The sequence below is a fragment of the Pongo abelii genome, chromosome 9 (genome assembly GCF_028885655.2).
Source record: "Pongo abelii isolate AG06213 chromosome 9, NHGRI_mPonAbe1-v2.0_pri, whole genome shotgun sequence".
NCBI classification, from domain to species: domain Eukaryota; kingdom Metazoa; phylum Chordata; class Mammalia; order Primates; family Hominidae; genus Pongo; species Pongo abelii.
In genome coordinates this window covers 104,395,703-104,684,060 of record NC_071994.2, presented here as the reverse complement: position 1 = coordinate 104,684,060, position 288,358 = coordinate 104,395,703, and the positions used below count along the sequence as shown (strand labels likewise).

The following is a 288,358-nucleotide window of genomic DNA, read 5'->3' as shown; positions in this document are numbered from 1 at the left end:
TCACGATATTGATTCTTCTTATCAATGAGCATGGAATATTTTACCATTTGTCTGCACCCTTTCTTATTTTCTTGGGCAGTGGCTTGTAGTTCTCCTTTAAGAGGTCCTTCACATCCCTCATTAGTTGTATTCCTAGGTATTTTATTCTCTTTGTAGCAATTGTGAATGGGAGTTCATTCATGATTTGGCTCTCTGCTTGTCTGTTGTTGGTGTACAGGAATACTTGTAATTTTTGCACATTGATTTTGTATTCTGAGACTTTGCTAAAGTTGCTTATCAGTTTAAGAAGATTTTGGGCTGAGATGATGGGGCTTTCTAGATAAAGGATCATATCATCTGCAAACAAAGATAATTTGATTTCCTCTCTTCCTATTTGAATACTCTTTATTTCTTTCTCTTGCCTGATTGCTCTGGCCAGATCTTCCAATACTATGTTGAATAGAAATGGTGAAGGAGGTCATCCTTGTCTTGTGCTGGTTTTCAAGGAGAATGCTTCCAGCTTTTTCCCATTCACTATGATAAATGGCTCTTATTATTTTGAGGTATGTTTCATCAATACCTAGTTTATTGAGAGTTTTTAACATAAAGAGGTGTTGAATTTTATTGAACACCTTTTTTGTGTCTATTGAGATAGTCATGTGGTTTTTGTCTTTAGTTGTTTATGTGATGAATTATGTTTATTGATTTGCATATGTTGAACTGGCCTTGCATCCTGGGAATGAAGCCAACTTGATTGTGATGGATAAGCTTTTGATGTGCTGCTGGATTTGGTTTGCCAGTGTTTTATTGAGGATTTTTGCATTGATGTTCATCAGGGATATTGGCTTGATGTTTTCTTCTTTTGTTGTATCTCTGCCAGGTTTTGGTATTAGGATGATGCTGGCCTCATAAAATGAGTTAGGGAACAGTCCCTCCTTTTCAACTATTTGGAACAGTTTCATAAGAAATGTTACCAGCTTCTCTTTGTTTCTCTGGTAGAATTCAGCTGTAAATCCATCTGGTCCTGGGCTATTTTTGATTGGTAGTCTATTTATTACTGCCCCAATTTCAGAACTCATTATTGGTCTATTCAAGGATTCAGCTTCTTACTGGTTCAGTCTTGGGAGGGTGTGTGTGTCCAGGAATTTATCCATTTCTTCTACTAATAGATTTTCTAGTTTATTTGCATAGAGGTGTTTATAGTATTCTCTCAAGGTTGTTTGTATTTCCATGGGGTCCATGATGATATCCCCTTTATCATTCTTTATTATCTATTTGACTTTCTCTCTTTTCTTCTTTATTAATCTAGCTAGCAGTCTATCTATTTTATTAATTTTTTCAAAAAACCAGCTCCTGGATTCGTTGATTTTTTTGGAAGGGTTTTTTTTTTTTGTGTGTCTGTATCTCTTTCAATTCGGCTCCGACCTTGTTATTTCTTGTCTTCTACTACCTTTTGGGTTTGTTTGCTCTTGGTTCTCTAGTTCTTTTAGTGAGATGTTAGGATGTTTTATATGAGACCTTTTTGATGAGGGCATTTAGTGCTATAAATTTCCTTCTTTTTCTTTTTTTAATCTCTTTTTTAAATTATACTTTAAGTTCTAGGGTATGTGTGTACAACCTGCAGGTTTGTTACATATGTATACATGTGCCGTGTTGGTTTGCTGCACCCATTAACTGGTCATTTACATTAGGTATTTCTCCTAATGCTATCCCTCTCCCATCCCCCCACCCACAACAGGCCCCAGTGTGTGATGTTCCCTGGCCTGTGTCCAAGTGTTCTCATTGTTCAATTCCTACCAATGAGTGAGAACATGTGGTGTTTGGTTTTCTGTCTTGCGATAGTTTGCTCGGAATGATGGTTTCCAGCTTCATCCACGTCCCTACAAAGGACATGAACTCGTCCTTTTTTATGACTGCATAGTATTCCACGGTGTATATGTGCCACATTTTCTTAATCCAGTCTATCATTGATGGACATTTGGGTTGGTGCCTGGTTTCTGCTATTGTGAATAGGGCTGTAATAAACATACGTGTGCATGTGTCTTGATAGCAGCATGATATATAATCCTTTGGGTATATACCCAGAAATGGGATGGCTGGGTCAAATGGCATTTCTAGTTCTAGATCCTTGAGGAATAGCCACACTCTCTTCCACAATGGTTGAACTAGTTTATAGTCCCACCAACAGTGTAAAAGCATTCCTATTTCTCCACATCCTCTCCAGCATCTGTTGTTTCCTGACTTTTTAATGATTGCCATTCTAACTGGTGTGAGATGGTATCTCATAGTGGTTTTGATTTGCATTTCTCTGATGAAATGATGATGAGCATTTTCTCATGTGTCTGTTGGCTACATAAATGTCTTCTTTTGAAAAGTGTCTGTTCATATCCTTTGCCCACTTTTTGATGGGGTTGTTTGATTTTTTCTTGTACATTTGTTTAAGTTCCTTGTAGATTCTGGATAATAGCCCTTTGTCAGATGGGTAGATTGCAAAAATGTTCTCCCATTCTGTAGGTTGCCTGTTCACTCTGATGGTAGTTTCTTTTGCTGTGCAGAAGCTCTTTGGTTTAATTAGATCCCATTTGTCAATTTTGGCTTTTGTTGCCATTGCTTTTGGTGTTTTAGTCATGAAGTCCTTGCCCATGCCTATGTCCTGAACGGTATTGCCTGGGTTTTCTTCTAGGGTTTTAATGGTTTTAGGTATAACATTTAAGTTTTTAATCCATCTTGAATTAATGTTTGTATAAGGTAAAAGGAAGGAATCCAGTTTCAGCTTTCTACATATGGCTAGCCTGTTTTCCCAGCTTGATTTATTAAATAGGGAATCCTTCCCCCATTTCTTGTTTTTGTCAGATTTGTCAAAGATCAGATGGTTGTAGATGTGTGGTGTTATTTCCGAGGACTCTGTTCTGTTCCATTGGTCTATATCTCTGTTTTGGTACCAGTACCATGCTGTTTTGGTTACTGTAGCCTTGTAGTGTAGTTTGAAGTCAGGTAGCGTGATGACTCCTGCTTTGTTCTTTTTGGTTAATATTGTCTTGGTAATGCGGGCTCTTTTTTGGTTTCATATGAACTTTAAAGTAGTTTTTCTGAATTCTGTGAAGAAAGTCATTGGTAGCTTGATGGGGATGGCATTGAATCTATAAATTACATTGGGCAGTATGGCCATTTTCATGATATTGATTCTTCCTACCCATGAGCATGGTATGTTCTTCCATTTGTTTGTGTCCTCTTTTATTTCGTTGAGCAGTGGTTTGTAGTTCTCCTTGAAGAGGTCCTTCATATCCCTTGTAAGTTGGATTCCTAGGTATTTTATTCTCTCTGTAGCAATTGTGAATGGGAGTTCACTCATGATTTGGCTATTTGTCTGTTATTGGTGCATAAGGATGCTTGTGATTTTTGCACGTTGATTTTGTATCCTGAGACTGCTGAGGTTGCTTAGCAGCTTAAGGGGATTTTGGGCTGCGACAATGGGGTTTTCTAAATATACAATCATGTCATCTGCAAACAGGGACAATTTGACTTCCTATTTTCCTAATTGAATACCTTTTATTTCTTTCTCTTGCCTAATTTCCCTGGCCAGAACTTCCAACACTATGTTGAATAGGAGTGGTGAGAGAGGGCATCCCTGTCTTCTGCCAGTTTTCAAAAGGAATGCTTCCAGTTTTTGCCCATTCAGTATGATATTCACTGTGGGTTTGTCATAAATAGCTCTCATTATTTTGAGATACATTCCATCAATACCTAATTTATTGAGAGTTTTAGCATGAAGTGCTGTTGAATTTTGTTGAAGGTCTTTTCCGCATCTATTCAGATAATTATGTGGTTTTTGACATTGGTTCTGTTTATTTGATGGATTACATTTATTGATATGCTTATGTTGAACCAGCCTTACATCCCAGGGATGAAGCCAACTTGATCTTGGTGGATAAGCTTTTTGATGTGCTGCTGGATTTGATTTGCCAGTATTTTATTGAGGATTTTCACATCGATGTTCATTAGGGATGTTGGTCTAAAATTCTCTTTTTTGTGTGTGTCTCTGCCAGGCTTTGGTATCAGGATGATGCTGGCCTCATAAAATGAATTAGGGAGGATTCCCTCTTTTCCTGTTGATTGGAATAATTTCAGAAGGAATGGTACCAGCTCCTCTTTGTACCTCTGGTAGAATTCGGCTGTGAATCCTTCTGGCCCTGGACTTTTTTGGTTGGTAGGCTGTTAATTATTGCCTCGATTTCAGAGCCTGTTATTGGCCTATTCAGTGATTCAGCTTCTCCCTGGTTTAGTCTTTGGAGGGTGTATGTGTCCAGGAATTTATCTGTTTCTTTTAGATTTTCTAATTTATTTGCATAGAGGTGTTCATAGTATTCTCTGATGGTAGTTTGTATTTCTGTGGGATCAGTGGTGATATCCCCTTTATCATTTTTTATTGCGTCTATTTGATTCTGCTCTCTTTTCTTCTTTATTAGTCTTGCTAGCGGTCTATCAATTTTGTTGATCTTTTAAAAAAACCAGCTCCTGGATTCATTGATTTTTTTTAAGGGTTTTTTGTGTCTCTATCTCCTTCAGTTCTGCTCTGATCTTAGTTATTTCTTGCCTTCTGCTAGCTTTTGGATGTGTTTGCTCTTGCTTCTCTAGTTCTTTTAATTGTGATGTTAGGGTGTCAATTTTAGATCTGTCCTGCTTTCTCTTGTGGGCATTTAGTGTTATAAATTTCCCTCTACACACTGCTTTAAATGTGTCCCAGAGATTCTGGTATGTTGTGTCCTTGTTCCCACTGGTTTCAAAGAACATCTTTATTTCTGCCTTCATTTCGTGATGTACCCAGTAGTCATTCAGGAGCAGGTTGTTCAGCTTCCATGTAGTTGAGCAGTTTTGAGTGAGTTTCTTAACCCTGAGTTTTAATTTGATTGCACTGTGGTCTGAGAGACAGTTTGTTGTGATTTCTGTTCTTTTACATTTGCTCAGGAGTGCTTTACTTCCAACTATGTGATCAATTTCGGAATAAGTGTGATGTGGTGCTGAGAAGAATGTATATTCTGTTTTTTGGGGTGGAGAGTTCTGTAGATGTCTATTAGGTCTGCTTGGTGCAGAGCTGAGTTCAAGTCCTGGATATCTTTGTTTACCTTCTGTCTAGTTGATCTGTCTAATATTGAGAGTGGAGTGTTAAAGTCTCCCATTATTATTGTGTGGGAGTCTAAGTCTCTTTGTAGGTCTCTAAGGACTTGCTTTATGAATCTGGGTGCTCCCGTATTGGGTACATATATATTTAGGATAGTTAGCTCTTCTTGTTGAAATGATCCCTTTACCGTTATGTAATGGCCTTCTTTGTCTCTTTTGATCTTTGTTGGTTTAAAGTCTGTTTTATCAGAGACTAGGATTGCAACCCCTGCATTTTTTTGCTTTCCATTTGCTTGGTAGATCTTCCTCCATCCCTTTATTTTGAGCCTATGTGTGTCTGCACATGAGATGGGTCTCCTGAATACAGCACACTGACGGGTCTTGACTCTCTCCAATTTGCCAGTCTGTATGTGTCTTTTAATTGGGGCATTTAGCCCATTTAATTTTAAGGTTAATATTGTTGTGTGTGAATTTGATCCTGTCATTATGATTTTAGCTGGTTATTTTGCCCTTTGGTTGATGCAGTTTCTTCCTAGTATCGATGGTCTTTACTATTTGGCATGTTTCTGCAGTGGCTAGTACTGGTTGTTCCTTTCCATGTTTAGTGCTTCCTTCAGGAGCTCTTGTAAGGTAGGCCTGGTGGTGACAAAATCTCTCAGCATTTGCTTGTCTATAAAGGATTTTATTTCTCCCTCACTTATGAAGCTTAGTTTGGCTGGATATGAAATTCTGGGTTGAAAATTCTTTTCTTTAGAATGTTGAATATTGGCCCCCACTCTCTTCTGGCTTGTAGAGTTTCTGCCGAGAGATCCTTTGTTAGTCTGATGGGCTTCTCTTTGTGGGTAACCCGACCTTTCTCTCTGGTTGTCCTTAACATTTTTTCCTTCATTTCAACCTTGGTGAATCTGACAATTATGTGTCTTGGGGTTGCTCTTCTCGAGGAGTATCTTTGTGGTGTTCTCTGTATTTCCTGAATTTGAATGTTGGCCTGCCTTGCTAGGTTGGGGAAGTTTTCCTGGATAATATCCTGAACAGTGTTTTCCAATGTGGTTCCATTCTCCCTTTCACTTTCAGGAACACCAATCAAACCTAGATTTGGTCTTTTCACATAGTCTCATATTTCTTGGAGGTTTTTTCATTTCTTTTTACTCTTTTTTCTCTAAACTTCTCTTCTTACTTTATTTCTTTAATTTGATCTTCAATCACTGGTATCCCTTCTTCCACTTGATCAAATTGGCTATTGAAGCTTGTGCATGCGTCACATAGTTATCGTGCCATGGTTTTCAGCTCCATCAGGTCATTTAAGGTCTTCTCTACACTGTTTATTGTAGTTAGCTATTCATCATTTTTTAGGGTTTTTACCTTCCTTGTGATGGGTTCGAACATCCTCCTTCAGCTCGGTGAAGTTTGTTATTAGTGACTTTCTGAAGCCTACTTCTGTCAACTTGTCAAAGTCATTCTCCATCCAGCTTTGTGTCCATTGCTGTTGAGGAGCTGCGATCCTTTGGAAGAGAAGGGGCACTCTGGTTTTTAGAATTTTCAACTTTTCTGCTCTGGTTTCTCCCCATCTTTGTGGTTTTATCTACCTTTAGTCTTTGATGATGGTGACCCACAGATGGGGTTTTGGTGTGGATGTCTTTTTTGTTGATGTTGATGCTATTCCCTTCTGTTTGTTAGTTTTCCCTCTAGCAGTCAGTTCCCTCAGCTGCAGGTCTGTTGGAGTTTGCTGGAGGTCCACTCCAGACCCTGTTTGCCTGGCTATCACCAGTGGAGGCTGCAGAACAGCAAATATTGCTGCCTGATCCTTTCTCTGGAAGCTTTGTCTCAGAGGGGCACCCAGCTGTATGAGGTGTCTATTGGCCCCTACTGGGAGATGTCTCTAAGTTAGGCTATAGAGGGGTCAGGAACCCACTTGAGGAGGTAGTCTATCTGTTCTCAGATCTCAAACGCCATGCTGGGAGAACCACTGCTCTCTTCAGAGCTGTCAGACAGGGACATTTAAGTCTGCAGAAGTTTCTGCTGCTGTTTGTTCAGCTATGTCCTGCCCCCAGAGGTGGAGTCTACAGAGGTAGGCAGGCCTCGTTGAGCTGCGGTGGGCTTCACCCAGTTTGAGCTTCCTGGCCACTTTGTTTATCTACTCAAGCCTCAGCAATGGCAGATGCCCCTCCCCCTGCCAGGCTTGCCGCCTGGCATGGGATATAATCTCCTGGTGTGCCGTTTGCTAAGATGGTTGGAAAAATGCAGTATTTAGGTGGCAGTGTCCTGATTGTCCCGGTACAGTCTGTCACAGCTTCTCTTGGCTAGAAAAGGGAAATACCCCAACCCCTTGTGCTTCCCAGGTGAAGCGATGCCCCTCCCTGCTTTGGCTCGCCCTCCATGGGCTGCACCCACTGTCCAACCAGTCCCAGTGGGATGAACCAGGTACCTCAGTTGGAAATGCAGAAATCACCCGTCTTCTGCATCGATTATGCTGGGAGCTGCAGACTGGAGCTGTTCCTATTCGGCCATCATCAAATTTCCTTCTTAACACTTCTTTAGCTGCATCCCAGGGATTCTGGGACATTTCCTCTTTGATCTCATTAGTTTCAAAGAACTTCTTGATTTCTGCCTTAATTTCATTATTTACCCAGGAGTCATTAAGGATCAGATTGTTCAATTTCCATGTAGTTTTGTGGTTTTTAGTGAGCTTCTTAATCTTGAGTTCTAATTTAATTGCACTGTGGTCTGAGAGACTGTTTGTTACAGTTTCAGTTCTTTTGCATTTGCTGAGGGGTGTTTTACTTCCAATTATGTGATCAATTTTAGAGTAAGTGTCATGTGGCACCACGAAGAATGTATATGCTGTTGTTTTTAAGTGAAGTGTTCTGTAGATATCTATCAGGTCCACTTGATTCAGACCTGAGTTCAAATCCTGAATATCTTTGTTTTCTCTCAATGAACTCTCTAATATTGACAGTGGGGTGTTAAAGTGTCCCACTATTATTGTGTAGGAGTCTAAGTCTCTTTGTAGGTATCTAAGAACTTGTTTTATGAATCTGGTTGCTCGTGTATTAGATGCGTATGTATTTAACATAGTTAGCCCTTCTTGTTGAATTGAACCCTTTACCATTATGTAATGCCCTTCTTTGTCTTTTTTGATCTTTGTTGGTTTCAAGTCTGTTTTGTCAGAAACTAGTATTGCAACCCCCGGCTTTTTTTCTGTTTTCCATTTGCTTGGTAATTTTTCCTCCATCCCTTTATTTTGAGCCTATGTTTGTCTTCACATGTGAGATGGGTCTCTTAAATACAGCACACCGATGGGTCTAGCCAGCTTGCCGGTCTGTGTCTTTTATTTGGGGAATTTAGCCCATTTACATTGAAGGTTAATATTGCTATGTGTGAATTTGATCCTGTCATTGTTATGCTGGCTGGTTATTTCACAGACTTGTTAAAGTAGTTGTTTTATAGTGTCATTGGTCTATGTACTTCATTTTTTTTTTGTAGTAGCTTGTAATGTTTTTCCTTTGCATATTCAGTGCTTCCTTCAGGAACTCTTTCCAGGCAGTCCCGGCGGTGACAAAATCTCTCAGCATTTGCTTGTCTGGAAAGGATTTTATTTCTCCTTTGATTATGAAGCTTAGTTTGACCAGATATGAAATTCTGGGTTGGAAATTCTTTTCTTTGAGAATGTTGAATATTGGTCCCGCAATCTCTTATGGCTTATAGGGTTTCCACTGAGAGGTCCACTGTTAATCAGATAGGCTTTGCTGTGTAGGTGACCTGACCTTTCTCTCTGGCTGCCATTAACATTTTTTCCTTCATTTCAACCTTGGAAAATCTGATGATTATTTGCCTTGGGGTTAATCTTCTCATGTTGTATCTTACTGGGGTTCTCTGGATTTCCTTAATTTGAATGTTGGCCTGTCTTGCTAGGTTGGGGAAGTTCTCCTGGATGCCATACTGAAATATGTTTTTTAACTTGTTTCTGTTCTCCTCATCTCTTTCAGGTACCCCAGTCAGTTGTAGGTTCAGTCTTTTTTACATAATTCCATAGTTCTTGGAGGTTTTGTTCATTCCTTTTCATTCTTTTTCCCCTAGTCTTTTCTGCCTGTCTTATTTCAGCAAGATAATCTTCAAGCTCTGAGATTCTCTTCTCTGCTTGGTCTATTCAGCTACTGATATTTGCAGTTGGACCGTGAAGTTCTCATGTTGTGTGTTTCAGCTCCATCAGGCCATTTATGTTCCTCCCTAAACTGGTTATTCTTGTTAACAGCTCCTCTAATGTTTTGTCATGGTTCTTAGCTTCTCTGCATTGGGTTAGAACATACTTCTTTAGCTCAGTGAAGTTCATTATTGCCCACCTTCTGAAGCCTGCTTCTGTCAATTCATCCATTTCAACCTCAGCCTAATTCTGTGCCCGTGCTGGACAGGTGTTACAGTCATTTGGAGGAGAAGAGGCACTGGCTTTTTAAATTTTCAGCATTTCTGTGCTGATTTTTTCTCATTTTCGTGGGTTTATCTCCCTTTAATCTTTGAGGCTGTTGACCTTTGGCTGGGGTTTTTTGGGGTCATTTTTTGTTGATCTTTGTTTGTTTGTTTGTTTCTTTCTTTCTTTCTTAACATTCAGGCCCCTCTTCTGCGTGGATGCTACAGTTTGCTGAGGGTCTATTTCAGACCCTATTTGCCTGGGTCTCTCCTGCACCTGGTGGTATCACCAGTGGAGGGTGCAAAACAGCAAAGATGGTTGCCTGCACTTTCCTCTGGGATCTCGGTCCCAGAGGGGTACCAACCTGATGCCCACCTGAACTCTTCTATATGAGATGTCTGACAACCCCTGTTGGGAGGTCTCACCCAGTCAGGAGGCACAGGATCAGGGACCTGCTTAAAGAAGCAGTCTGGCTGCCCCTTGGCAGACTGTATGCACTGTGCTGGGGGGAGTTCCACTTGCTGCCCTGACACCTCAGAGCCAGCAGGCAGGAAAGACTAAGTCCAGTGAACCAGAGACTGCAACCGCCCCTCCCTCCAAGGGCTCTATCCCAGGGAGATCAGAGTTCTGTCCATAAACCCCTGGCTGGAGTAGCTGCAACTCCCACAGGGAGGTCCCTCATGGTGAGGAGGGATGAATCTGGGTTCCACCTAAAGAAGCAGTCTGGCCACAATCTGCCACAGCCGCTGTGCTGTGCTGTGAGGAATTCCTTCCAGTCCAAACCATCCAGCCTCCCTGGTACTGGCAGGGGAAGATGGCTGACTGGAGCTGCAGTGATGGCTACTGCCCCTCACCCCTCTGGAATCAGTGGTCTTAGGCAGTCTCTAGCCTGCTGCCACTGCCCAAAACCCGAGCAGCTGCCAAGAGTCTGCACGGTTCTGTGCTTGGGACCCAAGGCCTTGGTGGTGCGAGTTCACCAGGGGATCTCCTGATCCGTTGGTTGCACAGATCTGTGGAAAAAGTATGGTTTCCCTGGTTGGGTAGCACAATCACTCACCATCTCTCTTGGTTGGGGTGGGAGTTTCCCTTACCCTGTGTAGCTCCTGGCTGGGCTGTCACTACATCCTGCTTTTCCTTGCTTTCCGTGGGTTGCACCAACCACTTACTTAGTCCCAGTGAGACAACCTGGATACCTCAGCTGAAGGTGCAGGATTCACTTGCCATTTTCATTCTTCTTGGTGGGAGCTGCAGATGGGAGCTACATCTAATTGGCCATCTCAGCCTCTCCCACATCTATGACTTTGGATTTTAGAAAATCACTCTATAATAATTTTCCTTTCTTTTTTGGTTATGTTGGTAATATTTATTCCTTTAGTGTTTGGGGAAATTAACTTTTAAAGTCATTAGGTCTAGAATTTTCTTTATAGTGTGGTTTTTCAGAGACTTCAACATCTTTAATAACTATAGAACAATCCAAATTTTTCAATTTCCTCCTAAGGTTTTTCAGAAGGCTTGTCTCCTTGATCTGACTTCTTATTTTCATATTTTAAAAAATTCTTGTATTTTCTTTTAAAAACCTGTAGAATCTATGAGAATGACTCCTTTTTTGCACTGTTTATATTGGCTAAATTGTGTTTTCTCTTTTTTTCCTAGGGGTGTATGAATTTTACTAGTCTTTTTAAAGGACTTCATTAGTGTTCATTTATTTTCTATTTCTTTAAGTTCTTATTTTACCATTTTTTCTTTCTAGTATTTTTAAGTTTATTTTACAGTTTTCTGTCTAGCTTCATGAGAAAAATAATTAGATCATGGATGCTTAGCCTTTCTTTTTGTCTAGTATATGGAATTTAAGGCAATAAAATTTCCTCTAAGCACAGCTTTAGCTGAATTTAATTTTTTTCTATTGTCTTTTTTTTTCTTGGTTATCAGTCCAATATTATCTTTTCAATGCTTGATTTTTCTTCTTTTATTGAATGACAGCGTTTATGTGAAAAAAATAGAGAACATTTGAGGTTCTGGTAATATTATACACACCTAGAAAGAATTTACTTCTTTAAGCATGCTTTTAGACATTAGTGGCAGATCACTTTAATTCAATTGGGAATTAAGCTGATTTGAGTCTGGAATTTAGTGTTAGTAAGAGTACAGATTATTTCCAGTGCATTGCTATTCCTGGGGTAGAGAATCCTTTATGTGTTCTTACTGAAAGCCAAAGATGTTCACCAACAGGTCTTCACCTTAACAAGCCCTGAACATCAATGTTTATTTCCCCAGTATAGTGAGACTATTGAAAGCTCCAGAAGGTCTGTTAGTCTCTAGATTGCCATTTGCGGGCTGACAAAATGCCTAGAGGAGAGAATCAACACAGAATGTTTGGTTCACCTTTGCTTGCTGTGTTGCTCTTTTGAATCTTGTTCACTCAATGTTGGTTGCTTTGTTAGTTTTCTTTTGCCCTCAAAGATATATTTAAAAATATTTTATCCACATTTATTAATTGTGATTATTTTCCTTGAACAATATTTAATGGCATGAAAACACACAAAACTATTCTTTTTTATTATGATTATACTTTAAGTTTTAGGGTACATGTGCACAATGTGCAGGTTAGTTACATATGTATACATGTGCCATGCTGGTGTGCTGCACCCATTAACTCGCCATTTAGCATTAGGCATATCTCCTAATGCTATTCCTCTCCCCTCCCCCCACCCCACAACAGTCCCCAGAGTGTGATGTTCCCCTTCCTGTGTCCATGTGTTCTCATTGTTCAATTCCCATCTATGAGTGAGAACACGCGGTGTTTGGTTTTTTGTCCTTGAGATAGTTTACTGAGAATGATGATTTCCAATTTCATCCATGTCCCTACAAAGGACATGAACTCATCATTTTTTATGGCTGCATAGTATTCCATGGTGTATATGTGCCACATTTTCTTAATCCAGTCTATCGTTGTTGGGCATTTGGGTTGGTTCCAAGTCTTTGCTATTGTGAATAGTGCTGCAATAAACATACATGTGCATGTGTCTTTATAGCAGCATGATTTATAGTCCTTTGGGTATATACCCAGTAATGGGGTGGCTGGGTCGAATGGAATTTCTAGTTCTAGATCCTTGAGGAATCGCCACACTGACTTCCACAAGGGTTGAACTAGTTTACAGTCCCACCAACAGTGTAAAAGTGTTCCTATTTCTCCACATCCTCTCCAGCACCTGTTGTTTCCTGACTTTTTAATGATCGCCATTCTAACTGGTGTGAGATGGTATCTCATTGTGGTTTTGATTTGTGTTTCTCTGATGGCCAGTGATGATGAGCATTTTTTCATGTGTCTTTTGGCTGCATAAATGTCTTCTTTTGAGAAGTGTCTGTTCATATCCTTCGCTCACTTTTTGATGGAGTTGTTTGTTTTTTTCTTGTAAATTTGTTGGAGTTCATTGTAGATTCTGGATATTAGCCCTTTGTCAGATGAGTAGGTTGCGAAAATTTTCTCCCATTTTGTAGGTTGCCTGTTCACTCTGATGGTAGTTTCTTTTGCTGTGCAGAAGCTCTTTAGTTTAATTAGATCCCATTTGTCAATTTTGGCTTTTGTTGCCATTGCTTTTGGTGTTTTAGTCGTGAAGTCCTTGCCCATGCCTATGTCCTGAATGGTAATGCCTAGGTTTTCTTCTAGAGTTTTTATGGTTTTAGGTTTAACTTTTAAGTCTTTAATCCATCTTGAATTAATTTTTGTATAAGGTGTAAGGAAGGGATCCAGTTTCAGCTTTCTACATATGGCTAGCCAGTTTTCTCAGCACCATTTATTAAATAGGGAATCCTTTTCCCATTGCTTGTTTTTCTCAGGTTTGTCAAAGATCAGATAGTTGTAGATATGCAGCGTTATTTCTGAGGGCTCTGTTCTGTTGCATTGATCTGTATCTCTGTTTTGGTACCAGTACTGTGCTGTTTTGGTTACTGTAGCCTTGTAGTATAGTTTGAAGTCAGGTAGTGTGATGCCTCCAGCTTTGTTCTTTTGGCTTAGGATTGACTTGGCGATGCGGGCTCTTTTTTGATTCCATATGAACTTGAAAGTAGTTTTTTCCAATTCTGTGAAGAAAGTCATTGGTAGCTTGATGGGGATGGCATTGAATCTATAAATTACCTTGGGCAGTATGGCCATTTTCACAATATTGATTCTTCCTACCCATGAGCATGGTATGTTCTTCCATTTGTTTGTATCCTTTTTTATTTCATTGAGCAGTGGTTTATAGTTCTCCTTGAAGAGGTCCTTCACATCCCTTGTAAGTTGGATTCCTAGGTATTTTATTCTCTTTGAAGCAATTGCGAATGGGAGTTCACTCATGATTTGGCTCTCTATTTGTCTGTTATTGGTGTATAAGAATGCTTGTGATTTTTGTACATTGATTTTGTATCCTGAGACTTTGCTGAAGTTGCTTATCAGCTTAAGGAGATTTTGGGCTGAGACGATGGGGTTTTCTAGATATACAATCATGTCGTCTGCAAACAGGGACAATTTGACTTCCTCTTTTCCTAATTGAATACCCTTTATTTCCTTCTCCTGCCTAATTGCCCTGGCCAGAACTTCCAACACTATGTTGAATAGGAGTGGTGAGAGAGGGCATCCCTGTCTTCTGCCAGTTTTCAAAGGGAATGCTTCCAGTTTTTTCCCATTCAGTATGATATTGGCTGTGGGTTTGTCATAGATAGCTCTTATTATTTTGAGATACGTCCCATCAATACCTAATTTATTGAGAGTTTTTAGCATGAAGCGTTGTTGAATTTTGTGAAAGGCCTTTTCTGCATTTATTGAGATAATCATGTGGTTTTTGTCTTTGGTTCTGTTTATATGCTGGATTACATTTATTGATTTGCGTATAGTGAACCAGCCTTGCATCCCAGGGATGAAGCGCACTTGATCATGGTGGATAAGCTTTTTGACGTGCTGCTGGATTCATTTTGCCAGTATTTTATTGAGGATTTTTGCATAATGTTCATCAAGGATATTGGTCTAAAATTCTCTTTTTTTGTTGTGTCTCTGCCTGGCTTTGGTATCAGGATGATGCTGGCATCATAAAATGAGTTAGGGAGGATTCCCTCTTTTTCTATTGATTGGAATAGTTTCAGAAGGAATGGTACCAGTTCCTCCTTGTACCTCTGGTAGAATTTGGCTGTGAATCCATCTGGTCCTGGACTCTTTTTGGTTGGTAAGCTATTGATAATTGCCACAATTTCAGATCCTGTTATTGATCTATTCAGAGATTCAACTTCTTCCTGGTTTAGTCTTGGGAGGGTGTATGTGTCGAGGAATTTATCCATTTCTTGTAGATTTTCTAGTTTATTTGCTTAGAGGTGTTTGTAGTATTCTCTGATGGTAGTTTGTATTTCTGTGGGATCGGTGGTGATATCCCCTTTATCATTTTTTATTGCATCTATTTGATTCTTCTCTCTTTTTTTCTTTATTAGTCTTGCTAGCAGTCTATCAATTTTGTTGATCCTTTCAAAAAAGCAGCTCCTGGATTCATCAATTTTTTGAAGGGTTTTGTTTGTTTCTATTTCCTTCAGTTCTGCTCTGATTTTAGTTATTTCTTGCCTTCTGCTAGCTTTTGAATGTTTTTGCTCTTGCTTTTCTAGTTCTCTTAATTGTGATATTAGGGTGTCAATTTTGGATCTTTCCTGCTTTCTCTTGTGGGCATTTAGTGCTATAAATTTCCCTCTACACACTGCTTTGAATGTGTCCCAGAGATTCTGGTACGTTGTGTCTTTGTTCTCGTTGGTTTCAAAGAACATCTTTATTTCTGCCTTCATTTCGTTATGTACCCAGTAGTCATTCAGGAGCAGGTTGTTCAGTTTCCATGTAGTTGAGCGATTTTGAGTGAGTTTCTTAATCCTGAGTGCTGGTTTGATTACACTGTGGTCACAATTATTAGTCTTTTGAAATCATGTTTATTTATGTATATGTGAACACGTGCATAGAACATATTCTGGCTGATGGATACCAAGATATTAGTAGTAACTGTCTCAGAGTGATGGAAGTATAAGTCATTTTTAGTCTCTCTTTCTCTCTCTCTCTCTCTCTCACACACACACACACACACACACACCCCCTCATACATACACTCATCCCATAGATTCTTGTGGTGCTTCTCGGTTCCAAAGGGTCCAGGTCCAGAGTTCAGGTTCTCAGATTTCATATAGTCAGATCATATGTATGTGTGTGAAACATGTGGAGGAGAGTTAAATGGTTAAATGGGACCTCTTAGTCTCCACCTGACACCAGAAAAGTCACTAGCAACTTTACCACTAGGCCAGACCTTGGATTCCTCAAAGTTTGTGGTTTCCCTCAGGTTCTGGCAAGCCAGAAATATGTATGTAAGTGATTCTTATTAGATAATAGTGTATTTGATATGGTTAGCTTGGGGCAAGGGGGAGTTGGTGAGCAGAGATACAGGAAGTTATCTATGTTCCTATGTAGATTTTTATTGATACATAATACTTATTTGTATTTATGGGGTACATGTGATATTTTGATATATGCATACAATGTGTAATGATCAAATCAGGGTAATTGGGATATTCATCACCTGAAATACTTATCATTGCTTTGTGTTGAGAACATTCCAAATCTTCTAGCTATTTAAAATACACACAAGTTTATAGATAACAATAGTCACTCTTAGAGTGGCCAATAGTCATTCTTTTTCCTTTTATTTGTCCGAGTAGGTTATTTTAAAAGAACTGTTTTCAAGTTCAGAACTTCTTTCTTCTGCTTAATCTAGTCTATTGTTAATGCTCTTGATTGTATTTTTTATTTTACTACTTGAATTCTTCAGTTCCAGAATTTTGTTCTGTTCTTTTTTATGTTACCTGTTTGTTGATTTTTAATTTCTGGTCATGAATTATTTTCCTTATTTCTTTGTAATGTTTATCTGTGTTGTTTTGTATTGCACTGAGTTTCCTTAAAATCAATACTTTGAATTCCTGTTCAGTTATTTAATAAATTTCCTTTTCTTTGGGGTCAGTTACTGGAGAATTATTATGTTCCTTTGGAGGTGTCATGGTTCCTTGATTTTTCATGTTTCTGTGTCCTTATATTAATATCTGGTGTAACTGTCACTTCTTTTACTTTTATTGAGTAGCTTTCATAGGGAAAGACTTTTTCTTGTAGACGTATCTATAAGGTCAGTTGGGTAAGGTTCTTGCTTTGATTTTGAGTGGGCAACACAATGTGGTCTCCATATGATTACTTTTGCTATAATAAGTATCAGTGGTGTCCTTAGTGGCTTAGGCTGTGGTAGGTTGTGGAGGCTTTTCTGAGGATGGGGTTGCTGGGCAGACTGGTCTTCAGGTACCTAGCTAGGTGGTTTGTGCAGTCACCAGATGTGGTAGAAATATGCCCTTGGCAGGCCATTCTTTGGGCCTCAGGTGAGGCATGCAGTAACTGGTGGTGGTAGTGTTGGGCCCTGAATGGGGCATGTGGGCACTGACAGTAGCAAAAATGGGTCAGTCATCAGGCACCTAGGTGGGCCCTGTGTGTGTCAGTGGCATTGATCATGGGTCAGCTGGACTAGTCCCCAAGTCCATAGGCAGGGCGTGTAGACACTGGAAATGTCCATGTCAGGCCAGTGCCCAGACTCCTAGTGGGCTGTGTCATTCTGCAAGGGCCGTGGCTTTGAAGTCAAGTGGGGTTACTGTTGGTAGCCACAGCCTTGGGCAGGTGGATCTCAGGATTTGGGGAGTGCATGCTTTAGTTCCCTATGTCCCAGGGCAGCCTCCCTGATGTACTGGATTGTATATTCCCTGGGGTACAGGCACTTTGCTGGCTCGGGTGCTGGTGATGTGATCGTACCACTGGGTCCAACTGGTACCACAATGCTGTAACCCTCTGGGTAGATTTGGGGGGATGTTGGTGTGGCTTCAGGGATGTGGAAATGCAGGGGCTACTGGACCCCTAGGCAGGTTGTAGCTTGGTGTCGGCTCCACACTCAAAATGGTGCTGTGCTTCAGCAGCTTGAGTACCAGGGGTAGAACCCAACATAAAATTCCTTCTCTGGAATAACACCATCATGTGGACTCCAGGCAGCCCCTTATACTAGGCTCAAGGACTATGAGGGCTGAGGGGCTTTCCTACAGTTAGAACTGTCAGAGTCTGCAGTGGAAATGTAGACTGCTGAAGACCTCTTACCTTTTCCCCTCAGTGGGGTCCCTCCGGGCTCTGAGCCAATCTGGCCAGCGGCCTTGCTTCCCTCTCTATGCTGCCATCTCAAGCTTCTGTTCCTCATAGGATACCTGTCACTTCCTGCTGGATTCTAGCATTTCCCTCTAGAACATCTACTTGATGTGCAGTTATCTCCTTGCTATTTTGCTCTTTTTTATGGAGGAGGATAGTGCTGGGTGCATCAACCATATTGATGATGTCTACTTCTTAGGAGCATTTTGATATATTCCCCTGGAGGGATTTATCCCAAGGTGACTATTGGTCATGGTAGTGTTTGGTATCCCATAGGGATGGTTTGGTATAAATAATAGCTAAGAGTAGTTCATCACTGTTAAAGTGGGGTTGTTCTTATTTTTAAGGTAAGTCTAATATAAGATAATCCTCCATAGACAAAAGCAGAAATCCCTACCAGCCAGCCTTTATCTACAGAGAATAGCCAAAGTGATCTTTTCAATTCACAGATCACTTCAATTACTTTTCTAAGTAGGACCCCTGGAAGGTTTTCAGAACACTTAGAGTAAAAGCCAAACTCCTTACCATAACTTGCAAGGCCTCACATGGTTTGGCTCCTGCTTGCCATCCAATCTCATCTAACACGATCTTCACCAGCCACCAAGGTCTTCTTCCTGTTCACAAACTCGCCAAACTCCTACCTGCCTTGGGATTTTTGGTTCCTTTTGTGTGAACTCTTCTACCCTCAGAGGGTTATATGGATGATAACTTTTTATTAACCAGGACTCCACCCAAATGTCGTCTCTTCAAAGAGGCCCTTCCCCAAACCCTTAGGGCTGCTGTGTAGCACAGTTGAGGGGACATCATCCGTATTAGGGACTATGGAAACGGCACTGGAATTCGGCAGTGCACAGCATGGTGTGGCTCTATGCTTTCTTCCTGGACTACTCTATTTAAAATTCCTCCTCCATTACTCTCAAGCACAGAACCTTATCATTATCTAAAATTATGTTATTCATTTACTTTACAGAATGTATGCCTGCATGCTGCCACTTGCATCCCAAGAAGGCAGGAACTTTGTCTCTGCTGTTCACTTCTATATTCACAGAGTTTAGAGAAGAACCTGGGACAGAGTTTTGTGCTTCCTATATATTTGTGGCACTTCCAGTATATTTCCTATGTAATATGGATTGTAGGGGTATCTCAACACAGATCATAGGTCATGTCCCGCCGGTTTCATTTGCTCTGCTTCTTTGGGGGTCCAGTGGACCATATTCGCTTCTTGCTCCTGATATGAAGTATTTAATAAATATTTATTACATAAAATTACAATAAAGATACAATAGTTAAGATGGCATGATGGTCATACAAGAATAAATAAATAAATAAATGGAACAGAATAGAGACATGAGAAATAGAACACACAAATGTAGACACTTGATTTTTGAAGAGCTCTCCATGTAATTAAAAGCAAACTAAATGTTTTATCAAATAGTGGTCCTGAAGAAACTGAACAATTCATATGGAAATAAGTGATTCTTTACCCCTAACTTGTACCATATATAACAATTAACATGAGATGAATCATAGACTTAAATGTGAAAGCTAGAACTGTGAAACTTCTAGCAGAAAACATAAGAGAATAGCTTTAAGACCTGGGGATACAAAATGTTTTAAATAGGAAGCCAAAAACACTTGCTATAAGATAAAAATAATAAATCAAACATTATCAAAATTAAAATTTTCTGCTCATCAAAGATACCATTAAGAATGTGAAAATGCAAGCCACAGGGTGGAAGAAAATGTTTATAATACATATATCTGTCAAGGGTGTCATATCCAGAACACATAAAGAAAAATAAAAACAATCCTATTTTATAAACATTAATAAAAGTACTTTAAAAGTACTTCACAGAATAAAATATCCAAACAACTGATAAACATATAAAAAGGTGTTCAACATTATTAGCCATCAAGGATATACAAATTAAAAACACAATAATATACCAGCCTACATCCACCCTAAATGACTGATATTTAAATGGCTGAAAACCCAAGTGTCTTTTCTAGAATTTTGAGCAAACAGAAACTTTTTTTCAATAAAAGCCCGTAAACTGAAAACAACACTAAATGTTCATCATCAGGATAATGGATAGTGATGTGGATGCATTACAAATTGGTACAAGCAACAATATGAAAGAATCTCAAAGCATGTGGAGTGACAGAAGCCAGAAGAGTAATAGTATGTGATTCCATTTATTATTTATTTATTCATTTATTTATTTATGTATTTATGTATTTATTTATTTTTACTCGGAATCTCGCTCTGTGGCCCAGGCTGAAGTGCAGTGGCACGATCTTGGCTCACTGCAACCTCTGCCTCCTGGGTTGAAGCCATCTTCTGCCTCAGTATCCCGAGTAGCTGGGACTACAGGCATGCACCACCATGCCAGCTAATTTTTTGTATTTTTAGTAGAGACAGGGTTTCACCATATTGGCCAAGATGGTCTTGAACTCCTGACCTTGTGATCCACCCACCTCAGCCTCCCAAAGTGCTGGGTTGGTGGTGTGAGCCACCGCACCTGAATTATGTGATTTCTTTTATGTGAAGGTCAACAGCAGAAAAAACTGATCGGTTAAGAAATATGGAAATAAGTGATTCTTCACCCCTTATTTATTGATTGAGAAGGTGCACAAGTAAGTAATGCAAATATTTTTTATTTTTATTTTTAATGGGGTGGTAGTTACATGGATGTTGTGATGGTTAGTACTGGGTGTCAACTTGATTGGATTGAAGGATACAAAGTATTGATCTTGGATGTCTGTGAGGGTGTTGCCTAAGGAGATTAACATTTGAGTCAGGGGACTGGGAGAGGCAGACCCACCCTTAATCTTTGTGGGTACCATCTAATCAGCTGCCAGCCTGGACAGAATATAAAGCAGGCAGAAGATCGTGGAAAGACTAGACTGGCTTAGCCTCCCAGCCTACATCTTTCTCCCTTGCAGAATGCTTCCTGCCCTCGAACATTGGACTTCAAATTCTTCAGCTTTGGGACTCGGACTGGCTTTCTTGATCCTCAGCTTGCAGATGGCCTACTGTGGGACTTTGTGATTGTGTGAGTTAATACTTCTTAATAACCCCCCCTTTATATATAAATATATATAGCAGCCTCTCTCTAAGGTCGTCATTATATATATATGTATATACATAGACCTCTCTCTAAGGTAGTCATTATATGTATTTTATATAATATAAATATATTTTTTATATATATATTTATATATATAATGACCTTAGAGAGGTATATAAAATATTATATATTATATATATAATTTATATATAATATATAAAATATTATATATTATATATAATTTATATATAATATATTATATATTATATATATAATTTATATATAATATATTATATATTATATATAATTTATATATAATATATTATATATTATATATAATTTATATATAATATATAATATTATATATTATATATATATAATATATTATATATAATTTATATATAATATATAATATATTATATATAATTTATATATAATATATTATATATTATATATTATATATAATTTATATATAATATATTATATATTATATATTATATATAATTTATATATAATATATTATATTATATATTATATATAATTTATATATAATATATTATATTATATATTATATATAATTTATATATAATATATTATATAATATATTATATATAATATATAAAATATAATATATTATATATATAATTTATATATAATATATAAAATATTATATATATAATTTATATGTAATATATAAAATATTATATATATATTTATATGTAATATATAAAATATATATATAATTTATATATAATATATCAAAAATATATAATTTATATATAATATATAAAATATTACATATAATTTATATATAATATATAAAATATTACATATAATTTATATATAATATATAAAATATTATATATAATTTATATATAATATATAAAATATTATATATAATTTATATATAATATATAAAATATTATATATAATTTATATATAATATATAAAATATTATATATAATTTATATATAATATATAAAATATATATTTATATATAATTTATATATAATATATAAAATATATATAATGACATCATCATATATATAAAGGGGAGTTTATTAAGGAGTATTAACTCACACAATCACAAAGTATATATATATATATCCTGTTAGTTGTGTCCCTCTAGAGAATGCTAGTACAAATTTATATGTATTGGTTATACAATTAAGATTTGTGCATTTTCCTACATTTAAATTGCAGTTCATTAACAATTATACTAAGCAAAAATAGAAAATATATGTTGAATGAAAAAACAGGGAAATTATTTACTATACAAAAATAAATGTTCAAAGAAGGTTGTAATACATTTTTCCTTCAGAACTACATTTATCTCCCTTTATTTGACTTATTAATATTGCCTATTATTTTAAAATATTATATATGCTAAAGAACTAATATAAATTGCTATTCAGAATTTCCAGCCAGAAGTTTAACTTAAGAAAGAAGAAAGCTATGATTTTAATTTTACAAATAACAGAAATTTCCCTAATGTCAGACTATTGAAAACAGATGATATTATACTCTGGACAGCAGTTATAAGCCTATAATTAACAACAAGATGACTTTCCCTGCTGGTTTCATGAGACAAACAGCTTAACATCCTAAATAAGTTACACAATGCTTATCTCAGATAGCAGCAAAAATGGAACACATTTATTAGCCACGCTTTGTATGTTTTACATTCTTCTTCATGGTTTTCAAATTCTGTGATTTTTCTTCTCACTGTATCTCTCATATTCACCCCTTTCTTCCCAATTCCCAGAAACACACCATAATTCAAGATCTTGAGCATTTCTCATAGGGAGTGAAGATCATACAGTAAAGGTGACATTTTTGCTGTATTATTATTTGATTCTAGTTTTAATAATGACATCTATAGATTGACAGACCTTTCAATGGACTAAATTAAGCTTATATTATGAGCTATGTTATTAAATATTATCCCCATTTTATTCCCCATCTTTTTCACATGTGTCCTTCTTTATGTGCTCATGATGTTATTTGCCCAACTTTTTTCTCTTCACTTTTTTCACGATCCACTCAGCCATACTCTATCATTCAAGGCAATGACTTCCTGTTGTATTTTCCACTGGTGCCTTTCGCTGGCATTTTTGATCTGTCTTGCTTATGTCCTTCGTATGTTCACATCTTCACAGATAATACATATAGAATCACAGAATGTTCTGGAAATTTCTGTTTCTTTCTCCAAGTTCACACTCCACCTTTTCCAGTGGGCTGTGTGCCTTAGGAGGCTGACCTCTTTAACTGCATCACTCACATTCCCTCACTCTCTATTTTTTGGGTAGATTTTGCAGGTGACTCTTATTGGCTAGATATTGGTGAGTGGGAGTACAGAAAGGTGGAGGTGTTTGCTTTTGAGATTCTGCAGTGGTTGCACCCTCTTTCTAAGATTGTCATTATTATTGGGTAACTCCTGTCCACAACTGTAATTTTTGCTGAGTTCTGTTAGTATCTACCTTCTCTTACCCCATTAGACCAAAGGAGTGCAAAAGTTTCTAGCCATTTCTTGTCCTAGAATTCTTAATCCTTCCTGTGTGTTCCTACAACTTGCCTACAGCTTTTCAAAATGATCTCTTCAAAAAATTCTCTTTGCTTTCTTCTTTTAGTATGACATCTCTCAAGACTTTGATGGATACTCCTGTTTGACATAAATAAATGAGGCTTGAATATGTGACCATCTCTGAGGACACATATGCTAACTTTTCCAGCTAGCCATCAAGATTAAACTCTTGAGATTTTCATGCTTAAATTCGTGAAATTATCTCAGGAGTCACACAGATTAGGTGTGGGGCATAATCTTGCTATCACCTAGAAATTCCTGGGATTACCATTAGTATGGAAACTTGCTAGGCCTCCTCCTGGAAGGAACGGTGCATGCAATGAACTATGTCAGTTAAGGACCTCTGGACACAAATATTATAAAAATAGTTAAAAATAGCTGGCACTTATCAAATGCTTAATGTACTTTGGAATACTTGCTTTACATTCATTATGTCATTTAATTATAACTTTTCTACCACTACTACCCCAATAAAACATAATAAAACTCATCCCAGGTTCTGGGGATTTTACTACATTTGAGTATATAACTCTTCACTGTAATGTTTTGCCCCATTAGTTGACAGCTGTCAAGATGATGAGAGGTTGAAAGGGCATATACCAAGATATCTCTAAATCTCCTTCATTGAAGACATTTTATTTCTGTAATTAAATCTGTCACCTGAAACAGCACACATAGATGAATTTTCCTCATGGTGAAGTGACTTAGGAGGAATATTCCTTTAATTAGCATTTACTGCATATCTGCTATGTGTAAGACACTGTCTGTCAACATAGGAAGATGAACTAGGTACAGCCTATGCCCACAGAATGGTCATAAACATGAACATAAAGTGACCATACAAATACAAAGTGTGACCTAGGTCGCCAGGTTGTAGCACATGAAGGACTCTTTGAAAACTCTAATCCATCCTCCTCATCTTATATATGAAACCCAACTATAAACCCAACTAGTGTATGCACTTCCCAGGTCTGAATTCATGGAGTCACTCATTAGTTTAATAATTAAAATTTAAATTGTTAGAGGGCCCTATTCCATGTATTGGAGGAGTAGAATGCCTTGTACAGTGTCAGCAATTTGGCAAAGATTTAAATTTTAGTAGTTCTATCCCACTCCAGTTTCATATTTCTAAGAACCCTTGGTCTTATTCAGGTCTTTCCCCACCATGGCCATTCTGTCATCTTGTCTCTGAGATCTTTAAGACATTTATCATAGTCTCTGTCTGTGTGTGATGTCTCTGAAGCACCACCCACAGAAGGCAGTCTGTAGTTTGGAGGGAAAGGGAGAGATACATTGTAGCATGCCAAAACCTGTACAATTTAATATTAAATATCCTGGTTCATAAATAGCATCTGGACATCCCCTACCTGAGGAATTACATGGAAGAAATAGCGTGAGTTGGGCCCTGAAGAACAACAGAATTTTTTTAAGTCAGAAGTTGGGCGTAGGGACATTTAGAGAAGAAACATTTGAAGTAAAGTTTCAAGTCAAGGATGGGGCATGAACAAAAATCTTTCACAAAAACAACTTCCCTACTTGTCCACCACTACTCTGACATACACACCATTCATCTGGCAACGACAGTACCCTGAACTGTCTTAGGGAATAGTGGTTTTGCTAAATGGAAGATGCGTAAGTGAGTACTGTGGATAAAACTTAGAGAGGTGGCTTGGGTGAAATAATGGAGAGTTAGCTAAATGTGGTGTGTATGATGGAAGCCTGTGAAGGTTTTTGAGGAATGGAGTTTCATTACCAAACCTGGGTTGTTAGAAGATTAATATGGGAATAAGGTATGTGCTAAATTACAATAGGGAGAGGTGAAAAGAGGAAGGCTAGCTGTCATGAACAGAGGGATGTGCTCCCCAAGTGGGGCAGTGCTCCTGGGAGTGTTGATCATAGATGGCCTTCTGTTGTCAGACTTGCTGTGGATTGTCTCACCTACAGAGAGTTCTCTCAGCCAGTGGCAGACCCCTTGGAGTAGTGGCTCACCTCCGGTGGTCACTGATGTATGTGTAAGTATAAAGGCCTGGACATACTGGCCCAAATCGGGCAACCCTGTAGTGTCTATCTAGCTTCTGAGCTTCTCCTGGGGTGGGTGGTGGGGTTGGGCTGACCTTAGACCTGACTTTTATCTCTATGCACTCCAGGTTCCTTCTTCTCCCTTCCACAGGTGTTGATTCCAAGGGTACACTTTAATCAGTATTTGGCACCTTAAACTACATCTCCATCTCTTTTCCAGAGAAGCCAATCTGAGACATTGGTTAGAATATGATTATCTTAGTCTAGGTGAGGGGCAATAATGACCTGAATTAGAACTGTCTCATCTGGAATAGAAAGTTCAGATATAAAGGAATCAGTTCCTCCATGGTATAGCTTTGCTGCCATGTAGGTGTTATTGGGGATTCTGTAATTAGGATTCACTAGGACTAAGTCTGTGTGACTACAGAAATGATTCAGCCTAGTCCATTCAAAGCATATGTGAAAACACGAATGAGAGAATAAATCCATGAATGGATTAGTAAGTGCAACAGATGTGTTAAGTTCGTTTATCATCTCATGAATAGAGTGGGTCCAGAAATACTTATTCTACTGTTTGTAGGGCAACAGTAACAAGCCATAGAGAAGCTAACTGGCTGTCTACGTTGTCGCATCTGACTCGGCTGTACTTGTATATACAAAGACTGTGATCAGAAAAGCAGCACAGAGCATTTTCAATGAGATATTTATTGTACTACAATTGCAAGTTCCACACATGCTAATCAGGAATTTGAGATATCCTAAACAGGTATATGTTACCACAGTCCACTGCCAGCCGGGAAACATGAAATGACCTTTTGTTTTGCATTTAAAGTATCAGATTTATAAAAGGACACACTGAAATTTCACCAAGTATTGGTTAACTGTGAATCATCCAGGAAATTGTTTTTCAACACTTTGATTTTACGAGCTAGTAAAAAATAAAACAAGATGGTAAGACCAATTTTACAGTAAATGAGCTTGTTCTGTTATAATTTGTCTCTTTCTACTAAACATAGCAAAAATAAGACCTGGACAATTTTAAATACTGTCATTTAGGTACTTGCTTATTGGGTTTTTATCTCATTAATAAAAGACAGTTCAGGGGATGGCCTAATTTCTACGCTAATGCAGTCAGCTTCCTACCCTAAGTATGTCCATAGCTCAGACACACTAATCCTTAGACACTAAAATATACCTACTCTCCAAAGAACATGTATTGTTGTGTAATATATTATTCTTATCAAATATATTTTATTCCACAAGTACTTATTGAGGACTAACAGTGTACTAAATAACACACTAAGCAAGGGGATCTAATGTTATAAAAGAATAAAAGCACTCCAGGAGAAAGGGAGAAGGGGAGGAAGGAATGGAACTCTTGACAGTGTCACTATTTCTGAGGATTAAAATAACATAAAAACCAAAAAACATTCATTAGATTTAACATCTTGTACATTATAAACAACTTTTGAGAAGCAGTTTCTGCAGGGTAGAGGACAAAATGTAGTGGGTTCATATTTTCACATCAAGAGAAGGAAGTGGACACAGCAGATTCTTTGAGTTTTTTGTCTGTTTGCTTGTCTTTTTGTTTAAGTTCTGTCACCCAGGCTGGAGTGCAGTGGCACAGTCATAGCTCACTGCAGCCTCAAACTCCTGAGCTCAAGGATCCTCCTGCCTCAGCCTCCTGAGTAGCAAGAACTACAGGCGTGTGCCACCACACCACGGTACACAGCAGGCTCTGAGTAGATTTCTGGGAACTCAATGTGAAGCAAAGGAAAAGTGCAGGGCAGTGACTTGGGAAGAGGAATAAAAGCAGAGAAAGAAGCTTTCTTACAGATGTGAAATAATTGATCTTATATGCTGAGAGGAAGAAAAAAACTACTAGAGAGGAAAATGCAGAAAATACAGGAGAATGAGGAGATAAATGAGGCAGCCTGGGATGGGACTGTGAAGATAGGTGTTGAGGATGGGTTTCGACAACCACCAGAGTAATAGTAACAATGATAACTAATAAGCATTGATCTCTATGTGCTATACCTGCCTAAGGATTATATGTTATTTAACCTCCCCCATAACATTGTTAGATGTATATAATTATTATCCCATATTTTAATGGTAGCTTAGGAAAGTGAGACACAAAGAGGAGTAGTGTAGATGCCAGGCAAGTTTTTAGGTGGAGAAAGAAGTTTGAGATGTTTGCTTTGGTGGGCCTCACTTTGGTCTGTAAGGCAGAAGGTGAGTAAATCTGCTGAGAATAAGGAGGAAGCTGATACAGCTTGTGAATTGTGAAGGTTGGAAATGGTTGTGAAGGAAACTGGAAATCATATGAGACTTCCTTAGCAGGTCTGAGGAAATGAGGTTCAAGATAATGAATTTTCACAAGTCCAATTAACTTAATTGTGCAATTTGCTCTAGGAGCAGAGGAGGAGCTCCCAGGAGCAGAGGAGGTAGACACTTAGTGTTGACACCAGGATCACAGTTTTCTCTGTAGCTCCAAGAGCTTCTAGCATCTTGAGGACATCAGTGTCCACATTGATAGCCATAAAGTATCCCATTGTTAAAGTTCCTTGACCCTCTCCATTCCAATGACCTTCCTTCTAACTCCATTTCATCCGCTCATTTCAAGAACTTAGTATAAACCTTATTTGCACAATATATATTCGGAGACCTCATTAAAACTAGCAGTACTTAAGTCCTCCATCTTTTCCCAAGCTATGAGATTCTTCCTATCCAGCCCAGATCCAAACTTTCATCATTTTACTTATTTATTTTTAAATTTCTTTCCTTCTCTTTCTTTCTTTCTTTCTTTCTTTCTTTCTTTCTTTCTTTCTTTCTTTCTTTCTTTCTTTCTTTCTTTCTTTCTCTATCTATCTGTCTATCTATCTATCTATCTATCTATCTATCTATCTATCATCTATCTATCTATTTAGAGACAGAACCTTGCTCTGTCACCCAGGCTGGAGTGCAGTGGGACAATTATAGTTCACTGTAGCCTCAAAACCTCCTGCTTTGGCCTCCTGAGTAGCTAGGACTGACTACAGGTGTGGCATTTGCCACCACACCCAGATAATTTTTTTTTGCAGGGATGGGGACTTGCTGTGTTGCCCGGGCTGATTTTGAACTCCTGGACTCAAGCAACCCTCCCACTTTAGCCTCCCAAAGTGCTGGGATTACAGGTGTGAGCCACTGCACTCAGCCTTAATCATTTATTGATACTGTCCAAACTACTGCCTCCCTATTTTAATGTCCTTTCACATGCTCCTCTCTTTGTCTAATACATAGTTTTCTGCTTTCTTTTCATAGAAAAAGCTGTCCTATACATCATATGTAGCATATGTCTTATATGTTCTTTAGGAAACCTTCCTTGGCTCCTCTCATCCCTAAGGATTTTTTAGTTATGTATCTCCCATAGGCTTCCTCCTGGAGCACTCTGCATGACTCCTCCAGTTTATTTTCTGGTCTCCCATACAGTTAAATCATGAGGCTCTTGAAGCCAGAGATTCTGTTTTTGTTTAATGTCTATGTGCATATAATTTACCGTAGTGACTTAAATACAACAATTGCTTAACAAATCCTTGAAAAATATAATCAATTCCTTTTTAATATTAATTCAGGACTGCATAAATGTTCTTCCACTCATCACTTCCCAAGAACATGAAAATAAAATTCTGAATATGGATACACATTCACTGTGTAAGAATTTAATGAGGCTAGACTGATATATACTAATTTTCAGTAATCTACGCAAGCATTCAGAAGTCTTGATGCTGTGTTTATCCTTTTATTATTTCTTAGACACTGATGCATCACATGCTATTCCTAAGAAAGTATCTTAATATTAACATGAGTGATATTAGCACTGAGGGGCTGACAAAGTTACTATACTTTAAGGAAAATATTTTTTAAAAGGGAATACATTTTGTATTTCAAAGCTTTGTGCTATTTTTACGACCACAGAGAAATTAAATGAGGATCTGATAGGGCCTAGCTTTATTACTTGTAGTACGCTTCATTACTTGCATCTTGGAGTAGCTCAAATCTGTCCTCACTGGAGATAGAATATTATTTTTATTTTGATATGTAAAAATAGTGACAAGCAGTTTATCTTTAAAAGTTTGAAGAGTTATATATGTTTTTAAAACACTGGAGAGTTATGTAGAATTTCTAAGACAAAAGTAACAGAATAGGAGGAATGATCTTGTGTAAAAGTGTTGAGAAGGTTATGATGCATCATCCAAATATGGAAGTTTATGATGAAGCCACCCAATATTCCTCTGCTTCCCTCCATGACAGCTCATAAGATGGAGCACTTGTTATTTCAAGCCAAGAGCCTTGTCTAACACTCTCGTCCAACACTTAGCTCATGGCTTGCCTCCTTCAGGAATACTTACTGGACACTTTGGTTAATTTAAATTCCCCTTTTCTGTGATCTCGTGGGACCCAGGCATTACTTTATCTATCCGAGCACCCAGAGCTCTGTATTTTGATTTTAGTATATTTATTGGTTCCCCTCCTAGACCATGAGCTTCTCTAGGTCATGGATCATGTCTTATCTGATTGTTCATCCCCCCTGTTTCTTAACGGAGAGCTTGGTACAGAGTAACTACTGAATAAATATTGATGGTTGAATGGATGGGTACATGGATGCATGAGATGAATAAGTACAAAATACTAGATCTTTGCCTCTTTCCCTGCTTGTAATGCAGACAGGGGATATGTTGGAGCTAGAGAGTGGAATATGGGAGATTTCTGGTTAAGAGTGTCTCTCTTTTCTCTCACCACCAGTTGTTTTTCATGAGATTTATATTTTCTATATATACTAAACTTCCTAAAGCAATTAGCTCTACTGTTCAATTCCACCCGGCAAAGATCACACATCCATCAATCTATGCACAGAGCTCACAGAGAGATAACCCTTCTGACACAAAAAAATCCAATTCTAATGTCACTGAGCTGCCTGCAGATGTCACTCAGAGATAAAGCCAGTGTCTCTGTACCTGTCTTTCTTCATTCTGGGCCACTGTCTCTTCAGGTAAATAAAGAGGAAGAGATGAGGATTCTGTTGTCTGTTATGTGCCAGGCCTTATTCTAAGTGTTTTACTTTGAGTCATCTCATCTCACATTCATACAGTACTGCAATATAGGTACAATTTATAGACAAGAAAACTGGGGGCTAGCCACATTCATTAGAAGCAATGGGACCCATTGAAAAGTGCACCAGCTTTAGATTTAAGCATTGACCCAACCATGTGCCAAGATATTACCTTAGACAAGCCATTTACCTTTTCTAACGTTCTGTTTTTTAGTCTGTAAATGGCAATAATAAATGCTTTCTTTAGAGAGTGGTCATAAGGGTTAAAGCAACTAGCACAGTGTTAGGCACATAGTGTTAAACAGATTTACATTATTATAGAAATAGTCTAATATCATTCTAGTCAATAGTAAAATTAACTCCAGTTTCGGAAGCCCATGTCCCCAGCCCGCCACACCTTCATCTGGAGACAGGAATACTGGGTGGTCACAGAAGCGAGATGTCAAGCAGCAATTTCATATGGCAGCAAGAAAAGAGTTGTTAAAATTAGCTACAGGCTGGGCGCAGTGGGCCTGTAATCCCAGCACTTTGAGAGGCCAAGGTGGGCATTTCACGAGGTCAAGAGATCAAGACCATCCTGGCCAACATGGTGAAACCTTGTCTCTACTAAAAATACAAAAAAATTAGCTGGGCGTGGTGGTATGCACCTGTAATCCCAGCTACTTGGGAGGCTGAGGCATGAGAATTGCTTGAGCTTGGAGGCAGAGGTTGCAGTAAGCCAAGATCATGCCACTGCACTCCAGCCTGGTGACATAGTGAGACTCCATCTAAAAAAAAAAAAAAAAAAAAAAAAAAATTAGCTACAATGATAGGGATGAGCCTAGGCTGATAAGACCCCAACAGAAAGGATATGGGATAACCTGGTTGAAACTGGCTAAGTCCAACATGGTAGTGGATTTGACCCATGCCCTATCCAGACCTAATTATATGCTCATTATCATACTAAATTACATACCCACCAGCACCACAACAGATCCGAGCATGCCCATAAAAATAGGTGCCACCCCAATTCTAAGAAATCATCACCTTTTTTTCCTAGAAAACCTCATGATTATTCCACCCCCTAATTGAGAGGAGCACATTAACATAGAAAACCCAAATTCCTTTGTGTGTGACTTGTTCTCATGAGCATGTCTGCACTTCTCTCTTACGTGTGTACTTTCTCTTCTCAATACAAGCTTCTTGTCTTTCGCGTCATTCTGACTCATTCCCGAATTCTTTCTTGTGATGGTGTCAAGAACCTGGATACTGGCTGGGGCTAGGGTTTCACTAGCATCTGGGGACCTTCCTGAGCCCTCCAACAATAAGCTGACCTCATCAACCACGCCATGACTAATGCTGAACGCATTTCCCATTGGGGCCACTTGTTATGGGGGAAAGCAAAGAAACTTTAGAATCTGAGGACGTGTGAGTCTCATCTCTGGCACTTAACCTGGTCTTGGGCAGGTGATTAAAGTTCTGTAAGTTTCTGTTTTCTCACCTGTAAGATGGTGATAATACAATGGTACAATGAGGTAATTTATGAAACACATTTGTAATAATAGGTTAGTGTCCTCCAAAGATTACTATTACTGCTATCACTACTTCTATATTTAGTACTTACACTTCTACAACCATGCCGAGTTTTCTACACATTAACTCATTTAAACCTCACAAAATGCTTGATGTACTGACATTTGTCATACAATAATTACAGCTGGAGAAATTAAAGCTTAGGGAGTTTAAGTCACTTTCTCAAGGTAAAAAAGCCATTAAGTGACTGAGTTGGGATTTCAACATATGTCTTCATACTCCATGACCTAAAAATGCTACTCTATGGCCTGTAACGTGGTACAGAAAGTCCCTATTCAAACTAGTTTACCATATGATATGATGGCAGCAGTTAATTGTATCATGTAACTGAATGTTTAATACCTGTAAGAAGGCATTTGAAAATTTTCTCTATGATTCATTCTCAAATTACTTCCTTCTGAATTAGTAGGAGCTGTGGGTAGTTCTGCACATCTTGCCACTACTCATCCTGGAAGATCTATTGCTAAGACAGAAGGAGAGGAAATGTTACATACATTTCCAGAGTATTGAGGGCTCAGGCATTGATGAAGATGAGCCAGTCAGATGGCAGTGGGTCCCTGGCAAACTCCTACCGGCCTGCGCACTGGGAGGAATGCTCACTGAGGTGGATCCTTGGGAAGTTTGCCCGTCTGCAGCTGGGAGGAGCCTGGCCCCTCCTCTTACTGCGTGTGGAACCTGGAATTCAAACTGCTGGAGGGAAGCACTTTAACGGGACCCTGGCCTTGTGGAGAGTCTCTGTTTCCCCCTTTTCTTCCTTTTCTCCCAATAAAACCCTGCTTTACTCACCCTTCAAACTGTCTACGAGCCTAAATTTTCATCGCCGTGCGATGCACAAGGACCCTGTCTTCAGCTGAACTAAGGAAAAATCCTGCAACAAAGGCAGTGCCAGGTACTGAAGAGAGCTCCTGGTTTGATTCACACACTAGAAACCAGCTTTGCCATCTTGCAGCTTTAGCGGGCAAGCATTCTATACCTCATTTCCCTCATTCATAAAGTGGGAACAATTATACTTCAATTACTTCATTAACCTGAAAGCACAAAAGGTGATGTCAAAAGCCAAAGATTTCCAAGAAGATAACTAGAAAGGCAGGGCAAGTCTGCAAGCCTTTGCCAGACAGATAGCGTTAAAAAGAATCACCCCTCAGTGTGAGACACTTTATGATCCAAATATCCAAGTTGAACTGGGATTTGTTTCATGAGAAGCAGTGGAGCCAACATGAAGGGGAAAACACAATCGAAAATATGTTGTAATCTGAAGCATGTGATTAAAGAGCAATATTTGTTACTCAAAAGCCCCTACAAAGTGTGGCGTACTTGTGAAATACCCATAAATGAGTACACTCTGTCGGGATGAGACGCTATAGGACAAGTTTTAGCTTCATCAGCATGTCAGTGCTTATAAGCCCAAGTTGGTTTCGTTGCATGATGGAGCTGCTGCCTTGCAGAGTGCAGGGCAGGGAAAGAGCTTTCTGAGAAGCAGACTTCAGTCCCCTTGCCGTAAGTCAAGGTTCACAAAGGAACATCTCAAATCACTCATAGATCTGCCTACAGGGAGAAGTGTGTGGACATTAAGGCTTTCAGATATTTCTGGGCTCTGAGGCAGGCACTTTTCATGGTTTCTCAACAGCTTCCCATGTTGCTTACCACAGGAGAAGAATGTGCTTGTCCTACATCTTTTATTGCTGTGACAGTTGCTTTTTTCCCCGGCTAACACCAGTTCTTTTGTGCATTTTAGTAAGCATGAGTCAGGTTCCCAGGATCTGACCACCTTGAGGCATTGACCCAATTATGTCTCTGAGCCTTCACAGAAAAGGGCTACATCCAGTCACATTTTCTCAGAAGGTGCTGCTTCCCCACGCGTATGGGCACACTCTCACACTCAGAGCATGCCCATTTTAGATGAAAGAAATAAACATATGTAGATACCTGCTTGTCTGCCGTGGAAGGGAATCTTGGACACTAAGATCGGCATGTGATTTCCTATAAAATTACAAGAGAATGTGCTCTTAAAAAGAAATGTAGTCTTTTTTTTTTTTTTTCGCCTGAGGCAGGTCATGGAAAGTGACTGATACCAACATTCACCATCAAACCTTTTTGTGACCTTGCTCCCACTTCCTGATTCTTCAGATCTGTGTGAACCAGACTGAAGCTCAATAGTGCAATAAAACTTTATGCCATAAAATTCAAAATTCATCTGAATATTTTAGTCCAAGTTAGTCATTTTCCATCTCTAGCAGTGTGTGAACATTGAACATGCTTAGTGCACATATGTTCACACCACATCCCAGGACAAGAGATGACCATATGGATGAATGAGTGAAGTCTTCCACTTATGCAGCATTTTGTATCTTCAAATTCAGAAGAGTACAAAGTGCACAATACATACATGGAAGCTCAGTTAGACACATTTTTCTCTTAAAAACCATCCCCTCATTTACCAACTTTCTTCTATCAGCCTCTTTGAATTCACTTACATGAAAGCATGAGTCAAATACATAAAATTTTCTGAAGACATCATAGAGGAGACAGAGGAAATTCTCCTCACACATTCCACAGCCAAAATTTTGGAAGAAAAGACATGACAATAGATTTTTGTTTGTCCAAGTTCTTTTTTAGCCAGGGATGCTAGGCTACAGAGGAACATTTTTCTTAAAGTAGAATCACTGGCACCTCATTGATGCTTGCTCCCTTTCCCCCAGATTTTCCTCCAGGAATTTGAAATTGCCCAGTCATTTTTGGAGGACTTATTTTCCATCTCAAGAAACTTATAAGCAGTTTCTCAACAGAGGATAACCTGCTGTGTGAGGAATTCTTATACTAGCTTCTAAGAGACAAATATCACAGTTCCTTATTATGTAATAATATAAAGAATATTCTTATTTTTATGTGTCTGTTAATATGCTACAGAGGTGAGGATATTTCTTTTTGAAACATTTAGAACAATGGAAATAAAAATAAACTACAGACTTCTATATTTATAGATTAGAGGGCCATTTAAAAGTAGTGCTCTATACTCTTCTGTGGAATGACTGATTAATTATATTTAATGACTGAAAAATAGACACATTGAAACAGCACACTGTATCTCATAAATATATACAATTAGTATGTGTCAATGAAAAATAATATAAAACTTTATAAAAGGAAAAAAGCTAGTCTACTATGTTAAAATCATTAGTCATTAATAGTAATTATGAAAAAGGAAATCTTATCATAGTCAGTGGTCTGTATTTTGGAAAACTTTGGCTGTAGTTGAGTATGTTTCTCAGAAAGTAGACATATGCTTGAGGCAAATCTACTGGAATCACACCTTCTATGTGGTTATATAAATGATTTGGAGGGATAGTTACTTTATCAGTCAGGGTCCACGTGGGAAAAGAGAAATCACTCTAGCTCTTTCAAATAGAGTTAATTTGATACAAGAAATGGTGGTACTGGGATAGAAAGTATGAAAAGCCAATATGAGGTGGTGAGGCAACCTAGAGATTTAGCAGCAACAGTAAGACAACGGGGTGATGCCAGACCTTGGACACCAGGGCTGTGTGGAAGGTGCTAGAAGAAGAGTGGGTACCTGGGTGGGTGTTGGGAACCCAGCTGGGTCAGATTGTGAGCCATGGTGAAAGTGTAACTGCTGCCAGACAACATAGGAAGCAGACAGAAAGAGGGAGGGAAAGAATTACGCTGGTTGCTCCCTTCCTCCTGTCCTCCCATCTTCCATGATTGCCACCAAGTACCCAAACTCACCACCAGACCAAAAGAAATGGCCTAGGGAATGTAGCTTCCTATAATTCAGGGCATAGGAAAGAAAGGATAAGAAATGGATCTGAGAGGAAATGGAATTTTGACATGCATAAATGCTCTTCTCATAGTCTGTATTTGAACTAATAAGAAACTTAAAAGATATAATTTCACTGGACAAGTAGTTAGAGGAAAGCTAGTCATGTACTTTCCCCACTACCCTTCACCAACCTATTGAGCTCTTCATTGAACACATCCTTACTCTCTTACCTCCTTTATCAAAAAACTGTTCTTCCTTAAGTATCATAATCCACCTAGGCTCATGGCATCCTGCCATGACTATGTTCCACCTACTAATCCATGTGTCCTCAAATATGTTACGTCCCTCTCTATTCTTTCAGCCAAGATTCTTTGCAAAAGAGCATATACATGGTTTTTACACTTTTTATTATTCACTTCAATCTGATTTCTGCTGTTATAGTCTTTAAATCTGACAAAGTTTTCCAATAACTCATCTTTTACCAAATTGAATGGGACTACCCCTTATAAAACTTTCATGCTGAATTTGATTCTATGTATCTCTCACTCCTTTAAATTGTTTCCTAACATGTCTCTGTGAGACCAGTTCCTGTAAGTTTTCCCTTTTCTTTCTTAAATAGGGAAGGGTGACATTTTTCCATGGGAAGAAGAAATCGGGGAGAAGGCAACACTAGGCTGGGAAATAATAGATGACTCTTGGAAAGAAGAAGTTAGAAGATAAATTTCAACATCCCCAACAATCTCCCAGGCCAAACCCCCTATTTTGTGCCAATTAAATGGATACCAATAACTGTGAAATCCCTGGTAAAACTACCACATTTTTCTGAAAAGGAAAGGAAATCTTGTAGTTCAAATAGTTCCCAGCAGAGTGGATTCTTTCAGCTCCCACCCTCAGGCCTAGCTACCTGCCAGCTGCCATATGCAAGCTGTCCTCATAATGCAATGAGGCTGAGCTGGTAATATCACCCTCACCAGCGATTGGAAAGGCTCCTGTATAGCTTCATACCCGAGGGCTAAAACATAGAGAAAAATTAAGTTCTTCAGCGTGAGTTTCAGCAACACTAACAAATGGCCACTTCATGGAGTCCAGTCTATCCAGTGTTTTGGGTTCCAGGATTTCTCTCTCTCTGCTAGGTCCTTGGACTCTATCAGGCCTCTCATACTGTATCCAAGCCAGCTGGCTGGCACCTGCATTCCTCTCTCATTCCTACCCAGCTCTGCTTCTTTGGACTCAGCCCTATTTTGAGTATTCCATGGTTCATCTCAAAAAGAGATTATCCAGGGCATATTTCTGACATCCGGTTGCCATTTCTGTCTCTGCTCTGCCCTCCTGAATCAAACTTTTGTTTTCTTCCTCAAACCTTGAGGCTCTGCCACTTGATATAAATCTTGTGGCTACACTTTCTTAGGATCAAACATTTCTGCCCCTGGTGGTGCCTCCTTACTCCTGTGAATTACCTTTCCCTTGATGTCTTCCTGTGTCGGATGACAGAAGATGGATGGGAGCAAACAACTGAAATGGTTAAAGCTTGCTCTTAAAAGACATGTGTCTGGTGGCTGAATACTTCTTATACAATAAATTAATTACTTAATCAATATTATTGAGCCTCTACCCATACTGTACCCAACTGTGCCAAACAGCATGGAGGAGGCAAAAGGTTACTCTAAAGAGTGTATGATCTAATCGTGTTGATTAATAAATAAGTGAATACAAGTAGTAAATGATTAGACCCTAGTTCCAATCTAGGCTTTCTCACTACCTGTGTAACTGTGAGGCTTAGAAAGGTAAATCACTTTCCCTTCCTATAGTATAGGAATTTAAAACATATCCTTTTGGATTATTGTGAGGATCAAATAAGAAGACGAAAATAGAATGTATGGCACACACTGAAAATCTCCCATTTTTTGAGCACTGCTTCAATAAGTGTTCAATAGGGTCAACAGAAAAGACTTTGAGTATTTGAAACAGGAAATGCAATGCTCACAGTTAGTTACACAGGTGGTAGAAAATCTACAAAGATCACAGGAGGTGAGGGAGGCAGCCCAGAAATTAGCAGCAGCAGGAAGTCACTACCATCCTTAGGCTGGAGGGAGTGGGGAAGATCTGGGTAATAAGCAGGGTCACCCATCGGAAGTTGGAACCACAGTGGCATGTGCAGTAGGAGCAGGAGCCACAGAACAGCTGCCCCTACTGCTGGAGAACAAGCCCTTGGCACTGAGGGAGGGAGAGATACTTTGTTTTTCCTTTTCCTCCTTCTTCCTCCACCCACAGTCTTCAGGAGATAATTTTCAGTAGCTGAATCCGGCTTACTCAGAAATAGGGAGAGTGGCTAAAAAGATTTATTGCCCCCCACCAACTATTCCTTGGCTCCCCTTGCAATACAGGCACACAAAGGTGAGGACAAGGAAAAGATTTAAGGACAAGCCTGCCCAGCATTGGCACAGCACTTGCCTTGGGTATGCGTGTGTATGGTGGGGTATAGGGTGGGTGGGGTGGGGGATAGGGTCACAGATGTATGGTGTTTGTGCTGGAGAGATGCATGACACGGCTAGGGTGAGAGAAGATCATGTAGGGGTTCTAGAGAGAGTAGGCCTAGGCCAGAAAGCAAGTGGTCTTTTTTTTTTTTCCAAGACGGAGTCTCGCTCTGTTGCCCAGGCTGGAGTGCAGTGGTGTGATCTTGGCTCACTGCAACCTCCACCTCCTGGGTTCAAGCGATTCTCCTGCCTCAGCCTCCCAAGTAGCTGGGACTATAGGTGTGTGCCACCATGCCTGGCTAATTTTTTGTATTTTTAGTAGAGACGGGGTTTCACTGTGTTAGCCAGGATCGTCTCAATCTCCTGAACTTGTGATCTGCCCGCCTCAGCCTCCCAAAGTGGCAAGTGGTCACATTTAAGAAAACCAGATTGAAGGAGTAGGCAGTAGGGAGTCATTGTGGATTTCTGAGTAAGAGTAATAGCAAGATAAGTATAATATCTAAGCCAGGGCCTTACAAGCACCAATTGCACTGAGAGCAAAACAGATTATTTTAAAAAACATTTTATTTACTTAATTACTAAATAAAAATTGTATACATTTATTATATATGATATGTTGTTTTGAAATATGTATACACTGTGAAGCGGCTAAACTGAGCTAATTAACATATGGATTTCCTAACATGCATTGTTATTCTTTGGGGTGATGAAAACACTTAAAATCTACTCTTTTAGCAATTTTCAAGAATTCATTACATTGTTATTAAATATACTCACCATGTTTCACAATAGATCTTCCGAACTTTCCTCCTAAATAAAATTTTGTACCCTTTGACCAACATTTCTGCTTTTAAATACTTTTACATTCAGCATTTAAAATTTCAATGATGGCTATTCTTAATAATTCTACCTGCTAGTCTATCTGGATAGTAAGAAACTAAAACTTATACTTTTAATGGGAATAATATATGAATGCAAAGGAGACTCATTTCAAGTGTTTTCATGATTTAGTTGTAATTAAAATATACCTGATTTTACCCAAAACATATATAAAAATATACCTGATTTTACCCAAAACATATATAACAAGATTAATCTTTTTTTTTTTTTTTTTTTTTTTTTTTGAGACAGTCTTGCTCTGTCACCCAGGCTGGAGTATAGTTGCATGATCTTGGCTCACTGTAACCTCTGCCTCTTGGGTTCAAGCAATTCTCCTGCCTCAGCCTCCCGAGTAGCTGGGATTACAGGCATGCACCACCATGACTGGCTAATTTTTGTATTTTTAGTAGAGATGGGGTTTCACTATGTTGTCCAGGCTGGTCTCAAACTCCTGACCTCAAGTTATCCACTCACCTCGGCTGCGCAAAGTGCTGGGATTACAGGCGTGAGCCACTGCACCTGGCCTGATTAATCATCATTTTTAATTAAAAGATTATTTGCAAAATGTTTATACAGCTTCTTTGAAAATTTATAGTCTCATAAAATTCAACTCTTGTAATGAATTTTATTTGAAGCCTTTGTGTAATATAAATCTAGCGATCTATGCAGATTATGATGCAGAAAGATCTCTTTCTTTCCATGTAGCAAATTGGCAGTGGTGAGTTCATACCCCAGGAAACTACCCTACAATGTTGTCTCTGCTTACTTGCTGCCAGGCACTGATCTCCTCTGGGGCATTATGTTTCTTAAGTATCTTCTTATGCCCTGGACCTAGCACATTGCCTGGCACATGGGAGGAGCAAAGTTCATGTTTGCCAATTTGCTCTCATTAAATTACCTTCAGAATATTCTTACCAAAGAGGCCGCAAAAGGGTCCCATTTCTATCCCTTCTGTTACTCTAATGTCATGCAAATGAGGCTTGAAGTAATGCTTCTGATGAAGGGCAGACTTCTTGGGCCTTCTCTGATGCTCTCTGACCTGTATTCAGATCTTCATTGTACCAGTCCTGGGTCATGTGAAATTAGCTTCCCTGAAAATAAGCTTTTGCATTTGCAAGGTAGACTACCCATACCTACATTCAGGGAGTTCTGAGGGTTAAAGAAAATCATGTAGCTGGGAGTGAATAACAGTTATTAGCTACCTACTATGAGTCTGGAGTGGTTTCACTCAGCTACGAATCTGCTAGGACACTACTTATTCTCGGTGGGGCTGCACTTCAGATAGTTTCCTCATGGTGACGTGAAGTCTCATTGAATTGAAGCTATAAGGTTAATTTCAAGACAATTGGCTAGGTGCATTCCAGCTGCTTAGCTAATCATATCATCATTACATGCCTTTAACACCCATTCTATTCTATTTCCTATGGCACAAGGTCCTTGTGGTTTTTCCTCTGAAATATGCCTTATATCCCAACTCTTCTATTTTCATTGCCGCCATACCTATAGGCTGTAGACCCCGAGATAAATTACTGCAATAATTTCTTAACCATTTCTTCAACTCCTGTATTTCTGTCTCTCCATTTCTATATACGCCTGCTGGATTTATCTTCCTGAGTCCTCCCCTCTCAACCTTGCATCAGTTAGAATTGTGATAACAAAACAGGATTTCAAAGAGTATTTCCAACTAGCCTCAAAAAGCAAAACAAAATGAAAGCTAAAACCTACTTTTCCTTTAACTTTTTTAATGCAATGATTTTGAAGATAGCAGAATAGATGTCTTTTAGAATATAGGCTATTACATCAATGTGGTACTTTTAGCTTTATGTAGAATTCACTAGATAGTGTTATTATTTTTACTTTTTAACTGAGGTCATTAAAAATTTCACCACATTCGTTGGCAAAAATAAAAATAAAAAAATTTCACCACAAATAAGCATTCAGAAACACTAAAATATATACCTCCTCTAATAGGTGTTTGGAGCCAAAAGCAATCTCTAAAACCAAGCCCCAATGAGTTGTTGAGAACGTGAGAGTACAGGCCAGGATAAGGAATGGAAATAATTTCTTCCATTAACTCTACTAAACTAGACTCTTTGCTGTCTTTCTCCCCACTCACCTCTCTAACCTAATGAAATGTCCCATTGCACTATTCACTCATTGCTACTGGGGAGAGTTTCAGTCCTCACAATCCTGATCACTCCCGTCCTGCATAGCTCATTACTTGGATTGGGGTAACAAAATACAGAGTGGCCATGTACACCAGATCATGGGTTTTGAACTCAAGAAGCTCTGCATTAGAAGTCTCAGGTCTACTGCTTAACTGTCTTGACAAACTCAGACAAGTTTTAAAAAATATTGGTGTAAAAATGTCTGGTACATTATAGTTCCTGATATATCGCAGTTGCTCAATGATTGATGGTTACATTTTTTTTTTTTTCAAGATGGAGTCTTGCTCTGTTGCCCAGGCTGGAGTGCAGTGGCGTGATCTTGGCTCACTGCAACCTCTGCCTCCTGGGTTCAAGTGATTCTCCTGCCTCAGCCTCCCGAGTAGCTGGGATTACAGGCACGTGCCACCATGCCCAGCTAATTTTTGTATTCTTAGAGAGACGGGGTTTCACCATGTTGGCCAGGCTGGTCTCGAACTCTTGACCTCGTGATCCGCCCACCTTGGCCTCCCAAAGTGCTGGGATTACAGGTGTGAGCCACCCGCACCACCGACCCAGTGGTTACATTTTAACTTTATTTTAGGACATGAGAACAAGAATAGAAAAGGTTAAAGTGTTTCAGAACTGTTTGTAGGTTCTTAGTCATGAATAAAATGGAATTAAAATTTCGGAGTCATCTACTTCCTTTCTCTTCAACCATTTTAACACTATTCACTTTTTTCTACTATCGTACAGAGCAGAAAGTACAGTCATGTGCAACATAATGACTTTTCAGTGAGCAAGGGGCTGCGTCTACAATGGTGGTCTTATAAGATTATAATGCCATATTTTTACTGTACCTTTTCTATGTTTAAATATGTTTAGATGCACAAACCAGTGTGTTACAGTTGCCGACAATATTCAGTACAGTAACATAGCATACAGGTTTGTAGCCTAGGAACCACAGGCTATACCATATAGCCTAGGTGTGTAGTAGGATATACCATCTACATTTGTGTAAGTGTAGTGTATGATGTTTGTACAAGGACATCACCTAATGATGCTTTTCTCAGAATGTCCTCTAACCAATATGCGGAGAATGAGTTCCTAATTTTTCCTAAGATCTACATTAGTAGTCATCAGAGCTCAACTTATTAATAGAATATGTCACATCATTTCAGAGAAACAAAAATTAATCAAAATTCTTCCCTGAAGTATTAATTCCATGTATATGAAAAGGCAAGAAAAGGAGTATGGGAGCAGGTAAGTCCAGGAAATAGGGATCATTGAACCCATGGTGGAACGTCCAATAAATCCTCAGTGGGAGGCTCAAAGGAAAGAGTAGGTTCTGTTTAAGCAGAATAGTAAAGGTCACCCTCGCTTATTTTCGCTGCTTCAGGGAGAGAAGAGGCAGACCTAAATATATTTAAGAGCTTAAGACAGAATGAAGTTGAGACTGTCTGGGTTATCTGACTGCTGGACATTTTCAGTTCCATTAGATTCTGAACAGAATCCATCTGTGTGCAATGTTCAAAATCCATACTGAGAAAACAGAGGACGTAGAACCACAAAGACTCATTGGAAAACAAATCATATTGAAAAGAGCTGATGTGCAGGGTTTATGACCTTCCACATGTCATATATCCCCTGTAAATAATTATAAAACAAGGTACTGATTCATGACCCCAGTACTGTATGGAAATTCGTTTAACTTTCTTCCTGAAAAATTTGTAAATATGTGAACTTTGACACAAAATTTAAGAAAATGAATTTTGATACATAACACCAAATTTCTACTTAAAATTCTTTTTTTAGAGTGAAGAAACATTAGTATAACCAATCAAGTACTAATTTGTCTAATATCTACTTATCCAATATTCAACATATTTACATAATTGTATACTTCTTTAAATGTGCGTGTGTCATATGCATTATTAAAGTGCCTGATGGTGAAGACTGGATGGCAAGAGAGCGAGATAGTGCTGACTTGTTTCCTCACCAGCAGGAAAGCAGCCAGGTGTAAAAAACAAACCAAAGGCCAGTAGGGACAATCACTCAGATCAGATCTGAGCTGAGGTAGCTCATGCCTGGCCCTTTACTGTCCTGGAACTCTAGGTTCTTTGGATGAAAGATGGGGTTCTAGGTCAAACTCAGGAAGAATGAAGGCAGGGAACAACAACAACAAGAACACAGAACAACAAACACTTGAGAACATTGCGCTGGAGTCAAGTAATTTTTAAACTCCCAAGGAAGTTGTGGGTGATGCAGAAAGGCTGGATGGGGTTAGAAAACATTTGCGATGTTTGAGTTGCCCTGGATAGTTGCCCCTGGTGACTTGAAAGCAGTCTTGCAGCTTCTTCTCCATCACTTTTGGTCATTGATGGGGGACTCTGCTCACCAGACACTCATCCCTGCCCATGAGCCAGTGAAGGCTATCCTTACATCTTTTCCACTTTGGAATGAGAACCTATATTTTCATGCTAAAATTTAGTTATTAAGAGAAAGAGTAAACAAAACCTGGGATAGGAGACTACAGAATGAAAATTTGATAGAAAGTTTTTGAGAGAGTCCTGTGTCAGCAAAATGGGAACTTGTTATCAAGGCAGGTTAGATAGCTGAGTTCTCTGCTTGTGGTACACATGTAATAAAAAATTACATTAAAAATTTTTATTTGGCAGTTGGTTAATTATCAATTTCACTTTGCTCAAAAGGGTTTAGTGTAAGGATAGAGCTCTAGAAGGCATTCTTAGCTTAGATCATGCAATTTTAGAGTTTCAGGGATCTTAGACATCAGATAATCTAACATTTTCATTTCGGAAATGGAGATAAAGAAGAATGAAAAGGTTGGAAGAGAGTCAATGTCACATAACCCGTTCATTTATTTTTAAGTATTTTTATGGTCTACAATGGGCCAGGCATGTGAACCAGATAGTGACAAAATCAGGACAAGAACCCAGGTATTCTCTGCTGTATCCCAGGGGCCTCACCACTGAACCACTGGTGCTGGGTACACCATGAAGCCCCCAAATCTTTCCAGTTATACTGTTTTCTTCAGAGGAAAATAGAGCCAAGTAGTTCTTTTATGAATAAGGAATCAAGTAATTGTGATCTTCCTCTCTGGCCATTGGAGAAGTCAAAGAAAACCTGCACCACGTTGCTGCAATTCAATATGAAGTTCCCCTGACCTTATCAAATTTGCTCTTTGGCAATAGTAGATACTAGGAAAAAGTGTTTGTTGTCCAGTTTGGATAGCACTAGGCCCAGATTGACTGTATGGTAGGTGAGCCAATTCCTTGAGTTATATGCATTTTTGTTATTCCTGTACTAAATCCAGGGTGAAACAGACTTGATGCAGATAATGCATTACATTGGAGACTAAGGGCTATGAGGGACCTGTATAGATACATTCAGTGGGAAAGGCCACAGATTGAAGGAAGGTATACAATATGATGTTGAAAAAGTATAAAAAAGCAGGAAGAGAGCCAGGCATGGTAGCATACGCCTGTAGTCCCAGCTACTCAGGAGGCTGAGGCACGGGAAGATAGTTGGAGGCCACAATGCGCTATGCTAGCACTTGTGAATAGTCATGACACGCCAGCCTGAGCAATATAACAAGACCTTGTCTCAAAGCTACAACAACAACAACAAAGAAGCCATAAGAGGTAACATGTAAAGTTTTTGAGCCACAGTAAGGAGTTGGAATTTATATTGTCAAATAATTCCAAGATTAATTTATAGCTTTGAAAGATTTCTCAACAAAATCTAATACAATATGCAACTTAAAAATTTAGCATTAAATTTCTATAATATATTAAGCAATTATTATTAACTACATATGGGGAAGATGGGATTCCATTAAATGTAAGATCAAGATGAAAAAGCAAAAGTGTTTTTCAAGTGAGCAAATGTGAGAAATGTACAAAGGGAGATTTTGGTAAGTCTCATGACCTCCTCTAACCCAGCAAGGTCCTCTGGGATCCAGCTTCAGCTTTTCAAAATAATGTACACAAAGTTTTATCAGTAGCAGTTAGAATATAAAAAAAATTTATGGGAAAAGCAAAAAGGTTATGGCTTAAATTCGCATATTATCAAATAAGCTTAATTTATGACAAATAATATATCTTCTCTCTATAGCACTCACTGGAGCTGCACTTAGCAAGGTGGGTCAAAGAAGGTGGAGGATAAAGAGGTTCATGCCACATCCTGTATTAAAAACTCCTTGGATGATTATACTCTAAGTCTTCACTTAAATTCCTTCTTCTGATGAAAAATGCATATAGTTAATAACTTTTGAGTTTTTCTGCCTTGTTGGAATAGTGAGGAAACAGGTAGACCTTCAGAGACCTAAATATTTCATGATATTTTGGGATTACTTAAGTTCTGCTTGAAACCACAGGCAGATCTGACCCTCTGCAGAGAGTTTTCTGGTAACATGGGAGGAGATATTGGGAGAAAGGAAATTTATTATTCCTTATTAGATTTCATTTAATTTTCTTTCTAATGGGATTGCCAGTAGATCAGGAATCCTTTAGATTACTGTAGTTAGTAAGACCACCATAATAGCTCTGTGAGTTAACAGGGAAATACAGGCAAGAGTTCAGTGCACTTAGTTTTAAAACTAAGCACTCATGTCCAATCAGTGCTCATAAATGAACTGGTGCCACCTTGGAAGGTGGTTATCTGGTAATATGTGAAACATCAACATGAATTTGAATGGGCTTGAATCAAAAGATTAAAGTGAGTATTCCTATTCTTCCTCAGTATGTTTTCAAGTTTTGTTTCCTTCTAGTCCATCTCCATCCCACACTCTTACCATAGAAATAGAGCACTATTTCTAGAACCTCACTCTGTTACTTGCCACTTTAAGACTTTTCAAAGATTCATCATATACTTTAGGATTATGATTCAACCTCTAGGCATGGTTTGACTCTTTGTATTTTCACAGTCTCATATTTCTTGTCCCTGTCCTCTCTTTTATACCCTAAGGTTAATTAACCAGTTTGGGAGTTTTGGACATATGGCTTTCTCTGTCTGAAACATCACTTCCCCTCACTCTTCAACTGGCTAACACCAAATCACCCCTCAAAATTCAACTCAAGTGATTCTTCATCAAGGTTCATCTCTGAACGTTTCTTCCACAAGTAGGATTAGAGTTAGAGTTAAGAAGGTTAAAATTTCTTCACAATCACATAACTTTGAATCAGAAGACTTATTAAATTTATTGGTCTTTGTTATCATTAATCCTAAATAATATCTGGCACCTAGATAAAAATTTTTAAATGTTTACTGAATGAAAAGAAAATACTATAACCAAAATTCAAACATTTAAGCACTCTGAGATAGCCATTGTTCAAACATTTCTAAATGTTTGAGCTTATGAATAAACAAACAATACAAAATTAATGAAACCATACAATGGAACACTATACAGACATAAAAATGTTATTATAAAAGAATATTTAAAGTATACAGGTAAATATTTACTACCTGTGGTTAGATAAAAGAAGTAAGATACAAAGTCGTATTTATAGAATGTGCTGTTTTTGTAAAAGAGAAAAGTATAAATAGAAAGATAAAATTTTCAGAAGAACCTACATCAAATGTTAACAATGGTTGCTTTGGAATGATAGAAGTGGTATGATTTTTATTTTCAGTGTTTTACCTGTTTATATTTTGTAACATAAATGTTTGGTCTGTAATATAAAAGAGAAAATATTTTAGGAAATAGAATCAACTCGCTGAGAAGCTCATGATGAGGAAGGCTCTTCAGGGGCACTCCTGCATTGCTGATTCCCTTGGGTATGAGTCAGTGGAGACATAAATGTGCATCAGGGCACAATTCCTTTTGCTCCCCACATTATCCTCACATAGGGGTGAAATGACCAGCTTAACAAAGCAATGATATGGTGTGTGCTTGGTGGAAAGGGGCCACCATAGTTTTTACCCTGTATGCTTCATGAGATAATCTCTATCGTCCTTGAGAAAACCACACCAAAAGTTAAGGCCCTACACAAGAATTTCCTTATGGTTAGCTTCTGGAACTTAGCCATGCTAACATGTTCTTTGCGCCATGTTTCTCTGAGAGTGTAAATCTTCCTTTAGACTTACAGAGTGTGAATTCCCGCCCACACAATAGCTGCCTGGGCTGTGAGAAATGCATCATTCATTCCCCATCCAGAGACTTTGTTAAATAGTGTGGGGGACAGAGCAATCTTTAGGAAATGCACCCTAGATTAGAAGAACATTATGTAGGAATATCAGCAGAATATTTCAGGACTCCAGTTTGGCTTAATCTCACATCTGACGTCCTTTGAGGTCTCCTTGCTATACATACACACACACATTGAAATGCTTCCTTCTTTGCTGCTGAGCCAGGGAAATCTTGAGAATACATTTGCAGGCATGCTCTGTTATCTTCTGTATTTGAGAAGGGAAGGCAGTGTGAGGATCTGTTATCCTCAGGTTAAGCTAACTGGCAGGAGATGAGAGGGTGGGATGGAGTGTCAATTTTGTGGAAAACAAATTTTCCTAGTTTTTACAAGACTGTTAAGATCTTAGGGTAAACAGAGTGAATGGAATCAAACTTCACATAGGAGGGTGTGAGGAAGAAAGAAAGAGAGATTTTGAGTCCCAACAATATTAAAAAAAGAGACAATAATTTGTGTGTGTGTGTGTGTGCGTGTGTGTGCATGACCGGAGTTTTATTATGACTCAAATCAGTCTACCTGAGCATTCGGGGATCAGAGTTTTCAAGGACAGCTTGGTGGGTGGGGGTAAGCCAGTGGGCTAAGAGTGCTGATTGGTCAGGTCAGAGCTGAACTCAGGGAGCTGAAGCTGTCTTCTTACAGAGTCAGTTCCTGGGTGGGCGCCCCAAGATCAAATGAGCCAGTTTATCATTCTAAGTGGTGCCAGCTGATCCATCGAGTGCAGGGTCTGCAAAATATCTCAAGCACTGGGCTTAGGTTTTACAATAGTGATTTTATCCCCAGGAGCAATTCGGGGACTGTCAGAATCATGTAGCCTCCAGCTGCATGACTCCTAAACCATAATTTCTAATCTTTTGACTAATTTGTTAGTTCTGCAAATGCAGTCTAGTCCCCAGGCAAGAAGGGGGTTTGTTTTGAGAAAGGGCTGTTATCATCTTTGATTCAAATTATAAACTATAAATTTCCTCCCAAAGTTAGTTCAGCCTATGCCCGGGAACAAACAAGGACATCTTGGAAGTTAGAAGGAAGGTGGAATTGGTTAGGTCAGTTCTCTTTCACTGAAGAGACAATAACTTTTAACAAGAGAAGGGAGATACTTCGAAAAGAGAACTTAGATTTCCCTTAGGAGTGAGGTAGCCTCTTCTCACTCCACTTCCTGCTTCAATTTTGTGTTCCAATCATGAAGTCTGCAGCATCCCTGCATCTTCCACGCTGCCTTTCACATTCAGGTTATTCCCTCTTCCTGGAACATGACCACCTCTCCCCTAACTCCTAGGGATATCAGTCTCCTGATGTCAGATGCTATGATATCTCTTCTGATGCTCAAAACAAAGTAAGTCTCTAACCCAAGCACCTCCATACCATTGTGTTTATCCTTATTGTAAGTGCTATCACAGTGCATCAATACACTTTTTGCCCTCAAGACAAAAAGCAGACAGGGGTTTTAGAGTTGGTGCCATATAAATTTTCACCATTGTATTCTTGGTGCCTCCACCAGTGCCAAGCACCAAGTAGAACTCAATACATTTTTTTTAAAGATATTAAAGAAGAAATGTTGGACTGAGAGTAATCTAGACTTAGATTTGACAGGGAGATCAGAAATATTCAGAAAAATAAAATTAATAAAAAGAGTTGTTTCCACTACATTCATTGTGTAACTTACACATGTTTAATTTACTCACAGAGTTGATACTCCTCTCTATTTCCATTGCCTGTGGTATGGCAAAGCAGTTACCCTGGAGAGGGCCACTGGAGGAAATGTGTTATAAAAATAAACTTTCCACCTATTTTCTCTATGACTGACAGAAGCTGAGTTATCTTTGGAACATAAAGCCTTTTTAAATGTATTTCAGGACTATCTCAGTGTCATTAAGCTGGGAAAAAACAAATTTTTTCTATCCATATTTCCCTCCAATTCTCAAGGGCCTACTAGGGCAGAATCACAGACTAAAAATAGATTAGACTAATTTAGGTTCCGTTAGGCAAGCTATTTCTTCTGTTGTACATAGTTGGGTTTTTTTTCTTCTGAAACATCTAGTTAATTCTATTAGTGCTATGAAAGCATCTATGTGGTATGAACAAGACCGACAAGACTGCTGTACATGTTGAGTCACTTCCTTGAAAGTAATTCTCAGAATTCAGCTTTTGTTGAGCATCTGTTATTTCTCTCTTCAGTTGCATTTTGTTACAAATTATGTTTCTATATTATAGCCACAAATCCTTTATTATCTGCTTGATTATTGACAACACATTCAACTATGCAAACAACCACATTCTCAAGACCTAAATATTTTGGTTATAAAAGGAGAAAATTAGTTTTATACATTTTCATCTCTTTGACTTCTGGATTTCATAGGTCACTTTATATTGAGTACCCGAGTCCTTGTGTTTTTTTTCATATGTATGTATATATATATATATATGTGTATATATTTATGTTTTATTCAAGTCAAGATATTTCCTTTATTTTCTTCTTTGCATACTGTGATCATCATTCATTAATGCTTTATCCATGTTTATGTTTTTTACTCATTATATCTTTCAAGTTCTTCCTTTAAATTTTCCTCATGTTTTCCAAAGTATATCTATCATCTTGGTTCCTTCATGTGGCCTTTTATGAAGGTTCAGTTCGTGATTTTCTCAGTGTATGGGATTGCTGGAAAGAACAATGTCAAGGGCAATATATTTCTAGTATTTGAGAGTTAAGAACTCTCAAAGTATTGAATAACTATTCCATCTTTCAGCAATTTCTAACTCCCACCCCACTTTATCACCTCCACCCCCAGCATGCGTGAGGTTCTGGTGCCTTACATTTCGCTAAATTAATAAGATTGATTGAGTCAGTAAGACCCAAGGCATAGTCTTGATATGGCAAATAATTCTCGAATGCTGATTTGCTATGCACTCTTCTAGGCGCTAAGAATTCAATGGTAAAATAGAAAAGGTTCCTGCACTGGTGGATCTCATAATCCAATCATGGAAGGTGGCCAATTAATACATGAACATTCTATATGTAATGAGTGCAAAAAAGAAAACTGGAAAACAGGATAGTGATGCCCTGTACTTCTTTTTCTAGGATACATTATTTAGCTTATATATTCTGAGAAGGCTCCTCTGATAAGGTAGCAATAAGCAGAGACAAGAATGAAGGCAAGGAGTCAAGTGCGCTGATAACCACAGGGAGGATCATTCCAGATAGAGGGAGCACACACAACTAAGGCCCTAAGGCAGAAGCACTCTCTGCCTGTTTGAGAAACAGCAAGAAACAAGTGGAAATGCAGAACCACCATGTTTGCAAGTTTCTGCAGGGTCCACATCTGCTAATACCGCAGCCAAGCAAGTTATACAGCCAAACTCAGAGTCAAGGGTGAGAAAATCGACTCTCATCTTTAAAAGGAAAAATTGCAAAGTCACATGGCAAAGAACATAGAGAAATGGGTGAAAAACTGGGACTCAGAACATCTTTACCCACATTCCCACTTATTCTAAGGAATAAACATCAAAAGTAGGAATTATGAGACAAATGATCTTTTGAGTTTTTTCCTTTATGCAATCAATGTAACAAATAACTTCTTTGATTTTTTAATATTAAATTCCCCTTATGTTCCTAAGATAAAATCAATTTGTTCTTGATGTGCATAATTTTTAGGTATTTATGTAGTGCATGGTAATGAGTGAAACTGGCTTATAATTTTATTTTCTTACATTTTCTAGTCTGCTTTGATATTAAGGCTATGCTGTTCTCATAAAAATCATTGGCAAGTATTACCCCTTTTATTATTCTGTGGCTAAGTTGGTGTAAGATTGTATTCATTGCCTCTTAAAATGTTTAGTAGAACTAGTGAGTGAAGCTATTTAACATTGTTTTCTTTATGAGGCAGTTTTAAACACTGATTCACTCTTTTAATCAGGAACTAGAAAGATGTCTTATTTCTCCTTGTGCTAGTTTTGATAAGATGTATTTTTCTAGGAATTTTTCAGCTTTCATTTGGGTATAACTTTGTTTATAATATCTTTCCATTATTTCTTAATGGAACTGTACACCTCTAAGATGTACAGTGACATTCTATTTTGCAATTCTAAAATTGCTTTTTTGTTTTTTTCTCTTCTTGGTAAGCTTGCAATAGGTTTATCAATTTTACTAATTCAAAATATATTATCTATACTACACTACTATTTTGCATTATACTGGTTGTATTAACCAATGCAATTAGACAAAAGAAAACAATTAGACTCATAAGAATTTGAAAAGTATAGAAAAAATGTTTCTAGTTGCAAATGGTATGATGGTACTCCTAGAAAACCCTGAATAATCAATGACAGAAGTAACTGAAACAAAGAACTTGGTAGGGCAACAGGATATAAAATTAACATAGAGAAATCAGTGACCTTAATATAAATAAAAATAACTATGTATATAACATAATGGAAAATAAAACTATAATTAAATAGAGTGACAAAAATTTTAAAAGTTAAAAATGTGCTTAACAAGAAATATACAAAACCTGTGTGAATAAAACTAAAACAGTTCTGAAACATGAAGACATAGATTTGAGCAAATAAAAAGGACATCCCTTGTATTTGGATATAATGACTCAACACATAAAAATGTGATCCCAATAAAAATACCACCAGGCACTTTTTCTAGTGTCAGGAATATTGATACTAAAATTCATATGAAAAAATAAGCACACAAGAATAGCTAGGAATATACAGAAAGGAAACAATAAGAGACTAGTCTTACAGTATATTAAAATATAAATCCTCTACAATTGTAACAATGTGGAACTCATAAGTGAATAAACATATAAATGAAATAGCAAACCAAGTCTAGTAGTAGACCCAAGTACATGTGGAAATTTAATATGTGAAAAAGATGGTACCTAAGAACACCAGGACAAATGTGAAGTTTTTAATAAATGCTGTTGGGATAAGTGGACAGTCATTTGGAAGAAGACAAAATTGAATCCATAACTCACACCATACATAGGAATAAATTTCAAAATGAATCAGGTATATAGATATAAAAACGAAGTCATATAAGCTCTGGAAATTGTATCATCTCTTACACCTTGGCTGTAGGGAAAGGAAATTTAACTATGACTCAAAATTCAGATTAATTAGATGAGATTTGAAGAAGTTATATCACTACGTTCTGGTACTTTAGAGAGAAATCATTGGCTAATTGAATTGTTGTTCACCTTTGTATATTTTATGTTTCTACTAGCTTCTTTCAAGATTATCTCATGGTCTTCAGTTTTCAGTGGTTAAACTATATGTCAGCTTCTATACGGCAAATTAAGTTTCTACAAGACTCACACCTGCCATATGTAACAACTATTAATTCTGGGAAAAAAGCAACAAAAAATTACGGAAAGGCACTTGAGAATGAATGAAAGCAGGATAATTCTTGAGGGGAGTGAAAACTTGAAAGAAGAATCTCATTTGGAGTACATTTCTCTTTTTTTGGCTTTTATGGGAGGACAGGCCTAAATTGCCACCAAATCATCAGTAGAAAACTCATAACCTGGCTGGGCATGGTGGCTCATGCCTGTAATCCCAGCACTTTGGGAGGCCGAGGAGGGCGGATCATGAGGTCAGGAGATTGAGACCATCCTGGCTAACACGGTGAAACCCCGTCTCTACTAAAAATACAAAAAAAAAATTAGCCGGCCGTGGCGGCGGGCGCCTGTAGTCCCAGCTGCTCCTGCTGGGGAGGCTGAGGCAGGAGAATGGCGTGAAACCGGGAGGTGGAGCTTGCAGTGAGCCGAGATGGCACCACTGCACTCCAGCCTGGGCGACAGAGCGAGACTCTGTCTCAAAACAAACAAACAAAAAGAAAACTCATAACCTTTATGGCAAGTAGACAAAGAGGACAAAATTCAGGGCAGTCTCAGCTGCTGGGTAGTCAGGGAAGATTCCTAAAAGAAGAGAGCCAGAATGGGGGTGATTTTCAAATTATGTAAACAACTCTGGGCAAGTCTGGCTGGAACTAAGCATACATGGGGGTAGATTCAAAGTAGCACAACTAAAAATAAAAGAACTGCCTTGAGCGGCCACCCCAAAGAAAAGTGTGCAACTTAAGTTCGATCAAATGAATTGCTTTCCAAATAAAAACATAAGACTTTTCCAGAGTCTTCAAAACCTTATATTCACTTTGCTCAGGTTACAATCATATATATATATATATATATATACACACACACACACAATTATATATACATATATACACACACACACAATCATATATATATCATATTTTTTAAAATTTTTGTGGGTACATAGTAGGTATATGTATTTATGGTATACATTAAATATTTTTATTCAGACATACAATGCACAGTAATCACATTAGGGTAAATGGAATAACCATTGCCTCAAGCATTTATCCTTTCTTTGTGCTACAAACAATCCAATTATACTCTTTTAGTTATTTTAAAATGTACAATAAATTCCATTTTATTTATTGTGGACTGTAGTCACCCTATTGTGCTATCAAATACTAGATCTTATTCATTCTATCTAACTATATTTTTGTAGCCATTCACCATCCCCGCTGCATGCCCACTACCTTTCCCAGCCTCTAGAACTACTATTCTACTCTCTAGCTCCATGAATTCAATTGTTTTAATTTTTGGTTTCCACAAATGAGTGAGAACATGGGAAGTTTGTCTTTCTGTGCCTGGCTTATTTCACTTAACACAACGACCTCCAGTTTTATGTTGCTGCAAATGACAGAGTCTCATTCTTATTAATTGACAAAGAACTAGGTGGAGAAACCCCATCTCTACTAAAAATACAAAATTAGCTGGGCATGGTGGCACATGCCTGTAATCCCAGCTACTAGGGAGGCTGAGGCAGGAGAATTGCTTGAATCCAGGAGGCGGAGGTTGCGGTGAGCCGCGATGGTGCCATTGCACTCCAGCCTGGGCAACAAGAGCGAAACTCCATCTCAGAAAAAATAAATAAATAAATAAAAATAACTAGGGAAATGTGACCTATTTTTTTTCTGAGAAAGTAGTAAGAATTTTTGTTAAACAAGAGATCATAATAGAAGATGCAAATAAATTAATTGTTCTGATAATTCTAGATTCCAGGCCTCTCTATGGAAAGGTCAACTTCTTATGCAGATGAGATACTATCCAAAACAAAAGTAGGTGTTTGAGACCGTGTTCAGGACAATGACTGAACTTGTACACAGTGAGGAGAAACAAAAAGGCAGTTTCCCTATTTCTTTTCCTCAGTAAAGTTATGTGTTGCATAAACGAATGAGGCTTGTTTTGGTGAAAAATGCTTTCGTACAAAAAATTTTGAATTATTTCACCTCCCGGTGCAGATGTTTCAGACCCTGACTTGAACAAGGATATCAAAATAAGGTAACACTGGTTTCACATGAGCCTCAAGACTGTAATCTAACTGTACCTACCATCTTACTTTACATTACTTTAAAAAAGTTTAACATCCATTTACCTATGCCAATTCAGTAGACTGAATTTTCTCTCTTAGGAAGTCTTTGACCAAATTGGAATTAAATTAATCTCACTTTAAAGTGCAAGAAAGGCTTTGCCAGACTAGTGTTTGTTCTGTGGCATAGAAAGAGAAGCATGCCTCCCTCAGCACTGGCCTAAGAGGCCCCACATGAAGAACTGGCTGCAGAACAGTGATCCATTAGGTCTATCAAAAAGCAGGGGGACTCAAGGTTCAGCCTAGAAAGAGGGATCCGGGCCAAGTCTGGCTTTTACCTGTACCCAGGTTCTAAACAGATCTTGGGGCCCCTAAATGACAAGGCTGGGGCACAGCATCAGCAGTCAAGAAGGTCAGAGTCCTCTCAATGAGTCAGTGAACTCCTCTATGCCATCATTTGTCAATGCTCACATGGATAGTGGTAAAGGAATCAAGAAGTCTGGGTTTCAGAACAGCACAAACATTCTTTACCTAGTAAGCAATGATCGAAGTTCTTATCTAGGGTAAATGATGAAAAAATAGGTAATGAGATCCCCCATACACCACTGCTGAGATTATTTAGTCCAACTTCAAAGCGGTACAAAATGGCTTTTTGCTCCCAACAAGGGCAAGCTTTGTACTAATGTTTCTCAAACACCAATTACGTCTCCAGCGCTAGTCTCAATTTAACAGGTTTTAAAAAGTGTAACCTTCCTATGTCACAGCCAAGGTAGAGTCCCTAGAATAGAAAGGGCTCTAGAAGCCAGTGGGTGTGAGCACATTCAAGTCAGGCGGTTTGAGCTTATGGGTCCGTGGTGGCTGTTTCTTCCCTCCCATCACTAGGATGTTCATCTTGGGCAGCTTCAAGGTTACTGGATCTTCAGCCATTCAGTTTGCCTGGGCATGGATCAATTCCATTGGAGAAGGCTTCTGGGCTCCTTGGTAGGCCTGGGTGGCAAAACTTCCAGAATCATACTTCTGAAGGCATCTTGGTCCAAAGAGGCTCCACTTACCTGACAAGTTTCCGTCCTTATCCCCACTTCCAGAATCCATGGTGCTAGGATTTGGGCCAGGTAAGGCTGTGGAAGAACCAGAAGTGAGCCAGCCTCTGGGCTTCTGCTTAGGGGAAGAATGAGGAGTGGTGCTTGGGGTGACTGGGCTGATGTAGGCTGCCTCTCTTCTTTTGTTATTTCTCTACTCTGTAGCTTTAGTTTGTGGAGTGCTCCTGCCACTGGAAGGTACTTGGTCTCCTTGGTGGTGAGGCCCCTGTGGGGTGTGTAGCCAGCATCTCTCAGCCCTGCCTGTCACCCAAAATGCTGAATACTTTCCTGGGTCTGTTTTGTGATCAGATAATTCATGATGACATGTGTAGCTTAGCCTTCACCACTGGGACCTTGTCCACACTGTTGATGGCCGATGACAGGGTCATGGCTGGGGAGGGTAGGCTGGCCTCATCTTCCTCCACCTTGGTGAGGCACTGACATTGTGCTCTGGAATCACTGGCTTCCAGGGGACACTGCCCATGTCCGATGGAGGAAGAGTCATGGGCGCAGGGTCCTTGAGGGCATCATTGTAGCTGGATGCCCAATGGTACATCCTGATGGGCAGGAACATCTTGCCTAGAGGCCCACTAGCCTCAAGAGCAGGCACTTCTGGTTGTCTTGAAGCCATTGAAAAACTGGGATCCAGGTGCTTTTTCTATCTAGAATTCTGAGCTGAGTCCCTGCCACCACAGTGAAACGATGTGATGACTAAGCTGACAGACAGATGTTAATGAGAAACATGGTCCAGCTGCTGCAAGTTAGCAAAACTTCCCAGGAAGTATCCATTCCAGAGGTTCTGTTATCCTACTGCCACGGGGCTGCCTGCAGCCTGGAATCTGGCACTAAAGAGGTTCTGAGGGCCCACGTCTCCTGAGAGGCTGTGGCGCAGTCTGGACCCAAGCCATGGTGAGAGCGGCAGTGACACGGAAGGTCTCCAGCACCCACCAGACAACACTGCCCCAAGGCGACCTATTGTTAAAGGAAAAGATAATGAACAATGGTGATGCAGTTGTTGGAAGTAGTAAATAAGGGCTTTAAAGGAGTTGTTATAACTATGTGCAATGAAGTAAACGAAAATATTAATAGAAAATATCTAAAGTAAAGGGAGATATAGCTTGCATATATATAGAAATAAAGAAATGGCCGGGCGCGGTGGCTCACGCCTGTAATCCCAGCACTTTGGGAGGCTGAGGCGGGTGGATCACGAGGTCAGGAGATCGAGACCATCTTGGCCTACACGGTGAAACCCCGTCTCTACTAAAAATACAAAAAATTGGCCGGGCACGGTGGTGGGCACCTGTAGTCTCAGCTACTCGGGAGGCTGAGGCAGGAGAATGGCGTGAACCCGGGAGGCGGAGCTTGCAGTGAGCCGAGATAGCGCCATTGCGGTACGGCCTGGGCAAAAGAGCGAGACTCGGTCTCAAAAAAAGAAATAATAGATATGCTTTTATTTATCCTTAGTCTTTATTATCTTATCCTTTATGTATAAAAAAGTATCCCAAATTTTGGATGTAATATCTGAAATTTAAAATTTTTTTTCATCGTCTTAGAAGAATCGAGATGGCAGAGGAAAAGAACAGAGAATTTAAAGACGGACCAATAGAAAATATCTAATACGAAGAAGAACCAGAAAAATAAGACTGAAATAAACTAAACAAATAACATACATGTATTTATTTGGAGTCTGAGAAAGAGAAAAGAGAATGGGCCAGAAAAAGATATTTGAACATATAATCACCAAAATTTTATCCAAATGTAGTTAGGCACAGGTTTTCAGATTCAAGTAACTCTGTGCTTGCTTTTGAGCCATCAATTCCACTTCCTAGGAATTCATCCTAGAGATGTACCTCTGTATTAGTCTGTTCTCACACTGCTAATAAAGACATCCTGGGCAATTTATGAAGAAAGAAGTTTAATGGACTCAGTTCCACATGTCTGGGAATCACAATCATAGCGGAAGGCAAAAGAGGAGCAAAGCTACATCTTGCATGGAGACAGGCAAGAGCCAGCATGTCTAGGGGAACTCCCCCTATATAAAACCATCAGGTCTTGTAAGACTTATTCACTATCATGAGAACAGCACAGGAAAGACCCTCCCCCATGATTCAATTACCTCCGACCAGGTCTCTCCCATGACATGTGGGAACTTTGGAAGCTACAATTCAAGATAAGATTTGGGTGGGGACACAGCAAAACCATATCACAACCTCCAATGATATGAAAACACACATGCACAATATTATTCATTATAGCATTATTAATAGATAAAAATATTGGGTACAGTTTCAATATCCACTCATTGGATATTGTTTGAACAAATTATGATTAATTTTCACTAAGGGACAGCAAAATTTTCTTAAAAATGAGGGAGGAATTTTTGGCCCACACAGTCTCTATTTCAATTACTTAACTCTGTGGTAGTAATCCAAAAGCAGCCATAAAAAAACATATAAACAATTGTGCATGGCACATCAAAGATCATTTACAAAAACAAATGGTGGGTCAGATTTTGCCTGTGGGCCTTAATTTGTAAATCCTTGATTTACACAATGGATTTATACAAAAATACATTAATTTTAAAAAAGATTGAAGAGGATCTCTATAAACTGATATGGAGGGATTTTCAGAGGCTGATCAAAAGTGCCAAATCTAGAATCATTTGAGCAGCAAAATAAATTATGATGATAGTGGATAATAACCACTTCAATCAAATATCTGTCCATGAATCCATGGATAAGGAATGAATGGCAGAAAAAGAAAAAAGTTTTCATTCACTAACCATGCATTCATGAATATAAATGTTATGTATTTATACATATTTGTGTGTATATATTTATTATTCACAGATTATTTCTCTTATATTATTATTTTTATATTACATTATATATAATATTATTATTATTTCTGGGCTCTCTATTCTGTTCCATTGGTCTGGGTGTCTGTCTGTTTTTATGTCAGTACCATGCTGTGTTGATTACTATAGTTTTATAGCAGATTTTGAGATCAGGTAGTGTGATGCCTCTAGTTTTGTTCTTTTTCCTCAGGATTGCTTTGACTATTTGGGGTTGTTTTAGTCAGGGTTCTCCAAAGAGACAGAGCCAATATAATATATAGAGAGATATATGAAAAGGATTTATTAGAATTGGCTCACTTGATTTTGGAAGTTGAGAAATCTTACAGACCATCTTTATCAAGTGGGAGAACCAGGAAAGAGAGTAATGTGTCTCAGTCTAAGTCCAAACTGTAGAACCAACAAAGCTGTGGTGTAATTTTCAATCCTGAATGCTGGAGAGTCTGAGGGCTACTGGTATGAGTCCTGGAGTTCAAAGACCAGACAACCTGGAGTTCTGACATCCAAGGGCAGGAGAAGAAGGGTGTTCTGTCTCAGGGAGAGAAAGTAAGAATTCTCCCTTCCTCTGCCTTTGCTCCATTAGGGCCCAAAACTGATTGGATGATATGCCCATTCTCATCGAGGGTGCATCTTCCCCACTCAGACCACCAACTCACATGCTAATCTCCTCTGGAAACATCCACACAGACACACCTGAGATAGCCCAATCATCTAATCAAAACCACAACTACCTGGGCTTCCCTTTAGCAAAAGAGGGATCAGTTCCTCCTGAAACATTAAGAATAATGCCTTACCTGCTATCTGCGTATGCCTTAATCAAGTCAAGTCCAAAGTTAACCATCACAGGGCTTTTTATGGTTCCATGAATGCTTTAGAATTCTTTTTATTTCCGGGAAAATGTCACTGGAATTTTGATGGAGAGAATCTGTAGATAACTTTGGGGAGTATAAACATTTTAGCAATATTAATCCTTCTAATCCCTGAACATGAAGTATCTTTCTATTTATCCATATCTTCTTTACTTTAATTCTTCAGTGTTTTATAGTTTTCAGTGTCAAAGTCTTTTGCCTTCTTGGTTAAATTTATTCCTAAGTTTTTTTTTTTTAACTATTGTAAATGGGATTGCTTTCTTGATTTCATTTTTTGAATAGTTTTTTTTAAATATAAATGCAATTGACTATTGTATGTTGATTTTGTATCTTGCAACTTTACTGTATTGTTTATTAGGTTTAACTGTTTTTTTTGGTGGAGTCATTAATATTTTCTAACTATAAGATTATGTCATCTACAAACAGGAACAATTTAACTTTTTCCTTTCCAATTTGTATGCTTTTTATTTCTTTCTCTTGCCTAATTGCTCTGGCTAGAATTTCCAGTATACTATATTGAATAGAAGTAGGAAGAGTGGACATCCTTGTCTTGCTCCTGATTTAGAGGAAAAGATTTCAACTTTTTACCATTCAATATGATATTAGTTGTGGGCCTGTCACATATAGCCTGTATTTTGTGATGTACATTGCTTCTATATCTAGTTTGTTAAGGGTTTTTATCATGAAAGGATGTTGAGATATGTAAACTGCTTTTTCTTTAACTATTGAGATGATCATGTGGGTTTTGTTCTTTATTCTGTTAATGTGGTATATCATGTTTATGGATTTGCACATGTTGAACCATCCTACATTCCAGGGAAAAATGCCACTTGATCATGGTGTACCATCCTTTTAATGTATTGTTGGATTCAATTTGCTAGCATGTTGTTGAGGATTTTTGCATCAATGTCATTGAGGATATTATAATTTTCTTTTCTTGTAATGCCTTTGTCTGGCTTTGGAATCAGGGTAATGTTAGACTCATAAAATGAGCTTAGAAGTATTTCGCCTGCTTCAGTTTTTTGAAGTAATTTGGGAAGGATTGGTACTAATTCTTCTTTAAATGTTTGGTAGAATTCACCAGTGAAGACATCAGGTCCTGGGCTTTTCTTTGAAAAATATTTTTGATTACTGATTCAGTCTTCCTACTTGTGATTGGTCTGTTCAGATATGCTATTTCTTCATAGTTTAGTCTTGGCTGATGGTAAGTTTCTAGGAATTTATTTCTTCTAAACTATCCAATTTGTTGGTGTATAGTTATTTGTAATAGTCTTCTAAGGTTCTTTGTATTTCTGTATAAGTTGTAATGTTTCCCTTTTCATTTCTCATTTTAGAGTCTTCTTTTTTTATTAGCCTAGATAAAGGTTTATCAATTTTATCTTTTCAAAGATCCCCGTTTAATTTTGTTGCTCTTTCATATTGCTTTCTAAGTCTCTATTTTATTTATTTTTTCTTTGATCTTTGTTATTTCCTTCCTTCTACTAGCTCTGGACTTAGATTGTTCTTTTTTTTTTCTAGTTTTTTTTTTTTTTTTTTTGAGAAATGATGTTAGGTTGTTTATTTGAGGTTTTTCTTCTTTTTTAATGTAGGTGTTTATTGCTACAAACTTTTCTCTTAGAACTGCTTTGCTGCTTCCCATAATTTAGTAAGTTGTGTTTACATATCATTTGTCTCAATATAATTTTTTATTTTCCCTTTGATTTCTTCTGTGATCCATTGGTTGTTCAGAAGCATGTTTTAAAATTTCCAAATACTTGTGAATTTTCCAGTCTCCTTCCTGTTATTTATTTCTAGTTTCATGCCATTGTGGCCAAAAAAGATTACTTGATATTAATCTTTTTTTTTTTTTTTTTTTTTGAGACAGAATCTCGCTCTGTCGCCCAGGCTGGAGTGCAGTGGCGCGATCTTCTTAAATGAGTTGATTATATGCTTTAAAAAGTTCACCTGTATCTTTCTTTAGTAGGTTTTACAACTTCTTTAATTACATTTGACTTACTAACGCATACCATTTTTGGCAAAAGTACGAGATAGAAATCTGTTATCCAGTTTGATTTATTCCACATTCCTTCACATCTCCCATTGACTTAAGATGTGCTCTTTATCATACCATAAAATCTTTTGTATCCTTTATTCTTTCCATTAAATTCTTTATATATTTCTAGTTTGTGTGTACCAATTTATATTATTTTTGTGGTTTTATTAAATCATTCGATATTTTTTACACCAGGTTTCTTTCATTGCTTTTCTTTTTTGGATTTTTCTTTCTTTTAGATATTTATTTTTAGAAATGTGAAAAAATAAATAGTAGAAAAAAACCTGTCCTTCTATAGGAAGACATAAGTATTGAAACTACTACATTCTAACTAAATGTATAAATTTAATACAAGTATAATGAAACTATCAATAAAATGTATTATATAATTTGATACAGACCTTTGATTATTTTTCAGTTAGGTCTTAGTGAAGATTTATAATTTTCTTTTCATAGGTTTCACAATTCTCTGTTAAATATATTTCTACTTATATTTTATAGCTTTTATTATATTTTGACTAGCTATTGTTAATATAAAGGAAAACTACTGAATTTTTATTATTTACTTTTGTTATCTGGCACTGTACCAAACATTTCTTACTTCTGAATCTATTTTTAGCTAAAAATCTTGAATTTTTTATAGTAGACTATTATATAGCCTGTGAAGTAATAGATTTATGTCCTTATTTCAAACTTTTTCATCTTATTTTTTATGTTTTATTTTACTTATTGTTGAAGTTCTTAGCTATGAAAAATAGTAATGATAATGACAAACATCTTTATTTGATTTCTTACGTTAACGGAAACATCTCTGGTGTCTCCATGTTGTTTTTATCTAAAATAGTTTTCTCTGCCATGTTAAAAATGTGTCTGTTACTCTTAGTTTACTAAGCTTTTTCTTATTTTCTTTTAAAAAATGAAGAATAGATATTTAGTTTTATTAACTTTTTGGATCCATGGAGATGATGATTAGTTTTTGAATTTTAGACTTTTTCTTAAAGGACCTTAGTGTTCACTTAATTTTCCATAAGCATATTAATTTTCCTTGTAGTATATGTGGAAAATTGAGGTCCAGGTTGTATTTGAACATGTCCAGTGAAAGAAAACAAAAACAAAAACAAAACAAAAACCAGCAAAAACAAAACAAAACAAAAAACGAAAAGCAGCTCAGTCCATTCTTGATATGTCTTCATTTACTAAACTTGGGTGACATTGATCTATAATTCAACAATCTTTTCAATTGTCTTCTAACTATTTATGAATCACTCCTTTGTTACCCAGTTCTTATTTTTCAATCGTGCTGTCAAACATATCACACAATGCTCTTGGTAAATAGTTTACTAAAAATGTCCCAATAATTCTATCAAAAGAGATATTAATATAACTTGTTCTCTAAGTGAAACCATATTAATCACAAGTGCTTACAAAATAAGCATATGATAATGTTGGAATTTTGGACAACATTTATGTCAAGCTCAAATTAGAGCAAAAATGAAATTAGCAATCTGTAGATTCTTCTATTTGTTTCTGATGGTTAATAACATTTTAGCTGCAAGAGAGATACTAAATGTAAATTATTATAACCCCTTTATTTTAAAAATTAAGAAATTGAGGTTCAAAGATATAGCAGCACCTGCTCAGATTTTACTCAAACTGGAGTTTGCAGAGCACTTTCAATCATAGAGAATCAGCAGCCCCTCTGAAGCTTCTGAGGTGTTTCTGTTTTCACCCGGTTGATTCTACATGTTATAGGAGCCAGGGCTCAGGGTTTCCATGCTTTAAAATATCCAGATGAAATCATGACTAAACTTTTGTCTGTACTTCTGGCCAACCAACCCCAAACTGCATTTCCCAGAGAGACTCCTATGTTAGTGGTTTTCCATCAGCAACAGCAACTCACAAACTGCAGCTTTGTGTAACTTTTGAGCTTCTTGAGTCATTAAGCATTTAATGTTTTCTCAACCTTTTGCTCCCAATGGCAATTTCTTTTCCCTTCCCTTTGGGCTCCTTGCTTGAGACTTCCTAGAGCGGCAGTTCCCAACCCCCAGGCTATGGACTGCTATCCATCTGTGGCCTATTAGGATCTGGGCCACACAACAGGAGGTGAGCAGTGGGCAAGCCAGCGAAGCTTCACCTATATTTAGTATTTACAGCTTTTTCCCATCACTTGCATTACTGCCTGAGCTTTGTCTCCTGCGAGATCAGCGGAGGCATTAGATTCTTCTAGGAGCATGAACCCTATTGTGAACTGTGTATGTGAGGAATCTAGGTTGTGTGCTCCTTGTAAGAATCTAATGCCTGATGATCTGTCACTGTCTCCCATCACCCCCACATGGGACCATCTAGTTGCAGGAAAACAAGCTCAGGGATGCTATCAAGTCTACATTATGGTGAGTTGTATAATTATTTCATTATATATAACAATGTAATTATAACAGAAATAAAGTGCACAATAAATTTAATGTACTTAAATAATCTCCAAACCATCCATCCCATCCCACAGGTCCGTGGAAAAATTGTCTTCCATGAAACCAGTCCCTGGTGCCAAAAAAGTTGGGGACCACTGTTCTATAGGACAACCGTTTTTCTTTACTCATTTTTCTCCTATCAGCTTTTCAAAACACTGTGTTATATATATTATATGTATAATATATATACACATTATATATATTACACACATGTATATATGTAAAATATCTGTTTTTGTAAAATCAAACTATTAATCAAACAGTGCAGATATATATAATGAGGCAAAGGTCCTCTTTCATTAACATCTCTTCCTCTGCCCACAGAGACACATAACTCACCTTCATTCTCACATCTCAGAATTAATGACTGAGTGTTTTTTTATTTCAATAGCATAAACATACTACATAAACATACATAACCTATAATTGCATAGCAATTTCCAACTCCGTAATAACTATCAGTCCTGCGCTCACCCAACAATTTAACTTTAAAAACTATTGTTTCTTTGTTCACTCAGCTTTCTTCATGACTCCAGATCTACTCAATACTTCCAGAGTTGATTCAAAAATATATTATTTAATTGTATTTTGTCTTTTTTTAAATTGGTTTCACCATGTTTTTAATGTAAAGTGATAAAACTGCATAGATAACTATACAATGTGGGAAGTTAGAGATTGAGGCGTAATTGTATACCAGCTTACTGATGAAAAAACTGAGGCAGAGAGAGATTTAATGACCTCTCTGAAATCATGTAACTTCAGTTAGGGAAGTGACCGAAATAAAAATCCAGGCTTTGAGACTTCTGATCTAATGATTCTACTTCATCATGTCACAAGCTCTTTCAGAATCTTCTAACATTTGTACACCACCTTATTCCTTCTGGGTACTCAATAAATGACTGGGCTTGTTGGTCTAGTACTCACTATAATTAAAAAAAAAAAAACAGAGAAAAACATATCTTACCACATGATAAATTGATGTCAGAATAAAAGTTTACTGTAGTAATTTTTTCAGTGTGAAGGTTGCTACCTGTGAATGAAAAACAGTGTAACAACAGCAAAATAAATTCTGCCTCAATTTTTGTTTTTTTTCTTTTTACATGAAAGGTTAACACTTCAACTGACACTACAAGTGTTTACTAATTTGGCTTTAACTCACAGAATTTGAATTGGGTGGAAAACCTTTGAATATTACTTTTCCCATGAATGTTTTCCCCATACTTGGTGTTGCCAAAGAGATTACCTTGGCATTATTTAACTAAACATTTATTGATTAATTCATTCAAGCATCAAAGCTAATGAATACTTACAGATAGCAGTTGCCACAAACAAATTTTAGGCAGAATATCTTATTGCTAGGTATAGTAACTAGAAAATTATAAGAATTTTAAATCATGGCTCCACATGTTGAAAGATCAAAAAGGAAGGCTCTTAAATCAGAATGAACAGACTTCAGAATGATCCAGGGTTGTTTGTTTCCCCAGGGAAAATGTTCTTTCCAGGGCCAAGAGCATTTTCTTATTTTTTCTATATTCCTTCCATCCATCCATCCACCCATGCATGCATGCATGCACCCTACACACCTGTGTCAAATACAAAGCTGGATCCTCAGGACACAGTGGTTTCTGCTCTCTCAGAGTTTCAGTTTTAAATTTAAAGGCAAACTCAGAAGTTTCTAAATGTGTGAGCTCTTTTCCCCTCTATCAAATGAATTGCTTTTTCCCACACTTCGAACATTCATTTTGTTGTCCACCTGTTCGTGGGAAGCAAAGGCACCTTTGCAGACAGATTTCAGTCTGGGTTTCTTTCATCCAGTTGCAATGGGCCTCTGATCTTTTCATGGCTGGTTGCTTGCCATGCATGTCTCAAATTAACGAGAACCTCCTTGGAGGGGCCTCTTTTAACCATCTCATCTGAAGTAGTCATTCACCAGCTGCCATCATATCAACCTGTTTTATTTTCATTGTAGCATTTGTCCTTGATATTTTTTCAGTTGCTTATTTAATTGGTCCCCCTTTCTGCCATGAAAGCTCTATGAGGGCAGACAGGTGCCTCATCTGCTTGTTTGCTTCCGAATTCTGAAATGATTTGAAACGCAGTTGGCATTCATTAAATATTTGTTGACTTAATGAATGGATTCTTAATTGGCTACTACTGCTTAAAGGTCTACAAATACTGATTCATCCTTGTTGACAAGTTTTTACTTCTCACACGTATGCATATTAATCAGAATTTAAAACTAAGTCTTAAAAATAAAAGAAGCTTGGAAACGTGGGAAACATCTGGCAGAGAAAACATTCTTGCATTCGCAGTGATGGAAGGAAAATTTTTTCTCTGAAGTAAGCAGGTTGTCGGCCTCTTTATCGGTATCATTGGAAAATGCTTGCCTATTTTTGTTGGTTTTCTCAGGAACTGGGAACATCTGGCGTTGGGAACATAGAACGTTGTTCATTTTTAAAGCAGAGTCATAATAATTTTATGAGTTGAGAGTAAGAGAGAAAATGCCCAAAGAAAATGAAGGCAGTCTGGAGAAAGAAGAGTCTCGTGTCCCTTTTAAGGAACAGGTTTCCTTAGCTCTTCGAGAGTGGTTCTTAAAGGAAGCTTCCTAGAAAGTCCGCAGTTGGTATCCTTACTAAATAAGCCAACTAAATAGTAGAGGGGAAAAAAAGAGTGCGTGCCTGGCTCCTCCTAGTTCAGGCTCATACCGCCTCCTGAAAGTTGTGGCTACAGGACAGGCTTTGGCTGCTTTCTAGAACGTCGCTCGGATCCCTTTAAAAGTGGGGATCTTGACGGAGAATGCCGGGGGATGAAGGCGGGAGCTGAGGGCTGGAGAGAGTCTCTGTTGACATAGTAACTCTTCAGCGCTGTCTCCCTTGCTCTCCGCTTTTACGCTTCGCTAACACCAGCGGCCCCGCCTGTGCCCTCTCTGCCCGGGAGCCCCGGACGCATCCTCGCGGGGTCTCCTCGGCCTGACCTGCTCAGGTCAAGGTCCTCTTTGCACCCCCTTAAGTGGTGACTTCTCCCCGGGCCAGGGGGCGAGCCACTTGCGGCGGGCGTCTGCACCCCCGCCTCATCGCCGTCCCCTGGGAAACGGTCTGCCCAGGACCAGTTCGGCCGCTGACGCGTGCCCTCCGCACCGGGTCCCCGCTGGAACTGCCCACTCGGCTCCCCCGGGAGCGGGGCCCAGGCCAGTCGGGCGTTCCCGCCATGAGCCAGAGCCCGGCGTTCGGGCCCCGGAGGGGCAGTTCTCCCCGGGGCGCTGTCGGAGCCGGTGCGCGGCGCAACGAGAGCCAGGACTATCTGCTCATGGACTCGGAGCTGGGAGAAGACGGCTGCCCGCAAGCCCCGCTGCCTTGCTACGGCTACTACCCCTGCTTGTGAGTGCCGGCGACGCGGGGCGGATCGGGCGCGGGCTGCGCGGAGGGAGGTTGTGCGCTCGCAGGAGTGGCCGAGTCCGGTCCGTGCGCGTTCTGAACCCGCGTGTGTACCTCTTAGGACGGTGCTGGGAGGTCCGCGAGAGCCGGGGCTGGGACCTGAGTGAGTGGAGGGGCGCGCGGGGAGTGGGGGAGGCGGGGGTATCTAGGTTTGCTCCTCGTAGGTACGCATGGATATGTTTGCCCACGAGAGTGAGACCGCATAGTACCAACACCATTGCAGATGGGTGGTCGATTTCTCTAGACCCCTTCATCCTATGCTCTCCAACAGACAGGATCGCTACGTAACAGGCGTGATCTGAACAGGGGGCTGATTCAGATGTGCGCCCGGGTGACTCTTAGCCTATGTGGGAGAGATGACTAGAACTCCAAGGGTTGGAGCCGCCTGGGTGCTGGGTGCGCCCGGCGGTCTCCACGCTTGGCTTAGCGTTTCGGGCTGAGCGCTCAGGTCCTTGGACCGTGGGACAGCCAAAGTTAGACCAGGACCTCTCCCCGGTCCTGGGGCCTTGGAGTGAAGACAGAAATAGTGAAGACAGAAATAGAACCAATAGGCCTCTCCACCGGCGGCGCGAAGCTTTTACCAGGGGCGTCTGGGGAGACGAGCCTGTTAGGGGCTGGGAGACTCACGGGCTATAGAAGTGAGGGCGTCGGGGTCGTTTGTATTGGGCTGTGGGTAACTACAAGCTTTTGTTTATGAATCTAGGGTATTTTTTTTTTTAGCTGGGTGGGTGGCGGGAGGGGAGGTAGGGAGTAAGCAGAGTGGACTCCAGAAGAAAACACTCCGCTTCCCCGACACCACTGTGACCACATGTGCAGCGGGCAGATAACATTTTTGTCCCATTGCCCCTTTGGGTGATTGGGTAGTCAAGTTTCCTGACTTGTCACATCCACCCGCAAGCGGTTTCCCGAGGTTCTCAGCTCTATAAACAGCTTTAGTTGGAGGGAGGATTCCACCCCATAGGCTCCTGGCAGACCTTCCTGATAGATGGGTGCTGTGTCAGGGCTGCCCAGCCTCAAGGCCTGCTGCGGTGCCCTTTCGAAGTAAGAGGTGAGCCCCAGTAAAGGGAGCATCTAACTTTTCTCAAAGATAAAGGAAAATAGTTAGAACTGGTTTCATTCATCTGTGTGCTGTGCAAGTTAAGAGCATTTACAATTATGTATATATTTTTCTTTTTAAAAGTTCAAGACATAATTCCCATACCATGTAATTCCCCCATTTAAGTTGTACAATGTACTATTGTTTAATATATCCATAAAGTTGTACAGCCACCACTAATATCTAATTCCAGGACAATTTCATCATCCCTCAAAGAAATCTTACACTTGATGTGTTAAATTAGAAGATATTTTTATGTCTCGTAGTACAGACTTTTCTAACTTTAATGGCTAGCATACAAATCATCTGGAAACCTTGTTAGAGTGCAGATTTAGAGAAGGCAGGTCTTAGGTATAGCCCAAGATTCTGCATTTCTGACATCCCTCAGATGATGACAAGGTTGCTAGTCTGTGGACCACCCTCTGAATAGCAAGGTGATATATGACAAGAAAAAACAAGAATAGAAAGAAAAATAAATAAATCTTGGATATTCTGAAATGCTGCTATTTTAAAATTTACTTTGAAGGTGTAAGTTTAAGACATAGATGGAATTTTTATTGGCTTAAACTTGAGATCTCCGATGTCTGAGGGTTATAGGTTTGGCAACATTACCTCCTGGCTAAACTAGGTGACTAAAAATTTATACGGCTTTTTAAAAATTAGACTGTTTCATGAACAAAACCTTTTTTCATTCTATAATCCCTATAATCACTTGTTGCTGTGTCTGTCAAAAAATGATTTGATTAAAACCTTGTGGTTATATATCAGTAGTGAGAGAGACTAAATAAAGTAATAATTCCAAGTTGTCCTGAAAACTCTTCCCAGTGCTTTCTTCAAATGTGGTTACTGCCTAATTTGTCTAATTATTGTTATTACATTTTTTAGCTACAGGTTCTCACTGTGTTACCCGGCTGTCCTCAACATGCAGTATTTAGTGAATATGTATTTTTCTCCCTTAGTTCAAGAATCCTGGACTATTCTTAATAAATAGAACTGAGCAGCAGAGTGATGAACAGAAATATTTTAATGTGCTTCAATTCATAACATCCACCCTCTGCGTGATGTCAGAGGTACTATAATACATGTAAAAGTGAGCCATGCTCTAGAATTTGAGTTTGGTTTTATATGAATCTATTATTTCCAAAAGGTTCTATAGTTACATTTCATCCACTGTTTTCTCTGAGAAGATTTTAAGTTTTTCCAGTTGAATAATCAACTAACGGAAAAATTTTAACCAAGAAACAAAAGTACTTCACACCTATGATGTATGAGAAAGAGCTAAACAAAATTACTCCCTCTGGTAGAGTAGAAATCAACTCTTCCATATGCTTTTGACTTGTGATTTATACAGTTTCATTTTTTGTTCGGAGTGGGAGGTGTATCATTTCTGAAAGTGGCAATCACTAGTACATTTTAGATATGAACATTGCCATTTCTCAAATCATTGAGATTTTCCCTTATAAGATCCCAAGTCTTTGTAAGTTGTCATTTCTGTGGAATAAATTCTATGACTCTTGCCAAAAATTTCTGTTTCATAGTTTTCTTATTTAGAAAATTTTTTTACATATATTTATGGGGCTTTTACTACTGAAAATTATGGTAAATTATTTGTGAGCAATTATGTGCAATAAGGCCTTAATAGTTAAAGTAGTAATAAATTGAAACGGTGTTTAGAAGAAAATGACTCAGATTTTCTCTTTATTCAACTTTCAATAGCAAGTCAATTAATATTCTCTATTGTGATCAATTTGTAATGGTGATTAGCAAGAAAGGCCCATGTCCTGCCAAGGTCCCCCGAAGCATTTCAGATTTCCTTTATTTAGAACTTTAAAGATATGTTTACAGTTCATCACTGCTGAACTTGGGGAAGAATCCCAGACATTTAAAAAAGTTAAGCATTTCTAAAATCTCAGGATCTGAAAACGGAGTCCAACTAAACTTTCTGCTTGTGAGGGAATAATTGATTGATTATGAATAATGAAACAGTAAACTAAAGCACGGGCAATGCAGCTGACTGAGACAATCTGAAAAATTTATGGTTACAGACACCTAGCAGTACTGGATAAAAGATTTTAAATGATTTTAAAACATCTCCCAATTTTGTGAAAAATAAAAGGGTAATCTACCATGTGCTAAGAACAAAGACATTAGAAGCGAATATAGATTGTGAAGTGATGATGTGGGTGCCCTGTGAGTTATGTGTCCCAGTGACCAAGAAGCCTGGAATCTAATGTCCATATGAGACAGAAAGAAGGTAAACTCTTGGTGCCAGATGAGGCAGAGAGCTGGAACTGAGATACCCCTGTGCCCTGCATAAAGCCATTAAGTAAAAATGTAGGCTAGAAATATATGCCCACCAGCATAGAGTGAGAACAGGAAACTCTAATAGTAAGAAGAAAAGAACACTCCCCCTTGAGAATATCGTTTCTGGGGTTTTTGTTTTTATACCCTACCTAACTAGCCTAGAAATTTTCAACATGGAAAATACTCCTGAGGCTCCTATAGGAGTAAAACACAAAATCATTATGAAAGACTAGTATCAAGCATCTAGATTGCCTAGACTTTTCAAGAAGAAAGCAAGTCCTGCTAAAGATACGCTTGCTATAATGAATAACAAAACACACAAGGAAACAATCGACCAAGAGTGAGAGTCAGTGGACCATGGACTCCATCGACCATGAATGAGTCGATATAAGACATGCAGTAGTGAGTGGATTTTTTAAAAAGTTGAGATAATACAACAACATGAAAAAGAATATTTAGAAGTACATATAAATGTTGACAATATAAAAGAATAAATCAAACCTTAAGAAAAAAATGACATTTTTAAAGAAAAGGACAAATAGAACATCTATAAGTAAAAGATACAATTCTTAAAAAAATTTAATGGAAGGGTTAAATCCAGATTAGAGCATAATTGATGATAATACCCAAAATGCAGAGACATAAAAAATATTTTATATGAACATTGTTAAGAGTAATGGAGCTAGAAGGTAAGAGTTCCAGGAAAAGAAAACATATAGAAGTGGGAGAGGCAACACTTGAATAGATAATGGGTAAGGATTTTCCAGAAATAATGAATTTTCATGTTTATGAAGTATACCAATATTATTGTAAAACAGCAAAATAAACCCATTTAAACATATCATTTAAATTGCAGAACACCAAAGACAAGAGGAAATACTAAAAATTAATGAAAACATAGAGATTTGAATGAGAGAGTTTTAAAATTCAAAGTATTTACAGTGGAAATGCACTCATAATATACTTTGATATTACCTTGGTTAAAGAATGTATAGCTTGTAAGAACTATGGCTTTTCCATTATGTAAAAGGTTTACTCTCTTGTTATTAATGGAGTCAGTGCTCCACTGCTGATAAGGTCTCTGATGGATACGTACTAAATATTTTTAAAAGGTGACTTATTGCCTCACAGTCTTAGAGGAAACTCAGAGTGATTCTTAATTCTATCCTCTATTTCATATGAAAAAACAAAAAGTGACTTTTAAAAAATGGGTCACAGATCCTTTAAAATTTTTATTGACTTCAAGAGGGTTTTGGATGACCTGAACCCCATTTATGAACCCAAGATCCAGAGTTTGAATTCCCAGTTTAAGAAAGGTAATGTAATGTTAGAGACCACAAGTAAAATCCCCCACATATTGCTTTCTTTTCTCCAGGCAAAAAAAAGTTAGTATTGAACATGTTGATAATAAGGGAATGAAAAATTCAGACTGTAGGCTAGAGAACCTTTCCTGATATTACTTGCCAATAGGGTAACTAGTCTCTTAAAGAAGTTTAAGATTGAAGAACATGGACTCAGGCCTATGCATCATATTAAATTATCATATCCTTGTTATCTCTCCCTCTTTCTTGGCAACCATGTTCATTGAAACATCTGTTACATATTTTTACATTTATTTGTTCACACGTCCTTTTCCTCTGACTGGAATGTAAGCCACAAGAAGTGGGTCTGTCCTTCATCCCCCTATCTTAACACAGTGCCTAGCAGAGAGAAGGTACCATTTCATCTATTCCTCAACAAAGAGATTTCCTCCTCGATATTTATTCAATTAAGAAATAAAATGATGCCAGCTACTTTGATAAAATAGCATCTGGATCAGCTAAGTTGGGCAGAAGAGTGAATGTCCATATCAAAAGAGATACCTATATCTTATATTCCAGCTGCCTGTCACAAAGACTCATCTTTCAGGGAATCTTTCACTAATCACTACTGCCACCAGCATACTACTCTTCTTTTAGCTCTCTAGCCTGAGGCTCTTCCCTTAAAGTTCCCTCTGCACACCTGAGGTGAAGCTATATCTTTACCAAAGAGAATTAATAAAAAGGGAAAAACTGGCTGGCTATAACTGCTCTTCCAGCTCATTTATGGAGTCTCCTAGGGACTGACCCTTGCCTGGCCCCAGGCGTCATGTATCTGTCAGTGAGCGTTTTGCTTTCCCTCTGCAGACCATGCTCAATCAATCTAGTCCTTAGTCCTAGCCCAGACTGAAGAATGACTGCCTCCCCACCTCCCGCCACAACCTTTTTCTTTGGTGTAATATCTATTTTCTAAACTTTATTTCTTTTTAAAATTCTCCTTCTTTCCTAGATGATTGACATTAGATATGTCTACTCCTTTAAGCAAAGATACCACCACTGACCCACAGAAGTGTGGCTTTACTCTCTGACCCCAAAGGGGCAGTCACATCAGAACACGACAGCCCAGCAGCAGTATACGGTATTTCCAAATAAAATTAAAGGACTGATTTTCTTACAAGACATATTTATTAAATGATAAATGAAATCAATAAAAGAGAACATGTGCGACACCATGATTTCTTATACATATGTAGTGGTTTAGAATGCAGAAAGAATCCTATAATCTATTATACCCTTTGAAATAGCATCTATAACCATAAAGCCAAGACCTAGACTTTGGTGAAAGATTTGCAGTGTGGAAGCTTGCTCTTCCAGGGGAAAAGCACGTGTAAAAACCACCTTCGAATCTGGCTCCCCTTCTATTAGGAGTAATCATCTCCCCCAACCACTTGGATTAATGGTGGGTCTCATAGCTGATGACTTTGAAGCTCTGTGTTCTGCATGGAAATGACCTGTTTTGTGTTGAAACCTCCCCTGGCTTGAAGTAATCAACTCCACTGGTAACATATTATTATCGTGAAACGTTTTTAGGGTGCCAGCATTGTAGATTGTGGAATGATTGCCAGATGTGCTTAAAAGTCCACATTTATTCTGTAACAAAATGTTTGCCTCCAGGAAGACATTGCATAATTTTTTTTCTCTAGACAGTTATGCTCCTTGAGTTGTAAGAAGTAACTTCATAAGGCAATTCATCTTAAAGAGGGTAAAAGTCATAAAAGGAAAACATTTTCTTGAGTCCATTCTTATTTTTCTCCCTCTTTCATAAAAAATGCCAAATATAATTGGTTCCAGTTGGATAAAATTACCATGCATGATTGCTCTTTGTTTAGGAATCTTCTGATGGCTTTCAATACATGCAGAAGTGTTCATCCATATGCCAAATTTCAATTAAACTTTGGCATCTAAAATTTGGTATGCTGCTCAAGAGACTTTAAGCCATTGGAACTGACTGAATCACAGTTCTTATAGAATCTCTGTTTAGAGCAGAATACAGAAATGAGTGTTACACATACTCAAACAACCTATATGATTGCAGCATAACTGTTCTCCACCTAATTCAGCTCTCAGCCATGACAAAGAGGAGAAATGATGTTAACTAGAATTATATACAGTTTAATGTAAGTTGCTGTTTCTGCGGAGGACTAATCCAAAATATTTATATATATTTGGGGCAACTAACATTTTTTGAATACCTATTCTGTAGCAGGTTTTTTTCTAGTTGTCATACAAATGTAATTTGATCTTCAGAGCATCTACTCAGCTATTTTTAGCATTCGTTTTATAAAGAACAATGCTGAAATTTAGAAATGTTAAACAATGTGCAGAAAGTTACACAGCCAGTAGGTTGTTTTCAAGTGGGCAAAACCCAATATATTTGGGGCTGGAACACGTGGACTGTGGGGCTGGCAGATTCTCTCAGTATCCCATATCTCAGTCCTCTATTCTCTCAGTATTCAGCCACGCACAGCTGGATACAGGTGGATTATGCTCTTCAAAAGCGTACTCACCCCCATTCCTTCTCTTCTCCCTTTTCATAGGAATTTGGAGAGCCACACGTTGGCTCTGATCTACTGAACCAACATTCCTTGTGCTGTGCTCATTATATCTAAGTTATATCCTGGGTGCAGGCAGAAGACTGGAAGAAAAGGGCATAAATAGCAGTAATAAGTATGTTTAACCCCAACTTTCTCTTTCTGTTGAAATTTTAGCCATCTTTGAAGGTCAAGCTTTATATCTCACTTCTTTCATTAATTCATTAATCTATTTATTCATTCATCTCTATTGATTTTATATGATTATGTCCAGCAAGAATAGAAATATAGCTAGATTTATTAGCGACTTCTGTGTGCTAGGCCCTTCTCCAAGTGCTTTGTAGGTATGAACACATTTAATCCTTATCACAAACCTATGAGATATGCATTTTTATAATACTCACTTTACTGATAAGAAGAAAGAATCACAGTAAAAGGGTAGGTGACTTGCCAAATGCTACACAGCTAGCCGTTGGCACAAATGGGAAGAAAGAAAGAGAAGAGCAAAGGATTTTGTTTTATCTCTTATTTCAATAAAGAGTGAAACTAGGTTTTGAAAAATTGCCAATCTTTGTCACCAAGGGAAGACTATGAATGTTAACAAAGTTGTGTGTTGATTGCTAATGTTACCAAAGATCCACAAACTGATCATGACTAAAGATTGCAAAAGGCAAGGCTTTCTTTTACTTTTCATTGCCATCGTGTGGATAAAACTGCTTCTATGCTGTAATGCAGGTTGTTTTAGAGACATTGACTCACATGACAGTGTGAAACTGGGGATTTAACCACAAGATTTGCATAATTTTTAAAGCATTTACATGGTATTCATCTAAAAATATAAGTTGCCAGGAATCAATTACAGTGTGGATAGTCATGTTAAGATTGACTGCCTATTCAAAGCAGAGTTCATGTTTCAATTGCACCAGCTTTGGTTTGTGATACAAAAAGCATTTTGTCCTGACTTGTAGTAGCACAAAACCTCCACAAAAAAAAGAAAAAACAAAAAAAACTAGGAAGAGTTCTCTTCATGGGAATCGCTAATAAAACTATCTTGATAGTTAGGAGTCAAAATAAGAATTAGAAATGGCAATTTCTAAAGGTAACTGAAAAATTCTTTTACGGAGTTAAACTGTTATAGATAAAAATCATTTTTGTTATTACTGAGTTAGCTTTCTTGAAACAGAATTTTGTACAGAGTAGATTGAAGGGTGGCAGAAGCAGCTATAAAAAGCTGATCCTGGGCAGTAAGAAAATCCCCACACTTACCTAGGGGAAGGATTTCTGCAGGAACCCTTTTCTTGGAGGGGCATTCAGGGCCAGACACGGTATTCCATCTGGAAAGATTCTTAATTTATTTCAACAAACATTTGTTTAAGTTCCTTTGGTACATTAGGCACCATTTTAGGGTAACCAATGGATACCATATAGCATGAAGTCTAAGCTTCTATCAATTGTAACCTGCTTTGACATTTTATGTATCTTTAAGAAATAAGCAAAAAGAAGTGTTATCAGTTAAATTATATCTTAGATTTTTATTTTATACCTCTTAAAACAGTTCTTTATACTCAATTAGATATAGATTTGGATCATATATAACTCTTATGCACATAATTAAAAAATAAACAAATTTGTTATGGTATTCCTAAGTTCTTTCACATTTAGGTATGGAGTCTTCAGAATCGCTTTTCAACTCAGAAGCTTCAGTGCCCATATTTTTTCCACAGGATTCTGCTCTGTGCTAAAAGGACATTGGTGATGAAGGATTCCTTTAAAACAATCTGAAGAATCCATAATAGACCAAAAGCTTTTGGTGCTAGACAATTAAACTGACTTTGCAATTACATATAAGTAGCCTGTTTTGACTAACAGTTCCAGAATGTTGCTAAACAAATCTGATTCAACACTGTTCCTTACGTACTCTCCACCCTCTCAACACACACACACACACACACACACACACACACACACACACACACGTATTTGTTTCTTAGGCTTGAAAGGAGCTTCACTACTGTTCCCAGGATTTTTTTCAAGCCATGCCATTCATTCTGAAACTCTGGATGCCATTGTTTTTAATGTTGGCACATGCACTGATGATGAAAACTCTGTCACGGTAATGACTGACACTTGACTGACAGAGATTGCAAGAAGGTTTAGATTATAAGACATGTTGTATGTAGAGAAGTTAAAATGGGAGAAATATGTGTCTTAGAATCAATGAAATATGATGTTCAGTGGGCTAGAGTTACTGTAAATGAGAAGGAAGATGAAACATGAAAGATTACAAGGCAAGCAATATTGTTTATGATCTGTCCAAAAGCTAAGAAGTTGGGATTTTATTCTCTAGCTGACTTGAAAACACAGATAAGAGTATGCCAGGCCCTTGCTTTATTTACATTAGCTTATTTGATCCTCACAACAAACCTGTGTGGTTGGTAATATTATTTCTACTTGTAAATGCAGAAAAAGAAGTTCAGAAAGGTAAAATAATTTTCCAAACAATTAATGGTTCTTAAGTGTCTCAGCCAGGATTTGGGTTCATATTTGACTGTTTTGTTTATTTGCTTGTTTGCTTTTACCTTTACTGTTCTATGCTTCCTCTCAAGTAGAATACCAGTTCGATGAGGAAAGGATGTACTCTGTAAAAAATGACTAGCATCTGGTAGGGACTCAAGAAATATTTGTGAAATGAATAAATCAATGCCTGCCTTATACAAAATGATTTCAGTGTATTGGCCTTATCTCTACAATTCTTTCCTCTATGGACATCATACGGTATCACTAGATTTTGCCTTTAGGGTATCAAGTTTTCATCTTAGCATTTTTAGAAATACATTATTGGAGTTTTATATTCTTGGAGCTTAGGTCATTTGATGAGTTTTTTTTTTTTTAATTATACTTTAACTTCTGGGGTACATGTGCAGAATGTGCAGGTTTGTTACATAGGTATACGCATGCCATGGTGGTTTGCTGTAGCCATCAACCCGGCATCTACATTAGGTATTTCTCCTAATGCTATCCCTCCCATAGCCCCTCACCCCGTGAAAGGCCCCAGTGTGTGAAGTTCCCCTGCCTGTGTCCATGTGTTCTCCTTATTAGTCTCCCACTTATGAGTGAGAACATGCGGTGTTTGGTTTTCTTTTTTTTTTTTTTCTTTTTTTAAAAATTATTATTATTATACTTTAGGTTTTATGGTACACGTGCGCAATGTGCAGGTAAGTTACATATGTATACATGTGCCATGCTGGTGCGCTGCACCCACTAACTTGTCATCTAGCATTAGGTATATCTCCCAATGCTATCCCTCCCCCCTCCCCCTACCCCACAACAGTCCCCGAAGTGTGATGTTCCCCTTCCTGTGTCCATGTGTTCTCATTGTTCAATTCCCACCTATGAGTGAGAATATGCGGTGTTTGGTTTTTTGTTCTTGCGATAGTTTACTGAGAATGATGATTTCCAATTTCATCCATGTCCCTACAAAGGACATGAACTCATCATTTTTTATGGCTGCATAGTATTCCATGGTGTATATGTGCCACATTTTCTTAATCCAGTCTATCATTGTTGGACATTTGGGTTGGTTCCAAGTCTTTGCTATTGTGAATAATGCCGCAATAAACATACGTGTGCATGTGTCTTTATAGCAGCATGATTTATAGTCCTTTGGGTATATACCCAGTAATGGGATGGCTGGGTCAAATGGAATTTCTAGTTCTAGATCCCTGAGGAATCCCCACACTGACTTCTACAAGGGTTGAACTAGTTTACAGTCCCACCAACAGTGTAAAAGTGTTCCTATTTCTCCACATCCTCTCCAGCACCTGTTGTTTCCTGACTTTTTAATGATTGCCATTCTAACTGGTGTAAGATGATATCTCATTGTGGTTTTGATTTGCATTTCTCTGATGGCCAGTGATGGTGAGCATTTTTTCATGTGTTTTTTGGCTGCAGAAATGTCTTCTTTTGAGAAGTGTCTGTTCATGTCCTTTGCCCACTTTTTGATTGGGTTGTTTGTTTTTTTCTTGTTTGAGTTCATTGTAGATTCTGGATATTAGCCCTTTGTCAGATGAGTAGGTTGCGAAAATTTTCTCCCATTTTGTAGGTTGCCTGTTCACTCTGATGGTAGTTTCTTTTGCTGTGCAGAAGCTCTTTAGTTTAATTAGATCCCATTTGTCAATTTTGGCTTTTGTTGCCATTGCTTTTGGTGTTTTAGACATGAAGTCCTTGCCCATGCCTATGTCCTGAATGGTAATGCCTAGGTTTTCTTCTAGGGTTTCTATGGTTTTAGGTTTAACGTTTAAGTCTTTAATCCATCTTGAATTGATTTTTGTATAAGGTGTAAGGAAGGGATCCAGTTTCAGCTTTCTACATATGGCTAGCCAGTTTTCCCAGCACCATTTATTAAATAGGGAATCCTTTCCCCATTTCTTGTTTTTCTCAGGTTTGTCAAAGATCAGATAGTTGTAGATATGTGGCATTATTTCTGACGGCTCTGTTCTATTCCACTGATCTATATCTCTGTTTTGGTACCAGTACCATGCTGTTTTGGTTACTGTAGCCTTGTAGTATAGTTGGAAGTCAGGTAGTGTGATGCCTCCAGCTTTGTTCTTTTGGCTTAGGATTGACTTGGTGATGCAGGCTCTTTTTTGGTTCCATATGAACTTGAAAGTAGTTTTTTCCAATTCTGTGAAGAAAGTCATTGGTAACTTGATGGGGATGGCATTGAATCTGTAAATTACCTTGGGAAGGATGGCCATTTTCACGATATTGATTATTCCTACCCATGAGCATGGAATGTTCTTCCATTTGTTTGTATCCTCTTTTATTTCCTTGAGCAGTGGTTTGTAGTTCTCCTTGAAGAGGTCCTTCACATCCCTTGTAAGTTTGATTCCTAGGTATTTTATTCTCTTTGAAGCAATTGTGAATGGGAGTTCACTCATGATTTGGCTCTCCGTTTGTCTGTTATTGGTGTATAATAATGCTTGTGATTTTTGTACATTGATTTTGTATCCTGAGACTTTGCTGAAGTTGCTTATCAGCTTAAGGAGATTTTGGGCTGAGACAATGGGGTTTTCTAGATATACAATCATGTCATCTGCAAACAGGGACAATTTGACTTCCTCTTTTCCTAATTGAATACCCTTTATTTCCTTCTCCTGCCTAATTTCCATGGCCAGAACTTCCAACACTATGTTGAATAGGAGTGGTGAGAGAGGGCATCCCTGTCTTGTGCCAGTTTTCAAAGGGAATGCTTCCAGTTTTTGCCCATTCAGTATGATATTGGCTGTGCGTTTTTCATAGATAGCTCTTATTATTTTGAGATATGTCCCATCAATACCTAATTTATTGAGAGTTTTTAGCATGAAGGGTTGTTGAATTTTGTCAAAGGCCTTTTCTGCATCTATTGAGATAATCATGTGGTTTTTGTCTTTGGTTCTGTTTATATGCTGGATTACATTTATTGATTTGCGTATATTGAACCAGCCTTGCATCTCAGGGATGAAGCCCACTTGATCATGGTGGATAAGCTTTTTGATGTGCTGCTGGATTCTGTTTGCCAGTATTTTATTGAGGATTTTTGCATCAATGTTCATCAAGGATATTGGTCTAAAGTTCTCTTTTTTGGTTGTGTCTCTGCCAGGCTTTGGTATCAGGATGATGCTGGCCTCATAAAATGAGTTAGGGAGGATTCCCTCTTTTTCTATTGATTGGAATAGTTTCAGAAGGAATGGTACCAGTTCCTCCTTGTACCTCTGGTAGAATTCGGCTGTGAACCCGTCTGGTCCTGGACTTTTTTTGGTTGGTAAGCTATTGATTATTGCCACAATTTCAGCTCCTGTTATTGGTCTATTCAGAGATTCAACTTCTTCCTGGTTTAGTCTTGGGAGGGTGTATGTGTTGAGGAATTTATCCATTTCTTCTAGATTTTCTAGTTTATTTGCATAGAGGTGTTTGTAGTATTCTCTGATGGTAGTTTGTATTTCTGTGGGATCGGTGGTGATATCCCCTTTATCATTTTTTATTGCATCTATTTGATTCTTCTCTCTTTTTTTCTTTATTAATCTTGCTAGTGGTCTATCAATTTTGTTGATCCTTTCAAAAAACCAGCTTCTGGATTCATTAATTTTTTGAAGGGTTTTTTGTGGTTTTCTGTTCTTGTGTTAATTTGCTGAGAATGATGGTTTCCAACTCCATCCGTGTCCCTAGAAAGGACATGAACTCATCCTTTTTTATGGCTGCATAGTATTCCATGGTGTATATGTGCCACATTTTCTTTATCCAGTCTGTAATTGATGGGCATTTGGGTCAGTTCTATGTCTTTGCTATTGTGAACAGTGCTGCAATAAACACATGTGTGCATGTGTCTTTATAGTAGAATGATTTATAATCCTTTGGGTATATACCCAGTAATGGGACTGCTGGGTCAAATGGTATTTCTAGTTCTAGACACTTGAGGATTGCCACACTGTCTTCCACAATGGTTGAACTAGTTTACACTCCCACCAACAGTGTAAAAGTGTTTCTATTTCTCCACATCCTCTCCAGCGTCTGTTGTTTCCAGACTTTTTAATGATCACCATTATAACAAGCGTGAGATGGTTTTAATTTGTGGTTTTGATTTGAATTTCTCTAATGAGTTTTTTTTCATATGTTTGTTGGCTGCATAAATGTCTTCTTTTGAGAAGTGTCTGTTCATATCCTTTGCCCACTTTTTGATGGGGTTGTTTATTTTTTTCTTGTAAATTTGCTTAAGTTCTTTGTAGAGTCTGGATATTAGCCCTTTGTCAGATGGATAGATTGCAAAAATTTTCTCCCATTCTGTAGGTTGCCTGTTCAATCTGATGATAGTTTCTTTTGCTGCGCAGAAGCTCTTTAGTTTAATTAGATCCCATTTGTCAATTGTGGCTTTTGTTGCCATTGCTTTTCGTGTTGTAGTCATGAAGTCTTTGCCCATGCCTACGTCCTGAATGGTATTGCCTAGGTTTTGTTCTAGGGTTTTTATGGTTTTAGGTCTTAAGTTTAAGTCTTTAATCAATCTTGAATTAATTTTTGTAGAAGGTGTAAGGAAGGGATCTAGTTTCAGTTTTCTGCATATGGCTAGCCAGTTTTCCCAGCACCATTTATTAAATAGGGAATCCTTTCCTCATTTCTTGTTTTTGTCAGGTTTGTCAAAGATCAGATGGTTGTAGATGTGTGGTGCTATTTCTGAGGCCTCTGTTCTGTTCCGTTGGTCTGTATATCTGTTTTTGTACCAGTACCATGCTGTTTTGGTTACTGTAGCCTTGTAGTATAGTTTGAAGTCAGGTAGTGTGATGCCTCCAGCTTTGTTCTTTTTGCTTAGGATTGTCTTGGCTATGCGGGCTCTTTTTTGGTTCCATATGAAATTTAAATTAGTTTTTTCCAATTCTGTGAAGAAAGTCAATGGTAATTTGATGGGGATAGCATTGAATCTATGAATTACTTTGGGCAGTATGGCCATTTTCACGATATTGATTCTTTCTATCCATGAGCATGGAATGTTTTTCCTTTTGCTTGTGTCCTCTGTTTTTCCTTGAGCAGTGGTTTGTAGTTCTCCTTGAAGAGGTCTTTCACATCCCTTGCAAGTTGGATTCCTAGGTATTTTATTCTCTTTGAAGCAATTGTGAATGGGAGTTCGCTCATGATTTGGCTCTCTGTTTGTCTGTTACTGGTGTATAGGAAAGCTTGTGATTTTTGCACATTGACTTTGCATCCTGAGACTTTGCTGAAGTTGCTTATCAGCTTAAGGAGATTTTGGGCTGAGATGATGGGGTTTCTAAATATACAATCATGTCATCTACAAAGAGAGACAATTTGACTTCCTCTTTTCAAAATTGAATATGCTTTATTTCTTTCTCTTGCCTGAATCCCCTGGCCAGAACTTCCAATACTATGTTGAATAGGAGTGGTGAGAGAGGGCATCCTTGTCTTGTGCCAGCTTTCAAAGGGAATGTTTCCAGCTTTTGCCCATTCAGTATGATATTGGCTGTGGGTTTGTCATAAATAGCTCTTATTATTTTGAGATACATTCCATCAATGCCTAGTTTGAGAGTTTTTATCATGAAGGGCTGTTGCATTTTGTCAGACACCTTTTCTGCATCTATTGAGATCATCACATGGTTTTTGTCATTGGTTCTATTTATGTGATGGATTACATTTATTGATTTGTGTATGTTGAACCAGCCTTGCATCCCAGAGATGAAGCCAACTGGATCATAGTGGATAAGCTTTTTGATGTGCTGCTGGATTTGGTTTGCCAATATTTTATTGAGGATTTTCGGATCAGTGTTCGTCAGAGATATTGGCCTGAAATTTTCTTTTTTGTTGTATCTCGGCCAGGTTTTGGTATCAGGATGATGCTGACCTCATGAAATGAGTTAGGGAGGATGCTGTCTTTTTCTATTGTTTGGAATAGTTTCAGAAGAAATGGTATCAGCTTCTCTTTGTACTTCTGGTAGAATTTGGCTGTAAATCTGTCTGGTCCTGGACTCTATTTGGTTGGTAGGCTAATAATTGCTTCCTTATTTTCAGAACTTGTTATTGGTCTATTCAGGGATTTGACCTCTACCTGGGTTAGTCTTGGGGGGGTGTATGTGTCCAGGAACTTATCCATTTATTCTAGATTTTCTACTTTATTTACATAGAGGTGTTTATAGTATTCTCTGATGGTAGTTTGTATTTCTGCAGGATCAGTGGTAATATCCCCTTTATCATTTTTTATTCCATCTATTTGATTCTTCTCTCTTTTCTTCTTTATTAATCTGGCTAGCAGTCTATCTAGTTTGTTGATCTTTACAAAAAACCAGCTCCTGGATTCACTGATTTTTTTTGAAGGGTTTTTTGTGTCTCCATCTCCTTCAGTTGTGCTCTGATCTTACTTATTGCTTGTCTTCTGCTAGCTTTTGAGTTTGTTTGCTCTTGTTTCTCTAGTTCTTTTAATTATGATGTTAGGGTGTCGATTTTAGATCTCTTATGCTTTTTCTTGTGGGCATTTAGTGGTATAAATTTCCCTCTAAACACTGATTTGCCTGTGTCCCAGAGATTCTGGTACATTGTGTCTTTGTTCTCATTGGTTTCAAAGAACATCTTTATTTTTGCTTTAATTTTGTTATTCACACAGTAGTCATTCAGGAGCAGGTTGTTCAGTTTCTGTGTAGTTGTGCGGTTTTCAGTGAGTTTCTTAATCCTGAGTTCTAATTTGATTGCGCTGTGGTCTGAGAGACTCGTTTGTTATGATTTCCATCCTTTTGCATTTGCTGAGGAGTGTTTTACTTCCAATTATGTGGTCAATTTTAGAATAAGTTTGATGTGGTGCTGAGAAAAATGTATATTCTGTTGATTTGGGGTGGAGAGTTCTGTAGATGTCTATTAGGTCCGATTGGTCCAGAGCCGAGTTCAAGTCCTGGATATCCTTGTTAATTTTTTGTCTCTTTGATCTCTCTAATATTGACAGTGGGGTGTTAAAGTCTCCCACTATCATTGTGTGCGAGTCTAAGTCTCTTTGTCTCTAAGAACTTGCTTTATGAATCTGGGTGCTCCTGTATTATCATCATGTAATGGCCTTCTTTGTTTCATTTGATCTTTGTTTGTTTAAAGTCTGTTTTTTCAGAGACTAGGATTGCAACCCCTGCTTTTTTTTTGCTGTCCATTTGCTTGGTAAATATTCCTCCATCCCTTTATTTTGAGCTTCTGTGTGTCTTTGCATGTGAGATGGGTCTCCTGAATACAGCACACTGATGCGTCTTGACTCTTCATCCAACTTGCCAGTCTGTGTCTTTTAATTGGGATATTTAGCCTGTTTACATTTAAGCTTGATATTGTTATGTGTGAATTTGATCCTGCCATTATGATGTTAGCTGGTTATTTTGCCCGTTAGTTGCAGTTTTTTCTTAGCGTTGATGGCCTTTACAATTTGGTATGTTTTTGCAGTGGCTGGTATCAGTTGTTTCTTTCCATGTTTAGTGTTTCCTTCAGGAGCTCTTATAAGGCAGGCCTGGTGGTGACACAATCTCTCAGCATTTGCTGGTCTGTAAAGGATTTTATTTGCCCTTCACTTATGAAGCTTAGTTTGGCTGGATATGAAATTCTGGTCTGAAAATTGTTTGTTTAAGAATGTTGAATATTGGCCCCTCCTCTCTCCTAGCTTGTAGGGTTTCTGCCAAGAGATTCGCTGTTAGTCTGATGGGCTTCCCTATGTGGGTAACCCAGTTTTTTCTCTCTGCCTGCCCTTAACATTTTTTCCTTCGTTTTACACTTGGTGAATCTGATGATTGTGTGTCTTGGTGTTGCTATTCTTGAGGAATATCTTTGTGGTATTCTCTGTATTTCCCGAATTTGAATGTTGGCCTGCCTTGCTAAGTTGGGGAAGTTCTCCTGGATCATATTCTGAAGAATGTTTTCCAGCTTGGTTCCATTCTTCCCATCACTTTCAGGTACACCAATCAAACGTAGATTTGGTCTTTTCACATAGTCCCATATTTCTTGGAGGCTTTGTTTGTTTATTTTCACTCTTTTTTCTCTAATCTTGTCTTCATGCTTTATTTCGAGTTGATCTTCTGATATCCTTTCTTCCACTTAATCAATTTGACATGTGTGATACTTGTGTATGCTTCACGAAGTTCTCGTGCTGTGTTTTTCAGCTCCATCAGGTCGTTCATGTTCTTCTCTAAACTGGTTATTCTAGTTAGCAATTCTTCTAGCCTTTTTTCAGGGTTCTTAGCTTCCTTGCATTGGCTTAGAACATACTCCTTTAGGTCTGAGGAGTTTGTTATTACCCACCTTCTGAAGCCTATTTCTGTCAATTCGTCAAACTCATTCTCCATCTAGTTTTGTTCCCTTGCTGGTGAGGAGTTGTGTTCCTTTGGAAGAGAAGAGGCATTCTGGTTTTTGGAATTTTCAGCCTTTTGCGCTGGTTTCTCCCCATCTTTGTGGATTTATCTACCTTTTGTACTTGAAGTCCGTGACCTTCGGAAGGGGTCTCTGAGTGGACGTCCTTTTTGTTGATTTTAATACTATTCCTTTCCGTTTGTTAGTTTTACTTCTAACAGTCAGGACCCCTCTGCTGCAGGTTTGCTGGAATTTGCTGGAGGTCCACTCCAGACCCTGTTTGCCTGGGTATCACCAGCGGAGGCTGCAGAATAGCCCAGATTGCTGCCTGTTCCTTCCTCTGGAAGCTTCATCCCAGAGGGGCACCCACCAGATGCCAGCCAGAGCTCTCCTGTATGAGGTGTCTGTTGGCCCCTACTGGGAAGTGTCTCCCAGTCAGGATGCACGGGGTTCAGGGACCCATTTGCAGAGACAGTCTGTCCCTTATCAGAGCTCGAGCACTGTGCTGGGAGATCCGCTGCTCTCTTCAGAGCTGCCTGGCAGGGACGTTTAAGTCTGCTGAAGCTGTGCCTACAACCACCCCTTCCCCCAGATGCTCTGTCCCAGGGAGTAGGGGTTTTGTCTCTAAGTTCCTGACTGGGGCTGCTGCTTTTTTTTTTTTCCAGAGATGCCCTGCCCAGGAAGGAGGGAATCTAGAGAGGCAGTCTGGCCTGAGGGGCTTTGCTGAGCTATGGTGGGCTATGCCCATTTGGAACTTCCCCACAGCTTTGTTTATACTGTGAGGATAAAACCGCCCACTCAAGCCTCAGCAATATCGGACGCCCCTCCCCCCACCTAGCTAGAGTGACCCAGGTGATTTCAGACTGCTGTGCTGGCCAGGAGAATTTCAAGCCTGAGGATCTTAGCTTGCTGGGCTCCATGGGGGTTGGAGCGCCGCCCCCACCCCCACCCCGAGCCAGACTTCAGCCCGCTTTCCAGGGGAGTGAACGGTTCTGTCTCACTGGCATTCCAGGTGCCACTGGGGGATGAAAAAAACTCCTGTGGCTAGCTTGGTGTCTGCTCCAAGGGCCGCCCAGTTTTGTGCTGGAAACCCGGGGCCCTGGTGGTATAGGCACCCTAGGGAATCTCCTGGTCTGCCGGTTGCCAGGACTGTGGGAAAAGCCCAGTATCTGGGCTGGAGTGCACGGTACAGTCCCTAATGGCTTCCCTTGGCTAGGAGAGGGAGTTCCCCGACCCCTTGCGCTTCCCCGGGTGAGGTGATACCCCACCCTGCTTTGGCTGGCCCTCCTTGGGTTGCACCCACTGTCCAACCTGTCCCGGTGAGATGAACTGTGTACCTCATTGGAAATGCAGAAATTACCTGCCTTCTGGGTCTATCTTGCTGGGAGCTGCAGACCAGAGCTGTTCTTATTGGGTCATGTTGCCCACAACCTTGATGAGTAATAAGAGCTCAGTGATATATTCTTGATCTCTAAAATGGTGCTTGTTAAATATTTTTTAACAATCCTACAAACAAGATATGTATATAAACATTTTTTCTTTTCATGTTGATAGATGGGGATACATCTTTTTTGTTTTTATTTTAATAACAAGAGGAAAGGGGTATAAATTTTCATATAAGTTGAAAGAATTTGTGAAAACTAAACTTCCTGAGACCAAAGCCCATTATCTCCAGAAAAAAAATCTTAAATACTGAAATGAAGAAATTCAACTTAAAATCAAGAAAGTTAGAAAAGAATGGGTAAGTAAAAAATGGTCTAAAAGTTACACATTATTGATAATATAATTTTGATTTGTACCATTTAGTTGATTTTTATTGTAATCTGTCTTCTAGAAATGAGGTCAATCATTTTCAAATTAGATTACAATATACCCCATATACCCAAAGTGGCTTAGAAATTATCCCCATGTCACTTCTTACCTGCAAGAATCTAATATCCATTTACTAGAAACTTATGGCAAAAGATATTACTGAAGAAAGAGTGTTGTGCATTAAATGAACATAGAGAAAATATTAGCAAGTCCTTGTCTAAACGTGTACACCAGATGATGGGGATTAAAAAATGTTTTAATTAGTGGTTTTCACATCTGGTTATGTTTCTGAATCACTTAAATGATTTTTTAAAAATATGGTTTCCCTATGAAACTGTTACTGTGTATTTATCCAATAACAAACATATGAGATTAAAAAATTATGCTATTTAGGGTACAATGATCAGATATTGTCAAATAAATTAGAAAATAGTATATTCTAATTTAGCAAGTTTTCATCAAATACCTATTATATACAAGGTGCTATTCTTAATATATTCTAGGGGCAGAAATGATGGGTCTATATGATATGCTTGATAAGATGTCAGGAGAGTAATGTCAAAGAGTTGTTTTTTGAGAAAGTATATTAAAAAAATTCCCCTACCAGTTTGTTTCTTAAAGAACAGCCTGTTGCAATAATTTTATATTTGAATTACAGGATAAAAGAATTTCTCAGAATTTTATTTTTATCTGAATGTTGACTTTCTTCCTCATTTGGATTCTCGGTGTAAACTTCAAGTCTGTAATTTCAGGAAGTATTGAGGAAATTTGTCCTTTTTAAAAATCACCCAAGATTTTTAGGGTAAAATTTCCCCAAAGGATGCAAATTTTGCTATTAACTAAACTCATTATCACTTAGGTTGGTTTCTTCTTTTTCTGAATATTATGTAGTTTTGAACACTTCTTTTCATTTGTTGATTGTTTTCTTTGCTGTGCAGAAGCTTTTAGTTTGAAGAAGTCCTACTTGTTTACTTTTGCTTTTGTTGTCTATGCTTTTGGTGTCATATCCAAAGAATTATTGTCAAGACAAATGTCAAGGAGCCTTTTTCCTATGTGTTCTTCTAGGCAAATATCTTATGTTTAGGTCTTTAATCTATTTTGAGCTGATTTTTGTGTATGGTGTAAGAGGGGTCCCATTTAATTCTTTTGTGTGCTGCTATCCAGTTTTTCCAATATCATTGATTGAAGAGACCATCTTTTCTTCCATTGTGTCTTCTTTGTACCCTTGTTGAAAATTATTTAACCCTATGTGCTTCGGTTTATTTATGGGCTCTCTATTCTGTTGTACTGATCTATGTGTCTGTTTTTAAATCAGTACCATATTGTTTTGATTACTATAACTTTCAAATATAATTTGAAATTAGGTTGTATGATGCCTCCAACTTTGTTTTTCTTTCTCAAGATTACTTTGGCTGTTTGGATTCTCTTGTTGTTCTGTATACATTTTAGAATTTTTTTCTATTTCTGTGAAAAATGCTACTGGAATTTTGATATTGTTTTGAATCTCTGTATCACTTTGGGTAATATGAAAGGTTTAACAATATCGATTTTTCCAATCCATGAGCATGGAATATCTTTCCATTTGTTTGTGCCTTCTTCAATTTCTTTTATATTGGAAGCATCTCTTTTTAAATTCAGGAGGAAGACAATGATGCCTACACTGCTGCTTCCATAAGCATGTACTGGAGCCTTAACTAGCACAATAGAAAGTGAAAGAAATAAAAATAATAAGTTTGTAAAGGAAGAAATAAAAGTGCCACTATTAGCATAAGATTATATAATAAAGCTCAAAAATTCCATGGAAAAATTATTAGATACAGTAAGAGAGTTTAGCAAATTGTTATGTATATGATTGTTATATAAAATCAATCATACTCATTTATATCAACAATGAACTGTTAGAAAACATAATAAATATACAGTTCACATAAACAACAAAACTTAAGGAATAAACCTAGCAAAAAACATGGCTTTAATGGAATAAAATTTACAATTGTATTGAAAGACATTAAAGAGTATTCATACAATGCAAAAGCATATGCCATCTTCACAGATAATAAAACTCAGTATTAAAGACGTCAGTCTTTTTTTTTTTTTTCTTTATGAACTGATGTCTCACATTGGATTCTTTATTGGGGATGTGGGAGCAGGAAGAAGGACAAGTTTGTTAAATCCTGCAATGCGTGCAGTAACATTCTCTGTTTCTGTAGCTTCACGCAGTTAAACATATAACCCTGTTTTCCTGTGGCCATCTTTCTCACTCTAAATGTACAAGTAGAAAATGGAACAAAGAAGGAAAATACTTAATATGAAACTAGCTGGATGATTCTCGGGTAGACGGATGCAGAGGCCTGTACTGCCCTCACCTTGGCTGTATAGCCCCTCTGTGTGTTCACCTCCTCCTTCATGCTCTGCGTACTCAGTTTTGCACAAACCCACAGTGTCTCCTCCCATCCTGCCCCTCTCTTTTCTTCTCCCTCCAGCCCCATTTGCAGATATTCCCATCCTCTTTATCCTCACTCCATTCATACTGACTTTTAAAATTTATAAATTAAATGAATGTATGGCGAGTACCTATTAGGCAGTAATTATTGTACTAGGAAGAAGAAATTAAAAAAAAAAAAAGATTTACAGGACATACACAGCCTACAGACAATAAACAGCTTTAACATTTTTTGTAATGTTTTCCTACCTAAAACCTATTCACTCTTCAAGACTCCTTAAGCTTCAGTTTTCTAACATATCAGCCCTGCCCCACTCTTGCAGACACATGGGAAAAGACAGACACATACACATACAAGCATCCTCAGCACTTCACGCAGCTTCTGGTCCAGAGTAAACCCTCACTCAGTATTTTCACAGCTACCTAACTCAACACATTCTTATCCTATTCTATTCCCTTGGGTCTCTGTTATTCTTGTAATCAATCTTATAATCAGTTTCTAGTACAACACGATGTGGTAGAACTTTTTGAAGCGGTGGACGTGTTCATTATTTGCTCTGCCCAATGTAGCCACCACTGGTATTGAGCACTCGAAACATGGCTGGTGCAACTGAGGAACGGACTTTTCAGTATTAATTAATTTTAATGAATTTAAATTGTTATATATGGCTAGAGGTTACCATATATACTGGACAACACAATTCTAACCTCTTTACATGGATTAGTTTTTCAGATTACTGGCAGAAGAAATGCTAATGAAGAACATACTATCTGCCAGGCATGATGCTAAGCGTTTTACACATAGGAATCCATTAATACCTCACGACAGCCCCATGAAGTAGGCCTATTATTTTCTCCATTTTGCAGCTTAGGAAGTGAAAGCCCAGACATAAATTAACCTTTGCAAAGTCACGTAGGTAATTTGGAGAGCTGAGGTTCAAACTCAAGCAGTCTGGATCCAGAGTTTATATTCTTGGGGCTTATTCTTTACTCTCTTGGACAAGGTATTTTTAATACTTTCAATGTCATATTTCACAGGGGTCAGAAAGAAGGATGAAGGCACTTTTCCTATTATGCTTCAGCTCACAACAGTAGGTAGCTACCTACATATGAGTAAGGCTCAGATTATTTTATTATGTAAACTAGGATTTTTGGTATGAGGTCTGTAGAGCAAAATTTAAATCACTTGTTCTACAATTTTGAGTTTTATAGAAACAAGCATTTTCATATAATATATAAAAAATATCTAGTGAAAAAGAGAACAGAGAAAGAATTGTAAAACTTGGGATTTGCAAAGGGATTTACCCTGGAAATATTCTGGGACTCAAGATGAAGCCATAAGCTTTTTGAATTTAGGGACTGTCCCAAATTCGTAGGTACTAAATAGTTAACTAAATTATGTACTAAATACATAACTGCTCATTTAAATCCTTGCAAGTCCCACTGAAATTGAGTTATTTCCCCTAGTTTCTTATCTTCCTCTTTGTATTCCTTTCTTCTGTTACTATCCTTACTTTTAAGTCAATTATGTCTCTTTCTCTTCCATTTTATGACCAGGTTTATCCATTTTCAGGAGTATTAGAAGAGGATAAGAACTGAGAAATAGGAACCATCCCCAATCAAAGGTAGTTTGAATTTTTAGTTTCCCAGGATATTTATTTACCACAGTTTCACTTCACTCACCCAGGCAACCAGCACCGTCTTTTTGTGATCCTATGGTATATCTTAGGCATTTGTAAGCTGTGCCCCAGGCAATTTGTTAGTAATCAGAACTAAAGAACCAAACTCTTAAAATGATTTACTTTTAAAAGCACTTTAATGTATGTTCTTTAATATCTTTGTATTTATAAATACATATAAACTAATATGTAGAAATATATAAACGAATATGTGTATAATATATATTATTTAATGTCTTTCTATCTATATTATATATATTTTCAATGGGGTCATACTATGCTTACTTATATTGTAATTGTTTTTCTTTCCCATTTGACATGATTATGAATTTTAGGGGGTTTAAGTTTAACCCTAGAACTCTGATACTAGCATGCCCTCTCATATGTTTCCTGAGTAGAAGAGAGAGGAATAAGGCTTTTGAAAGTCCCAGCCTACACTGTCAGTGCCTCTACATAGCAATATAGCCTCTATATAGCCTCTATATAGTAAGGGAGCTCTTGGGTCAGATGTAGAGTAGAAGGATATAAAGGATGAGAACCACTGTTCTCAAATGTTCTCAACAGTTTCCATGAAAATTTAAAATAAAAAGTATGGAGAGGCTTCTAAGTAAATAAAAGAGTTGGCATGGAGCTCATGTATACAATTTATAAGGGTGCTTATTCTAACTGAAATAAATGACTTACTTTACATATATCTAATGAACTTGCTCTTTTAGCTTATAGTATATCAGAACAAATGAGAAGCGGAGGACAGTACTTGAGACTGAGTTTTTGTTGCTGTCAATTTGCCTAACAGCTTTATATTTTAAAAAGATGAGTTACTCAAGTGGAATATTATCAGTGTAGGAGGAAAAGTCCCATAACCCTCAAACCCGTTGATAGCATTGATACTTTATCAGCAGCGTGCTATAATGATTGGATGACTCAAGGATACATTATGAATGTCAAAGAAACTTAATCTGATCATTGTGAACATAATTTAAGAAAAGAGAGATGTATCCGATATATTTTAGAAAGATTTTAAATCCAATACAACAAAAATGTTCATGCTGTAAGACATGGTATTAAACTGGAATGCTCTTTTATATGGATTAACTCATTGGCAACAATCTGAGACCCTATTGTGGGTAGTTCAGGTTGACTTCCACTCTGACTTCTGCCTTCCCTCACCAACATTAACTCTCCTTACCTTCTTCGCCATCTTTGTGCTCTAATAATAAATGATCAATGCTTCTGACTGCTGTGCTATTCCTACACTGTTCTCTGCCTAGATTACCTTTGACTCTGATTCTTTTGTCTTCAGGAACAGCCCTTCAGAGAATCCTTCCCTGAATTTTCCTCTGCACTCCGGGTTGCTTCTCAGAGCTCTTACAATGTTCTGGGCAGATCTATGCTATTTTTTTTTTATCATATTGTAGTATGATTTATTTCTGTGTCTGCTGTATGGGGCTTTCAGGTATTTGAGGGCAGTGGCTATGGCTTAGTAATATACCTGTTAGTTATAGAACAGTTTGTCACACACATTATCTAAAAACGTTCAATGCATGGAAGGATGGTTGAATGAATCAGTTTTGCCAACTCAAATGCTTAAGTGCAAGAAATGAAAACAAGTAAAGCAAATCTGATGTAAAGGAGGGTTGGGGACATAGTGACCTTGAGAGGAGCCTTACATAAAATTGATAGTGTTCATTCAACCCTGATCAGTTGTTGCCTGGAGGCTCTAGAGGCTTGTGTTCCAAAATTCTGTTTTTTTTTTTTTTTAAAGAGAAGCCAGAATTAAGGTTTTATATGTGATGTGTTCTGATATTTTCAAATGCTAAATGGTCCAAAAGAAGTATATAACGGGCTCACCCACAGACTAATCATTTTTAAAAGATTTAGAATGAATAATAGGCCAGTTTCCATGAAATTCTAATTGGAAATTGAATACATTTTGCCCACTCATATGCCACCATAATGAAACCTAAAACTTTGTTGATCCGAAACAAAATTGAAGTTATCTTGTTGTCATACAGGTTTTATTTTTATTTCAGAACTTGATGTGACAGATGTTACTTCAGAACTTGATCTGACAGATGGTCAGCTGTTGCTTTAAAAATGAACTGTAAGAAAACCTTGGTAGGGACATGGATGAAGCTGGAAATGATCATTCCCAGCAAACTATTGCAAGGACACAAAAACCAAACTCATAGGTGGGAATTGAACAATGAGAACGCTTGGACACAGGAAAGGGAACATCACACACCGGGGCCTGTTGTGGGGTGAGGGGAGTGGGGAGGGATAGCATTAGGAGATATACCTAATGTTAAATGACGAGTTAATGGGTGCAGCACACCAACATGGCACGTGTATACATATGTAACAAACCTGCATGTTGTGCACATGTACCCTAAAACTTAAAGTATAACAAAAAAATAGAAAAGACATTATAGTAGATGCTTTTAGGTGTAGAGAAAAATAAATTTTGAAAAATCACTGAAATAAAAATTATTTCAAATTGCCAATAAATTATCTTAGCTCCCTACGAAAAAAGTTAACTTTTATTTAGAGGTGTATTCATGATATGTAATGATCATTATTTGTTTTGTTAAAACCTATGGTGATAACTTCATGGAAAATCACTCCCTAGGGAATAGCTGGGCTAGTGCTTCTCAAACTTTTTAAAATTGTAAATTGGCAATTTATAATTGTCTAATTTTATGGGGTATAAAGAGTTGTTATGATTTATCAATACAGTGTGAAATTAGGGATTAGTCTAATCACTGAATAGACTAGCTCAACAGATTAGTGATGTTGAACATTTAAAAATATGTCTGGCCATTTGGATGTCTTCTTTTGAGAAATGTCTGTGTAAGTCTCATGCTCATTCATTATCTGTGTTTTGTTTTGAGTTGTTTGAGCCCCTTATATAGTGTGGATATTAACCCCTTATATATATGGCTTGCAAATATTTCTCCCAATTCATAGGTTGTCTCTGTACTCTGTTGTTTCTTTTGCTGTTCATAAGCTTTTTAGTTTAATATAATCCCATTTGTCTGTTTTTGCTTTTGTTGCCTGCGCTTTTGGGCTTAAATCCAAAAAAAACATTGCCTAGATCAATGTTGTGTAGTTTCTTCCCTGTTTTCTTCCAGTAGTTTTACAGTTTTTGATCTTATGTTTAAATCTCTAATCCATTTTGAGTTGATGTTCACATATGGCATGGGATAAGGGCCCAATTTCATTCTTCTGCATGTGGACAGCTAGTTTTCTGAACACCATTTATTGAAGAGACTATCCTTTTGATAGTTACCATTGTGTATTCTTGGCACCTTTGTCAAAAATCAGTTGACTATAGACTGGGCATGGTAGCTCATCCCTGTAATCCCAGCACATTTGGAAGCTGAAGAGGCAGGATTGCTTGAGCCTGGGAGGTCAAGGCTGCAGTGAGCTGTGATTGCACTCCAGCCTGGGTGACAGAGCAAGACCCTGTCCCAAACAAACACACAAAAAATCAATCGACCATACATAAATCAGTCCTGGGCTTTCTATTCTGTTCCACTGGTTAGTATATATGTGTGTGTGTGTGTGTGTGTGTGTGTGTGTGTGTGTGTATGTGTGTGTGTGTATATATGTATATATGTATACATCTATACATGTAGACACATACATGTATACATATATGTATATATGTGTACATACACATATATATGTATGTTTATATATATTTGTGTGTTTGTATGTTTGCCAGTACTATGCTCTTTTGATTACTATAGTTTTGTGCTAGATTTTGAGGTCTGGTAGTATGATAACTTCAGTTTTATTCTTTTTGCTTATGAATTGCCTTGGCTATTTGAGGATTTTTGCAGTTCCATATGAATTTTAGGACTGTTTTTCTCTTTTTGTGAAAAATGACACTGGAATTTTGAAAAGGATTGCATTGAATCTGTAGATCACTTAATCTGTAGATCACTTCGGCTAGTATAAACTTTTAATAATATTAATTCTTGTAATCTATGAACATGGAATATCTTTCCATTTATTTGTGTCTTCCTCAATTTGTTTTATCAACATTTTATAGTTTTCCTTGTAGAAGACAGTCACCTCCTTGGTTAAATTTACTCCTAAATAATTTACTCTTTTTGTAGCGATTGTAAATGAGATTGTTCTCCTGATTTCTTTTTTTGGATAGTTCTTTGTTAGTGTACAGAAATGTTACTGATTTTTTTGTGTTGATTTTGTACCCTGCAACTTTACTGTATTCATTTGTTAGAACAGGGTTTTTTTTTGTGTGTGTAGAATCAGTAGAGTTTTCTGTATGTAAAATTATATTATCTACAAGCAGAGAAAATTTAACTTTTTCCTTTCTAATTTGGATGCCTTTTATTTTTTTCTCTTGCCCAATTGCTCTGGCAAGCTCTTCCAGTACTATGTTGAATAGAAGTGGTAAGAGTGGGCATCCTTATCTTGTTCCAGATATTAGAGAGAAAGCTTTCATTTTTTTCACCGTTGAGTATAATGTTAGCTGTGGGCTTCTCATATTTGACTTTTATTTTATTTTTTGAGACACAGAGTCTCACTCTGCCACCCAGGCTGGAGTGCAGTGGCACAGACTCGGATCATTGCAACCCCTGTCTCCCAGGTTCAAGCAATTCTCATTCCTTAGCCACCCGAGTAGTTGGGATTACAGGCGTGTGCCACCGTGCCTGGCTAATTTTTGTATGTTTAGTAGAGACAGGGTTTCACCACGTTGACCAGGCTGGTCTCAAACTCCTGGCCTCAATGATCCGCCTACCTCGGCCTCCCAAAGTGCTGGGATTACAGGCATGATCCACCATGCCCAGCCATCTTTATTTTATTGAGGTACCTTTCTTCTGTATGTAATGTGATAAGAGTTTTTATCATGAAATAATATTGAATTTTGTCAGATGCTTTTCCTGTATCTAATTAGATGACCATATGGTTTTTTGTCCTTTTGTTTTTCAATGTAATGGATCACATTTATTAATTTGTGTATGTTGAGCCATCCTTGCATCTCAGGAATTAATCCTACCTGATCATGGAGGATGATCTTTTTAATGTGTTGTTGAATTTTGTTTGCTTGTATATTTTGTTGAAGATTTTTGGATCTATGTTCATTGAGGATACTGGCCTATAGTTTTCTTTTCTTGTAGAGCTCTCATCTGGCTTTGGTATCAGGGTAGGGCTGGCTTCTTAAAAAGAGTTTGGAAGTATTCCCTCCTCTTTAATTTTTTGGAATAGTTTGAAAAGGACTGGCATTATTTCTTCTTTAAATGTCTGGTAGAATTCAGCTGTGATGCCATCAGGTCCTAGGCTTTTCTTTGATGAAAGACTTTTAATTATTGGTTATTTATTCAATCTCCTTACTTGTTATTGGTCTGTTCACATATTCTATTTCTTCATGATTCAGTCTTGGCAGGTTCTATGTATCTAGGAATTTATTTATTCTAGGTTATCCAATTTGTTGGCATATAATTGTTTCTAGTAATCTCTCTTATGAGCTTTTGTATTTCTATGGTATCAGTTTTAATGTCTCCTTTTTCTGATTTTATTTGAATCATCTCTCTTTTTTTTCTTAGCGAGCCCAACCAAAGGTTTGTTGATTTTTTTTCTTTTCAAAAAACATACTCTTCGTTTGTTGATCTTCTCGATTGTTTCCCTAGTCTCTATTTCATTTATTTCTGCTCTAATGTTTATTATTTGCTCCCTTCTGCTAACTATGGGCTTATTTTATTTTATTTTTCTGTTTCCTTGAGTTATAATATTAGGTTGTTAATTTGAGATCTTTCTTCTTTTTTGATACAGGTGTTTATTGCTATAAGCTTTGCTCTTAGAACTGCTTTTGCTGCATTCTGTAAGTTTTGGTATATTGTGTTTCCACTTTCATTTGCCTCAAGACATTTAAAAAATCCCCCTTTTAATTTTCCATTCACCCATTGGTTGCTCAGGAGCATGCTGTTCAATATCCGTGTATTGGCAAATTTTTCTAAAGTCCCCCTGTTACTGATTTCTGTAATTTCAGTCTTTTGAAATTTGCTGAGGTGTATTTCGTGCCCTAACATGTGATCTGTCTTGAAGAATGTTTTGTGTGCACTGTTCTTCAAGTTTTGTAAATAAATTTTATTTATATAAAGTTCTCCACATTTTATGTTCCTGACTACAGAAAAAAAATGACTGGTTCTCATAGAAATCTGGTACGGTCCACCATAAACACAAATATTCTTTGACATCTGTTTTACATTAAAAGTTTGCATTCTCTTACATAATGTTCCCATGTTCATCTAAAAATAAAATTGTTTTTCTACCATCCTTTCTTCCAAAAAGATGAAATATGTTTATCCATAACTTCATATGTCCTTAGGTCACACTGCATGCTCAGGGGTATTCATACCAGGATGTGGAAAAGCAGATGACTCACATCGATAACTATGAGCAGAATATATCAGCTCAACCACTTACCAAGCTCAGGTCATGAGCAAATACATTGAGTACACAGGACCCTTCCTAGACAGGAAAAGGAAGCCTTTTGGTGGTCATTGTTAAATAATAGAAGTCCATTGCAGAATGGTGAAAGAGTAGGATGCCATGTGGTAAAGTTGAAAAGAAAGGTACAGCCTTTGGAACGGAAGAAATAATGTGGAGTCCTCGTATGTTCCATGACCAGTTGACACCAAGCCTAAAACATCCTGCCTTTTAATAATAGGTAAAGGCTGATTTCATCAAAAAGGATTTAGTTGTATAATCATCTAGTGAATGTACACTTCACAAGAGGATGAGCTCCCAAAGCCTGAAACTCTCCTTCTCATGGCAGTGTCTCTTGGCCTACCACAGAGGGAGGGCTCAGTGACTATCAGACCGCAGTGTCGTAGCACTGAAATTATCTAGGTAAGAAGAAAGAGCAAACACTAATGGAACCCAGAACAACATTAACCCATGGAGTGGCATCTTTGTGGCCTGTTTTAAGACTCAGGTATAGAAAGCAAGACAAACTTAGGACAGAGAGGGAAGGGAGTCAAGCGGGTAATGTGCCTACACCCAGTGGGAGGACAAGGTAGGGCAAGGAAATAGGGCTGAGATTGATTGAGGGTGTTACTCAGCTTTGAAAGAAGATCAGCTGCTATCCGTCTTAGGCTGGAGTTTACAATAACTTTCATTAACTTTTAGTTAATAAAGAATTTTGTTGATTGGTTATTTTTCATCTTTGTTTTTTAAATTTTTTTCCTCACTTTTTGGGTGATGCAGGGAAAGAAATATAGTGAGGCTGATAACTTGCTTCTTCCCATTGCCTGGCACTGGGCAACCACCACCTGAAATTGGCCAGGGCACTGAAGGATACTGTAGAGGTCAGTGTCTCACACTGAAACCAGGAAAACCCACCATATTCCCAATTTATATGTATGTTTTATGCATACATTCATGCAAACATGGGAGATATTAAGGATTCCAACATAATCAGGCTACTGTTTATTCTCTTAACAGGTTATTTTTTATTTATTTATTTTTTACTATTGTTCTACTTTGAAATAAGCCTAGATGCCCAGTTAATATACCAAGCATAACATAAATGTAAACAAAAGTTTATAAGCAAATCTAAAACTTTTTTTGTTGTTCCAGCTTCTCTGCTACTGGCCTCAATAAAAAGCAGAAGTGAAAAGGAACAATTTTCATTTTCAGTTCTTCCTATTGAAGAGACATAGTATAGAATATACTGTCTCACACATCCATTTCACTGAATATGCTGGTCTGTCTCCCTGGAGCGCTGATTTCTCCTTCCTCTTTATTTACAGAACCATTTTGCATCTGACCACGTGTTCTTTAAAAGTCACCGGCCAGTGAATTCAGCTTCAACTGATGCAGAGTCCAGTGTGTCTATTTCTGTATTTCCATGTGCATTGCACATACCTCTAGCATAGCACTTAAAGCATGTGTGAAATGTCTTCACATGAACGTTTTCCCCACAGAACTATGAACACTTACAACGGCATCTAGTATAAAGCAGGGACTTAATTTTTTTTTTTCAATTGTCTCATTTTCCTTTACATATACCCTATTACTGAGCTTGGTACCTGGAACACGATAAATCTTAAGAATCTTTTTGTGGAGAGAATGATTTATGAGTGCACTTACTCTTCTAAATGTAGCTATGGGAGCCAAAAGAGATGTGAATAAAATAGAGGAGCTTATCCATACATGTGTGCTAGAATATATTATAATTCTTAGTGAATGTGATCCAGTGTATGCTAAGTTCTCAGTAGGTGAGCTGGTTGAGAGGGAGGAAAGCTGGAAACTATTAGAAACACAACCTGGGTGGATTCTAAAGTACTGATCAGCAATCCAGAGTATAATGTCCAAAGGCATGGGACTAACATTACTTGCTTTAAACTAACATTGGCATCCAAGAGGGGCTGATGTGATAGGTGAGGAAGGCAATAGAAGTTAATAGGCAGGGAGATATTTGCATTTAGCCTATGGTTTCATCTCAATTATTCTTTTGTTTATCCAGTTTGAAATAGAATACCAGCTGTGATAAAGGTTCAGCGAGAGGTTTACAAAGCCTAGTCAGGAGGAAACAAAAGCAAAATTAAAAAAAAAAATAAGGCTGGTATCAGAGTAGGCAGAGATGGGATAGGTTACAAGAAAGAATTAGCTTAGAACAGCATTTGGTTTCTGCAGTCGACTTCAATGTTTCAATGGTAAACTTCACTGGCTAGAGTTATTACATTTATCAGAGCTGGCTCAGGTTCACGATCTTGAATCAGACAGAAAGAGAGGACTGGCACTGGCTCTTTGATTACATCACCTATCTTACTTCCCATTAATACTCTACCTCACCCTATCTTACTTCCCGTTAATACTCTACTTCCCGAATTTCTGCAAACCCAGACTTCAAGGAAGCTTCTCTTTTCACATTAGCCAAATACCACATATTTCTCTGCCGTTATCTGATAAAAGAATAAACATTTATTGGTTCTGATATTTTCACTTAATTTCTGCCACTTGAAACAGAAAAACCACACTGGATAAAGTTTGACAGTGTTTGTCACTATCATTTATATTTATGCCATATCATTTACTCGTGTTATTCCAAACACTAACCAGAACCCAGAATTAGACCTGATCCTCAGCGGCTATAAGATGTATATTTAGTACCAATTGAAAAATAATAATGTAGGAATTATAGAGGAACTATGCAGAGTTTGAGACATTTATCATCTTAATTAGATGGAGAATTTTTTTTTGATGGGTAATCTAATAGCTAAGACTAAACTTCCTTTAGGATTTGTTGTTGGGTCATAAACCAGTGTTCACTTTTTCATTTGGGCAACAAATAAACAAACCTAAATAGAAGAAAGATGTCTGAAGAGCAAAACTTGAACTTTCTGACTCACCTCCTTAGTTTGCCTTGTGTCAGAATGGATTGACAAAAGCTTTATTATTTGGTACAAATACTTTCTGGACCATTTTGTTTCTTGACATATAAACTGCTGAGACAGAAGGTGATGAAAATATTTAGAGCCAAGTAATTTTGGATGATTAGAAAAGCCAGCCTCATGTGGCTTTGTTATTATGTTTTCAAATATAGGCCACTGTGTGTTTCAAACATGGGTTACGTTGATTTCTCCTCTTCGTCATCTTTCTTGTTTCTTACAGCTAGAGGTGACCTGCTGCCCAATGGAAAATGTGCAGTGAATGGCCCTGGCTTCACTTAAGAAAAGAAAACTAAGTTTCTAAGTTCTGAAAATAACTTATAAAGGGTACATCAAGTATATGATCTTATTGGTGTAAAGAACTGTGAAGGGTCTGAGATTTTTACTTGCAAACTTACAAGATGGCCTGCCATAGTTTCATGGATGCTGATAAAAGACACAAACCTCCTGGGCAAAGTTGGACAACCTTTAATCATAGCAACAACAGGAACTAGTGTATTCTTATTTTTGTATCAGTTCCCCAAGCCCCAGTTTCTACAAGGAGACACAACAGGATGGGATGATACCTGCACTAACAGTGAGTTGTGTTACAGAAAGGATCTCTGAGCTTAGAGAACCTAAATCTTTTGTAATGAGCAATAACCATGACAGCCCTGAGGCTCTGGTGGGAGACATTCTATCTTCCAAGGCTGTTTGTTTGCTTTAGAGATGTCCTTGAAAATATAGTTTGGATCAAAGGGCAAACATTGCTTTGCACACAATATGTGTAGAAACTCTAGACCCATCTGTAAATAATTGAATTTTAGGAAAGTTTTTGAATCATCAATTGGCAGAGACAATTTGTTGGTGGGGGAGGGGGGAGTTGATTTAAACCTTGTTTAGAACTACAGAAAAAATGTACAGCTTTATGACTGTATGAGAGAGTAATGAAAAGCAATTTCATGAAGCACTGGTGAATCAAGTTTTTTTTTTTTCTAAAGAATGTTATTACTTAGTAGAATAATTTGTATTGTTATTTTTTAAAAAGAGAAATTATGCCAACAAAGAAAATACTTTAAGTGGTCAAATCTGATATATTTTTTGGCCTTCTTTTTGACAAACAGTTTATAAAAATATTTTGTTACTAAGATTGTCACTCCAGATTGGCCATCAATACTGTTTATTCTTTAATACTTTGTGGTTGCAGTTAATGACTGCCAGTTCATAATATTCATTTAGTCCTTTGAATTCATTTTAATAGTTTCACTGACTGTATTTAATGATTAAATGTTAAATACTCATTTCCAGGAAGTTTGAAATTGAACTATTTATTTATAGAAGGATGTTGACTTGAAGATATGCTCTTATATGGAGAAACTATTTTCTGATTCCTAAAGTACAGAAACATTTTCTCTAAGCAAACTAGACTATGGATACTGACCACTTTGTCCTATGTACTTATGTATTTGTAGTCGTATAGTTGCTCTTAATGAAAAGATTATTTTAATTTTGGTCAATGCAGCACCAAAATTAAATATTTCATTATTAAATCACATGGTTCAATTTACTTTAAATACTATGATCTAATAAACTATGGGAATCATCTTTTATATCACAATGATATTAGGTGAGCTCAATGAATGTATAGTTAAGCACATATATTATTTTTAAAATAAAAATGAAACATATAAATATGCAATATTTCAAAGTACTACATTTGATAAGAGCACATTTTTCCAGTCCAGTGAGGTTATACCACATACTCTCCATGTTGTGTGTATTTTTTACTTAATCTGTTTGTGTTTTATAATGTATCAGACTACAAAGGCCTTAGGAAACATTTATATATAAAGAATAATATTGTTATTCAATTGCCCTTTATCCTTATTTGTTAGCGCTTATGACAAATATTACATATTTTGCTGTTGAAATTATTTTTTCTTTATTTCTATTGCTTAAAAACACTACTGTGTGTTTTAAGGTTATGAAAATTATTATCGGTTGAACAAATATTTGCATAATAGCATTAGCAAAAATAAAATTAAAATTAAGAAAAAAGTATCAATAAATCTGCACTCTAACAAATCAAATTATATTTCTCTCAGTTATCTTCTTATACCTATCCATATATATGCATGATTTTACATCCATAGCTTATATCCTCGCGTCTTTTTAAATTTAATGTAACATCATACTTGCATTTTCATATGTGTAATATGTATTCTTCATAATAATATGATAAAAGGCAGATAAAATTCTATCAAGGAACTTTTTGTTGAGGAATTAATTATATGATGATTTTGTAATTGTTGGGCATGTGTAAGTTGATTCTAAATTTTTATTCTTATAATGTTGCAAAAAACATCTTACTTTAAAAAAAATTTAGGTTCTTTTTTAATAAATTTGATAAATTTCATCAATAATAATTTCCAAAGCACAAAAACTGAATAGAATTATTTTCATGAGTCTTAGACTATAATTTCCAAAAAGACTGTTCCAATTTCTGTGTCATCAGAAAAAAGGGAGGTTATAAGTTGGTATCAGTCTTCTATACTTTTGATATCATTCTTTATACTGCTAACTCAGTATGGAAAAAATAATACCTCATATTGTTTTTAATTTGCACTTATTTGTCTATTAGTCGACTAAATATTTTTCTAAGTATTGCTTTATTAATTATATTTTAAAAATTGTATTATATTTACATGAAATTTACCTATTCATCTATTAGGGCCATAATAGTTCTTTCTCAATTTTATTTTATTTTATTTTTTGACATTTTTTCATTTGTGTTTTATTTTATATTTTTATTATTTAATTTATTTTGAAATATTCCATTTTACATACAAGAATTTTCTTTTTTATCCCTTTTTTCTGTGTCAATTTTTCTCTCAATTTTAAACATAACTCCTCTTTTCTATCTTATTCAATATAATGTTTTTCTCTCTGCCACTTTTTATTGAAATGATTTTATCATAAACATTTAAATATTTCTTTTTATTATAGCCTCTTGTAACTCATCAAAGTTTGTAACTACCAATATAAGATCTGATAAATGTTGACTTGCCTTTTTGCTGTTTTCTTGGATTTATTTTTATTTAGCTAGCTAAATAAAGCATGTATAAATGTTTTATTCACATATGTTTGTTTTGCTTTATGGTGTAATATGAAGTGTGGATATAAATAATTATTTTTCCATATAGCTGACCATCCTCACATTGTTTCAATAACTATTTTTTAAATTTTATAATGTATCCCTTTTTAATCAACCTATTGAATAAGTTAGATGTATTTCTAGGTTTTGAGTTCTGTTCAACTTACAAAAGTGTTTGATTTTGTACTTCACTTGCTCTTAAATCACTTCAGGTGATTAAAGCAGGCATGTCTAATATTCAGCTCCTCCCGTTAGTAGGCCTTTGTTCTGATCTGTACATCTCAAAATCTTTTTAAAAATCGGATTGTCTTTAATTTTAAAAAGTGATATTTGAACATGAAACATCAAAAAATACGGAAGGATACAAAGGGAAAATGTCAGTCTCTCTGCATGAACCCTACCCTTGGTACTACCCCCAGAGTTACCCACTGATATTTCCTTGCACATTCTTTCAGAACTTGTCAATGCATATGTAACCCTATATATTTTTTGACAGAGCAAAATTATATGACATCTTCATACTCTTCTACACTATGATTTTTTTTCACTCAATAGTATATGTATTTTGTAAAATCTTGCATTTTAGCAAATATAGATTTATTGTATTCTTTCTAATAGCTGCACTGTATTTCATTGTGTGGAAATGTTCTTAAAAGTTTTAAATAATCATTTCATCTCAGTTTTCTTTTTATAAATAAGCACGATTGTTTATGGATGCAGCATCTCTTGAAGTGAGAATGGTACGAGCTTTGCTATCACAGAGAATTGGTGTCAATTAAAAAATAGAATTGGATTCTTACTTTGGTTAAATGGCTTGATGCCTCTTTGGGTAACTGCATATATATATATATGATCTAGTTCTTAGGCTGTTGGGAAGATTAAATGAGATGATAAATTTTAAATGCCTGGCATACAGTTCAAGAAGTGAAAGGAGAGAATATTTTAGAAAACCTTATTTGTTGAAGTTCTCTTAGATTATAGTTGGTGAATAGAAATCCTATTTTAGCCCCATTACTGAAATAATAGATTCACTGCACATGGCAAGGCTTCCATACTCTCAATAGCCTTAAGGAATCTTAAAGTCATAGTTGGCATCTCCTGGAGACAGTTTATATGTGAGAAGTATGTGTGAATATATTTGCAGCATATTTATTGACATAACAGTTACGTTTTGGTGTCAGAATTGTCTAGTAGTCTTATTTCAGTGTTCCTTAGTTTGCTATATGATTCTGAATGTTGGGAATTAATGAGTAGGAGGAGATAGGCAGCAGGCTAGGAGCATATAGTGCCTACTGGGATCAAAGAAGATACACACCTGTGTGCCCCTGTTCCATTCTCCATGTCCATTTGTTAGTATGCTGGACCTTCAGGCAGTTTTCTAGGACACAAGTCAGAAAGATTACTACCTGGATACCTGTTAACATAGTATGTCTTCTACACAAAATTTCTGATAACTTATTGCTTTCTAAATTACAGACAGGAAGAAATATAACAGAAATCGATGGTCTCAACTGATATACTGGGGGCATGGTTGACGTAATTGATAGGGTTTGTGCTAAATGCACAGGGAGTGTATGTTCTCCTTAGTTTGAACCAAGAAGGTTTTGCGAATTTCTAAATAAGCTATTAGATTCCTGCAAAATGTTCTTGGCAGTGGGGTATTTGTTCCATGCTATCCATCCTATTCGTGCTTTAGAGTACTTGAGATGCTTTGTTATTCTCATATCAAAAAGGAAATATTACATTAATGTTTGTGAGTACATGGGAATCTCAGGGCCCATATAGACTTAGATGTCATGTGTTTGTGAAAGAAAAGGAACATTAATTAACTAAAAATAATTAATACTTTGTAATAATAATGGCATTTTTGTTCTCATTCTTTATTGGGAGATACAATACGCACATAGAAAAGTAAATAATACATATAAAGTTTAACAATGATAAAATGAATTCCATGTAGCAATGGCCAAGATCAAGCAACAAAATGCCACCAAACCCAGAAGATTCCCATGGACCTCTTTCTGACCTGACTCTTGTGAAGATCATTTTTTTGTTTTTCATTATCACTTAACACTTATGTATTTATCCTTAAACAGTATAATGTTTTTGAACTTTCTATAAGTGGATGATGTCATTTGTATTTTTTATTTCTTGCTTATTTTGTTCACCTGATAATTTTGACATTCATAAAATTTTAGTGTCTCTGTAGTTCATTTTATTACTGTACAGTATCCCTTGTATAAATATACCATCATTTATTTATCCATTCTATTATTGATAGATATTTGTGTTATATGTATACAGTCTTTGTTTGGTAAAAGACATCTTTTTTAAAAAAGTCATGAATAGAAGTTAAATTTCATCAATTTTCCTGCAGCTGCACTTCACTTTTTTTGAAATCCACTGCTTCCCAAATGATATGATAGATGCTTTATATACATCATGTTTAAAACTCAGATCAGTGTTACAAGTAAGTATTACAATTCTCATCTTGTACATGAAAAAGCCAAAAGCTCAGAAAGGCTAAGTAGTTTGCCCAATTTTGTAGGTACTAAGTGGAAAAGCTGAGATTCAAAGTCAGGTTTCTCTGGTCACTTCATTCACTCATTCATTAACTTATGCATGTATTTATTCACTAACTTGTTACCGAGGAACCTCCATGTTATCTTGAAATCTTTGCAGTGTTTCCTTTATCTCATCACATGAGTCTGAGGATAAAGAGTTGTAAATGTGATACTAGATCCATTATTTTTTTATTTCCTGTGAACTCAGTTTATCTTTACTCTCTCTTCTTCTTTATAGCCCTATTCACAGAATGGAACAAGTTGAGCATCATAGGCAAGCAAATAAATGAAGGGCCCATCTGTGTGAAAACCAGAAAATACCAGGAATGCTACATGTGTAAATAGGTCAGATAAAATTGATTCCTATGTTTAGTAGCTAATATGAAAAATGAAGTCTATCTCAAGCAAGCGGAAAGATGTCTTAATTAAAGGAAGGTAAATGATAAAGCCCTCTCCATCATCTACCTAAAAATTATTTTAAGAAATAGGGGGAAACTCCTAATGTGTTAGGTAATTATAAGAAATGTATTAAGGCAGAATCCAGATGAGTGTTTTATCTGACTATTTGGTTTTTATCAGGAGACTTAATAATGTTAACAGAGTATTGGATTAGCAGTCAAAAGACCCAGACGATCTAATAATCTCAAGAAAGCTATTTTATGGATTACAAAACTAGACAATGTGCCTTGTAAAATAGAAGTTTTGTTTATTTCAATTGTTGGGGCAATGTAATGGATAGATATACAGTTGTTCCTTAGTATCCATAGGGGATTGGTTTTGGGTTCCCCACGCCCCACGCAGATAGCAAAATATATGGACGCTGAAGTCCCTGATATAAAATGGGGTAGTATTTTCATATAACCTAGGCACACCCTCCTATATACTTTAAATAATCTCTAGATTACTTACAAAACCTAATACAATGTAAATACTGTGTAATAGTTGTTATGTTGTATTGTTTATTTCCAATATTTTAATTGTTGTATGGTTATTATTTATTTATTTCAAATATTTTTGATCTACAATTGGTTGAATCAGTGGGTGTAGGACCCATGGATACATAGGGCTGACTGTATATGATGTTTGTGTTTGTGTGTGTATGTGTGTGTGTGTAAAGACTAATACAGACCTATTTTTCATTCAGAACAATAACTCTTATAGGAGTCTCATACTTAAAGGCTAGGTGATCTTCATAAATTGAACAAATTCCTACAATGTTATTTCACAGGGCAGGGTTTCTACATATAGCACTACTGGTGCTCCAAGTACATTCCTAGAAAAGTTCAAAAAGTGTCAATTAATTTGAAGACCACTGAACAAACATTTTTTTTTTATTATACTTTGTTCTGGGGTATACGTGCAGAAAATGCAGGTTTGTTACATAGGTATACATGTGCCATGGTGGTTTGCTGCACCCATCAACCCGTCATCTGCATTAGGTATTTCTCCAATGCTATCCCTCCCCTAGCCCGCCACCCCCAACAGGCCCCAGTGTGTGATGTTCCCCTCCCTGTGTCCATGTGTTCTCATTATTCATCTCCCACTTATAAGTGAGAACGTGTGGTGTTTGTTTTTCTGTTCCTGTGTTAGTTTGCTGAGAACGATGGTTTCCAGCTTCATTCATGTTCCTGCAAAGGACATGAACTCATCCATTTTATGGCTGCATAGTATTCCATGGTGTATGTGAGCCACAATCTCTTTATCAAGTATATCATTGATGGACATTTGGATTGGTTCCAGGTCTTTGCTATTGTGAACAGTGCCACAATAAACATACGTGTGCATGTGTCTTTATAGTAGAATGATTTATAATCCTTTGGGTATATACCCAGTAATGGGATTGCTGGGTCAAATGGTATTTCTAGTTCTAGATCCTTGAGGAATCACCACACTGTATTCCACAATGGTTGAACTAATTTACACTGCCACCAACAGTGTAAAAGTGTTCCTATTTCTCCATATCCTCTCCAGCATCTGTTGTTTCCTGACTTTTTCATGATCATCATCTTAACTGGTGTGAGATGGTATCTCATTGTGCTTTTGATTTGCATTTCTCTAATGACGAGTGATGATGAGCATTTTTTCATTTGTTTGTTGGCTGCATGAATGTCTTCTTTTGAGAAGTGTCTGTTCATATCCTCTGCCCACTTTTTGATGGGCTTGTTTGGTTTTTTCTTGCAAATTTGTTTAAGTTATTTGTAGATTCTGGATATTAGCCCTTTGTCAGATGGATAGATTGCAAAATTTTTCTCCCATTCTGTAGGTTGACTGTTCAATCTGATGATAGTTTCTTTTGCTGTTAGAAGCTCTTTAGTTTAATTAGATCCCATTTGTCCTTTTTGGCTTTTGTTGCCATTGCTTTTGGTGTTTTAGTCATGAAGTCTTTGCCCATGCCTATGTCCTAAATGGTATTGCCTGGGTTTTCTTCAAGAGTTTTTATGGTTTTAGCTCTTACATTTAAGTCTTTAATCCATCTTGAGTTAATTTTTCTATAAGGTGTAAGGAAGGGATCCAGTTTCAGCTTTCTGCATATGGCTAGCTAGTTTTCCCAACACCATTTATTAAATAGGGAATCCTTTCCCCATTTCTTGTTTTTGTCAGGTTTGTCAAAGATCAGATGGTTGCAGATGTGTGGTATTATTTCTAATCTGATTTCTGATCTGTTCCATTGGTCTATATATCTGTTTTGGTACCAGTACCATGCTGTTTTGGTTACTGTAGCCTTGTAGTATAGTTTGAAGTCAGGTAGTGTGATGCCTCCAGCTTTGTTCTTTTTGCTTAGGATTATCTTGGCTATGCCAGCTCTTTTTTGGTTCCATATGAAATTTAAAGTAGTTTTCTCCAATTTGTCTTGGAGTGGGATTGCATGGTCATAGAGTATATGCAAGTTGAACTTTATAAGAAATTGCCAAAGTGCTTTTCAAAATGGCTACACCATTTTGCATTCCCACCAGCAATGCATGAATTCTAGGTGTTCCACATCCTTGCCAAACTAGATGTGGTCAGTCTTTCTTTATTAGCTCTTTCCTGATTAATTATGTTGAGCACCTTTTCACATACTTAAGGACATTCGCATATTTATGTTTTCATTTTTTGCCCTTTGTTTTGGGTTGTTTGTCTTAATTGAGTTGTAAGAATTCTTTATATATTCTGGATAGAGGTTCTTTACTGTGTATGTATTTTGTAAATATTTTCTGTCTATAATCTGTTTTTAGCATTTTCTTGAGTATCAAAGAGCAGAAGCTTATAATTTTAATGAAGAACTATTTACCAATTTTGAAAATAGTTAATATTTTTAATATCCTATCTATGAAACCTTTGTCTAATCTAAGGTCACAAAGATTTTCTCATGTTTTCTTAAAGTTTTTCCTCTTGTGTTGAAGTCTGAAGTTCATAGAATTTTAATCTGTTTAGATGTGTCTTTTATTTTCATTTTAAAATTATATATATATCACATTCACTATGCATAATAGATTATATAAATTTAGCTATAAAGATAGTCAGAATTTGTTTTATTCACTGGCTTTCATAATGGCAAATTATGCTTATTTTTTAGTAGATACTATTCTCTGTTTAGTTTTCTTTTGTGTGTTTTTTTTAATGTTGTAGCTTTTTAGGATTCATGATAAATGGTTTAAACTTTAGACAATTAATTACTCATTCTGGGTAAAATGCAGGATGCAAAACCTAAATACATCATTTGGTTTCTGCATATCAGTTGGGTTTGACTGCTGACTTTAGTAGTGACTATCAGCTAGTTGAAGTCAGCATTTACACAAGACAAACTTGCAAAACTACCTAACAAAGCTAGATCTGTCCCAGAAAGATGTATTTTAGATTTTTACTTAAGGGAACTATCTTTATCAGTGGGTCTGAATAGAGTGGCCAATGTACATTTTTTCAGTCATGAGGAGTTAATTGACACCCTATTTATAATTGATCCTGGTATTCATTTATTACATATTTAGATGGGGTGCCACAGGCAGGTGTCCAACAGACCTTGCACTTCTGTTTTACTCTGTGTCTCATCTGATTCTATCCTTGAAATTACAATAGTCAAAACACTATAGATCAAGACACAATAAATACGCTAAGTACAATTATGGCTCTAATTTCAGTTCTTCCAATTATTAAAAAAATTTATCTAGGAATACCTCTTTTTCTCTTCCAGTAGAGAATGCACCAGCCATTCTACCAATTACATTTTAGACCTGACAATTGCTTATTTCAATCTGAATTGTCCAAGAGTTGCCTGATATTTTCCAGATATTCCAAACTTCTAGACATAGTATATATTTCAAGATAATAGGGTGGTTCTTGGTTGGAGGCTCTCTGCTTGAGTCCTCCCTGTAAGCCTCTTGAGAGCCCATTGTCGTTACCAATGCTAAACATGCATATACATTAGCATGCTCTGAGCTTTAGCTCTTGAATTTTTAAGAAAATTAATAATGTAATACTTTTTTTTCTCTTGCACTGCATAGCAATTGAAGAAGACATCCTCCAGCCTGACATCCTCCAGGGTGTTCTTCAGCCGTTGGCAAAAGTAGGCATGTGTGGAGCCCTTAATCAGAAATTGCCCGTGGAGAATTCCCTTACCATATCCATCTACTCGGCCTGCCTCTGGCCTAAGCTTTCTGTCTCATACAGACTATAAGAAACAGAGTAAAACCCCGTCTCTACTAAAAATACAAAAAATTACCCGGGCATGGTGGCAGGTACCTGTAATCCCAGGTACTTGGGAGGCTGAGGCAGGAGAATCGCTTGAAACCGGAAGGTGGTGGTTGCAGTGAGCCAAGATGGCACCACTGCACTCCGGCCTGGGCGAAAGAGTGAAACTCCATCTCAAAACACAAACAAATAAATACAGTCATTTTAAGAAGAAATTTATTTGTTTAAAGCATCATAACTCTTCTACCCCATTTTGTCAAAAACCTTACATAATTGGATGATAGATAACCAGCAAGCTGAATGAGTTTAAAAATTTCGGATATGTTTTCATCATAGAAAAAACCAAAACGACTGGCTTTTATCTATCAAAGGGACTTATTTCTAAGGTTGGTATAACTAAAGAATCCTTTAGCCTCATAAAAGTTCCAACCAAATTTCTTTACTTATGAACATTAATATACATTTTCTATTAATTCATAAAATATGTTTGTCTTTGTTTTCACATCTTGAATCTGTTAGACTACGATGACTTGTGTAGCTGCATTTCTAGCCTGATTTTGTTTCTCCTATGCATTAAGCAAGTTTCAAAATACTGTTTTAAAGTTAAAAAGTTTACATATATAAAGGGTTTTATAGTTCCTTGCAGGTTTTTGTAGGTTATATTTAATCCTCACAATTCCTGTGTGCCTTTATCTCTGCTCCACAGAAAAGAAAATAAAAACTCACAAAATTGAGTCAACAGAAACCAAAAATGGTGGTCAAATAAGGAATGTAACCAAAAAATTTTGATTTTTAACTCATCTTTCTTTAGAGTTCATACTCAAATTGTTTCAGTATTTCAGAACAAAAAATATTATATCTGAATTAACTGGACTCCTTACATCAAAATTATTTTTAATATTAAGTTATGTGTACATATTTTTTCTAACATCTTCACATTGATGAAATAAATAGCTGTGACCTCTGAATTATACATTGAGTTGCCATGGATGTCTCTTTACATTACATATAACAACACAGTTAAACAAGAATGAAATTCAATAGACTCCAAGCATGTAGGATGCAGTCATTTAACACTACATATGCCCAGGAAATGCAAAAGATAAAATACTTTAAAAATACGCTGTGAAGAATATCACATTGTTCTTTTCCTCCATGTCTTTAAGAAAAATTAAAATATCAGAAGAGAACTTAATTTGCTGTAATTTAATGTCCTGCTCTGAGTACCTAAGTCTGCTTAACTCTCACAATGTTCCTTAGACCCTGCATTGTTTTGTTTCCTCACCTGCTCTTGCTCTGCCTGTGCCCTTCCCATCACAGCTGAAGAGCAGAGGCCTCAGGCAGTCTTCTATGTGTCTACACCATTGGTGTTGCCTCATTTCCACTGCTGTGATAATTGTTTCAGCATTTCCTAGAGAACAGGAATTTTACACGTATGTGTTGTTCACAGCTAAGAGAAGCTAAAGAAGTTTTGAATAACTTTTTAATCTTATATAACTCACTTAATTATTTGCTGTATTTTGACATAACTAGAGGTTTAAAAATGATTTAGTATTTCAAATCTATAATTAATTACATAATAAAAACAAATGCTACCATTGAAACTTCCATGATTGATTCTGAATGGCTGTTCCTTCACCACCTACCAATTCTCCAGCATTCATGTCTAGACAGGTGGGCTTCATTTCACAAACACTCCCAAATTCATAAAACAGATGGCCTAGGATTTAATTAAATATATTTTAATGTAATTCTCCTAATGCAGAAACTTATTACTAAATTTATTTATAAAGACAACTGCCATTAGAAGATTGAAATATGGCCTGTTTTAAGAATAATATTTGTGAGCAATTTTTCTAAAGTATGTTTAGATTAGGCCCAGGATTCTGGAAAGATGCTTATGGTAAAAGAAGCATAGTTTTTAAAAATGTCTTCAAATTCCCTTATATAAACAGCCAAGGCAACTCTTTAGTAAAACCGAAAAATGATGGACAATATTTATGACAAAATTGGTGACAAGGTGTCTCCACAACCCCAAAATGTACATTGATGAGGCAAGTCAGCAATAGCCAAAAGGCCTGCTTGAAATAAGTGTCTTCAGAGGAAAGCTCAGTGTGGCATTTGAGAAACTGAGAACAGGTTAGCTCCGCACAGCAATAGATATTTACTAGAAGGCCCAGGCAGTCTGAGAACAGCAGCTGAAACTGGGAGGGTTTTCCTCACTCTAATAGCAAAGTGCACAAGGCTTATGGTCAATTCTAAACATGAGAGCAGTCTGGCCTCAGAGTAGGAGCAGTCTAGCTCTAAAGAATCTGAAAACTGAGACTTTAGGGCTCCTTTCTAGGACTAGACCTCACAGTGAGGGTTGGAGTCAAAATTGAGCGTGATAAAGATGATGGAAAGAAATGAAAAATATTGAAATAAAAGTAGATGTGTTTGTTTTCAAATTACTAGTGTAAAACACTGCTACAAATTTAGTGACTTAAAACAACATACATGTATTTCTCACGGTTCTGCAGGTTAGCAGTCTGGGTGGGCCTGGCTGATTTCTCTGTTCTGAGTTTCACGAAGCACAAACCAAGGTATCAGCTGTCTGGGCTCTTATTGAGAGACTTTAGAAATAATTCACTTCCATGTTCATTCAGGCTGATGGCAGAATGTTGTAGCATGTAGTTGAAGGACTGAGGTCTCTGTTTCCTTGCTGTCTGTTCTGGGGATCATTCTTAGCTTCTAGAGCCTGCCAGCATTCTCTGGTTCATGGCTCTCTTCATCTTCAAAGCCAGCAGCAGTGGCCTTCTCACATGGGTCCAGTTTTTATCATGTCTCAAATCTCTCTGATCTCTCATTCTGCCTTATGTCTCCTGCCTTCGTTGGAGAAAGTTTTCTCTTTTTAAGGGCTCATGTGATTAGATTGAGTTTACATGGATAATCCAGGAAAATCTCTCCAGACTTTATTTCATAGTCTGTAACCTTAATTACATCTGCAGAGTCCCTTTTGCCATGTAATGTAACATACTTACAGGTTCCAGGGATTAAGACACAGACATCTTTGGGAGACCATTCAAATCCTCCCACACAGGATTTGGTTGGGGGGTAAGGAAAGGGGCCACAGAGACAGGAAGTCTTGGGAAGCAAAACTGCTGTACAAAAATGACAGATGAGGGAGCTTTGTGACATTAGAAAGTTACCCTGAACTATGTACCTCCTAAAAATTCAAAGAAACTAATTTCATAGAAAAACAGGCAATAGAAAAGTATAGAAATAGCTTTTTCAAAATAAGCTAAAATACTTTAAAAAGATGATATAAGAACAATATTCACCAGAATGAGAAAAATTCAGAAAGGAGGTAACAGAACTGAGGTATTAGAAATAAAGAACAAAAATCCACACAAGAGAGAAGAAACACACTAGAGAGTGCTAAGTAAAAAATTTTTAAAAATGAAGAAAGAGATTTTAAAAAGAAATAGAAAGTTAACAATTGTGAACAGGCAAAGAAGAATCAACATAAAGGTAATTGAGATCTATGGAAAAAAAACTAAAAACAAAGCAAGAGGACAGAAAAATATACTAAGAACTGCAATCCAAGAAAACTGCTAAAAACATGTATACGTTTAAAACTATATATTGACGGTACATGGAATACCTAATAATATCAACCCAAATGACCAACATCAGACACATTCTAGTAAAATTACTCATTTTAAAGAAAAAATAATTTGGCATCTAAGCAAAACCAGTAGGTGAATTATAAGGCAAAGAAATGTAAATTATCATCAGACTTTTTTTTGACAGCAATGTTTTTTTGCTAGCAGAAAATGGAATAACATATTTAAGATACTCCAGGAAAGAAATATTGGACAATGATTTTTATATTCAGCAAACTGACATTCAAGTAGAAAGGGTGCAGATTAACTGTGAACAACATACAAGAACTCAGAGAAATAGTTCCCAAGATCCCTTCATGAAGAAGCTTCTAGAAAATGTGCCCTAGACAACCAAAATGACTAGAGAAACATCAACATAAGGCCATGTGGTAGCATTAAAGATGTAGTTACTTATAGAATTCAGACAAGTGTTTTTGAAAGAGAGAGAGTATAGTATATATGGCCAGATGTTCAGACAAAATATGGTGTAACTACAAAAAAAAATACAAGGAGAAAAAAAATAAACCCGTTCTCAGTAATTGCATAGGCAACAGTAGCATTAGTGTAACAGTGAGACTGTTAATGATTGTAATGTGGGATAAAGTAAATGAATATATGTGGCATATTCTATCATCCCTTGTGTCCTTGGGAGTCAGGATTCTTGGTGTAGTTGAAAAAAAGGTATAAAAGAGGTTAAGTGAAAAACAATGTAGTCTTGAATTTGGATTTAAATTGGAAGTACTATTTTGAATATTATCTTAAAATTTTCTAAACGAAGTGCGGTTCAAAGTCTGCATTATCTTATCCCAAAGTACTCCAAATGTAGGTGGCAGCACTATAACCCCAGATGTTCAGTCCAGACACTTGGTAAACACATTTAACCTTTTACATCCTTAACTCTTTGCTCACAGCCAGTCTGTAAATCCTATCAATTCTACCTTTCCAAGATTTCTCAAATTCATCAACCCCTTTCCATCCTAATGGTGCCATCTCTCACCTGGAGTACCGCAGTAGTCTCCTAACTGGTCTCCTTGCATCTAGTCTTGCCACCCTCCCATCTATTCCTCAGATTGCGAAATATCTCTACAAAACAGATCTGATTGCATCACTCCAGGTTTTAAACTCATCAATGACATCCCAGAATCCTAAGAATGGTACAGCAGCCTGAATGCTCTTGCCCCTGACTAATGACTGAGCCCAGAGAGGTATCATTCTCCTTTCAGCTCTCTGATCCCGCAGCCCGACTGGACTTTTGGCTCCTCAAACATGCCAGGATCTTAAGGGCCATGATATTAGTTATTTTCCCTTTCTGGAATGATTTTTTCTCCCCTCTACTACACCTTACTTTTTCTTTGGTTTTCATCTTAAAAGTCATTTTCTCCAGGAAGATTTTCCTGATTCCTACCTTAGACTAGAGAATATACCTGGGAGTGTATCGCATTCTGCAGTTCTTATCACACTCTGAGCACTTGCAGTTACATTTTCTTTTCTTTTTTTTTTTTTTTTTTGTGGGGGGCTGGGGGACCGAGTCTCGCTCTGTTGCCCAGGCTGGAGTGCAGTGCTGTGATCTCGGCTCACTGCAACTTCTGCCTCCCGGATTCAAGCAATTCTGGTGCCTCAGCCTCCCAAGTAGCTGGGATTACAGGCATGAACCACCAAGCCTGGCTAATTTTTGTATTTTTAGTAGAGACAGAGTTTTGCCACGTTGGCCAGGCTGGTCTCAAACTCCTGACCTCAGATGATCCGCCCATCTTGGCCTCCCAAAGTGTTGGGATTACAGGCGTGAGGCACTGAGCTTGGCCTGCAGTTACATTTTCAATGTCAGTTTTTCTCATCAACATGGAAGTTTCATGAAGAGAGAAGTCTATCTGCTTATTTCCCACAGTTTCCCCGTTTTCTAGCACATAGCAATGCTGATTAAATAGATATTTATTGAATGGATAAGGGAATTACTGTCTAAATAGACAAAATTGGAGCATTTTAAACAGTCTGCCATTTTCCTTGTTAATCTTTGCATTAATTAAAATCAAGCGTGATGTCGTCTATTTTATTTATAGTAATATTATTTAAAGGATATTCTCACATTCTATAGCCATTAATCTGGTTACCAACTTTTTGTTATTAAAATTTTTCCAGGTAGGTCATTTCATTTATCTACAGAGTATTTTATTCTTTCCATCCTAACTTCTAACTCCAATAAAAGCTGATTGGTATGCCTAATCAATAATGCTTTTATGCTCTGCTTTTATCAGACTAGACAAATCACAAAGGAGAACAGTTTATTATCAGGGATTTTACTAACAAGTAAATAAAACTATTAAGTCATATCGTAGTCAGCCCAGTTTTCTGTATGTTCTATATTTGAGGTGAACATAAAGGTTCAGAATAATGACTCTATAGTCCTCTGAAGTTCTGTGTCATTATAAAGACTCAGAAAGTTTGAAAGAGAAATAGACAAATATCTTTTATGAGTACTTTCAGTAACAAAGGTTAAAGCAAAACAAAATAAGATTAAGGAATTAGTTGGCTAGTAACTAAGATATCCATAAAAATAAGTTAACTAGAACATGCTACTTCTGAGCATTCTGGAAAGTTTTTACCTTTACTTTTATGTTATTATACATTTCTTAATCACTTTGGCTCCTCAAATGCTTTGTGTTTTCTTTCTTTCTTCTTTCTTTCCTCCCTTTCTTTCTTTTCTTTCTGACAGAATCTTGCTCTGTCACCCAGGCTGGAGTACAGTGGTGCGACCTTGGCTCACTGCAACCTCTGCCTCCCAGGTTTAAGTGATTCTTGATCCTCAGCCTCCTGAGTAGTTGGGATTAGAGGCATACACTGCCATGCCCAACTAATTTTTTTTTGTATTTTTAGTAGAGACAGGGTTTTGCCATGTTGGCCAGGCTGTTCTCGAACTGTTGACCTCAGGTGATGTGCTCATCTGGGCCTCCCAAAGTTCTGGGATTATAGGCGTAAGCTACTATGCCCAGCCCAGTTTGTGTTTATTTTCTCATATAAATCTTGCAGGTGTATATGAACCATATACGTTTCTGATATGTAGAAATCTCCTAATAAACCTTTTAAAAAATTTTCTGAAATGCAGATTGGATTGAAACCTCACTCAGCTATGAAGTAGTTATGTTAAAAAGATGTGAACCATCTCTTGCTAAATGAACCACTACTTCTAAATATGTATCAGTTGTTATTTAGTCTTTCTTTTAATTAGGAATGTATGGAGTTATTAATCTTTTATCTATAGTATTATTTAGTGACCTGGGTTTTTTTTTAATAAACTTCCTTGTCATTATCAAAACATCATTCTAGGTGAATTCATTTGTTTTAGGATTATGTTTACACCAAATCCTTACTGTTATATCTTGAAATGATACTTTAGTGTGGGCAGTAGTAGTACAGATTATATAAGAAGTGAAGGGGTGCCAGTTGTGGTGGCTAATGCCTATAATCCCAGCATATTGGGAGGCTGAGGTGGGTGAACCATCTGAGGTCAGGAGTTCGAGACCAGCCTGGCCAACATGGTGAAACTCCACCTCTACTAAAAATACAAAAATTAGCCAGGCATGGTGGCAGGCACCTGTAGTCCCAGCTATTCAGGAGGGTGAAGTAGAAGAATCTCTTGAACCAGGGAGGCAGAGGTTGCAGTGAGCCGAGATGGCGCCACTGCACTCCAGCCTGGGCAACAGAGCGAGACTCCATCAGAAAGAGAGGGAAGGAAGGAAGGGAAGGGACGAAGGAACTGGGGCCCAGTTCAGTATCCATCATTGAGGAAGGATAAGAACAGAACAGAGGGAACTTCCTGATGGCAAAGCCTGATTTTGGAAGAGTGGCCTCCTGAGCTAGATGGAATGGGAGCTTCCAGACAGGCATACAGCACACAGCATTAAGGAACCTATTAATAGCTAATGTGGAGTTACAGGAGTGGATGATCATCAGCCATAAGCCAATACATTATGGAGCCCTCAGTTGCCTGAGTGGGGCTGTGAATACATCAAACAAGCTGGCCTTTGATATTGGGCTGAGGTTCAGGGTACGATTAAGTCCCAAAAGGGAATGGAATCCTAAGCAGAAAGCGAGTTAGAATAAAGGAATTGGGAGAAAGATAGAAGTCCCTCTTTATAAACTGAAATACCATAAAAAAAATAATGGCCAAAACTTAAGCAAAGCCCCAGTTAAATTTAGGAGTGACACCAAGATCCCAGTATGGTCAGGCTCTTTCTGCTATGTCTCCCCGAACCTGACACTTGAGTTTCACTTGGCATTTCAGACCTACAACTCTGATATGGTTCGCATATTTGTCCCTGCCCAAAGCTCATGTTGAATTGTCGTTTCCAATGCTAGAGGTGGGGCCTGGCAGGAGGTGTTTGGGTCATGGTGGCAGATCCCTCATGGTTTGGCACTGTCTTTGTGACAGTGAATTCTAGTGAGATGTGGTCATTTAAAAGTGTGTGGCACCGCCCCCCCATCCCCATTCCCCCCTCTCCCCCTCCCCCGCTCCCCGCAACCAAACTCTCTCTCTTGCTCCCATTCTTGCCATGTGATGTGCCTGTTCCCGCTTTGCCTTCCACCATGACTGGAAGCCTCGTGAGGCCTCCCCAGAAGTAGATGTCACTATGCTTCCTATACAGCCTGCAGAACCATGAACCAATTAAACTTCTTTTCTTTATAAATTACCCAGTCTCAGGTATGTCTTTATAGCAATGCAAGAACAGCATAATACAAACTCTTACTGCCATCTTTTTCATCCCTGATCACCTCCCAAAGACTGAGCTTTATTCATTGTTCATTTTCTGTATTCTCAAACCCATTTTTCTAAGTGCTTCCTCTACCCTGACCTTCTTGGTTTGTGGCTCACCATGGCACTGTTGAATGTCTAGCCATGCAGCTCAGCCAGCTCTGAGGTTCTGTGATGCTTTTTTCTCAGGAGCTCAGAGTGGCTGCTGGCTTGGCAATGAATCCTTGGGGCAGCTGGGAGGAAGAAGGATCTGAGGCTGCCACATAGTCTCAAGAACCTTTGTTCTTGGAAATCTGATGTGCCTTCCCATTCACTGCCTCAACCTCTTAACTCCCCAAGTGACAAGGAAGGGAACAACTTCTCCCTTTCTCCCACACTCCTCTGTCATGCTACTGGGTGCTCTTGGCTAATTCTTTCTCCTCCTCGAAGTATCCTTCTTATCAGCTGAATTTCACCAGCAAAATAATGTTGGCAGAGGGCTGGAGTCATACTTTTCATTAGACCTCTTCTCTTTACAGGAGTTGCTTAAATTCACTACGTTGTCCACTCCCAGTTACTTCCACCTCTTGGACAGTCCTGATGAACAGGCCATGCATCTTTCAGTTGTTCTCATGCCATGCTATGAGTGACCCTCATGCACACTGACCCTAGGCTAGGACTCAAAATCCTGTCAAATCATTTTTATTCCTGGATGCTTTTAGGGAAAGAACAAGATCTATCTCAAACTCAGGTTAGCTTCAGTAATTTATAAAACAAAGTAAGAATTCCTCAAAGGTGGAGTGAGGCAGGCTGTAGGACACCAGATATGCATTTTATCTGGTTTCCAATTTTCTAAATAGCTGAACCAAATTCCACCTTGAAGGTGTGATTAAAGCCGTAGCTTCAATGAGATTTAGGTTTTGGATTCTTGCACTTATATAATTTTAGGGACCTTTGCTAGAGTCTCTCCCAAGACTTGGAAAGAGACCTGTACCGTTGAGATACTCTGAAGATTGAGTTACGTAGCTTCAGCATACATGTGCCCTTGGGTTCAACTGTACAATGTTGTTGCTTGATATAAACCTTGGACTTGCTTTTGCTTCAGCACCATGAGTGATCTCATTTTGGTCCTTGTCCATCTAACTGTGCCTCTGCCTCAGGACACTTCTTGCCATGCCTGGAAACTGCTGAGCCGACACCTTCCCAAGTCTCCTTAACCAGGAATCTCTGCTATGGCTAAATCAGGCAGATAGGAGAGGGAGAGAATGCTTAGGGCAGTTCTGCAATAACCTGGGAATGGGCTTTTGAACCTCAGTGGAGCAGAAAGAACGGGGAGAAGAGAGAATGAACTCAATTGGTTATAGAAGATACAAAAAAATGTAATATATAATGTCAATACTAACTGGAAGTGGGAACAATGGATGTGGAAAAGTTGCTGATTTGGGCCTTGCATATTTAGATTGGGTAAAAATATGGTAGGCACTAAAATAGTATTAAATACAAAAAGCCTCAAATTGTGCCTGCTTCATTCATCCTATTCATAAGATTTGGGAAGAGTAATTAGCAAATAATCTTCTTTCAGTAAAATCAGATATTCCCAGAATCAAGATTGTGAGTCAAATTCTTTTTTAGAATAAATGTTATGCATGCTGTTCATACGTACTAACACAGTCTTTCATATCTAGAAAAAGTAATACTGAATGCCTACCAAGATAAAAGGCAATGCATTTGAAAGGTTTAGGATGCAGACTTTGGGTCCAGACTTCCTGGGGTCAAGTCTCTGTTCCACCAGTAAGCAGCTGTGCTACCAAGACTAAGTTATTTATACTCTTGTTCTTCAGTCTTCCCACCTGTAAAGTGCTGGTACTAATATTATGTACCTCATAGAGTTCTTACGGGGATTGAGTTTTTCCCCAGATTTATTAGGGTATAATTGACAAATAAAAATTGTATATATTCAAGGTATACAACATGATGATTTGATGTATGTATGCATTGGGTAATGATCACCACAATCAAAGTAATCAATACATCCATCACCACACATTGTTACTGGTGTGTGTGTATGTGTGTGTATGCGTTAGGAACACATTAGTTTACTCTCTTAGCAAAGTTCAAGTCAACAATACAGTATTACTTACTATAGTCACCATGCTGTACATTAGATTCTCAAACTGAAAGTTTGTACCCTTTGACCATCACCTCCCCATATCCCCCACCCCCAGGCCCTGGCAATGCTATGTGTTTGACTTTCTAAGATTCTATATTATAAGTGAGATAATAAATTTGTCATTCTGTTTGGTTCTTTTTTATGATTTCTATTTACTTATTAAATATCTTATTTTGTGGATGCATTGGTTTTCTGCTTTTGTTGGGTTCCAGGGCCAATGGGATTGCCTCCAGATCACAGTTTGTGGTTGGCAGGCCTGTTACCAGGGGCTCAAGCTGGCATGAATATTGTCTGGTCCCTGGGCAGACTGGACTTCCAGGATCTTGGTCAGTAGGGCTGGTACTGGTACAAGGGTCCACTTCAGGGTCTGTAGACAATGGGCCTGTTACCAGGTCTGTAGACAGGTGTGGCTTCTTCTTGGTTCCTGGGAAGGGTCACTTGGTGGGTCCCTGGTTGGGCAAGACTGGCCCCAGACTGCAGATAAGAGGAGCTAGAACTGAGTTGCAGGGCTGCTTCAGGGTCTACAGCCCAGCCTCATGTCTCAGACCTGCCTCTGGAGGCACAGATGGGCATATCTCCTGCCAGGTTCCTGGACAGGCAGAACTGACCATGGATAGCAATTGAAGGGCACCGGAGATAAATTTCTGGGCTGTCTTAGGATCTGCTGTGGGATGGAGTTCAGCAAGCCTGCTTCCCAGGGTACATACAGTGTGACTCCTGGCAGGTTCCTGGGTGGGCAGGACTGCATTCAGACTGCAGTTTATAGGGGCTAGAGCCAAGTTAGAGCTTTTTCAGGGTCTGCTATGGGACTGAGGGTAGCAAGCCTACTTCCCAGGGCACAGATGGGTGTGTCTCCCAGCAGGTCTCTGGGCAGGCGTGATTGTTCTCAGACTGTAGATGAGGGGCTGGAGCTGAGTTACAGGGGTACTTCAGCATCTGCTGCCAGGCCTGTGGTTGGTGAACCTGTCACCCTAGGCGTGGGTGAGCATGACTTCTCCCTGGAGGAGGGTTCTGGTGGCAGGACCAAGGCGAAACAGGATTGTAGCTGGGTCCACAGGAGATGGGTTTATTTTTGATCAATGGCTTATTCCATAGTCAGCAAAATTGCCACCCAAGTGTGGGCCTGCCTTTTTAAAACGAGCCTCCTTGGTTTTGGCCTGTACCAGAATTTTAAAATCTCCTCCCTGGATCCCAAAGCTCCCACTGAGGCACTTCTATCAGTGGATGGCTGCCAAATCCTTCTTGCTGTGTGGGTATGTGAACAGGGGGCCTCCTATTCCATTATCCTGCCAACCGTGATTGACTTATTATTTATAAAATCATGTTTAAAATTGTACGTGGCATGTACATAGTAAGCAGTATCTGTATTTCATAAATAAGTGCATTTTTTTAAGTTCCCTCCTAATTCCAAGATTATCAAATTCTGTAGGACGATCTATTCTAGCCAGGCTTTAGCATTGGTTTACTTTGCTTTCAGATGATTCTGCATTAAAACAAACAATTTTGAAGTACTATGTATGTCCGAAGTCCTAGTTAAAGGGCAAGAGATCACTCAGTGCATGCTCATGCTTTTATCCAGGCAATTTAATTCCTTTTATGAAGCAGCAGCATCTACTGTTTCCCTTAGGGGAGTGCTCCAAAGGCAGGAGCTTTCATTGCCAAGATGCTGCCCTGATATTTAGCCTAGACTCTCATTTCTTCTATGTCTCACCATCCCTCCTAGTTAATTGACTATATATGCATTATCCTACTCCCATCCTCAGGAGCAGGTATTGGGCAGTGAACTCCCTTCATCCTTTCTGATCTTTCTAGGCTTTTAGTGAAGTTTGAAGCTTTTTTGAACCGTTTGATCTGTGAACCCGTGTGTCACAAAATGAAGTCTTGTGGATCCAGAAGTCTTTATTTAAAGTATGTGGGAATTCCTTAGAAAACGCACTTATTATTTCTTACTTTCAACTCACATTCAGTTCATGAGTTGTTCAAAGGAGAAAAATGGTGCCTATCCACTGTTCATGTCTCCTGCTTGCTAATGCGGCTGTGCACTCATTAGTTGGAATTTTCCAGAATATATGGCTTGGGAAGAATCATTAATATTTTCATGATTCCAGATGCCGATTGGCCTGTAGTATTTTTTACAAATTATTTCTTCATATGCATTCTTAGGTCAACTTAGCCTTGCAGAAAACGTTTAAGAATCTTTCAGTCTGTTGAAATTACGTTTGGCCCAATGAATTTTTATTGGTGCAATTAATCCTTACCTCATACTGCTAAGCATGTTTATGTTTTTCAGATATGCACTGGCTAAGAAAGTACCACATGGCAAAGGTGATGGTCCTGCATCTGCACAGATTTCTGTAAGAGAAAGCAGACTACACATAAGAGTTAGTAAAAACAATAATACAATAGTAATATACACATTTATTGAGTGCATATTATGTGCAACTCTTTATAATGTGTTGCCTCATGTAATATAGATGCCAACAACCCTCTGAAGTAATATCTGTTTAAAGATAATTTTAAGTATTTCATAATCATATCAAAAAATAAGATCATATTGTATATATTAAGCTTTGTGCAGTGACAGTGGCAATGAGGTTTGCAATGTGTAGGCAATGAGGTTTATCCAAGGCACAATATTGCTGATTGAAAACTTTTCCCATATTGCATATACCACCTTATGATCTACTTTGTTTTTCCGGTTCCCATGTGGTAGACAATTTTCCATGTCAGTATCTTAAGTTCTAATGATTAGATAATACTCCACTAATCTGACTTTTACCTTTCCCATTACACATTCTTTAAGATAATAAAGAATATGTAAATTTAACATAGATTTATTTATTCATATTGATAGACATAAATCTGTTTATAGATATGGATATACAGATAGACATAGACAAATATATATATATATATATATATTTTTTGAGATGGAGTCTCACTCTGTCACCTGGGCTGGAGTGCAGTGGCATGATCTCGGCTCATTGCAACCTCTGCCTCCCAGGTTCAAGCGATTCTCCCGCCTCAGCCTCCTGAGTAGCTGGGATTACAGGTGCCCGCCACTATGCCCAGCTAATTTTTTAAATTTTTGGTAGAGACAGGGTTTCACCATGTTGGCCAGGCTGGTCTCAAACTCCTGACCTCATGATTCGCCCACCTTGGCCTCCCAAAGTGCTGGGATTACAGGCGTGAGCCACTGTGCCTGGCTGACAAAAATATTTTACACTCCATCACATTCCAGAAAAGGTACTATTATGAATTTTATCAGAACTATAGAAAAAAAATCAATTATTTAGTTGCTTTATTTTAAAATGTCTTTCTGCAAATAACTTTATAAAGTCAATTAGCAAAATTCAAATTTTATACCATTGTTTTTATAAAGGCTTCAAAATGTCCATGAAAAGAATTAAATAACATGCATGTGTGCACACCACCCCCCAACCACACACACTTCACAAATGCATATAATCTCCTGTTAACCTAGGATACAGTATTGGAACTGTGTCATCAAAAATGTAAATTTTGAAATCCATATTTCCTTGAATGTTATGTAAGAACACTTACTAGCCCAGTCAAATCATTATGGGCATAAAATGATCAAGCAAAAGACTTGCTTCATTAAATTATTAAGTGTCCTACAGGTTTCTATTATAATTGAATATAGTGATTTCAAGTATTGTTTTTCAAACTTCGGAGTAATTAGTGAAAACATAAACATATTTAATCAAGACTTGGAGGCAGTAATTCAACAGAGCCTTGTCAAACCAAGAAACCCTATTTGGTATTTAAGAGGAAGTATACATTTCAGAGGCAAATAATACATTGCGGTAAATGATAAAAAAATAGAAATTTTATTCCTGAATAGTTATAAATAATTAAAATTGTTCATATTGCCAGCATGTTTTTCTTCTCCAGTGTTAGTAGTGTGCTTTATAAAATAGTACACAGTCTTGCAGCTATACAATATTTTTTGAAATTGTAGTCTTGTTAATTCATTTAACATTTATGCATACAGTGAATAGTATTGCTCACCAGAAACATGACCGGATAAGCTATACTTTAAAAATACATTTTCTATTGTCCAGGAACTAAGACTATTTAATTATTATTATTATTTTTTTGAGACAGAGTCTCCTTTTGTCACCCAGGCTGGAGTGCACTGGCGCAATCTGGGCCCACTGCATGCTCCGCCTCCCGGGTTGACGCGATTCTCCTGCCTCAGCCTCCCAAGTAGCTGGGATTACAGGCACCCACCACCACGCCCAGCTAATTTTTTGTGTATTTTTAGTAGAGACGGGGTTTCACTATGTTGGTCAGACTGGTCTCACACTCCTGACCTCATGATCCACCCGCCTCGGCCTCCCAAAGTGCTGGGATTACAGGTGTGAGCCACTGTGCCAGGCCAAGACTATTTAATTAAATCATCCTCTAATGTTCAGAAAATTCTGGAGAGGATTTATATACACAAATAAAGAAACAGTTTAGGAATAACACATCTGAAAAGATTCGCTCAGTAAGAAAACAACTATACTTATTGATCTTGACTTTACAAGAAGGAAGAGAAACTAAACTATGCCAAAATTTATTTTTTTAAGTTCGAACCACATATCTTATATAAAAGTTTCTGAGGTCAGGAAATGTGCCATATTTAACTTAATGTTCAGCATGTAATACCGTTTCGCATGGATATTAGCACTGAGAGTTTCTGTAAGAATAACAGTGGTCTTCTCTCTGCTGGAGGAAACAGTTCCATTAATTAGAGGGGTCTACGTCATGCCTATGAGTGGTCATTGTTAAAAAGAGAGGGACAAAGAAAGAGAGATTCATATTTACACCCTTTCATTAATGTACATATATGCAACTCTTCAGGTGCCAGAAATTGCATGAGGGACTGGAAACAAGACACATCTCTTGCCCTGTTGGAATCTGTTCTACCGTGTAATTAAAATATACTGTGATAAGCACTCTGCAATGAGGGCCATGAGTACAAAGGACTGTGGATCCCAAAGAAAAGGAGCTGCCCCGCCCATCCTATGGAATCAGGGAAGGTTTTCCTGATGTGTTCTCTTAGTTCCCACTAGTGATGCCTCCTTTAGGCCACCACTGTGCCTTGTAGCCATAGTCTCTTGCCTGGTCATCCTGCTTCCTGACCCTGATCCTCTCAACTTCAAATATGATTTAGAAGTTTTCAATGTCTCCACATTATGCTCAGGATAAAGTACAAACATTGCATCATAACTCAAAAGTTTCTTCATGACTGGCTGCCCTTTCCCTCCATCTTAATTTCTAGCTACCCTGTTGTACTTGACTGTCAAAGTGTATCAAAATACTTTGAGTTCCAAAAAGTGTTATGTTCTCTCTTAACTTCTGCCTTTTGTTCATGCACTCCCAAGTTCTAGAATAGTCTCTTTCCTCTTACTGAACGTTTACCTGGCTAATTCATACTCATCCTGTAGGTCTCAGTTTGTATCTGTTCATCCAAGCCAGAACTATGAGTGTTGTCCTAGTCTCTTCCCTTTACTTCCTCCTTTCCATTCAATTCATCACCATGTCCTGAAAATTCTAAGACTAAGCATCTTTGCTGTTGGTTACTTTTAAAATTTCTCCTATTTATTAAAATCGCACAGTTGGTATTCATGTTCCTCTTTTACAGGTGGTGAAACTGAAGCTAAGAGATATTAAGTTAGTCACTCAAGATCACACTCTTAATAACTCATAAGCTAGGATTCGAGCCAAAGTCCATTTGACTCCAAAGCCAAAATGCTCTACCACCTTGCCTTTCCATTGCAAGAGATATGCTAATGACCATTACATGCTTGTTCCAAAACAATAGTACTTTGATACTTTTCATTTTGTTTAATTGTTTCTTTCATGGTTATGGAAAAATCAGTGGCTAATGCAACTGGCACCAGACTTTTAAACATATTCATCTCTTCAACAATTCCTTTAAGATGTCTACTTAACGCAAAGGCTATTTCAAGTGAGGCAATGAGACTTGATTGATTGTTGCTAATGTATTTCTAAGGCATAGAAATAGAGAAATAGTTGGAAAGTGAATTGAAGCAGCATTACATTTTGTATCAAGGAAAAATGTATTATTTATAAAGTATTGCAGGCAAACTGTAGGAAATTCATAAAATAATGACACAAAACAAGTGAAAGATAAAATCACCTGTACTTATTCCTTCCATGGATAACACTGCATCAAATTTTGCTGTCTACTTTTCTTAAATGAAGTCTATGTATCATATTGTATACACACATATCATACCACCTACTACCTACTACTCACTGTTTTGATAAATGGGGACTGTTGACATGGAAAAAACAAAGTGCTGAAATCAAAGCTCTTGCAGCACGGCAGAATTATATTTAATGGTAGAATTACATTTATGATTTAAATACATTAAAATTTAAGGGATAAAAATGGCCTGGGCCGGGTGCAGTGGCTCATGCCTCTAATCCCAGCACTTCGGGAGGCCGAGATGGGTGGATCACGAGGTCAGGAGATCGAGAGCATCCTGGCTAACACAGTGAAACCCCGTCTCTACTAAAAACACAAAAAAATTAGCTGGGCATGGTGGCAGGTGCCGGTAGTCCCAGCTACTGGGGAGGCTGAGGCAGGAGAATGGCGTGAACCTGGGAGGTGGAGCTTGCAGTGAGCCGAGATCGTGCCACTGCACTCCAGCCTGGGCGACAGAGTGAGACTCTGTCTAAAAAAATAAAAAATAAAAAAATGGCCTGGTTGAGGCTGAAGCCCCTGCCTCTCCATTTGTTGGTAAATTCACTTAAGGGACCTTGATCAACCTATAATCCCAAATTTGAAAATGGAAGGCTGTTGTGAATACAAAAAGTAAAATGAATGAGAGGCTACTTTTACATTGGAGGAATGTGGACTAAACAGTGGGATGTAGGCAGCTGAGTATGTATGGGTGATCCTGTGTTGACTTTGACAAAGACAATGGCTGTTCCTCTCAGAGGAATGCCTCCTAAATTAACAGGTATTATAATTTTAAAACCACAGAAGAATCAGGATGAGAGGAATAATAGGGGGCAATATATTTTACTAAAATGTAGGCAGGGAAAAGAGCAGAAAATTTCACATGAATCACCATCTCCATTCTGAATCATTTTATGCAATAATAGAAAAATTTTAAAACAGCCTTGTTTCCTACTTGTATGTACATGCCTTAAATGATCACTGTAAGTGGAGCAAAGTGTTTGAGTAGAGATTGGATATATTTTATCTCAAATGTAGAACCACTGAAATGGTTTAGTCTTTTTCAATTTGCTCTCTTCAGTTTCAGCTAACAATAAGTATCTGTGAAATGAACTCCTGTCTAAACTAAGAGAAAATGTGGAATTCTTGCTTTTTTACCCTCCAGTGAAGTTTGAAATTGGTTTCTTCAAAGATTTAGTCTACAAAGTTTAGTGTAATCTATATTTTATTTCTGCTATTATTGATTTAAAATGTTTTATAAGAAAGATAAGAGAAAATTACAGATAGTTGAAGACAATGGCAACTGTTCAGTTCCATTTTCTCATATATCTTAGAAATGATATAGACTAAGAAAGGAGAAATAAAACTTCACAGGTGTCATGCCCATGGCATAACTTGAAGACAGAGAATCACCAATTTCAAAATAACTCTGACCAGTAAAAGAAAAAACTCTGCTAAATCCTAATGCAGGTCTCCATCCTCCTGCTCCTTGCTTTCACTCTGACCTGTTTTGGGACAAGTAAAGACAGCTAGTGAACAGCCACAGGTTGATCTAAAACCACTGCCAGAAAGACTCAGTTGACCTTAAATCTGAAGAATACTAAAAAAGTGCCTTGGTAGATCAGAGCATGAAGAGTAAGGGTTCTTTGTTTTGATGATGCCCAGTTTGCCAAATTTTTAAATTCATGGGATCATACTTTTGGTGTCATATCTAAAAGTCTTTTGCCCATTCAAGCTGTCAAATGTATAGGCAGAAATTAGTCCACAATATACTATAATCCTTCTGACATCTCTAGACTCTGTAATGATACCATCTCTTTCATTCTTGGTATTGGCTATTTGTGTTTTCTATCATTTTTGTTTCTACTTAGTCTGATAGAGCTTTACAAATTTTATAGATTTTCTCAAATAATTCTATTATAATGCTGGCACTGAAGCTATGCCTAACATTTCCTTGCAGACATAGATACATAGGTTATTTCTATGCATGCTTTCATGCATTCTACAGATATGTGCTGAGAACCTACCAGGTGCAGGCCCTGTTTTATGCACTGGGAATACTTTGGGGGAAAATAAATGCTTTCATAGAACCTACATTCTTATGAAAGAGACAAACAATAAACAAGATAAATAAGTAAAATGTACAGATGTTAGTGATAAGATGAAAAAAGTAAAGAAGAGAATGTAGACCTGGAATGTTAGAGGTTGAGATTTTACTTTTAAATAATAACCAGGGGAGGCCTTAGTGAGAAGGTGACTGTATTAGTCTGTTCTCACATTGCTATAAAGAACTACCTAAGACTGGGTAATTTATAAAGAAAAGAGGTTTGACTCACAGTTCTGCAAGCTGTACAGGAGGCATAGCTGGGGAGGCCTCAGGAAACTTACAATCATGGTGGAAGGCAAGGTGAAGCAGGCACATCTTACATGACCAGAGAAGGAGGAAGAGAGTGAAGGGGGAGGTGATATACATTTTTAAACAACAGATCTTGTGAGAACTCACTCACTATTACGAGAATAGTAAGGGGAATATCCATACCCATGATTTGATCACCTCCTACCAGGCCCTTTCTTCAACACTGGGCATTACAATTCAACATGAGATTTGAGTGAAGACACAAATCCAAACCATATTATTCTGCCCCTAGCCCCTCCCAAATCTCATGTCCTTCTCACATGGCAAAATACAGTCATCCCTTCTTAACAGTCCCCCAAGTCTTAACTAATTTCAGCATTAACTCAAAAGTCCACAATTCAAAGTCTCATCTGACATAAGGCAAGTCCCTTCAGCCTATGAGCCTGTAAAGTAAACAACAAGTCACTTACTTCCAAGATGCGACGGGGGTACAGGCATTGGGTAAATACATCTGTTCCAAAGGGGAGAAATCTGCCAAAGGGAGGAGCTACAGGCCCTGTACAAGTCTGAAACCCAGCAGGGCAGTTATTAAATCTTAAAGCTCCAAAATAATCTCATTTAACTCCATGTCTCACATCTAGGCCATACTGATGCATGGAGTGAGCTCCTAAGGCCTTGGGCAGCTTTGCCCCTGTGGCTCAGCAAAGTTCAGTTCCCATGGCTGCTCTCAAGGGCTGGTGTTGAGTGCCTGTGGCTTTTCCACATGCACAGTGCAAACTGTCAATGGATCTACCATTCTGGGGTCTGGAGGACAGTGGCTGTCTTCTCACAGCTCCACTAGGCAGTGCTGCAGTGGGGACTTAGTGTGGGGGCTCCAACCTCACATTTCCCCTTAGCACTGTCCTAGTAGAGGTTCCTCATGAGGGCTCAGCCCCTGCAGTAGACTTCTGCCTGGACATCGAATAGTTTCCATACATCCTCTGAAATCTAGACAAAGGCTTCCAAGCCTCAACTCTTGCCTCTGTGCACCTGCAGGCTTACCATGACATGGAAGCCACCAAGGCTTATGGCTTGCACCCTCTGGAGTAGCATCCTAAGACATATCTGGGACCCTTTCAGCCACAGCTGGAGCTGGAGTGGCTGGGAAACAGGGAGCAGTGTCCTGAGGTTGCACAAGGAAGCTGGGCCCTGGGCCTGGCCTACGAAACCATTCTTCCCTCCTAGTCCTCCAGGCCTGCGATAGGAGGGGCTGTCACAAAAGTCTCTGAAATGCCTTTGAAGCATTTTCCCCATTGTCTTGGCTATTAACATTTGGCCCCTCTTTACTTATACAAATTTCTGCGGCCAGCTTTAATTCCTCTCCTGAAAAATGGGCTTTTCTTTTCTACACAGGGTCAGGCTGCAAATTTTCCAAACTTTTATGCTCTGCCTCCCTTTTAAATACAAGTTCCAGTTTCAGATCATTCCTTTGCTCATGCATATGAGCAAATGCTGTTAGAAGTCACCAGGCTACATCTTGAATGCTTTGCTGCTTAGAAATTTCTTCCATTAGATACCCTAAATCTATCACTCTGAAGGTCAAAGTTCCACAGTCCCCTAAGGCAGGGGCACAGTGACTCCAACCTCTTTGCAAAAGCATAGCAAAAATGATCTTTACTCCAGTTCTTAATAAGTTCCTCATCTCCATCTGAGACCACCTTAGCCTGGACTTCATTGTCCATATCGCTATCAGCATTTTGGTCACAAAAATTTAACAAGTCTCTAGGAGGTTCCAAATCTTTCCTCATCTTCCTATCTTCTTCTGAGCCCTCCAAAACAATTCAACAAGTCTCTAGGAAGCTCTAAACCTTTCCTTATCTTCCTGTCTTCTTCTGAGCCCTCCAAACTATTCCAACCTCTGTCCGTTGCCTGGTTCCAAAGTTGCTTTTACAGTTTTAGGTATCTTTATAGCGATGCTGTACTTCTCTGGTACCAATTTTCTATATTAGTTTGTTCTCACATTGCTCTAAAGAACTACCTGGAACTCAGTAATTTATAAAGAAAAGAGGTTCTGCAGGCTGTACAGGGAACATGGCTGAGGAGGCCTCAGGAAACTTACAATCATGGTGGAAGGCGAAGGGGAAGCAGGCACTTCTTACATAGCCAGAGAAGGAGGAAGAGGGTGAAGCGGGAGGTGAGGCACACTTATAAACAACCAGATCTCATGAGAACTCACTCACTATCATGAGAATGGAAAGGGGAAAATCCACCCCCATGGTCTAATCACCTCTCACCAGGCCCCTTCTTCAACAGTGGGGATTACAATTCAACATGAGATTTGGGCAGGGACACAAATCCAAACCATGTAAGTGACTTCTAAGTAAAGAAATACCTGAACGAATTGAGAGTGTGTGCTCAGGTATCAGGATAAGAGCTTCCAGGCAGAGGGTAGAGAAAACTGCAAAAGCACAAGCAAGCTTGGTACGTAGAGGAAGAGCAAGCAGATCAGTGTGGCTGGAGCAGAGAGACTGAGTGAGTGGGTCAGAGAGTTAAGAGAATTAGTACAGGTGAGATTGTATTGATTCTCTTAACTCTCTGGCCCCCTCACTCAGTAAAGATCAGATTGTGCCAGGCCTTTCAGGTCATCGAATCTAGATCTAGTATCTAGATGCCTGGACTAGGGTGGTAGCAAGAGGTGTTCAGATTCTGGATACATTTTGAGATACAGCTCAGAATTTTGAAAAATAAGCAGGATTTCCTGATTAAATGGTTTTGGAGTATGAAAGAAAGAAGCCCAGGACACCACCATGATTTTTTTTTTCTGAGTAACTAGAAAATTGGGGTGCCACTAGCTGACATAAGGAACAAGATGGGTGAAGCAGATATTGGAGAGAACATCATTTTGTAGCATGTTTTCACCAAGTTCTCACCTGACTAGGTTATTTAGCTTAGTCTGTGTCCTCAAAGCTGTTGAAAATGGAGGTAAATATTCCACTTAGTTAAAACAGAGAAATAGAATTAAATGTTGTATTAACTGGAAGGGTCCTTAGAGGTTGCTTTTTTTATCTGATTTTATTTTTTAAAATTATTTTTAAAAATTTTTGTGGGTACATAGTAGGTGTATATATTTATGGCGTACAGGAGATGTTTTGATACAGACATGCAGTGTGAAATAAGCACATCATGGAAAATGGGGTATCCAGCCCCTCAAGCATTTATCCTTTGAGTTACAAACAATCCAATTACATTCTTCACATTATTTTTAAATACACAATTAAGTCATTATTGACTATAGTTAACCTATTGTGCTATCAAATAGTAGGTCTTACTCATTCTTTCTTCTTTTTTGTACCCTTAACCATCCCCAACTCCTCCCAAACCTTCACTACCCTTCCCAGCCTCTGGTAACCATTCTTCTACTCTCTGTGTCCATGAATTCAATTGTTTTAATTTTTAGCTCCCACAGATGAGTGAGAACGTGCAAAGTTTGTCTTTCCATGCCTGGCTTATTTCACTTAACATAATGATCTCCATTTCCATCCATGTTGTTGCAAATGACTGGATCTCTTTCTTTTTTATGGCTAACTAGTCCTCCATTGTGTATAAGTACCACGTTTTCTTCATCCATTCATTTGTTGATGGACACTTAGGTTGCTTCCAAATCTTAGCTATTGTAAGCAGTGCTGCAACAAACATGGGAGTGCAGATATCTCTTTGATATACTGATTTCCTTTCTTTTGTGTATATACCCAGCAGTGGGATTGCTGTATCATATGGCAGCTCAATTTTTAGTTTTTCGGGGAACCTCCAAGCTATTCTTCATAGTACCAATTTGCATTCCCACCAACACTGTACAAGGGTTTCCTTTTCTTCACATCCTCACCAGCATTTGTTATTGCCTGTCTTTTGGATATAATTCTTTTTAACTTGGGTGAGATGACATCTCATTGTAGTATTGATTGGCATTTCTCTGATGATCAATGACGTTAAGCATCTTTTCATATTCCTATCTGCAATTTGTATGTCTTCTTTTGAGAAACATCTATTCAAACATTATGCCTGTTTTTTATTAGATTATTAATTTTTTTTCCTATATGGTTGTTTGAGCATTTTATATATTCTGGTTATTAATCCCTTGTCAGAGGGGCAGTTTGCAAATATTTTCTTCGATTCTGTGGGTTGACTCTTTACTTTATTGATTGTATCCTTTGCTGTGCAGAGAGAGATTACTTTAAAAGCAAGGAAACAGAAGACCAAAGAGGGCAAATGATGCTTTTCTTTGAACTGAAATGGTGGCAAAAATCTGGCTGATTCTATTGATTAAGTTCCACAATAACATCTCATGAGCAGATATACCGGTATATCACAACTCTGGGCTCCAGCTAAGATCTGAGGATTATTGACTCAAACAACTTTTTAATCTGGGCCAATTCTTCTGCTTTCATTGGCCACAGTATAAATGGGAACAGATTTAACACCAGCTATGGGAATATCTAGAGAACAATATGTTGTTTATTGTATTGGATCTTCATCATAAGAAAATTCTCCTTAACAGGACCAGAAATTAATTTCCTTTGAATAACATTTGTTTTTAGGTAATAGCATTTTGGAATAAAAATGATTTAACAGCTCAGGGTTCTAAGCAGCTGTTTAACATTGGGCAAGTTAGTTTGTATCTTGGTTTCTTCAGGTAGAAATTAACTATATAATTAATAATTTTTATATATTCCCTCCTCTAGAAAAACTTAAAGCAGGTACTTGAAAAGTGACAAGGTTGAAACAGACAATTTTAAATACCCTTCTGGTACTTACAATTTGTGGTTCTATCATTATTACTTTGGTGGGTAAAGTGGAAGTAATGCAGAAATATATTCCATGCATGCAAACGCTTCAATAACTAGCATTCAGTCAGTGACTAATGGCAGTAATAAAGAATCACCGAGTAGGATGCATAGAGGCAACACGAGCCTTCGGCAGAGTTCTCAAATTTAAATTTACTAGCATAGGAATAAAAATACAATTAGTAAAAATGGTTTGAGTTATATCTGTAAAGACTGAAAATGAGCATTCTTACCATAAGAGAAAAAGGGTAAGATAAGAATAACTTGTCCGTGGAAAATAGAACTTTTCTTTGATGTTATACCAAAACACCAAGGCTTTAGTCAACAAGATTTGCTTTATGGTGTACCAAAGCAATGGCTTCACTAGTTTCACTGAATTTGTTTTCCTTTTCACCTTCCTTTAGGGAAGTCATATAACTTTTATAGCTTGAACATACTATTCTAAGTAGAGGCACATTGATCACATCCCTGAAAGCTGAATACAGCTGCAAATGGATATAGACAAATTCCATTCTGGTTCAACATAATGGGTAGCTTTCTAGCTACTGGCTGTTCATATTATGTAGCTTTCAGCGTAGTTCAGTGTATTGCTTTTGTAAAATTGGTTTTAAAAAAATGTGGGCAAAAGGGGAAACATGGCGAAAAACCTTGATTGACAGCCTTACTCCTAAACGCGATGTGGAAGAGTTCAATGAGGGTGAGCCCTCTCTCACCTCTGAGGTAATGTGTTCTGACCTGCTCTTTTGTAGCAGAGAAGAGAGTAGAGAGCAGCAGATGCATGGCCAGATGCCCTGCTGGCTACTCAGCCAGCTGCTGCAGCTCTGAGGAGCCCTGTGTTCCCAGGATGAAATTCATGGTCACCCTCTGACCAACCTACAGGGGCTCTTGCAAACTCTCAGGGAAGCTGGAGCCAGATAAGGAACCACAAGTTCTGCTCTGCTTATCTCATGTTAGGAGCCTTCCTCTAAGAGTATAGCAGTGGCAGTATTTCCCTTCCTTATTCTACCAAGTTTGTGCTAAGTACTTACTTTTTTTGAGCTAATTTGTATTGTTTAGGGCATGCAAAGATGGAAAAGCTATAAAAAATAAGAGAGTGCTTAACATAAAAACCGGATAATGGTTGGTGGTTGGGGTTCAGGGAAGATAGTAATTTAAATAGGCACACAGAGGTCTTTAAAATGATCAGTGATCACATTCTTAAGTGGGGATGGGTAGGAAAATGGTGTTAATTTTGTTATTAATCTTAAAATTGTAGTTCTTTTCAGCATGTGTGCTTCACAATAATAAAAAATAAGATTTAAGAAATGAAATAGGACATCTGCAAACCTAGGTTTACAGTCTTGCCTTACCATGCATTGCTAGCATGAACTTAAGAGGGAAGTTTCTATGTATCAATCAGTTCATAACTAATCCTAGGTATTGTTGAAATCCACAAATTTTCACAGTTCTTGGGGAGGGGATATTGAAACTCTGCTTTTTTTTTTTTTTCCCAGCTGCATTTTAAAAGAAATTCAGAAAACAAAAGCCCCCAAACGTTTTTCCTTATATATGCCATGCCTATTCAGGAGTGATCTCCAAACATTTTTTCATGTAATGAAATAACAAAGCCAACCTCACCAAATGCCATGAAAATTAAATAAAATAACACCTATAAAGTTATTTGGTCATAGTAAAAACTTTTAATAAATATCAATTTCCATCCTCCTAGCCTTAGTCAATTAATTTAATATATGTGTACCTACAAGTTTATATAATATTTTTATTGATAAAGCTAGAGAAACAGGGGTAAATATATAATAAACTTATAATTTACTTGACGTAATTAGTATGCTCAAAATCAAACTCCATCAAGTTGCTATATTTCATTTTTACTTAGGGTGGATAAGTACATTTCACTTTATGACAAGTAAAAATTAGTTTAAAATACTGTGAAATTCTAATTTTTAAAAAGGTTCTTGAAATGGAGTAAAATAGTTTGAGAAACTCCTAAAACTGTGACAAACTAGGGTGCTCTCCATTCATTTTTCTTTTCATATTCTTCTTTCTATTGCTTTTTTATTCATTTGTAGATTCATAAAACATTTTGTGTCTGGCTCTGTGCTTGGCACTGGAATTCAAAGATATGTTCAGGTTTAAAGAATACAGGTAAGAAGGGAAAGGGAAATATATAGTCAGAGATGAAGGTATAAGAATAGAACACACTTTAAGAACAGTGGTAGCAAAACAAAGCACAGAGTATTCTGAAGATTAAAAACATCATGCCCTTTTGGCCATGTTGACATCACAGCAAGGGAAAAAACAAAAAAAAAAACAAATGAGGTCAAACTGTGTTCTTTGGACACATGGTGCAGATTTAACAGCTGGCATTAAACGAAGAGAAGCCATTTAATGATTTCTTAGTTTCTATCTCCTTTATTAAGCAGAACATCTTCAAACTGGAAAGTCTTGAATAATTATGATTAAGAAGGATTTAAAGTCCGTGACAGATGAGGCATTGAATTACCTTAAGCAGAATTCCACAAATCACCAATTTCATACTAACCCTAACAGGTAACTGCTATCCTTGATGCTATTCCCTTTCCATTTTTACAGTTAAGGAATCCAAGGCTCAGAGGGATGACACAGGTAGTAACTGACAGAGTAAGGATTCCCAACTCAGCCTGTCTTTCTTTAAAGCTTTGTTCTTCCAGATATTTTGCAAGGTTCCCCCGAAGTTTTCTCAAGTTTAGGTCCCTAAGGACTCAGTTCTCAGTTTCCCTCAATTTGTCCACAGTTATTTTCAACTTGAGATCTTGAATTATATAAGCTCCAAACCCTTCAGAACAAAACCTTTTGGGGTGGCAATCCAGTCTCCGAGTTTTGAAGCTTGAATCTCCTAAATTGGAATCCTGAGTTGTTAAGGAATTACCTTAATGATTACCTTTCTGCCCTACAGTAGAAGTGCTAAGTGCTAAACTGTGACTATCATTGGATGTTTAGCTTCTAAACCTGAGTGCTAGACCTTTAGTTAAACTGAGCCAGGAACCAGAAGTCATGTTGGAGGTGGGAATTCTTATGTGTTCCAGCCATAATAAACATTTTTCAGGTTTTTTTCTGGGCTGCTGACTTATACAACTGTGATTTTCTCTGCCTGCGGGCTGAGTCTCCTCTTCACTCCTCTCAGCTAACTCTCCTTCATTCTTAGGCTAAGTGACATGTCCTCAGAAGGCTTTCCCTGACCTTCAGATTAGGTTGAAAACTGCTTGCTAATCATTTATATGCCACACTACTTCCTTTTTGGTAACGCTCATCACCCTGTAATCTTTTGCTTATTCTCTTTTTTTCTGCCATACCCTATTTTTTTGTGGCTGTACCTCCATGTGCCTAGCACAGTGCCCTAGAACATGTTGAAGCTGAGGTTCAGTAAATATTTGAATTGAATGAATGAATGAATGAACTGTTACGATCCCGGTGGTGGTGGTGGGTGTGAGGGTTGATAATGATGTCTGAAATCATATCACATCAGCAAAGAAAAGCATTTCACAATTTTGGTTTCAATAAATGAAAGCTATATGCTGCATGGTCCTGCCAATTTCTCTATCCATGTACTCTATTACACATAGCAGTGTCATATAGACTGAAACCTGTACTGTGAGCATTTGGAGCTATCCCCCATTGTGGAGAGTTAGAGCATGTTCCAGACCTATTATCAAAGTCTTTCTTCAGCACCATTATCTCTGGGAATCAGCAGCTTCAGCTTGTGCTCTTCACATTTTGAATGTTTCTATGACATCAGATTATCCTTCTTCTCACCCTCCACATCAGAGTTGTTCATCCTAAGCCTCATATGAACATCAACTTAGAATTTCTATGGATGAATCTTAGTTACAAGTTCATTTTTTAAGATAATGGACTGCATGAACTTGAATGTGGGTGTCTTTCTTGACAGCTTAAAGAAGGGAAAAATAAGCTCAGAAAGGCGTGAACTGATGATGCCGTAGTTACTCATCATCAAAAATACACTTACCATTTTTTTGGTGCATATGTTTTCATCAGTAATTTCTTTTCCTCTCTCTCTCTAGTAGTTTAAAATCTTTTAAAAAATTATTTCAATAGGTTTTTTGGGGAACAGGTTGTGTTTTACATGGATAAGTTCTTTAGTGATGATTTCCGAGATTTTAGTGTACCCATCACCCGAGCAAGGAGTTAATTATGGCAAAGTCAAATTATTGTATCTAGAGCATATGCTGGGTGTTGTTGGCTTGGTCCTCCTGGCCTACTCTTCATGTTTTGCATACTGTTCTCTGACTGTAGCAATAACACCAATGCAGACCTGTGTGGACTGCATCAATGGGCTTCTTTGTCCCCCAGCACTGGTCTGAGTTCAGCCCATCAGAGGCACTTGTGGGATATCAGAGGGCAGGAGAGTGAGGTCAGAGTATCAGTTCCCTTGGCTCTCTCCTTGATGGTAGGCTGTCACCCTTCATAAAAGGTCAGGGCCACTGTCAAGTGTCCCTTGTCTTATAGTTATCCTGTTCTGGTAACTGTTCCCTCCTTATGCCCCTTCAGACTTAAGCCTACATTGTCCTAGATGTGGGCACTGCACGGTGCCACGTTGGATTTCCCTAACTTCTGCACACATACTCCTAGAGTTTTCATTAAATTTTTTAGATTGTCTTATAATTGAAGTGTGTTTTTTCCTCCCCAGAATCTATCTTATGCAGAGGATATTTGTGGAATTGGAAAACGTGCTTGTGTAATACACATGATTATGGCAGTCATTGATAATAGAAGCAAAGAGTTGAAACCTCTTCTTTGATGAGATAATTTGGATATAGTTTGCTGGTATTACGAAGAAACTTTTTAATACTCCCAAGAGTACTCTATTTTGTTCTTAAAGCTTTGTTCTTCCAAATATTTTGCAAGGTTCCCCAAAGTTTTCTCAAGTTCAGATCCCCAAGGACTCAGTTCTCAGTTTCCCTCAACTTGTCCTTAATTTTTCTCACCATAAATGTCTGGCCCCAGAACTCTTCCAAAGAGCATTTCAAAGTAGGAAGACATGACACATGAAATAAATTAAACCACCAAGGAGAAACTAAAAGGGAACAATGACATTTCAGATGTTGTTTTATAAAAAGGCAAGTTCCTATAACTTCTGTTATTTACTCACAATTTCATTCTCTCACACAGTTTGAGTTCTAATTTACACACACAAGATATCAATTGATGATACAAACCAAAAATTTGTTACATGCACCTGACATTTTTCAGTCACACTTTTGCTGGCTCCCGACTGGAAGTGACAAGCAGCTCAGGCTCTTATCATTTCACTCATAGAATACTAAGGTAGGTTGTGATGTAGTGTGACTGATCAAACAGAAAGTTAGTATTTGAAGAAATGAGAAGAGTTCATGGGGAGAGTTGAAACTAATTGAATCAAAATGAAGAATTGCTATCTAGAAGACTATCTGGAAGTTCAAGGGATTTGGTAGTACATTGTGAAGATGGGTGCTCACACTCTATGTACAATGCAAACAAGAGGGAGAGAGAACAGGGTGAGAAAATATTAGTTCTGCCTTTATTTTTATTTTTTTTTGTTTTGTTTTTTGAGACTGAGTCTTGCTCTGTCACCCAGGCTGGAGTGCAGTGGCGTGATCTCGGCTCACTGCAACCTCTGCCTCCTGGATTCAAGCTATTCTCTCGCCTCAGCCTCCCAAGTAGCTGGGATTACAGGCCCCCATCACCATGCCTGGCTAATTTTTGTATTTTTTAGTAGAGACAGGGTTTCACCATGTTGGCCAGGCCGATCTCAAACTCCTGACCTCAGGTGATCCACCCACCTAGGCCTCCCAGAGTGCTGGGATTACAGGCGTGAGCCACCGCACCCGGCCCTAGTTCTGTCTTTAAAGTCAAGAAAATCTCTGCTTCTGGATCAGGAACAAGTCACAAGGATGCCATTAAAAACATGGCTTTCAACTTCCTTTGTCCCCTGTTGAGCTCACTACTTATTTGAAATGAATATAAAATATTGTATATACACTAGAACACACTGTGGCTCAACCTTTAGATTTTGTTCCTTTTTTCTGTGTAGGGTTGTACATTGTAGTCATTTGCAGTCAGGTTAATAGGGAACGAACAGGCTCTAAACTTTATTCCTTTGACAGGAGGGATTAATGTATTCCGCAGTTATGTACTGAGAGTTTACAATGTGTCCCTCTGCAAAGAGGGGTGAATTCAGTGTGAATAAGGCAAAATCATCATAGCTCTCGTAGGACTAATGAAAACCACTTTAATTGTTTATTGCTTCCTCAACTCCAGAGGAAGGGCATAGGGTATGTGCCCAGAGATTAAGTAGTCAGGGCAAAAACAGTGTCAGTGTTGTAAAATGAGAACAAATGACTTCTTTCATTCATCTCCCTAAAGTGGTTTGCAAACTTGCTAGTTGTGTATAATGTTAATCTCTAAATATCTGAGTCTAATTATTCCCATTGATAATTGTGCATGTAATAAAATGCAAATTCTGGAATTTCTTTTATTTCTACTTTCCTAGGATGAATCTACATTACTCTTGTGGCTGACCACACCGCCTGGAATAGTTACATTCCATTTACAATTTTAGAACTTCTGCTGTAATAGAATTGTGCTTTAAAATATTTGTAAGGATTTTTAAAGCACAAAGTCAAAGTTAAGCTAAGTACTTAACATGGAGCTTAGTTTGTATAAAAGCAGTTCTGTGTTATAAAAGTGTATCATAGTTGAACAGGAAGTAGAGAGAATTACTACACATGCTGTGGACTCAGCCATGCAATCCACTCTACTCAGAAGCTAATTTGCATTGCTGGCATTTTCAATAGAGATGGATTATTCCACCTTTCACTATCTGGGGCAACAAGTACTAAAAGGATCAGGAAAATGAGGTATGTAAAAACATGGTTTTCATGACCTAATCTACATTTGAGTGCCATAGGGGTGGTGGCTAATTACTCTTTCTTAGTACCAGTATTTATATGTTGTGATAAACACCTTGTAAAAATACAGACATGAAAATATAGGTTACTAAGCTTTTAACCATGCTAAATGTGGCTAAATGGGTGAAGAAAATTTCTTAATAAATATTTTCGTAAATAGAAGAGCTGAATTTGAAAAGTGTGCCCTTTAGCTGAGATGAAAATGTCTTTTGTTGAAGTAGTGCTATGGAGCTATGGGCTGAGTTGTTCCTCTTTTTCATAGATGATTTTGCTAGGTTTCATTTGCTATTAATGTAAAATTCTACAACATAGTTTTATAAAAACCACTTGCAGAGAGGTTTGTAATATAATCTAGTAACATCTAGTATCTTTCCTGAATTGCTTTCAAATACCTGTTACTTAAAAAGTTGTTTTACACATTTTGCTTTTGCATAGGAGAGGCAGGGATTAAGCAACACCACTTGTGACATAAAAATACAAGTAGAATCTTTTATTGCTTCTCCAGGCTGCAGTTAAGAAAGATAAGGAGACCAGCAAAGCATGCGTTTTGTTCTGTCAACAACATACAAGCAGCTTTTACTGTGTCTTACTACTCATGCAAGGGGTGCTGAATCCATTGTGCCTGCATTTGTAATATGCCTAAAAAATAAAAATTCATTGTGCCTGCAGTTGTAATATTCCTAAAATAATCAAAAACAAACAAAAATGTATCAGATACATTCTGACTTTTCAGATACAGAATGACTGAGTTGTAATTCTGTCACAGACTCATATATAGTTGACAGAGTGCTAAGGAGATTATGATAATCTAGGCCTTTTTATAAAAATGTATCTGAAAATTATATCATTGCATATGATTAATATGTGTGGTCACAACAACTAAGAAGATGCTTTAAAACTGAAAAAAAAAATTCTACAGAAATATCTTTGCTGTTCCTTCAAGAAGTTATAGGTAGAAAAGCCGTAGTAATTTAGAAGGAAATAAGACACGTCATTAGGATTAGTGGCTTGCCAGGGTAGAACTTGTCATTTTTCAAATAAATGGGCAGGAAAATCATAGATTGTTATTTTTAAATTTTAGAATAAAAGATGTCACAACTCAGACATTCTATTTAGCTCAATGTAAACTTAGTATTGGATGAAAAAAATAAAATGTTGTAAACCACATTAAAAATTGAGATATAAATAAAGTTGCTAATTATTATTTTTCTTTCTTTAAAAAGACAAACAAAGGGCAGGCGTGGTAGCTCATACCTGTAATCCCAGTATGTTGGGAGGCTGAGGTGGGAGGATCACTTGAGCCCCCAAGTTTGAGACCAGCCTGGGCAATATGGTGAGACCCCATCTCTAAAAAAAATACAAAAATTAACTGGGTGAGGTAGCATGTGCCTTTAGTCCCAGCTAGACAGGAGGCTGAGGAAGGAGGATTGATTGAGCCTGGGAGGTTGCGGCTATAGTAAGGCAACAGAATGAGATCCTGTCTCAAAAAAAAAAAAAAAAAAAAAAAAGACAAAACAACTTATATCAATTACTATCTCAGTCATTGTCTTTTTCATGGGTCTTCTTATTGAATAACAGCTGAAAAATGATAAAGTACAAGTGTCTTTCTTATTTTTATAAGTGCTATATATGTGCTTATTTTTATGGATGTGGCTGTAAAAAAATTTAAATCCAAACTAAAATGCTTTCCATATTCATAATTTCAATTACCTGTGAAAAGATAATAATTATTTCTCCCATTTTAATGGATGAAAAAAAATTGAGGCTTGTTCTTGATGTTTTGGTATGTTACTATTTTGTGTCAGTTTTGTGTCATTTTTTAGTTACATGAGAACTTATCTTGCAAGTTCTCACTCTCAGTGCTTTCATCTTTTATAGATCCCTGATCCTATTTTGTTTCTCCCTTAATTTTACAGTTTTTCTTTTTCAAAGCATTCTCCATGTTTGGAAGATACTGTCTCTCCCCCTAATCTTTGAACTTCCTCTTGTCTACAATAGAAACTATGCAAAGCAATAAATACAGAAGAGAAGAGAGAGGAAGTGAAAGCCTAAAGAGGTTAGTGGAAGCCAGAAAAAATGACAGAGAGAAGGAAGAGGGTTAAGAATTTCAGCAGGAAGATGATGGATGGTTCCTCATGTAACAAACCTTGATGATCTCCTATCTCTTCTACCTCATCCATCTTGTTAACTCAGAAATAATGTGATTCTTCTAGAAACTCACCCTAACTCAGACGTCACCTTTTGCCAAAACCAACATTAGGCTCACTCTAGTTTTTATAAGAGGAAATTATACTCTCTTAGACATTATAAGGAATATTTCTTTAAAAAGAAGCAAAGAATATCTACTAAGAATCACTAGCTATATGAGGAAAAATTCTACTATGAAATACAGAGACCAAAGCAAACAAATACAAAAAAGCAACTCAGGAATAAGTTCTCTAAATTGTGATCTGTGCAATCTTTAATGTCCCAGAGAGAGAAGAGAAAATTTTTGTGCCTTTAAAAGCAGAAAAGTCTTATAAAAAGTAACATTTGAAAATAAAGGGTGTTTTTGAAAATTAAAAATATAATAACAGTTTTCATAGATATAATCTAAAGTTGAAGAAATTTCCCAGAATATAATAAATAATATTGAACATAAATAATTGGAAATAGAAAAGATAAGAAAATTAAAGGACAATTACAGGATGTCCAACATCAAAAAGAAGGAGTTCCAGAAATGGTACATTGAAAGCAAGAAACAAAATGATCAGATGAATAGGGCAAGAATATTTCTTAGTAAAGGACACTTTTTATTCCAGATTAAATGGGCAGCACTGTGGAGGAGAAGAGACTCCCTTCAATAAACAACCATGTAATTTTAGGACACCAGAGACAAAGACAATATCCAGAATCAAAACTGCATCATGCTTCTCAATAGTAGCCACAAAACTATAATTTATTAGAGCACGGCCTCCAAAATTATCCTCAACCTTGAATTCTCTACCCAGCCAAACTATCAGTTAAGTTTAGAGCTAGGACAAAGTCAGTTTTAGATGTACACCTTCTTTAAAAATTCACCTATGCATGCTTTATTAGACAGCTGTTGGAAGATGTGCTGTACTAGAACAAAGAAGTCAACTCAGATAAAAGAAGATCTGGGATACAGAAAACAAGGACCCCAATACAAAAGCAAAGTGAAGAGAATCCTTGGAATGATACCAAAGGAAGATTCAAAGATAACATACAGGCATCAAGTCTAGACAGCAAGTGGTCCAGATTTTCCAAAATTGAAAAAAAAATACCCACATAATATGTAGAATGTATTAAAATAAGACTTATTGATGGAGAAGAGAGTTTGATTGAATTAGTCATATGTATATAGAGCACTGAGAAAATGAAGAGAATTTTTATCTATTAGGTTTGAGGTTATAGGGAAGCTGTACCTGAAAAGACACTATAGTATAGCACTTAGCTATGATTAGCACTTAAATTGTCATGTTTTAAACAGTAAATAGTTATCTAAAAAAAACTCATAACAATTCTGGAATGGTAAGGGACCATGAAAGGGGTGTGTGTGTGTGTGTGTGTGTGTGTGTGTGTGTGTGTGTGTGTGTGTGTGTGTGTGTGTGCGCGAGAGAGAGAGACAGAGAGAGAGACAGAGAGAGAGAGAGAGAGACAGAGAGAGAGAGAGAGAGAGAGAGAGATACATGAAGGTATGGTGTAATGGGAAGTCCATAGGTAATGCCAAACCTGAAAAATCAAGAAGTAACGATATAACCAAAGCTATATGGTTATAACATTTAAAATTATAAAATAACCAGCTAAAATAGTTAAATTGAAATGTATTACCTCTGGAGATCAAGACATGGAGAGAATAAACTAAAATATGTACATGTATAACTTTACTAAAATTAAAAATGGAATTAAAAACAAAGTAATAGCTATGGGACAAAATAGTTACAGATGCTATTCTCTTATAATAAAAGTTGCATATATATTATCTAATGACCTATTTTAGAAATTATTATTAGGTTGTATAACTTGATATTGGCCCTTAATGTCATTTTTGAAACTTACAAAGTTGGCTCTTTAAAAAAAAATCAGTTTGGTTGATTTTAAATAGGCCTTGGATAGTTAAAGGAGTCACTGTTGAATGAAAATCTATGAAAAATATTTGTGAATATGGCGGTATACTCTTCAACCTCCTCCAAGAAGCAAAATCTGTTTGTGAGTTGCTGAAACTTTACTATCTTCCTTTCTATTCCTGTCCATCACACTGCCACAGACAGCACTGTCTGGAGATGTGATAAAGGCCAGTAGGGAAAGCAACTAAGATTCTCCAGACCTGAACATATTGGAGGGAAAGATAGCTTATGAGGCCCTTGGATCTTTTTATTGTCCTCTTTATACTGGGAAGTTTGTGACCGTTTTTAAAGAGGGATGAATCTTGGAACATTCATAAAGAGAAGAAACAATACTCATTTATCACAGCTTTTTCTTTCTCTTTAGCCTCCCCTATAACCTGGCCCTGTTCCAGTTCTGCAAAAACATGCCTTCTTTGGGTTCAGTTAGTGATACTGGTAAGAGTTGAACCTCTAATTGTAATGAGATCTCTTCAAGCTCAAAAGACCTTAAGACACGAAGTTATGAATTAATAACGAAAAAATCTTCGTTATAGCATTTTGATCAGAGGAAGAATCACATCCCCCTTCCCTTTTTTTTTTTTTTGACACAGGATCTTGTTCTATCACCCAGGCTGGAGTGCAGAGGCATAGTCATGGCTCTCTGCAGCCTTGACCTCCTGGGTTCAATTGATACTCTGCCTCAGCCTCCTGAGTAGCTGGGACAAAGGCATGTGCCACCATGCACCACTAATTTTTCTATTATTTGCAGAGATGGGGTTTTGCCATGTTGTCCAAGCTGGTCTTGACCTCCTGGGCTCAAGTGATTTGCCCACATTGGCTCTGCAAAGTCCTGGGATTATAGGCATGAGCCATAGCACCTAGCTCACTTTCCCTTCTTATCACAGATTGAAGGATTATGTTGAAGGCTGGCCACTGCTCTGACCACTGCCTGCACCACAAAAGTGTTTTTTCCTACCTGACAACTTGATTACAATTTTCTCCAGTTTGCAGTGATTTTTTAGGACAGCAGAGTTCAAGCATCTATTGCCCATATTAATGAAACCTATACTCTAACATCTAGCTGATACCTCTGCTAGAGAAAACTTTCTACCTATACCCAACCCCTGTCTCACCCTCCTGAAGTACACTCTCACCCGACTTCTACTCATCCTTCCATTTTCAGCTTGTCATTTTCTCTCAGAATCTGGGACAGATGCCCCACTATAGACTTATCATTATAATTAAGCAGCTGATAACAAAGCAATATGCTGATTGCCCATCTCTCCCTTTAGTCTATCAGAGTTGTAGAGACAGGAAAAAGCATCTTTTATTTTTTTCACTATTGGCCTTCTTGGACCTAATATAGTTCCTGGACCTGGCATCAGAGGGACTCAATAAATATTTGTTAACTTGAATGGATTTGCTATTATCTCTACTTCTTAAAATGTAGTCTTATATTCTCTATCACATTGTGACTGATTATGGATAAGAGGGTCCATCTTTCCTAAGTCTACACCATCTATAGTACATTAGTTTCTATTTGAATGGCACAGAGTAATTATGGCAAATGCTAGTATCCACCCCAAATTTGAATGTTAAAATCTGCAAAATGCTTGGCTTTCTTAGACGTGAAGTTCTTGGAATCCATTAACAAATAAATGCGTCTTCATTTTATAATATAGTAGGTCTAGAGATGATGAGACAACATCTAATATACTTGAGGATTGTATTAGATGAATGGCAAGTCATTTGGCACACTAAAATGCTCTTAATGTGATTTGTTTACAAACTTTCTGTTTTATTGCAGCCGGGGATCTGACAACAGACTGGCTCACCGGCGGCAGACAGTTCTCCGTGAGAAGGGGAGAAGGTTAGCTAATCGAGGACCAGCATACATGTTTAGTGATCGCTCAACAAGCCTCTCAATAGAGGAGGAACGCTTTTTAGATGCAGCTGAATATGGTAACATCCCAGTGGTGCGGAAGATGTTAGAAGAATGCCACTCGCTCAACGTTAACTGTGTGGATTACATGGGCCAGAATGCCCTACAGTTGGCAGTGGCCAATGAGCATCTGGAAATTACAGAACTTCTTCTCAAGAAAGAAAACCTCTCTCGAGTTGGGGATGCTTTGCTTCTAGCTATTAGTAAAGGTTATGTTCGGATTGTGGAAGCAATTCTCAGTCATCCAGCTTTTGCTGAAGGCAAGAGGTTAGCAACCAGCCCTAGCCAGTCTGAACTCCAGCAAGATGATTTTTATGCCTATGATGAAGATGGGACACGGTTCTCCCATGATGTGACTCCAATCATTCTGGCTGCCCACTGCCAGGAATATGAAATCGTGCATACCCTCCTGCGGAAGGGTGCTAGGATTGAACGGCCTCATGATTATTTCTGTAAGTGCAATGACTGCAACCAGAAACAGAAGCATGACTCGTTTAGCCACTCCAGATCTAGGATTAATGCCTATAAAGGCCTGGCAAGTCCGGCTTACCTGTCATTGTCTAGTGAAGATCCAGTCATGACGGCTTTAGAACTTAGCAATGAACTGGCAGTTCTGGCCAATATTGAGAAAGAGTTCAAGGTAGGTCACTAACAATAGAGCCTTCACCCTCCACAAGCCAGAGTCAAGGTGTATTTACCAGCTTCCACCATGTGCTCAGCACTGTGCTAGTTACTGTGGACACTAGGTCATTTTATAAGTTTACTCAACAAGCTCTTTATTATAATCATTGTAGCAAAAGTTGTGATCGCTACCATTTAGTGATGCTCTACTGTCTGCCAGACATTTTGCATTTATTATGTCTAATCTTTATTCCTCCCCCTTGAGAAGATATTATTAGTTCCTGTCTAGATGGGTAAATGAAGGCATAGAAAGTTTCACTAATGCCCAAGATCAACAAATGGGGAATGACACAGCTGGGTTCAGAATCCAGGTATACTGCACTCTGAAAAGCCTAGGCTTTTTCCTCCCATAAAACACTATTTCTATGTTCAGAGCACAGTGATAGATGCTGTTGAGGTCAGAAAGAAAAATAAGCTTAAGGAAGTCACAGTTGACTTGAGAGACAAATGCACACATGAATAAAAAATAAACAAAACTACCAGGTAGAGGTAAAAGCAACATACTCTAGAAGTTCAGAGAAAACAATATTTAATTCCTATTAGGCTGCAGGGAAGTTATGTGTAAGATGGCATTTCAGCTGTATATGGTGGAACAAGTAGGATTTTGGAAGGCAGAGAATGAGGGAAAAGATATTTTAGGCCAAGGTGTACCAGCAAAAGCAAAAGATGATAGATATGAAATAGTAGGAAATTAGAACTTTGACCAGTCAATCTCTTAATAAGAGGTATCTGGAGAGATAAATGGTGTCAGATGCTGCCGTTGTCCATATGGGCTGTGGTCCATGTGGAGAGGATGAAAGCTTGCATCCCTAGCTAAGATCTTCCCCACAGGTATCTCTAAACTCCCTCTACCTGCTTGACGTAGTTCTGATCTTCTAGTGCCCGTCACCTTTTACCATGGATCATTGTTACTTATGATGCACTTATCTCCTTTTCTAAATAATGCAGGTTGGAAACAGGTTTGATTCATCAACTACAATGTTTTACAAAAGTGAATATTGGTTTCATTTTTTTTCTATTCTATACGCTGAGAGAAGGCTTGTTTCTATACTCTTTTCTTGAGGGATTACAGCCCAGTCTTTCCTGGGCAGCTTCTTGGTGCCACTGTCACTGATGTTTCACCCCAGTATCAGATGTCATGTATCCATCTATCCTCAGGTACAGTCTATCCAGAAAGGCTAGAAGGAGGAAAATGGCTACTGAAACGCTCAGTATGTGCTTGGCTCCCAAGGTAGAGGAATGTCCTTTTCCTCCAGCTACCTGGCAGCTAACAGGGCAAGACAAGTAAATGGTCCTTCCAACCCTGTCTCAGATTCTAATCTAATTTTCGCTTGACTCTTAGGACACAGAGATGTTCACCTGATTCAAATTAAAACATTTTGAACTCTGATTAATATTAATTATTTTCAAAATCTGTATTACTAATTTTGCCTAATTTCAACATTTCTGTTTCCTTTACTGTTCCCTTGTTTACATGCTTTCTCTAAACCACTGAAGACTATTATATTCTTTATTTGTTCATTAATTCACTGGCCTACATCTTTTGAGTCCCTGCTCTTTTTTATTGGGGATAGTTGAGGATGAGGATGGTGAGGTAGTACAAAATACAAAGACAATTCAGTCAGCAATCCTGTCCTCAATTAGTTTATGATCCAATGTGATAGAAAAGATATGTGTGTAGTAACTATCATATTAGGCATGACCTTATGGAGTGAGGAGGGGGCTAGTGGCTCAAAGGTGGGAAGAATCACATTTAACCAGATTGTAAACTCTTCATGGTCCCTAAATGCATTGCAAAATGTTGAGGCCTCCACACGATGATGAAGACGTAAAGATCTGGACATTCTTCTGTTTGTTCATCACACCCTTCTTTCTGCTCTCATCAATGTGAAAGTGTATGGATTAGCCACTTCCTCCCATTTATGCTTCCCTATTTGCTCCATTGTCTTGAGCAGTTACCTAGAACCTCTGGACATGCATACCTTTTTGCTAATGCTCTGCCTCTGTGAAGGTTTCCAGGCAAAGAAAAGATAAATCTAACTGAAAACATAAATGTATTTAGGAGTATGTTATTAATGTCTTTTAAAAATCATTTTCAAAAATTAGATTACTGTTAAACAAGAGTAGCAGTTTAAAAAATGCTTTTATAAAGTATATCCTAGAACTTGAAAATTGTTATAATTAGAAACCTGACTCAAAATTACTGCACAAGGAGAAAGGGCAGTTATTGGCTTGATTTTTAAGGCCTTTTTAACGAAAACAAACAAGAAAAGATTTCTTCCTTGCCAGGTATCAAGCATTAAAACAAATATTCTTTTTCTCTGAGATTAGTTTGGACAGCAGATGAAAGAACTGCTGCATACAAGGGTGAGCCTCCCTTGCCTTTGTGTGTAAACTCACAGGGAAATAACATTCTCCCACCACCCATGGCTACTGGGACACTAACTCTTGTCCCAGCATCCCAGTCTCAGTTTATAGCAGGGTGGGACCTTACAGGAATAGAGAAGTTGATGTCTCTGAGGTGAGGTTTGCTGCTGAGTTTGCTGCTTCTACCCTTAAAAATAACTTCTTTTTTCTTACTTTAAAGTAATATATAGCCATGGTAGAAAATAATAATATAAAAATGAAGGAAGTTTAAAAAATCATTCCTAATTTTGGCCATCGAGAAATAAACACTGATACACTACAAACATGCCAGCACATATCCTTTCAGTCTTTTTTTTTTTTGTTTAGTCTTTTTAAATAGTTAACTCCCTTAGAGTCTCAGGAAATAAAAGTCACTGAGGGCTGGATAGCTTAGGCCTGGTCAGCCTCACAGGGACCTGAGAGATTGTATTGGCCACAGGAGATCCTCCCTGTTCATGGTATGTATGTATGTATGAATGTATGTATGTATGTATGTATTTTGCTCCCTTTCCATCTGAAAGATGTTTGAAAAACTCTGTGTTCATTCGCACAGTTTAAAATTGATATCTATTTTTTGTCTTCTGTAAGTATAAATATTTTTAAGGGATATGATTTCTGCATGGTGTACATATTGCCATTTAAGAATAGAACTCTTCAATTCTCCTTCAGATATATGCAAAGGACTCTAAATGCTGTAGTGATTTCATGCCAACCATCAACAAAGCGAACAACATCTTCTTTAATGTTCAGAATAGCTGCATCTTTCCTTTTACTCCTTGAGGTTATATTTTCAGTCCAACTTCCTTCACAAATGTGATTCCTCATATTATAACCTTTTATTATTGTAAAGTCTCTTAAAATCCCTTTATATAGATATCAACATGTGTATCATATATAAATACATATAACACACACATATATATGAAGTTTTAGAATTTGTTTCATTTCCTCTTGCTAAAAGACTCTGGATATTGAAAATACTCTGGAAAGAGTTGTCATTATATCTATTATTAGTATATTAGATCAAAAACTACAAAAATCAACCCAGCTGTTAAAAATAATTAATATGGGCCAAGCACGGTGGCTCACACCTGTAATCCCTGCACTTTGGGAGGCCGAGGCGGGTGGATCATGAGGTCAGGAGTTTGAGACCAGTCTGACCAACATGGTGAAACTCGTCTCTACTAAAAATACAAAAAAATTAGCTGGGCATGAGGGCGCGCACCTGTAATCCCAGCTACGTGGGAGGCTGAAGCAGGATAATCACTTGAACCTGGGAGGCGGAGGTTGCAGCGAACTGAGATTGCGCCACCGCACTCCAGTCTGGGCAACAGAACAAGACTCCGTCTCAAAAAAAAAAAAAAAGAAAAAAAATACACATTTTGAAAAATAAATTTTAACTACGTGACACAATTCTTATTGGATGTATTTTTTAGTGGTACTCATCATGTTCACACTTTGGCTATATATTTAAGGAAAGAAAAATGTATATATATATATAATGTATATATACACCATTTATATATATATGTAGCTAAAAATTAGTTGGTATGGCAGCCAGTATGTTATTTTTGTCTTTGTTGATAGGATATATAAATTATTAAAGGTTTTATGGAATAAAATTAAAAGAGGATAAATAGTAGTTGGAATAAATATTTCTAGATATGATTTGATAACTATCTTACTGGATTAAAATTCTAAATCAGAAAGAAATCACATAAAAGTTTCATCCATGGGTTTAGACCATTTTCCTGTAAAAATTTTGAGTTCTGTAAACCATTCCAGGTCACATTTAAAAGAATCACTCTCACTAAGCTTTTCTGCTTTGCCTGTTTGAGATACTTTTCTTTTCTAGTGAATGATACATCTGAAAGATATTAAGAATAATATAAGGCATCATTTACATTTCAATATATGACAAAGCATTGTTTGGTATTCAGTATTCCCTGCTGATGCTGTCTTTGCTTAACTCTTTCTGGACTCTCACTCAAGAAGCATTCATTCTTTGACAGTTGTTGGCAAATGAAGAGGCAAAGTCATAAAAAATGGCCCTTGTTTCTGTCTCCACCCTGCCCTCTCCGTCTGAAATCAGAACATCCCAACATGAGCCAAGGTGCTGCATTTCTATCATTAAGCTTCATCTTCAGCAGAAATGTGTCTTTATTCAGGGAAATACAGGAAGCCCTTCAGGGTTTATAGTAGCTGGATAATATAAAAGGGGCTCTCTCTGTTGTTTAAAGGGGTACTCTGTCTTGCTTGCTACCTGGGTGGGTGGGTGAGCAAAAGACGTATTTTCAAGGAAATCTATTTTAGGAAAGTGGAGATCTGCAAATTGATTCCCTAAAAATTATCCATATTCTACAGCCGCTTGGAAAGTATTCATGTACCTCTGTTTGAAGACGATTAATCTATTTTATGACAGAGAATGTGACTTTTCATAACGATTTTGTAAGCTCCAATACATAGCTTGCTTTTCTAAGCACCTTCCAAACTGTCCCCTACTACAATAACCCATAGCGCATTAACAAAAGAGACCATGGGAGATGTTACTGGGTTTCTGAGGCAGTTTTATCCTGTGCCTTGAACCTTCTAGGCCTAAGTTTTTTGTTACTCGTATCACCACATGTATAGCTGGTTCCAAGCAGAGGTGGCCCCAGACCTCAGCAGAGAAATCTAACAATTAGATGGAGCCACAGGAACAAGAAGAAAACCAAGAGATGTTGGGGAGTTGCAGGTTTTTAAAGAAAATGGGGGAAAACATAATACAATTTTTACCCATTCAAATTCAGTTTTTATATTGAATCTTTATAAATAGTTTTAGGCTTTGGTAGCATGAGACCTCAGCCATCTTAAGCTTAAAATTGAGTTAAGACAAGTTTGGCAACACAAAGTCAGTAAAAAACAGAAAACCCAAAACTTTGACTGGTTTTGATACCAAAGAAGGACAGCAAAAACTCTTTCTTTCTGTCCTTGACTTGAGTTTTAATTCAAATAAGGGACAACAGACTTAAAGACAAGGAGATCAATACCAGGGATGGTCTTGTCCACAAATACATTCCCCAGCATTCTTAATTTCATTTTCGTTCTCAATATGTGCCTATGACTTATGTCTCTAATTCCCTCTTTTTTTGAACCTATTTACCTTTTAGGTTGTTTGTAGTAACACACAATGTTTCCTTTTATTCCCCTTAAAAATCCTCTCTTTTGGGGAACATCACACACCGGGGCCTGTCAGAGGGTGGGGGGCAATGGGAGGGAGAGCATTAGGACAAATACCGAATGCATGCGGGGCTTAAAACCTAGATGACAGGTGGATAGGTGCAGCAAACCACCATGGCACATGTATACCTATGTAACAAACCTGCACGTTCTGCACATGTATCCCAGAACTTAAAATAAAAAGGTAAAAAAAAAATCCCCTCTTTTATACAGCAGGAATTGTCCTCTTCTCTGTCATTCTGGATAGAGAGTTTTTCTGGAGGTCTTCCAGCTCCTTTACATCTTCCTAGAGGTCTGCGCATGGATGTGCACATGGCCCTCCAGATGCCTCTGCTGCTGACTCTGAGAAAGAGGAAGGGTAGAGAAACTCCCGCCGTGTCTGTTTTTAGACCATTGCTATGTTCTAGTGTATAATATTCAAAAAATGCCTGGCTTTGTTTCAAAGATAACTGTCCTCCAAGAAAATGGCTGCTTTGAAAAGTACTTCTTGTTGGGACAAAGGTGGTTTGAGTGTTATCAGACCTTAACAGGATGACAAAGGGTGTCACACGCAAAATAGTCTGCGAGGCAGAATCACAGCTCCAGAAGAACAGGGCTTGGATCCTGACCAAAGAGGAAGAAGAAAGTGTACCTTAGCTGAGCTTTATGAATTATTCTGTTATTTACAGTCTATGTTATAGCAGAATTTAAGTTGTCTATAATGACGTGAAATTAGGAGAAGGCCAGCAAAAATGAAATAACCTTTTCAAGATCATATAGTTATTTAAGTGGCAGGGCAGAAATTCAAATCCAGGTATGCTTTCTATTCAGCTATGTTCCTTTCTTTACATCGGTTAGCAAAATGTATTGATTACCTACTACATACCTCACACCATGCTAGGTTGGGAGGATTCAAAGATGAGTAAGATATAATCCTTGTCTTGAAGGATATTGAGTCTATTCAAGAGAGGCAGAAACATAAACAAATAAATGCAGTAAAGTGATATGGGGGTGTGTGTATGTGTGTTCTTGTCTTTGAATGTCCTGTTGTAGTTTGAAACAGATGGGCAGAGAAAATTTCATTCTCACAGGATTGTAGGTCTATGACAAGTCAACAGTTAGGGAGGGAGTTAAGTGCAACAGTTTGCTTGATGAGCAATCCCAGCCCCCAGCCCCTGAAACAATCTGTTTACCTTCATTGCTGCTCTCCAAGCTTTGTAGCTTCAATGGGACCTGAAAATTCTTGTGCAAAGGGAAGAGTAAAAGCTAACCAGACATTATAGTAAGTGTATATAACCAAACACTATATTAACTAAGCAGCCACTGCTGATGGCAACAATCAGTAGAAAAAGGCTGACATATCTAGGAAAATGTTTTTCTTCAATTCTTGTTTTGAAATTGTATTCCATTTCTTTTTACCTTTTCTACAGAATAGTGGCTGATTAACTTTTATATCCTCACAACCCCCCATAGTAGATGCTTTATAGGTGCTTGTTAATCATCACCACAGAGCTCCATGATCAATGTGCCATTTGGTGACAGTTATCCTGAGGAGCAGGAGAGCCCCAGAGTTACACTTGGTCCCAAGAAGCATGGCTGGCCAGTGCAACACAGTATATATCATAGTATAATACACTTGTCTTACTGATATGGTTTGGATTTGTGTCCCTGCCCGAATCTCATGTTGAATTGGAGGAGGGACCTGGTGGGAGATGACTGCATCGTGGGGATGGATTTTCCTCTGGCTGTTCTCATGCTGGTGAGTGAGTTCTCATGAGATTTGATGGTTTGAAAGTGTGTGGCACTTCTCCCTTCACTCTCTCTCTCTCTCTCTCTCCCCTGCTGCCACATGGAGAAGGTGCTTGCTTCCCCTTTGCCTTCCGCCATGATTATACATTTCCTGAGGCCTCTCCAGAAGCAGAAGCCTGTATAGCCTATAGAACCATGAGCCAATTAAACCTCTTTTTTCTAAATTACCCAGTCTCAGGTAGTTCTTGAGTGTCAGTGCTTCTATTGCTGACTGTGAGAAAGAGGAAGGGACTAACATGCTTACTCCTCACAGATATAATCTTATTTTATAAACTCCCATCTTAGTAAGAGAGTGGTATCTATCACAGTGCTGTGTGTAAAATATTTGTTGTGAAAATATATGAATAATTGTTTTATTTCCAACACTTGCAGATAATATCCAGAAATTCCAACATGACTTTTTATTTGATAGCATAGCTTTGTGATGGGGACTGCAAAGAGCTAGATACTGTTTGTGAAATAATGAAAACAATAGTATTAATAATTACCATTGATCTGCACTACCTTGTGCCAGGAACTTGGCATTCATTGTCTTGTGTAATCTTCACAGCAACCCTAATTCATGGGTACTAATATTACTCCCTTTTTAAACATGAGGGTTAGAAGCTTTAAGAGATTAAATCATTTATCTAAAGTCACATAGCTAGTAAGTTTCAAACCCAGGTCTGCCATCTCCAAAGCCCACCTAGTAGATTACTGAGAATCAAGGCACACATTTTTCTCTACCCTGTTAATTTCTATGAAGTAAACTTCATTCTTTATATAGAAAGAAGAGCCAGAGATTAAAATCACAAATCATAACATCTATTATTTAAAATCCAACTAAGAGGAACTTTTAAAAGACCATTTTAACAGGGTTTTTTTTTTATAGTTTCTAAACTGTGTTTCATTAGCCCACTAGGAGTTATGTCTTTTCAACTTTTCAAAGATTAATAGGCAAGTACCCATATCTGATTAATGAATGTATGGTGTAGGTGTGTGATCCAAAGACATGACCCAGAATTAAGTTAACCCATCAGCTTCACTCTTCCTCTCAAGGAACCAAAATCATAGTGCTGCATTCTGGCTAATGAACTACCACCAACATTTTATTTGAGTGAGCTTACATGTCAATTACTTAAAATATGAATTAATAGTAATATCAATAACTTAAAATATGAAAATATTTGTAAATGATTTCCCAAGTAGAAAAAGTGTATATTTCTAAAATCATATTCTTTCTTTCTCTCTCTCCTTTTTAAATAGGTATTTTTGCCTAAGAAAATGTCTTAGGAATTAGTGATGAATTGGACAAAAATTTATAGATTAAGGTTATTAAATACCACAAAGCTCTTGCACTTTACTTTTTCAGTCCATGTGGTTTCTGCTTTAAAAAAGTGTTACCTACATTTGAAAGATCATACTTTCTTTTCAAATATCTAAATATATCTGAGCTTTCTTAGAATTCTGGAGAGCACTGATTTTGACAATTACTTTGTTGCTTTTAAAAGGACCAAGAATTCACTATACTTGAACTCTACATTCAAGAGAAGCGAGGTGCATTACATTTTGTCTTAGCTCCATGGTATTTTTTGAATGTCAAGAAATGGCTTGTTTTCAGATCTTCTCTTTGATGATATAAAATAAAGTAGTTACACTTTATCGAATGCTTGCTAAATGCTCACAACCATGCTAAGTCCTTGGCATGCATAATCTCTTTAATACTTATTTAATCTCACTAAGCCTCAATGTTCTTATCTGTAAAATGAGAGTAATAAGAACCCCTACCTCATAGACTGGTTCTAACTTATTAAAGGTCACATGGCTCCTAAGTAGAAGAGTTGGGATTGATTACAGGTATATCCAGCTCTAAACTACCAAGTCGTAACTACTATACTGTAGTATAGTGAACACGGACAAATATGTACCTCTGTATCTAAGACTTTGTCCCCATGGCCCTAACAGACTATTTTATAAAACGGGCAAAGCCGTTTCCTTGTAACACTCTATATAATATCTGCCCAGATGTCTGTTTATAAGTAGTTTGAGCCATTCTCAGCTAGACATTCTCAGGTAAGACACAATTTGCTTTATTAATTTGCTTTTCTGGAATCTTTTTGGACCTGCAGTTTAGCAGATTGTAGCCTGTTTAGCAGTTACTAAACTACATTGATATTCACTTTTGGCATGATTTACAGAAAGGAGCCCAAGTAGGTACCTTACACATACCTAGTATTAAGCTGTTCTCCATACAGACACCCCCCAAATATGGCCTTATTGACTGACATCCAGAATCACATATATTTCTCTTGAACTTTCCAAAGAAATCTTTTCATCCTACAACACACTGGTTTCAGGAAGAGAAGACAACTAACTTTAAATCTGCAGTTCTGGGTTTAAAAGAAAAGTCTGTTATTGAAGCTGTGTGAGAACCTTAGTTTTTTCATGTGCAAAATGGGAACAGTATTTTCCCTGCTTGCCCCCTCCGTTGTTTCAAAAATCAAAGTAGGAAAGTACTCTACAAATAAGAGAGATACAGTGGCATTATTTCAAAGGTAAAAGGCTTGGGGCCAAGCAGATTTAGGTTTAAAGCTTGATTTTGCTGCTTACTAGCTGCATGATTTTGGACATATAATTCAACCTGAGCAATTGTAAAGATTAAATGAGATAACACCATCCACCTGCAATACAACAAGCTCTAGCTCAAGCTTGTCCAACCCACACGCCAAGGACATGTGGGTTGGACATGAGGCCCAGGATGGTTTTGAACACAGTTCAACACAAATTTGTAAATTTTCTAAAAACATTATGAGATTTCTTTGTGAAAATTTTTAAAGTTCATCAGCTATCATTAGTGTTAGTGTATTTTATGTGTGGCCCAAGACAATTCTTCTTCCAATGTGGCCCAGGGAAGCCAAAAGATTGAACACCCCTGCTAATAGGCTTTCTTGATTAGCATTTGGTTATAGGTGGTCTTAGTGTAAGAAAATAGAGGGAGGAAATATTAGAAAAGCATGAATGAAGATGTAAAATGATGCCCTCTAGAAGCATGACATGAGTTTATGGTAATCTGAATGTGACCTGCATGATTTAAGTCTTCCCAATAGAGTATTAGATCATCAGCAACAAACTACAAAACTACAACAGTGTTTCATTAAACTTTCTTTTCTCTAAAGAAAAGAATCTCAAATTGCAGACTCTATGTCTGGATTTCATCTTTTGACCCTGTGCCTGCCATATAAAGTTCTTCAATTAAAATCTGTTAAATAGACATGTACTTGCTCTTCTCTGGAAACTTTCCAAATGTTCTATGCTTCTCAAGTTTACTAACGCAGTTTACAAGGTCTTCCAAAGACCTATTAAATGTATATTGTATGCCTAACTGACGAAGTTGTGCCCATGAAGGAGATGATCTATGCAAAGTCCTATGATCATGCTGTGGAAAAAGTTGGTTATTTTATATTTCTTCTGAATCAACAGGTGAGTTTGGTCTACCATACTCTTTTTTTTTTTTTTTTTTTTTTTTTTTTTTTTTTTTAGACAGGGTCTCACTTTGTTGCCCAGGCTGGAGTGACAGTGGCACGATCACGGATCACTGCAGCCTCAACCTGCCCGGGGTGATCCTCCCATCTCAGCCTCCTGAGTAGCTGGGACTTGACAGGTACACACCCCCACTCCTGGCTAATTTTTTCTGTATTTTTTAGAGACAAGGTTTTGCCATGTTGCTCAGGCTGGTCTCCAACTTCTGGGCTCAAGCGATCTGCCCACTTCAGCCTCCCAAAGTGAGGGGATTACAGGCAGGAGCCACCACACCCGGCCAGCATACTCTTTTTTAAATAACTTTGATTATGCTTTAGATAAATTTCCTTTTTGAGGGTATGAAGAAAATCTTCATGTGCTAAAATATTTTAGAGGTCAGCAGAAACTGCAATTGAAATATGATAAATGAACAGTAAAACTAAAAATAGAATGTTTCTGGGCTGGGCATGGTGGCTCACGTCTGTAATCCCAGCACTTTAGGAGGCCGAGGCGGGCGGTTCATGAGGTCAGGAGATCCAGACCATCCTGGCTAACACGGTGAAATCCTGTCTCTACTAAAAATAGAAAAATTAGCTGGGCGTGGTGGCGGGCACCTGTAGTCCCAGGTACTCGGGAGGCTGAGGCAGGAGAATGGCGTGAACCCAGGAGGTGGATCTTGCAGTGAGCCGAGATCACGCCACTGCACTCCAGCCTGGGCAACAGAGCGAGACTCCGTCTCAAAAAAAAAAAAAGAATGTTTGTCTTGAAGTGTAAAATCCCTCAAGTCCCTGAAGCATAGTAAAACGTGGTATTCTCCATTATTGCTTTTGTTTTGCTTTGTCTTTCCTAGAATGACTACAAAAAACTGTCAATGCAGTGCAAAGACTTTGTTGTTGGACTCCTTGATCTGTGCAGAAACACTGAAGAAGTTGAGGCCATTCTGAATGGGGATGTTGAAACGCTCCAGAGTGGTGATCATGGTCGCCCAAATCTCAGCCGTTTAAAACTTGCCATTAAATATGAAGTAAAAAAAGTAAGGTCAGGCATGAAGCCCGTTTACATTATTTTGGTTCTCGTTGGTGCTAAATAAGGATAAAGGGTTGATATTGTTAGATTGAGCTGGGATTTTCTTTTCTTTTCTTTTCTTTTTTTTTTTTTGAGACAGAGTCTCACTCTGTCGCCCAGGCTGGAGTGCAGTGGCGCGATCTCGACTCACTGCAAGCTCCGCCTTCTGGGTTCACGCAATTCTCCTGCCTCAGCCTCCCGAGTAGCTGGGACTACAGGTGCCCGCCACCACGCCCGGCTAATTTTTGTATTTTTAGTAGAGAAGGGGTTTCACCATGGTCTCAATCTCCTGACCTCATGATCCGCCCGCCTCGGCCTCCTAAAGTACTGGGATTACAGGCCTGAGCCACTGCGCCCAGTCGGGATTTTGTAATAAACAGTTGCACTGGGCATGATTCTCTAACAAATCATAAGCATCTGTACTAGTTGTGAGGCACTTTACCTACACTAAATGCCAGTCTTTAAAATCTAGGCGTATTTATATAGAATCTTACAGGGATTGCCACTTTCTTACTGGGCTAATGATATAACAATGACTTTATGAATCCAAATTCTAAAACATTTGTTATAAGACAGGAACATCACTATTTGAGACTCAACTCTGATTTCCCATTTGTTGCTGTTTTCCAATAATGCCTTCAATTCACTGCATTAGACTTTCCACCAGCTGCATTTTTATTTGTGAAATATTTTTAGTCTCTCTCTTCAAGCATTGGCCCCATTCTCTACTTTCTTAGATTATGTGAGGTATCTTTTAAAAAGCTGGCCAGGCACAATGGCTCATGCCTGTAATCCCAGCACTTTGGGAGGCTGAGATGGGTGGATAACTTGAGGTCAGCAGTTGGAGACAAGCCTAGGCAACATAGTGAAACCCCGTCTCTACTAAAACTACAAAAATTAGCTGGGTGTGGTGGTGTGCACCTGTAGTCTCAGCTACTTGGGAGGCTGAAGTAGGAGGATCACTTGAACTGTGGAGGCAGAGGTTGCAGTGAGCCAAGATCATGTCCTGCACTCCAGGCTGGGTGACAGAGTGAGACTCTGTCTCAAAATAAATAGATAGATGGATAGATAGATAGATAGCTTTTAAAGGTAGATTTTTCTAATAAAAGTACTATGTGCTTATGGTAAGTTTTCAAATAGTATAAACATGTCTCCTCCCAATTTTTCCAGTTCTGAATGGAGAATAATGAACCATTGTTATGTTTCTATACACAAATTTCTTTCTTGGACAACTTTATATAACAGTCAATAAATGTCCACTTTATCTTTTTAAAGGCTGCATTGTGATTTCATTATATTCACATAATCTGTTTACTATTTAGGGATGTTTATTATAATTTTCAGATTTTTGTTATTAGATTTTTATTTTTTATACAGTAAACATATTTGTTGATATAGCTTGCTTACTTGCATGACTTTTACTTGTAAACAAAAATTCTTAGATGTGGAATTAATATGTCAAATTTTTATTTTTAGGTTTCCAAACATTTGCTAGGTTTCCCTTCAAAGATGGTGTGCCAGTTTCCATACACACCAACAGTGTGTGACAGGGCTTATTTCTTCCACCCACAGTGGAGTGGGTTTTATCCAACTTTACCATTCTGAGTAGATAAACATTCCATCTTGTTTTAGACTCAACTCCATTTTCTACCTACCTCTCAAACTACCTTTGAGGTTAACCACCCTTAAGATTCACTTGTAGTTCTTTTATATAACCTGTCCTTTGTAATATTTTAATATTAATATTAAATATTGTAACTTTTTAATATTCTTTACCAATTTTTATTTTGGGATATTGCTTTTTGTATATTAACTCTGCCATATGTATGGTTCAGTTGTAAAAATAAATACATGAAAATTTAAAGATTCCCTGAAAAAATAAATATTGAAAATTCAAGTCTTCTTAAGTGAAAGAGTTTTTGGCACAAGAATAAAAGGAGACATCAGTAGAATAAAACAGGCAGTCCAGAAACAGATCCATATACAAATGGGAATTTAGTATAAACTGTGTGACATTTTAGGTCAATGCAGGAAAGGTGGTATTTTTAAAAAAGTATTTAGGCAACTGAGTTAATATTGATCTCTTTCTAGATGAAAAAACTATATAATCACAAAAGCCGTATGTAAAATTTAGATTAATCTTTTTATAATATTCAATTAACATTTTTTCTGTGCTTTGAAAGAAAGCTTGTTTGTCATAAAGGAAAAGCTTGATAAATTGAAATCTTCAAATTTATGTAAAACATATTTGAACTTTTTGCCATTTGTTTGTTGCCTGTTAATTTGATGTTTTATGTTTGTTCTTTAATTCTAACAATATATTTCATTGGAAAGCATGGAACTATTAGAACACATGAAAATCGTTTATGCTGAACCTTTCTCTAATCAAACTTAAATATTTTGTCAATTCCCTGCTAGTTTGTAGCTCATCCAAACTGCCAACAGCAACTTCTCTCCATTTGGTATGAGAATCTTTCTGGTTTACGACAGCAGACAATGGCGGTCAAGTTCCTTGTGGTCCTTGCTGTTGCCATTGGACTGCCCTTCCTGGCTCTCATTTACTGGTTTGCTCCATGCAGCAAGGTATGTATGTGAAGCCTGGACCTCTATTATCTACTAGAAGTATGTTTTAACTGGGGAAAAATCTTATCTCCAAAGTGAAAATTTCAGGGAATTATAGTTGGGTTTCAGTAATCTTTATTGTTTTTAACATTACAAAATAATTCCTGTTTGGGTTTAAATAATTTTTATTGCTTTTATTATCATAAAATAATACATGTTCGCTATAGGAAACAAAAAAAACGGAAAAGATAAAATTCACCTGTAATATCACCACTGTTAATGTGTGAAAGGAAACTCAGTAACTATATTAATTTCCTTTTACTCTTTTCTCTATGTACATCTATGCATATACTTTTATATCTCTTAATGAGGTCATAGTACCATTGAGCATATATTTCAAATGACATCCTAAAAGATGAGCACTTTTTCTGTTTCTCCTCTGGCAAAATTTGAGATGAAAGTTTTGTCTTGTATTTATTTTAGCTAATATGACCAGATAAATCTTAAATAAAAGGCAGTCATGTAAATACTAAAGTAATACTTGTTTCAGTAAAGAATATATATTTTTTAGGGGCTAAGTACACCAGAACCTGACAGCAAAAATAGCCTATTTTCTTAGCAAAAGCTGTCTACCCAAGCTTTGGTAAAAATGCTATGTTCAGATGGATCTAGCCTTTCATTAGTGTGACAGGATAGGTTTGAGAAATATTGACCTATCATTCTGTTAACAAGTAGAGAAATTTGTGTCCTGCATTGCTAACAAGCCTGTTCTTCATGTTTTTGAAGCCACATTTCTGGATCTGTTTAACTCTGAGAGGCAGATTGAAATAATTCTGAAGCTTAGTGGCTAAATGTCTTTTGGACTATCTATTAATGTGCTGTGTAGAAAGAACTATCAGTTGGGTTACTTCCAGTGCTTAAACATGGGCATGATTCATTTTCAAACATTCGTAATATGTGGGCACAAACACAAACATCACCATTACTAACATATTGTTTTCTAATTACTTTGTCATATTTTTGGTGTTTTAGCCATATTAGGACTGTTCAAAATGACTCATGCTAGAAAGCTTGTGCAAAGCCTTTTAGACAGTGGAAACATCCTAATTATTTCTAGTGATGATAGGAATTACAGGAAACTGGACATTTTCTCATGAAAGTAAAATCCATCATCATAGATATTTTCCCCTTAAAATATATAAGGCCAAAATTTGGTATCTCAGATTCATAATATAAATGAGAAACATAAAATGAAAATAGTGCTATTTACTAGAAATGACATCTATAGTATAGATTTTCATCTAGAAAGTTGAATTTTTTTCCCTTTTGACTAAAAATGACATTTTGCCTGGAAAAATAATGTGTGTACATGGACATGGAGGGTGGAGTGATAGATTTTGGAGACTTAGAAAGGTGCGGGCTCAGAAGAGGGACAGGTGGTGACAAATTATTTAATGGGTACAGTGCATATTATTTGAGTGACTGGTGTACTAAAAGCCAAGACTTCACCACTATGCAGTATATTAGTGTAACAGAATTGCACTGGTACCCCTTAAATTTAGACAAATACATTTCTAAATTGTCCTCCCTAGAACATGAGTTATATCTATGTAGGTAGTCTCTTTGTTCTTCTTCTCCTTATATTTCCTGAGTCATCTGAGATTTAAACTGAATTAAGATGGGGGGAGTTTTTGAATTATCCCTATTCTCATTCTGTGACCAGTTAAATTATAATCTCTTTCCTAAACTGAATAATTTTCCTTTTCCATAACCAGTGTGTTCGAAAGCATAATGTATTCCAGAGTGTCTGGTGCTTTGACACAGACTATTTTTGGCAGTCCTTAGAGTTACACATTTCTTAAATTTTGATTGAATTCTAATTAAACTGATTTCCTTTACTATTTCTTCTTCCCTGGCCATATGTCTTTCTGGCATCTGTTTTCCATCCTTGTTTATGAACACTGAGGCAAATAATCAAATTAAAAGGACATTGTCAAGGTATTTTTTTTCTCCTATCCAAAACCTATTTTACTGTTTTTATCTTTGAAGCATGATGATAAAATCTATTTTACAGTTTTCCATTTGCAATGAACATAAATATGCTTTACAGGCCACAGGATTTTTTGTGGGAGGGGATTGCTTCAGCTAAATTGGTGCTTTTATTTCAAATATATTTAAAATATTTTGGATTTTCCAATATATCCGTGAACATCAATAAGATCAAACTGCAGGCCTGTGCACTGGGACTGAGTCCCCATTTCTGTTTAAAGTTGGTTTTGCTATAGGAAACAAAAGTTGGTTTACTTTTTTCCCCATTCCAAAATCCCTTTTGTTTGATCTCTTTCTTCTACTGTAATCCAAATATCAATTGTTTTTGTTCATTACAATAAGAATAGTCATACTGCAATTACAAATCATTTTAGTTTAAGCTAGTCTCAACCTTTTTCATTTCTATGTGGTGTTGAGTAGCTAGGTATTTAGTCATCAATAAATACCTAAAAAGAGTATCACATATCATATTTAAAGACAAGTATTTATTTCAATGCTTACCCTCAGTAATTTTCCAGGTACATCAGTTGTTCAATTTCTTCATCTAGCTCTCCTCCTTTACAGTTGTTTTTTGGAAATTTGTCTATATCCCAGAGTACATAGATGGCAAATTTTACCAAAAAGGATAACTCACTTCAATTCCTAAAGTCTAGTGAGAGATGCCAAAATCTCCCTCAGTTTAAAGAGAAATACAATTCTCAACTTTTGTAAGAAAAATAAAGGCTATGAGGTTTCAAACATGCCCATTTTAGTTTCTAGGCAACCAGCTTTTTGTTTGATTGCTAAAACAAAACAAAACAAGAAAACACCAACAAACAAACCAAGAAATACCCTAAGACTTTTAGTAAGCAGAAGAAGATGGCTAGATTGATACTGCCTTTAGAATAAACTAAAGGAAGAGTAATGTTAGGTAAAGGTCAGTAGGCCAGTGGAGAAAGAAGGGAAGCCAGGTAGGGGCCAGGCACACAGATCAGACACCTTGTCCCGAAAACTGAAGATTGACTTTAGAGGTGTTCAGGACAGTTAAACTAAGGTTCCAGAGTTTTCAGATTTGTGGCTCATTCTAATGTAGATAGCTTTATTTCAACTCCATTTTATGTCCCCAACCTCGTGTTTTCTATTTATGTCATTTATTTGCTTCTATTTTAATTTACGCTCTACTGTATGATGTCCTTGAAAGCTGCTTCTTATTCTTCCTGGAACCAGGCAGGTGATAAATAACTTTTTCATGAATTTCACTAACAGTCATTGCCTCTAATCTCAGGTTTCCTCAAACAGTCAAATAAATTGAGAATTAAAAAAAAAAATGGTTTAGGATTTATAATGGATATTCCCATGAGAAAGATATGGATTCTTGCAATACATTTTCACTTGCTTTAATACACGGTTAAAATAAATCATACATAAAACATTATAGAATTAAAGTTTTATGTAAAACATATCATGGAAATATAACATTGATGTTTATTTTTAACTGTTTATATTTAAAAAGAAAAATAGCAAAGGACAATAGGCAGAAGAAAATCAAACTTACTTTTTCTACCATTTGTTTTAATTTTGCCATCGTTTGATTATTTGAGAGTTTGATTTTAAAAGGATCTAAAAAAAAAAAACAAAAAATATTCCTTGAATCAATTCAGTAGGTGATCTTATCTAAGCATTTTTTTACAGTGAGCTTTTACAAAGTAACTTTGGATTGGCTCTGCAATCCTAGAATCTATTGGCTTTAAAGCTCGTGTGTGTGTGTGTGTGTGTGTGTGTGTGTGTGTGTGTATTCTTTGGCCCTCTGTACCTGTGGTATCTGCATCCCTGGATTTAACAAACCGCAGATTGAAAACATTTGAAAAAAATTGTGTCTGTGTTGAACAGGTACAGACTTCTTTTGGCATTATTCTATAAACAGGATATTGAATATTCTCAACACAAAGAAATGATAGATGTGTGAGATGATGGCTATGCTAATTACCCTAATCTAATCACTATATGTTGTATGTATTGACACATCATTATGTTCACCCCATATATATGTACATATATATGTCAATTTAAAAGTGTATCTTATAACAAAAATGTACATAGCATTTACATGATGTTACGTATTATAAGTAATCTCGGCATGATTTAAAGTATATGGGAAGATGTGCCTAGGTTATATGTAAATATTATGATTTTATATCAGGAACGTGAGTAGCCTTAGATTTTAGTATCCATGGAAGGACCTGGAACCAATCCCTCATGGATACCTAGGGACAACTGCACACGCCACATGTGAGAGAGAGAAAGGGAGATACAATACAATATCTCCTGATGTTCTGTGTCTGGCCTAACATTCAGAATGTCAAGAGAAGTTAATTGGTTCCAGCTCTAATTTTTATGATTTTGAAAACCATATAGACAAATAAAGGTATGGAAATAGAGAACACTGATTGTGTTCCTTCCATGATAGCATTTATCTTTTCTGACTCTTAAAAGATAATTCCTAATAATCTACATATGTAGGCCTATTGATGAGAAAGTATGAAATTACTCTGTAAACCAAATAGAAGTATTCACTTAGGAACAAGAATGCCTGGGTTCAAGTTTCAGCTCTACCACTTATGAGATATGTGACTTTGAACAAGTTTCTTGACCTCACTTCCTCAGTTTCTTCATCCAAAGTGGGCATTTGAGTGCACCGGTAGTGGGCATTTGAGTGCACAACTTTTGAATTGTTATAATGATTACAAGTTAACAGTGTAAAGCACTTAAAACAGTGCCAACTAAGTGTTGGTTGTATTTTATTAGTTTGTAAAGTTTTCTGTAATAATAAACTCACTTGAAAAGCAGTTGAAAGCTATGGACCATCTCCTAAAGGGTGGGAGAAACTGCACACACAGCTTAAGTTTTGTTCATTTCAGAGGATGTCCAGACCCCTTAGTCATATCCTAGATCCTCACTCTGCCTAGGTGAAGATCTGTACATCTTAGACAGAAATGAATCTTGTACTATAAAAGGCACACTAGCTTTCATTGTCCCCGTATTTCATATAAAGAATCTGGTTTTCACATAATTTAGGAAATGTGCTCATTGTCACTCAGCTAATGAGGGAATGAAACTGGAACCTGAACCTAAAATGTTGGACTTTAAATCCAGTGTCCTTCCAGGAGATTGTTCCAATACACTGTAGGAACTGCCCTGCTGCCCTTTCCTCAGCTGGGAGTTCTCTTCTTGGTACTCATGACTTTTACTGCATTTACAAGATCACCAAAATAACAACATCCACTCAGGCCTGAATTGCATGCCTGTCAATGAAGCATATGTGAGGACACCCACCAAGGTTCTATACCTTGCAAAGTAGACTCAGTTTCATATTTTCATTGCCACTTCCTCAATACCTCAGACCCACTAAATTAGTTTGCTTTATATGAATAATGCTGATATTATTATGCTCTATATTTTGTCAACAATATTATATATTTTAAGAATTTAAATATCCTTTATTAGAAAAATACATGTATTTAGTTATTAATCAAGAACATCAGCACATGTAGGTGAGGAATGTGAACAAAGTTTTGTAACAGCATAAAGATATTACTCTATCACGAATTACATAAATATAAACAATTATCTCAGGAGATCATTGGAATATGCAGATGTTTATTCTTGCATGTATGTATGTGTGTTTTGCAAAGTGTACAAAACAAAGTTAAGATTTTATTTTGGTGTGTGTTGTGGCAGATGGGGAAGATAATGCGTGGACCATTCATGAAGTTTGTAGCACACGCAGCCTCCTTCACCATTTTTCTGGGACTGCTAGTCATGAATGCAGCTGACAGATTTGAAGGCACAAAACTCCTTCCTAATGAAACCAGCACAGATAATGCAAAACAGCTGTTCAGGATGAAAACATCCTGCTTCTCATGGATGGAGATGCTCATTATATCCTGGGTAATAGGTAAAGACTGATTTTCTGTCATGTTTTCTTTTTGCAGTCTTAGCAGCTGGACTGAATGACACTGATTCTTTCACACATCAGTTACACAAATATATGCAACACGAGACAATGCACCGCACATCATAATTTTCTTTGTGTTCTTAAAGTACAGTTGCCTTGGGTTCACTATCAGTGCCATAGTCTTCTCACATGCTGTGTGCCTTTTGCATTTCCAAGAAAAACCCAGGAAGAAAACCAACAGGGATGGTGTCAATCACATCCCACCAGTGACACAAAGCTATTATACTATTCATATTTTGAGAGAGAGCTGTGATTTCAAGCTTAAACACAACCACAATTTTACATTGAGATTTGATAGAAATTGAAGCTAACAGCCACTTGCATTTATTGAACATTTATTATGTGCCAAGAATTATTCCAAGCACTTTATATACATCAAATCACATCATTTCTCTGCACCTCAGTTTTCTAATCTATAATGTATAATCACATCTGTTTTATAGGATTTATCTAAGGATCAAGTAACTTTCTTTAGGCCTGTTGGGTGGTAAGTGGAAGAGAAGGAATATGGTCTTAGTTGCTATACTTTTTGTCTTTAGAATCAATCATACATGTAGCTTGCCATTAAATACAATGCAAACAGGAAAGATATTTTAATTAGATATTTATGAATAAATAAATCCAGTGGCTGTTAAGTGCCTTTGTTAAGTAATGAGGATACTAAAGTGATGAGAGAGTCCCTGTGTTCAAGGAAGTGAAGTCTGGGAGGCAGGTCAGTAAGTAAATCAATAATTAAAATTCAATGTGACAAATGCTATAATTGAGTTATTGGGATATTATGAACATACACAGATTGGGCATCTAAATCTGAGGTGGGATGTGAAGTGGAAGGGGCAAGAAGCCCTTCCTGGGCAGTATCTTCAATTTGGTACTTTCAGGATAAAAGAATGTTAACCAGACCTGTTTGGGAGACAAGGATACTACAAGGCACGGGAACATTAGAGATGTAGGACTATGGCAACACCTGGCACACTCAAAATATGATGAGTTAGGCAGAGAAGGAGCCAAGGTGCATTTATGGATGTGAGTGATGGGAGATAAGGGTGGAGAAATGGCTAGAGGATGCTTTTCAGCAACTGGCGATTTGATCTGATCATGTTTTAGAAAGGTCACAGTGGTTGTGAGATAGAGGGTGGCTTTAAAGAGTCCAGAGGCTGAGACTCAATGGAAGTGCTCCCTGAGAGGAGGATGAGGCCTGGAACTCAGGAGATAGGGGAAAGGACTTGAGAGCACCCTAATAGGTAAACCCCAAACAACTTGGTGATTATTGCACATCAGAAGGGAGAGCTGTGGATTCTGCCTTGGATCAGCAGGTAGTGACTACAGTCTCTAAGAGGGAGAGTACAGAAGGAAGATCATGTCTGGGACTGGAGGAATGAAAAGCTGATAAAATTTAGGTTATGACTGACTTTGAAGTGCCCATGGAATTTCAAGGTGGAAATGTCCATTCAGTAGTAGAAAAGTATGATCCCTGGGAGTATTTGGGTTTTGAATAAAGTTCCAGCAATCCTCAATTCCAGATGGTACTTAAGGCCCTGACTATGCATAAAATCATGTAGGGTTAATATATGCAAGATGTAAAGAAAATTAGGCTCAGAGATTTTCATATAAATCCTTTAATAATCCACAGGCTTCTCCATTCCCTCCCCGCAACATCCCACCTCCCTCTCTAGGGACCTGGAGAAGCACTGACAATCAGTTTTGTATCACTTCTAAGGCAGGTCATGTCTTCTTGGCTTCATGCTGGAGCTTGATGAGATGATCAATCAAAATATTAAGAAGCATTTTTCAAATTACCATAGGAATATTTTAAATTTAATTCAATAGCATTTGAGTTATTCAAAACTTTCAAATCACTTCATTTCCTGAATATGTTTTAGGGAAAAATATGGATAGTGGCATAAAATGTGAATTGTATCACCAAAGTAATGATAAATCTTGGATACAGAAGATGGCTTTGATTTTATTCTACTTCTTTTCTAATTTAATTGATGAGACTAGAAAAAGAAATTATATTTCACTTCTAATATCTGATTTAAAATAAGAATAAACAATCACTTGTGCATGGCCTTTATCTTGTTAAACTAAAAGCCCATGTCTCATAGTTTATATTTATGTGTTAGTATATGTAAGGTAAATAATACCGTGCTTGGCACAATGGACATGTTCAAGAAATTTCAGATAATTACAATTATTATTCAACTTTTCACTAAGCATTTATATGTCACTTTTACATAGAAGTGCTATTTTCCTATCAGGCAAAACACGACTGTTTTAGGACAAGATGAAACTTTGAAAAATTAAATTTTCTGTAAGGGGTAAAGGATTTTAAAAATTAAATTTTATATAAAGGGGTATGAAGAGAATGATTTATAGTAAAGAATAAAATGAACATATTATATTTTATATATAAAATATGTATAAACTTGAGAGCACCCTAACAGGTAAACTCCAACCAACTTGGTGATGACTGCACATCAGAAGGGAGGAGCTGTGGGTTCTGCCTTGGACCGGTAGGTAGTGACTGCAGTCTCTAAGAGGGAGAATATAGAAGGAATATCATGCCTGGAACTGGAGGAATGAAAAGCTCTGAAAACAACTAGACTGCATGAGTTCAGTGAGTTATATTTTATATAACATGTTCATTTTATTCTTGACCATAAATTATTCTCCTCATACTAGTCTTAGTTTTATTGATTTTTTATTGTATTTATTTTGAGACGGAGTTTCACACTTGCTGCCCAGGCTGGAGTGCAACGGCGCGATCTCAGCTCACCGCAACCTCCGCCTCCTGGGTTCAAGCAATTTTCCTGCCTTAGCCTCCCGAGTAGCTGGGATTACAGGCATGCACTATCATGCCTGGCTAATTTTGTATTTTTGATAGAGATGGGGTTTCTCCATGTTGGTCCAGCTGGTCTCAAACTTCTGACCTCAGGTGATCTGCCCACCTTGGCCTCCCAAAGTGCTGGGATTACAGGCGTGAGCCACCGTGCCCAGCCGTCTCAGTTTTATTTTAAACTTTATATATATTTTTTCCTTTTTCACTTAGAAACCGAACACAGGAATATTAAATGAGGCTTTAATCAAAAGCATTTTCCTTGTAACTTTTGTCCCACCAGCCTTTGTATTTGACTTCAGAGACTAGCTAACAGTGTTTATTTAAAGGGAAAATAATGAACAACTCAGGATAGCTGACACTTTTGTAGCCTATGTTACATTCCTGGTTCAGTTTCTGACATTGGTATTTATTTTCTTTTTTGAAGTTATTCTTGAAAGAAAGTTGTTGTACTTTCTGGAAATGTTAATAAGAAGTGGCCTACTTAGATGAGATGTTGGGTGTGTTATCTGGGCTTGAGGGAGAGGATGACACTATTAGTCACAAAGCAAATTTATCTAATTTTTAGTTGACAAAAAGTTGAAAGGCTAAATGACAAAACTGATGTGTTAGGAGATGTTGACAAGGCATAACAGTGAGCTCAAATCAATGAGAGGACATGTAGCAGGAACACAGGGAGGAGGACGTGCTTAAAGACACTGGTGAAAAGGGCCTTAGGAGCACTTGTCACTTAATGGCCAGTCTGAGCTGCTGAGAAAGCAGATGCGGTCCTGGGCTGACTCTTCAACAGAAGGAAAGGATGGCAGTCGAGGGCAGTAATTACCCAATGGCGAGACAACATCTGCAGGCCCCGGGTCCCATGCAGCCAACTGGCAAACTAAGGAGCGTTTCAAGCACAGCAGTTAGTTAGGAGAGTGAGTGGTTTTCAGAACAGCACTTGAGGGGGCTGGGGAAGCTTACCCTAGAGGGTGAGGCATGGGGTATCTGAGTGGAATCTGAGGCTTGTTTATTCAGAGGGGCCCATTTAGAGAAAAAGAAGACAAAGTGAGGACTTAGCAGGAGCCTGGGCAAGTAAAGGCATCTTGAAGCTTCAGTTTCATGGTTAACCTGCCTCTGCTAGAGAAAAACAGATTTATTGAGCACACAGGTGGGTTTTTTTGGTTGTTTTTTGTAAAAAGAAATTTGAAGGCAGAGGGAGCTGACTCATTTGCTACCTCTCTAGAGGGCAAAAATAGAACCACTGCATCCACGTTGAAGGAATATTCTGAAAATTCAACAGTGGCATGAGCAGCCTTCAGAATTAGTTAAGCACCTTATCGCAAGATCTATATGAGCAGAGGCTTGATCCCTGTGAAGTCTCCTGCTTGGGGCGAGCTTGGACTTGATGTGGGATTTCAAACTCTCCTTGGCAGCTCTCAGGGGTCCTCAGGACAAATGAGACAGGAACTTTTCCTTCAAGCAGAATAGCTCACTTGTTTTAGTTTTTAAGCTTCAGGAAGACATCATTTGTGCCAAGAATTCTATTTCTTAAAGAGAGAAAGAGAAAAGAAAATGGAAAAGTGGGAGGAACAAGAGGAGGGAGGAGGGGAAGCTTTGAAAACAACTAGACTGCATGAGTTCAAATGTCCCTTTAGTCCCCACGCTTGTTACTCTGAACCATCCGCATCTCCTAGTGAGGCTGACAGGAACCCGGGGAACACAGTAGGGGGAATAAAACTGCCATATTTCCTGTTACAAATTTGATCCCCCAGATTATATATGAATTCAATCCTAGTCCCCTCTTAACTTGAAACAACTCAAAATAAGTAATGAAGTCTTCTCTTAAATCCATGTCCTCTATGCTGCATTTAATGCTGGCTTTAAGAAAAGGCACATGATGTGCTCTTGGAAATTAGAGATGGGGCATTTCCTTAATCCCCACAGGGCTCTGCAGCTATTCACACAGCAGGTTCTGTGATTGATTGACATTTAGGACAAATGTGAGAATTTGAGGCAGGTGGTTGCTGAGGGTAAGAGGAGAAGATTAATTTCAACTCGAGGCTGTGAAGGACTTCTTGATGGAGGCAAGTTTTGATCGGTTGTTGGAGTTTGGGTTGTATTTCTCCAGATGGCTCCAGTAGGAGGCAGGATGTCAGAGTAGAGTAGAGTATCTTAACAGTTCGAGACCAGCAACTTCTTTTTAATTAAAAAGTGGGATTCTTCAAATTAAGAAAAAAATACATGTGCCAATCATGGAAAATTTTAAATAGTAAGCACTCAATAAATGTTAGTCATAATTTTTTCCGAGTGCCAGACACTGAGCTGTGTATTTCACATGAACTATTTTATTTAAGGCTCATAACAATCCAGTGAAGTGGGAATAAACCAATATCATTCCCATTTTACCAACTGAGTTTTAGATAGTTTAAATACCTTATCAAAGACTTCACAGCTGACAAATGGAAGAACAAATTCTCGAATCCATGGTAGCCTGATCTCAAATCCAGTGTTCCTAAATGCTACATTAAAATTTTGAAGAAATATGCAGTACTATTAATAATTCCACCAGAAAAAGACAACTACTATTAATAAGTTCCTGTCATCTCATCTAGGCTTTCACTGTGCTGGTTTTAAACATAAACCATACATCATAACATTTTAAACATTTTTACTTAGCATTACAATATAAAGATTTTTCCAGTGTATGTTAGTCCGGGTCCTCCAAGAAGCAGGCACAAAGATTAAATGTTCAACAGGTTTATTAAGGGAAATGGGAATTTTATTAAGGAACATTTCTTGTGAGAGGAAATGGCAAGAGAGCTGAGAAAGGTCTCAAAGGCTCTCAGGCAGGGATACAAGTCAAACCCCAAGGGACAGAGAGCAGGCAGGAAGGTTGGGTAGAAGCATCCTAGATCTTTACACAGTCTAAGGAAAGGTTGGCAAGGCTGTCATGAAATCCTTGAGCCAAAGTCAGCCATGAGAGGAGTCCCATGTCTCTTAAGAAGGGGCACCCTCAGTAATTGGCTGAGAGCAGCCACGGGGAGACACAGCCTTGGACAAAAGTGGCAGTGGTTTTCAGAAGGCAGTAGGTGAGGCCTGTGATCAATCAAATTCCTATATTTGGATGTCACTGAGACACATTCTCATGGTCACTGTCCCATGGTAATTAATAAAATATCATATCAAATGGCTTCATAATACTCCATCTGTGGAAGTCCCACTTCCATTTTACTTCTATTTTGAGTGTGTGGGTATGTTTGGGTTATTATAAAGTATCCTACAATAAACATCTTTTAAATATATTTTTATGTGTGGAATTAATTGATCAGTAGGACATTCGTTATTTTAAGGTGTTCAATGAACTTTGTCAAATTGCTTTCAGGTATGCACTGATATTTCTGGACTATGATATTTGTGAGGATATGGGAATTATGGTGGGATGGTAGGTTGGGACCAAATTTTGAAGGGTTTTGTAATGTCAGGCTGAGACCTTTCAAACATATTTTGTTTTATAGAACAGCTAAGACTGAATGCAATTGAATTGATATTTTAACCCCTTTCTGATGCAGGCATGATATGGGCTGAATGTAAAGAAATCTGGACTCAAGGCCCCAAGGAATATTTGTTTGAGTTGTGGAATATGCTTGATTTTGGAATGTTAGCAATTTTTGCAGCATCATTCATTGCGAGATTCATGGCATTTTGGCATGCTTCCAAAGCCCAGAGCATCATTGACGCAAATGATACTTTGAAAGACTTGACGAAAGTAACATTGGGAGACAATGTGAAATACTACAATTTGGGTGAGTTTACAGTACAGTCAATATAAATAAAAATGCAGAATTTTCTTGTAAAACAGATGTCAGTAGTAGTTCGGTTACTGCCCAATTCTCATAAAGTTGTTTGTTAGTTTCCAACATCTGTATCTGAAGAATGAGCATCTATATGTGAGGAAGCATGCTTTCCGCTTCTTCTTTTGATTTTTCTACTCGCTGGAAAACTCTCCTAATCACAAGACTCATCTCCCTTTATCTCTTGGATCAATTGGCTAATTATCAAACTTCATTGAGAATACATACATGTCTTATGTCCTGGATTTATTTTTCCCTCTGTTTAAATTAAGAATAGTTCACATTTGATCTATTTCTCTGTATCTCTCTCTCTGTATACATATATATGTGTGTGTATATATGTGTATGTGTGTATATATGTATATGTGTGTATATATATACACACACATACATGTATATATATGTCTATGTACACACGTGTGTGTGTGTGTATACATATGTGCAATGGACTACTATTCCACCTTTTAAAAGAAGAAAATCCTGTCATTTGTAACAACATGAATGAACTCGGAAGACATGCTGAGTGAAATAAGGCAGGCACAGAAAGACAAATGGTATATGATCTTACTTATTTGTGGAATCTAAAAAAAGTCAAACTCAAAGAGGTAGAAGGTAATGGTGGTTGTCAGGAGCTGGGGTAAAGGGCACAAAATGGGGAGATGTTGGTCAAAGGTACAAAGTTTACAAAGGGTACACGGATAGGATGAATAAGTTCTAACTTATTAGTTAGAGCTTATAATAAGGGAGCTTGTAATAAGCTTGTAATAAGGGAGATATACAGTATGGTGGCTAGAGTTAATAATCATGTACTGTACTGTATACTTGAAAATTGCTAAGAGAGTACATTTTAAATGTTCTTACCACAAAAATGTAAATATTCGAGGTGATGAATATGTTAATTAATCTTTGCACAATGTAGACAGACATACATGAAAGCATCAAGTTGTGCCCCATAAATATATATAATAAAGTTCACATTTGAGTGCCATTTTCATTTAAGATATATAAAAAGTATTTGAAAACAAAGGAATTGTTGGGATCTCTGAGAGGTTCCCCAATCAATAACACCACTGTTTCCCAACCAGGCTTAGAATTAGTTGAGGAATAAAACAAGAAATTAATATGGAGGCCAGATCATCACCTCTAACACTGATAAAATCCAGGGTGGATGACACAGTTCTATTAGCTCATGGATTCAGTAATAATGAACCCCAGAATTAGGCAGACATATCCTCCAATTTCTAGATAGCAATGGGCCAGGGCAGTCCTCCCCACAAGAAGAGGATGGCAGCAAGTGTCCAATCAAGAGAGATCTTCCATGGAGGACCAGAGAATCCCCAAGAGAGAGAAGGTAATGCCGAGCCAACTATGTCCAGTTATTCATCCCAATTTAGCAATCAGATAAGTCGTTCCAGCTTTCCAGGAAGAAAGTGACTAAGGGATGGAAATTGGTTCAGTTATTTACTTAAGGAGACTACCACCTCGTAGAAACCTGGATGGGGAAAATATATTCCCTTTGAATACTCATTTCAAACCCTCTGATAAGAAATTAGTTAACATTCACTTGTGAGTTTATTGGCAATATCGCATAAGGGCTCCATTATTATTATTAATGTTTATTTTAATGTTTAATTTTAAGATTTTTAAAAATGCACTTAATTAAAAAAATCAAAGCTATTTGTGGATAATACTTATATTCAAAGCACTATAAAAAAGGAAACTGCTTTTATTAGTTTCTTGTTATCCTTTCCTAATTCCACTTCTTAGCAAATAAGCAACTACAAATTTGTAATTATGTTTTTCCCCTTTCTTACACACTGTTTTGTATTTTTCTTCATAATGGTTTCTTAACTGCATTTTTGATAACCTGATGTAATAATGCCAGAAAATATCATAAGTGAATAATTGCTACATTTTATGGTAAAAATAGACTTGTTTGAGAGACCAATAAAAGTTACTCCTAATAAATTTAAATGACTACAAATATGCTACAAGCCTAAAATTATATTATAGTGTAATTATAGTTTAAGACTGAATAATAAACGCTACCATTTATTAAGTGCCAGGCACTTGCTAAATGCTGAACATATGTTGACTTATTGAATTCTCACAAAGACAAGAGAGTTAGAAGGGATATTATCTCATTTTCAAAAATGGGGGAACAAAATTAAGAGAAGTAGTTTGCATAAGTTCTTTGTTATACGTGTGTGTGCGTACATATATATACATGAATTTTTACAGATACTGAGTCTATAGTCTGAACTCTTAACTATTATGCTATCCCCTTATGGGAAATTGCTAGCCAACCAGGAGAGTCATGTTCTCAATAAACTAAGAAGCTCAACTATAGCAGACACTTAAGAAGCCCTTTAAGATAGGAGACTTCCATTCGAAAACTGGATTCTAACGTAACTGTATTTCTTTTGCAGAAAAAGAAGTTACCTAAATAAACAACTTGAAGAAACTCACACAACTCTTTGTCTTTGCTTTTTCCTAGCCAGGATAAAGTGGGACCCCTCTGATCCTCAAATAATATCTGAAGGTCTTTATGCAATTGCTGTAGTTTTAAGTTTCTCTAGGATAGCTTATATTTTACCAGCAAATGAAAGCTTTGGACCTCTGCAGATATCACTTGGAAGAACAGTCAAAGACATCTTCAAGTTCATGGTCATATTCATTATGGTGTTTGTGGCCTTTATGATTGGAATGTTCAATCTCTACTCCTACTACATTGGTGCAAAACAAAATGAAGCCTTCACAACGTATGTGATCTCAGATATTTTGATGATAGTTATTCCAAATTAAATAAATATTAGTTTAACAGTGTTTATGTAAGTCCATGGGATAAATAATGTTTTGGTAAAGACTTCATCTCTAGTTCCTGTTTTGCAAAATGAGGGGATTTTACAAATGAGTTGGAGGGATTCTAAAATGTAGGAAGCTTTCTAATATTAAATAATAACTTACCTTTTTAGAGCCAGGTAAATACCTTGCATGCTTCCCTTTATTATCTCTATTTCACCAAGAGGAAACTGAAATTCACAAAAATTAAGTAATTTGCTGAATATTCCATAGCTGTGTGTGGAACAGCCAGGGTTTAACCCTTGCTTTCTGACTCTAGGGTCTGTTGCTCTAAACTCCCTTACCCTCCTGCTTACAGGGGACTCCTGGGGATGCTAACTATGAAAACAGCTGCTTTCCTAATTGAATTTCTCAGATCTTATCACTGAGTAGATCTGACTTATCAATAGTGGCAAGAGTTTTGACTTATGTTCACCATGGACACATGTTTTTTTTTTAATAAAGTGTGTTTGGAATAGATTATTTAAATATTAGGTCTTCGGTGTTACAATAAGAAGCAACAACTGAAACATAAGCCTACTATTTTCCGTATTTCTCTAAAATACAGTTTGCCAGGGAAATGAAACCACCTGAGTTAAGCAAATTGGCTTAGCTTTGGTCAATAATTAGGCCTAAAGCATTGAAATTCCTACCTAAGACATGTCAGTGATTTTGGTAACATTGTCTGTTTATATTGTATTTTCCATTAAGATGTATATGATTATTATATACTTCTACTCATATCCAATAGATATCAGGAGGAAACCTAAAAGGATTCTAACAATTCCATTGCCAAAGCTATGGGTTAAGTGTTCATATCTGTGGTTATGAAATTATGTTAATAGCATTTATTGAGTGCTTATGTATTTAGATATTGAGCTATGATTATGTACTTCATATGCACAATATTACCCCATCCTTGCAGCAATCCTATTGTAACCATTTTACAGAAAAGAAAAGTGAGCTTCAGAGAAGTGAAGAATTTTTTTTTATACTCACTAATTTGCAGACACTAAACCAACTCACTTTTATTATGGTAATATTGTTATTTATTTATACACTTTCTTATTTCTTTTCTTCTGTTATTTTTTCCCCAGAGTTGAAGAGAGTTTTAAGACACTGTTCTGGGCTATATTTGGACTTTCTGAAGTGAAATCAGTGGTCATCAACTATAACCACAAATTCATTGAAAACATTGGTTACGTTCTTTATGGAGTCTATAATGTTACAATGGTCATTGTTTTGCTAAATATGTTAATTGCCATGATCAACAGTTCATTCCAGGAAATTGAGGTATAATCTCAACACATTTTTATAATTTGTGCCTTCATGTTTTAACTATTCCAAGGGCTAACTCAGCAATGGGGATGAAAGTATGGACTGCTCTTCGCCCTTTGTTCATTCCCTGTTTTATGCACTTGTTTGACCAGTAATCTGGAAAATTTTAACTCTTTGCTTCCAAATGCAACATCAGTAAGGTGTCATGGGGCTGTAAGGCACAAGAAGCAGAAATGCTGATTTGATATTGATTTAATAAAAAACTTTAGAAATACTATATCAGCATGAATTTATATTTTATTCAAAAAATTATTGCTTATGAATACCATCATTCTCCAAGTCTTTTTTGAGTGATATTCAAAATTGACCTTTTCTCAAGTTGAGATTAATAGTGTAAATTTTTATTCCAGAAATCTTGATCTGTGTCCCAAATAAATGAGTGGTATATTTCAGAATAAAAGAGAGAATAATTTTTCATAGCGTTTTTCAGAAAGTAGGAAAATACATTTATATCTATCAGGTATTTATAAACACATGGGAACTTGGAGATTAATAGTCTTGCAAGACTGTCAAAATTTTAGACAAATTTAAGAAAGAATATGTGAATAGAATGTTAACATTTTGAAAAAATCTTGGAACGATCATTGGGGTCTGAGAGTGTTTATAGGCATTGTCCTCCATCTAACCACACAATGTTAAAAGCATCCCAGTAATTCTGTTTATGCGTTTCCTTGCTGAACTGTCATGTGTATTTGTATAGGATGACGCTGATGTGGAATGGAAATTTGCAAGGGCCAAACTCTGGTTTTCCTACTTTGAGGAGGGGAGAACACTTCCTGTACCCTTCAATCTGGTGCCAAGTCCAAAGTCCCTGTTTTATCTCTTACTGAAGCTTAAAAAATGGATTTCTGAGCTGTTCCAGGGCCATAAAAAAGGTTTCCAGGAAGATGCAGAGATGAACAAGGTAACTTAGCTTGATAACTTATTGTATTCTTAAATTCTGTGACTACTGTAACCATTATGCCACATCCCTTTAAAGAGAAGCAGTTCCTGATGACATGTCCATTCATTCCCACATGCAGTCACTTCACACAGCACAGTCCTTTGGCTTGTGTCTGTTCAACATGAGCACACTGGACATTTCCAACTTAAAAGAATGTAAGAAAAATTCATGAAATATAACTAAAATAACATGTTATCTGGAGTGAGTACTGAAAGAAGAGCTATTCTTGGCTGCTTTTTTGCTGTTGTGGCTACATGTCCCTCACTTTTCCTTCAATTTATATAGCCCGGTAAATCGGCAGCAGCTTGTTATGATTGGGGGGCAACTTGATTAACTCTTAGATAACTTCCACATTGAAAAGTTCAGAAATCTGTTGCTCACATGCAATTTGGGAGACCAGGCTTGGCAATAAGTAGTTCAAGAAAGAAAGAGCTAAGGACATTGATTGAAAATAATAATCCCACAAATCGATGCAATCTTTAAAAAAAAATAAAAAGATTTAGTGTTTAGATGAGGCAGTAGGGCTATCACAGCATGTTCAGATATGTTTAGGGAACATGTGGAATTTGTATCTCACTGGAGGTGGAAGGTGAGGGCTTATGCTGTGCAAAGATCTCTGCTGAGCATTTAGACCTCTATACTCAGAAGGAGCCCTGAGATACCAGGTGTATCCAGAGGAGGAGGACCAGAATGGGACACATATGGATAAAGTGTCATATGAGGGAGAACTGAAGGAGCTGACTGTTTCTTCTGAAAAAGGAAGATTGAAAGTGACTAAAAATATCTTTGTAATTTCCATCTTTAATTAGGAAGTACACTTGTTTTTCAAAAATGGGAAGAAAAGCAATGGGCCAAAAATTCAAATAGTTAAATTTTAATTCGATATAAGTGCAAACTTTTAATAAGAAAATCTGCCCAACAGAAGAATGGGCTGCCTTTAGAAGTAGTGAGCCTCCCACCATTGTAAGAAGTCAATAAATGCCAGATGGCTGACGGTGGAAATGTATTGAAGATTTTTCCTTCTTACACTGAGTGGGCGATTGGGCCAAATGATTATAAAGTTTCCTTGCAATAAGATTCTATCATTAAATAAAAGGAAAATGCTGTAATTCCTGCACTGTTTACCATTTACTATTTGGGGTGCTCAGGTAAGTAACACATTCTCTGAGTTCTAGTTTCCTCAACTATAATATGTGAAAAAAATTATATCTACATCCTGAAGATCAACTCAAATAAGTATATAAAAGTGCTTTGAGAATTTTAAAGCTTTCTTTAAATGTAATTATGATTAATTTGTGTAGGAATTTTGGAAAAAATACAATCTATGATATTCTTCCAGAAGTATAACTTACAGAACTCAGTGGATTGAGTGGCAACAATTTCCCTTCCTTTATTTTACTTAATTAAATGAGTGGTTTACAGGTCTGGTTAGAACTGCAACCTGAGGGAATTCAGAGTCCAAAGGAAATGTCTAAGCAAGCACTTGCAAAGGGAGGAACCCCGTAAGAATATGTTTCTGTCATTAAAACTTGTTGGGGAATTAGACGAAATGGCTTTTAAAATACAGAATGAAGAGTGAAATTGGTTATGCAGTTATACTCATTTTACTATCTATCTTTAAAAGATAAATGAAGAAAAGAAACTTGGAATTTTAGGAAGTCATGAAGACCTTTCAAAATTATCTCTTGACAAAAAACAGGTAAGCTTATATTTGAAAATATGAAGTTACACACGATTGGGCTTATCTTTTCAAAGAAAGGGACAGATGTTCAGAAGCAATTTTAGGAAGTAGAGAACAGACACATTAACTAATTAAACTATTTTAACAATTCTCAACAATTCCATTACTGAGAAGCAGAAGTAAGCTATGTTTGATAAGCAAAAAAGAATAGCATGTATATTTAAGACATATACTAAGCACATACTTATGTATACTTATGGTGATGGAATATAAAACCAGTGATATAGAGAAGGGAATATTAAGAGACGACTCTGTCAGGAACCTGATGTAGGGTATGATTAACTTCACTCTTTGCAGCTCAGGTAGAGAGCAGGCATGGTCCCCAGTGCCTCCTAATTTGTCAATAATCAAGAAGCGATGGAAAAAGGCACTGTGGGACCTTAATGGCTATTGTGGTCGACACCGTGTATAATGAACAATGTACTCTAGAGATCTATCAGCTCCTTAACTGAGAGTAGCAAAATCCTCAACGATGAGGACGTTTTCTTTTTTGTGGCCTGTACATAGTAGGGGCACAATAAATGCTTGTTGCTAAAAGGAAATGATAAAGGAATGATTGGGAAAAGGGCAATGTATCAGGTAGGACCTGCATTCAATTACACATAGTAATATAAAATCCAAATCATGGTGGTTTAAACAAGACACTTGTTTTTTCCCTGTCTCATTTAACTCTCCAGATTTAGGCAGTATGGGGCTGTTACCAGGCATGAGTTTCTGTGATTCTCCTGGATTCTTTGTCATAGTCAGATTCAAGAGGACAGCTTTACTTTCAGCTGTTATACCCACTTTTCAGGCATGTAGGAGTAAGGGCAAAGGAAAAGTAGGGGATGCTAGCTGAATCTGCCACCACCTTTAGAAGAATCTCCCAACAATTTCTGTTGTTATATCTCATTGACCAGAACTATGATGTATGGCCATCCCATGGAATGCAAATGACAGGGATACCATTTTTTTGTTAAGCTGGTTATGTTACCGCCCCCAACAACATAGGAATCCCCTTAAGGCCTATCTGATATCCAACCTCCCAGCTTCCTTTCTAACCATCCCTTCCACTAGCATGTCAACCATTACCCATTACACATCAGAAAACAAAGGAGAGCTTTAGGTAAGGGAAACCTAAGCCATTAGCCCTCGTTAAGATTAGGAAGTTTGATTGCGAAGAACTTCCAAAGAACAATATCACAGGTGAGAAGGGCTGCAGTGGGAGGTAACGTGGGTGAGAGACCTGTGCATTAATTCTGTGAGCCCTGCCACAGCAGTGGGGCCGCACGGGCTGAGAGTAAGACAACAAGAAGGCAAGTGGAAATCGTCCCTGGTCATCCAAGAGAGTCAGCAGATTAGGGTCATTGCAAATTGGCACATTCTTGCTGTTCAGACAAGTTTTGTTTGGCTTGCCTATCCAGGTGAATCTAGATTGCATTTAAAAATGATTCCAATAAAGGAAATTTAAGAAATGGAAAATAAGGTATATAACAGAGCTACAAAGTCATTTCACTCTAGAAAGGATAGTTTAGTGGTTAGGAGGCTAGTGTATAGGGGTGAACAAGCCATAGGCCTCAGGCCACATTTAGTCTTCAGCCTGTTTTCAGACTAAGAGTTAGAGATTTTTAAAAAATTACATTTCTAAATAGTTGTGAAAAAAATAAAGAAGGATATGTGAGAGAGACCATATGTGGCCCACAAATCCTAAAATATTTATTATCTGGCTCTTTACAGAAGAAGCCTACCACCCATGTTCTCATGATGATGGTTATCATGAATAGAATACATAGGAAACACAGAATTAAGTTCAAATATTTTGTGAGCAATTTCTGCCATTCCAATGCATGCCTGTGTGTGTTGTACTTAGAATGTTGTCTCATTAAGACTCTACTTGTTCACAGGATGTAGGCAGTAATCACACCAACATCCAAATGTTCTTTTGAATATTAAATTACTTAATACCGTAGAGTTCTGACAACAGGGCCTGGCACATAGTGGGTATGTAATAGCTATTTATTATGTTTATTGCTCTTACTAGAGAGCAGGAAGAGTAAGTATACTTCATAATTTGGTAGTGATATTAATCCAGTGAGGACAGAGAAATAATACTAGGCCTAAAAGCCCTATAAAAAGAATGCAAAAAATAAAGAAGGGGTCCAGTTAAAAATCATAAATGGGCATATCTAGAAAAAATATCACTTGAAATAAATGAAGTAGTGAGTGGAAGAAACAAAAACAGGATTGCTGGCAAGATGGCCGCATAGGAACAGCTCTGGTCTGCAGCTCCCAGCAAGATCGACGCAGAAGGCAGGTGATTTCTGCATTTCCAACTGAGGTACCCAGTTCATCTCATAGGGACTGGTTGGACAGTGGGTGCAGGCCACAAAGGGCAAGCCGAAGCAGGGTGGGTGGGGCATCGCCTCACCTGTGCAGCGCAAGGGGTTGGGGAATTTTCTCCCCTATCCAAGGGAAGCCATGAGGGACTGAGCCTGAGGAACCGTGCATTCCGGCCCAGATACTGCGTTTTTCCCACGGTCTTTGCAACTCGCAGACCAGGAGATTCCCTCTGGTGCCTACTCCACCAGGGCCCTGGGTTTCAAGCACAAAACTGGGTGGCTGTGTGGGCAGACACTGAACTAGCTGCAGGAGTTTTTTTTTTTTTTTCCATACCCCAGTGGTGCCTGGAATACCAGTGAGACAGAACCATTCACTCCCCTGGAAAGGGGGCTGAAGCCAGGGAGACAAGTGGTCTGGCTCGGTGGGTCCCACCCCCACAGAGCCCAGCAAACTAAGATCCCCCGGCTTGAAATTATTGCTGCCAGCACAGCAGCAGTCTGAGATCGACCTGGGATACTCGAGCTTGGTGGGGGCAGGGGCATCCACCATTGCTGAGGCTTGAGTAGGCAGTTTTACCCACACAGTGTAAACGAAACGGCCAGGAAGTTCAAACTGGGCAGAGCCCACTGCAGCTCAGCAAGGCCACTGTGGCCAGACTGCCAGATTTCTCCTCTCTGGGCAGGGGATCTCTGAAAGAAAGGCAGCAGCCCCAGTCATGGACTTATAGATAAAACCCTCATCTCCCTGGGACAGAGCACCTGGGGGAAGAGGCGGCTGTGGGCGCAGCTTCAGCAGACTTAAACATCCCTGCCTGGTGGCTCTGAAGAGAGCAGTGGATCTACCAGCACAGTGTTTGAGCTCTGCTAAGGATCAGACTGCCTCCTCAAGTGGGTCCCTGACCCCCGTGTATCCTAGAAGGTGCCCCTCTGGGATGAAGATTCAAGAGGAAAGAACAGGCACCAATCTTTGCTGTTCCGTAGCCTCTGCTGGTGATACCCAAGCAAACAGGGTCTGGAGTGGACCTCCAGCAGACTTGTAGCAGAGGGGCCTGACTATTAGAAGGAAAACTAACAAAGGAACAGCATGTCCACTCAGAGACCCCATCAGAGGTCACCAACATCAAAGACCAAAGGTAGATAAATCCACAAAAATGGTGAGAAACCAGTGCAAAAAGGCTGAAAATTCCAAAAACCAGAATGCCTCTTCACCTCCAAAGGATCACAACTCCCCACCACCAAGGGAACAAAACTGGATGGAGAATGAGTTTGACAAATTGACAGGAGTAGACTTCAGAAGGTGGGTAATAACAAACTCCTCTGAGCTAAAAGAACATATTCTAACCCAGTGCAAAAAAGCTAAGAACCTTGAAAAAAGGTTAGAGAAAGTTCTAACTAGAATAACCAGTTTAAAGAAGAACATATATGACTTGATGGAGCTGAAAAACACAGCACGAACACTTTGTGAAGCATACACAAGTATCAATAGACAAATCGAACAAGCCGAAGAAAGGATATCAGAGATTGAAGATCAACTTACTGAAATAAAACATGAAAACAAGATTAGAGAAAAAAGAATGAAAAGGAATGAACAAAGCCTCCAAGAAATATGGGACTATGTGGAAAGACCAAACCTACATTAGATTAGTGTACCAGAAGGTGACAGGGAGAATGGAACCGAATAGGAAAACGGTCTTCAGGATATTATCCAGGAGAACTTCCCCAACCCAATAAGACAGGCCAACGTTCAAATTCAGGAAATACAAAGACCACCACAACGATACTCCTCGAGAAGAGCAACCCCAAGACACATAATCATCAGATTCACCAAGGTCGAAATGAAGGAAAAAATGTTAAGGCAGCCAGAGAGAAAGATCGGGTTACCCACGAAGGCAAGCCCATCAGACTAACAGCAGATCTCTCTGCAGAAACCCTATAAGCCAGAAGAGAGTGGGGGGCCAATATTCAACATTCTTAAAGAAAATAATTTGCAACCCAGAATTTCATAACCAAACTAAGCTTCACAAGTGAAGGAGAAATAAAATCCTTTACAGACAAGCAAATGCTGAGAGATTTTGTCACCACCAGGCCTGCCTTACAAGAATTCCTGAAGGAAGCACTAAGTATGGAAAGGAAAAACTGGTACTAGCTGCTGCAAAAACATACCAAATTGTAAAGACCATCGACACTATGAAGAAACTACATCAACTAACAGGCACAATAACCAGCTAGTATAATGACAGGATCAAATTCACCTATAACAATATTAACCTTAAATGTAAACAGGCTAAATGCCCCAATTAAAAGACACAGACTGGCACATTGGCCAAAGAGTCAAGACCCATCAGTGTGCTGTATTCAGGAGACCCATCTCATATGCAAAGACACACATAGGCTCAAAATAAAGGGATGGAGGAATATTTACCAAGCAAATGGAAAGCAAGAAGAAAAAAGCAGGAGTTGCAATCCTAGTTTCTGATAAAACAGACTTTAAACCAACAAAGAACAAAAGACAATGAAGGGCATTACATAATGGTAAAGGGATCAATGCAACAAGAGAGCTAACTATCCTAAATATACATGCACTCAATACAGGAGCACCCAGATTCATAAACCAGGTTCTTAGAGGCCTACAAAGAGAGTTAGACTCCCACACAATAATAGTGAGAGACTCTAACACCCCAATCTCAATATTAGACAGATCAACGAGACAGAAAATTAAAGATATTAAGGACTTGAACTCAGCTCTGCACCAAGCAGACCTAATAGACATCTACAGAACTCTCCACCCCAAATCAACAGAATATACATTCTTCTCGGCACCACATCGCACTTATTCTAAAATTGACCACATAATTGGAAGTAAAACACTCCTCAGCAAATGCAAAAGAACAGAAATCATAAAAAATGGTCTCTCAGACCACAGTGCAGTCAAATTAAGAAATTAACTCAAAACCGCACAACTACATAGAAACTGAACAACCTGCTCCTGAATGACTGCTGGGTAAACAATGAAATGAAGGCAGAAATAAAGATGTCCTTTGAAACCAATGAGAACAAAGACACAATGTACTAGAATCTATGGGACACATTTAAAACAGTGTTTAGAGGGAAATTTATAGCACTAAATGCCCACAAGAGAAAGCAGGAATGATCTAAAATTGACACCCTAACATCAAAATTAGAAGAACTAGAGAAACAAGAGCAAACAAATTCAAAAGCTAGCAGAATACAAGAAATAACTAAGATCAGAGCAGAACTGAAGGAGCTAGAGACACTAAAAACCCTTCAAAAAAATCAATGAATGCAGGAGCTGGTTTTTTGAAAGGATCAACAAAATAGACCGCTAGCCAGACTAATAAAGAAGAAAAGAGAGAAGAATCAAATAGATGCAATAAAGAATGATATAGGGGATATCACCACTGATTCCTCAGAAATGCAAACTACCATCAGAGAATACTATAAACACCTCTACATAAATAAACTAGAAAATCTAGAAGAAATGGATAAATTCCTGGACACATACACCCTCTCAAGACTAAACCAGAAAGAAGTTGAATCCCTGAATAGACCAATAACAAGTTCTGGAATTGAGGCAGTAATAATAGCCTACCCACCAAAAAATGTCCAGGACCAGATAGATTCATAGCCAGATTCTACCAGAGGTACAAAGGAGAGCTGGTACCATTCCTTCAGAAACTATTCCAAACAATAGAAAAAGAGGGAATGCTCCCTAACTCATTTTATGAGGTCAGCATCATCCTGTTACGAAAACCTGGCAGAGACACAACAGAAAAAGAAAATTTCAGGCCAATATCCTGATGAACATTGATGAGAAAATCCTCATTAAAATACTGGCAAACCGAATCCAGCAGCACATCAAAAAGCTTATCCACCACAATCAAGTCGGCTTCATCCCTGGGATGCAAGGCTGCTTCAACATATGCAAATCAATAAATGTAATCCATCACATAAACAGAACCAATGACAAAAACCACATGATTATCTCAATAGAGAAAAGGCCTTCAACAAAATTCAATAGTGCTTCATGCTAAAAACTCTCAATAAACTAGGTATTGATGGGACATATCTCAAAATAATAAGAGCTACTTATGACAAACCCACAGCCAATATCATACTGAATAGGCAAAAACTGGAAGCATTCCCTTTGAAAATCGGCAAAAGACAAGGATGTCCTCTTTCACCACTCCTATTTAACATAGTATTGGAAGTTCTGGCAAGGGGATTCAGGCAAGAGAAAGAAATAAAGGGTATTCAAATAGGAAAAGAGGAAGTCAAATTATCTCTGTTTGCAGATGACATGACTGTATATGTAGAAAGCCCCATCATCTCAACCCAAAATCTCCTTATAAGCAGATAAGCAACTTCAGCAAAGTCTCAGGATACAAAATCAATGTGCAAAAATCACAAGCATTCCTATACACCCATAACAGACAGAGAGCCAAATCATGAGTGAACTCCCATTCACAATGGCTACAAAGAGAATAAAATACCTAGGAATGCAACTTACAAGTGATGTGAAGGACCTCTTCAAGGAGAACTACAAACCACTGCTCAAGGAAATAAGAGAGGACATAAACAAATGGAAAATCGTTCCATGCTCATGGATAGGAAGAATCAATATCATGAAAATGGCCATACTGCCCAAAGTAATTTACAGATTCAATGCTATCCCCATCAAGCTACCACTGACTTTCTTCACAGAATTGGAAAAAAACTACTTTAAACTTCAAATGGAACCAAGAAAGAGTCCACATAGCCTAGACAATCCTAAGCAAAAAGAACAAAGCTGGAGGCATCACGCTCCTGACTTCAAACTATACTACAAGGCTACAGTAACCAAAACAGCATGGTACTGGTACCAAAACAGATACATGGACCAATGGAATAGAACAGAGGCCTCAGAAATAACACCACACATCTACAACCATCTGATCTTTGATAAACCTGACAAAAACAAGCAATGGGGAAAGGAGTCCCTATTTAATGGTGATGGGAAAACTGGCTAGCCATATGCAGAAAACTGAAACTGGACCCCTTATTTACACCTTATACAAAAATTAACTCAAGATGGATTAAAGACTTAAATGTAAGACCTAAAACGACAAAAATCCTAGAAGAAAACCTAAGCAATACCATTCAGGAAATATGCACGGGCAAAGACTTAAAAAGCAATGACAACAAAAGCCAAAATTGACAAATGGCATCTAATTAAACTAAAGATCTTCTGCACAGCCAAAGAAACTATCATCAGAGTGAACAAGCAACCTACAGAACTGGAGAAAATGTTTGCCATCTATCCATCTGACAAAGGGCTAATATCCAGAATCTACAAAGAACTTAAACAAATTTACAAGAAAAAAAAAAACCCATCAAAAGTGGGTGAAGTATATGAACAGACACTTCTCAAAAGAAGACATTTATGCAGCCAACAAACATATGAAAAATGCTCATCATCACTGGTCATTAGAGAAATGCAAATCAAAACTACAATGAGATACCACCTCATGCCAGTTAGAATGGCGGTCATTAAAAAGTCAGGAAACAACAGATGCCAGAGAGAATGTGGAGAAATAGGAATGCTTTTACACTGTTGGCGGGAGTGTAAATTAGTTCAACCATTGTGGAAGACAGCATGGCAATTCCTCAAGGATCTCAAACCAGAAATAACATTTGACCCAGCAATCCTATTACTGGATATATGCCCAAAGGATTATAAATCATTCTACTATACAGACTCACACACATGTATGTTTACTGTGGCACTATTCGCAATAGCAAAGACTTGCAACCAACCCAAATGTCCATCAGTGAGAGACTGGATAAAGAAAATGTGGCACATTTACGCCATGGAATACTATGCAGCCATGAAAAAGGATGAGTTCATGTCCTTTGCAGGCACATGGATGAAGCTGGAAACCATCATTCTCAGCAAACTAACACAAGAACAGAAAACCAAACACCGCATGTTCTCACTCATAAGTGGGAGTTGAACAGTGAGAACTCATGGACATAGGGAGGGGAACATCACACACTGGGGCCTGTCAGGGGTTAGCGGGCTAGAGGAGGGATAGCATTAGGATAAATACCTAATGTAGATGACGGGTTGATGGGTGCAGCAAACCACCATGGCACGTGTATACCTATTTAACAAACCTGCACGTTCTGCACATGTACCCCAGAACTTAAAGTATAAAAAAAGAAACAAAAACAGTAATGGAGAATTGTAATATCAGAATGAATTTGAATGTCAGTAGATATTTGCAAAATGGCAACAAAATTAGCATTTTTCAGGTATGTTTGGCAGCAACACACACATACATAGTACACACACACACACACACACACACACACACAGGGTCGTGTTGGTTTCCCACCACTTACCAGCAATGGACATGGATACGTTTTATGGCCTTCTCAGGCCTGAGTTTCCTCACTTGTCGTTACTACGGCCTCAAAGGGTCATTAAATTAATGAAATGACATACCTAGCAAGGAACATGGTAGGAAGTATATTTTGCCACTCACATGCCCGTTTCTTCCTCCCATTCCTCTTCCTTGGTGAAATCGTATTGGTCGTGGTGGGTTAATCAATCTCCCAGACCAGGAAGAGGCAAACTAACTGATGAAGGTGTGGGTTCTGGAAGATAGAGCCCATGTCTTAGTTTAACTCTGATCCTTAATACTTCTATAGTTTTGGTACCTGCAAGTGTCTGTGGAAAGAAAGAATGCGTGAATGTACAGAAGGAAAGGTGTACAGACAGAAAGATAAAGGGGAAAAAGTTACTGAAAGAATATGAAATAGCTTATCTCCAAAAAGTATTCAACTCAAAATATTTTATTTTTATTTCATTTTAGTTTTTGAAGACAGGGTCTCTATCACCCAGGCTGGAGTGCACTGGTGCCATCATGGCTTGCTGCAGCCTGGACCTCCCAGGCTCAGGTGATCCTCCCACCTCAGCCTCCCAAATAGCTGGGAGTGCAGGTGAGCACCACCATGCCTGGCTAATTTTTAGTATTTTCTGTAGAGATGGGGTTTCGCCATGTTGCCCAGGCTAGTCTTGAACTCAAACTCCTGGACTCAAGTGATCCACCTACCTCAGCCTCCCAAAGTGCTGGGATTACAGGCATCAGCCACCGTGTCTGGCCCAAACAATTTTATAATTTGCTAGGACATTTTAGTAAATTCTTTTGTTTGTGTGAATTAAATTATCTGCACATATCACATAAGAAAACTGGAGTAAGGTGAAATGATTTAATTTCTCAAAGCCTTCCCTAGTTAGTGGATATATTCAGAAAAGAATTCAATTATTCCTGGTGACATACTGTTTGGTCCCAATCATTTGTAACATGTGTACCAAGCATTATATAATTAAGTCTACCTTACAAGTTTAACTTCACTCTATGTATTTTAAATATTGAAATGCTTAAAGGAAAAAGAAAGGGGTGACATTTCAGCTAGTAATATTATTTAGTCTTTCTTATGAGAGTTGTGTTATAACTGACAATATGGCCCATTATGTTTTCTTACAGATAAGAGATTATGAATTATTAGTCTCAAGAATAACAGTGTCCCTCTCCAAAACCTAAATATTCATAGCAACCCTTGGGGTTGGCATATACAGGCAACTGACTTCTTTTTTATATTTATTTTCATTGTTATAAAATATATATAGCATAAAATTTACCATTTTAACCATTTTTAAGCATATAGTTCAGGAGCATTAAGTACATTCACAATGCAGACAACTGTTTCTTAATTGAATATTCCAAGGAGATGGTTATGGCTCTTTTCCTTTCCACCTAACTCCCATTTATGATCTACAAAATGTGTCATATGACAAAATTGTTTTCCAGTTTTGCAAAGGGCATTTCAATTAAATATCACACACACACACAGTCCACCCTCCATGTCCATATGTTCTGCATTCGCAGATTCAACCAACTACGGGTCAAAAATATTAAATAAAAACATGAAAAATAATATGGTCATAAGAATAATACAAATTTAAAAAACAGTAGAGTATAACAATATTTATCAGTTACATAACATTATATCGAGCATTGTAAGTACTAGAGATGATTTAAGTTATACCAGTGGCTATGAGTAAGTTATATGCAAATAGTACAGCATTTTGTATAAGGGGTCTGGGCGTCAGTGGATTTTGGTGTGCTCAGAAGTGTCTTGGAACCAATCCCCCATGGATACCAAGGGGTACATGTACTGACTTCATATAATATACAATTGACTACATATAACATATATAATGGATTAATATGAATATATAAAATTCACCATGTTTGATCAATATTTTATATTCACTGCTTTCCTTCCTTATCAAAACTGCACTTTGGAAATTGATACGGTAAGAGTATTGAACTAAGTACTCAGAAGATTGAGATCTTATAATAAATGTACATCTCTGCCCCTTCAGCAATTCATTTAACTTCTCTGAACCTTAGTTTCCTCATCTATAAAACAGAAATAATCAAGTTGTACAACCCATCACACAAGCATACTGGAAAGATTAAATTGGTACTTTGAAAATCACAAACACTACGCAAATGTAATATACTCATATTATAAAGAAATGGCTCTTTTTGTTATTTGGTTGTAAAAAACCCAATAAATTTTTTGCAAAGATAGGTCAGTGTAATTGGATCTTATATTTTTCCAGTAAGAAAATACTCATCCTGAAAACATGAAGGATGTATAATAAGTCACTGGACAGATAAGAGAAAAATTAAAATAAAATCAAAATGCCTTTATGATAGAAACTATGGTATCTATCAAATCAAATAATTTTATTTTCTCTGTAGCTTCTCTAAAAATGTGGAAAATTAAAATTTATTTTAATCATCAGCAAAATGTATATTATATATTGTAAATGAGAGTTACACTTTTCAATAACACATATTTTAATCATAGCTTAAAACTGTTTAGTATTTTAGAAATACTAAATCTGTGATGTCTGACCTCAGTTGTGAAGTCTGGAATAAAATGTTGATTCCACTGTCAGTTTAACAATCTAGAGAGCCTTTTGTGTAAGTGTGTAATGTGGCAGCTATGGAGATGTGCCGTTCCCTGTTGGGCTGACTGACTTTCCCAGACAATCGTCTTACCTCTCCCCCTTTCACAGGTGAGCAGAGCCTCACAGTGGAGAGGCTTTCTCTGCCTTCTCCCGTTCCCACTTCCCTTTATCTCTCATAGGTATAATCCTTGGTACATCTCAATACTTCCAACTCAGTCTTGGCATTTGATTCTTGGAGGCTTAAATCAACACAAGTATCTCTTTTCCACTTGCCATAGGAGCTTGTGGTGAACAAAACTTGAGACACATTTCACATGGCTTGGTTTTACTACAGACATTAAACTATATTCCTGAGAAGATTTTTTAAGGCAATCAATCATTTATATTTCACATAATTTTTGCCCACTGCTAATGAGATGGTTTGGCCCTAGTGTATTCATACTAAGAAAAACTCTGATGGTTCATTCTTTCCTACCCAACTCATGTGGCTTGTGCTTAATCTTTTTCATAACATCTATATCTAAGATGGTAAGTGAATTTCTGATTCACTCAGGTCTTCTCTCTCCGACCTCTTGAATTTTAAAGTATTTAGTTAGCTGCACAAACACTGCCTTCACATCTGCTCCAGGTGCACCATAGATATCAGTAGGATGAACCATATATAAAAATACATTTTGAAACAAGGTAAGCATACTTATTCATTATCTCCGACCATATCCTTTAACTCTAAAGGTCACTGACTGGTGGTTGCTAGCATTAGCTTTTCAGATAATAAGCAGACCTATTCATTATCTTCAATCATATCCTTTAACTCTAAAGGTCACTGAGTTTGGTGGTTGCTAGCACTAGCTTTTCAGATATACAGTCTGAAAGGATAGCATAAATTAAAAGTTGATCTCTTCCATAGTCTATTACATGTGTAAACCTGAAAATGCCAGATAACTTCTTGAACTTCGAACTTCTGAACAGATCACATTCCAGTTGTCGTCTTAGGGCAGGTTTTTAAACCATGTGGGGTAGAGCTTAGGAGATTTTAATGCTCATCTGAATGTGGGAATCACTGAATATTTCATTCCCTGAAGGACTTAGTCATGGATTTGGGCACATCAGTAAAAAGTAATATTTGGCAAAATATCTCTAGGATGAATTGACTACAGACAGTCCCAGACTTACCAGAGTTCAGCTTAATGATTTTTCAACTTTATGATGGTGTGAAAGCAATATGTGTTCAGTAGAAACTGTACTTCAAAGTTTGAATGTTGATTCAAATTTTGTATAATAACTTTAATATAAAACAGGTTTTGTGCTAGATGCTTTTGCCCAACTGTAAGCTAAGGAAAGTGTTCTGAGTATGGTTAAGGTCAGCTAGGCAAAGTTATGATGTTCAGTAGTTAGGTGTATTAAGTGCATTTTCAACTTACTCACAATGGATTTATCAGGACGTAACCCCATCATAAGTAAAGGGGTATGTGTAGATTAAAGTTAACCATGAAATAGACCTAAAGCCACATAGTAGATATTTATCTTTCTGTAAAATAATACCTATTGACAATTATAGAATGTCCAGTGTATTTCAAACTATATATTCTCTATACCCCATCTCTTTAATTCTCGCAATAGCTCTGGGAGGTAGGTAATATTATTTTCCTTATTCTATATCTGAGGATCCCAAGGATATAGGGGTGAAATGATTTGCCTCAAGTCCCATTTCAAACAAGTGACAGAGCCTGAATTTGAACCAAACATCCACTTGATTCAGAGCAATATGTTTATAAGCACCGTATAACACAGCTTCATTTCATATCTGCATTCACTGCTGACTGAATATATTGTCCATACCTTTTCAGTTCATTGCTCTGTTCCTGGCTGCAGGACATTTAATGCTTGTGAGAAATAGGTGACTCCATGAACTGTTCCTATATCCAGCAATATAAGAAATTTTAAAGACTTAAGATTACTTGTTCTTTTTAATGAATTAGAAACAAGTTCTTAGTGTTGCTCACTCTAATCCTAAATGAACCTACAAGATGAGAAATGTTAATATCAAACTAATTATTAAGAAATGAAAAAGAAAATGAATAAAGAATGCATAAAATGTGGTAGAAGGTATTAACAAAGGGGACAGGCAATGGTTCATTCACAATTGGAGAGAGTGTTTATTTCCATATTAGGAACAAAGCTTGCATCCAGTCCTTCTTGCTTATAGTCAACAAGCTTCCCACTTCCAACCTCTATGGCAGTATACGTGTTGGCACCATCTATAAATACCCAAATCCCTAAGCTTTAAATACTATTCAGTTTTCCAATTGAATTTTCTTTTATGTACAAATGTGTTGCAGACTTGGATTTCCAGACATTAAATAATTGTACATGGAAACAATTATATATTAGGATTTTCTGCCACCAAGTGGTAATAATACTTCCTTGCACCATTGGATAGGTTTACTCTTCCCTGTATCATTAAGTTTTTTAAGAAACATTTACTGAATTTCTATGACGTATTAGAAACTGACTAGCATTTTTTTCTGAAAATAAAATATGTTATATATGCATCTGAAACTTGGTATTTAATACTTAGAAAAAAACTAGTCACATAAAAATGCTTCATGCGAGTTTATAGATATTTAGTTTTATACCATTTAACTATACCAGTGATTCTCACCCAGGGGTGATTGTGCCCTCCACTCCTAATCTGGTGCCTTTGATAATACCTGCAGATATGTTTGGTTGGCACAATAGGGGGTGGTGGGAGCTGTGACTGGCATCTAATCTGTAGATTAGAGACCAGGGATGCTGCTAAGCATTCCATAATGCACAGGAGACCACCCACACCAAAGAATTACCTAGCCCAAAATGTCAACGGTTAGTTAATGAATAGATGGTAAATAAATCAGAGACATGATGGTTATGAGCCTGTCCTCACTTGCATGCTTTATCATAATGGGCTTAGTGGGAGCTTCACACTGGTCTTCACCTTTTATGATGTTCTTAAGGCATAAATCATAGTTTCAAAGCCAGGGTTCCCATTATATTATTTAAGATGTTATGTGGAAGTTTTTATGCATTTCACAAATTCATAAATTAGTGGGGCTTGAATGATAGAAGCTAGGTAGACCACTTCCTTCATTGTCAGACAAGGTTATAGAAAGTTGAAGCATCTTGCCTACTGTTCCATGGCTAGCTTGTGGCAAAGTCAGATGGTATTTATCCTTCAGATTCCCTTCAAGTGCTCTTTTTGAGAACCTAAACTGCCTCTCTTTGGTTAATTTGATGAATTATATAATTTATCAGAGTGGTTTTAAAATTCAGTATAAGTAAAAATATATGGACACTGACATTTTTAGAGTAAAAGAAAAAGGAAATAGATACATGAAAAAGATGCTATTTTCAAATTTATATATTGTTTATTATTAATCTTATCTTGCCATATTTTTCATAATTGAGCTATTACCATAACTCAGCTATACCATAATTGCTTATGTTCATTTATACACAGAGCCTAGCACAGCACCTTACATTTTTGAGGACCCTCAATATATACTTGCATATATAGATGAATGTCTGAGTAGCTGTTTTAATTCAGTATGTGGCTACTTAAAGTATCAAAGCAAAGCACTGAAGTGAATGCAAGGATTTTAATTCAGTCTCATTGAGCTTTACTTACAGCCACATAGATGTCACCAGGAAATATGAATCATTGCGTATCTTTGAAGACAGTGTCGAGGTGTCTCTTCCCCTAGAAAACAGTTGTGTATCATAAACATGCAAATGTAGAGTTGCTTGTTTTGCCTCAGTTCTTCTACTTATTTCTTTGTAAAACCAGTTTTTTTCCTTTAGAAAATGCATTAAGGAGATTTTAAATCATCCTTTTAGCATGTTAATATGGTATGCTTTCTTGCAGATTGCCTTAATTTTTTGTTATTTGCCTATTTGGGTAAATGTATTTTAATTGGAAAAGTGCTGCCCAAATGGGATAGTATACAGTACCTAAAATTCAAACATTAATTAGAGCTTTATTCGCAACTGAATTCTGTTCCACCACAGTCTTACCCTGGTGTCTCTGCAGGATCCACATCAGACCCTGCTGCAGGTGTGGATGTCTTAGTTAATCAGGTGGCACTGTTGATCCCTCATCAATGGACTTCTGAGATCACCACCATTATTTCCTCAATTTGTTTGACTCTTTCTCTACCATCTGTGAGAAGGTTAACGCGTGATTCTCATGACAACGTGATTGGCAGCCACAAAGTCTAAGAGACTCCTCAGACAACCTCTAATAGCCATTAACAAACCGAACACACCTAAAATGTCACTGATTTGTCTTGAAGACACAATATTAAGCAAGATAAATGGCACTACACATATAGATAATTTGTGTACATAAGACTATTAGTTCATTAGATAACTAATCTCACTACCTTATTTAAAAGAAAATTTAAGTAGGAATCCATTTCTAAATCTTTTCAAATTACAGGTTGGGCACAATAAACAACCAAGTATAAGGAGCTCAGAAGACTTCCATTTAAATAGTTTCAATAATCCTCCAAGACAATATCAGGTAAGCATGGATTTTTAAAGGAATAAGACTAGTTATTTGTAATATTTGGTTCTTGAACTATGTGATTCTTTAAAGTATCAGGATATTTTTCTCAATATCAAATAATGCATTAATTCAACAAATATTTATTAATTACCATGTACCAGGCATTTTGTAAGTGATAGAGATATATAAGTTAAAAAAATAAAGTCTTGGAATCACAGATCTGAGAGTCTCCATGTTCATTGAAAAAGGCAAACCTTACAAAAAACATAAAAAAGAGAGTAAAATTCATGTCACATTCCACCAGTGAGAAACAAAGACTGCTTGCTTTTGGTGAAAATTCTGCCAGCTGATTATATGTCTATATGTGCATAATTTTACATATATTTTAATATTATTATAAAATGCATATATAATACTATATAAATGAGTTAATACTTATATAATGAGTAATAGTTTTTAGCTTGTGATTTTCTCTCCACAAAATATATATTCCTATTAATTTCAGTGAATGTATCATATTCCTTCATACAAATATATAATTTACTAAAAATAATTCATACAAATATATAATTTACTAAAAATAATTCCTTATTGATAGACATTTAAAGTTTCATTTTTGTCTATTATCTAGCTAGTTCTATGAACATACTTGTTAATGTACTAAATCATATCTTTAGAATAGATTCTTGAAAGTAGAGTTTTACTATCTAGCATTTAACCTTGGCTCAGGTGTAAAATTTTGTTTAGTTCTATATCCATCAAGACTTTCTGAGCACCCACTAAGACTCCTTCTTTTTATGAAAAATATATAGTAAAAGCAATGTTTGCATGATAGAAGCCCAGGTACTTGAAAAATACATTACATTGAAACTAGCATTCCTAAATTAATAGAAAGTTTAAAATAAAAATTGGTTCCATTTTTTGGTGGGTCAGACGTGGGGCTTAAATGAGTGGACATTAGCTTAATTTCCCATTTCCACGAGCAGTAGTGTACATCTTTTACCTACCCCACTGAAAGACTGCCTTACTCTAATACTTTTCAAATAAAATACAAGCAATGGACATAAAGGATTACATACTTGCTCTAAACATTCTTTTCTAAGAACTCACTTTTGAGTCATTAGCCTAGGTGATGTGAAAACTGCTTTAAAAAGGAAAGCAAAATGTGGAGATCGCATGCATCCCGGCTGAATCATCTTAGTCTTTGACAGTCATCACTTCCAAAGGGCTCACTACAGGGAGGCAGACTCTGCAACTTGTTCCAAATGAGAGATTTGTTATGAACCTGAAACTGACATAGATTTCTCTTTTCTCTGTTTTCTAGAAAATAATGAAAAGGCTCATTAAAAGATATGTACTGCAGGCCCAGATAGATAAGGAGAGTGATGAAGTGAACGAAGGTGAGTTGAATGCAGAAGCAAATCAGCCCCTGAATGTGAGTCAGGACCGGGGCCTAACGCAGAGTGCCCGGAGAGCTGCAGAGATGCGCACAGGGAGAGTGAACTTCAAGGGGAAAAGTAGAACAGGATCTCACCAACCACCATTCTGTTAAAGAGTGGGGAACAGGCTATTTCTCCACAGGTGGGGACAGGTGCCACTTGCTAGATAAAAAGCTCTCATTCTTATGGTGGACTTGGAAGGAGGAGGAAGTGGGTGGGAAAGGCAAGGAAGGGGCTGCTGCCTCAACCCCTGAATCATTCACCACCTTTTCGTTTTAACTTACTTTAGGAGGGCTTTTGTTATCATTCTGCTATAATCTCTTCATTCACCAAAACACTCAGCTAAGAAAACAAAAACCTGCTCAATTAGGAAGTTATTTCCTTTCAAAGGATTCAAAATAAAATTGTGTGTGAAATTAGAGCTGATTTCCTCCTGTCCCACAGTCACTAGTTTTTCTGCATTGCGTATTTATAGTTGACTTCTTATCACTCTTGCTTTCAAAGGGGAACTGAAGGAAATTAAGCAGGACATCTCAAGTCTCCGCTATGAACTCCTTGAAGAAAAATCTCAGAATACAGAAGACCTAGCAGAACTTATTAGAGAACTTGGAGAGAAATTATCCATGGAACCAAATCAAGAGGAAACCAATAGATAATGCGAAGACTTCCTTAGAAATTCATATTTATTTGTCCACTTGAAGCCATATTATTTTCTGATTTATTTTCTTAAGTGCCAACATGCCCACCTTTTAAACAAGAAAACATTAAATAACTTGGCCCATCCTATCATCTGGAGCCCTAGTATCTAATTTGTTTGGTGATTAAACTCCATTGTTCAGGGTAAAAGCTGTAGATAATGAGGAAAATTATGCCCAGTTGTTTGGTGCTTGTTTTATAAACTGCTTTCTTGGATATAACTGTTGTGATGATGTCATTGCCATGTAGTGTCTGCCTGACAATGGGTCCCAGCGGACAGGGGCTGACCCACGTTACTCCCCATGCGGTTTTTCCTCTGAAGTTTATTTCAGGTTCTTTCTTGCCTGCTCTGTGGATCCCCTGCTCGGGACGCCGAGCTCTGAAATTTGGGAAAAAGTAGTCCATGGGCCTTTAGAATGCTTTAGTCCTTTCTTTAGAATGCTATTTAAACACCATTTACCCTACTTATCCCTCAAAGCACATGACTGATACTGTTCATACAAAATGGGCTTACATCTATGTAAAATTTTCTGATTCATCTATTTGAAAACATCACACTTAACAATGAAAAAAGTTTTTCCTCCACTGAACCCTGGAAACATGGTCCAGTTTTGTGTGTGTGTAAATGTGTACACACATACATAAAGTACTTGCCCTATTTATTTTGTGGCTAATGTGGACACACAAAAGCTCTTTATGTTATAAATTTTTATTGTGACTAAAAAATTGCTGTCTAAATAAGTACCTTTTATTGGAGAAAAATCAAAACCCCAAACACTGTGGTTATTTGATTCCATTATAGCACAATTTTGTGCCATTTCTGGGAGCATTTACAGATGAATTCCCACACTTAGCCATTGAATGTAAAGGGGAAAAATAAGATGGGAATTTGTAAATACTTATCTGTTATTTTCAGTATGTGCTATCCTTCTACCCAAATATATAAAACAGGAATTTGCATTCATGTGCATTTACCAAGAGGTTGTTGTTGTTACTTACTAATCGTGTGAAGTGGTGTCTTAAACAACTAAAAGAGATGAAGGTTCATATGTTTACTCAAAGACCATTGGCATTCAGAGGATGCTGGACATTAACTGGAATTGCTACTTCCAATTCAATAATGGGAGATTTCAAATGCAAATCTTTAACTTCATCTTAAAGATGAAATGGTTGCAGAAAATCTGTTTAGCTCCAACTTTGGCTTAATTTAAATCAAAGAACATTTATGTAACCAGATCAGAAAATACAGCTGAAAATTTATATTCAGTGATTTTGTATTTGTGGATACTACTTATGGAAGTTACTTGGTGATACATAAAGATCGATTTTCAAATATTTTGTGACAGTATTTGAATCAGCAGTTGTAAAAAAATCAACCTCATACTGAATGCACTGTCAGCAAATTAAAATAATCTAACATCCACAAAAAGTGTGTGCTGTGCCACGCGAGAGATGGACCGTCATCCCAAGGGTGCTCTATGACAGCACATGGGCTTGACTCCAGAAGACTCAAGAAAAGATACTCAGATTCCTCAGTGTCTTTTAAGTTGGATTGACTTGACAAGATGTAAGTTTTGGGAAACTCAACAGGCATGACTGTGGGTTCCTCAGCAAAAGGCACTACCCTCCTGGTGACTCTTATGTTTCAAATTAATGTCCTGAAGTCAGATTTTCATCAAACTGCAACTGAATTGACATCTCTTCGAATTTCATCTTCCAACTTAGAATAATTGACATTTCTTCTAAGTTGGAAGATGAAAAAGGAAATTAAACGTATTTTAAGAAAGCTTTTAGAATTCTGATAAGAGCTTAATTACAGGCACATCGCCAAAAGATGGCCATAAGCATGGGAAAAGTCTCAAGACCACTGGCTTTAAATCCTACCTTCACGTCGCAGTCAGCTTCATCTTTGAAACTAAGATGATAAGTTGAAACATTTTTATCCCAGTTGCTCTCCTGTCCTATTTCTCCCCTCTGAGTGGATGCTTTCTGGAGGTTCATGCACCCATGAGAAGGATGAAGCAGCGCTGCTTTTCACTGTGACCACACAGCTGCTCCCCGAAGGCTGAGCCCTGCCTACTCTTCACCGTCTCACCACAGATCGACCACCAAGGAACAGAACAAAGTCCCTGTTTTTGTCCATCAATGCCTGGGTTTCCTCTCTGCTGCTCTTATTACTTGAAACTGAGAAATAGCACAAACTCAGTATGATTTTATGAGGCATATCAAAGAAATTACCAGAATCTGCTGTCTGCTTAAAACTACCAGGGATTGAAAGGAGAAGAAAATGAGTGTTTGAACTCAAGGTACTTGCAACCAAACGGGGTAATGGGCCTTAATACAAGCATGAGAAATGTTAAATATTTTCTATGAATTATCAAATTTAATCTAACTTAATGCTTACAATGACTGTATGAGGTAAATTCTATCATTATTCTCATTTTGGAAAGGAGACAACTGAGGGAGTTAGAGGCTAGGTAACTTATAAATGGAGTGTCAAAGCCAGGAATGAACACTATACCTGCTTCGCATTTATTGTAGGTCTTGATGAAGCATATGGAAGTGTGGTCGTCTCATTGCGTAGCTTATATTTAAGTTTCTAGGTGAGGAAGATTATGTGGTACCTGAACACCCTAGCTTCCATTATATGTCCAGTCTAGGGAAAAAGACTTTGCCTAATGCAAAGAAGGCAAAGAAGGCAAAGAAGGCTGTGGGTTAAGAGAGGATTTGGTTTCAAAAGGATTGTAGATATTGGGGAGGAGAAGTATATCTTTCTCACTCATCCTATGTTCATGGCTGAGGCCTCTATAACCAAAGACAGGTTAACAAAAGAAAAGTGTACAAATTTATTTACCGTGTTTTATGTGACATGTGAGACTTCAGAAAGACTCAAACACTTAAACTTATGTATTTTTATGTTAAGTTTGACAAAGAGTGGAATTGAACAAGGGGGTATTATGTAATGGTACTGAAGCGGTGGGAACTTAGCGAGGCCTATTCAGATTCTTCTCTTACTATTTGGTTCTACAACAAGAGTCTTTTATTCTTTTAACCATTGATGGTCTATCTCTAACATTCCCTTTAAGGGTCTGAGTAAAGTTGAGAATCTTTGAAAAAACACTGATGTGATTAAATATAGTGTACAGAAATCTATTTACAGTCAATAAGCCAGTAAGGCTTGGGGCTTTAAGAGATGTGAAGCCTGTGTGTGTGTGTGTTTCCTCTCTGTGACCCCGTGTCTTCAGAAATAAGGAGGTTCCTGTCCTCCATGTATAGGAAGGACACTTCTGGAATGAGGGTCTCATGACCTGCTTCAGTGGAAGATCAGAAAATTCTTTCTAGGGAAAGAATTTCCTGTCTAAAGACCTGGTCTAAAAGACCTGGTAATTAAAGTAAATTCATTTTTCTTTTCATGAATCTTGGAATGATTGCTTGAATTTTCTTCCTTACTCTGTGTTCATAACTACAGCTATAAAAGTTTCCAGAAGCACTTTTCAAAAACACTTTCCTGGGATGGATTTAATGATAAGACCTATCAAAAATATTTCATTTTAAATTAGAGCTTTTTGTGTAGCTGAGTAAATAGCTAGAGACACTGACCAACTGTATGATCATTTCTTTTTTTTGTTTTTAATATTAGTGCCATTTGATGGATAATCAATTTATCCAATATAAGTAGATCATAGAAATAGTGGCTCATATTTTTCAAATTCTTTCTAGGGAAAGAATTTCTCACCTGCTTTAGGAGAGAAGGGTGAGGGGAAGGTGAGAATAACCTTCCTGCTTCTGCTGTTTCTTGAATTCCTTCAGCTCAAAATATTCAATATGCTGGGGTGCCATATTTTCAAGTAGCATGTCCTGAACCCTGTGATAGTTATAAAAAAGAATAAAAGATGGAGATGTATATTTCTTGGCAGGGATAGTATGAGCAAAACCAAGAGGTGGCCATGAGTGTGGGACACTTAGGGAGTTCTTCGAAGAGCAATGGTAAATTCAATGGCTATGAGTCAGTGAGGAGAATGGATTGACTCAGGAGCAAATGGTTTCACTTTATTTGGACAGTCTATCCCTTCCAGGACTGTTTCAGTATGAAAGAATTTTATCGCCATGTGAATAGTGAAAATAAACTGAATTTTCCATTAAAATGGAGAGACTATATATCAGTATTTGCCTGCCAGCCAGTCCCCTAATGAAATCACTGTCAGGATCGATTACCAGCTTCAGACCAAGGAAGAGCCCCAGACACTGATGATGTTTCTCCAGGTGGCACGATCTAAGCATGCCCCACATCAGTTCTGATTTGAACACGTAAATATCATCTCCCTCTTGGCTCTGAAACCCTCCTTCATCACTATGTGCCAAGCAAGGTTTGTGAGCATCATGCCAGTCATCCTGGCAGCTCTGGTGAATGGTGCTGAATATGAATTCCTACACTTCAGAGTCTCTACCCTTTGATGCAGACAGCACGTTTCCAAGTTAATCCAAGGTTGTGCAGGAGTGCAGCCCAGAACCCTAAAATGGATGGAAACTGAAACTTCAGCTGTTATCTGTTGTTATACAAAACACGGACTGCTAGTCCAAGTCTTTACTTCTATATGTGGCTAGCTGAGGTGAGCAACACAGCAGAGACTCTCTAAAAGACCTGGTAATTAAAGTAAATTCATTTTTCTTTTCATGAATCTTGGAATGATTGCTTGAATTTTATTCCTTACTCTGTGTTCATAACTACAGCTATAAAAGTTTCCAGAAGCACTTTTCAAAAACACTTTCCTGGGATGGATTTAATGATAAGACCTATCAAAAATATTTCATTTTAAATTAGAGCTTTTTGTGTAGCTGAGTAAATAGCTAGAGACACTGACCAACTGTATGATCATTTCTTTTTTTTGTTTTTAATATTAGTGCCATTTGATGGATAATCAATTTATCCAATATAAGTAGATCATAGAAATAGTGGCTCATATTTTTCAAAATCTCATGAAAATTACACATCAAAAGGCACCTTACTCAATGGTAAAGGTAATTATATCTACTAAGGAGATCATATATTCATAACGACTGTAACACTTCCTAAGTAAGTATAATGTTACCTGGAACACTGAAGAAAAAACAGGAGAAAGATTGGTATTCTAGTCTATTTGTGCTGCTAAAATAAAATACCATATTTGGTAGCTTATAAACAGCAGAAATTTATTTCTCACTCTTCGGCAGGCTGAGATATACAAGATCAAGGTGCTGGCAGATTCAGTGTCTGGTGAGGGCCCACTTTTTGGTTTTTGATAGTGTCCACTTGCTGTGTCTCCCATGAAGGAAGGGGCAAGTGAGGCCTCTAGAGGGCCTCTTTCATAAGGGCACTAATCCCATTCATGAGAGCTCTGGCCCCATGACATAATCACCTCCCAAAGGCCCCATCTTCAAATGCCATCACATTGGGGGTTAGGATTTCCACATATAAACTCGGAGAGGACACAAGTATTCAGATCGTAACAACTGGTTTGTATAGAATCAAATGAATTTTTAACCACTCTTCTTTTTCTAATGTCCACCCTGGAAGTCACAAGGCTTTCATCATTGCACACTGATAAACTGATGGAGTAGTGTATCAAAAGTTGACAGAGAGGTATATCCTCTGGCAAATGCATGGAAAGCACACTTTTTTTTTCCTAAATAGTGAAAGAAAACCTTGATGCTGACATTCAGGAAGTGAGTCTGGAATTTCACGTCCCTGCATTTTTGTCCTAATTATTGTCTATGAAAATATACTGTTATACCACCATAGGAACAATTTTTTCAAAATAAAGTAAGTTTACTTATTATTATGTCTCAGGCTAAAATAACTGTGGCAATGCTCTGTGTTTGCTTTAACCTTTTTAGTAGTCTGTGATTCAGCCGTGTGACATTTACCCTTCACTCTTCTTCAGAAAATGGACTTTCACCAGAATGATTGGAAAAGGTCAAATTGTAAAGTGTCTTCTTATATTCTGGAAAATGTTAACATGTCTGTTGTTGCTACTCTTTGTTAACATTGAGAAAAATGTATACATACACACACATACACACACATACACACACACACACATATATATATAAAGTCTGCCATGATATACAACCAATAGCCAAAGAACACATATATATGTAATTGTATATATGCTCAGACATTTTTCAAAACACAGCTATCTATAATTCTATCAAAAATTATAAATATGGATCTTTTTCTTTTCCCACATATCCTTTTACATTCTTTTTTTTTCATTTCAATGATTTTACTCTCTTTCTATTCTCTCTGTATTATTTATCTCTTTGAATTCTTTTCATCCCAATGGTTCAGAGTATAGTGTCTGCAGCCAGAAGTGTTGGGTAATCCCAGCTCTGACAATAGCTGTATACTCTTCACCAAGTTTCTTAACCTCTTTCGACCTCATTATCCCAATTCTACAGGTGAAAAACAAAATACTAATATCTCCTACACTGAGTTTTTGTGAGGATTAAATGAGTTAATACATTTTAGGCTGATGATAAGCATTCAGTTAATACTAGCAATCATAGAGAAAGCATGTGGCTCCAAAATTTCTTTTTCCACTCTGTCTTAAACAACTCTCCCTTAAACCTCACCAATCTATTGAAATTTAGGTTCTAACTCATGTTTCTCTGATCACTTGGTACATCATGTCTAGGGCATTGTGCTAAGAAGGATTCTGAGGCCCAGTCAGAAATGGTGGGAAAGAATGACATAGAGACATTGAATAATGCTTGCCATGGACATGGGAAGTTGGCCCTCGTGCCACATATTTGCCATTTTTGAAAAAGATGAGTCACATTTGAGCAATATGTGGGAAAAATTCAAAGCACTTTTATTACTTTTGAGCATGATATTTGTATCATTTTATAACAGTATCATTCATAAGATGGCTTAGGGCAACTCCCATATTAGGTCCAGCTCACAAAACTTCTATTTGAAACCTATGAAATTCATCGCAGTGTTCTGGGTGCTATTGCCAGTAGCAGTACTAGAAACAGAATACAAGTAGTCTATTTATAAGCAAAAGACCTAATTAATACAAGCTACTTCCATGAGGCCCATCTTAATTTATTCATCCTAGATAGCTATAAACCCTTGAGAATGAAGCCTGGACTAATTTGTTTTGGGTTAATTTACCTGCCACAGCTTGTGGCTTCATCCCATTTTTTAGAGGGCATACCAAATCCATGTAAGAAAACCTTGACATTGTCCAGTCATTGGGTGGCTCCTGAGTGATTTGCATCTCCCTCTTGGAATGTGATGACTTTTGACTCATTCACTCATACTTTTGTTTAATAAGAAAGCTATCTTTTGGCTGAAGAAGTAGAAGTAAACAATAAATGAATCACATGCCAGCTTTTTCTGCTATTCCATTTACAGGTCTAGCCTATCAAGCTGCCTCAGAGCCATGATCCAGTTGTCTTTCATGATCTACTAATAGGATATAATTAACCTACAGCTTGTGTCATTAGTTCATTTGACATTTAGCCTCACTAACAAGCAGGACACAAAGAGCCTGTCTCAGTTTGGTCACTTCTGCCTGATGCTGTCCACTCTGAGACCCAATTACTTTTTCTTGCAAATCCCCAAAACATTTAGGTTTGAACTTCGGGTAGGTGTTTCTCTCCTAAACCAATGACATCTCACTAATGATTTAAGAGCCCAGGGAGGGTTTATAAAGAAAACCTGTGTGAGGAACAGTTATGGCCCCTTATAGCCTTTGAATTGCTATCAATCAGGACAAGCCAGAAGTCCTCCAATATTGTGGTTGGTAAAATGCATTTAATATGTCACAGGATCAGCAGTTATTTTTTAAAATAAACTTTTTCCAGTAAGAATTCTGGCCTGAGGCTGACATTATGAGGACATAACTTTTCCAGCAATTCATTTATTCTTAGTGTTATAATCTAGACATTAATTGTAACCTATCTGCTGCTGACTGCATCCAATGTGATAATCTAAATCATTCCCAATTCCTTACTCTTGAAGCAGGCACCAGGCCTGTAGCCTTCTAGTACTTTCTAGTATTTCATGAGAACTGCAAAAATATCCATAAGAAATGCATTATCAGAAAATCAAAATAATGCAGTACTCCATGTGTCTTGACTTGTGCTTTGCAAGAGAAGTATCTAATGCCATTTTCATTCCAATGACTTTTATGCGTCTCCATGCTTGGAAGGGCTCCTGGGACTTTGTGGCTGCCCAGCAACATGTGATTTATTCAATCTGTAAACCAAAAATAAATTCTAAGCTCCACCCAGCCATCTGAATGGGCCCCTCCTCTCAGCCAAGGACATTCCAAAGTTATCCTGAAAAACTCATTAAGGCCTTGATGGGAAGGAGGAGCTAGACATGCTTTATTACCCTCCTCTCTTTTGGAATTACTGGTAGAACAGACTCTTTAAGTCTGATAAGAAATATTCACAATCTATTCTCTCTGAAGCCTGCTACCTGGAGGCTTCATCTACATAAAACCTTGGTTTCCACAACCTCTTATAACCCAGACATTCCTTTCTAGTGATAATAACCAACTGTCAATCAGAAAAATGTTTAAATCTACCGATGACCTGGAAGCTCCTGATTCACGTTGTCCTGCCTTTCCGAACAGAACCAATATACATCTTATATGTATTGACTGATGTCTCATGTGTCCCTAAAATGGGCAAAACCAAGCTGTGTCCTGACTGTTAGCAGTGGTGAATCCTTAGGAATCTGCAGTAACCTCAATTCTTGCTACTTTAGAAGAAAGAATTCGACCAAGGGGGCATAAAGCAGAGTGACAGACCAAGGCAAGTTTTAGAGCAGGAGTGAAAGTTTATCGAAAAGCTTTAGCGCAGAAATGAAAGGAAGTAAAGTACACTTACTTGGAAGAGGGCCAAGTGGGCGACTTGAGAGAGCAAGTGCACAATTCCGCCTTCCGACTCATTGGCATGCTTCCAGGATCTCGTGTTATTTCTGCCCTGATTCTTCCCTTGGGGTGGGCTGTCCACATGCACAGCAGCCTGCTAGCACTTGGGAGGGGACACACGCGCAGTGTGTTTACTGGAGGTGTAAGCATGCTCACTTGAGGCGTTCTTCCCTTACCAGTCAAATGTCCCTAGAAGGTGAGACACCAGTTAAATTCCGTGATGTTTTTGCCTCTTAATGTGCATGCTTGAGCCCATTCCCCCAGCTCCTGAGATCTTGTCAGGAAGCTGCTGATTACCAGTTTCAGGTGTTTCTGTTTATAGGGAGACTGCCTTTCCCTGGTGCTGGCTGCAACCAATTATTTTAGAAAGAGTTTAATAACTGCCCATCACCTGATGGTTGCCTGACATTCCTGGTTGAGGGGGTCCTTCACCTGCCCTGCTCATGTCTGTGTGACTACCTGCTGTAACACAACCACCTTGGGCACATGTTATCAGGACCTCCTGAGATGGTGTCATGGGCATGTCCTCAACCTTAGCAAAATAAACTTTCTAAATTGATTGAGACTGGTTCACAGTCATTTCACAAATAATTTTGGGATCACAAATCATTTCACTTAAAATTCAAATAATAACTAAAACAGTTTATGCTCTCAAAGAGTTCTGAGCCAGACATACAGCCTATTAAATGCTGTGAAAGCTCTCAGGAGAAGCATCTGGGTATGTATTTGGAAGGGGGTGGGAGGGCTTGAATTTCAGGTCAAAGATGCTTCTGTTTGGAAGTAGCATACATTTTGGGGAAGCCTGCACTGAGACTGAAGCATTGTTACTTTCATTCCTTGGGACAACGATGTCAGAAGGAGACCCTAGAACGAGGATTCATGTGCAATCAATTCATGGAGAAATGCTCCCAAGAAAAAACTGAAAGTGGTAGGGAAGGCAGGACAAGGAAGGAGAAAACCAAGCAATTGTGCAATTCAGGCAAAATCCTGCTAAGGGTAACTTCAAACAGAGCCCGCACAGGAATTCTCTGAGCTGGACTTCCATTTTCCATTTTCTATCAGTCATTGGCTAAGGGCTGCCTCAGGAGGACGTAAACTCTTGGGCACTTTCAGCAAAGGCTCCAGTAGCCCAAGTGTAGGCGTCCAGAGAAAGCAGCAGGTGCAGGTATTTAGAAGCAAAACCACACAGTCTTCATGGACGGACACGCTGAAAAGGGATCTTGGAGGAATGCTAACAGCATCCACTCCACACCCAATGCACACAGCATCAGGAACAGTATTCCTTGTAGTCACAGATTGCATCAGAATTCTAAAATGTTGTTTGGTGGCAAATTTTTTTGGTACTTTGTAATTTTGGAATTTTCTTTTGGAACTTTGAGATTTTGAGAAATTGTATTTTTTTTTTTTTTTGAGTCTGTAGCGGAAATGCATTGTATCCTCTTGAAATCAAGGAATGTCTGGGTTACATGGGGTTAAACCAGGTGACATCTTTGTCCACTGGGGACGTGACTGTTTTTATAGGTGGCTGCTGACTCCATCAAACTAAATTATATCATTTGGTTACAGAGATATCCCAGGCCCACCTCCCCATCTTATGAGGCAGCTAGGCCCTTCAAATTGCCCACTAGTTGTCCTTCCTTTAAATGAAGATATAATACGCTTCTTTGAAATGAAATTTTAATGAGGGTTATACATGAACCAGTTATTAATATTAACCTGACAGAATTTATCAGGACCTCTAAAGAATGAGACCCAGAATCGATAACTTTAAATGAGGGTCTAAGAAAAATCCAGAATATGCGGTCATTTTGTTAGTTATGTCATAACTGAGAATATCGTAGCAGTATCCTTGGCCTGAGGGGCAGCAGGAATGTATTAGATAGCTATGGGAAATGTAAGGGCCAAGGGCAGCCTCGAGAATAGGCAGCCAGCAGCACGAATGGCTCATTTTCCCTTAGGTGGCCTTGTTCACAGTACTCACATTCCTACTGCCACAAAAAAACGACCCTGCACAAACTTTAGAGTCTCATAACTCAAGGAATTAGTTCACAGTCACTTTCAGGCATTCTAGCACATATTGGGTACTCAAAAATATTTACTGAATGAATACATTTGTTGAATGAAGCCTTTGTTTGGTGCAACTTGTAACCCCAGAGGGGCTGGTAGCCACATCCTGGGAGGGAAAAGGTGGAACAGGCCTCAGGTAGAGAAAAAATCCCAAGGGACCATTTCAAGACTTTCTGGCTGAACGTTGTGACATAGATGTCTCAGTAGCCTTCTCCAGGCTTAGTCAGCTTTGAGACTTAGTGCGGGACATGATCTCCAGTGATAGAGGAGCTATCTCTGGCTGGCTGGCTGGCTGGCACAGGGATCTCCTTACAGACTGCCAGAAAGAACACACCAACCTGGCTTGACTTGGGTTCTCTTTGTTTCCTGTACAGCTGACTGCTGGCCAAAACACACAGTATTCCAGATTGAGAGGTCACACTGACACAGTTCAGGCAGGCTGGTGACAAGGCCTCTGAAGAAGTAGGTGGGAAGCACCCACCCCCTGCCACTGCTGCTGCTGCTGTCATGTGGCAAAGTGGTTCAAGGAAATGGACACAGCTCCAGAGTCATAGCTGGAGCAAAACCTACCAGCTGCCGCTTATCACCTCCCAGGTGAACTTGGGCAAATGTTGAGCCTTTCTGAGACCCACTGTCCTCAGCTGTTTAAGAATAACCTATTTGATGAGGTTGAGTGATGGTTAAACAAGAAAATGTATATGAAGTGCTTTTTCTTTGAGGGTCTTAAAATTGAGCATCCCTGTCAGGAACTGGGCTAATACCATGCCTTATACATCTGCATCAGGTTTGCCCTAGAGGCCTAACTCAATTTTGAGATGATATTTGTGCCTGTAAAATAATCCCAGGACTAGTCTCAGGATATGCATCTGGGCTAATAAAGATAAAGCTGAGACATGAACAGACCAGTGTTGGGGAGATGGGGGACAGGCAGATAGCAGACCAGTCTTGGGGAGATGGGGGGCAGATGGATAGCAGAGTGGGAAATAGGGAGCTCTGGCCCAAAGCCACGACAAGACAAACACACCTGTTCTTGTCTATAACTCTTGGTTAATCTAGGTGCTAAATTTCGCCTCCAAACTTCACGCTGGTCTTTTCTTCTATATGTGGCTGCTGTCTCTGGTGGGGACACGGCTTCAACTGGGCTTTATTTTCTGACACTTCCCTGGTCTTGATGGTAGGGGCTTAGTCATTGGTGCCCTAGTCTTATGCCTATTCCTCAAAGTCGGCTGGGTTACGATCCCATAAACTGCCAGGGGTCTATTGCTGAATCTTAAACACTCCTTAAGTATTCCTAGTCCCCACTGGAGTAGAGCCCCTTCCTTGATACTTCTGTGAGAGCCCCATGTGCTCAGGACTGAAGACTTCCTGGAGCATGTGTGCCCCATCAGAGAGATGGTGCTGAGAATTGCAAGATTCATTTGTTGAAAAACAAATACGCTCTGAGTGCCTAACATGTGCCAGCAGCTGTTCTGAGTGATGAAGACAACAGGGAAAATCTCTGCCTCCCCATGGAATTTGTATTCAGGAAGGCAAAAACAGACTGTAAGCAAAATAATTAGAGGTAAAGGAGTTGCAGTTTTAAATCGGGTGGTCAGGAAAGGCCACCCGAGAAAAGATCTAAAGGAGTTGGAGGAGGGAACAAGCAGATACGTAGGAAGAACATTCTAGTCTGGGTGAACCTGAGTACAAAGACTCGGATGCATGAGCATGTCTTGGAGGGGTTGCGGAACAGCAAGGAGGAGAGGGGGGTTGGAGGGAGGGAAGGGGACAGCAGGAGGAGATGAGGTCAGAGAGCCCACAAGAAGGGCCAGAGCATGGACGGCCGTGACAGCCACAGGGAGACTGTGGCTTTTACACTGAATGGAAAAGGAAGACCGAGCAGGATCTTGAAGGCAGCGAAAGCAACATTGTTCTCTGGCTGTCTGTCTGTGGGGCCTTTTCCTACCCTCACTTCTAGAGCTGAGACCTTCCTTTCTTCATCTTACTTTGCCATCATCTCCTGAACGGCAGTTTCTTGTGATATTGGGAGCAATCAGAACTGGCTGGGTAAGGTCAAAGACCCACATTGTGACATTCTGTGCAGACTTTCGCTCTGACAAACAGCCGGAGCTGAACTGGAACACACCATCCAGTTGACATTATCTCCAACACCAGCCTACCCTCCCCACAAGCCTTCCTCCTTCCTGTTAGCTTGTAGCTGAATCTCTCTCCCCATCCTTTCTCCCACTCTTTCCCCATAATTTCCTTCACATGGGCTCTTTTACACCTAGAAAAACTGATGCTAACCTCAGGGTTTTCTAAATACCTATTAGAAGCCAGTGTTGACAGTGTACCAGGCTACCTGGTGTTTCTCTGGAAGCTTCCACTCCTTCATCCTCCCACCTATTTATGTAAAGAAATGGCAATAAAATTAGCATACGGCTTGCCTCAGGAAATTATAGGCCCAAATGAACACTGATTTCAAAAAGGAGTTTCTAAAATCTCTTCGTTTTTCTTTTTGAAATTGACTGAACCGAGCCGGCGTTTCAGCGCAAACCAACTGTGGTTTGTGACTGAATCAAGCCACAGCCAGTTTGAGCCATAGTGCCCATGTCACTCTCTAGCACTACTCTGTGGTGGAGAAGGGGTGATACGTGAAGTTTTTTTTTTTTTTTTTTTTTTTTAAGTTCAAGGGTACATGTGTTGGTTTGTTACATAGGTAAACTTGGGTCATGGAGGTTGTTGTATGGATTATTTCATCACCCAGGTATTAAGCCTAGTAACTATTGATTATTTTTACTGACCCTCTCCCTCCTCCCACCCTCCACCCTCAAATCGGCCCCAGTATGTGTTGCTCCCCTCTATGTGTCCCTGTGTTCCATCATTTAGCTTCCACTTATAAGTGAGAACATGTAGTATTTGGTGTTTTGTTTTCTGCATTAGTTTGCTAAGGATAATGGCTTCCAGCTCCATCTATGTCCCTGCAAAAGACATGATCTCATTCTTTTTTATGGCTGCATAGTATTCCATGGTGTATACATACCACATTTTCTTTATCCAGTCTATCATGGACTGGCATTTGGGCTGATTCTATGTCTTTGCTATTGTGAATAGAGCTGCAATGAACATATGTGTGCATGTGTCTTTATAACAGAAAAATTTACATTCCTTTGGGTATATATCCAATAATGGGATTGCTGGGTCAAACGGTTTTTCTGTCTTTAGGTCTTTGATAAATGGCCACACTGTCTTCCACAATGGTCGAACTAATTTATACTCCCACCAACAGAAGGTAAGTGTTCCTTTTTCTCCACAACCTCACCAGCATCTGTTATTTTTTGACTTTTTAATAATAGCCATTCTGACTGGTGTGAGATGGCATCTCATTGTGGTTTTGATTTGCATTTCCCTACTAATCAGTAACATTAAGCTTTTTTTCATATGTTTGTTGGCTACATGCATGTCTTCCTTTGAGAGGGGTCCTGTTTATGTCCTTTGCCCATGTTTTAGTGGGGTTGTTTTTCTTGTAAATTTAAGTTCCTCATAAATGCTGGATATTAGACCTTTGTCCGTTGCACAGTTTGCAAAATTTTTCTCCCATTCTGTAGGTTGTCTGTTTACTCTGTTGATAGTTTATTTTGCTGTGCTGAAGCTCTTTAGTTTAATTAGGTCCCATTTATCAATTTTTGCTTTTGTTGCAATTGCTTTTGGCATGTTCATCATGAAATCTTTGCCTATGCCTACACCCAGAATGGTATTGCCTAGGTTGTCTTCCTGTTTTGGGTTTTACGTTTAAGTCTTTAATGCATCTTGAGTTGATTTTCATATATGGTGTAAGGAAGGGGTCCAGTTTCAGGCTTCTGCATATGGCTAGCCAGTTGGCCGTCTCCAAGGCAAGGAACAGCCAGCAGGGAGCAGCTTGTGCTCCAGCTCTGGAGCAGCCTGCCAGGAGGCCTGGAGCACTGTGACACGGACTGGTTTTATGAGTAACTGGTAGCCTCTAATAACCCTGCTCATAACTATGGCATTGGAGATGGGGCCCTGAAGACCATTCATAGAGCCAATGCAGTTATGGCCTTGATTTGCACATGGGCCATACACAAGTCATTCCTTCGTGTCATCTCCCCCAGCAGTGAGTGAGATGCTGCAGTATTTGAGTTTTGCAAATAAATATATTCAAATATAACATAAATTTATCTAAAAATAGATTTTTAATAAATAACATTATTTTTTATTTTTACTATGTAAAAGTCCTAATTCTTGTAGAAGATTTAGTAATATTAATCAATGATAACTGTCATCTATTAAACAGACATAAATGGCAGATTCTGTGCTAGGTCTTCTATCTACTTCATCTCATTGAATATGACAACCCTATGTGTAGATATTGTTCTATCAGAGATGAGAACATTCAAGTTCAGTCAGATCAAATAACTGGCTCAAAGTTAGATAGCTAATATGTGATAGAATCAAGATTTAAGTAAGATCTTTTTGGAAATAACAGTAAAGTGCAAGAAGCACAGGTATTGGAGTTAAAATGCCTTAATTTGCCTGGCTGTGTTTGACTTTTGTGGATGGAGGATGATTTACACACATTTAATGGTGTTGCATCAGTATGTTATAGCATTGCAAAAATGGAAGGATTTATTTCCCACTCTGAGAAGAAAAACCACTCACTCCACACACTATCACAGCTCACTAGGAAAGCCAGTCACTCAGAGGAGCTGCGACGGGCAGAGGGCTACAGAAGCTCAGGTCATGGAGAGAGAGCCCATTTTGCACTGCCATGTCCAGAGTTCACACACACAAAAAGACTGATTTTTTTTTTTTTTTTTTGGTTACAAAGACACAAAAACATAAAGCTAGCATACAAAGAGTGGTCTGTTCTGGTGAGACTCTTGGTTTTGTTGCTGGTTTATTCTGAATTCTCTTATATTTCCTCATCACATAGGTTAAAACAAACACTAGCTCTTTAGCAAGAAAACCTTGGAGCCTAAGCTCTGCAACTGATCAAAGATGGATACAGAAGGTTCTGATAAATGTGTAGCATTTCTTTATTTTTCCTTGCAGAGCATTTGACTCAGTACCTTGTGGAGAAGACAAAAGGATTTGCTAATAATCACTATACCCCTTTTTTCATATATATAGATCCCATCTGACTATTAAAGTTATACTTCATAGTGAGAAAAAAAGTAGATGAATGCTTACATAATGCTTCTTTAATATATCTTATTTTTCTCTGGATGCACATCACGTTCTATCTTAACACATTTGCTAATTTAATTTTCACAGTAGTCCCCATCTTGCATCTTAGAGAAGAGAAGTAGCAATCATTGTTCTTGCTGAAGACCAGGATTCTAAACCCAGCGCTTTTAAGACCAAGGCCAGTACTTTATGTATGCAAGCATGTAGAGTAATTGCAAAAGAAGAGGCTCTCTCAAGAGGAAGAGTGTTGAAGTAATTTTCAAAGTCAGGTCAAGTTGCTCCTGTCTATCAGCAGTGAAGGTAGGTAAAGAACAATTTGTCTTTCAATTTGCCAACGAAGGATAGAAGCAAAAAGCATCTTGACATAGGTAAGCCAGCAGAGGGTGCCATTGCCCCTTCCTGTAGATGTAATCATGCAAGCCCAAGGGGCTCACCTTTCTGGCCTAAAGGAAAAGGTCCAGGCGAGAGCTCCCACACTTCTCAGGTCATAATGCTCCTGCATCTTCTTTCCACAACGTTTAGAAGATCAGTAAAAAAATTTTCCTATAGGCAAACAGGGAGCTGAGCTTTATGGATACAGGTAACTTAGTATCTTTGAAACTGGCTTTAAATAATTTTTTTGAACTCACTAGAAAGTGTTTTTTCAATGACTAAATGAGACCTGGGAGGACAAACAATAGTCCCTGCTGTCTGGCTTTGAATAACTTTAATTTTCTCTTTTAGGAAGAGAGGATTAGTCTGTGAAGAAGCAGCTTTGCCCAGCCCTACCAGAAGAATCAGAGTTTAAACTGCCATAGAATGATTTCTAACCCCATCCCCAAACCACCACCACCACCACCAATCCTAAATTCTCATCCAGCCACCTTCCTGGACCTATTAAACAGTGGACAACACAAGGACTTCTGTCCACAGGAAGCACTTAATAAACAGTGGTTGAATGTGTGAGTGCAGCCCCTGCTTAAATACCCCCAACAGCAACAAAGTGATGTGCACATTCCCCAGCTACCCATCCTGCCACGGTTTTGAGCTGCCCTGCTTGTATGTGTCAGGAGTGAGCATGCTGAATATCAAGCAAAGAAGATGTTTACATGTGTCTTTTGCCTGCCAGTGGTTACAGACACAGCCTTACTCTCACCATAAATGCTTCAAAAGTACCTGCTGAATTGAGTAAGTAGGAGCCGGCTCTAATTATGAGTAATAAATGAAACTGAGCCAGGAAAATTGAGTATGAAACAGTTTAAGGGGAAGACATTAATGACAAAATCTGCTCATGTGTGTAATTGCCTCCCACCAGCAGCAGTGGCTGTCCCCTGCCTTAATTAACTTAGCAAAAGAAATAGTTCAGCCTAGAGCTCTTCATGCGGGGATGCAATGAGAGGATGAAGGAGGCAGGGAAAAGCACAGCAAAGATGCCCTAATGGGTTTTCCACATCTAGGTTGATTGACTGTTGAGAAAAGAAAGAACAGCTTGTACTATTCTGGGTAGCATGAGCACTGTAATTTGTGACAGCTATAGGTCATGTATCTATTTTTCTGTCTGACAAGGACAAGGAGCAGCTGGTGGCTGGTACAAACTCAGATTGGCTTGGTCAGGCTGTGAACTATGATAGAGCCTTGGTTTTCAGCCTGAGCTATAATGGAGGAAGGGTATGTGGTTAATGTTTGCATATCTGTGCAAATTTAACTGTAGTTAACAGATTTGTGGCTGCAGGTGGAAAATGAAGCTTAATGATTCCAATAACTCTGTCCTTAATTTCCTTCTGATTCTGAAAACAAGGTAGATTTTATACTTTTCGTATCTCTCCCCACTCCCACTGTGGCCACCTTGAATTAAGTCCAAAAACATTGTTTTAGTTCTTGTTAAATACTTGGCACCATGCTGGGCACTGAGGAAGTGAGAAGAATGTGGCATGCTCCCTGTCCTTCCAAGAATCATTTAATACAGAAGATAGATAAGTAATCAAATAGTGTGGTAATTGTGATAACAGATCTATGCACAAACGCTACAAAGATGCGGTACAGATAAGTGAGTGATTTCCTCTATTGCTACAGAATAAGGAGAATCATAGAAAACATCTCAATTCATAGAAATGAGGAGACCATATTAAAGAATGCAACTTTCCAATGCATAATTCAAATTCTTCCCTCCTGTAAGGTGATTTAAAAAGTGTTGAAGGGTAAAAAGACTACCTCATCCTTATAGAGAGACTTTCTTCTCTGCCTATCCAAACCTCCCATGCCAAGTGATAGACCTTTGCTACTGTGACCAGATCCCTAGCAGGTGCCCTGCTCATGACCCCCACCCCTTCCTAGGCCATGGCCTCCAACTACATTAATATATTTTTTGTCTTACAAAATATTCTGGGCTTTTTATTTCCTTTGGACATTAAAAAAAAAGATCTTGGAAAAAGCATTCAGCTGGAGCAGGAGGGTCCAACTTCTGGCTTCCCTGGGCCGCATTGGAAGAAGAAATGTCTTGGGCTCCACATAGAATACACTAACAGTAGCTGACGAGCTAAAAAAATTGCCAAAAAAAAAAAAAATCTCATGTTTTAAGAAAGTTTACAAATTTGCGTTGGGCTGCAAAGCCATCCCGGGCCACATGTGGCCAGTGCGCCGTGGGTTGGACAAGCTTGAGCTAGACTGTGCTTGTCTCTGCAAACCTGAAGTGTCAGTGTTTCCCTTAGGAAAAGAGAATTATCGAAGCTCCATGTAGTTAAACCAAGACAAACACATGTATTGAAACTGTGAACTTCAGAAAGTCAAATACACAGAGTTTCCTGACATCTTCTCGTTCCTAACATGCTCATTAATTCTGTCCTCATTTCCCCTTATCCCTTCTTAACCACACCTTCCATCACTCCTCCCTTTATGGACCTTCTCCCTGTTATGCCACATGCCACAACAAATAGGCCTCCCTCGTAGACACTGTCATCCTTCTCCAGGAAAAAAATTACCAAGTGGAAAGAGGGAGTTGCAGTGTCCTATCCCTACAGGAATAGCAATGTGGCTCACTTTTGGGGAACCAATGCAGAATGAACAACAAATGAATAGAAAACTAGTCTTGTATATTTGGAAAGATCTCATATTCTTGGAATAAATCTATGCCCTCAGATCTTCAGTGGAAGGGAGTAATAAATATATAAATAAAAATAAATATTGAAGTAAATCCTCAGTGGTAAAGAAAATGCATGGAAACTTTTAAAGAAATTGCATGTAATAACTGAATATTCCACAGTGCGACAGCAGTTCTCTTTGTATTCCCAGGCTCATTGAGTTAGCCCTGGAGTATTTAAACATTGAATTATGTCCAACCATCAGACTGAGCTTCAAGACTGTAAGAAAACCACCAATAAGGGAATGTCCCCTGAATCCTAGATCCCTAGGATTTGCTGTATTAGCCAAGCACTTAAATCTTTTCAATTTGACTTAGGCTGTATTTCCTGCTTGGGTTTGTCAGGTGATCTACATGGAAAGGAGTCTCTAATTTCAGAGAGTAATTGACAGAGATGTTCATTCTAAAGCAATTCAGGTTATGTTTAGACCATAGCACTGAATGTATATGTATCCTGGAGTTTTCTCAAATTTGGGTTTTGATGTGTGATAGATTTGAATATAAACTACAATTTTGGAGGCCTTCGAACAGAAGTACAGTCTGGACCCATGGCTTATGGTGTGTCACATAAACAGGAACAGTTTGTTTAGCAAAAGCTTGGAAGGTTTAGTGTTTTCAAAGCAGATATTCAGGGACATAATCCAATATCCTCTATTGCCAAATGAATTCCAACTGTGACCTGTTTTTCTCAGCCATGATGAGCTTTGTGTTTTTTGATGGGACCCAATTGAATCTGGGAAGAAAAGGAACTAAAATAATTAACTGCACATCTCAGAGTCTGGGTCTGGCAGTGTTTAAAGTTGAAGGCAGGGACTAGCATTAAACACTTTTATGTTGCCATAGAAGCATCCAGGATGTTAAAATCAAATCATTCGCAGTCTCGATGGCTCTTGCTGCAGGAAGCTCCTTGGAGGGGCAACAGGGATCAGTCTTATTTCAGCAGAGACTCCTTATCAGGGGACGGCACCCCACACCCTTCTCACATGCAGCCCTGAATTTTGTGCACGCCAGTCCCTGAGGCATCAGCTGTGAAGTTACTGCAAAAATAAGAACGGACTCTATGAATTTTGTGGTAAATAATTTTGGAAGTTATTACATACTTTATCTTCCTCCTGAAGATTCACCACACTCTTGATCACCTTAAAGACCCTGAGAAGTCTTAAGGTCAAAATGTTTTATGTGTTCCTATACATATGTATTTTTAAATGCAGACTTTTCTAAATTTATTTGACTATGAAGCCATTATTGCAGAACAATTATTAACATCTCAAGGAATCGATGTTCTATGATACACGTTTTGGGAAAGGCATATCAAAGTAACACGCACTTCACACAGCAAATGAACATTTGCAAGTAGGTGTACAAACTGTTCACAGGTGAGGAGGGATGCAGAAGAATATTTGTAAAAATTCACAATATAGGAGCCTCAGGGAAGGCAGCCAATATCAATCAGGTGATTCTTGCTCAAAAGTGAGGGTGTGTTTGGTGAAGGTGAAAGTGAAAGTGGCGAAGTAAAAGTAATTTCACTCAAATGGAAGGAAATTGGCACAAGGCGGGCTCTCACTTCTAGATGTTTCTATCAAACCCCAAGGCAGCTCTTCCTGTCAAATTACAAAATCTCTGGGCTGGGTGGAGCCTGAAACCTAATCAGAACCACACAAGGATTCATCTGGGGTGGGTCCTATGTGGGAACAGATCTTATGGCTCCCTAATGGGTAACTGATAACATTATTAAGTATGAAAGTAAAGGGAGGGATTGAGACACATTGCACACCGAGAGACCACACAGGACTATGATCAGCAAGCTTCCTTTTGTTTCCATAATTATCAGCTTAAAACTGACTTGGAATGGGAACTCTGAGGATAGAATCAGAGCCCTCTGGCCTCAGAAGTCTAAATTGGAGTTCATGCTCTTCAATCTCTGCTGTATGAGTGTTCTAATTTATATTCTCCTGTGAAGGGGAGTAGCCTTGGGAAATAGAATTCTAAGTCTGAGGGTATAAGGGTAGCTTGGGGACAAACAACTCATTACTTGTTTACTGTTGATTTTGGGGGAAAAATCCAGGGAAAATAATTTCTCAAGAAAAACAAGTTTTTATGGAGTTTCTACCTCTTTCTGGCTTTTCCCCTCATAGACTAATACCAGAATATTCCCCTATGTTAATTTGGATTCCTCTTAAAAGCAGACACCAAGACGAGATGTTATTCCCCCAATAAATATAAGAGATTTATTGGGGGAAATACCCCAATAGGATAAAGAAGAGGGAAATTCAGGCCGGGCGCAGTGGCTCACGCCTGTAATCCCAGCACTTTGGGAGGCCGAGGCGGGCGGATCACGAGGTTAGGAGATTGAGACCATCCTGGCTAACACTGTGAAACACCATCTCTACTAAAAATACAAAAAAATTAGCTGGGCATGGTGGTGGGAGCCTGAAGTCCCAGCTACTCGGGAGGCTGAGGCAGGAGAACGCCGTGAACCCGGGAGGCGGAGCTTGCAGTGAGCCGAGATCACGCCACTGCACTCCAGCCTGGGCGACAGAGCGAGACTCTGTCTCAAAAAAAAAAACCAAACAAAAAAAGAAAAAAAAAAAAGAAGAGGGAAATTCAAAGAGTGGGCGGAGTCAGACAGCTGTGAAAGAGGGGAAAAGAAGGATGACTGGGTGGATGGCAATTCAACCTGCAGCAAACTGCAGTGTGGTTCTAAGAAAGTGTCAGCCAGGCCAATGGCAAACACATCAGCTGAGGGTGCCTGTTGAAATACTCCAGGCAAAATTGCATTTCTCAGAGGAACGAGCCTGCAATTTACCTCCACAGTGCTCCAGGCTTCTAATAGCCACCCTAGCGGTGAGTTTACCCTATCCCCAGGGGTCCTCACAAGAATGGTAAATTCAGTGTGGAGAAAGTTCCCCCAAGTCAATGAATTTTTGCTTGTCCACTCTTACATTCCAGTACCCTCCATCAAATATCCCTAAAATTCCAATACAAGTATAAACTAGCTAAAATTCATAGTTTCTCTAGTATATAATTTCTTCCTTCCCTTATCTGGCCCAGCACATCTTCAGCTGGAATCATAGTTATCAAAGTGGAATCTAGGAGAGGAAGTAGGGGCAGCTCTTGAGTGGGATTCTTCTTGACTCACTGCTTTATCTCCTAGCGAGAGGGTAGCGTTAGTTCTTACTAGGGAAGGGTTGCTAATTGCTGAAAGCTCTGAGAATTCTCAGGATGGGGAGGAGTGTGCAGAGTCAATATCCTCAGGAATCCATCCAGTTGCCCCATCTCATTTTTTAGGGTCCCAAGTTTTCTCAACCATTTTCAGCCTTTCTCAGCATTTAAACATCTTTGGGGCTTCCAAAGGAGAAAGTAAGGGGGATTAAGTAATAAGAGTTCCAAGCTGCAGCACTTTTCTAACAAGGTTTTAGCCATATGGAAATTCTCAAGTAAAGTCACCAAAAAAAGAGTCCTGTGTTTTACAGGAATAGGCCTGCATCTATTAGGCCAGTATCCCCACTATGCTCATTTGTTAGCTGGAAGGAATTCATGGGAGGCATGCTTTTGGCACAAACAAATGAGCAGGGAAGAGCCAGAAGAAGAGCAGCTGAGGCTACCAATCAGTTATGCTCCCCGAAGCAAGAGATCTGATTGGCACATTTTTATGGCCATCCCATCCTTCCAGGTACTGTGTTGCTGCCCTGAAGACCTGTCTGACATTGAAATGACATTCTGGGAAAGTCTGTCTACAGCTTGAAGAGGCCAGTTCTATATACAGCAAACTATCCCTCTGGCTGATTCCTGCTGATACTCTCCAAATGAAAGATGGTGAGAGTCAAGAGGCAGAAGGAGAATATAGAATAAAGTGGAGAAAAAAGAAGAAAACAAAAACTGAAGGGTGGAGCAGTGCCTCTTTTATGTCAAAATGAAAACTCAAAAATGAAGTAGCAGCCAGAAGATGAAAAAGAATAACAACCACTACACAATTCAAAAAATATGAGGGGAAGAAAGGTTGCTTCTCTGCAAGACTGTGTGCTGAGCTCAAAGAGAAAAAGAAACCCTGAGACTGCTCTTGCCCTCCTTCTTCCCTAGCAATAGCTGCTGATTTGTTGACTCTGTCATGTCATGTGACCTTTGCAACCACTTAGCTGCCTTTTATTAAAATGTCAAACACTGAAGTTTCTTCTCTAATCACCTCCAGCAGATGATTCAGTGAAAATTTAAAATGGATTCACTGATAGCATCAAAATGGCAGAGTAGGAGCAATCTGGCTTCACTCTCTCTCATAGAAAAGCAAAAACAACTATCTAGTGCCAAGATTATCACCCGGAATATTCCAAAACTTAAAACGAAGGCTGCAACAATCCCTAGAGCTTCAGAGAAGTGAAAAACCAGGAGCAGAAGGTAGGGGAAATGAATTTCTTTAACCTTGATGCCCCTCCAGCAAGTTGACAGGCACCACATGGAAAACTGCCCCTAGACTTCTTTCTACACTGGAAAAGTGTAGCTTCTACAATGGAAAAACTGAGATCAAGGCAGACATCTGGTTTCTCCACCATCCTGGGTTCCTTAGAAGGAAAAACATTCCTGCCTTAACCCATGGGAATCATTGCAAGTGCCCGTAGGGTAAAAACTCCTTAGGTCAGCCAGAGACAAAAAGTGGATGTGAGGCTAGCAGCAGTCAGCATGCAAAATCTGGTGGCTGCTCTTCATTTCTACCTAGGGAGGCATAAATCAGAAAGGCTATTCAGCAGGATCATGCTATAGGAGGCATTCTCCACGAGTGCTTCAGGCACAAACCTTCAGCCAGCCTTCCCAGACAGCCATGTATCCACTTTGGATCCTACCTCCAGGCCCATCCAAAAATAGGCACTATGCAAAACTCAGAACCTGTGAAAGAGCTAGAGCAAACATTAGCTTAGGGCACCATCTAGTGCTGAAAAGGAGTCAGCAATCTTGAGATAAGGGACCTTAACAGTCTGTGTAGGACCCTTAGACATATATACTCTAGAAAGATCAACACAAACCAAGACAGACAGAGAAGCCTAGAATAAATACCTAATACTTCAGTGCAAAGACATAAACATGCATCCAAAATAAACAAGAGCAAACAGGAAACTGTGGCCTCAAAAATTAACAAAATAAGAAACCAATGACTGACCCTAATAGGATGGTAATGTGTAACCTCTCAGATTAAGAATTTAGAATAGTAGTTTTGGGGAAACCCAGTGAATTCCAGAATAACACAGGAAAGCAATTCAGATATTTATCAGATAACTTTAACAAAGATATTGAAAAAAAACTTAAAAATCAAACAGAAAGCCTAAAGCTGAAAAATGTGATTAATGAACTCAAAAATACAATAGAAGGTCTCAGCAACACAATTGATCAAGCAGAAGGAAGAATCAGCCAGCTCAAAGATAAACTAACTGAAAATAAACAGAGGAGAAAAAATTAAAAAGAATGAAAAGAAACAAACAAAGCTTGCAGGTCCTAAGGGACAACATCAAAAGAGTAAATATAAGGGTCACAGAAGTTCAAGAAAGACTTGAAAATGACACAGAGGTAGAAATTTATTCAAGTAAATACTAACAGAAAATGTTCCAAACACGGAGAAAGATATAAATATCCAAGTATAGGAAGGTTCAATATCACCAAATAGGTACAACATAAATATGACTATCCCAAGACATATTGTAACTAAACTCTCAAAGGTCAGTGACAAAGACAGGATTCTGAAAGCAGCATGAGAAAAGAAGCAAATTACTTATAAATGTCACCCAAAGTTCACTCTGGCAATAAACTTCTAAGTAGAAACCTTACAAGCCAAGAGAAGGTAGGATGATATATTCTGAGTACGGAAGGAAAAAAAATTGCCACCCATGAATACTATACCTGGCAAAATTATCCTTCAGAAATGAAGGATAGATAAAGACTTTCTCAGACAAACAAAAGCATAGGGAATTCATCACTGCCAGACCTGTCTTGCAAGAAATGCTAAAGGGAGTTATTCAAACTGAAAGAAGAGGTGTAACAAGAAAACATCTGAAAGTTTAAAACTCACTGGTAAAATTATGCATACAGACAAATTCAGAATACAATAATATGGTAATTGTGGTATATAAACCACTTATATCCTTAATATGAAGAATGAAAGACAAAATGTTTAAAAATAATTGTAACTACAAATGTTTGTTAAGGGACAGGCAATATAAAAATATGCAAATTGTGACATCAAAAATTCAAAATTTTGGAAGGGGCAGAAATAAATTTATAGCGTTGAGTTTTATTTTGATTATTTCTTTTTTGACATGACTAAAGTTAAGTTGCTATCAGGTAAAAAATAACTGGTTATATTTATAAGATGTCTTTTTTAAGCCTCATGGTAACCACAAAGCACAAACCTATAATGGATACACTAAAAATAAAAAGCAAGGAATCAAAACACATTGCTGAAGAAAATCACCTAACCACAAAAGAAAACAGCCAGAGAGGAAAAAAAGAAGAAATAATCTACAAAATGACTAGAATGTGAGTAACAAAATAACAGTAATAAGTCCTCACCTATCAATAATTATCTTGAATATAATGGATTGAATTCTCCAATTAAAAGACAGAGTCACTGAATGGATTTTTGAAAAATCAGGAAAACAGAAAAACAAGACCTGATGATATGTCGTATACAGAAGACTCATTTCATTGTTAAAGACAAATACACACTGAAAGTAAATGAATAAAAAAAAAAAATCCATGCAAACAGAAACCAAATGCAACCAGGAGCAGCCATACTTACATATAAATTAGACTTTGTGTCAAAAACGGCAAAAAGAGATCAAGAAGGTCATTATACAATGACAAAGAGATCAATACAACAAGAAGATATAATAATTTTAAATATTTATGCACTCAACACTAGAGTATCCAAATATATAACGCAAATATTATTAGATCTAAGGTGAGAGATACGCTGCAATATAATAATAGTAGGGAACTACAACACCCCACTTTCAACAGTAGATAGATAATTTAGACAAAAAGTCAACAAAGAAACATCAATCTTCTGGCCAGGCACGCTGGCTCATGCCTGTAATCCCAGCACTTTGGCCAAGGTGAGTGGATCACCTAAGGTCAGGAGTTCAAGACCAGCCTGACCAATATGGTGAAATGCTGTCTCCACTAAAAATACAAAAACTTAGCCGGACATGGTGGCATGCACCTGTAGTCCAAGCTACTCGGGAGGCTGAGAGAGGAGAATTGCTTGAACCCAGGAGGTGGAGGTGGCAGTCAGCCAAGATCACACCACTGCACTCCAGCCTGGGCAACAGAGTGAGACTATCTCTGAAAAAAAAAAGAAAGAAAGAAAGAAAAAAAAAAAACACATCAATTTTGAATTACACCATAGACCAAATGGTCCTCACAGACATTTACAGAACAGTCTATGCAAAACTGCAGAATATACATTCTTCTCAACTGCACATGGAACATTGTCCAGGAATGATTACATGTTAGGCCACAAAACAAGTATTAACAACTTTAAAAAGACAGAGGTCATATCAAGTATCTCTTTGGAACACAATGGTATAAAACTAAAAATAAAAAAAAGAAAAACCTCAGAAACCATAAAAATGCATGGAAATTAAACAACGCGCCTCTAAATAACCAATCCATCAATGAAGAAATTAAAAGGGAAATATAAAAATTGTGTGAGACAAACACGAATGAAAACAAATTATACCAAAACCATGGAACAAAACAGAAAAGGTTTTAAGTGGAAAGTTCATAGCAATAAATCCATACATAATAAATGAGAAAGATATCTAATAAATAACCTAACAATGCACCTCAAGGAACTAAAAAAACAAGAATAAACTGATTCCAAAATTGCTGGAAGGAAATAATAAAGCTCAGTGAAGAAAGAAACAAATTAGACACTACAAAATGAAAAGTATCAACAAAACTAAGAGTGGGTTATTTGAAAAGATAAGCAAAATTGACAAACCTTCAGCTAGAGTAACCAAGAAATAAAGGAAAAAAGACCCAAATAAATAAAATTACAGATGAAAAAGGAGGGAGCTATTACAACTGATACCAAAGAAATACTGAAAATCATGAGACTCTAATGAAAAATTAAACACCAATAAATTTGAGAACATAGAGGAAATGGATAAATTGCTGGACACATACAACCTATAAAGATTAAATTATGAAGAAATAGAAAATCGATACAGTCCAATAGCTAGTGAGGAAATTAAATCAGTGGTTAAAAGTATTTTATCAAAGAAAGCCCATGGCATGATGGCTTTACTGATGAATTATATCAAATATTTGAAAAGTAAAGAGGAAGAAATCCTTCCAAACTCATTTTATGAGGCCAGCATTACCCTGATTCCAAAGCCAAACCATAACACAACAACAACAACAAAGTACAAACCAATATCCCTGATGAACATAGATTCAAACATTCTTAACAAGATACTTGCCAGTGGGATCTATCTCAAGTATACAAGAATGGTCCCACATATGCAAATCAATAAATGTGATACACTACATTAACAAAAAGAGAGGAAAAAACTCACATGATCATTTCAATAGATGCAGAAAAAGCATTTGACAAAATTCAACATTCCTTCATGACAAGGATGCTCAACAAATTAGATATAGAAAGTATATGCCTCGATAGAATAAAGGCCATATGTGACAAACAGCTAACACATTAAACAGGGAAAAGCTAAAAGCTTTACCTCCAAGATCAGGAGCAAGACAGGGTGCCCACTTTCACCACTCTGTTCAATGTAGTACTGGAAGTCCTAACCAGAGCAATTAGGGAAGAAAAAGAAATAAAGGGAATCCAAATTGAAAAGGAGGACCTTAACTTGTCCCTGTCTTTAGATGACATTATCTTATATATAGAAAACCCTAAAACTCCACCAAAAAAACCAATAACAACAACAACTGTTAGAACTATTAAATGAATTTACTGAAGTTACAGGATACAAAAGCTACATGTAAAAATCAGTAGTGTTTTTATTTGTGAATAGCAAACTATCTGAAAAAAAAATTTCATTTACAGTAACTACAAAATTAAAGGTACCTAGGAATAAACTAAATCAAGGAACTGAAATAACACCACACAGAAAACTATAAAACACTGATAAAAGTAATTGAAGAAAGCACAAATAAGTAAAAAGACATCCTGTGTTCATGAAATGGAAGAATTAATATTGTTAAAATGGCCATATTACCCAGTGGTATCTACAGATTTAATGCAATACTTACAAAAATTCCAATGACATTGTTCACAAAAATAAAAAAAATTCTAAAATTCATATGGAACTACAAAAGACCTAAAACAGCCAAAACAATCAAGAGCAAAATGAGCAAAGCTAAAGGAATCACACTATGTGATTTCAACATATACTACAAAGCTACAGTTAACAAAAGAGCGTGGTAGTTGTAAAAAAAAAAATTGACACATTGATCAATGAAACAAAATGAAGAGCCCAGAAATAAATTATTGTACCTACAGCCAAAAGATTTTTGACAAAGGTGCCAAGAACACACACTGGGGAAAGGATAGTATCTCCAATAAATGGTGCTGGAAAAATTAAATACCCATATGGAGAAGAATGAGACTACATCTCTACTTCTTACCATATACAAAAATCAATTCAAAATGGATTCAATACTTAAATGAAATTATGAGAAGCAAACATAGGGGAAACATTTTATGGAATTGGGCTGGGGAAGGATTTTTAAAATAAGACCTCAACAAAATTAGAAAAATGAGATTACATCAAAGTAAAAAGCTTTTGCATAGCAAAAGAAACAACCTACAGAATGAAGAGACAATCGCCAGAATTGGAGAGATATTTGCAAGCCATGCATACATCTGATAAGGGGTTAATAACTAGAATATATAAGAAAGTTAACAACTCAACAACAACAAAACTAACAAAATAAAACACCCCCCAACAAATAACTTCATTAAAACATGAGCAATATTTTAATAGACATTTCTCAAAGGAAGACATTCAAATGGCCAGAACGTACATGAAAAAATGCTTACCATCACCTTTCATAAATTTGAAATGCAAATTAAAAGCACAATGACAGACCATCTCCCTCCAGTTAGAATGCCTATTATCAAAAAGTCAAATGAAAACAAGTGTTGGAAAAGATGATTAGAAAAGGAAGTACTTAACACACTGTTGGTGGATTGTAAATTACTATAGCCACTATAGAAAACAGTATGGAGATTTCTTTAAAAATTAAAAATCAAACTGCCTAATAATCCAGCAATCCCATTACTGGGTATATATCCAAATGAAATGAAATCAATATGATGAAGAGGTGTCTGTACTCTCATGTTTATTTCACCCTTTTTATAATTGCCAAGACATGGAATCAAGCCAAGTGTCCAATAACAGATGAATGAATTTAAAAATATGTCACGTATACATAATTAAATAATATTCAACAATAAAAAAGAATGAAATTCTCCCATTTGTGACAATATGGATGGATCTGGAGGACATCAAGTTTAGTAAAATAAGTCAGACACAGAAAGAAAAATACTGCCTGATTTCACCCTTTGTGAAATCCTTTCTTTTTTTAAGACAGTTGATATTATAGAAGCAGAGACTAAAACAGTGTTTACCAGAGACTGAAGATAAGGAGAATTTGGTCAATGAGTACAAAGTTACAATTAGTTAGCAGACATAAATTCTGGTGTTCCATTGCACAGGAGGGTGACAATGGTTAACAGTAAGGTATTTTATATTACAAAATAGCTAGAGGCTTTTGAACATTCTCACCTTAAAAATAATAAACGTATGAGGTGTTGGATATGCTAAACACCTTGATTTGACCATTATACAACATATATATGTATTGAAACATTAAATTGTACTCCATAAATATATATACACTTACGAAGTATAACTTAAAAATATAAAAAGAAAATGTAATGTTGATTTTTAAAATGCAATACTCTTGGCTATCAAGATGGCTGACAAGAAGCACCAAGAACTCACCTCTTCCACAAAAAAATGACTAAAATAACATATAGATAATCACATATCAAATAGAGCAACTGAGGAACAACACTGGAATTTAGCGAGGAAATGGCAAAGACACTATGAAGCACAGAAATTCACAGTGGAAGCATGGAGAGGGAAGTGAAGCAGTTGGCCAGGATTAGCTCAGAGCCAAGAGGGACTTCATGTTGTGAGGAAAATATAAACAAGAGATCCCAAGAAGTCTACATTCCCACCACAGAGGCCTGCAATCCTGACTACAAAAGAGCTCCGCAGTGCTTACAGGTCCTGAGCATTGTGTAAGGAGCTTCCTGGAGTCCACACATCTGCATTGTTTCAGAGAGGAAATAAAAAATTTGTCCCCAAACCCCCTCGGAACCAGGCTGCTGCAGTATGGTGTTATTTTGAGGCTGGAGCCACCACCAGACTACATCTTGTCTTAAGGCCAATAGCCCCTGCATGTTCAAATTCTTGGGGCCTTGCCAGCATCCCCCCACATTCATAGAGGGCTGCAGCACTGTGACATCACCTGGACCCAGTGGTCTATGTCCCCAGTCACATCCCCAAAATAGAGCTCATGCAGTACTCTACACTCTGAAGAACAGGTGGTCAAGTATATCAGAGAGTCTACACCCAGGAAACAGAGAACCAAAGCAAGTTTTCCCTAGAACCTGAGAGCCACCAGCCTGGGGTTTGCACATTGACAGCAACCCCTTCCCCTCCAGTGGATCCACCATCTGTGCCTGGCCAAGGTCTGCTGCCACCACCGGCACCATGAGTGTTGTTTGGAGCCTGAAGACCAGCTCACTTGGGGCCAACTGCTGTCATCACTGATGCCCATGTACTCTACCTAGGGGCCCAAGGAACAGCCTACCCAGGACCCCCCACTGTCACTGCTTGTAAACCCTCCCCTTTCAGTGATGGGTTTATCAATATCCCCTTGTAAAACTGCCCCATGACCTCCACAAACAACTGCAGCCTAGGCCACTGAGAAACTCACAGACATGACCGACATTGATTACAGTCAAAGAAATTGTACAGAGACTATACTACTGCTACCCAGAACCAAAGACAAAGCATCCTACTCAATTGACACTATAAATATGTCTACAGGAAAAAGTCTTTTCCCACAAAAGGTACTTTATAAAATTAGAAGTGGCTGTTACAACAGATGTACAGATATCAATATAGGGACAAAAGAAACATGAAAAAGCAGGGAAACACAACACATCCAAAAGATGACAAAAATTCTCCATGCTCAGATCCCAAAGAAAAGGAGATTATGAGATACCTGACAGGAAATTTAAAGTAATTCTTTGAAGAAAACTCAGTGAGATATAAGAAAACATAGATAGACAATACAAAGAAATCAGGAAAACAATTCATGAGCTGAATGAGAAATTCAAGAAAGAGAAAGATATTACAAAAAAGGACCAAACAGATATCTTGGAACTGAATAATTCAATGAATGATATGAAAATACAATTCAGAGCTTCAATAATAGACTAGATCAAACAGCAGAAAGAATTTCTAAACTTAAAGCCAGGGTTTTTGAGATACAGACAAAAAAAGTCAAGAGAAGAAAAAAGAATGAAGTAAGCCTTGACATATGGGATACCATTAATTAAACAAACATTTGAATTTTAGGATTTCCAGAAGGAGAGGAGACAAGAAAAGGAATATGAAATTTATCTAGTGAAATTATAGCTCAAAATATCCAAAGTCTTAGGAGAACTATAGACATCCAGATCCAGTAAGCTCAAATACCCTGACTTAGATTCAACTCAAAAATGTCGGCTCTCTCAAAAGTCAGAGGCAAAGAGAGAATTCTATAAACAGCGAGGGGCTGTTCCACAAACAGTCAAGCCACACATAAGGGAATCCCTATCAGGCTAACAGCAGATTTTTCAGCGGAAACTTTATAGGCCAGGAGAGAATGAAATGATATATTCAAAGTGCTGAAAAAATTTTTTAAAAACCCTGCTACCTACGATAGTGTATATATTCAGCCAAGCTATCTTTCAAAAATGAAGAAGCAATAAATACTTTCTCAGGCAAGCAAAAACTGAGACATTTCATCACCACTAGGTCAGCCCTCCAAGAAATACTTAAGGAAGTTCTACATCTGGGAAGAAAACACAATATCTGTCATTATGAAAACACATGAAGGTATAAAACTCACCAATAGAGCAGATACACAAATGAGAAAGAGAAAACAATTAAGCATCATTACTACAGAAAACTATCAAACCACAAAGATAAACAATGAGAGGAAGAAGTAACAAAGGGTATACAAAACAATCAGAAAACAATAAACAAAATGACAGGAGTAAGTCTTCATCTATCAATAATAACTTTGATTGTAAATGGTTTAAATTCCCCATTTACAAGATATAGTCTGGCAGAATGGAGTAAAAAAAAACTATATCCACCTATATGCTGCCTACAGAAAACTCACTTCACCTGTAAAGACACACACAGACTGAAAGTGAAGGGATGGAAAAAGATATTACATTCTAATGGAAACAAAACATGTATGGTAATACCTATAATTATATCAGACAAAATATAATTGAAATAAAAAACATAAAAATATTCAAAGAAAGTCATTATATAATGATAAAGGGGTCAATTCAGCAAGAAGAAATAACAATTGCAATATATCTGTGCAACCAACACTGAAGCACCCAGATATAAAAAGCAAATATTTTCAGAGTTAAAGAGAGAGACAGACCCCAATACAATAATAGTTGGAGACTTCCAAACTGGGCTTTCAGCATTGTGCAGACTACCTTGACAGAAAATCAACTAAGAAACATTGGACTTAAACTGGACTTTAGATTAAATGGACCTACCAGACATTTGCAGAACATTTTTTCCAACAGCTGTAAAATACACATTCTTCTCATGAGCACATGAAACATTTTCCAGAATAAATGATATGTTAGCCCACAAAACAGATATCAATAGCTTTTCAAAGATCAAAATCATATCAAGTGTCTTCTTACACCACAATGGAATAAAACTAGAAATCAGTAAGAGAAACTTTGAAAACTGTAAAAATACATAAAAATTAAACAACATACTTTTGAATGACCAATGGGTCTTTTAAAAAATTGAGAGATAAATCAAAAGAATTTCTTAAAACAAGTGAAAATAAAAACACAATTGATATGGTTTGGATTTGTGCCCCTGCCCAAATCTCACATTAAATTATAACCCCCAATTTTGGAGTTGGGCCTAGTGGGAAGTGATTGGATCATGGGGATGGTTTCTCATGGTTTAGCACCATCACTCTAGTGCCATTCTCATGATAGAGTTCTTACAAGATCCAGTTATTTAAAAGTGTGTTGTACCTCCCACATCTCTCCCCTTCCTCCTGCTCCAGCCATGTAAAATGTGCCTGCTTCTTTTTGCTTCCACCATGATTTTAAGTTTTCTGAAACCTCCCCAGAAGCTGAAGCCAGTACAGCCTGCATAACCATGAGTCAATTAAAACTCTTTTCTTTATAAATTACCCAGTTTTGGGTATTTCTTTATAGCAGTGCAAGAATGGACTAATACAACAATGTACCAAAACCTATGGGAAACAGCAAAAGCAGTACTAAGAGGGAAGTTTATGGCAATACATGTCTGTATCAAAAAAGTAAAAAGATTTTAAATAAACAACCTAACAATGTACATCAAGAAAGTAGAAAAACAATAACTAAGACAAAAATTAGTAAAAGGAAAGAAATCAGAAAGATCACAGCAGAACTAAATGAAATAGAGACATAAAAATACTACAAACAAAAAATTGTTTTTTTTTAAAAGATAAACACAATGGAGAAACCATTAGGAAGACTAAGAAAAGAAGGAAGAAGACACAATAAATAAAATCACAAACAACAAAGGGGATATTATAACTGATACCACAGAAATACAAAGAATTATTAGAGGCTATTATGAGCAACTATACATCAATGAATGGGAAGACCTAGAAGAAACAGATGAATTCCTGAACACATATAAGCAACCAAGATTGAACCAAGTAGAAATAGAAAACCTGAACAGACCAATAACGGTAACAAAATTATAAGTAATAAAAAGTCTCCCAACAATAAAAAGCCCAAGACAGATGGTTTTACTGCTAAATTTTACCAAACATTGACAGAAGAAATAGCACCAATTCTTTTTAAACTATTCCAAATAATTGAAGAGGAGGAAATTCTAATTTATTCTATATGACCAGCATTACCCCAATACTAAAACCAGACAATGATACAACAATAAAAGAAAACTAAAGACCATTATCCCTGCTGAAAATAGATGCAAAAATCCCCAACAAAATACTAGCAAACTAAATTGAAAAGCACAATGAAAAGATAATACAATACAATCTAGTGGGATTCATTGAAGGGATCAAAGGATGTTTCAGCATATGTAAATTGATAGAGGTGACACATCACATCAACAGAATGAAGGACAAAAACCATATGATCATTTCAATAGATGCAGAAAAAGCATTTGATAACATACAACATCCCTTCATGATAAAAATTCTCAATAAATTAGGTATAAAAAGAACATACCTCATCACCACAAAGTCCCTATATGACAAACCCACAGCTAACATCATACTGAATGAGGAAAAGCTGAAAGTTTTGCCTCTAAGAACTAGAGCAAGACAAGGATGTCTGCTTTCACCACTCTAATTCAATGTGGTACTGAAAGTCTTAGGCAGAACAATCAGGCAAGGGAAAGAAAGAAAGGGCATCCGCACTGGAAAAGGGAAAGTCAAATTGTCCCTCTTTGCAAATAAATGATAGATGATCTGCTATAGAAAAAAATCTAACAACTTCGCCAAAAAACTCTTAGAACTGATAAGCAATTTCAGTAAAGTTGCAAGATATGAAGTTAACATTAAAAAACAGTAGCGTTTCTCTACTAACAATCAACTAGCTGAAAAAATTTAAAATAAAAACACTTAAAATAGCTACAAAAATACAATACTTGGGAATACATTTAACCAAGGAGGTTAAAAATCTCTACAATGAAAACTATAAAAGAGTAGCGAAAAGAACTCAATAGAACACAAAAAGGACATCACATGTTAATGGATTAGAACAGTATTACAAAAATGACCACACGGCCGGGCGCGGTGGCTCACGCCTGTAATCCCAGCACTTTGGGAGGCCGAGGCCGGCGGATCACGAGGTCAGGAGATCGAGACCATCCTGGCTAACACGGTGAAACCCCATCTCTACTAAAAAATACAAAAAAATTAGCCGGGCGTGGTGGCGGGCGCCTGTGGTCCCAGCTGCTCGGGAGGCTGAGGCAGGAGAATGGCATGAGCTCCGGGGGGCAGAGCTTGCAGTGAGCCGAGATCCTGCCACTGCACTCCAGCCTGGGCGACAGAGCGAGACTCCGTCTCAAAAAAAGAAAAAAAAAATAAAATGACCACACTACTCAAAGCAATCTACAGATGTAATGTAATCCCTATGAAAATACCAACGACATTCTTCACAGACATAGAAAAATAAAACCTAAAATCCACATGGAACCACAAAAGACTTCAAATAGCAAAAGCAATACGGAGGAAAAAACACAAAGCTGAAGGCATCATACTACCTTACTTCAAAGTATATATTCCAAAGCTATAGTAACCTAATCAGTATGATACTGGCATAAAACCAGACACATGGACCCATAGAAAAGAGTGTAGAACTCAGAAATAAATCCAAATATTTACAGCCAACTGATTTTTCCACAAAGGCATTACCAACATGTAATGGGGAAAGGACTCTTCAATAAACGTTCATCAAGAACATGCACTGGGGAAAGTCTCTTCAATAAATGGTGCAGGGAAAACTTGCTATCCATATGCAGAAGACTGAATCTAGACCATCTATCTCTCAACATATACAAAAATTAACTCAAAAGGAATTAAAAACTTAAATGTAAGACCCAAAACTCTAAAACCATTAGACGATAACACAGAATAAACTCTTCAGGACATTTTCTATACTTTGGATTTTCGACCCTCCAAACCTCATGTTGAAATTTGATCCCCAGTGTTGGAAGTGGCGCCTAATGGGAGGCATCTGGGTCAGGAAAGAGGATTCCCTATGAATGACTTGGCACTGTCCTTGAAATGAGTGAGTTCTTGCTGTAATAATTTCCAAGAGCTGGTTGTTAAAAAGAGCCTGGAACCTGGCCGAGTGCTGTGGCTCACGCCTGTAATCCCAGCACTTTGGGAGGCCGAGGCAGGCGGATCACAGGTCAGGAGAGCGAGACCTTCCTGGCTAACATGGTGAAACCCCGTCTCTACTAAAAAACTACAAAAAAACATTAGGTGGGCGTGGCAGCGGGTGCCTGTAGTCCCAGCTACTCGGGAGGCTGAGGCAGGAGAATGGCGTGAACCCGGGAGGCGGAGCTTGCAGTGAGCCGAGATCCCATCACTGCACTCCAGCCTGGGCAACAGAGCGAGATTCCGACTCAAAATAAATAAATAAATAGCTAGCTAGCTAGCTAGCGAGCGAGCCTGGAACTTCTATCTGTCTCTCTCTTGCCATCTGACCTTTATGCACCAGCTTTCTTTCACCTTCTGCCATGAGTGGGAGACTTAATCCTTCACCAGAAGCAGATGCTGGTGCCATGCTTGTACAGTCTGCAGAACTGTAGACAAACAAACCTCTTTTCTTTTTAAATTACCCAACTTCAGGTATTCCTTTATAGCAACACAAAAAGACTAAGAAAATGTTGGTCTTGGTAACAAGTTTATGGGTAAGACCTTGAAGTACAGGCAACAAAAACAAAAATAGAAAAATGAGACTGTATTATACTAAAAAAGCTTCTGTACGGCAAAGGAAACAATCAACAGAGTGAAGAGACAATCTGTAGAATATAAGCAAATATTTGCAAACTATTTATTTGACAAGGGACTAATATACAGAGTATAAAAAGAAACAACTCAATAGAAAAAAAACCAATAATCCAATTAAAGAATGGGCAAAGGATCTGAATGGACATTTTTTTAAAAAAAGATATGCAAATGGCCAACAAGTACAAGAAAAAATGCTCAGCATCACTAATCATCAGGGAACTACAAATCAAAACCACAATGAAATATCATCTCCCCCCAGTTAAAATGGCTAGTACTAAAAAGATAAAAAGTAAATGCTGGTGAGAACATAAAAAGAACTCTTATACACCGTGGGTGGGAATGTGAAATAGTTCAACCATTACAGAAAACAGTATGAAGTTTTCTCAAAAAACTAAAAGTAGAACATACAATCTAGCAGTTCCACTACTGGGTATATATCCAAGGAAAGGACGTTAGTATATTGAAGAGATATCTGCACCTGTATGTCTACTGCAGCACTATTCACAATAGCCAAGATATGAAATCAACTTAAATGTCCATCAGTGGATGAACAGATAAGGAAAATGTAGTGTGTGTGTGTGTGTGTGTGTGTGTGTGTGTGTGTGTGTGTACCCACACAATGGAATCTTATTCGGCTATTAAAAAGAATAAAATTCTGTCATTCAAGGCAACATGGATGAGCCTGGAGGACATTATGTGAAGTGAAATTAGGCACAGAAAGATGAGTACTGCATGTTCTCAGTCACATGTGGCAGCTAAAAGAAGTTGAGCTCATGGAAGTAGAAAGTAGAATTGTCATGATTAGTAGCTGGGAAGGGTAGGAGGGAGAGGAAGTTAGGGAGAGTTAACAGATATAAAATTACAGTTAAGTGGAAGGACTAAGTTCTAGTGCTCTGTAGCACTGTAGGGTGAATATGTTTTTTTTTTTTTAACTTTCATTTTAGGTTCAGGGGTACATGAAAACTCGTGTCATGGGTGTTTGTTGTACAGATAATTTCATTGCCCAGGTATTACCCAGTACTCAGTAGTTATATTTTCTGCTCCACTACCTCTTCCCATCCTCCAGCTTTAAGTAGACTCCAGTGTCTGTTGTTCTCTTCTTTGTGTTGTTCTCTTCTTTGTGTTGTTTGAGTTCTCACCATATAACTCCCACTCATAAGTGAGAACATGTGGTATTTGGTTTTCTGTTCCTACATTAGTTTGCTAAGGATAATGGCCTCCAGCTCCATCCATGTTCCTGAAAAAGACATAATCTCATTCTTTTTTACGGTTGCATAGTATTCCATGGTATGTATGTGCCACGTTTTATTTATTCAATCTGTCATTCATGGGCATTTAGGTTGATTTCATGTCTTTGCTATTGTGAATGGTGCTGCAATGAACATTCATGTGCATGTGTCTTTATGGTAGAATGATTTATATTCCTCTGAGTATACACCCAGTAATGGGATTGCTGGGTCAAACGGTAGTTCTGTTTTTAGTTCACTGAGGAATTTCCATACTGCTTTCCACAATGATTGAACTAATTTACACTTCTACCAACAGTGGATAAGTGTTCCTTTTTCTCCACAGATGAGCAGCATCTACTATTTTTTGACTTTTTAATAATAAAGATTCTGATTAGTATGAGATGGTATCTCATTGTGGTTTTGATTTGCATTTCTCTAGTGATCAGTGGTATTGAGCTTTTTTTCATATGCTTGTTGGCCACATGTATGTCTTCTTTTGAGAAGTGTTGCTCATGTCCTTTCCCCACTTTTTAATGGGGTTGTTTTTCTCTTGTAAATTTAAGTTCCTTATAGATGCTGGCTATTAGACCTTTGTCAGATGCACAGTTAACAAATTGTTTTCTGGATGAATATAGTGAACAACTTATTGCATATTTTCATGAAGGTAGAAATGAGGATTTTGAATTTTCCCAACACAAAGAAATTATAATTGTACCTTGATGCTAATAACCTTGATTTGATCATTACAAATTGTATACAAGTATCAATATATCACTCTGTATCTCATAAATATGTACAACTATTATGTGTCAACTAAAAATAAAAGAAAAAAGTAATATGGAATAAATTCCCAATTAATTTATTAATTATGTATTTTTTATCAACTAAAACCTTATTATAAAAATGAGGGATGCTTTTCTTCTTCTGTCCCAAAAGGGTACTTAGAACTTTGTATTCTACAACTTTTGGCTCCTCTCATACCCAAACAAGGGTCACCAGTTTTTGTTTTCAAAAGTGTTGACTGGAAAAAATGACGCAGTTGGAATGCCTGTGAAAAGTGGGTGTTGATGTCATAGAGCTTCAGGTAAAAAGGGGAGAAGGGCTTGAGCCAGAGAGCAGAGCTGGCTCCCTTGAAATCAGAAAGTAAAACATAAGAGGAATCAGGCCACCTCTGTGCCTCTGACTGCTCTCAGTGAAAGAGATCTCTCTGAAGGTTGTCTTTGTACCTCTTGTAGTTAAATGGGCCACAATGGATAAATACAGAATTTCAGAAACACACTGTGGAAAAAGTGACATGGCAAACTAGACTTGAAAGTTGAATAGGGTCACTTGGTTGATTTGCAGAGGGAGTAATATGTATAGCCCCTAGCTAGATACCTGTTTAAGTGGCCAAATTGTGGCACTCCCCTGCTCCTACCCACATATGACAGAATGAATTGGAGGACATCTCAGAAAAAGAGGCTAAGGCAGAGTGCCCTGAATCCAACTATTTTATATGGCAATATTTTGTACATTGCCCAGCCTTCTTTCAAGGCTGTCTAGCAAGAAAATCCAGTAGGGAGAAGTTGCTGAGTAGAAATTACTAGGAATGGTTGCTGAACAGGGTTAGAAGAGGTCAATGGAGAGCTGGATCTCTCCCATCAGGGAATGGCAATAATGCCTCCATCTCTCCACCTAAGAAGACCCTCCAAAGAATCTACATAAGCTTCCCCCAACCCCAATAGAAGAATCAGCATTTGAGTGCCTGACACACCAAGAACTTAGAGGGTCAGTCAGCACTGGCCAGAGAAGCAGCAACAACCAAGAGAGAAAGGACTGGAAGAACCACCTGAACAGTTTAGGGAGAAACAGATGTTACCTGCCCCTTCCCCATCCTGGCATAGCCTAGGAGTTAGAACTTTGAAGAGAGAGAAAAATAAAGTATTCCAGATGCATGTCCTATATCCTGCAGCTTCACTAAAGCAGAGAGCTCAAGAACAGGGCTCTCTCTCCCAACTCCATACACTTGACTTACAAAAGGAAGAGTGCAGGAGATTAGATTGACCCTTAATAGGAAATTGCCCTTTTAAAATTAATGGACTTTTAATAGACTAATATGACTCAGGTGTTAAGAAATCGGCCCAAAATGTCATGAAGGATCCTGCTTCTAAGCAAGGAAAGGAGAGCCAATACTGACCATCAGGAGTGAATGGAGAAAAAAAAAACCAAAAACATTTCAAGGTTATACACCACCAAATGGAGATACTGCAAGAAGCTAGTTATAAGAATTTGAAGTTTTCCTCAAGGCAATGAGAAGACATTGAATTTTCTTTCTTTTTTTTTTTTAGATAGAGGGTTCTCTGATCATATGCACATTTTAGGGAGATTGCTTGGTACAATATGGAAAATGGGTTGTAGGTGAGTATGTCTCTGTGTGTATACTTGGCGGGTAGGAGAAGAGTTTGGAAATTAAGATAGAAGGAGGCAGACCAGTTAGAAGGTGTAGTAGTGTCTATATAAATGGAGACAAATGATAAATTTTGACATGCAAAATAGGAAAAGTCCTTTGGAGTTAGGTAGATATCAGAGCAAAGGGAAGGGAGAGTGGACACAATAACACCCATACTTCCAGCTTGAGAAATGGAGTACTATTAACCTAGATGAGGACCATCGGGGAATAGCATGTTTGAGCACAAGATATGATTTTAATTGTAAACAGGCTGACTTGAGGTGTTTGTGGGAGTCAACTGGAGATATTTAGTAAGCAGCTGTAGATACTGATCTGAACTTTGGAAGGAAAGAGCAGGATTTGGGTGGGAGATAGAGACCTTAACTAACACAAAATAGTAAAAAAAAATAAATTAAAAAAGGAATGGATAACAGTTATCAGGAAGAATGAGAAAATAAGAGGAACTTGAACAGAAACTAATTAATATCAGCATTGAAAGGGTGAATAGTAAAAATGAAGCCAAAAGGAAACTCTAACAAGGGTTGAGAGAGAGCTAAGAAGAACATTAGGGAATACGTTGTTATCAAAAGAAGAGATGGTTTTGAGACGGGGTAGCTCCCTTGACCCCTTGCAAAGGGGTTGGCTTGTTTACTCAGCCCGCAACTCTCAACACCTCACAGGAAGGCAGCACACAGGTGAGCAGGTACAGGGGCTTGGATAGATGCTTCTGGGCACCAGCAGGAATAGAACCCTGTGAGGCCCCGTGGCAGCACCTACGGGAGTACCAGTGACCCCTGGAGCCTGCGAAGGCATGTGTTACAGTGTGCTCTTTTAGCTTTGCTTAAATGTTTAACAGCTCAGTGGAGGGTCAGGGTAACAACCTTTTGCACCCACCCTCTTGGTACCCGAGTTGTTGTCTGGCATCCAGGAACAATCAGGTTGCATGAATGAATTGAAGGGTAGTGAATGTGGAGGAATTTATTGAGCAGTGGAAGTGGCTCGCAGTGGTATGGGGAGCTGGAAAGGGGATGGAGTGGGAGAGTGGTCTTCCCCTGGAGTTTGGACATCCCTGGCCAAAGTCTTCTCCAAAGTCCTGCCATTAAGCCATCCCTCTGAAGTCAAGCTGCTTCTCTCCGATATCTGGCGGCTGCTTCTTTTCTCTCTTTCTCTGCTGCTCCACTCTGCCACTCAGCCACTTTGCTGTCCCTCTGCCAGTAGAGCCTCAGGTTTTTGGGGGTACACGATGGAGGGTGAGGTAGGCCAAAAAGCAACATTTGAGCAGGAAAACAAGAATGGATGTTGTCACTTTGGGCCATGGATCCAGGCTTGAGGTTGGGGCTTTGCCAGGGACCCCCCCCCCCCCTTTTCTGCCTAGTATTTCCCTGCCTCCTGTCCATATCAGTTTCAGGATGGGAGAAGGGGTGTTTAGCACTTAAAGTTAAGGAAATATTTGAATGGAAAAGTGACTTTGAACATCATTGGTGAACTTGAAAACCAGTCTCAATGAAGTTGAGGAGCTGAGGCCAGATTATAGAGGGTTTAAGCATGAATGAAAGGTGAAGAAGTGATAATAGATATAGAAAACCACTTTATAGCAGCTGCAAGTTTATTATTTTGGAGAGAATTTATTATTGTTAAGATAGGGGGAGACATTTAAGCATAATGAAATCCTGATGGGCCATAAACTAAAAGAGGCAAGGGACTGGTAAAGCCGGAAAGCAAGTCAACTATGGAAATGAAAGGATGTGCAGGAGTACAGACAGAGTTTATCCTTAGGCAGGAAGACAATGTGTGTTATATAACAGACAAATAATAAAGAATACTGTGTGGACTCCATAACTATGTGAGTTTGGTGGGAGAGTATATCAGGAATTACCATTAGCTGTCTTTAATTTTCTCTTTAAAGTCAGAGACAAGGGAAATTCTTATTTCCAAACCATTCGGTGCCTTGTTATCCCTTGATCATTACTTCCGTCTCTTTTCTCTTCCCAACATTTACATGGAGCTCTTTATAATTTTGCATGGATTTCAAAAACATTATCTCTTTTTTTTCTAGGGTGACCATATAATTTATCTTGCAAACTGAAACAGTTTAGAGAGCAAAGGAAACATTAACACTTAAGCCAGGCAACAGACTATGAACTGGTTCTGTTCTGACCAAACAGGGATATAGGGCCAATCCTATTATATGTATATTTCCTTTTTTCAAAGAACTTTCCCTAGACCTAACTAAATCATAGCTGTTCTAGAAGACACAACTTCTTCTGAAGGTACTTCTATGAGGGCTGCTTATTCTCTTGCATTTTACATAAAAGAAGGTCAGAAGGTGAAGCAGCATCCTTCAAATTCTCAATGATGCTTTCATGGCTTACTTCCATTACTGCTTGAGGCTTATACATTTGGCTTCTCATCATTTTGTCTGTCACTAACCACTCTCATGGTTATACATTAGAACTTGATCTTGTCTAAAATTGTTCTACTTAGAGATTTTAAGCCCTGAATCTTTTTCTAAGATACCAATCATTTTAACAATCCTCTCATAACCTTACAACGACTACAGATCCTCTGCATCAGCATGACTTAACAGAATGGACCTTCTTTTCATCAGGTTGATGGTTAAATGCTCATGGAATAGTTTATAAAAACTGACCAAAGTTTAAGTCACCAAAAATTCAATAAATTTACCAAATTAGAAATTATCTGACCAAAATGCAATATAATCAGAAAATAATCCCAATGAAAAGGACAAAAACAAAAAACCCATTACTTCAAATTTTTAAAAAATCTCCTAAATTCAGATATCTTCAAAGATAAAAAAAATTTCACAATGCCTAAAAGATACTAATATTGAATTTACTATATATAAAAATATTAAAAAATATAAATATGATTAAATCTATGACTGAAGAAATTCATAGCTTGAATTTGAGTGTTTGTATAATTTTTAGTAAGTATTCAACTCAAGAAGACAGAAAAGGGCCACAAAATGAATCCAAGCTATAAAAAGAAAGGAAATAATAACAAATTATAAATTGTTATAAAATAAAAAAAAATGGGATCACTAATATATGTGTGATGTGCTTTAAAGGTACACAAAATAAAATAGATAAGATACTGGCTAATCTAATTAAGAAAAAAGGAAAAAGGCACAAAGACAAAAAGTGAACAGTAAAAAATAAAGTGGGTTTTATCAGGAATTAGTAAGAGTAGCTTACAAAATATGCCAAAAGATCTGAATAGCTCAATGAGATGAATGGACTCCTAAAGAAATACAAATTATCTATTGCTTGTTAGGTCATTTTGATAACTTTTTTATTTCCTGTAAGGCCATAGATCTGTTTCAGTTTTCTAAGAGTTAATTCCTCATAAAAGACCAACATAGCCATTAAAATGTTTAAACAGAGGAGCGAAGAGATCAAAATTGAATTTTAAGAGATCACTTTTATCCTCCAGCCATGTCATTCCTTACTCTGTGGCCAGAGAGAATGTCAGGAGACCAGTTAAGAGGCTATTACAAGACACCAAAGAAGGATGTTGGTGGCTCTGACTGGTGGCTGTAACTGAGAAATATCCACAGATTCAAAATGTAGTGAGCAGAATCAACATGATTGGTGATTGATAGAGGGAAGGGATGGGAACTGCACACAGCAAAATGATCATATTCATTTCCTCACTTGTCTCTCCCCTTGGTCTTTGTAGCCCCAGGACCCAGCATAGTATCTGTCCCATGTTACAGGTATTCTGTGAACTGTCCATCAGTTTACTCAACACATCTTTATTTCCAAATGACACTGAGGAAATATTGATTTACCTTCTGAGTGTTGCTATTTAGACAGTAAAGGTTACAAAAAATTGTCTACATGGGAAATTGCTTAGGAAATGAAGAGATTTGAATAAACTCATCATGACTCTTGATTTGCAATCAAAAGGACTGCAGTGGACGCATTAGTAACATTCTAAGAACTCACATTATGTGAATGACATTCGGGTGGCCATTTTCCTCAGAAAAAGTCTATTAACTCAGATGTGTGACTCTGTTCCCAAAGACTGTAGAAAATATCTTTTACTTTGTTCATGCTTGGTAAAAGCATAAGCCCATATAAATGAATTTGAAATGAATTCTGGGATTTTTAAAAGCATACCAGAAGTACATAATGACAAAGCATATGAAAAATCCAGTAGACTGAGACTGTACAAGCATACCATAAATCTCAAATTGTAGTCAAACTTCCTATTCAAAAAAAATTTCTAATCTTCGTAATTGAAAGTCTCTCTGACCCAGACAGAGTTCCTTCCATTACATGAGTTTGCTTCCATTACATGACTATCAGAGAACTTACACATGACATAAAAATGCTTGGACTTTCGGTCAGCCTCCCCTAAAGTGAGTTTGAAGTTCCTAAGGACAGCAGCCATGCCTTATTTATTTTTATGTCTTCATGGGTGATATTTGGCACACACCAATGTATAATAAATAATGAATAAGTGAAAATCTGTGCTAACTGCTACTGAAAAATAAAAGCCTTTAGAATGCCAAAAAGTAGATGAGTTAAAATTAATATCCAGTTTTAAAATGCTTCTGTTCTTTCAACTGAGTTGAATTCGTGTTTACTGCTAACCTAAGACTCATCTTTTGTGGTGTAGTTACCCAATTCAATTTTTTTTGTCCAAGGTTTCTCAACCTCGGCACTATTAACATTTTTGGATGAATAATTCACTATTGTGAGGAGTTTCCCTGTGCATCATGGGATGTTTAGCGGCATCCTTAGACTCTACCCATTAGACACTAGTAGCACCCTCTTATTATGAGAATAAAAATGTCTACAGACAATGTCAAATGTCCCCTGTGGGGTAAAAATCACTCTAAGTTGAGAACTACTGCTCATGTCTGCCTTGGATTTTATCCACGGGGGAAAAGAAAAACAAAAGCAAATCCTTGTCTAAGACAGGCTAATTGGCATGTACCAAGTTATGTGACTCAAAAGTTACAATGGGAATAAAGGCAATTCTAAACGTTTATGGTGGGAATTACATGTGATAAAATAGGTAAGCATCCTTGATAAATTTTCTAGCACATACTGGGTCTTGGAAACACTTGTTGATTCTGAATGCTGGTGTGTGATGACCCTGGAAAAATGTGTAATTTAGCAAAAACTAACGGACAAACATGAGACATTTGGGGTTTGCTGTCAACATGTTCAGCTGCAATGATATGGCTTTATTAAGATGTGAATTTTTTAAAACTTTGTTCTTTATCTTGTGTTACCATTTATAAAAAGTAGAATGATAGCTTTGATTATTTTTAATTAAATTATTCACTTTGACCAAATTTTTAATCTAGCTTTGTTCTTCTAAAATTTATTTTGACATAAATAGAGCCTCGCTGTCACCAAAGTCAGCATTTGACAGGAAACCACTTCTTGAACTTAAATACATTAAATCTTGTAGAATGCTTTAGCTATCTTTAGTTTTGACTTTGAATACAAAGGGAATTATGAATAGGAACTAAACCCAGTTTTACATATATGTGTTGACAAGTCACTGAAGAAGATATTAAATAATTAAACAAAGGAACACTGTCCTCTAAATTTTATCTTTCAAAATCATTTTTTTCTCATATCCAAACATTTGCATTAATCAAATCTTAAACGGGAAGCTTTTTAAAAAGTACAAGTGAACTACATGGTATTTTCTAGGAACTTGAATGCAAAACAATTTCACAAACTAGATATATGGCTTAAGTGGCAGATTCTGCCCCTTAAACCTAAACCGGAATGGGAAAGGTCAGGGTGTCCTAGAGAACAGGTCTCCACGGCCTTGGGTATGCTTTCATTTTGCTGTGGGAAAAAGAAAGAATAAAGAACTGTTCTCTCCTCCTTAGAGGAAAGGCAGCTCATCCCTTGGCAAGCCTGTTACATTCCTCCTGGTTTTGAAACAGCCCACATAAGGTCCTGGAAGTCTTACCAACCTCGGACTTCTCTGTGAGCCTGAGACACTTTTGAGATTGTTTTAGAGACAGGAGCCATACACAGGCTAAGAGGCAGCTGCCCACTCCTGCACAAGTATTATTTGGGTGTTCAGATTTTGACAGTCCATACTATAGAGTGAATATCTGTGTCCTTTCAAAATTCATATGGGGAAATCCTAACTCTGAAGGTGACGGTATTAGGAGGTGGGATTTTGGGGAAATGATTATGTCATGAGGGAAGAACTTTCATGAATGAGATTAGTTCCCTTATAAAAGGGACCCCAGACTGATCTCTCACCCCTTTTGCCATGTAAGGATGCAGGGAGAGGGCATTATCTAAGAACCAGAAAGTGAGCTCTCACCTGACACAAAATCTGCCAGTGTCTTGAGTTTGGACTTTCCAGCCTCCGTTTATTTCTCTGTGAGAAATAAATTTCTGTTGTTTCTAAGCCACCCAATTTATGGTATTTTGTTACAGCAGCCTGAACAACTAAGACACTTCACCACCACCACAGCCCCCCTCCCCCTTTAAGCCCTCAAACCGCATCCCACTCCCCACCTTGTTGCAGGTGCTTTAAAAATGGTTTCCTCAGGGCTGCCTTAGGGATCTTCCGCAAGCCCCACTCTTCCCAGTCCCACCACTGCTCTAGATGCTGCTACAGATCTGGTCCCTGCTGTCTGCCAGCTCCATGATCATGGCTTCTTGCTTGTCATGGCTACCCTTTTCAAGGAGACTCGTTTCTTTTTTTTGCAAGTACAGAGACCACAATTGCCTGTCGTTGAAGATTTACTCCTTTTGAAGGTGATATGTATAAGAATTTGGAAAGGAACTATACAGAAGGACTTGCATACTTACGGAATATATCTTCCTTAGCAGGCAGTGAGAACCTAAGACTCACTTTTGCAATCATTAATACTGGAAGTTGTGTCCACATTGATCTAAGCTTAAGGCAGAACGAGTACCATTCTCACTTTGAGATGTAGTTTCAGAGGAAAACAGCGCTGTTTCTTGTTAATTTGTTCTGCAGTAACCATAAAAATACCTGCATGAGGCACCCTGGGAGCTGGAAAGATACTCTCTTGCCAGCAGCTGGATTGAAGCTACGTTCTGCAGCAGGACTGTTTGTTTGCAGATCAAATGAACTGGAAAGAATGATGAAGTCGGGACTAATAATTATAATTAATAATATCTGTAGATAATGTTTTAGTGACTCCTCCTATAATCCTTTAAATAGGTATATGATTATCCCTATTTCAACCAAAGCATAGAGTTGTTAAGAAACTTGCCAGTTTTCTGACAGCTAATAAATAACGGAGGCATGATTTAAAAGTAACTATCAGATTCCAATGTCAGTGTTCCCCACCACCAGGCTCTTTTGCTGTAGACTACTTAAGTTCATTTAAGTCTTAGTTCTTAGTTGTCACTTCAGCTTGCTTTGCCTTGGTTACTTCACTCATTTACAGCATATGAAATTTGCTAAGAGAGTAGATCTTAAGTGTCTTCACTGCACACACACACAGACACACACACAAAATGGTAACTATGGGTGTTGATAATTGTATTAATTTGACTGTGATAATCACTTCACAGTATATATATATGCCGTATATATAACATATAAAATATATTTATATCTACAGTACAAATCTAATTATGTGTATATAAATATGTATTTTATACATATATTTATATAAATATATAAACAAATATATAATTATAAATTACATATAAATACATAATATAAAATATAAAGAACTATAAAATACATTAAAATTTTTATATAGATATATAATATAAAAATTTACATAAAATATATATTTATATAAATGCATATATTTATATATAAAGTGTATATTTATATATCAATATATTTATGCTGTACATATATACTGTGAAATGATTATCACAGTCAAATATATTCATATTTTAAATTGCAAATACATTTCTATATTTCTATATATAATTATATAAATATATACACTGTGAAATGATTATCACAGTCAAATTAACACATTTATCACCACCCAGTTACCATTTTGTGTGTGTGTCTGTGCGCATGCGCAGTGAAGACGCTTAAGATCCATTCTCTTAGCAAATTTCATACCCTGTAAATAAGTGAATATGTATATATATATATATATATATATAATCATCACATTGTACACCTTAAATACATACAAGTTGTATTCGTTAATTATATCTCAATACAGCTGGAAAACGTAAATTTTAAAATAAATAGCTAGGCAACACCTTCCTCAGTTGCCTAGCTGGAAATGAGAGAGATAATGGATGTGGGAGTGAAATATTTCAATTTCAGGATATCTCATTGTTATGGCAAGATGTAGTGCATTGTTGAGCTTATGGTAATACTGTGGAGTGGCTTCCAAGAGATGCTTTTCACAGCTGAATTTAAAAGAATATGTCTCTATCTTTGTGACCTGATCTTTTAGAGATTCAATTTAGGCAACATATTATTTTGTGACACAGTTGAGTTTCAAATAAAACAACTTGACATGGGTGTTGCCAGTCTGGATTTATAGTCAATTTGTCACTGTGATCTTAAAAGAGGAAACAGCGTAGGTTGGAACAACATCTGACATGTTTATCCTGGGAAGTCATATGTTAACAAAGAACTTGGGGCTTCAGTCAAGGTTTGTATTTGTAGAAAGAACCAAACTAATGCTATTTAATAACCTTTCAGGAAATTGGATACTAATGTTTTTTTTAATGCTGCAATGATTCTGAAAAAACTACCAGGCACTGGAAACATAAAATGACCAACTCCCAGAAATAAGAGGTAGAATAAGAGTGGTTGAAAAGAAATAATGAGGCTTGAGGGCTGGTCTATGTGAAGGTCATGTAAGCGCCATTTCCATAGGCACAGAAGGATTTTCCTTCCAGAAATTTGCTGCAGTTATTACAATGTCTAAGATTCTACTATTAGAAAGTCTTTTTTGGTCTAAGTGTCCATCTCTTCCTGCCCTTCCATTGTAAAAGGAAAGTCCTTATGAAGGGGAGCCCGGGAGTCTGTGAGCGATTTATTTAGTTTTCCAGATTAATTTCTGGAAAAGTATCATGTAATGGAAATAGAACTTGTCTTCAAGTCAAACACAGCAACTTCATTTCAAATTTCAGCCTTGCCACTTTCTAGCTTTGTGAGTATAAGCAAGTTTCTAGCTTTGTAAATGTAAGCAAGTTGCAAAAGCATTCTGAATCTCAATATTCCTCAATATAACAGTAAAAATAGTTAACTACATTGTATACCATTTCAGGTAATCTCACAACTTACTCTGGGGGCTGCATGTAGATCTGAGTCTACCATATAGGAAGCCCTAGACAAATCATCACCTCTCCACACATGTTCACCACGATTATTCAAGTTTGATGTCAGGGGATGAAAGAAAAAAAAAAAAGTGGCAAGCTAGAAATGGAAATTACCTTAGGAATAGTCACATTAGTTATACTTAAACTTAACCAGTCCGGGTGCAGTGGCTCATGCCTGTAAACCCAGCACTTTGGGAGGCCGAGGTGGGCGGATCCCGAGGTCAGGAGATCGAGACCATCCTGGCTAAGACAGTGAAATCCCGTCTCTAAAAAAAAATACAAAAATTAGCCGGGCATGGTGGCAGGCACCTGTAGTCCCAGCTACTCAGAAGGCTGAGGCAGAAGGATGGCGTGAACCCGGGAGGCAGAGCTTGCAGTGAGGCAAGATCACGCCACTGCACTCCAGCCTGGGTGACAGAGCAAGATTCTGTCTCTACATAAATAAATAAATAAATAAATAAATAAACGTAACCAACATCCTCTCCCTTGGGTTATTACTCTAGCTTTGGGATTATTCTTGGCTGCCAAGAAGAGATAAAGATCTTCCCCTAGGAAAATGCTGGCATCTACTTATGATACCACCATTGCCTGTCCCCTCCTCCTTAGGCTGCAATGAGTGTCAAAGCAAGTCTGCAAATCTTGCTTTCAACCTTACACAGCACAGTGGTAGCCTGACCCTTTTGAGAGCTGAGAGCGACACCATTTATCTCCCACCAAACCCAGCATTGTATTTGTGCTCTTAAAAAGTCAGTCATGTGGTAGGTGCTACAGAAACAGTAGTAAACAAGACAGCCTGTCACTTAAGTAGCTCACATTCTGGTGAGAGAGAGGCGACAGAAAATAAACAGGAACATATCAGAAACTGGAATTATTTCTTTTAAAGTGATTAAATAATTTGGGCACTGAGACGGAGAATAACAGAAAAGTCACTTTCTAAATGGGCCAGTCAAGAAAAATGGTATTTCAACCTAAAATGAGCAAGTATTCAAAGGGCTGGAGAAAGAGCAGTCCAGGTGGAGCTTGGTGGGAAGAGCTTGGTGCATTTAGCGGAAACTCTAAGGGATTGTAGGTAGTCTGGGGCAACAACAGTTGGGGAAGTAGAGAGATGGTTTAGAAATGGAAGCCAGGGGAGAGAGAAGTATTCCTCATAGTCCTCTTGCCTTCATTCAACAAGGTAAATGGGAACATCTTCACAGGAACCTCAGGCCAGGATATTTGGTTCTTGCTTGAAGTTGGGTTCCAGAGGAGAAAGGTCTCCAGTATCACCTGCTGCATATGTTTTCCCTGAAGATGCCACAGTGAAAGTAGAATGAGATGGGCTTCCTTGTCCCTTCTCAATTTCTTGAATGAGCCCACTTTAGCGAGAGAGCCTGTCCTTCCCTTCATCTCCAAGACTGAGGTTTAAGGACCTGTTCAGTAAAGTCATCAAGGAGCTCAAGCTGACCCTCTAATGTTCCTGAAGATTTTTCTCTCCTTGTGTCCATGTGCCCCAAATTACTCCATTCACGCTGACCGACTGTCCTTGGCTACTATCCTAAATCTCCTATCACAGGGCAATTTTCAATAATCTACAATCACCCATTCCTACTGACCACATTCCTATCAAATCTCTTTCCCCTAAAGAAAAATATTATCTTGGCTATGGTTGTTGCTGGGGGTGGGAGTGGAGAGATGGCTTATTAAAATAAATAGTACTGAGGAGGTATAAATAACTAAGTTTCCTCTTAATACCTCCCAAAGATACTTACATTCTTGGAGAATAGCTTAATACACACAATAAAACAATTTTCTGATGATAGAATTCTAGAAAAGATACGCTGACTTTCTATGCCTTATGAATCCATGAAATATATAAAAATTTTAAAATGCACTAAGTCAAATGGGCTTCTTTTGATACATACTCATGCAATAAATACTTAGGTCTATCATGGCATACGTTTTATAGTCAATTGAAAGTGTTATTGACCTAAAATTTATGAGTGTTCTATTAAAGAATGCTGACAAGAAGAAGAATGTTTTTAAAAGTATAGCAGTAAAAATACTCCATAATATAATGATAAAATTCCATTTTTTAAATTTTGTGTTCAGGGGTACATGTGCAGGTTTGTTACATAGGTAAACTTATGTTGCTGGGGTTTGTTGTACACATTATTTTGTCACCCTAGTATCCAGTAGTTATTTTTCGTGATCATCTCCCTCCTGTCACCCTGCAGCCTCGAGAAGTCCCCAGTGTCTGTTGTTCCCCTTTGTGTCCGTAAGTTCTCATCATTTAGCTCCCACTTGTATAAGTAAAAACATGTGATATTTGGTTTTCTGTTCCTATATTAGTTTGCTAAGGATAATGGCCTCCAGCTCCATCCATGGTCCCACAAAAGACATTACCTCATTCTTTTTTATGGGTGCATAGTATTCTATGGTGTATACGTACCACATTTTCTTTATCCAACTTGCCACTGATGGATATTTAGGTTGATTCCATGTCTTTAATATTGTGAATAGTGCTGCAGTGAACATTCATGTACATGTGTATTTATGGTAGAATGATTTATATTCCTTTGGGTATAAACCCAGTAATGGGATTGCTAGGTCAAATGGTATTTTTGTGTTTAGCTTTCTGAGGAATTGCCACACAATCTTCCACAATCGCTGAACTAATTTACACTCCCACCAATAGCGTATAAGCGTTTCCTTTCTCTGCAGATTAGCAGCATCTGTTATTTTTTGACTTTTTAATAACAGCCATTCTGACTCATATGAGTGCTATCTCATTGTGGTTTTGATTTGCATTTCTCAAATGGTCAGTGATAGTGAGCTTTTTTCATATGCTTATTGACTGCATATATGTCTTCTTTTGAAAAGTGTCTGTTAATGTCCTTTACCCACTATCAATGGTGTTGTTTGGTTTTTGCTTGTAAATTTGTTTAAGTTTCCTATAGATGCTGGATATTAGAGCTTTGTCAGATGCATAGTTTGCAAATAGTTTCTTTTGCTGTGCAGAAGTTGTTAAGTTTTATTGATCTCATTTTTCAATATTGCTTTTGTTGCAATTGCTTTTGGCATTTTCGTCATAAAATCTTTGCCAGTTTCTATGTCCAGAATAGTATTGCCTAGGTTGTTTTCCAGGGCTGTTGTAATTTGGGGTTTTACATTTAAGTCTTTAATCCACCTTTAGTTGATTTTTGTATATGGTATAATGAAGCGGTCCAGTTTCAATCTTCTGTATATTGCTAGCCAGTTATCCTAGCACCATTTATTGAACAGGCAGTCCTTTCCCCATTGCTTGGTTTTGTCAGCTTTGTTGAAGATCAGATGGTTGTAGGTATGCAGATATTGCAAAACGGAAGAAAGAGATCTGGTGTTTTGTTTTCCAAATAGCAAACAGAATACAAAAATTATAAAGTATATATTTGGCAAAGAATTCTTTATGAGAAATTATATGTATTTGGTGAAGAATTCACATTCTTTATGCTGTAGAACACAGCTATAGAAAGCAAACAAAATGCAAGAACTAGAAAACTATATATTTAGTAAAGAATTCTTTATACATAATTGTATTTTTTGGTAAAGAATTCAGATTTTTTATGCTATAGAGCACAGTTAAAACACATCCAGCAGAATGAGAACAAAGTTTATGTAGTGCCATTCACATAGTGAGATGGTAGCTGGGCTCAGAGGACAACTCTAAACCTAATTTGAAAATTTTTATAGAGTTGGCTGAGTAGCATGACCCAGAGATTAAATTGAGTTAGGCTTTTGACCAGATTTGACTTCTGATGACAATGTAAGAGACGATTGGGAACAATGCTGAAAGGAAGAAGCTCATTCCTTAAACCAGCTAGTTTCACATTTCTCTTCTAACAGCCCATCATATCTTTCATTCTGGGCTTTTCTGTTCATGAAATTTTGCCTCATTTTGGTTTGTAGCGTAACTGCATCCATTCTTGAAAGATTTATCATCTAGCATAGTTCCTAAGTACTTGGATTTAAATGTCTTTTCTTGTGCCAGAGTATTCTTGTTTTATATGTCTTTTAATTCTCTGCCCTAATATCCCTCCAAATTTTACATTTTGTCATTTTATTCTAAAAAAATTATGTTCCATTTTCCCAGGGAAATCTCATTTCTCTGTCTCTGAATGCTCAGGGTCTGAGCATCTCTTCATCATATGGGACATTCATCACCATGAGGTATCTCATTTCCTGAAATTCAGGCTACTGATCTAAGGAAAAATGCCAAAAATCAAGTTGAAAGCGAATCACTCATACATTTTAAGGATGTATCACAGTTTTCTTGTATAAAGTTATTATGCTACTTACTACAATTTCTGTTTTTTTATATAAATAGTGGAATTTCCAATGTCCTATGGAAATTCCACACTGAATAAAGAGATGTTCCTATGTTTAAATTACTTATAATTTTTTTAAAAGACAGCTTATGTTCCCTATCATATTTTCTGGGGGCGAAGTCTGTTTAGACATAGCTCTAGGCACCAGAATTAGGCTGGATCAATTCTAGCAGGGTCATCACTGCCAGACATGGCTCCTCTCTCTCCATTTAAGTCCTTAACAAATGGATATTATTGTAATAATAATAATTATTATTTACCATGCACTGTGTTAAATGCTTTATTGTATCCCATTTAATATTTACAACAGATGCTTTGAAGTCTTTTATTCATGCTACCGTTAGGGAAAACAAGGCTCACAGAAGTTAAGTAACCTGCCAGAGGTCACACAGTTTGAAAGTAACAGAATTAAATTAATTCAGTATCCCTCAAGCTTGTACTTGATCATGTGATCTCTCTGGAGGCTGGTATTCCAGATACCAAAGCCAAAGTCATATTGGTTTCAGGAACTTAGTATTACATAAATTTCAGTTTCCCCCTTGTGTCCTTAATGCCCCATTATAGTCCTGTAACTTCTCATATGCAACAGGAATCCATTTTCCACTGTAGTAAGTTTAAATCAGACCTAAGGCACACTCCTTAGGTCTGTTCTCATTCAGTCCAATTTGTTCACGCTCAAGATAAAACTGCCTCATTCAACAAGGTTGAGTATTTGCCTCATGAATCCTCTTGTTTTTTATTCATAGTTTGCCCATCAATTAAGATACATTTTGCCACAGGAAGCCATATCCAAACTGGCATTAAAGAAATGTATTCTCGCGCATAACAAGAAACCTACACATCGTGTGGACTCCAAGCTTGTTTGATCCCCAACACTGTCTTCAAGGACATAGGCTCTTCACATTCCTTCCTCTCTAATAAAATGGCAGGAGCAGTTCCAGGAGTTACCTCCAGAAACAACAGGGTTCCGGGAAAGAAGAGAAACCATCCCTCCATATAGACCTCTTTATAAAGCTTATCGATAATGAAACTTGTAGAAAGTGGGTATTGGTTGGAAGGTAATGGATGGACATTAGTATTGGCTGGAAGGTAATGGATGTTGGACAATTCAGAACAATGTCTGCTTCAACTTGTGGACCACTTCTACCTAGAAATAACTTATACTTAACAAAGTGCTCTCGCATATATGATTGTACAACAGTGCTGTTGGGTGGATATTACTAGGCTTCTAGTTTTACAGCTGCAGGAACTGAGGCTCAGAGAGGCAAGTGTCTGTCCATGATGAAAGTGCTAACACAGTGAACTAGACCTGAAGTCTGTGCTCTTTCCACTCAAAAGAAGAATACATGTGATTGTGTATTTTCATACCCTTTAATGATTATCCGATTTCTGAAGTAATGGTTCTCAACCCTGACTTTGCATTAAAACCAAAACAATAGACAAACAAACAAGTAAATAAAAACTGGAGAGCTTTTAAAAAATCCTGATGCTATGCCCTGTTTAATACAAACTAAATAAAAATCTTCAGAAATGGAATCTAATTTTTTTTTGCAAAGCTCCCCCAGGGGAATCATATGCAGCCAAGATTTGAATCATAGTTTTAAAAATAAAAGCCAAGCTGTTTTACTTAAAACTTATCATGATCTGACTTCTCTTTCCTGTCTCACCAATGGGCCTAGTGTGTCAACAAGCTGGTCCCCTCGAGGATCTATATTCCAACAGTACAAGATTGTTCCTGAACTCCTGCGTATACTAGGCTGTTTCATGATTCTCAGCCTTTGCATCTATCTATTTATCTATCTATCTATCTATCTATCTATCTATCTATCTATCTATCTATCTATCTACGTATCTTTTTACATGAAATGTTTGTTCTACCACTACATATTCCCCATCATAGCCACCTAAAAAACTCCAGTTAGCCTTTCAATTGCAGCTCATATATCACATCTTCTGGGACATCTTTCTAGATCGCTCCTCAATAAATAGAGATTATCACTCTCTCTGCTTCTTCCTCATTTTTCATTTACACGTCCCAGGGCAATACTAAAATTATGTGTCAAAAAAGTGAAATTGCCATGTCCCAATGGACCATAAGTTTTTTAAGGACAGGGACAGCATTTTATTTATCTTGGTGTCCTAAGAACTTAGCTTGATGGCTAGTACTTGAGCAACACTTGATAAATGTGTGTTGAATTAATTTCTTTTACTTTTTTCTCAATTTCAGAAAAAATTTTCTATTTCAATTATTATTTTATTTTCACAAAGCTTCTTCTCATCCAGGCATTCCTCTTAAAAAATAAAACATACTAGAGAAGCAAGAGCAAACAAATTCAAAAGCTAGCAGAAGACAAGAAATAACTAAGATCAGAGCAGGACTGAAAGAGAGACATGAAAAACCCTTCAAAAAAAATCGATGAATCCTGGAGCTAGTTTTTTTGAAAAGATTAACAAAATAGATAGACTGCTAGCCAGACTAATAAAGAAGAAAAGAGAGAAGGATCAAATAGACACAATAAAAAATGATAAAGGGGATATCACCACTGATCCCACAGAAATACAAACTACCATCAGAGAATACTATAAACACCTCTACGCAAATAAACTAGAAAATCTAGAAGAAATGCATAAATTCCTGGACACGTACACCCTCCCAAGACTAAATCAGAAGAAGCCAAATCCCTGAATAGACCAATAACGAGTTCTGAAATTGAGGCAGTAATTAATAGCCTACCAACCATAAAAAGCCAAGGACCAGATGGACTCACAGCCAAATTCTACCAGAGGTACAAAGAGGAGCTGGTACCATTCCTTCTAAAACTATTCCAAACAACAGAAAAAGAGAGACTCCCCCCTAACTTATTTTATGAGGCCAGCATCATCCTGATATCAAAGCCTGGCAGAGACACAACAAAAAAAAGAAAATTTCAGGCCAATATCCCTGATAGACATCGATGTGAAAATCCTCAATAAAATACTGGCAAACCAAATCCAGCAGCACATCAAAAAGCTTATCCACCATGATCAAGTCAGCTTCATCCCTGGGATGCAAGGTTGGTTCAACATACAAAAATCAATAAATGTAATCCACCACAGAAACAGAACCAATGACAAAAACCACATCATCACTAGTCATTAGAGAAATGCAAATCAAAACCACAATGAGATACATCTTACACCAGTTAGAATGGTGATCATTACAAAGTCGGGAAACAACAGATGCTGGAGAGGATGTGGAGAGATAGGAACGCTTTTACATCTCAATAGAATGCAGAAAAGGCCTTCGATAAACTTCAACACCCCTTCAAGCTAAAAACTCAATAAACTAGGTATTGATGGAACATATCTCAAAATAATAAGAGCTATTTATGACAAACTCACAGCCAATATCATACTGAATGGGCACAAGCTGGAAGCATTCTCTTTGAAAACTGGCACAAGACAAGGATGCCCTCTGTCACCACTCCTATTCAACATAGTATCAGAAGTTCTGGCCAGAATAATCAAGCAAGAGAAAGAAACAAAGGGTATTCAACCGGAAGAGAGGAAGTCAAATTGTCTCTGCAGATGACATGACTGTAAATTTAGAAAACCCCATTGTCTCAGCCCAAAATCTCCTTAAGCTGATAAGCAACTTCAGCAAAGTCTCAGGATACAAAATCAATGTGCAAAAATCACAAGCATTCTTATACACCAATAACAGACAAACAGAGAGCCAAATCATGAGTAAACTTCCATTCACAATTGCTAAAAAGAGAATAAAATACTAGGAATACAACTTACAAGGGATGTGAAAGACCTCTTCAAAGATAACAACAAACCACTGCTCAAGGAAATAAGACAGGACACAAACAAATGGAAAAACATTTCATGCTTATGGTTAGCAAGAATCAATATTGTGAAAATGGCCATACTGACCAAACTTATTTATAGATTCAATGCTATCCTGATCAAGCTACCATTGACTTTCTTCACAGAATCAGAAAAACCTACTTTAAAGTTCATATGGAACCAAAAAAGAGACTGTATAGCCAAGACAATCCTAAGCAAAAAGAATAAAGCTGGAGGAATCATGTTACCTGACTTCAAACTATACTACAAGGCTACAGTAACCAAAACAGCATGGTATTGGTATCAAAACAGATATATAGAACAATGTAACAGAATAGAAACCTCAGAAATAATGCCACACATCTACAACCATCTGATCTTTGACAAACCTGACAAAAACAAGCAATGGGGAAAGGATTCCCTGTTTAATAAATGGTGTTGGGAAAACTGGCCAGCCATATGCAGAAAACTGAAACTGGACACCTTCCTTACACCTTTTTTTTTTCTTTTTTTTTTTGAGATGGAGTCTTGCTCTGTCACCCAGGCTAGAGTGCAGTGGCATGATCTTGGCTCACTGCAAGCTCTGCCTTCTGGGTTCATGCCATTCTCCTGCCTCACCTTCCTGAGTAGCTGGGACTACAAGTGCCCGCCACCATGCCTGGCTAATTGTTTTGTATCTTTAGTAGAGACAGGGTTTCACTGTGTTAGCCAGGATGGTCTTGATCTCCTGACCTCATGATCCACTTCCTTACACCTTATACAAAAATCAACTCAAGATGGATTAAAGACCTAAAAGTAAGACCTGAAACCATAAAAACCCTAGAAGACAACCTAGGCAATACCATTCAGGACATAGGCATGAACAAAGACTAAAACACCAAAAGCAATGGCAGCAAAAGACAAAATTGACAAGTGGGATCTAATTAAAGTAAAGATCTTCTACACAGAAAAAGAAACTATCATCAGAGTGAACAGGCAACCTACAGAATGAGAGAAAATTTTTGCAATCTATCCATCTGACAAAGGGCTAATATCCAGAATCTACAGGGAACTTAAACAAATTTATAATAAAAAACAAAGAACCCCATCAAAAAGTGGGTGAAGGATATGAACAGACACTTCTCAAAAGATGACATTTATGTGGCCAGCAAACATATTGAAAAAAAGCTTATGATCACTGGTCATTAGAGAAATGCAAATCAAAACCACAATGAGATACTATCTTATGCCAGTTAGAATGGTGATCATTACAAAGTCAGGAAACAACAGTTGCTAGAGAAGATGTGGAGAAATAGGAACGCTTTTACACTGTTGGTGGAAGTGTAAATTAGTTTAACCATTGTGGAAGACAGTGTGAGGATTCCTCAAGGATCTAGAACTAGAAATACCATTTGATCCAGCAATCCCATTACTGGGTATATACCCAAAGGATTATAAATCATTCTACAATAAAGACACATGCACGTGTATGTTTATTGCGGCACTGTTCACAATAGCAAAGACTTGGAACCAACCCAAATGTCCATCAATGATAGACTGGATAAAGAAAATGTGGCACATATACACCATGGAATACTATGCAGCCATAAAAAAGGATGAGTTTATGTCCTCTACAGGGACATAGATGAAGCTGGAAACCATCATTCTCAGCAAACTAACACAGGAACAGAAAACCAAACACCACATGTTCTCACTCATAAGTGGCAGTTGAACAATGAGAACACATGGACACAGGGAGGGGAACATCACACACCAGGGCCTGTTGGGGTTGGGGGTTAGGGGAGAGATAGCATTAGGATAAATACCTAATGTAGATGACAGGTTGATGGGTGCAGCAAACCACCATGGCACGTGTATATCTATGTAACAAACCTATACATTCTGCACATGTATCCCAAAACTTAAAGTATAATAAAAAAAGAAAAACAATTAAAAAATAAAAATTACATATAAAAAAACAGAGCAGCGATGTATTATTTATTTTATAATATACCTGTGTATAATCGGAACATTTTTCTTATCATTTATCACTCAAACTTAGCAGAAAAATGCTGTGCTGACTCTCTGATAGCTGCACTAAAGAAAATGGGAAAAAGAAGCACCCTTTCACTCCGGAGAAAAATTAGGCTGTGGTCAATTTAGCAATTTGATAAAAATCCACTGTGTTCTTGTGTGTAACATTTCAAGTTTGGGACAGGCTAGAAAATCTGACAGTCATTTTGTATTTAATCAGAGCAAGAAGAAAACAAGACTGTTGGAATACTGTGCTATATCATTCAAAGTGGCAATCTGCATTGTGGCCAGTCTGGAAAAACAAGTGAATACTGCTACAGGTACATTTAGATTCAAAGTGTATGTAGAGAGCTAAGTGAATTTTTCACATTCTTCTAGCCTAGCTTGGGCAAGGAGACTGTACAAAACAAGAAGAGCAGTCAGTATCCAATCCAAAACTAAAAGTACTTGTAAAGCTGTGAATCCAAAGGGAAGAAAAATCACTCAGAATGGCAACAGGATTAATGACAGGGAATGCATTTCTATAAAACATATAATTATTTATGAAGGAAGATGGAAGAATTCTGTTGTACATAATCCATGACTTGGACATTGACTTAAGGACTTTAACTCTTTGAATAACACATGTGGAAACAAAGAAGGGACGCCCCATGGCAGTGACAGAAGAGCTCTGAAAACTACTCCAGGCAGGGAGGGTGCAACTGCCCCTGCACAAGTGTGGGGTCAGTTACCCACATATAACAATTCTTGATCAGTCTTCTTATTTTAACAATATAATCACAGCGGCCTATTGAGATCACCACAATCCTTCATTCTGGTCTCTGAGAAGACAACCTGACCATCTAATATAGCAATTCTCATCTTGCTGTCTCTTTACTTTTCTTTTTTTTTCCTTTTTCTTTTTTGAGACAGAGTTTCACTCTTGTTGCCCAGGCTGGAGTACAATGGCATGATCTCAGCTCACTGCAAACTCTGCCTCCCAGGGTCAAGTGATTCTCCTGCCTCAGCCTCCTGAGTAGCTGGGACTACAGGCGCACACCACCATGCCCAGCTAATTTTCTTATTTTTAGTAGAGACAGGGTTTCACCAGGTTGGCCAGGCTATTGTTAAATGCCTGACCTCAAGTGATCCACCCACCTTGGCCTCCCAAAGTGCTGGGATTAGAGTGCATTTTCTTTACAGTACTTATCACAACCTGAAACTACTTTTTTTAAATTGAATTATGCATATATTGTCTCCAATCTCCACTAGCATAAGAGAATATATTTTGTCTACTTTGTTTACCTTTTTTAATCAACTAGAATATCGCATGATGCATCACATGTGCTCAGTAAATACATATATGTATGTATAAGTGTGTATATACATATATATGTATACACACATATTTTTAAATGCGACATTTACTTTAGTGAGATTTTCTCTTCTGTGGCAAATATTTTGGTGTAGTTGCTAGCGAATCTAAAGCATACAAAACGCAGTTATTTGGCAAAAAATATATATGTATACACACACAAATATTTGTATATACACATGTGCACGCACACACACATATATATCTACACTTATGTAGTCTCCTCACAACTGATGAATAGTAAAATCATCAATGAAAAGAAAGACCGAAATAGGTTGAGAATGTCTCTGTTCCAGTCAGGAGTTGAGGAGAAGTGATCCAGAGGGCCTAAGAAATTTGGTATCCCCAAGGCTAAGTGATTGTAAGAAAGCTTCTCAATATAATGCAGATTTGGAAGGAAGCAGACATTCTTATAAACTTTTATGTTTATAAAACATAAAAATTATGCTGACAGAGAGGATGTGCACCTTGCAGGAGGACACTCAAAGGGCTGCTGGCAGAAGATGAATCCTTATGCTATGAGATAACTTCTTTCATTTAAAAAAATTGCTTAAGTTCAACCAAAACCAATAAGAGACAGTAAAACAATAAACTACCATCTGGATTTAAAATTACTCTTAAACTATCCCTTTGTTGCTCCTAGCTCAGGACCAGAAGTTTTCCCTTTCCCTAGCCAGCAGCACAGGGTATAATTAAACCTATGAACTTGTACCACCAAGCTACCAAGACACAAGAAAGGACCAAGGAAGGGCCACAGCCCAGAAATGCAGGGCAGATGGGCCCTCCAGGGGAAGCTTGTGCATTAAGAAGGTGAGATTATCTCCATGAGGATATGCTTAGAAGGTCTGCATAGTGATAATGGGTTTTATTTGGTTCTTGGTGACATTTTAGATAGATTAAAATTTCTATACTCAGATTTCTGTCCTACACCCTACTTGGTTTGGAGTCTACCACTATCAAATTGTGGTAAGAATCTTTGAGTCATTTTTGAGGTCCTTGGCACAAAAGGGGGAATAAATCATTTCCTGAAGCCCCATCACAGCCCCTGCAATCATTAGTAAGCAAAAGACATCATTAGTGAAGGCACAGGGCTGAAAAGAGACAGTCAAGGTTATTGCCAGGTAAAGGTAAGGCTAATTTCTGTTACTGCAGCTCTTACTTGGGAAGAGGTAAAAGGCCAACAGTACCAAAAACCAAAAATCTAAGGCTTGTGGCACACAAAGAAAGAGAAGTGTACTCTGATTCACAATTTTAATACTGACATGTAATGTAGTGAAAGAAAAACATGTCAGTTGGCATGTCTTAAGCAGTTACCTCAGTACAAAATGTAAATAAAATTATTGAGTTATATAAAATACTAAAAGTAGAATCTGGTAGTATATTAACATATAATGATAAAGTAAGGTTTATTTCAGAAAAGCAATACCTATTCATTATTAAGACATAGACTTGGGGAAGAATTTCCATAGGTCTTATTCTCTTACTGTCTTATTATATCAACTTGAGTTTCTTTACAAGTGTGTCCATCTCTTTTTCATTCCCTTATCCCTCTCCCTACTGATAGTTTTTAGAGGCTCTATTGATAAGAGGTAGTTTGGGTGTAAAGACAAAAAATTACAAGGTAACACCACTGACAGAGTAAACAATCAAGATATGCTGTATAAATGTTACATCTATTCTTAATAAAATAAATTATAAAAAAGTGTCATCAAAATTGACTCAAGAATTACTTATAAATCTAAATGACTGATGATTTTTTTCAAATTCTTCTACAGCTATTGAATGATTTTCTCAAAGAAAGGTTCTAGATTTTTAAAATCAAGATGGTATATTGAAAACACAAGTCCACCAAAATATCCATGAAGGAGAAAAATAGAAAGGAATATAAGAATAAAAGCATAACAAATGTGTAAAACAGGAAAGAGTGCCACCAAGTGGAATGATGTATTATTTAGGTTTCTCCTGAGAAACAGGACCAGTAGGAGACTGGTTCTGCTATTCTCACTAATAAAGCTATTGTATACATAGTATGACGTATTATTTAATACTATATATATATGGAAGAGTTGATGCTGCAGTTGAAGTTCAAAGGCAATATGCTGGCAGAATTTCCTCTTCAGGGAAGTCAGCCTTTTTTTATTGAGGCCTTCAACTAATTGTATGAGGCATACCCATATTATGGAGGGTAACCTGCTTCACACAAGTCTACTAATTTAAATGTTAATCTCATCTAAAAAATACCTTCACAGAAACATATAGAATCATGTTTGATCAAATGTCTGAGTACCACGGCCTAGCCCAATTGACATATAAAATTAATTATCACAGATGATACTTGAGGAATTCCTAAAACTGAAAGCAATCATATTTGCTGCAAAAATAAAGAATCACTGTCAACCCATATGAGGAAAAGAGTGAGTGTAAGGTTTTTCCAGAATACATTTTCTTCTCCACAAAAGCACCAACAGATAACAATGAGCAGAACAGAGCCATTGGACAATTGTTGGGATAATTGACTTCATCTCTATATTCAAAGCAGGTAAACCGTTGGCTCCTGCCCTTCCTGACTTGAGGTGAGCAATGGGCAGCAGCAACCTTAAATGACAGGTTTCAGCTCTGTATGGACAATGGGGTAGAAGGGGCAACACAGAACAAGGGGATAGGTTCTGACTCTCAGGGAGCTAGAGATCACACAATCCTAGAAGCCTGAGAAACACCACACTTAGTGGCACATGCCACACTTTACCATGATCACATAGCACCTACTAAAGGGAAAACAGAAACTCTTAAATTCAGAGATAAAATCAAAATCACCAATCATTTGAATAAGGAATGCAAAGGATTGTAATAAGAGCAGTATGACCAAAGCACAGAAGGTCAAGAAATAACGTGGCATGAGAAGTCACTGGAGCATTAGGAAAAGGGGATCATGCAGGGCTCTGTAAGCCAATTGATGTTTTAGCTGTATCCTAAGAGAAACAGAAATCCATCAAAGGAGTTTCAGCCTTGATGTACTATGACACATTAAAACAAAAACAAAACAGATAATGTGGTTGTCAGAAGAAAATAGTTTGGACAGGCTTTCCATTTCCAGTTATGATAGACTTAGTAACCAAACCAAATTTCCCTCTGAAAAAAAAATTCTAGATAAAACACACACACAAAAAAACCCATCAACCTAATGGAAGAAATATACAGAACACTGACTTCAAAATCCACATGCAGACAGAAACCCATGTGAATGAAAGTAACACGGAAACCACTTTTGGCCTAAATTCAGCTAAAGATGTTGAACTCAAGTTTTGTTCTTCATGTTTTTTGGGTATAGGCAAAATGAGGCACAGTGCAAGACCAACCAAAGTATGGAAGATAACAACAGACTTTATTTTCATAAAGCTGGTACCCCAAAAGGCACATCTTCAGTATTTGAGTGAACGAGAACCAAAGTCAAGATTTCCTAATCCCACTCTTGCCATGGAATATTTCCTGTTTCAATGATGTTACTGAGAAAAAGGGGGAAATGGCTCTGAGAAATGTGACATAAGGTGGCTTTCTTATGGATTTGTAGCTCAAATTCACATTGACTGGGTAAAGCAAAATACCTTAAGTAGTGATTTTAACTAAAATGGTCCCACACAGGTAGTAGCTGCCAGAGACGTGAAACAAAACCATATGAAGGGAAATTGCCTTTATCCTAAGCATCGAATAATTCTCACAAATAAACCTACAAGGAAAATGAGCAGCTTACAGTAAAAATATAATAAAAATAAATCACTAAACATTAAGTAAAACAAATCTTCCTGAGTGAAAACCAGCAGAAACAATGAATAGTTGAAACATACCTGTAGAGAATACAGAATAGTTATGTTTATTGTATTTAAGGAAATAAAAAACAAGCTTAAATACCAATTCAGGGTACAGAAAACCAAAGTAACCTAGAAAGAAATATTAAAGCATCAAATAAAAATTCAAAAAAATTAACAATATTAAATTGGAAATCATCATTCTCAGTAAACTATCACAAGGACAAAAAACCAAACACCGCATGTTCTCACTCATAGGTGGGAATTGAACAACGAGAACACATGGACACAGGAAGGGGAACATCACACTCTGGGGACTGTTGTGGGGTCGGGGGAGGGGGGAGGGATAGCATTAGGAGATATACCTAATGCTAAATGATGAGTTAATGGGTGCAGCACACCAACATGGCACATGTATACATATGTAACTAACCTGCACATTGTGCACATGCACCCTGAAACTTAAAGTATAATAATAAAAAAAAAATCAATGGATGATTTTAACAATAGGTTATACAAAATTAAAGAATTTGTGAACTGGAAAATATTTAAGGAAAATAAATCTACAATGAAGAAAAAGAGCCAAAATATATGAAAATATGATAGACCAAATAACATACAGAGATCATAGAGTAAGAAAGTCCAATATATATCGATCCAGATATCCCAAAAATAAATAGGACAGAGGCAATATTTGAAGCAGTAACTACTAAGCACTTGTTCAAATCTAATGAAAGACATCAATTCACAAATCTAAGAAGTTTAATAATTCCCAAGCTGGATAAAAGGAAATCTATATTTGAGCACTCATAATGAAAATATTGAACACCAAGCATAGAGATAATATACAAAAACAATAGTTTTTCAAGGAGAATAGTTAGACTGGGAATTGACTTATCAATAGCAACACAATGGAAGTGGAGATTTAGTGGAATAAAATCTTCAATGTGCTGAAAAAATAACAATCAAAATATTTTACCAGATGATTCTGGTAATTGCAAATAAGCCTGCTGTAGATAATTACTTCTTTAAAAAACAAGTAGAAAGTCTAAAAAAAATACAAAGCAAAAGAAAGAAAAATTATTTGAAGATGTCAGAGACCCACCTTGGAAGCAAAAACTTGAGGGGACAACAGAGAGAAGCAAATCTGACATTCATTGTCACTTTTCTCACTGGGGCATTTGCTGTCTTGGAAGCAGGTATTGAGGCACTGAAAAGCTGCCCAAACCTTTCAGTAGGTTTTTTAAGGCTAGGAGAAAAATGAATGTGGGTCTAGAAAGAGTTGGGGGCCCAATAAACACTCTAGGCTATCAGTTGGAACTCCCAAAGGGATACACTCTAGGAATAGCAGTGAATTAAAAACAAACACAAACCTTGAAAGCTAGCTGTGAAACAATTATAATCTCTAATTAAATTGAAATGATCTGTCCCAATTTTAACTGCCTAACACAAAGTAAATCCTCTCTCAGGGAAGATTTATCTTCAAAAAACAAAAAAAGGGATTAGTCATCAGGAAAGTTAATGCAAATAAATACCATAATGAGATACCACTGGATACTCAACAGAATATCAAAAATTAAAGAGACTGACAATTCCACAATTCTAAGTGTTAGCAAGGATGAGAAACGGTTAAACGTTGTTGTTGAAAGCACAATTAGGTACAAACACTTTGGAAAACTTTGGCAGAATAACTGCGGAACATGCATATAATCATTCCCAAGCAATTCTTCTCCTAGGCATATAACCAACAGAAATTAATATATGTGCACAGAAGGACAAGTACAAGCATGTCACACTGTTTTATTGTAATAGCTCTGAACAAGAACAATCCAAACATCCATCATCCATAGAAAGGATAAATAATTTGTAGTCTGTTTATACAAAAGGAGCACTATAAACAATGAAAATAGCCAAACAAATGCTGCATACAGCATGAATGAATTTTGCCAATATGATATTGTACAAAATAAGAAGTCTAATAATACATACTATACATAAAGTTTGAAAACAGGTAGCATGTATCTATGATGTTAGATACCAGAATAGAAGTTACCTCTGGAAAGAAGTGAGAGGGGAACGTCACTAGGGCCTCAGAGATGTTCTCTGTCTTGATCTAGGTAATGGTTACACAGGAGAATTCAGCTTATGATAATTCATTAAATTGAATACTCAAGAATTACTAATCATCTACATGTATGTCATATTAAAATAAAATATATTTTTAAAAATATATTTAAAAGATATACATAGTGAAAATATCTTTCAAAAATGAGGGCAAAATAAAGACATTTCCAAATATAAACAAATAGAGCTTGTTACAGCAAACTCTCCATAAATGAAGTTCTAAATCATGTACCTCACTTAGAAGGAAAGTGATACCAAATGAGATGTCTGAGGTGCAAGAAGAAATAATGAACAAATAAATAGTTAAATATATAAATAAATGTAAACAAATATTAACTCTAATAGTAATAACAATAATGTCCAGTTTTAGAGAGAGATGAAAATAAAACACGTTAAACAGTAGTATATAATTGGGGAGTGGGTTAAATGGAATTCAGCTGTTTTGAGTTCTTGTATTGCTTAGGAAGCAAGTAGGACACTGATTAAATTTAGGTTTTGAAAAGTTAAGATGCATGTAACAATTTCTAGCCTAGCTTCTTGTAGAGAAAAAAGGTGTAAAACTTTCAAGCTGGTAGAGAATAAAGCAGAACAAAAAATTGTCAGTCCAAAGGAAAGCTAGTGAGGAGAGAGAAATGAAACACAGAAGAGACAGAACAACTAAAAAGCAAAAAATAATATCATGCATACAACCCAAAATCAGCAATCACAATAAATATAAATAACTTAAATTCTCCAGTTTACAAACAAAAAATTACAGATTAAAACTGTAAAAACAGACAAAATACCTGTACAACAAGCCCCTATGACACAAGTTTACCTATATAACAAATCTGCACATGTACCCCTGAACTTAAAGTAAAAGTTAAAGAAGAAAATAAAAGTATATATATATATATATATATAAGCAAAACCTAGGTTCAAGCTCCGTACAAAATCAGAACAAAACAAAAAGGATAAAGAATGGTTACATGTAAAAGGATGGAAATGATATTTTAGTCAAATATGAACCAAAAGAAAACTCGAAAAAATTATGTAAATATCAGATTAAATAAACTTTGAGGCAAATATATTCATAGAAATGAAGACAACTTTATCAAAATTGAAAGTTCAATTCACCAAGAAGAATTTACTATTACAAAAATGTGGTTATTTAAAATAGTGGGAGATTTTTAACAGGCATGTTGATTTCTCCTTGTTCTGTGATTTTTTGCTATATAAGTGCTGAGTATATAAATATGTTTGCATAAGTAACTAATAAATTAAGCAGATAAATCAGTAAATTATAGAATATTTCAATGAAACAATAAGCCATATTTAATGGACGTAACATATAGAACACTGAACATATTACAACAGGGTAGATTTATTTTGTTTAGCCCACACAGAACATTTATAAAAATGAACTGCAGACTGGACAGTAAAACAAGACATATTTCAAAGAAAAGGAATTACAGAGATTTTTTTTCTACTATCAGCAACATTAAAATGGAAAAAAATCATAAAAGATAGCAAAATAAATTCTGTATTTCAGAAGTTAAGAAACACTGAAAAATTTAAAATATGTAGAATCAATAATCACTACCTATCAAAACTTGTGGGGTGCGGTTAAAACAATACCTATCATTTTACAGCCTTAAAAGAGTACATTAGAAAATAAAAGTGGCTAGTATTTATTGAGCTAAGCACCTGTCTTTAGAAGCTAGAAAAATACAGCAAAATAAGCTCAGAAAATGGGTAGGCAGAAGACAGTAACAAAAGTGGATATACGGAACCAGTTAAAGACTAGCAAAATGTCCAGTTGGAAGAGGCTTTTTAGTAATATGAGAGATGGGGAAAAGATCAACTCTAGAAATAATATGAGGCAGGGAAGCAAATCTCTGTGAATTAATTGATACAGGAGAATGAGGGAAGGGAAGTTGTAGGATTATTCCCCAACTCTGGAATTGATTCAAATTATTTTTCATTGGAAATTGATGAACAACTTGGCCAAGTGTAGAAAATGGAAGTGAAAGGAGATATCATTTGTTAAATGCAAATGCACATATCATTTTTGAACAGCCAGCACTGTACCATTGTACACATTGGTCTTATTAATTCTCACAATAGCCTTTTGAGGTGCATCTGTTAATATACTCCTTTGATCTAAGCCTTCAGATGTATTAACTAGCCAAAAGCCATACAACTTACGTATGAGTAAACGGAGACTTTAATTTAGCTGTTGCATTTAAAGTCCATATCCATTCTTGATTTTGCTTCAGACATGTTACATTTGAGTTGTCAGAAAAAAAACTAAGAACATTGGGCAAAGTACATATGAGCTGGCCATCAAAAGAAAAATAGCCAAATATAGGATGAAGATATATTCCAAATTGAGAAATTTCATTAGCATGTTACTAAATTGCATCTATTAAATTTTCTTGTGGTTCACTTTATTTTCCGTGATGATATAGGGGTACTTCTTTGTCCAATAATAACTATAATCCAGGTTTAAAAAAAAGCAGGAACTTGATAAACGTTATTCTTACAAACCACAAATCATTTCAATGTGTTCTGCTTGTTGGCTTATGAATCACTTATAGAATTGATTGCAACTCTGTGGAAGTGGAAATAAATGAATCAAACTCAAATTTAGTGTACTTAGAAGTCTCCCAAAACAAAATTCCCTACAGTCTTTTGGCCAATAAATTAAGAGTGCTTCATCAAGGCTTGATGGTAAGTAGTCTCCATCCACTTAGTGAAATAATCTTGAAAAATAATCTTATCAGAAGAGGAAAACAGGAATTGTTTAGGGGAATGTCCTATGGATAATAACTTTACATGAATAATTGGTTTTTCCACAAATTCTTTCATGCCTGTATAATCATACACAATAAGGAAATAAGTCAATTGAATGCATTATTCTGCCATGTTAATTTTGGACGGCAAAATTGCCTACTATATTCTAAAGAATATTTACCCACACATGGCTGCTTCTTACTGGTGAAACCACAAAGATTATTACAGTAAAATGAAAGTGCAAAAGGACTCAGAAAGAAGAAGATTTTTTAAAAGTTATTTCTAGAACATGAAGTCAATTTTCAGAGTACAGCAGGTAAAGTTAAAGGAACAGAAACTTCACTTTTTCCAGGCAACTCTCAAACATTCAAGGATCAAAAAACAAAGCTGTATTCTATTACGAGAATGTAATTTCTCTCCACTAAAAACAGCGGGCATTTGAGCTCAATAATGAGGAGGCAGAAAACATGTTAATCTTGTTTTACAAATGAAGGTAAGTGAAGTAAAGTCTTTCACATATGACAATTATATAGCAAAAATTATAGAAAAACATCATAAGGGAGAATGAACACTTGTTAAAATAATGAGTATATGAAGTGTTAATATTTTCTGTATATATTATTCTACTTTTTTATTGTTCTTATTTCTCTGTGGGATTTATTTATCCCTTAAGCAAATTTCTATATCAACAAAATGTAATGTTTTAAGTGCTGCCTCACAAATGATACCAGGATTATCAGCAGCCATATGTTAAGCCAAGAGGGAGAAGGGAGGGAGCAATGGACCACGAGTTAGGACACTTTGGTAAAAGTTCTAGCTTCATCAATGAGACCAATACTATACACCGCTAATCAATAGCCATTTTTCCCCCTCTGTGCTTCCACACCCTGTTTTAGTCAATATCTTATTTATCTAAATGTACATTGAAATATAACTTTACAGTGTGAATTTAATAACTAGGCTCATTAATTTATTTGCTAAATATTTATTAAGCATTTGTTACAGACCAGGTGATAACCTTTGCAATATAATACAAAACATGTCTATCCCCTCAAGTAGTTGTATATTATAGATAACATTTCCATGATTTTATATTTTTCATGTGCCTTTTTATGAACAACATGGACTTTCATTTTTTATTTGTCAAAACTAAAAATATCTTTTAATTGGGAAGTTTAGATCATTTACATTTATTATGATATATTTGGTTTTCTGTTGCTATAACAGAACATATTTGAGACTGGGTAATTTGTCAAGAAAAGAGAAAAGTTTTCTTTGACTCACAGTTCAGGAGGTTGGGAAGTCCAAGACTGGTGGCCAAATCTGGTTAGCTTCTGATGAGGGCCTCTTGCTGTGTCATAACATAGCAGAGAAGCAAAAGGGAAGCAGGCATCTGTGAGAGCACAAAAGGGAAGCAGGCATCTGTGAGAGCACAAGAGCACAGAGGGAAAACTCGCTATAACAACCTGCTCTCCCAGTAACTAACCCACTCCTGCTATAATAACATGAACACATTCATGAGGGCTCCACTACTGTGACCCAAACACTTCTCTGTAGGCTTCACCTCCAAACACTGCTGCGGTAATAAGCAACCCTCCAACACATGAATTCTGGGGAACACACACACAAACCCTAGCAATATATAAACACACTTGTACATACATAAAACTTTTTCTATCTACTCTCTGTATTTTTTATCTTCTATTTTATATTTGTCATCTTCTTGTTTCTCCATGTGGTTGTCTGAGAATTTATTCAGGCTTATATTCTAAAGATTCTGTCTTCAGCGTTGACTAATATTCTGTATAACAATGTATTAAGATTTTAATTTAAAAATTTACTTTCTATCTAAAATTTCTATTTTGTTCTTTTACAGATCTGCCTAGTAATTTTGGTGTTCTCTTAATTCTTGATCATTATTTATTTACTATTTATAGAAATTTATGAGATACAAGTATAATTTTGTTACATGGAATTATCATGTAGTGGTGTAGTCAAGATTTTTAGTGTATTCATTATCTGAGTAACAAACATTGTACACATTGACTAATTTTTCATCACCTCCCTCCCTCCCACCCACCCCCCAACCTCCCAAATTTCCATTGTCAACATCGTCACCATTATTCAATACTCTATGCTCATGTGCACAGATTATTTAGCTCTCACTTTTAAGTGAGAACATGTGGTATTTGTGTTTTCGTATCTGAGTTGTTTCACTTAAAATAATGGTCTCCAGTTCCATCCATGTTGCTGCAAAAGACATGATTTCATTCTTTTTACAGCTAAATAGTATTCCATTGTGTATATATGCATCATATTTTCTTTATCCAATCGTCTGATTGTTGATGGACACTTAGCTGGATTCCATATCTTTGCTATATAGTGAATCGTGTTGCAATAAACATACAAGTGCAGGTATCTTTTGATATAACTTATTTTCTTTTCTTTTGGGTGGCTACTCAGTAGTAGAATTTCTGGATCAAACAATGGGTCTATTTTTTATTTTATATTTTACTTCTTGAAAATTTTTATACATGTTTATTTTACATATGGAACCTGATAACACTAATATCTGAAGCTCTTAGATGTCCAAATATATTGTTTACTAATTTTGCTGGTTCTCTATAGTGATTTCTTACCTTGTGGGTTTGAAAATGCTTTCATGTTCAAGTTCATATTTTATTGAACTTAATCCAAAATTATAGGCAACTACAATGGAAATGGTTTCTTCCAAGAGAATTTAGTTGTTACTCTATAGGGCATCAAAATATGCTACTAATTGTCTATGGCTTCATTTCCCTATTGCATCACTAATCATCAGGACTCCATTGCCTTTCACATTCACAATTTTATCTTGGGGAGGCTGGGGGCTGGAGGTAAGCTTGTAGGTTTCATTACTTTCAAGGAATACAGGGAGAAAATTTATTTTTGTAACATGTAGGATCTAGTTGTATTTTAGCAGAGAGGCTCATCATAAAATCTAGTCTGTCATAAGACCACCAAAAATAGTCCCTTTATTTTTCCAGGTATTGAAAGGTATATTCAGGTAGTGGAAGTATGAGAGTTATTTACCCAGTAATAAATAGATTAAATCACATTGCTCACTTAGTTACATAATTAAGGTTGTAGTAATAGGCAAGGAACTTCAGTAAGATAGAATTAAAGCTGGTGTTGGTAGACATCTGTATACATCCATGTAACATCTAGGTGAATTATTTCAATTGAGTACACAGGCATTTTATTTAGGATGATATCTACAGAGAGAGTTTTGTTTTAAATGAGGATGAGAAGGTAGAAAAAAATAGGATGAGCAACAAACTTTTGAACAAAAATTATATAAATTACATAGTAGTTATATGTAGTATAATTACAAAAACATTTTCATTTGCATATATTTTTAAATCTGGTAAGTCACTTTCTTTCTAAAAACCCTTAAATGATGCCCCATTTTTAAATGATAAATCTGAACTCCTTAGCATAACATACTAGGAACCTGATGATCTGTTTCCTCATCAGATCTTATTGCTTACCACTGTCCACTTTGTAGTTTACACTCCATCTATATTGAATTACTGAATGCAGCAAGCATCTACCTAACCAAAAGCTAGCTGTTTTCCTCTTCCTTGCAAAAAGAATCTTGAGTTTGTTACAATATTGAGAAGAGATCTTTTTCTCTCAGAGAATTCTGGCCTATCATGTAATCTGGAGATGGGCATATTCCTGAGTTCTGGGTAAGAAGAAGTCTTCCAAAAATATTGGAAAAAAGGTCTCTTGTGAATAAAAGAAAATATCCATTTTTCCTGTATTTATTTTGCTTGTGAAAAACCAAGATGCCTAGTGCTACAGCAGCCATCTTACAACCATGAGACAGTAAGATGAGCCCAGATCTATCAGACTCTAATTCCTCTCACTACCTCTTTGCCTGTTGAACAATCTTGAGGTCATTTGGCTAAGATTGCCATCTAATCTGTGAGTAAAATAAACAGAAATGTAAGATTTAATATGCCAAAGTGAATTTCAGCTCAATCCCACTTCTACCCCACACATGAAAGAACAATCCTGATTCACCTATAATGCTCCCACTGTAGTTGCTGTGACTCTGTATAATTTTAGTTGCTGAGGCCATAAACCTTGAAATTGTCTTTGACTTCTTTTTTGCACGTATCCCACAGACAATCTGTCTGGAATATATATCACAAAATATATCTGGAATCTGATCACTTCTTATCACAGATCCTGCTACTATCCATGTGTGAGGCACTGTCCCTTCTCACCTAGATTTTTGCAACAGCCCCCAAACATAGAAGACAGAGTGAGCCTTTACAAAAGCAATCCAGATAATGATATTCATATGCTCGAAACCTTCCAAAGTCTCTCCAATGATTTCTATGTTCTGTCCATCAGTTCCCCATGGACCCCACATCACAGACCCTGGAATGTTAGAAGTTAAATGACTTACCCAAAGTCACAGACCCTATAGTAATAGGGCTGAGGCTAGAACCCAACTCGAGGCAACAAGATGAAGATGGCAAGTTTCAGGTTCTTATGTTATATTTAAACATGAATAATTTATCTAATTTAATTCATAATAAAGAAAATTTGGGAAAGGACTGTCTTCCCTACCAAAATGAAAGTTGATCAAAGGCAATGATAGCCCTTATGATTCTGGAATATTCTCAGGTTATTTCTTAAATTCTTTCTCACAATGACCAAGTGAGCACAATGACTTCCTAAATAATTACTGTGTTCTACATAATGGGTGTCATCCATTAATAATCATCACAGTCAGGATTCTCCTACTATTCCCCATTGTGCTATACCCACAAGTCATTAAGAAAGTCTTCTGATAGTGTATACATTTGTAACCAAGAAGTGCCTAATAATTACATGTATAGTGAAAGGTGAAAGTATTAGTTCAATAATATCTTTATACCTCTCAAACTCAAACACCTTCTTCACTAAAATCTCCTTGGCTAAAAATGTCCCCTTCCTCTCATCTTCCCTTCTATTCCTACACACATGTGAAATAAACTCTGTTAACCTGAACTCCTTCCTTCGGAAAACAAACATTAATTATCCAGTTTGCACTAGGCCTAGTTGAGAATGTTATTAATCTATGGTGGATATTGAAAATGGAAGTCCCTTTGCTAGCACTGTGTAACATGAGGCTCTCTTTCCAGGGGAAGTAGGCCCCAAATTACACATTCTCCCACCCTGAATTAATGCAAGTCAAGTAGATAAAGTTATAACGCAAATGCCCATTGTCCTTTGGCATGATTTCAACCCTACTTGATTCTAGGGAAGAGGGTTGTTGATATACCTTGTTTTAATAGGTAAGATTTTTACTAGCAGCCCTCACCAACACAATGTCTTGGTAGTGGCAAGAGATAGATGTGTATAGACCACCAAAATAAATATTGTGCTCTATATTTATGTGTCTATAACCCCAAAACTCTGCATCACAGTTGACACTCTTTGTAGGTCACTAAGGACCTGCTCTATCAATCTGGGTGCTCCTATATTGGGTGCATATATATTTAGGATAGTTAGCTCTTCTTGTTAAATTGATCCCTTTACCATTATGTAATGGCCTGCTTTGTCTCTTCTGATCTTTGTTGGTTTAAAGTCTGTTTTATCAGAGACTAGGATTGCAACCCCTGCCTTTTTTTGTTTTCCATTTGCTTGGTAGATCTTCCTCCATCCCTTTATTTTGACCCTATGTGTGTCTCTGCAAGTGCAATGGGTTTCCTGAATACAGCACACTGATGGGTCTTGACTCTTTATCCAATTTGCCAGTCTATGTCTTTTAATTGGAGCATTTAGTCCATTTACATTTAAAGTTAATATTGTTATGTGTGAATTTGATCCTGTCATTATGATGTTAGCTGGTTATTTTGCTCATTAGTTGATGCAGTCTCTTCCTAGTCTCAATGGTCTTTACATTTTGGCATGATTTTGCAGTGGCTGGTACCTGTTGTGCCTTTCCATGTTTAGCGCTTCCTTCAGGAGCTCTTTTAGGGCAGGCCTGGTGGTGACAAAATCTCTCAGCATTTGTTTGTCTGTAAAGGATTTTATTTCTCCTTCACTTATGAAGCTTAGTTTGGCTGGATATGAAATTCTGGGTTGAAAATTCTTTTCCTTAAGACTGTTGAATATTGGCCCCCACTCTCTTCTGGCTTGTAGAGTTTCTGCCGAGAGATCCGCTGTTAGTCTGATGGACTTCCCTTTGTGGGTAACCTGACATTTCTCTCTGGCTGCCCTTAACATTTTTTCCTTCATTTCAACTTTGGTGAATCTGACAATTATGTGTCTTGGAGTTGCTCTTCTCGAGGAGTATCTTTGTGGCGTAATATCCTGCAGAGTGTTTTCCAACTTGGTTCCATTCTCCCCGTCACTTTCAGGTACACCAATCAGATGTAGATTTGGTCTTTTCACATAGTCCCATATTTCTTGGAGGCTTCGTTTTACTCTTAGACTCCCACGCAATAATAATGGGAGACTTTAACACCCCACTGTCAACATTAGACAGATCCACAAGACAGAAAGTTAACAAGGATATCCAGGAATTGAACTCACCTCTGCACCAAGCAGACCTAATAGACATCTACAGAATTCTCCACCCCAAATCAACAGAATATACATTCTTCTCAGCACATCACACTTATTCCAAAATTGACCACATAGTTGGAAGTAAAGCACTCCTCAGCAAATGTGAAAGAACAGAAATTATAACAAACTCTCTCTCAGACCACAGTGCAATCAAACTAGAACTCAGGATTAAGAAACTCACTCAAAACCACTCAACTACATGGAAACTGAACAACCTGCTCCTGAATGACTACTGGGTACATAACGAAATGAAGGCAGAAATAAAGATGTTCTTTGAAACCAACGAGAACAAAGACACAACATACCAGAATCTCTGGGACACATTTAAAGCAGTTTGTAGGGGAAATTTACAGCACTAAATGCCCACAAGAGAAAGCAGGAAAGTTCTAAAATTGACACCCTAACATCACAATTAAAAGAACTAGAAAGGCAAGAGCAAACACATTCAAAAGCTAGCAGAAGGCAAGAAATAACTAAGATCAGAGCAGAACTGAAGGGGATAGAGACACAAAAAACCCTTCAAAATATCAATGAATCCAGCAGCTGGTTTTTTGAAAAGATCAACAAAACTGATAGACTGCTAGCAAGACTAATAAAGAAGAAAAGAGAGGAGAATCAAACAGATGAAATAAAAAATGATAAAGGGGATATCACCACTGATCCCACAGAAATACAGACTACCATCAGAGAATGCAATAAATACCTCTACACAAATAAACTAGAAAATCTAGAAGAAATGGATAAATTCCTGGACACATACACCCTCCCAAGACTAAACCAGGAAGAAGTTGAATCTCTGAATAGACCAATGACAGGCTCTGAAATTGAGGCAATAATTAATAGCTTACCAACCAAAAAAGTCCAGGACCAGATGGATTCACAGCAGAATTCTACCAGAGGTACAAGGAGGAGCTGGTACCATTCCTTCTGAAACTATTCCAATCAATAGAAAAAGAGGGAATCCTCCCTAACTCGTTTATGAGGCCAGCATCATCCTGATACCAAAGCCTGACAGAGACACAACAAAAAAAGAGAATTTTAGACCAATATCCCTGATGAACATCAATGCAAAAATCCTCAATAAAATACTGGAAAACCAAATCCAGCAGCACATCAAAAAGCCTATCCACCATGACCAAGTGGGCTTCATCCCTGGGATGCAAGGCTGGTTCAACATATGTAAATCAATAAACGTAATCCAGCATATAAACAGAACCAAAGACAAAAACCACATGATTATCTCAATAGATGCAGAAAAGGCCTTTGACAAAATTCAACAACGCTTCATGCTAAAAACTCTCAATAAATTAGGTATTGATGGGACGTATCTCAAAATAATAACAGCCTGTTGTGGGGTGGGTGGATGGGGGAGGGATAGCACTAGGAGATATATCTAATGTAAATGACGAGTTCATGGGTGCAGCACACCAACATGGTACATGTATACATATGTAACAAACCTGCACGTTGTGCACATGTACCCTAGAACTTAAAGTATAATAAATATATATATAAAACAAACAAAAAAACAAAAAAACAAAAATAACACTCTTTTCTTGAAGTGAGCTGAGATCACGCCACTGCACTCCAGCCTAGCTACAGAGCGAGACTCTATCTTAAAAAAAAAAAAAAAAAGCAACGTAACTAGTACAATTTTGAGTTTAATTCTCTGAGTTAAAAGTCTCTTGAATACTTTGTGCCAGGTCATTCTAGACAGCAATCTTTATAGGTCACTTGTTCTTTCTCATTTAATTGATGAGGACCAAATCATTTTCCCAAAGGCACAGAACAGACAATGCCAGCACCAGACCCCATGATCCCATCACCCAGTGTAGAGTCAGACAAGGCCATTTGTGACATTCTGATAACAACACATCAGTGGAGAGAGGTGGAACCAGAGGCCCTAAAATCTTCTTTGCTCCAATTTCCTTGATTGAAAGTAGCATCAAAATTGCTCCTTATTTTCCACAGTGAAAAAATGCTGCTCTTGAAGAAGTTTTTAAAAGGTTATATTAAGGGACACTATCTGTGAAACAAACATTTCCCAGGTTGTCTACCATCCTAACAATCACTTACATTCAAGAGGGTAGTTTGTTTTTTATTTCACTTAAAGGATTTGTTTCAGAAATTGGAAAATAGAATATCCTCAACTAAGAGCTCCTTTCATATTTTGAAATGTAAGACAGAAATCAGAATCAACAAAAATCTTTTAATAACAAGATGATAGTGCCTGGGGAGGTTACTGAAATGCAGGACACAGTGTTTCTTGGTGGTTTGAATGAGACTTGACATAGAGAAAAGGGACTAAAGAACGCACTTTAGACATTGTTCACCCACTCCTCTCAAGGTCCTTTAAGAACACGAAGGGAGAAGAAGAACAACAAAAAAACTATGTACTAAGATTCAAAGGACCTGGTACTCCTACCAAATCTGCCACCATTACCGTGGTACTTTGAGTAAGTCATTTAATCTCTTGAAGGTTTGATAAATGAGAGGGTTAAACCTAAGTGATCATACAAGCTTCTCTTCAGTTTAGAAATTTAAAACTCTACACTTTAGCTTCAACAAAATGTTTACTCTAAACGCCATTGTATCCCTTGCCCACAACAAATACATATATCCAAGTATTCCCCACAGTGAAAAATCTTACAATGTTGGATAAACTGCAGTTCTAAGAACCCATTCCCCTCTCTGAAATCAGAGTCATCATTTTATAACACATGTCTAATCATGTCATTCCCTAGATTAAAACACATTATAATTCAATAGCTAACATTTATGGAGTGCTTACTATGTTCCAGGTTAAGTACTCCAGCTATTCTATGTACATTATGGGGTTTAAATTTTTCCATTGTTTCAACAACCCTATCAGGGAGGTTTTATTATTTTCATCCCCATTTTACAGATAAGAAAAATGAGGCATGGAGCCCATAATCCTAAACATTCTATTTTGCTGTGTCTTCTCATAGGGACTGTTGAGAATGCATTGTCTCCTTTGCCCTTAGGATAAAGCTCAATTCCTAACTAAGGTGGGTTGAGTCCATGTTCAACAGCCTCATTTTGGTCAGATCCTCTCCCAGTACTCTGAACTCACTGCAGTTCTTCTGAAATGCAGCCTTGAAGAGATAAGGAGAGTGTGATGTTTCCTCTGCCTCTACCATTGCTCTCTTAGATCATAAAAATGTCCTAGTTCAGAATTCATTTCCTCCAAGAAAAGGTTAGTTGTTTGGGTTGGTAGGCACCCCTTTCTCATGCTCCTATATCTTTCTGTATTACTTTTACTGTAGCATGTCTTGTAGAATATTGAAATTAACTGTTTACCTTTATGTCCCTCAGTACTGTAAGCTTCTTGGCTTTCTTCTCTTTCTTTTTTTAGAAACAGGGTCTCACTCTGTCACTCAGGCTGGGGTGCAGTGTTGCAATCATGGCTCACTGCAGCCTTGAACTCCTAGGCCAATAAATTTTCCCATCTCAGCCTCCTGAGTAGCTGGAATTACCATGATAAGCCCCCATGCCCAGGTCTTTTTTTAATTTTTTTTTTTTGTAGAGATGGAGTCTTGCTATGTTTCTCAGGCTGGTCTCAAACTCCTGGCCTCAAGCAATCCTCACACCTCAGCCTCTAAAAGTGCTGGAATTACAGGTGTGGACCACTGCACGTGGCCCTGTAAGTTTTTTGAACATGGAAACTGTGTATTCTCATGTTTACGCTCTCAAATATTAATTGAATTCATGTAAAGAAGGAAGCATATTTGCCTTTTTCCTCTTTACATTTCACATCTTCAATACTACTATGTGACTTTTGAGAAATGTAGTGGATTCCATAGTGCTCCAAATCCATTTCTCTTCTTTCCCATTAAAATTTATCCATTCTGTGAACTTTCCTATGAGTCTTGATCTACTTGCCCATTTGTCTAATACTACACACATTTCCCCAAAAGTTTTCCAAAGGAGTTATTACAGGCAATCGAAGCACTGAGGTAGATGAGATACTTCTGACCAAGTCATACCACCAAAAGGCCTGCCTCCTCTATCAGCACATCAGGGGCCTTCCCTGCTGCAACATTATGACACTCTTGATTTTCAGGGGCCTTCCCTACTACAGCATTATGACACTGTAGATTTTCAGAAATTTTTGATGTTCTGCAAATTAGGATGATTACCTTTATTCCTGGAAATAATGCAAAAAAAAATTTCTAATTCAGAGAAAAGTTATTTACTAATTATAAATATTGGCCTGACATTTCCAGATTTTGCAAAAAATACTTCTAAGATTATTTTTATTTCTTTAATCCTCAAATTGATACATGAATTTATTTATAAAGATGTAACTTTGACAATTCCATCTAGAGAAAACAACATGAAAAAGATTTGGTATCAGAATGTTAAATTGTATCTTCCCAGGAGAGAAAGTACAAAAAATGTTGGGAAGAAAATTCTTCACAGTTGGTCCCATGCCTGTTTAAAAGCAAGGGTTTCTCAACATTTGCACCTCTACTGTTGACTGCCTCACACAGTTTCTCGGACTTCAGGTTTGAAGTTTCTAGATTGTAAACACAGAAACATGATAGAATGTGACTACAGCAGCCAATAGTCTGTTACCAGTTTGAACCACTCTCAGCCCCCTAAGCATTTTTTTTTTTTTTTTTTTTTTTTTGTGAGACTGAGTCTCACTCTGTTGCCAAGGCTGGAGTACAGTGGTACAATCTTGGCTCACTGCAACCTCCGCCTTTGGGGTTCAAGCTATTCTCCTGCCTCAGCCTCCCAAATAGCTGAGATCACAGGTGCAAACCACTACACCGGGTTATTTGTTCTATTTTTAGTAGAGACAGGGTTTCGCTATGTTGGCCAGGCTGGTCTTGAAATCCTGACCTTCCTGACCTCAGGTGTTCCACCTGTCTTGACCTCCCAAAGTGTTGGGATTACAGGCTTGAGCCACCACACGTGGCCAGCCTCCTAAGCTTTTAAATACTGTTTAAAAGAAACTGAAGAAAACAGGTTGCCCACAAGGGAACAGGAAATAGCATATAGCTAGTCTGGAGAATTGTCCTGTAAGTCAGGCAAGCACAAATTGACTGGAGGTTTGTGGTGTGGAGCAATAACATTAGCAAATCCAGCAGAATTTGGTGGCGTTAAATCAGCTTCTGAGAAATCCAGATTTGGGCTGGAATCTAAAGTTTAGTCCTGCATGGAATGGTAATTTATTTGGCAGCATCAGGACTATAAGAATTATTGCAGAAACTATCACTTAAACAAACCTCTTTGCCTATTTCACATGAGTATAGACATGTTTAACCTTTAAATTCTATGAAAATGTCCCCTTTAAAATTTAGATGATTTTGACTTCTGGGACTTTTCAAATAACAGAACTTCAAAAGCAAGTAGTGGGGAATCTGCATAAAAGTCTTCCCTCAGCCCATTTCTCACCTGAACATTCTCAGAGAATTTTTAGTGCACCCAGGAACTTCCTCCCTTCTGTCCCTTCAGCCAGGGGAATAGAAGCAAATTGTTATAATAATAATATTTGGCACAGCACATAGCACACGGACATGTATTACCTTGGTCCTATCAATACCCCTGAAGTTAGGCTGGGGGCAGTTGCTACTATCACCATTTAGGAGATAAAGAAACTGGCTACCAAAATATTAAATGACTTAACCAAATTTGCAAAGCTAAAAAACAGAGAAAACAAGATAATAATTCCAGCCTGTTGTCCCCAGGACCAGTGATTGCTGTTCTGTCTTTTTCTACTTATAAGATCCTGATATATATTGGGGGGCTAGCAAGATGGCCAAATAGGAAGAGCTCTGGTCTGCAGCTCCCAGAGAGATGAATGCAGAAGGCAGGTGATTTCTGCATTTTCAACTGAGGTACCTGGCTCATCTCACTGGGTCTGGTTAGACAGTGGGTGCAGCCCACAGAGGTCAGACTGAAGCAGGGTGGTCGGGGAACTCCCTCCCCAGCCAAGGGAAGCCACGAGGGACTGTGCCATGGGCAATGGTACATTCCAGCCCAGGCACTGCATTTTTCCGATGATCTTCACAACCCGCAGGCCGGAGATTCCCTTGGGTGCCTACACCACTAGGGCCCTGGGTTTCAAGCACAAAAATGTGTGGCTGTTTAAACAGACACTGAGCTAGCTGCAGGAGTTTTTCATACCCTAGTGGCATGTGGAATGCAAGCAAGACAGAACCGTTCACTCCCCTGGAAAGGGGGCTGAAGCCAGGGAGCCAAGTAGTCTAACTCAGCAGTTCCCACCACCACGGAGCCCAGTGAGCTAAGATCCACTGGCTTGAAATTCTCGCTGCCAGCACAGCAGTCTGAAGTTGACCTGGGACACTCTCTTGGTGGGAGGAGAGGCATCTGCCATTACTGAGGCTTGAGTAGGTGGTTTTCCCCTCACAGTGTAAACAAAGCCACTGGGAAGTATGAACTGGCCAGAGACCACCGCAGCTCAGCAAAGCCACTGTTGCCAGACTGCCTCTCTAGATTCCTCCTCTCTAGGCAGGACATCTCTGAAAAAAAGGCAGCAGCCCCAGTCAGGGGCTTATAGATAAAACCCCCATCTCCATGGGACAGAGCACCTGGGGGAAGGGGCAGTTGTGGGCACAGCTTCAGCAGACTTAAACGTTCCTGCTTACTGGCTCTGAAAAGAGCAGTGGATCTCCTAGCACAGCGCTCAAGCTCTGCAAAGGGACAGACTGCCTCCTCAAGTGGGTACATGAACCCCATGCCTCCTGATTGGGAGACACGTCCCAGGGGAATTGAGAGACACCTCATGCAGGAGAGCTCCTTCTGGCATCTGGCAGGTGACTCTCTGAGATGAAGTTTCCAGAGGAAGGAACAGGCAGCAATCTGTGCTGTTCTGCAACCTCTGCTGGTGATACCCAGGAAAAGAGGGTCTGGAGTAGACCTCCAGGAAACTCCAGCAGACCTGCAGCAGAGGGGCCTGACTGTTAGAAGGAAAACTGACAAACAGAAAGGAATAGCATCAACATCAACAAAAAGGTCATACACACAAAAACCCCATCAGAAGGTCACCAATATCAAAGATCAAAGGTAGATAAATCCACGAAGATGAGGAAAAACCAGCACAAAAAGGCTGAAAATTCCAAAAACCAGAATGCTTCTCCTCCAGAGGATCATAACTCCTCACCAGCAAATGAACAAAACTGGATGGAGAATGAGTTTGACGAATTGACAGAAGGTTTCAGAAGGTGGGTAATAACAAACTCCTCTGAGCTAAAAGAACATATTCTAACCCATTCTTAGCAAAAAAGCTAAGAAACTTGAAAAAAGGTTAGAGAAATTGCTCACTAGAATAACCAGTTCAGAAAAGAACATAAATGATCTGATGGAGCTGAAAAACACAGCATGAGAACTTCCTGAAGCATACATAAGTATCAATAGCTGAATTGATCAAGTGGAAGAAAGGATATCAGAGACTGAAGATCAACTTAATGAAATAACTCATGAAGACAAGATTAGAGAAAAAGAATGAAAAGGAATGAACAAAGCCTCCAAGAAATATGGGACTACGTGGATTATGTGGAAAGACCAAACCTACGTTAGATTGGTGTACCTGAAAGTTACAGGGAGAATTGAATCAAGTTGGAAAACACTCTTCAGGATATTATCCTGGAGAACTTCACCAACCTAGCAAGACAGGCTAACATTCAAATTAAGGAAATACAAAGAACATCACAAAGATATTCCTTGAGAAGGGCAACCCCAAGACACATAATCGTCAGATTCACCAAGGTTGAAATGAAGGAAAAAATGTTAAGGACAGCCAGAGAGAAAGGTCAGGGTACCCACAATGGGAAGCCCATTAGACTAACAGCAGATCTCTCTGCAGAAACCCTACAAGAAAGAATTTTCCACCCAGAATTTCATATCCAAACTAAGCTTCATAATTGAAGGAGAAGTAAAATCCTTTACAGGCAAACAAATGCTGAGGGATTTTGTCACCACAAGGCCTGCCTTACTAAGAGCTCCTGAAGGAAGCACTAAATATGGAAAGAAAAAACCAGTACCAACCACTGAAAAACATACAAAATTGTAAACACCATTGACAGTATGAAGAAACTGCATCAACTAACGGGCAAAATAACCAGCTAGCATCATAATGACAGGATCAAATTCACACATAACAATATTAATCTTAAATGTAAATGAGCTAAATGCTCCATTTAAAAGACACAGACTGGCAAATTGGATAAAGAGTCAAGACCCATAGGTGTGCTGTATTCAGGAGACCCACCTCACATGCAGAGACACACACAGGCTCAAAATAAAGGGATGGAGGAATATTTACCAAGCAAATGGAAAGCAAAAAGAAGCAAAGGTTGCAATCCTAATTGCCGATAAAACAGACTTTAAACCAACAAAAATAAAAAAAGACAAAGAAGGGGATTACATAATGGTAAAACGATTGATGCAACAAGAAGAGCTAACTATCCTAAATATATATGCATCCAATACAGGAGTACCAAGATTCATAAAGGAAGTTCTTAGAGACCTACAGAGAACCTTAGGCTCCCACATAATAATAGTGGGAGACGTTAACACCCCACTGTCAATATTAGACAGATCAATGAGACAGAAAGTTAACAAGAATATCCAGGACTTGAACTCAGCTCTGGACCAAGAAGACCTAATAGACTTCTACAGAACTCTCTACACAAATCAACAGAATATACATTATTCTTAGCAACACATTGCACTTATTCTAAAATTGACCACATAATTGGAAGTAAAACACTCCTTAGCAAATGCAAAAGAATGGAAATCATAACAAACAGTCTCTCAGACCACATTATAACCAAATTTGTACTCAGGATTAAGAAACTCACTTGAAACCACACAACTACACAGAAACTGAAAAAACTGCTCCTAAATGACTACTGGGTAAATAATGAAATGAAGGCAGAAATAAATAAGTCCTTTGGAACCAATGCGAACAAAGTCACAATGTACAAGAATCTCTGGGACACAGCTAAAGCAGTGTTTAGAGGGAAATTTAGAGCACTAAATGCCCACAGGAGAAAGTAGGAAAGATCTAAAATCAACACCCTAATATCACAATTAAAAGAACTGAGAGGCACAAGCAAACAACTTCAAAATCTACCAGAAGACAAGAAATAACTAAGATCAGAGCAGAACTGAAGGAGATACAGATGCAAAAAACCCTTCAAAAAATCAATGAATCCAGGAGATGGTTTTTTGAAAAGATAAACAAAATAGATAGACCACTAGCCAGACTAATAAAGAAGAGAGAAGACTCAAATAGACACAATAAAAAATGATGAAGGGGATACCACCACTGATCCCACAGAAATGCAAACTACTATCAGAGAATACTATAAACACGTCTACGCAAATAAACTAGAAAATTTAGAAGAAATGGATAGGTTCCTGGACACATACACCCTCCCAAGACTAAACCAGGAAGAAAGCAAATTGCTGAAGAGACCAGTAACAAGTTCTGAAATTGAGGCAGTAATTAATAGCCTACCAATCAATAAAGGTCCAGGACCAGACGGATTCACAGCCAAATTCTACCAGAGGTGCAAAGAGGAGCTGGTACCATTCCTTATAAAACTCTTCCAAATAATAGATTCTGGTATGTTGTGTCTTTGTTCTCATTGGTTTGAAAGAACTTATTTATTTCTGCCTTAATTTCATTATTTACCCAGTAGTCATTCAGGAGAAGGTTGTTCAGTTTCCACATAGTTGTGTGGTTTATAGAATAAAATACCTAGGAATACAACTTACAAGGGATGTGAAGGACCTCTTCAAGGAGAACTACAAACCACTGCCCAAGGAAATAAGAGAGAACACAAACAAATGGAAAACCATTCCATGCTTATGGACAGGAAAAATCAATATCATGAAAATGGCCATGCTGTCCAAATTAATTTATCGATTCAATGCTATCCCCATCAAGCTACCAATGACTTTGTTCACAGAATTAGGAAAAAACTACTTTAAATTTCATATGGAAACAGAAAACAGACTGTATTGCCAAGACAATTCTAAGCCAAAAGAACAAAGCTGGAGGCATCACG

General features: G+C 37.6%; 1 protein-coding gene and 1 pseudogene across 1 annotated transcript; one reads left to right on the top strand and one right to left on the bottom strand.

The window, feature by feature from the left end:
• Positions 1-55,741: 55,741 nt before the first annotated feature.
• On the bottom strand, positions 55,742-56,776 carry LOC100455804 (putative monooxygenase p33MONOX; annotated as a pseudogene).
• Positions 56,777-66,944: 10,168 nt separating this feature from the next.
• TRPC6 (transient receptor potential cation channel subfamily C member 6) lies at positions 66,945-201,525 on the top strand. Its single transcript, XM_024255857.3, has 13 exons — positions 66,945-67,625; positions 148,337-149,111; positions 160,914-161,096; positions 163,547-163,711; positions 169,457-169,673; positions 176,118-176,351; positions 178,897-179,161; positions 180,338-180,533; positions 181,279-181,482; positions 183,146-183,220; positions 199,104-199,187; positions 200,497-200,572; positions 201,116-201,525. The coding sequence occupies exons 1-13, from the start codon at positions 67,456-67,458 to the stop codon at positions 201,265-201,267; spliced, it is 2,796 nt and encodes a 931-aa protein (XP_024111625.1). The 5' UTR covers positions 66,945-67,455; the 3' UTR covers positions 201,268-201,525.
• Positions 201,526-288,358: the final 86,833 nt, after the last annotated feature.

Bases quoted from the DNA above. Each gene is read 5' to 3' on its own strand.
- TRPC6 (XM_024255857.3), top strand. From the start codon at position 67,456: ATGAGCCAGAGCCCGGCGTTCGGGCCCCGGAGGGGCAGTTCTCCCCGG. The intron at 163,712-169,456 runs GTATGTATGTGA...GTGTTGTGGCAG, and splicing joins GGTTTGCTCCATGCAGCAAG to ATGGGGAAGATAATGCGTGG. The intron at 176,352-178,896 runs GTGAGTTTACAG...GCTTTTTCCTAG, and splicing joins TGTGAAATACTACAATTTGG to CCAGGATAAAGTGGGACCCC.